The sequence below is a fragment of the Staurois parvus genome, unplaced genomic scaffold (assembly GCF_062004578.1).
Source record: "Staurois parvus isolate SC_StPar_1 unplaced genomic scaffold, SC_StPar_1.0 ptg000340l, whole genome shotgun sequence".
Classification (NCBI taxonomy): Eukaryota; Metazoa; Chordata; class Amphibia; order Anura; family Ranidae; genus Staurois; species Staurois parvus.
Window position 1 is genome coordinate 3,655,254 of NW_028318136.1, and position 288,358 is coordinate 3,943,611.

The window sequence follows — 288,358 nt, forward strand, 5'->3', positions numbered from 1 at the left end:
CTAGAAATCCCCTTAGGGGATCACCATTTGTATATATGTTACAAGTATGTCTTTGGAGCTATAATTCTGCTATATGTTCTGCTTTTAAGATTCAGCTGAAGTATATGGCTGCCCTATACATAGCCAGGTTGGATTGGTTAGACCTGATCATTCCAATTAATGACACAAATAATCTCCTAATCAGATATATCAAAATGGGTTTAAAAACCAACATATCAGACAGTTATAATAAATCTGCATCTGTAGTTATACACACAATCCTGGCAAAACCAACTTTTTTAAAGCATTAGGCATCCTAGTTATACTAAATGGATCAAATCACACGGTTTATAGGCACCTTGTGAGTGTTCAAAAATTAAAGTGAACCCATGCTTTGCCAATGCAAAGCAACATGTTTATTTTAATATGTGCCCCTCCCTACCTGCATTTATCACGTACTTCCACTTATGGAGGACTGTGTGACTCTTTCTCGATGGCAGCACTGGTGCTTAATGATTGTTCAGAGTTATTTAGCTTCAGTGACTTAGTACTTCACTCGTTTAATCAACATGACAGCTTGAGCAATGGAAGCCTCCATGTACCATGGTGTGGTAATTTTTAAATCTTGCCCAGTGAAGTCAAAGGGGCTGGGCTAAAACCGCTACCTATTTGCTTAGCTCACGGTTGTGGTAGAGTATTTCAATACAAAATGTTCCTTTTGGCTGGGAAAAACAAACATTCAAAGGGCAACAGTATTGCCTCCTGAATACCTGTAAACAGAGGAGGATTGCTTTTCAGAGGGACAGTAGGGACTTCCAACCCTGTGAAAGAGGCCTTAATGGGTCAAAGCTTTCCATGCAAGGCTAGTAAAAATCAGTGTTGCATCCTTCAAATCCAGCATTACAGTGTGCTTGGCCGGATTTGGAAGTGTACACTGATAACCCCCTTTTCAGCACTTGCCGAATGAGATCTTTCTACCAATCTAGGTCATTCTTATTCCATTTTGCTTCTTTCACATATAAAAAAAAAGTTCTTGTCACCTCCAGCCCATTATTTCGGTGCTGTGTCGTTTCCCAGCATTTATCCCATCACTTCTCCAGAAACTGAAGACATAATTGTGTCTCAAGTTGGTGTAATTGAGGCTTGAGTCACGCTTCGAATATAGGAGCAGCTTTCCAATTGTCATATCCACTGTCTGCAGGTGACAGGTACAGGTTAATTCTACAACTCTTCTATCCCAGCTGTCTCCATTTTCTGTTATTTTCAGTATGCCCGCTCCTTCACAAATAGCCTCTAGGAGGCCATATTGATTGTTTCCCAGAATCCTTTGCTGGAGCTTGGAGAAAGCATTCCTAATTTAGTTTGCTGTGACATTGACACATTGAAATACAATGTACAGTGTACTGAATAGTGCATTATTATATCATTGTTAATAGTTGTTTTCTACACTCTTGTTTTGTTTGGTGACTGTTGTGTTTTTTTTCTAGAAATAAAGTTTTTGATGAATATTGAGATAAATGAACGTTTTCTGTTTGTTGCATTATTTGACCACTTTTGTATTAGCGCTGCTTTTCAAGTTTTGCACACATGCTAAAATTCACATTTTAAGCCTGAAAATTAGTAAAAATTTCCCAAACATATATTTTCTGAAAGCCAAGACCCTGGAGAATAAAATGATGGTATTTGTATTTTTTATGTCATATATTACATTTTATGCCATATATTACATTGATCAAAAACATTTTCAGTAAAAAATACACTGAGGGTAATTTTAGTTTGCATACACAATATATTACCCAGTTTTTGGTAAAATATGAAAGACGAGGTTGTGAAGTGTAACTAGATACCAAACATGTCAAGCATGTCAACATGAGGTTGTAAAGGTAAGTTTTTTGTTTTTTTTTTGGGGGGGTGTGGGCGGTTATGTTCATGCATTCCTAATTGTCCAGCTCCCCTAAATACTTACCTGAGGTCGATCTCTATCCAGCTCTGTGCACGAGAGCAGCAGTTCTCTCCTCACTGGATCTGGAGGCAGCAGCAGGAGTGGGGCCGAGCTGTTCTGTGTGTATCTATGGATCGAGCCTGCATGAGTGCTCCCATAGCAAGCAGCTTAGATGAGGGGCGTACAATAAAAACACATCTCGGCTGCTTGTTTTATGCCCCCCCCCCCAACCGAAAGTGCAAACTAGGCTTAAAGCTGATTTTAAGGGCTTTCAATCAACCTTCTATCATTAGTGGGGTCAAAACAGCGTTTGTTTTTGAAGGAGCAAAATGGAAAGCTTTTCTCAAGCATGTTTCTAAAGGCTTGTTCATACAAGCTATGGTTTCTGCAGAGCATTCTGCATGCGGATCTCTTTTTAGTGATCATTTGACCCCTTTAACCCCTTGTTCACAACATAGCTACCCGCTCAAATATGCTGTGTTCAGTGGGTGCTGCACCGGCCAAATTCTATGGGGTATAGTTCCTGCCACAGTTGTGAAGCAAAGCATTATGACTGTGGTGCCTGTACACTCCTGGCTGCAGCTATAGGAGATAGCAATTTCACATTCCTTATATGTGCCTGCTGTACAATGTACTTATATGGTAAAAGTATCCTGTTCTCTTTGTATTGCTTCCTTTGTGTGAAATCCCTGGTGTTCCTGCCAGTTCCTCTTCTTCCTATTAAAAACTGACCACGCTAGGCATGAGAGCACAGCATGGTCAGCTCTCTAGCTGTGTTCAGAACTCAACCCGCTCTCCTCCAATGACCAGACTTGTCCTGACACGCCCCCCACACAGTCATTCACTGGGAAGACCAGAGTGCTGCTATTTCTCCTTCCCTACATCTCTGAGCTCCTTAGGTAGCTGAGAAAAGAGGGAATGTGATCACTTATAAAAAAAAAAAGTATTTATAATTTTTTTTTTAGAGCTATGCACAAATGTTTTGCCTTTCATTTCATTTTTAAACTGAATGGGTTGTTTTACAAGGTGGGGATTTACATATACTTTAAGGCTTTATATTGGTCCTTTTGGCTCAATTGTTTTTTTTTTGTTTGTTTTTTTTTTGTTTGTTTTTTTTTTCAACTTGACGGTAAGTCTTTATTTGTACCACTTCACCCTTCGCCCTTTGAATGAATGCTGCGGCATTTGAAAGCTCTTCTAAAAGCCTGCTAGAAGCATTGGCCAATCTTATCTGCTATCATTGAATTCTTACATAGATTCTTCGGTGAAGCCCCCGGGGAGAGCTAGAGACATGTTGATTGGATAATCTCTCATTTAATCACATCTTCTTTCCCTCTATTAATGCAATATCAGTGTGCTATTGTGCAGCCCTCCTGCTGCTTGTGTACACATAAAGCATTGCCATCGCCACTCTGTAAATCACGATGTTTCCTCTGTCAGACTCCTAATAACACACTATAAATTGTCCGTGTCCTTGTGGGCAGATAAAACATTGTCTGTGTTATCTGGCTGGACAATAATAAGGCGCCTTTCTTGTTTCTCCACTGATCTGTGATGTCACCTCTGATATTCCGCCGTGTCCATGCAAAACCATTGGGTTGGCTGTCATCCTGACAAGAGCAGCATATAAAAGGACAGAAAATGCAAATCAAGATTTGTTTATCACAGCTCTCAACTGATTCCTTCATAAACAAAATAATGGGCTTAGACGTGCTCCACCACTGGAGCAAAGTCATTGGTAATAAGCTGCAATCCAGTGCTTAATGAACGATGGAAAGGTTACGCAAGTGTCAATTATCTTCGTTGCCGCTCAGGCAGAAGGACTTTCCCATGTATATTATCTATATTACTTTATGGGGTATAGAAAAGAATCACTCCCCCTTTTGTTGCTTTGCAGCCTGAAATAAAGACAGACACAGTTTTTGTTTTATTCAGCTGTTTTTGCTCAGTGCTACTTATAACATCCAAGTGAAAGATAAAACACCTACATGTCAGGAAAAAAAAAATTAAAAACAGAATCACTGCGTTGTAAAAGGATCCCCCTTGTGTCAGTATTTTGTTGAACCATCTTTTGCTTTAGTTCCAGCCTTTAGTCTGTTGGGATGTCTCTATTAACTTTGCACATCTAGAATTTGCAATATTTGCCTGCTCTTCTTTCCAGAACTGCTCAAGTTCTGCGACATTTGATGGTCGCCGTTTTGTGGACTGCAGTCTTCAAGCCATTCCACAGATTTTCAATGGGGTTTAAGTCTGAGCTCTGACTAGGCCATGCAAGGACATTCATCTTTTTCTCCTTCAACCACCGTGTGCTCATTTTTGCTGTGTGTTTTGGGCCATTGTCATGTTGGAAGGAAACCTTCTCAGACAACTTTCTGGCAGAGGGCAGCAGAGTTTCCTCAAGAATTTGACATTATTTTGCCTCGTCCTTTTTTCCTTCTATCCTAACAAGTGCTCCAGTCCCAGCTGCTGAGAAACCCCCCCATAACAGGATATTACCACCTCCATGCTTCACTGTAGAAATATCGTGTTTTGGATGGTGAGCTGTATTGGATTTCCACCAGTCATATCGTTTAGTGTTGAGGCCAAATCATTTTACTCTCATCTGATCATGACACCTTTTTCCATGTGGTCTCAGAATCTTCAAGGTGCGTTTTGGCAAAGCCCAGTGGTGACTGCATGTGGCCTTTCTTGAGGAGTGGCTTTTTTCTTGCAACCCTTCCATACAAGCAGGGGTGTATGTACCACAAGGCATTTGCCTAGGGCAGCATTTTTCAGGGGGCCAGCACTGCCCCCCAGAAGAAGGGAAACATAAGGCATGGGGACCTGGTGGGTTCCAAGAGAGGCTGCAGGTTTCATGATGGTGTATGCACAGCCCAACTCTCGTTCCCGGGGATATCTGGAGCTGTGAAGTTGAGTGTCTTTCTGTCTCTTGCCATGGGCGATGGTGACTGGTGTATGGGGCAGTGGTAGTGGAAGGCTCTCTAGGGTGGGGGGCAGGGGTGTTGTTGGTCAATATCAGGCTCTCTCTGCGGGGGGCGCCAACTTGTGTTGCCTAGGGCAGCACAAAACCACCGCATACAAGCCACATTTGTGGATAATTTGTGATATTGTCACATGCACACAATGACTACTCTTTATCATAAATTCCTGCAAGTGCTTCAGAGTTTCTGTAGGCCTCTTGATAGCCTCTCTGACCAGTTTCCTCCTGGACCTTTCATCCAGTTTGAAGTGACATCCTGATCCAAGGAGGGTCTGTGTTGTACTAAAACCTTCCACTTCTTAATAATAGACTTCACTGTGCATTTAGGCATTGATAAAGCCTTTTAAATGTTTTTGTTTCCATCTCCTGACTTTTGCCTGTCCACAACTTTATCCTGAAGATCTTGCGATCATGCCTTGCCACCCATAGTTGATTGTTTGCTTCAGTTGCGCTATCAGGGACTGAAATGCTCCAGGAAAGCTCTTTTCATGCTGAGCTAATTAAAATGACCATAACTGATCAGTTGAAAGTCAAATGGCTTTGTGTACCATTGAGAAGGTGATTAGCTACACCTGATTGAGTTTACAAGTCATTTTTAGGAGTGTGGTGATCCTTTTTACAACTCTGATTCTGTTTTTGAATTTAAAAAAAAAAAAAAAAAATTCTGACATTTGTGTTTTAGCTTTTACCTGGATATTATAAGTTGTACTGAGTACATACAGCTGGATAAAACTAAAACTGTCTGTGTTCATTTCATGCTGCAAAGCAACAAAATGTGATTATTTTAAAAAGGGGGGTGATTCTTTTCTATATCCACTGTATTTCTAAAAAAGCACATATAAATTTACCTTGTAAAGTGCATGTACATTTTTTTCTATGCAAATGGTGCAAAAAAGACTACAGTGGGGCAAAAAAGTATTTAGTCAGCCACCAATTGTGCAAGTTCTCCCACTTAAAAAGATGAGAGAGGCCTGTAATTGGCATCATAGGTAGACCTCAACTATGAGAGACAAAATGAGAAAAAAAAATCCAGACAATCACATTGGCTGATTTGGAAAGAATTTTTTTGCAAATTATGGTGAAAAATAAGTATTTGGTCCCCTACAAACGAGCAAGATTTCTGGCCCTCACAGACCTGTACCTTCTTGTTTAAGAGGCTCCTCTGTCCTGCACTCATTACCTGTATCAATGGCACCTGTTTGAACTTGTTATCAGTATAAAAGACACCTGTCCACAACCTCAAACAGTCACACTCCAAACTCCACTATGGTGAAGACCAAAGAGCTGTCGAAGTACACCAGAAACAAAATTGTAGACCTGCACCAGGGTGGGAAGACTGAATCTGCAATAGGCAAGCAGCTTGGTGTGAACAAATCAACTGTGGGAGCAATAATTAGAAAATGGAAGACATACAAGACCACTGATAATCTCCCTCGATCTGGGACTCCACGCAAGATCTCACCCCGTGGGGTCAAAATGATCACAAGAACGGTGAGCAAAAATCCCAGGACCACACGGGGGGACATAGTGAATGACCTGCAGAGAGCTGGGACCAACGTAACAAAGGCTACCATCAGCATCACATCACACTACGCCGCCAGGGACTCAGATCCTGCAGTGCCAGACGTGTCCCCCTGCTTAAGCCAGTACATGTCCGGGCCCGTCTGAAGTTTGCTAGAGAGCATTTGGATGATCCAGAAGAGGACTGAGAGAATGTCATATAGTCAGATGAAACCAAAATAGAACTGTTTGGTAGAAACACAACTCGTGTTTGGAGGAGAAAGAATGCTGAGTTGCATCCAAAGAACACCATACCTACTGTGAAGCATGGGGGTGGCAACATCATGCTTTGGGGCTGTTTCTCCGCAAAGGGACCAGGACGACTGATCCATGTACAGGACAGAATGAATGGGGCCATGTATCGTGAGATTTTGAGTGCAAACCTCCTTCCATCAGCAAGGGCACTGAATATGAAACGTGGCTGGGTCTTCCAACATGACAATGATCCCAAACATACCGCCCGGGCAACGAAGGAGTGGCTTCGTAAGAAGCATTTCAAGGTCCTGGAGTGGCCTAGCCAGTCTCCAGATCTCAACCCCATAGAAAACCTTTGGAGGGAGTTGAAAGTCCGTGTTGCCCAGCGACAGCCCCAAAACATCACTGCTCTAGAGGAGATCTGCATGGAGGAATGGGCCAACATACCAGCAACAGTGTGTGCCAACCTTGTGAAGACTTACAGGAAACGTTTGACCTCTGTCATTGCCAACAAAGGATATATAACAAAGTATTGAGATGAACTTTTGATATTGACCAAATACTTATTTTCCACCATAATTTGCAAAAAAATTCTTTCCAAATCAGCCAATGTGATTGTCTGGATTTTTTTCTCATTTTGTCTCTCATAGTTGAGGTCTACCTATGATGCCAATTACAGGCCTCTCATCTTTTTAAGTGGGAGAACTTGCACAATTGGTGGCTGACTAAATACTTTTGTGCCCCACTGTATTCCTGTGATGAGGCAAAAAAAATCAAATGTTATTAGGCAATTTGCTGTGCTAGACCAATGTGCCCCATTTGCTCAGAACGGATGTACATGCACTTTTACTGGGCACACTGCCTTGCAATTTGTTTTTATAAATACACCCCAGTATAACATTTGTGCGGTAGGTTTGCTGCTCCTGTGAGTGGTGTCATGTTTTCATATCGGTACACTCTGTAGTCTGACGCATCGAATCTGGTGTTATCTGTCTGTTTTGCAAATGAAATTTAGTCTTTTGATTGATGGCTGGAGTGATGTTCACACTAACACTGAATAAATAGTTTTGAAGCTGTGAGGAATCTAAATGTTATTTTTTTTCTCTTTTAAGAACTGTAAACGGATTTTTTTTTATCTTAGGGTGGTAATATTCATTAAAGGAACTATATACAGTATAATTTAGAGCAGTGGTATCCAAACTTTTTAAACAACGGGCCAGTTTACTTTCCCTAAGACTTTAGAGGGGCCACACTGTGACCATCGGGAGTGGAAATGTCCCAGCATTAGTTGGAGTAAACAGTGCCCCATCCTCGGTGTCATTGGGAGGAATTGTTCCCCATCATTGGTGTCATTAGGCCCCATTGTTTGTGTCATTGGTAGGAATAGTGCCCCATCATTGGTAGGAATAGTGTTCCATCATTGGTATGATTGGGAGGAATTATGCCCCATTGTTGATGTAATTGGGAGGAATTGTGCCCCATTGTTGATGTAATTGGGAGGAATTGTGCCCCATTGTTGATGTAATTGGGAGGAATTGTGCCCCATTGTTGATGTAATTGGGAGGAATTGTCCCCCGTCACTGGCGTCATTGGGGTGAATTGTGTCCCATCATTGGTGTCTTTGGCAGGAACTGTGCCCCATTGTTGATGTCATATTTAAGTGTTCTTGCATGGCGACCACTTACTGTTATCTCACATATGTATTCTTATTTTTATAGCCAAATTTACCACCCTAACTCCTCACAGTTTTTACACTACATAGATAGTAATATACCGAAAAGTGCGGATTGTTCCCAATTGGTGTGCTATTACTTTGTGGAATGTTTCGCCGAATGGTTCACGAAATATTGGCGTTTTTGTGGTGAAATTGGTCCCATAGGAATGAATGGCGGAATGTTCAAAACTAGAGTGGGAGCTGACAAAAGCTAGAGTGTGAGCTGAAAAATCAGGACATGATTTCTAAACTGCCATCACTCCCTCATTTTCAAGCTCACCTACACAAATCTTATATCAAAACGTTTAGCTATCCCTGCTGCCACTAAAAATGTCCACGGCTAAGCCATAGTCCTGATAGTTTTCACAATATGACCATTTGTTTGCAACTCACGCCGCCCATTGACATTCATTGAAACTCCACTCTAGCTACCTCAAATTTGAAGGGCAATTTCTAAACTGTGACTGTGCCTTCATTTTCATATTTCAGAGACATACTATGCATCAAAATGTAGGTCTAGGTCTTGTGATTCTCACAATATAAATCTGTTCGGTGTAGGATTTATAGTTTTTAAAACTACGACCATTTGATGACGCCAGTGAAGTGAGCAATTTGGAGCAGTTTGTTTTTAACCGCTCTTCTCTGCCCTATTTGAAATCTAATTTTGAATTGGTGACAGTTTGGCCGGCTTCTGGTTAAAGGTTTGGAAAAAAGTTTTTTACAGTAGAGAGTATTTGAGGTGTTTCAATGCCCACTCCAGTTGTAGACTACTGGTGGAGGCAAGAACACTTCACACAATTTCCCCAGAAATTGTAGCTTTTCTAGTTATTATTATTATACAGGATTTATATAGCGCCAACAGCTTGCTCAGCGCTTTACAATATAACGGGAGACAATACAGCAACAATACAGTTCAATATTGTTGGTGTCACTGGGAGCAATTGTGCCCCATCATTGGGAACAATTATGCCCCATCACTGGTGTCATTGGGAGGAATTGTGCCCCATTGTTGGTGTCATTGGCAGGAACTGTGCAAGGAGCAGGGCCCTCCTATCCCTCTTGTATTGAACTGTATTGTTGCTGTATTGTCACCCTTTATATTGTAAAGTGCTGAGCAAACTTTTGGTGCTATATAAATCCTGTATAATAATAATAACTGGGAGGAACTGCACCTCATGATTGGTATCATTGGGAGCAATTGTGCCCCATCACCAGTGTCATTGGGAGGAATTGAGCCCCATTGTTTGTGTCATTGGGAGGAACTGTGCCTCATCATTGGGAGCAATTATGCCCTATCACTTATGTCATTGGGAGGAATTGTGCCCCATTGTTGGTGTCATTGGCAGGAACTGTGCCCCACTGTTGGTGTCATTGGGAGGAACTATATCCTATCTTTGGTGTCATTGGGAGGAACTGTGCCCCATTTTTGGTGTTAATGAATGAAATAGTGCCCCAAGGGTCGGATAAGAGCAAGCAAAGGGCCACATCTGGCCCCCAGGCTGCAGTTTAGAGACAACTGATTTAGAGTAAACCCATAATAGTTTTAAAGTGAACCTCTGCCCAGACCATTCATGCTAAAGTATTTACCTATTCTGAACAATCAGTAAAGGCAGATAAGCCCTCATTTATCTCTGTATCTATAGGCATTGTTGAGAAATACATTTGTAACCCCTTTATGCTGGCGCTTTAATTTGGTCGTGATGCCCCGAGATGGAAGTTGAGGCTCCTGATCTTGATGCACAGTACTGATGTCATCAGGAGCTAGATCCACCACTCCCTTGGCAGATGGCACACCTTTACGCCATGGCAGCAGACTGTTCCTCAGCATACTCCCTTCCAATTCAGGGCTATGGATCCTGCAAAAGTCTTGATAAAGTCGGGGATATCTGACCACCACAGCATAGGGGAGAGGAGGCTGAGGAGACCAGACTTGCAGCATGGAGGAGCCTGTGAGAGCGGAGAATTGGGTAGGTAAATCTGCTTTTTCTGCCCCCTAGATGTAAAGGAGCCTTTAACATCTGAAGAGTGATGGAAGGATTTTTTTTACTTTGCTCGGAGTTCAGCTTTAAGCTGGTCATTCCAGCTGAATCAGCTAAAAGCCGAGCTGTGGGTCACCCTGCATGCGCACCCAGCTCGTCAAAAGTTGATTTTAAAATCGTCTGAGCCAGGTGGAAAATTATTATCCGAATGGTGACTGCATCCTATCGGATTCAACCTAGCCATGGATCAACTGAAAATTGTCCTGTTCAGCAGGGACCAGCTCAATTTTGATCCATCTATGGCAGTTTCTGTTCAAGAGAACGTGATCTAATGAACAAAACTGTTGGAAAACTTTCATTTGATCAGCACCTGCAGCCACTTGGCTGCCGTTTTGTTCAGCAGTTCAGGTGTGAATTTTTAAATTGTATGACACTTGAAATCTCACCTGAACTGGACTGAAAATCATACAGGACTCTTTAAACCACACTGTGGCCGGCCAGAGAAAGCTAGTTTGGTTCACATGCAGGGGCGGACTGACCATTTGGAAACTCAGGCACTGCCCGAGGGCCCGGGATCAGTAGGGGGCCCCACGAGATGCCCCTGGTACCTTTTTCATAGGCTTTTTTGAGTGTGGGCAAGGACACAGGGGCCCCATGATCCCCTATCGCCCGGGGGCCCCATGAGTTGTCAGTCCGCCCCTGTTCACATGTCATGTGTCGGTTCAAGACACATCCAATTCGTATATATGTAACCTGGGGCTAACAGTGGAAGGGTTCCCTCTGCCAGAATACAGTAGCAGAGCAGGATGGTAGGCATTTTTATTCTGCCCAGCAAAAAAAAGCTAAACAAAAACACGTCAAAAATGCAATTACAAAAACGCAAAACAGTCAATCTAACATGGTTTCCTATGGAATATGTTCACATCTATGCTTTTTGAGCTGCTGCATTTTTGGAAAGGGTCAGGGACTTTTTTAACCACTTCAAGTCCGGACACTTACCCCCTACCTTTCCAGGCCAATTTTCAGCTTTCAGCGCTATCACACTTTGAATGACAATTGCGCGGTCATGCAGCACTGTACCCATATGAATTTTTTAGCATTTTTTTGAAACAGATAAAGCTTTATTTTGGTGGTATTTATTCACCACTGGGAGTTTTATTTTTTTTGCTATATAAATGAAAAAGTCAAACATTTTTTTTAAAAAGAGAAATCATTTAATCATAAATCTTGGCCAAAATTTATTCAGTTATCTTTTTAGTAAAACAAATATATAACCCAAATTAGTTTATAACCAAAATTTATAATTTAAAATTTTTTTTACATTTTTATTTAAATTTTTATATATTAATTTTTTTTTTTTTTTACATACTGTCACCCTAGCAGCACCATGGTGACACTGTACTTCTTCTGGGGGTGATGAAGATTTGTTTTTTTTTACACTGATTGCTTTTACACCCATAAAGGCTGTAAAAACACTGGGCAGCACAGTGGCTAAATGGTTAGCACTTCCACCTGGCAGTACTAGGTTTGTTGGTTCGAATCCCAGCCACGGCACCACCTGCCTGGAGTTTGCATGTTCTCCCTGTGCCTGTGTGGGTTTCCTCCGGGTACTCCGGTTTCCTCCTGTACTCCAAAGACATGTTGATAGGTTAATTGGATCCTGTCTAAATTGGCCCTAGTATGTGTATGTAAGAATATGAGTTAGAGACCTTAGATTGTACATCCCTTGAGGGTTAGGGACTGATGTGAATGTACAATATATATATGTGTAAAGCGCTGTGTAAATTGACGGCGCTATATAAGTACCTGACATAAATAAAAAGCAATCATTTCTCCTTCTCTCTGGCTGCATTCTTGCAGCCATTGAGAAATACTGTGTGAGCTGTGATGGGTCACAGCTTGTCACATGGTACAAGGCTCTTGTGAATAGCCTTGTACCATGTGATCTCTGTGATCATTCACAGATTTCACATAGTAAGCAATGATGTCAGAAGTGACATCTTGCTTACTACTTTGCATGTGATCACATGATCGGGACCTCGCACAGAGGTCCCGTACGATGATTGGTGTTCCACTGTGTTCAGAAGACACAGCAGGCACTGGATCGCGGTGCTGCGCGCACTCAGGGAGTGCGCAAAAGCAGGGGGTGGGGAGGCTGTTTATAAACGGCCATCCGCCTCTGCACTGCCACCGTCCGGCCGTTTATATACAATAGCCGGACAGGAAGTGGTTAGAAGCAAAAAGCAGCGTTTTTGCTACAATAGAGTTCAATGGAGAAGCTGCTGAAATGCATGGCAGTGCGTTTTTGGCACGTTTTTGCATTTTTTTTTTCTGCCCAGCAACACAAAAAATTCCACTTTAAATAAAAAAAAAACACTTGTAGAAAAACACAAAACAAATTGCACAAAGCCCTGGAGAAAGCATCAAACGCAAAATGCATCTATGTGAACCAAGCCTACTTCCCAGAAACGAGATTCATCTGTCAAGAAAGCAGGGAAAACATTGTCCAATATAAATCTCTCCTGGGTAAGTCTACGCATCATTTGAGAATGGGGATTCAGATTCTTCCATAAATCAAATTTTGTCTGGTTCTCTTTAATCCCCTTAATAGTCACCAGCTGGTAATTCACATTTTGCAGCCCTTGCAGTGTTTTCCGTGGGATCTCAGTGTTGTCAGCTGATCCATAAGCGGAGATGAGATTTCGGCTTGTGACTAATGCTCAGTAAATTGCACTCAGTAAGAGATTATTACACCATCATATATTATATCATAAAATTTCAGCTGGAATGTAAATTCTCCCAGGGCCGTCTGAGGATCTGCCAGGTAAACCATTGAAGAGGACTGACAGCTGCAGGCTCACCTGGATCCCTGTATACTGGGTGATGTGTTGACAGATATAATGAGGAATAACTAGTCCCCGGGGTTCGGGCATTTAATGTACTAAGATCGCTCAGGAAGGAATTGGTTGCATTGCAGATCTCTTAGCTATAGTCTTGGTTATTCTCACACATATGTATGGTAAACCTTCATTTAGATCTGCGTTTGGGGGTTGCGGCAAAAATGTGCAGTTCAGCCGTGTTTTTGCCTCCCCCCCAAGCTGCATTAGGCAGCAGATCGGTGTCTACGTGTCGCGGTCACAATGCTTCTCTTTGCATCTGCAGCAAAGTTTACCAGACATGTTCTGTTAGTGGGCGGCAAGCCTGCTGAATGCTACGCATTAAAACCAATGGGGAAGCACCGGTCAGCCCAGATGAACTATTTAACCACTTGCCACCCAGTCACAGTAAAATTACTGTGATTGGGCGGCAATGTAAATAAACGCTGTGAGCTTGCTTCTCGGTTTGGGCTGCTCAAGTGTGCCCCCTGCTGGCCTGCGCTGCGGTTGGACACAGCAGGATTTTGTCAGCTGGTCCCGGTCAATGGCTGAGACCTGCTGATCGTATGTGTCCAATCACAGCACAGAGCTCTGTGTTTGCAAACAACACAGAGCTCTGTGTTTGCAAACAACACAGAGATCTGTACACAGAGCTACGATCTGACTGTTTCTTCTCCCTGCTTTAACAACCAGATCTCTTAGTAAAAGCAGCCCACATTGCACTTGTTAGGCGCACAGTTAACCCTTTGATTGCCCCTTGATGTTAACCCCTTCCCAGCCAGTGTCATTAATAAAGTGTACAGTACTATATCTGATCGCTGTATTAGTGTCCCTCCCAGCCAGTGTCAGCTAGCACCAGATTGTCCACATACTATCACAGTCCCACTATAAGTTGCTGATCACTGCTATTACCAGTATACCATCATAGCTGCATACATTTCAGTATATATCCCATAGTTTGTAGATGCTATAGCTTTCACACAAACCAATTGATATACAATTATTGGGATTTTTTTTAACCAAAGACATGAAACAAAAAACTATTTGGCTTAAATTTATGAAAAAAATTTATTTTTAGATTTTTTTTATTAAATGTTTTTATAATAGAAACTAGAAAATATTGTTTTTTTTTCAAAATTCTCTGTCTTTTTTCATTTATATAGTAAAAAATAAAAGCTCAGGGAACTCTCACTTTCTCTTCCTTTAGTAAATCAGCCCTGTTGATTACTCTGTACAATGTTCTACTTTTCTATGCTTGGTACATAGTGACTGCTCCTCATTCACCGGCCTTCCAGAGACCAGCATGACATCACCGTGCGCAGATCGTCACTGCGGTGTCGCGTCATGCGTATTGACCCGTTGTCTGCACTGCTGTTCTCCATATTACAGCCCCCCCCCCCACCCCCCACCAGCTCCTGCCTCTTGTCTGCATAATATTAACATATTATTACGTCTCGCTGATTATTTTTAAATTGCGGCTCACACGCCGTCTGCTGCGAGGACGGTCCCTGACTGGGAACGCGCTGGGACCTGTCAGCCCGGGGAAGAGCGGAGTGCAGTCAGTTGTCACTGCTTGTGTCAGTAAATTATCTACAAAACACAGTGTCCAGATCATCTCCAATTGAGTGGTCCGCATATTATCTGTGGGCTGCCTGTACACCACTGTCACCGCGCTCTCCCGTCACAGATCCCCCGTGTGGTAGGAACACTATGGGGAATGACAGGATGAATGACATTAATCTCAGGACGGATGTGAGGTACATGCTGATCAGGCACAATCACAGTATTGCTTTTATATGAATGGAATTGGGGTTATGACAAGACACTTTATCCTGATACACCCTTCAAAAATAAAGAAGACCTAAAGCTGAACTCCATGAGTGCAAACCTCCTTCCATCAGCAAGTGTTGAAGATGAAACATGGCTGGGTCTTCCAACATGACAATGATCCCAAACATACCGCCCGGGCAACGAAGGAGTTGCTTCGTAAGAAGCATTTCAAGGTCCTGGAGTGGCCTAGCCAGTCTCCAGATCTCAACCCCATAGAAAACCTTTGGAGGGAGTTGAAAGTCCATGTTGCCCAGCGACAGCCCCAAAACATCACTGCTCTCATCTTTTTAAGTGGGAGAACTTGCACAATTGGTGGCTGACTAAATACTTTTTTGCCCCACTGTATATTGTACATTCACATCAATCCCTAACCCTCAAAGGGTGTACAATCTAAGGTCCCTGACTCACATTCATACATACACATACTAGGGACAATTTAGACAGCAGACAAACCTACCAGCATGTCTTTGGAGTGTGGGAGGAAACCGGAGTACCCGGAGGAAACCCACACAGGCACGGGGAGAACATGCAAACTCCAGGCAGGTGGTGCCGTGGTTGGGATTCAAACCAACAACCCTAGTACTGCCAGGCGGAAGTGCTAACCACTTAGCCAATGTGCTGTCCAAATACCCTGTAAGCATAGATCTATGTGCAGCAAAGTGGCCAGTTGGTAACACTCTTGTTCTGAAAAGCTGGATTTTTCATACCAACAATGCTCATCACTGATTGGTGTTGGTAGCACCACTATCATACACACTAGGGCCAATGTGCTGAGATGTAATTTAACAACTTGCCGAGTGCCCGACCGCAATGCATTGCAGACGGGCGGCCCGTACAGGCACAGTGACAGACCTGTATGGTGTAGGCCTCTGCCGGTTACAGGGCGTGCACGCACCCCGCCCACCGCTTCCCGCTGTGATTGTACGCAGTGGGAGTTTGTCAGCAGGTCCTGACCAATGATTCATGCTGGGACCTGCTGATCGGTTGATGAACAACTTTAAAGCCATGCGACTTTGCCTGGGTAATCTTGTAACCTGTAATGTCGGATCCAAATCACATCAATATAGATGAGGATCTGACTTAGAGGCGACTGCCATTAAAGTCTATGGGCACAAGCTGCCTAGAAGTCGCCTTGAAGTAGTACAGGAACCTTTTATAAAGTTGGAGCGACTTCAGTAGTGCTAATTAAGACAGCTCTCATTGACTAACATGGGATTTCACATGTCATGAAACTTGGGGTCTCACAAGTCAGATCTCAAGTAAGTCGCAGCAGTGTGAACCTTGTTAGGCACACACTTAATCCCTTGATCTCCCTAGATGTTAACCCCTTCCCAGCCAGTGTCATTAGTACAGTGACAGTGTATTATAATATCACTGATCACTGTATTAGTGTCACTGTAGATATCAGTGTCAGTTAGTCAGTTCCCACCTAGTGTTAGTGCCAGATTGCCCACTGCACTATTACAGTCCCACTATCAGTCACTGATCACTGCTATTAGTAGTATAAAAGAAATTAAAAAAATTCCAAGTATGTATTCCATAGTTTTTAGACGCTACAAACTTCACGCAATCCAATCAATATACACTTCTTTTTCTTTTTTTTTTTTTTAACCAAAGACATGTAGTAGACATTTTTGGCCTAAACAAAAAATTTTTATCTAAATTTTTGGAAGAACTTTTATTTATTTATTTTTATTGGTCGTGTTTTTTAGCAGAAAGAAACTGTATAGGTTTTTTTTTCAAAATTTTCGGTCTTTTGTCGTTTATATAATAGACTATACAAAACCCAGTGGTGATCAAATACCACTAAAAGAAAGCTCTATTTGGGGACTGCGCAATTACCAGTTAAAGGGACACTAAAGCTTAATTTTTTTTCTAAAATACCAACCATGTCTATACTTACCTGCTCTGTGCAGTGATTTTGCACACAGCAGCCCTAATCCTCTTTTTTTTGGGTCCCCGCTGGTGCTCCTGCCCCTCAAACAGTACCCCTCAGGGAAAGCCGCTCGCCCTGAGGGCACCGCTGCATGCTCGCCCCTGAGCTGCTTCTCTATGCATCCATAAGACTGGGGCACACTCTCTCCTCATTGGCTCACTAGCTATGATAGACAGCAGTGGGAGCCAATGGGCTCCCACTGCTGTCTCAGCCAATGAGGAGGAGAGTCCTGAGACAGCAGAGGCTGTCAAGAAAGTTGCTGGATTGGAAGGGGCTCAGGTAAAGATTGGGGGGGAAGGGGGGGCTGGGGCAGCTTCTGCACACAGAAGGTTTTTTACCTTCATGCATAGAATACATGAAGGTAAGCAACCTTGACCCCCGGTTCACATATATGCGGCTATGCGGGCCGCGTTCTGTGCGGCCACGAGAGCCCATTGATTTGAATGGACTCCCGTGCCCCATGACACGTAGGGAAGAAGTCCCTGCACTTCTTCTGAAAACGCAGCCCACGCGGGAACCTCGGATCACAGTACAGTTGTGTTTTCCAGTACGGGCGGCGTGCCATTAGAACGAATGGCACCCGCCCGCGGGTCCACATTCCTCTGTGTGGGTGGTGCTGCTGCACGGATTTTTGTGTGGATCCATAGCGGCACTACCCCCACAGATGTGAACCAGGGCTTAAAGTAGCACAGTGCTGAGTAGCAAAAAATGGCCTGGTCATGAAGAAGGTAAAACCTTCCAGAGCTGAAGTGGTTATCCTATCAGTAAGTATATTGTTTGTGGAAGGAAACACAAATACATGCAGAATTTAAAAACTCCACCAGAAAGCATTGTTGGGGAGATTACAAACTAGGACCCCTATACTGCCAAGTCACTCATATGTCTGTCTTATTGCATTTTACTAAGTCCAAGGCCAATGTTCAAAGTGCAGTCATGCATGGCATAGCAATCTTTCTTTCCAGCTGATCTGGGTCTAGTGTGATATTTCAGCTTGGTGAAGAACCACAAGTGGACTTGGCCAACAGTTGGATCACCATCTACTACATACAAACACTCCCCTAAATGATGCAGCAGAGGGCGCCAACAGCGCTCTACATATAATGGTCACATCCCAGCATACAGCTGTGAACCCTGACTGTGAGGCTCTGTGCATAATGCTGACATAGCAGGCTCTTGTACAAATGCAATAATCTCAGCACAGCCGTAATCTATAACAAAAGAGCCAGCTCATTTATGGTAATAAGCCGCATATTAAAAACATTTTTCAACATGTCAACCCTTATAATGAGAGCATTGTGTAAGCTGCCCGCACAGAACCGCGTGAAATCTACATAAATCACACACAATAGCTGAAAATGGAAAGAAACCCCCCAAAACATTGCAGAATAATGAAACATGAAATCGCAGGTCTATATGTCCCTGTGAGGAGCCGGGTATCACCATTACTCATACAGACATAATGAAGAAGTAGAACGCAGTGGCAGTGACAGTTGGGGCGTTGGTATAAACCTAAGGGCCTTATTCAGTAAAATATCTCAAGCTATAAGACTTCTTATTGGATGGATCTATAAAAAGCTGTGAAATAATTTGAATTCACACATTATCAATCCTCTATTTGGTGTTTGCCGGCAATTTTCATAGTTGTTTGTCATGTTGGTATTTGTATTTTATTATTACAGGTACTTATATAGCACCATCAATTTACACATATATATTGTGCAGTCACATCAGTCCATAAGGAGCTTACAATCTAAGGTCCCTAACTCACATACTAGGGCCAATTTAGACAGGAGCAGGGGCGGACTGACCATTTGGAAACTCGGGCACTGCCCAAGGGCCCAGGGTCAGTAGGGGGCCCCATGAGATGTCCCTGGTACCTTTTTTATAGGCTTTTTTGAGTTTGGGCAAGGACACAGGGGCCCCATGATCCCCTATTGCCGGGGGCCCCATGAGTTGTCAGTACACCCCTGGACAGGAGGCAGTTAACCTACCAGCATGTTTTTGGAGTATGGGAGGAAACCAGAGTACCCAGAGGAAACAGACGCAGGCACAGGGAGAACATGCAAACTTCAGGCAGGTGGTGCTGTGGTTGGGATTAGAACCGGCAATCCTATTGCTGCCAAGTGGAAGTGCTAACCGCTTAGCCACTGGGCTGCCCACTGTACAATGATAAACCAGATAATCAATTTAAAGGTACCCCAGCTAGTTTAACCACTTGCCTACCAGGCACTTATACCCCCTTCCTTACCAGGCCAATTTTCAGCTTTCAGCGCTGCCGCACTTTGATTGACAATTGCGCGGTCATGCAACATTGTACCCATATGAAATTTTGATAATTTTTTTCTCACAAATAGAGCTTTCTTTTGGTGGTATTTAATCGCCACTGGGCGCTTTACTTTTTGCGCTATAAATTAAAAAAAGTGCAAAAAATTTGAAAAAAAAAAAAGTTTATTTGTATCTTTTATAAAATTTTTCAAACAGGTATTTTTTCTCCTTCACTGATTTGCGTTGATGAGGCGGCACTGATGGGCACTGATAGGCGGCACTGATGGGCACTGATAGGCAGCACTAAAGGGCACTGATAGGCAGTACTAATGAGGTGGCACGGATAGGCGGCACTGATAGACAGCACTAATTAGGGGTCACGGATAGGCGGCACTGATATGCAGCACTGATAGGCGGCACTGATAGGTGACACTGATGATGGGTACTGATAGACGGCACTGACTGGCATCACTTCTGGGCACTGACTGGCGGCACTGACTGGCACAACCCCTGGGCGCTGACTGGTGGCACTGACTGGCAGCACTGCTGGGCTGCACTGGTGGGTGGCACTGGTGGGCAGCACTGGTGGGTGGGCACAGGTGGGTGGCACTGGTGGGCACAGGTGGGTGGCACTGGTGGGCACAGGTGGGTGGGCACAGGTGGGTGGCACTGCTGGGCACATGTAGGTGGCACTTCTGGGCACAGGTAGGTGGCACTGCAGAGTGGCACAGGTGGGTGCACTGCTGGGCACAGGTGGGGGCACTGCTGGGCTGCACTGGTGGGTGGCACTGGTGGGCAGCACTGGTGGGTGGGCACAGGTGGGTGGCACTGGTGGGCACAGGTGGGTGGCACTGGTGGGCACAGGTGGGTGGGCACAGGTGGGTGGCACTGCTGGGCACATGTAGGTGGCACTTCTGGGCACAGGTAGGTGGCACTGCAGAGTGGCACAGGTGGGTGCACTGCTGGGCACAGGTGGGGGCACTGCTGGGCACAGGTGGGGGCACTGCTGGGAACGGGTGGGCGGGGCTAGTGGGCGCACTGCTGGGCGGAACTTGCGGGTGTCACTGCTGGGCACCGATCATCAGGGCACTGATCATCAGTGCCCTGATGATCGGTGCCGATCCCCGCTCTGACAACTGCCGGTTCTCGGCAGTACTTTCCTCACGATCTGACAGCGTGAGGAAAGTGCAGCCGAGAACCGGCACTTGCATTTCCCTGTGATCAGCGTGTCATTGGACACCGCTGATCACGTGGTAAAAGGCCGGTGGGATCGGCCTTTCACCACATCACGTGATCAGCTGTGTCCGTAGGACACAGCGATCACGGAGATCGCCGGGTGCGCGACCCCTGGGGCGCGCAGGAGAGCGCATTCTGGGAGGACGTCATATGACGTCCACTCAGAACTGGCCGGCCGCGGTGAAGCCGTCATTCGGCTATGCGCGGTCGGCAAGAGGTTAAAAGAAGAAGAGAGAACAAAAAAAAAAAGAAGAAAAACAAGCAGCTCCCACTGCACACTTGCCTCCAGGGCCCATTTATGTGAAAGTTATAGCGTTTACAAATGGCGGTATATATATTGGATTTTTTTTATACTAGTAATGACGGAGATCAGCGACTTATAGCATGACTGCGGTGGGCATTCTGACACTGGGGGGGGAACTGACTAACTGCCACTGACATCCCCAGTGACAGTAATACCGTGATCAGTGCTCATAAAAAGCTCTAACACTGTAATAATAACACTGGGCAGGAAGGGGTTAACATGAGGGGCGATCAAAGGGTTAACTGTGTGCTGTGTGTGTTTTACTATGTGTTCTGTATGTGTGATTTACTGTGTAAGCATGCTGCTTTGTATTGCTCTGCATGCACAGCAAAACAAAGCAGCATGCTGGAGCTGACAGGGGAGAGATCTGTATTGTTTACATACAGACCTCTCCTCTGCCAGCGTTCCTCGGTGATTGCCTGGTACCAGTGGGGAATCTCTGGCTGGGACCCGGTGATTGACAGCTGTAGCCGCCAATGGTGGCACGGGTAGGGTGGCGCACGCGCACACCCACCCCCTACCTGGAAATGCAAAATCACGTATATATACGTGATCAAAGGGTTAACGGTGTGCTGTGTGTTTTACTAGGGAGACAAGCTGTAAAGAGAGATACACAGCAGCATGCCCTTGCTGACAGGAGATAGATCTGTGTTTACACACAGATCTCTCCCCTCTCAGCCCTACTAGCGATCGTCAAGTCCTGGCCAGGAATTGCCAGCTGGGACTCGATGATTGACACCCCCAACAGCCAATAGCGGTGCTCGGAAATGCAAATCATGTATATATATATGTGATTTTGCGCAGCCCTGCCACCCTGTAGCAGTATTTGTGCTATAGATCGGTGGGGAAGCGGTTAATGTAATTGTAAACCTCAGATATGAAATATGAACAAAGAATTTCCTTCTATAGTCTGTATTTGTCTCATTCCAGAGCACTGTCAATTCTGTCTGCTGATATGTTTCTCTGCTATCAGCGAGAGTAGCTTTTGACAAGTTTTCCTGACACCAAGAGAAAAATGGTGACAGGGGAGGGAGCTGCAGCTGATTGATAGCCTCCGCTCTTTTCCTGTGTACTGTGTGGAAGGGGGTGTGCCTCTTCCCTCCAATCAGCTTTCAGAGCTCTCCTCACTGCAGAGTGTAACCTCAGCTCTCCACCCCCTTTTTTGGACAGCTTACACAAGCTTTTTAAATTCTGTACTTTGACCAGATGTAAAGAAGAAAATACTGCAGATAAACAGGTACAACTTATACCAGAGGATTTGTTTAATCTCCGTGCATCACCTTAGGCCAGTCACTTCACTGGGTATATGGAAGGGTTTACAACCACTTTAATGTACATGTTGCAGGGTCGGTGCAGGGTGTGTGTTAGTGAGGTCAGCTGCTGAAGCACTTCCTTCTAATGCAGGCCATACACGGGTCGAATTCTTTAGAAAATCTGAAATTTTGTGCATTTTGTAAACTGATGGTGCCACCTTTGATTTCAAAATTCGACCAACCAAGCCTTCAATTTCGAATCATGTTGCTACAGAAAATGTCTCTTTACGAATTGAAGAAAAAGAGGGGAAAAAATAAACTGGAATGCTTAAAAAACGCACTAGAATGTGCCAAAAAAGCTTGAAAAAAAGCACATGCAAAAACGCATCTGGAACACATCTGGGCTGCCTTTCTATAGTGTGATCTGGCCCTAATAGTATACAGGTGCATAGGGAAGCTGGAATGTAGGAAAAAAAGGTGAATGTAGCCTTTTTAAGCCCAACTCCAGGAATATACAAAAATGAACCCTTGTAGTGGGCCCTCCCCCTTCCCCCCACTGCAAGGGTTAACCCTTTTACTACCACCTCCATATGCCTGGCATTTGGGGTTGTGGTTCACACCAGGGGCGGACTGACAACTCATGGGGCAATAGGGGATCATGGGGCCAGTGTCCTTGCCCAAACTCAAAAAAGCCTATGAAAAAGGTACCAGGGGCATCTCATGGGGCAATAGGGGATCATGGGGCCCCTGTGTCCTTGCCCAAACTCAAAAAAGCCTATGAAAAAGGTACCAGGGGCATCTCATGGGTCAATAGGGGATCATGGGGCCCCCGGGCAATAGGGGATCATGGGGCCCCTGGGTCCTTGCCCAAACTCAAAAAAGCCTATGAAAAAGGTACCAGGGGCATCTCATGGGGCAATAGGGGATCATGGGGCCCCTGTGTCCTTGCCCAAACTCAAAAAAGCCTATGAAAAAGGTACCAGGGGCATCTCATGGGTCAATAGGGGATCATGGGGCCCCCGGGCAATAGGGGATCATGGGGCCCCTGGGTCCTTGCCCAAACTCAAAAAAGCCTATGAAAAAGGTACCAGGGGCATCTCATGGGGCAATAGGGGATCATGGGGCCCCCGGGCAATAGGGGATCATGGGGCCCCTGGGTCCTTGCCCAAACTCAAAAAAGCCTATGAAAAAGGTACCAGGGGCATCTCATGGGGCCCCCTACTGACCCCAGGCCCTCGGGCAGTGCCCGAGTTTCCAAATGGTCAGTCCGCCCCTGGTTCACACACACTCCCTATACCCTCCACAAGCCGACTGTTTTCTTTCTAATGAAAGCCATCCAGCGGCTGTACAGCCACCCGATTGCTTTTCCCAGGCTCCACTGTCAAACGCCCTATACAAAGCATACCAATACCGATCACTCTTCAGAGGGAGAGGCTAGTGTAAACTGGGGTTGTCTCTCCCCGCTGGGCCCACTTCCAGTTTCCCTGGGAATATACATTTCATATTACTTTCATTGTAGGTTTCTTCCTCCGTCGCTGCCTCACGGAGGTGTGCGCCCCGCGTTCTCTGCACTCTAATCGGAGTTAAAGAGCTTTGTCATCCAGATAATCGGGGATAAGCCACGGCTTGTTAATTATAGACACCCAAGGGCAGAAGGAGGAAGGAAAGTGTAAGTAACAAATGTATTTATCCGTTCTAGTGCCGTGTCAGGACACAGAAAGATTAAGACGTAACATTTAATGTCAACGCTGCAATAACCCATGTCCATCCCGGTGACAGGTAGATGCCGCAGTAATTACATGCTATTAAGTCATTAACACCGTGAAAGCGTTCCTCAGCCAGAGATTGACAATCTTTTGGGTATTTTCCTGCAGGTATAAGCTTTATTTACCGACATTGGTTAGAAAACAAACCAAACAAACAGCCCTGTGTGGAATAACGATTCCAATATTTAAATCTGAAGTTTATTCTGCTTATAACTTGCCTTCCTTGGTTCTTCTCCAACCTCTTATTCCGTGTGCTTAGTAACATGTTTAAATAAAACCTTTCTGTTTTCATTATATATCCCATTATGACATCATCACTGGGTCTCTGTGCTTCTCTATGCAGTGTGGGCACACCATGGCTGGTGGGATCCTATACATAGCTTCCTGCAAATATCACAGCCGTAATCCTCGAAAGAGCAATGATGTCCTGATGAAAATGGTAGGCTGGCTGTTGGCAGGAGTTATGCAAATATTAAAATGCTTTAACAGGCAGATATCAGTCTGGAGGAGTGGGAGTTCCTAGGAACTGCATGCAGATTACCCTAGGTGTTGCTGAGCCTCCATGATTGAAATAACTGAAATCCAATAGAGGATAGGGGTGGGTATATGCTGTAAATCTGGTCATAGATGGGTCTTTTTTTTTCTATCAGCCAGTGGACACATTAAAAAAAAAATGAACAGCTTCCCCCATCCACACAAGCCAGGTGGAAGAAGGAATCTCCCCCACTGAGACATTGTATTCTGGCAGCGCGACTCTCTACTACCAGAACACACTAATCAGCGGCTTCAGCACGCTGATAGAGGAAAAGAAGGATGACAGTGACATAGGCTCATTTGTTTTACTGATTCTCCTTTTACTGTCCAGTGATAGGTCAGGGTGGGGGAGACCTGGAAGTGAAAGTGAAACTGCAGCTGAGAAAAATCAGGTCCTATTGCCAGGCAGAGCTGTGTAAGCCCTGGTTCACACTGGATGCGACTTGACATGCGATTTGCATGCCCTGCAACTTTCAAATTGCATGCTAAGTCGCACCCTATTGTCTGCAATTGGAGCATTCATATCGGTGCGGTTCCAACTTGGTAGGAGCCACACCTATTTCTAAAGTAGTAAATGCACTACTTTTGGTGCGATTTGCATAGACATCTGTATCAGATGTCTTGCAAATCGCACCTGAAATTGACGGGTCCCCCGACTTTACTTCACTGTAAGTCGCACAATTTCAAAGTCGGGCTTGATGTGAACGGAGGGTAAAGCTCAGAAATGAACAGACAGAGACGTGAATCATTTGCATCCGCAAACGCAACGTATCCATATGTATTGCATCTGTGCATTTAGCAGTTTCCTTGGAGTTCATCTTTAAGAAGCATTGCTGTAGAATGCAGCAGATGGAGTAATGGAGGCCATATGTGCGTTTGTAGCAAATCATTTGTAGATTTATTGAGTTCAGCTTAAATTAATCATCTTTAAAAAGAACTTCTCAGTTTTAATCATCAATGCTTACTGGTGATTGATCGTCAATTAACTGTGATTGGTTTTCTATTTCTATTATCTTTTGAATTGATAAAAAATATGTTCAAATATATTCAAGTAATTCTTGTTTGATTAAAACACTGACACCTCCCAGTCAGCAAGATCAATCAGGTATTGATCAATCAATCAATCAATCAATCACTGATCACGTCAAGTTAAAGCAGAATTAACCCCCCCCCAAAAAAAAAAAAGATAAATATATATATATATATATATATATATATATACAGACATATACACTTTATTACCAAAAGTATTGGGCCACCTGCCGTTACATGAACTTTACTGGCATCCCAGTCTTAGTCCGTAGGGTTCAATATTGAGTTGGTCCCGCCCTTTGCAGATATAACAGCTTCAACTCTTCTGGGAAGGCTGTCCACAAGGGTTAGGAGTATGTCTATGGGAAGGTTTGACCATTCTTCTAGAAGCACATTTGTGAGGTCAGGTACTGATGTCGGGGGAGGAGGCCTGGCTCGCAGTCTCCGCTCTAATTCATCTCAAAGGTGTTCTATCAGGTTGAGGTCAGAACTCTGTGCAGGTCAGTCAAGTTCCTCCATCCCAAACTCGCTCATCGATGTCTTTATGGACCTTGCTTTGTGCACTGGTGTGCAGTCATGTTGGAACAGGAAGGGGCCATCCCCAAACTGTTCCCACAAAGTTGGGAGCATGAAATTGTCCAAAATGTCTTGGTATGCTGACGCCTTAGGAGTTCCCTTCACTGGAACTAGGGGGCCAAGCCCAACCCCTAAAAAACAATCTCACACTATGATCCGCCCTTCACCAAACTTTACACTTGGCACATTGCAGTCAGGCAAGTACTGTTCTCCTGGCCACCATCAAACCCAGACATGTCCACCGGATTGCCAGACACAGAAGCGTGATTGGTCACTCCAGAGAACATGTCTCCACTGCTCTAGAGTCCAGTGGCGGCGTGCTTTACACCACTGCATCTGACGCTTTGCATTGCACTTGGTGATGTAAGGCTTGGATGCAGCTGCTCAGCCATGGAAACCCATTCCATGAAGCTCTCTACACACTGTTGTTGTGCTAATCTGAAGGCCACATGAGGTTTGGAGTAACTTTTAACTATTGACTCTGCAGACAGTAGCCGACTTCTGCGCACTGTGTGCTTCATCATGCACTGTCCCTGCTCTGTCATGTTACGTGGCCTACCACTTGGTGGCTGAGTTCCTGTTGTTCCCAGTTGCTTCCACTTTGTTATAATACCACTAACAGTTGACCGTGGAATATTTAGTAGCCAGGAAATGTCACGGATGGGCTTATTGCACAGGGGGCAACCTATCACGGTACCATGCTTGGAGTCACCGAGCTCCTGAGACCGACCCATTCTTTCACAAATGTTTGTAGAAGCAGTCTGCATGCCTAGGGGCTTTATTTTTTTTTACACCTGCGGCCATGGAGGTGATTGGAACACCTGAATCCAATAATTTGAAGGGGTGGCCCAATACTTTTGGCAATATAGTATATATATATATACACTGCTCAAAAAAATTAAAGGAACACTTTTTAATCAGAGTATAGCATCAAGTCAATTACACTCCTGGGACATTGATTTGGTCAGTTAAGTAGCAGAGGGGGTTGTTAATCAGTTTCAGCTGCTTTGGTGTTAATGAAATTAACAACAGGTGCACTAGATGGGCAACAATGAGATGACCCCCAAAACAGGAATGGTTTTACAGATGGAGGACACCGACATTTTTCTCTACTCATCTTTTCTGACTGTTTTTCACTAGTGTTGCATTTGGCTAGGGTCAGTGTCACTACTGGTAGCATGAGGCCATACTTGGACACTACAGAGGTTGCACAGGCAGTCCAACTCCCCCAGGATGGCACATATTGATGTGCCATTGCTAGAAGGTGTCCTGTGTAACCCAGCACAGTCTCAAGAGCATGGAGGAGATTCCAGGAGACAGGCAGTTACACTAGGAGAGCTGGACAGGGCCGTAAAAGGTCCTTAACCCATCAGCAGGACCGGTATCTGCTCCTTTGTGCAAGGAGGAACAGAATGAGCACTGCCAGAGACCTACAAAATAACCTCCAGCAGGCCACTGGTGTGAATGTCTCTGACCAAACAATCAGAAACAGACTTCATGAGGGTAGATTTTTGGGGTGTCTTTGAATTCAGTCCTCTGTAGGATAATCATTTTCATTTCCATCATACGATGGGGCATCCTTACGTTCCTAACACATTACCCAGTCCATATCAGTATAGATATCCAGCATATTCTTCCCCCATTGAAAGCTGATGTGTTCCTTTTGGTCTTTTGAGCAGTATATATATATATATATATATATATATATTGGTTGGTGGCTGCATTGTTTTTCTTTTTCTTAGGCTGGATTCACACAGTGATTTGTAGCTTTTAGGCTTTTACCTGATGATCTCACCAATGAATTTGTTATATTCCTGTAACAGGCCAAGCTGTCCAGACAAAGTAGAACAATTAACCACTGACAGGGGTGCATACAATGATCAGCTTTTAGTTATTCATGTAAAACCTTTATCCCGAAAGGAAAAAAAACTGTTTGCTGTAACTACTTTAAGCAGTTTGCTGGAGTTTGGCTTTAATTTGTTGGTCACGGTCATCTAAATCTACTAGTTTTGCCCCAGACTGATGATGCTGAATAAAGAAAAAAGCCAAAAAAAGAAAATTAAGTCAGTGACCACATTTAAGGACTGGAAAACGGCAATACATTACATTTTTGCTTTTGGGTTTACTACTGCTTCTTGATCCTGGTCCTCCAAATTTCAATCAAATTTCAGAATAGTTAATTTGTATTATTGGTTGTTGTTTTTAACAAGTGTAGTGCCTTGTAGGGGCCAATGATAATAGCTGGTTCTTCCCAAATGGTATAGAGGCTGCCCACCACCACAAGCACCAGTTCATGCACACCGGCTTCAATAACTAGTCTAGGGGATGCCTTTTTGAAGTACATTGCTTGGGGAACTATAAACAGGAGAGGGGTTATGGCATAGGATACTAACAAAACACACAGTAACAGAAGGACACTTTTCCCTAGGCTCTGCTGAGGACAGGGGAATGGTCAGTATGATGAGACCCTATGAGAACTGTTGCGGCCCACAGCTACCTCTGGCACTTAGTCACCAAGAATCACATTACATGTTCAGTACTCACAGGTCCCCAGGACAGCTGTATACCTTCCAGCTTCTTCCAGACATGGTCCAGTCCTCCTCCAAACCCGATCCCTTATGGTGAAGTCCTACAGCCTGCTCCTCAAAACGATCACTTCAGGTCCCAAGCTCTGCCACAGCTGAAGCTTCAGAGAACAGCCACTTAGTCCACAGGCTGCCTCAGGGGGCAGCAGCCCCAGAGGCTTTGGAACCTTCCCTGCCAAGAAAAGAACAATCTCTCCAGGGCTTCAGACTATTTATCACCTCCCCAGCCATTTTCTGGACATTCCTCTCCAAGGATTGGCTAGGCCATGATAAATATTCAGGTTGGTCATGTGAATCTCCCTTCGTAGGGTGTGGAAGATTCTTCCAGAGGCAGGGGGAAGCAATCAAACTCCCAGCTTTCGAAAGCGTGAACAGATCAAAACAACCATCACTGCTCCTCTGATTACAGAAGGAGCCAAAAACTAAATTTGCCTAGCATCCTGCACTAGGAGGGTCCAGTGAGAGAGATGATCCTTCTTCAAACCCAATCCTTATGGTGAAGTCTTACGGTCAGCTCCTCAGAAAGATCATTTCATGTCCCCAGCTCTGCCACATCTGTATGATTTGTAGGCATTTTCTAAGCCAGATAAACCTGTAATGTATCTGCTGCTTCAGTCTGTATGTGTAGGGCCAGTGTACAACACATAGGAGGCAGCTCTGTAGAGATATATTCAGTCAGTGTGTAGTTTTAAAAATCATCCACCTATTCATAAAATGGGTAAAATGAAGACAAGAGATTATGTAACCGATTTGACATAAAAGACTTTTTTTTGTTAACAACAAAGGGTTCCTATTCCTAAATTACCCATTGCAATCAATTCATAGTCATTGTGGTAAAATTAAATCAGAAGATAGATTCTAGTAGACTGCTACGTGTTATTGCACTTAAAGTGACACTAAAGTATATTCTTTTTACTCCAAAAATAATCCATAAACATCCACTACTTAATGGCCCTGTAATCTACATTTCACAAAATCGTTACTTAATGGGGAGATTTACTAAAGCTGGCTCACTCAGAATCCGGTACAGCTGTGCATGGTAGCCAATCAGATTCTAACTTCAGCTTGTTAAATTAAGCTTTGGCAATAAAATCTGGAAGCTGATTGGTTTCTATGCAGAAGTGCACCTGATTTTACACTCTCCAAGCTTTAGGTTGCCCATACACTATACCATTTTCTGTCCAATTTCAGCCCAATTTCCTTTAGATTTACCTTCAAATATGTAGTACAAGAGCCTGCCTAATTGGATACAACTGAAAGTGTTGTATAGGTTTGACCTCATATTATATGGTTTTTGGTAAATCTAAAGCAAAATTCTCAAGAAAATTGTATAATGTATGGCCACCCTAAGTCTGGCTCTTTGTAATGTCCTCTTTGAACTCTGGAATCCCGCCCCCCCAAAAAAAATTTAATTTGTTTGGAACAAGCAGCACACGTTGGTTGTGGTCATGTGCACTGCTCTATGCTCACTACAAATCCCATAGTCCATCTTGAGAGCAAGCAACAGAGGATGGCTATGTTCCTACATACAGTGGGACTGGTGGCGAACGAATGTAGCCACCCTGTAACAGAAAGCCAGATCACAGAAGCAAAAAAGGAATTTGGAAATCTGGAGGAGGCTGAGAGCAATAGAAGGGACTTTTCTGAATTAGGAATACATACTATAAAATATATATTATTTTAAACCAAAGTTTAGTGTCACTTTTAAGACAGCCAGGCCCCAGAAGCTTCTTCCTGAATCTCATTTCATTTGCTCTCTCCCTATCGATGGCATGCCCTGGAATGTTGTTTCTATCCTGGTAATCTAAACACCTTCTGTTTGCTGCTGGGCATTTGCATCTTAGCCCTGATGTCAGCTCGCACATAGGTTGTATGATCCTTGCTGATTGAGATAACACAGGGACATGTTGGGTATTGAGAAACAAAACAGCGTCTCTTTAAAGAAGAACTGCACCTGGCTATGCAAAAATAAAAGTCAGCAGCTACAGTACTTGTACCCGATAAGTTTTATTTCTGGAAAGCCAGGTGAAGTTCTTTTTTCAAGAGACGCTGTCATCTTGCCCATGTGGGGCAAAGACCCCCTTATGCTTACCCTACCCTGCTACCCTCTGTTCCTTCCTATTCTGCAGGTGGCGATAAGTTGTGTTGATGACTATGGGGAATGGTGTTATTTGCCCATCATGTAACGATTGGCTGCCCTGTCACAGGGGAGATGATCACATGCCCCTCCATACCCGGATGTGCCAGGTATCATGACTGTTTAGAAGGAAGGGACTGATAAGATGAGTATAAGAAGAATGGCGGGGGTGTATTTTCAGAGGTGCTGTCAATTTCCTGTGCATGGACAGTATGTTCAAAGGATCCAAATACTGTTCTCTAGGTATGGAGGCTGATATTGCTGATCTCTTCTGGTTCACTAGCTGCCATACCAATCCAATGGCTACGGTAGTGTCTGAGATTAGCTTTGACATTCCTGATTCGAATACTGGTTCTAGGTCAATGACTCAAGGTATTGAAGCCAGACACAGTAAGGCCAACTAGCATTTCTAAAAGGAGGTCAGCAGTGACAGACTCCATATTCCTATGCCATTTCTTAGGAATTAGCAAGAAAAGATAAGTGGTTCTATTGCCTTTTATTTAAAGACATTAAAAAAAATACTTTTGCAGAGAGGAGCATATTAGCTACAAGAAACTCTGTACCTGGAGGCTCCATTGTATTATTAAAGGGTCAGTCCAACCAAAAGTGACATTTTAGTAATAAATAGAACCTGTTGGGCTGAGTTAGCTTCCAGCTTTGTATATGTCTCTGATAATAGTAGGATCACCTTGCCATGATTTCCAAGTGTTTCTGTTCATCTGAGCTTTTCGGCTGTTTGTGCCTACCCTTGCATGTTGCAGCTCCTTTTATGACCTTCTCCATAATGTAAAATAAAAGATTCAGCAGGGAGGCCCCTGAAGATATAGGAAATTATTAGGTTTTAATCAAAAACTGAAATATCAGCTTTGGCTGGACTGACCTTTTCATATAATGCTATAATCTATATCTGGGGGGCGGGTCTGGTATGACAGAGAGAAGCTAGGCAGCTGCAGTGAATGTCCAGATACTGAAAAAAGAAAAATGTTGACTGCTGTTGTGAACCTCCAAGATCCAGGGGTCCAGTAATATGCCATCAGTGGCTGCTGATAGAAGAATCTTTCGATTTACAGTGGATTTATCACATTGGACACAATAAAATAAGAATTCCCAAGTAAACTATTTGTTAAAATTCTTACCCAATACTTGCAGTTTACAGCTTTCAATGCTGCTGGTCTGGGTGCTGCTTCCCTGAACTTCCGATCTTCACAGAAAAGAGATAACAGTGGACACTACTGTCTCCAGTCGGTATGTTGGCTTGGACTAGGGAGGGGGAGGAGGAGGGAGGAGCAGGGGAGTGCCATGCCATCATAGGCTATGGGGCACTGTGTCTTTCTATTGATGCATGCAATGGTGGCCCCATAGGAAACCTGAAGGCACCAGCTTAATATGTAACATATGCAAATATTACTCAGCTGCTAAAAGTGCCTAAAAACTGAGGGTTGAATATCATTTTAAGTCTTGATCAGCAGAGATGGAAAGAGACATTCTACCTTCTAAGGACACTAAGCTAAACTGGGCTTGTTCAGTATATGCAGGGGTATTGCCACTAGGTGGGGCTGTGCCTTTGATTTTGACCAGTGTCTCGCTTCCTAAAGACAGGAGGACATACCCAAGTGTAGAGGACTGTGTCCTCCAAAGAACGCTGGGAGAAAATATTATCGTAATGTGATATATATATATATATATATACTGTATATATATATATATATATATATATATATAGATGCTGTCAGATTTAGCAAAAAATATGTCTAACTTCTGAACTTCTACTTCTCTTGCCTTTTTTGTTGCAACAAATTAAATTTAACCAGAAAAAAACATTTTTTAAAGAAATTTGAATCAATATGGCCCTCCCTGTGCTCAGTTTCACGTGTCTCCAAAACTCTATGACTGCCGTGCCTTGGAGACTGCCTCAGCATTTTCTAAATTTGCAATTGTTTCTCTAATATATGGTCCATGCCCTGCCTTCCTTCATGTATAAACTCTGCCTGAACTCTGCTTTTTAAACGAATCCCTCTCCCAGAGTGTCTGAACCATGTAAGTCTGCATACATCAACAAATCCCAGAAGGGGACCGGCAGAGACTGAATGCCTCATGTCTGTTTCTTTCCTCATCAACCATTGTAGTCATTTCTATTATCAGCTGCTGGGTACGGAATGATGGGACTTTATTATAAAGGATTACAGAGAATTACACATTGCACAATTTAAAAATAGGCTTTCCAAATTTCCAGTGAATATACATGTGGACTTTTTTTTTTACACAATGCCTATAGTTCTTCCACAAGGAATTGGCTGGAGTATGAGATGCATCAAGACACGTCAGATTTCGTTCACGTCTGAATAAAGTAAAATGCAGAAAAAAAGTAGACTTCCATTGAACCCCCAATGTGTCTTTATCTTTGTTGTTTTCTGGGTAACCAGCAGACAGGAGGGCTCTAGCCATGATAATGAGAAGTCTGGTTGTCCGATTCAACAGTTGGTTCTCTAGGTGGGGGCTCTGTTGGACAGATAGGCAATGAGTGCCACCACAGCACCCACGTAGGTGCAAATGCCCAGGAAGATCGAGAGAACTGCCAACAGGAATGTCTGTCTGGAGGCAACGATGGCCCCATGGTAATCGCCTTGAGCTGAAGCTTTGTTGGTCTGTAGAGAAAGAAAAAACTGGTTACAAAAATAGAATTACACTGAATTTTCCTTAACCCTTTTGCGCCGGCACCTCCCGACCCTTTAAGAGTTTCAGAAGCCAGGAGGTGGGCAAGATTTTAGGGTCCTGTGACTGCCGTGAATCGCCGTCACGGTGGTCACATGATCAGAGAAGGTCCCGATCACAAGGGGAGATTGGGACCTTTCCGTGAGTCACGGACATACAGTATGTTCTGGGAGCATGCAGTGTGCGCACTCTCAGCACATATGTATTTTCTAATGGCACGCAAATACGCGGCCGCTCGCCGTCAAGGCCCAGACACTGAGAGGCCACATATTTGCTTACATTTGCCGTCTAAAGGTTAAAGTGGTTCCAAAGATTAAACCCTTTTTACCTTACTAAATTTCTTGCCCTGAGGTAAAAATTTTTGAGGTAGCAGTATAGTCCCCTCACCTCCCTTATATTTACCTGAGCCCTCACTTGATCCAGTGCTGTGCGCTTCTGTAGGGTCTCTCTGCCCTCTCCCCAGTTTCACAGGCCTGGCTCAGAGCAGCGGAAGCCATTGGCTCCCACTGCTGTCAGTCAAACCCTGTGCCAAGGGAGTGGGGGGCGGGGCTAAGCCACCCTCTCTGTGTCTATAGACACAGGCAGCGCAGCTGGGTTGAGCTCGCAGGTGTACCACAACTTCATATGGTGGCACACCAAGAAGAGGAGAAGCCAGAAGTGGCAGCGGGGGACCCAAGAAGAGGAGGATCAAGGCTGCTCAGGTAAATATAACATGTTTGTTATTTAAAAAAAAATAAAAATTAGCATTTACAATCACTTTAAATCACAGTTACAGTCAAAGAATTAAAGATGAAATCAGATGGGCATTTTACAGACAACCTCTATTTTTATAGCTAGAACAAAGCACTGGAGTGTAAGGTCAGGAAGCAAGGTATTATGAGGCATTATGGGGCATTAGGAAGCAAAGTATTATGAGGCATTATGGGGCATTAGGAAGCAAGGTATTATGAGGCATTTCCAAGCAAAAATCAGTCACAAATAATAACATGGCATAGTACTAGATTGTAAAGTGATAAAAAGATGTGAGACTACAATTGGACTTTAAGGCCTCAAGCACACACAAAAAAACTGGTAATTGGAGGTGACGTCACCGCGTTCAGCGAGCTGCCGGCGTCTGTGTACAACGGAGCAGGCTGTTTGGTTTATGCTGTGCACGCTATTCATGCTGGTGTTGGCTCGGACACTAGTAAATGTGAGTGGAATACATTATGTGCTTTTATGAATATATTTTTGATACAGTGTTACGCTATGAGTCTTTCCTCTCTTACTTCCTGAGTTCATTCCGAGACTGAGAAGAATCTAGTGCCATTTGAATTATCCCACATATGCTGGTTATCCATCTGCAGATCGTTGCTCCCAGAGCAGAAGCGTTTGTGCTGATTTATAATATGACCAGCATATTGCTCTGGTGAGTTTACCCAATCTATCTGCTGGTGGATTTGTGCACGGTGATTTGCATGTTTTTGTCACATGAAGTTTGAATATTGAAGACAAGAGCACTTATATATTTTTTTATCACGGTGTTTGGACATTTTATATTTTACATTCTTGGCTTACTGAATACGTTTGTGAAAGGACACTTTATGCTGGATATAATATTTGTTTTGAGACAGATATGCAATATTGATCTATATTTTTCTATCAGTACCCATCATCGGTGCCAGCTCATCAGTACTGCCTATCGGTGCCGCCTATCAGTGTCCATCATCAGTGCCACCTATCAGTGCCACCTATCAATGCCAGCTCATCAGTGCCACCTATCAGTGCCGCCTATCAGTGCCCATCAGTGCTGCCTATCAGTGCAGCCTCATCAATGCACATCAGTGAAGGAGAAAACTGTTTTGAAAATTTTATAATAGATATGCAATATTGATTTATATTTTGGTTTAAAGATTTCATTCAGGTTTGTATTAGCACTTTGAGATTATATTAAGGAGGAGAGCTGCCTTTTTTTGCTTTCCTTGATGAAAGAGTTGGCTAATCCTGTGAGTCTCACTTTGGCAAACTAAAACCAAGTGGATCTCTTAAACTTAACCAGTGCTCTCACTTCTTGAACATTTTTTTGCATCCTTGCTACGGTGGGCTCTGTCGGGGTCACGTGTTTCACAGAGAGCCCTCACTAAATGCCTGCAAATTATTTTTTACACTAGTGTCCAGAGCTCTACCAATACTTCAAGTGTTCCTAAAACCAGGACCCTGCATTCACTATATCTGGTCTCCCACAGTACACAGAACATGGAAATGCAATTATTTTAGTAAATATAAACTGCTAAATACCTTTTCTAATCAGCAGTTAGAGCAGTCTTGGGACTTCTATCAGTGTCCAGCAGAGCACTGGTTAAGCTTGTAGGAGGAGTTTTCATTCGTCTCTCACCTGTCCTATGAGACTGCAGAACCCCTGACCCTCTGTCTGGACAGTGTTCATTGGCTCTGTGCTGATCACATGCACTCCTCCAAGAGAAAAAAAAAAAACCTCTCTAGCAATAAACACTAAACTGAGTATGTGCAGCTTGCCCCCAAGGCTCTGTTCTATCGGCAGATGGATTGGGGACAGTAGAAAAAGGGGAGGATCAGAGAGAACAGGATTAAATGTCCTTTTAAACAATGCAGAGGATTAATCCCTTAAGTTCCACAGTGAGTATAACAGGCATGATTTACTGCATATAAAGACTGATTTTACTGTTATGAGTTTAGAAACACTTTAAGTCCCTGAAAGTTTTTGTAAATTTTAGATTATCGAAGTGCTGGCTGAATGAAAAAAACAAAAACAAAAAACGAACCGCGTATGACCAGCTTTACACTTTGAAAATCCAACAGTTAAAAACACTTTCAGAGTCTGTATTGGTAGAGCTTTGGACACTAGTATAAAAAATAAATTCATCCACCCAGGGCTGGGACAAGGGGTGGGCAGGAGGGGCAGCTGCCATGGGCACAGAGAAGCAAGGGGGCAAAGAATAGCAGATGCAGGGTGGTACACCCATTCTACGGCATATATTAACAATGGGGAGGGGGGCGCATATCTGCAACCTTGCCCTGGCCGCTGGACGACCCTGTCCCGGTACTGTATCCACCATCATCACCATCTTCATCCACCTCCTCTGAGGCATTGTATTCTGACAGCAGATTCAGCTGTCAGTCAGCTTCGGTTGACTGTTGACCTTCTGAGTGAGGGAGCCCACACACTGATTGAAATTCGGTCAGTACTTGCTGGGTCTACTGAATTCCGATCAGTGTATGGCCAGCTTTAGAATTTTGCTCAGATTATAAAGTTGCTTTAGGTCTCAGTGGGGAAGTCAGTATCGTATCATTTAAAACCTTAACTCCAGACAGCTTTTTTTTTAACTTGAGTTTGAGTTTTTGATAGAGAGGGGAAGAGTTAAAATATATTCCAGGTTTTTATATTTAAAGTGCAAAAAAAAGGAATGCTTCGCTCTGTTGGGAAGAGCAGAGCTTGTGTCTAAAAACGGCCTAAAATGTGATATATCTTTGCATTTGAAATGTATAAAAGTTCAAAAAGAGCCAACATGTTTTGTGAATAGATGTCCCTTTCATCAGGTATAATACTACTACTACTACTACTACTACTACTACTAATAATAATAATAATATTACTAATACTACTACTACTACTACTAATAATAATATTACTACTACTACTACTACTACTAATAATAATATTACTACTACTACTAATAATAATACTACTAATACTACTACTACTACTACTACTACTAATAATAATACTACTACTAATAATAATAATACTAATACTACTACTACTACTACTAATAATAATAATAATATTACTACTACTACTACTAATAATAATAATAATATTATTACTAATACTACTACTACTACTACTACTAATAATAATAATACTACTACTACTACTACTACTACTAATAATAATACTACTACTAATACTACTACTACTACTACTACTACTACTAATAATAATAATAATAATAATAATAATAATACTACTACTACTACTACTAATAATAATAATAATATTACTACTACTACTACTACTAATAATAATAATATTACTAATACTACTACTACTAATAATAATAATACTACTACTAATACTACTACTACTACTACTACTACTACTACTACTACTACTACTACTAATAATAATAATACTAATAATAATATTAGTACTACTACTAATAATAATAATACTAATAATAATATTACTAATACTACTACTAATACTACTAATAATAATATTACTAATACTACTACTACTAATAATAATATTACTACTACTACTAATATTACTAATAATACTACTACTATTACTACTAATAATAATAATATTACTACTACTACTAATAATAATAATATTACTACTACTACTAATATTACTACTACTACTACTAATATTACTACTACTACTAATAATAATAATAATAATAATATTAATACTACTACTAATAATAATACTAATACTACTTCTACCAATAATACTACTACTACTACTAATAATACTAATCTCCTAGATTGTAAGCTCGAAAGAGCAAGGCCCTCAAACCCCTTGTGTAGTGTATTGTTACTGTCTTGTCTCATGTTCTGTCCCCCTTGTTACTGTACAGCGCTGAGCATACCCTTTGGCGCTATATAAATACTGTATAATAATAATAATACTACTAATAATAATACTAATACTACTACTACTACTAATAATAATAATAATAATTCTAATACTACTACTACTAATAATAATACTACTAATAATAATACTAATACTACTACTAATACTACTACTAATAATAATTATAATAATAATACTGCTACTACTACTACTACTAATACTACTAATAATAATAATAATAATAATATTACTAATACTACTACTACTACTACTACTACTAGTAATACTAATAATAATAATAGCAATAAAAACAATAATATTAATAAAAAATGGTATTATTCATTTTATAACAATTTTTACATTTTTAAGAATTAAAAATAATACACAGTAATGTAAATAACAGGGGCATTATTTAAATAGTAAGACAATCAATTTTATATAAATTCTAATTACAGCATTTTTTCATAACTTTTTTTAATATTGGTAAAAATTGATTTAAAGTTAGCAAATAAAATGAAGCATGGCGGTAAAAAGTATCTCTGTAAAATCAAAAAGATAAAATACTATTCAATACTATGATCAAAAATATATCAATACAAAGATGCTTATACTGGACTACAAGCTGATATTATTTGAAGAGGACCCTGCTGAGGGGACTTCCTATCACTTCCTGCCTCCCTGACACCTGTACAATAAATAGAGTTGTGGTTGTCACCTTATCAGGAAGTCACAGCCAAGAATAAAATATTGTGAGACAATTTAAGGTTCCATGCACACTGGGCTGGTAACGTTAGCTGAGTTTTTTTGGGGTAAAAAAAGTCCAAAAATGCTAGTTTGCCTCGATTTACTGCGTTTTGCCACGTTTATCAGTGTTAGAGCGTTTTTACAGCTAAAACACTCCTCTAGAAACCCATTAGTCCTGTTTTTTTTCCAGCCAAAACACGTTGATTACAGTCTTTGCGTGCATGGACACATAGAATAACATGCTGGGGAGTTTACTGGCTGTAGAAAAAAAACATCAAAAGCCAAAAACAGCCGCTGTAAAAACGTCCAGTGTGCATGAGGACTAACACTTCCCCACTCTGCCGCAAATGTATTTCTGTTTTTGATGGCGGGAAAGAACCTTAAATTGTTACTAACCCCGGACCCTGCATTCACTATATCTGGTCTCCCCTGACCCTGCATTCACTATATCCGGTCTCCCCGGACCCTGCATTTACTACATCTGATCTCCCAGGACCCTGCATTCACTATATCTGGTCTCCCAGGACCCTGCATTCACTATATCTGGTCTCCCAGGACCCTGCATTCACTATATCTGGTCTCCCAGGACCCTGCATTCACTATATCTGGTCTCCCACAGTACACACAACATGAAAACACAATTATTTTAGTAAATATAAACTGCTAAATACCTTTTCTCATCAGCAGTTAGAGCAGTCTTGTGACTTCTATCAGTGTCCAGCAGAGCACTGGTTAAAGCTTGTAGGAGGAGTTTTCATTCTGCTCCAGGAGGATGCAGAACCCCTGACCTCTGTCTGGACTGTGCTGATTGGCCATGTGCTAATCACATGCACTCTCCCAAGAAAAAAAAAAGCCTCTAGCAATACACACTAAACTGAGCATGTGCAGAATGGCCACAGGTTCAGTCTGTCTTATCAGCATTAACATTTGAAGAAGAGGAGGATCAGAGAAGGCATGATCAAACAGCCTTTTTACACAATGCGGAGGATTAACCCCTTAGGTTCCACAGTGAGTATAACAAGCATTCTTTCCTGCATATACAGACTGATTTTACTGTTGAGGGTTTAGTAACACTTTAAAGAGGCTCTACTCCTTCTCCACTAAATATAAATGTTGTAGCTAGAGTTCAGGGAAGAGCGGGATCCCCTCATTATAAGGTGACTTCACTCATCATCTTCCACCAAAAACTGAAATATTTTTTTTTGTGGACTGATCCTTTAAATCCCCCCCCTGCAATATACACAGTGCTCCAGATTTAGCCTCCACACAACCTTCCATCAACAGACCTGGGACAGGCTACGCCTGCGGCAATGTCAGCTGCCATTTACCTTTTGTGACAGGAAGAACGCAGCAATGCCCAGGGGCCAGAAACAGCAGAGCATAGAGAATACGGCTAGGCCCAAGTAATCCTGGGGGAAGAGCAGGGAAAAGTGACTCTCACTGTCTGTGTCGCTGTCGCTGGAGGAGTCATTCTACAACAGAGGAAAATAACTTGTTAGTGGAAACAGCAAAACACAAACATCCATCACAATACATACTCCATTCGGCTTATCCATCGAGGATGTGCAAAGATCAGAGACGTTATACAAAGCGTAAAAACACAAAGCGACCAATCAGATCTCAGATCACCAAATGAGTGCATGGCCATCCCTGATGGGGGTTGTGGGTTACTCCATGGCAGGGGCGGACTGACCATTTGGAAACTCGGGCACTGCCCAAGGGCCTGGGGTCAGTAGGGGGCCCCATAAGATGCCCCTGGTACCTTTTTTATAGGCTTTTTTGAGTTTGGGCAAGGACACAGGGGCCCCATGATCCCCTATTGCCCGGGGGCCCCATGAGTTGTCAGTCTGCCCCTGCGCCATGATGCATACATTTGTAACCCCTTATTGAAGAGTGTGGGCAAATAGACTTCAATTTCCAAGGCAATTAGCCCCAGGACTTGGTGAATGTGGTGAAAACCCAATCAAGTGCAAGGGAAAAAAAACAAGCATTTTGCTTGCACACAATTGGATGATGAGAATCAGCAGAGCTGCATCTCATTCACAAAGTTCTGGGGAAAATTAGTAAACCAACCCCTGTGAATTGAAAATGTGCCGGAATGCATATAAATATGAATGGGCCGGTTCACACTATAGAAATGCAGTCCAGATGCCTTCCGGATGCATTTCTGCATGTGTGTTTTTGACACGTTCTGGTTAATTTTTGATGCGTTTTTGATACATAGTCTGGCTGAAAAAGACAAAAGTCCATCCAGTTCACCCAAAAAAGAAAAAAAGAAGTTATAATCCTATACCCAGAGTTGATCCAGAGGAAGGCAAAAAACCCAGCAAAGCATGACCCAATTTCCTCCTGCAGGAAAAAAAAATTCCTTCCTGATCCCCCGAGAGGTAATCGGATATTACCTGGATCAACGTTACTTATAAATGTTAGTATCCAGTTATATTCTGTGCAGGGGCGGACTGACAACTCATGGGGCCCTCGGGCAATAGGAGGTCATGGGGCCCCTGTGTCCTCGCCCAAACTCAAAAAAGCCTATGAAAAAGGTACCAGGGGCATCTCATGGGGCCCCCTACTGACCCCGGGCCCTCGGGCAGTGCCCGAGTTTCCAAATGGTCAGTCCGCCCCTGCTCCCAACATTATTAAGAAAATATGAAATACACAATTTCCCCTTTGCCAGTTCTTAAAAGTGGTGGACGCATTAGTTTCCTTTGTTCAGGATTAGTACATTTTCTGCAAGTACAGAACAATTTCTATTGATCCTGTTATAACTGCAGCATCCTTGCAATGTCCTCTGAACTGAACTAATATATCAAAGCTCTTTGCCTTCACAGTTACCCGATGTGACCTACAACGTAATTGCACCATATGTAATGGAGATGAGAAGAGGGGAGGTGCTTTGTAGTTCTAAACCATTTCCTGTCCTTGGGTGATAATGCCTCTCCTTTGGTACGGTAAGTGTTGTCACCTTAGGACAAAAAGCATGCTGTTATCAGGATCACCAGGTAAAAATACTGAAAAAATAATTTAAAAAGAAAACGAATGCAGACAACACATCTAAGGACTGATAGGCTGCAGTATATTACTTTTGTTTTTGGGTTTACATACTCTTTAAGGCCCTTTTCACTGTCCAGGGCTGATCATCTGCAGGCTATTATTGCAGGCCATCGGCCACAATTAGCTGCAGGTGCTGTCAGGTTCCCATTGCTTGCAATGGGTTGTCCCACCCACGCATGGATCCTGCTGAGTCTTCTGAGGGTAATTACAAACAGCCCCATTTGAAGGAGTCCTTGGGGTACAGTAGCTTTTTAATAGCTGGATGGAGGGGTACAGAAATTCTTTTTAACTATCCTGGACCTAGTCTTGTGCCAGAAAGGCCCCTTTTTAGCTGGGATCGTGATGTAAGATTGAGGGGCCCTACCGTTAACCTTATCCCTTTGTTTTATTATTTATTTATTTCAGGTACCTATATAGCGCTGTCAATTTACATAGTGCTTTATATATACAGTCATGGCCGAAATTGTTGGCACCCTTGATATTTTTCCTGAAAATCAAGTATTTCACACAAAAAAGGTATTGCATTAACACATGTTTTGCTATACACATGTTTATTCCCTTTGTATGTATTGGAACAAATATAAAACAGAGGCAGAAAAGCAAATATGACATAATGTCACACAAAACCCCAAAAATGGGCTGGACAAAAGTATTGGCACCCTTAACTTAATATTTGGTTGCACACCCTTTGGAAAACATAACTGAAATCAGTCGCTTCCTATAACCATCAATAAGCTTCTGACACCTCTCACCCGGAATTTTGGACCACTCTTCCTTTGCAAACAGCTCCAGGTCTCTCTTATTGGAAGGACACCTTTTCCCAACAGCAATTTTAAGATCTCTCCACAGGTGTTCAATGGGATTTAGATCTGGGCTCATTGCTGGCCACTTCAGAACTCTCCAGCGCTTCTTTGCCATCCATTTCTGAGTGCTTTTTGACGTATGTTTGGGGTCATTGTCCTGCTGGAAGACCCAGGATCTTGGACGCAAACCCAGCTTTCTGACACTGGGCCCTACAGTGCGACCCAAAATCCTTTGGTAATCCTCAGATTTCATGATGCCTTGCACACAGTCAAGGCACCCAGTGCCAGAGGCAGCAAAACAACCCCAAAACATCATTGAACCTCCACCATATTTTACCGTAGGTACTGTGTTTTGTTCTTTGTAGGCCTCATTCCGTTTTCGGTAAACAGTAGAATGATGTGCTTTACCGAAAAGCTCTATCTTGGTCTCATCTGTCCACAAGACGTTTTCCCAGAAGGCTTTTGGCTTACTCAAGTACATTTTGGCAAACTGTAGTCTTGCTTTTTTATGTCTCTGTGTCAGCAGTGGGGTCCTCCTGGGTCTCCTGCCATAGCGTTTCATTTCATTTAAATGTCGACGGATAGTTCGCGCTGACACTGATGCTCCCTGAGCCTGCAGGACAGCTTGAATGTCTTTGGAACATGTTTGGGGCTGCTTATCCACCATCCGGACTATTCTGCGTTGCAATCTTTCATCAATTTTCCTCATCCGTCCACGACCAGGGAGATTAGCTACAGTGCCATGGGTTGCAAACTTCTTGATAATGTTGCGCACTGTGGACAAAGGCAAATCTAGTTCTCTGGAGATGGACTTGTAACCTTGAGATTGTTGATATTTTGCCACAATTTTGGTTCTCAGGTCCTCAGACAGTTCTCGTCTCCTCTTTCTGTTGTCCATGCTTAGTGTGGCACAGACAGACACACAATGCAAAGGTTAAGTGAACGTCTCTCCTTTTTATCTGCTTTCAGGTGTGATTTCTATATTGCCCACACCTGTTACTTGCCCCAGGTGAGTTTACAGGAGCATCACATGCTTGTAACATTCTTATTTATCCGCAGTTGTGAAAGGGTGCCAATACTTTTGTCCAGCCCATTTTTGGAGGTTTGTGTGACATTATGTCGAATTTGCTTTCTTTCCTCCCTTTTTTTGTTTTGTCCCAATACACACAAAGGGAATAAACATGTGTATAGCAAAACATGTGTTAATGCAATACGTTTCGTGAGAAATACATGATTTCCTGGAGAAATATCAAGGGTGCCAACAATTTCGGCCATGACTGTATATAGTACATTCACATCAGTCCCTAACCCTCCAAGGGTGTACAATGTAAGATCCCGAACTTACATTCATACATATAGTGGGGCCAATTTAGACAGAATCCAATTAACCTTCCAGCATGTTTTTGGAGTGTGAATACCTGATGGAAACCCACACAGCCACAGGGAGAACATGCAAAATCCAGGCAGGTGGTGCTGTGGTTGGTGTTCGAACCAATGACCCTAGGACTGCCAGGTGGAGGTGCTAACTAGAGATGAGCGAAGAAATGAAAAATTCGATTCGACTGATTCGGCGAATTCGTGGACAATATTCGATTCGAGTCGAATAAATTCGCTGTGAATTTAACTTAAAAAAGGGTGTTTCTAGGCTTCAGAGAGACTTAATATTAGTGCAGAACACTGTACCTTTAATTTAAATGCCCTTGGAGTCTGCTGGGGAAGAGAAATAATACTGTCACTCAGTATGACATGCAGATGAGTGCCGTCGATCTTAGAATCACCGCACACTTCACTCATTTGGCCAGTCACGGGGCCAAAACCAGTGTTTGGAGCCACAGTGTGGCGGTGGAGGCAGCAGCAATGGGAGGCCATACAGCAACCTATGACAAAATGGAAACCAGCAGGAGTGTGAGGAGACCTGAAAGTGGCACATGCAGTGGGAGCAATGGGAGGCGGTACAAGGACCCATGTCACACTGTGGACCCAGCAGCAGCGTGACCAGGCGGTACGGGGGCCCATGGCAGATTACAGGCCTGGCAGCAGCAATGGGAGGCCCGTAATCTGCCAGCACCCTATGACAAAAAATGGAACACACCAGCAGTGTGTGAGGAGACCTGAAAGTGGCACATGGCAGAGTGTGGCGATGGAGACAGCAGCAATGGGAGGCCGTACAGGGACCCATGAGAGACTCTGGACCTGGCAGCAGCATGAGGAGGCGGGATAGGGGCCCATGGCAGATTAGGGGCCTGGCAGCAGCTATAGGAGGCCCGTAATCTGCCAGCACCCTATGACAAAAAATTGAACACACCAGCAGTGTGTGAGGAGACCTGAAAGTGGCACATGGCATGAGACACTCTGGACCTGGCAGCAGCATGAGGAGGCGGTATATAGGGGCCCATGGCAGATTAGGGGCCTGGCAGCAGCTATGGGAGGCCCGTAATCTTCCAGCACCCTATGTCAAAAAATTGAAAACACAAGCAGTGTGTGAGGAGACCTGAAAGTGGCACATGTTTGGGGCATGATTCATGGCGGATTTAGTCAGTTGTGTCAGGAACTAGTGGTTTGAAATCCAGACTAATCCACGCCTGATTCATTTTCACAAACGTGAGTCTCTCCACACTTTGGGTGGACAGTCGTGTCCTCCGCGGAGTTGCAATACCTCCTGCCGCACTAAACACGTGCTCCGATGCCACGCTACTGGCCGGGCATGACAGCCTTTCAAGGGCAAATTCAGCTAGTTGGGGTCAAAGGTCAAGTTTTGTTGCCCAGTAGTCAAGGGGATTGTCTACCTCGGTTGGCAGGGTGCTGTCCAAGTAGGCCTAAGCCTGTTGTTTGAGGTCCTGCTCCAGGTCCACCTGATGCTGCTGCTGCTGCGGCTGGTTAGTAGTTTCCTCACTGCGCTGGTGAAGAAAGCTACTCATCATCGACTGCAGACTGAGGCAGCCGCTGCTGGTGGAGCTGCCACTGCTCCTACCACCCCACCCCTCCCCTGCTGCCATGGCAGCGGAACGCGAGCGCACAGGGCCCACAGTGTCTGAGGATGGACGTTGGCACAGAAAGGCAGAGACCAGCTGACTACATAGGTGGTTTTTATAGTACGTTATTTTGGCCTCCCTCTCAGCAGGTGTGAAAAAGGCCACCATTTTTGAACGGTAGCGAGGGTCCAACAAGGTGGACAGCCAAAAGTCATCCCTCTGTCTGATGGTTATTATTCGGCTGTCGCTACGCAAGCAAGCGAGCATGCTATGGGCCATTTGTGCCAAGGAATGCGAGGGACTCCCTACCTCCATCTCCACAGCATACTGCCACGGTGCGTCTGGGTCCTCTGTCTCCTCCTCCTCCTCCTCCTCTACCAGATGCTCCTGCTCCTCCACTCCTGTCCGCTGAGTGGAAAAACCACCCATTTCACTCAATAATTCCTGAGCACCAATGTCCTCCTCTACCTCCTCCTCTTCTTCCTGTCCTGCCCCCACAGGGGTCATGTGGCGTTGAGATCTGTGCGCCACGTCTACCGCACCCTGACCAGCCATTGTTAACAGCATTTGTTCCAGGACGTGCAACAGAGGAATGACGTCGTTCATCCCATAGTCCTGCCGACTCACGAATAGCGTGGCCTCCTCAAAGGGCCTGAGCAAGCGCAGGTGTCACGCATGAGCTGCCAATGGCTGACATCTAAGTTACACAGGGAGTACCTTTATCCGCTTTTAACATCAGGAAATCTGTGATGGCCTTTCGCTGTTCGTAAAGGCGGTCTAACATATGTAGGGTTGAATTCCACCTTGTTGCAACGTCACAGCATGAGGAGTCGGTACGGGGGCCCATGGCAGATTACGTGCCTGGCAGCAGCAATGGGAGGCCCGTAATCTGCCAGCACCCTATGTCAAAAAATTCTACACACCAGCAGTGTGTGAGGAGACCTGAAAGTGGCACATGGCAGAGTGTGGCGATGGAGACAGCAGCAATGGGAGGCCGTACAGGGACCCATGAGACACTCTGGACCTGGCAGCAGCATGAGGAGGCGGTATATAGGGGCCTATGGCAGATTAGGGGCCTGGCAGCAGCAATGGGAGGCCCGTAATCTGCCAGCACCCTATGTCAAAAAATTCTACACACCAGCAGTGTGTGAGGAGACCTGAAAGTGGCACATGGCAGAGTGTGGCGATGGAGACAGCAGCAATGGGAGGCCGTACAGGGACCCATGAGAGACTCTGGACCTGGCAGCAGCATGAGGAGGCGGTATATAGGGGCCTATGGCAGATTAGGGGCCTGGCAGCAGCAATGGGAGGCCCGTAATCTGCCAGCACCCTATGTCAAAAAATTCTACACACCAGCAGTGTGTGAGGAGACCTGAAAGTGGCACATGGCAGAGTGTGGCGATGGAGACAGCAGCAATGGGAGGCCGTACAGGGACCCATGAGAGACTCTGGACCTGGCAGCAGCATGAGGAGGCGGTATATAGGGGCCTATGGCAGATTAGGGGCCTGGCAGCAGCAATGGGAGGCCCGTAATCTGCCAGCACCCTATGTCAAAAAATTCTACACACCAGCAGTGTGTGAGGAGACCTGAAAGTGGCACATGGCAGAGTGTGGCGATGGAGACAGCAGCAATGGGAGGCCGTACAGGGACCCATGAGAGACTCTGGACCTGGCAGCAGCATGAGGAGGCGGTATATAGGGGCCTATGGCAGATTAGGGGCCTGGCAGCAGCTATGGGAGGCCCGTAATCTGCCAGCACCCTATGTCAAAAAATTCTACACACCAGCAGTGTGAGGAGACCTGAAAGTGGCACATGGCAGAGTGTGGCGATGGAGACAGCAGCAATGGGAGGCCGTACAGGGACCCATGAGAGACTCTGGACCTGGCAGCAGCATGAGGAGGCGGTATATAGGGGCCTATGGCAGATTAGGGGCCTGGCAGCAGCTATAGGAGGCCCGTAATCTGCCAGCACCCTATGTCAAAAAATTCTACACACCAGCAGTGTGTGAGGAGACCTGAAAGTGGCACATGGCAGAGTGTGGCGATGGAGACAGCAGCAATGGGAGGCCGTACAGGGACCCATGAGAGACTCTGGACCTGGCAGCAGCATGAGGAGGCGGTATATAGGGGCCTATGGCAGATTAGGGGCCTGGCAGCAGCTATGGGAGGCCCGTAATCTGCCAGCACCCTATGTCAAAAAATTCTACACACCAGCAGTGTGTGAGGAGACCTGAAAGTGGCACATGGCAGAGTGTGGCGATGGAGACAGCAGCAATAGGAGGCCGTACAGGGACCCATGAGAGACTCTGGACCTGGCAGCAGCATGAGGAGGCGGTATATAGGGGCCTATGGCAGATTAGGGGCCTGGCAGCAGCAATGGGAGGCCCGTAATCTGCCAGCACCCTATGTCAAAAAATTCTACACACCAGCAGTGTGTGAGGAGACCTGAAAGTGGCACATGGCAGAGTGTGGCGATGGAGACAGCAGCAATGGGAGGCCGTACAGGGACCCATGAGAGACTCTGGACCTGGCAGCAGCATGAGGAGGCGGTATATATGGGCCTATGGCAGATTAGGGGCCTGGCAGCAGCTATGGGAGGCCCGTAATCTGCCAGCACCCTATGTCAAAAAATTCTACACACCAGCAGTGTGAGGAGACCTGAAAGTGGCACATGGCAGAGTGTGGCGATGGAGACAGCAGCAATGGGAGGCCGTACAGGGACCCATGAGAGACTCTGGACCTGGCAGCAGCATGAGGAGGCGGTATATAGGGGCCTATGGCAGATTAGGGGCCTGGCAGCAGCAATGGGAGGCCCGTAATCTGCCAGCACCCTATGTCAAAAAATTCTACACACCAGCAGTGTGTGAGGAGACCTGAAAGTGGCACATGGCAGAGTGTGGCGATGGAGACAGCAGCAATGGGAGGCCGTACAGGGACCCATGAGAGACTCTGGACCTGGCAGCAGCATGAGGAGGCGGTATATAGGGGCCTATGGCAGATTAGGGGCCTGGCAGCAGCAATGGGAGGCCCGTAATCTGCCAGCACCCTATGTCAAAAAATTCTACACACCAGCAGTGTGTGAGGAGACCTGAAAGTGGCACATGGCAGAGTGTGGCGATGGAGACAGCAGCAATGGGAGGCCGTACAGGGACCCATGAGAGACTCTGGACCTGGCAGCAGCATGAGGAGGCGGTATATAGGGGCCTATGGCAGATTAGGGGCCTGGCAGCAGCTATGGGAGGCCCGTAATCTGCCAGCACCCTATGTCAAAAAATTCTACACACCAGCAGTGTGAGGACACCTGAAAGTGGCACATGGCAGAGTGTGGCGATGGAGACAGCAGAAATGGGAGGCCGTACAGGGACCCATGAGAGACTCTGGACCTGGCAGCAGCATGAGGAGGCGGTATATAGGGGCCTATGGCAGATTAGGGGCCTGGCAGCAGCAATGGGAGGCCCGTAATCTGCCAGCACCCTATGTCAAAAAATTCTACACACCAGCAGTGTGTGAGGAGACCTGAAAGTGGCACATGGCAGAGTGTGGCGATGGAGACAACAGCAATGGGAGGCCGTACAGGGACCCATGAGAGACTCTGGACCTGGCAGCAGCATGAGGAGGCGGTATATAGGGGCCTATGGCAGATTAGGGGCCTGGCAGCAGCAATGGGAGGCCCATAATCTGCCAGCACCCTATTTCAAAAAATTCTACACACCAGCAGTGTGTGAGGAGACCTGAAAGTGGCACATGGCAGAGTGTGGCGATGGAGACAGCAGCAATGGGAGGCCGTACAGGGACCCATGAGAGACTCTGGACCTGGCAGCAGCATGAGGAGGCGGTATATAGGGGCCTATGGCAGATTAGGGGCCTGGCAGCAGCTATGGGAGGCCCGTAATCTGCCAGCACCCTATGTCAAAAAATTCTACACACCAGCAGTGTGAGGAGACCTGAAAGTGGCACATGGCAGAGTGTGGCGATGGAGACAGCAGCAATGGGAGGTCGTACAGGGACCCATGAGAGACTCTGGACCTGGCAGCAGCATGAGGAGGCGGTATATAGGGGCCTATGGCAGATTAGGGGCCTGGCAGCAGCTATGGGAGGCCCGTAATCTGCCAGCACCCTATGTCAAAAAATTCTACACACCAGCAGTGTGAGGAGACCTGAAAGTGGCACATGGCAGAGTGTGGCGATGGAGACAGCAGCAATGGGAGGCCGTACAGGGACCCATGAGAGACTCTGGACCTGGCAGCAGCATGAGGAGGCGGTATATAGGGGCCTATGGCAGATTAGGGGCCTGGCAGCAGCAATGGGAGGCCCGTAATCTGCCAGCACCCTATGTCAAAAAATTCTACACACCAGCAGTGTGTGAGGAGACCTGAAAGTGGCACATGGCAGAGTGTGGCGATGGAGACAGCAGCAATGGGAGGCCGTACAGGGACCCATGAGAGACTCTGGACCTGGCAGCAGCATGAGGAGGCGGTATATAGGGGCCTATGGCAGATTAGGGGCCTGGCAGCAGCTATGGGAGACCCGTAATCTGCCAGCACCCTATGTCAAAAAATTCTACACACCAGCAGTGTGAGGAGACCTGAAAGTGGCACATGGCAGAGTGTGGCGATGGAGACAGCAGCAATGGGAGGCCGTACAGGGACCCATGAGAGACTCTGGACCTGGCAGCAGCATGAGGAGGCGGTATATAGGGGCCTATGGCAGATTAGGGGCCTGGCAGCAGCAATGGGAGGCCCGTAATCTGCCAGCACCCTATGTCAAAAAATTCTACACACCAGCAGTGTGTGAGGAGACCTGAAAGTGGCACATGGCAGAGTGTGGCGATGGAGACAGCAGCAATGGGAGGCCGTACAGGGACCCATGAGAGACTCTGGACCTGGCAGCAGCATGAGGAGGCGGTATATAGGGGCCTATGGCAGATTAGGGGCCTGGCAGCAGCAATGGGAGGCCCGTAATCTGCCAGCACCCTATGTCAAAAAATTCTACACACCAGCAGTGTGTGAGGAGACCTGAAAGTGGCACATGGCAGAGTGTGGCGATGGAGACAGCAGCAATGGGAGGCCGTACAGGGACCCATGAGAGACTCTGGACCTGGCAGCAGCATGAGGAGGCGGTATATAGGGACCTATGGTAGATTAGGGGCCTGGCAGCAGCTATGGGAGGCCCGTAATCTGCCAGCACCCTATGTCAAAAAATTCTACACACCAGCAGTGTGAGGAGACCTGAAAGTGGCACATGGCAGAGTGTGGCGATGGAGACAGCAGCAATGGGAGGCCGTACAGGGACCCATGAGAGACTCTGGACCTGGCAGCAGCATGAGGAGGCGGTATATAAGGGCCTATGGCAGATTAGGGGCCTGGCAGCAGCAATGGGAGGCCCGTAATCTGCCAGCACCCTATGTCAAAAAATTCAACACACCAGCAGTGTGTGAGGAGACCTCAAAGTGGCACATGTTTGAGGCATGATTCATGGCGGATTTAGTCAGTTGTGTCAGGAACTGGTGGTTTGAAATCCAGACTAATCCACGCCTGATTCATTTTCACAAACGTGAGTCTCTCCACACTTTGGGTGGACAGTCGTGTCCTCCGCGGAGTTACAATACCTCCTGCCGCACTAAACACGCGCTCCGATGCCACGCTACTGGCCGGGCATGACAGCCTTTCAAGGGCAAATTCAGCTAGTTGGGGCCAAAGGTCAAGTTTCGTTGACCAGTAGTCAAGGGGATTGTCTACCTCGGTTGGCAGGGTGCTGTCCAAGTAGGCCCAAGCCTGTTGTTTGAGGTCCTGCTCCAGGTCCACCTGATGCTGCTGCTGCTGCTGCTGCGGCTGGTTAGTAGTTTCCTCACTGCGCTGGTGAAGAAAGCTACTCATCATCGACTGCAGACTGAGGCAGCCGCTGCTGGTGGAGCTGCCACTGCTCCTACCACCCCACCCCTCCCCTGCTGCCATGGCAGCGGAACGCGAGCGCACAGGGCCCACAGTGTCTGAGGATGGACGTTTCCGCACAAAGGCAGAGACCAACTGACTACATAGGTGGTTTTTATAGTACGTTATTTTGGCCTCCCTCTCAGCAGGTGTGAAAAAGGCCACCATTTTGGAACGGTAGCGAGGGTCCAACAAGGTGGACAGCCAAAAGTCATCCCTCTGTCTGATGGTTATTATTCGGCTGTCGCTACGCAAGCAACCGAGCATGCTATGGGCCATTTGTGCCAAGGAATGCGAGGGACTCCCTGCCTCCATCTCCACAGCATACTGCCACGGTGCGTCTGGGTCCTCTGTCTCCTCCTCCTCCTCCTCTACCAGATGCTCCTGCTCCTCCACTCCTGTCCGCTGAGTGGAAAAACCACCCATTTCACTCAATAATTCCTGAGCACAAATGTCCTCCTCTACCTCCTCCTCTTCTTCCTGTCCTGCCCCCACAGGGGTCATGTGACGTTGAGATCTGTGCGCCACGTCTACCGCACCCTGACCAGCCATTGTTAACAGCATTTGTTCAAGGACGTGCAACAGAGGAATGACGTCGTTCATCCCATAGTCCTGCCGACTCACGAATAGCGTGGCCTCCTCAAAGGGCCTGAGCAAGCGGCAGGTGTCACGCATGAGCTGCCAATGGCTGACATCGAAGTTACACAGGGGAGTACCTTTATCCGCTTGTAACATCAGGAAATCGGTGATGGCCTTTCGCTGCTCGTAAAGGCGGTCTAACATGTGTAGGGTTGAATTCCACCTTGTTGCAACGTCGCAGATCAGGCGATGATGTGGAATTCCGTTCTGCCGCTGCAGCTCAAGGAGGGTGTGCTTTGCGGTGTAGGAATGGCTGAAATGCATGCAAAGTTTATGTGACATTTTAAGGATGTCTTGCAGTGGGATGGTGGATTTTAGGAACCGCTTGACAACCAGATTGAACACGTGAGCCATGCATGGCGCATGGCACAACCTTCCTTGACGCAGAGCAGACACCATGTTCTTTCCGTTGTCGGTCAACATGGTTCTGATTTTCAGTTTGCGCGGAGACAGCCATCTGTCGATTTCTCTGTTCATTACACTCAGAAGTTCCTCCCCTGTGTGACTACGTTCGCCAAGGTATACCAGGTGCAGAACAGCGTGACACCGTTGCGCCCTGCACATGTGATATGCCGGTCGGGTAATGGGACTTGGCACGGGGGTGGCGGCTGAGGACACGGCGGAAGAAGAGGTGGTAGAGGCGGACATCTTTGCCGGACCAAGGACGTGCAAACGTGGAGGCAAAAGCGGCGTGACCTGTCCAAGTTGCTGGTGCGGCTGTGACGGCACCACGTTCACCCAGTGGGCCGTAAATGACATGTACTGTCCCTGACCGTAGTTACAGCTCCACACGTCGGCGCTGCCGTGCACTTTGGCAGAGACCGACATGCTCAAAGACTGGCCCACCATCTCTTCTACATGTGAATGCAGGGCTGGCACTGCCTTTTTGGCGAAGAAATGACGGCTTGGCACTCTCCACCGCGGCGCGGCACAAGCCATCATTTCTCTGAAAGGTGCTGAGTCCACCACTTGAAAAGGGAGGGACTGCAGCACCAGCAACTTGGACAGGAGGACGTTCAGCTTTTGCACCGTCGGGTGCGTGCTCGCAAACTGTTGTCTCTTGGAAACGGATTCCAAGAAAGACTGCTGACGGAATCCGTGAAGAGGAGTAGCAGGAGAAGGAGCATCTGAACGAGCGGAAGATGCCAATGAGCGACAACTCCCCTCAGCAGAGGTGTTGGAGCCTTGACTGGCTGATGGAGGGCGATTGACGTCGGGTGACGGAGCAAGTAACGGAGCGGGTGATGGAGCGGGGGCTGGGGCGGGCAGAACCGCCGTATCTTTATCACGGTTTTCCCAGGCCACCAAATGGCGACGCTGCATATGCTGCCGCAATGCTGTAGTCCCAACATGGGCCCCCTGGCCACGCTTGACTTTCTGGCCACATAGTCGACATACGGCTACGTTTACTTCCTCGGGCGGCTTGACGAAAAATTGCCACACCGCCGAGTAGGAAACTTTGCCCCCGATACTCCTCACTGGCTGACTGCTGCTTCCTCCGTGCACACCGGCACCACTACTGGCCGTGGTGGTAGGCTGCAGTGGAGCTAGTGCTCTACTCCGTGGCCGTTTGGCTCCACTGACACTGCTTCCACTGACACTGCTGCGACCCTGCTGCTGTCTCCTGGGCAACCCACCGACTGTTTCGCTCACTGCCAAGCTGCCACCCTCTTCTCCTGATGATGCGGAAGAAATTGCCTGATGACGACGAGGCTGCCAAGTGCGATCAACCTCCTCATCATCAAGTAGGGTCTCCGCCTCACTACTAGCCCCCTCGGCTGCGTCTGGGTCAGGAGACAGACCTGTCTCTAGACCGGCTACCGGGCCACTCTCCTCGCCACTACTTCTTCGCCTGGCTGCTGAAAAGGCGGATGTCTCCCCCCGTTCCTGACCGCCCTCTGTTAGCTCTTCCTCACTGTACAGTGGGGCTGAGCCCACAGCATGCGATACTTCGCTTGGTGAGGGAACACCAAAGGACAGGGGCAGGTAGAGGACACGTGATTTCAGTGGGCTTGGTCCCGGGCCATGCCAACTAACGGTTGTGTCTGACGTACCCACCGACCGTTGGCTGTAGGTGTCAGAGGTGACCTGGGAAGAGGAAGACGACCGAGCCAACCAATCGATGACGGCAGGGTTGTCGGTGGAGACACGACCGCTGGATGACACCGGGAGCACTGGCCTCTGGCTGCGAATAGTGCTGCCTCGACCCCTTCCTCTGCTGCCACGTCTGCTCGCTCCTAAAACATTGCCTCCTCTGCCACTCCTCTGCATGTTGTCTGACATACTCTTTAATTAAACGATTATGTGTCCCTGAGTAACAATTCTGTGTCCCTGAGTAACAATTCTGTGTCTGTGCGAGTAACAATTCTGTGGCCCTAAGTAACAGTTCTGTGGCCCTCAGTAACAATTCTGTGTCTGTGCGAGTAACAATTCTGTGGCCCTAAGTAACAGTTCTGTGGCCCTCAGTAACAATTCTGTGTCCCTGATTAACGTTTCTGTGGCCCCAAGTAACAGTTCTGTGGCCCTCAGTAACAATTCTGTGTCTGTGCGAGTAACAATTCTGTGTCTGTGCGAGTAACAATTCTGTGGCCCTAAGTAACAGTTCTGTGGCCCTCAGTAACAGTTCTGTGTCCCTGAGTAACAATTCTGTGTCTGTGCGAGTAAGAATTCTGTGGCCCTAAGTAACAGTTCTGTGGCCCTCAGTAACAGTTCTGTGTCCCTGAGTAACAATTCTGTGTCTGTGCGAGTAACAATTCTGTGTCTGTGCGAGTAACAATTCTGTGGCCCTAAGTAACAGTTCTGTGGCCCTCAGTAACAGTTCTGTGTCCCTGAGTAACAATTCTGTGTCTGTGCCAGTAACAATTCTGTGGCCCTAAGTAACAGTTCTGTGGCCCTCAGTAACAATTCTGTGTCCCTGATTAACGTTTCTGTGGCCCCAAGTAACAGTTCTGTGGCCCTCAGTAACAATTCTGTGTCTGTGCGAGGAACAATTCTGTGTCTTTGCGAGTAACAATTCTGTGGCCCTAACAGTTCTGTGGCCCTCAGTAACAATTCTGTGTCCCTGATTAACGTTTCTGTGGCCCCAAGTAACAGTTCTGTGGCCCTCAGTAACAATTCTGTGTCTGTGCGAGTAACAATTCTGTGTCTGTGCGAGTAACAATTCTGTGGCCCTAAGTAACAGTTCTGTGGCCCTCAGTAACAATTCTGTGTCCCTGATTAACGTTTCTGTGGCCCCAAGTAACAGTTCTGTGGCCCTCAGTAACAATTCTGTGTCTGTGCGAGTAACAATTCTGTGGCCCTAAGTAACAGTTCTGTGGCCCTCAGTAACAGTTCTGTGTCCCTGAGTAACAATTCTGTGTCTGTGCGAGTAAGAATTCTGTGTCTGTGCGAGTAACAATTCTGTGGCCCTAAGTAACAGTTCTGTGGCCCTCAGTAACAGTTCTGTGTCCCAGAGTAACAATTCTGTGTCTGTGCGAGTAACAATTCTGTGGCCCTAAGTAACAGTTCTGTGGCCCTCAGTAACAATTCTGTGTCTGTGCGAGTAACAATTCTGTGTCTGTGCGAGTAACAATTCTGTGGCCCTAACAGTTCTGTGGCCCTCAGTAACAATTCTGTGTCCCTGATTAACGTTTCTGTGGCCCCAAGTAACAGTTCTGTGGCCCTCAGTAACAATTCTGTGTCTGTGCGAGTAACAATTCTGTGTCTGTGTGAGTAACAATTCTGTGGCCCTAAGTAACAGTTCTGTGGCCCTCAGTAACAATTCTGTGTCCCTGATTAACGTTTCTGTGGCCCCAAGTAACAGTTCTGTGGCCCTCAGTAACAATTCTGTGTCTGTGCGAGTAACAATTCTGTGTCTGTGCGAGTAACAATTCTGTGGCCCTAAGTAACAGTTCTGTGGCCCTCAGTAACAGTTCTGTGTCCCTGAGTAACAATTCTGTGTCTGTGCCAGTAACAATTCTGTGGCCCTAAGTAACAGTTCTGTGGCCCTCAGTAACAATTCTGTGTCTTTGCGAGTAACAATTCTGTGGCCCTAACAGTTCTGTGGCCCTCAGTAACAATTCTGTGTCCCTGATTAACGTTTCTGTGGCCCCAAGTAACAGTTCTGTGGCCCTCAGTAACAATTCTGTGTCTGTGCGAGTAACAATTCTGTGTCTGTGCGAGTAACAATTCTGTGGCCCTAAGTAACAGTTCTGTGGCCCTCAGTAACAATTCTGTGTCCCTGATTAACGTTTCTGTGGCCCCAAGTAACAGTTCTATGGCCCTCAGTAACAATTCTGTGTCTGTGCGAGTAACAATTCTGTGTCTGTGCGAGTAACAATTCTGTGGCCCTAAGTAACAGTTCTGTGGCCCTCAGTAACAGTTCTGTGTCCCTGAGTAACAATTCTGTGTCTGTGCGAGTAAGAATTCTGTGTCTGTGCGAGTAACAATTCTGTGGCCCTAAGTAACAGTTCTGTGGCCCTCAGTAACAGTTCTGTGTCCCTGAGTAACAATTCTGTGTCTGTGCGAGTAACAATTCTGTGGCCCTAAGTAACAGTTCTGTGGCCCTCAGTAACAATTCTGTGTCCCTGATTAACGTTTCTGTGGCCCCAAGTAACAGTTCTGTGGCCCTCAGTAACAATTCTGTGTCTGTGCGAGTAACAATTCTGTGTCTGTGCGAGTAACAATTCTGTGGCCCTAACAGTTCTGTGGCCCTCAGTAACAATTCTGTGTCCCTGATTAACGTTTCTGTGGCCCCAAGTAACAGTTCTGTGGCCCTCAGTAACAATTCTGTGTCTGTGCGAGTAACAATTCTGTGTCTGTGCGAGTAACAATTCTCTGGCCCTAAGTAACAGTTCTGTGGCCCTCAGTAACAATTCTGTGTCCCTGATTAACGTTTCTGTGGCCCCAAGTAACAGTTCTGTGGCCCTCAGTAACAATTCTGTGTCTGTGCGAGTAACAATTCTGTGTCTGTGCGAGTAACAATTCTGTGGCCCTAAGTAACAGTTCTGTGGCCCTCAGTAACAGTTCTGTGTCCCTGAGTAACAATTCTGTGTCTGTGCGAGTAAGAATTCTGTGTCTGTGCGAGTAACAATTCTGTGGCCCTAAGTAACAGTTCTGTGGCCCTCAGTAACAGTTCTGTGTCCCTGAGTAACAATTCTGTGTCTGTGCGAGTAACAATTTTGTGTCTGTGCGAGTAACAATTCTGTGGCCCTAAGTAACAGTTCTGTGGCCCTCAGTAACAGTTCTGTGTCCCTGAGTAACAATTCTGTGTCTGTGCGAGTAACAATTCTGTGGCCCTAAGTAACAGTTCTGTGGCCCTCAGTAACAATTCTGTGTCCCTGATTAACGTTTCTGTGGCCCCAAGTAACAGTTCTGTGGCCCTCAGTAACAATTCTGTGTCTGTGCGAGTAACAATTCTGTGTCTGTGCGAGTAACAATTCTGTGGCCCTAACAGTTCTGTGGCCCTCAGTAACAATTCTGTGTCCCTGATTAACGTTTCTGTGGCCCCAAGTAACAGTTCTGTGGCCCTCAGTAACAATTCTGTGTCTGTGCGAGTAACAATTCTGTGTCTGTGCGAGTAACAATTCTGTGGCCCTAAGTAACAGTTCTGTGGCCCTCAGTAACAGTTCTGTGTCCCTGAGTAACAATTCTGTGTCTGTGCGAGTAAGAATTCTGTGTCTGTGCGAGTAACAATTCTGTGGCCCTAAGTAACAGTTCTGTGGCCCTCAGTAACAGTTCTGTGTCCCTGAGTAACAATTCTGTGTCTGTGCGAGTAACAATTCTGTGGCCCTAAGTAACAGTTCTGTGGCCCTCAGTAACAGTTCTGTGTCCCTGAGTAACAATTCTGTGTCTGTGCGAGTAACAATTCTGTGTCTGTGCGAGTAACAATTCTGTGTCTGTGCGAGTAACAATTCTGTGGCCCTAAGTAACGGTTCTGTGGCCCTCAGTAACAGTTCTGTGTCCCTGTGTAACAATTCTGTGTCTGTGCGAGTAACAATTCTGTGGCCCTAAGTAACAGTTCTGTGGCCCTCAGTAACAATTCTGTGTCTGTGCGAGTAACAATTCTGTGTCTGTGCGAGTAACAATTCTGTGGCCCTAAGTAACAGTTCTGTGGCCCTCAGTAACAATTCTGTGTCCCTGATTAACGTTTCTGTGGCCCCAAGTAACAGTTCTGTGGCCCTCAGTAACAATTCTGTGTCTGTGCGAGTAACAATTCTGTGTCTGTGTGAGTAACAATTCTGTGGCCCTAACTAACAGTTCTGTGGCCCTCAGTAACAATTCTGTGTCTGTGCGAGTAACAATTCTGTGTCTGTGCGAGTAACAATTCTGTGGCCCTAAGTAACGGTTCTGTGGCCCTCAGTAACAGTTCTGTGTCCCTGTGTAACAATTCTGTGTCTGTGCGAGTAACAATTCTGTGGCCCTAAGTAACAGTTCTGTGGCCCTCAGTAACAATTCTGTGTCTGTGCGAGTAACAATTCTGTGTCTGTGCGAGTAACAATTCTGTGGCCCTAAGTAACAGTTCTGTGGCCCTCAGTAACAATTCTGTGTCTGTCCCTGAGTAACAATTCTGTGGCCCTAACTAAAGTTTCTGTGGCCCTAAGTAACAATTCTCTGGCACTCAGTAACAATTCTGTCTGTCCCTGAGTAACCATTCTGTGGCCCTAATAACGTTTCTGTGGCCCTAAGTAACAATTATCTGGCACTCAGTATCAATTCTGTCTGTCCCTGAGTAACAATTCTGTGGCCCTAATAACGTTTCTGTGGCCCTAAGTAACAATTCTCTGGCACTCAGTAACAATTCTGTCTGTCCCTGAGTAACAATTCTGTGGCCCTAATAACGTTTCTGTGGCCCTAAGTAACAATTCTCTGGCACTCAGTAACAATTCTGTCTGTCCCTGAGTATGAATTCTGTGTCCCTAACTAGCGTTTCTTTGTCCCTAAGTAACGATTCTGTGGCCCTAATTAACAAATCTGTGTCCCTGAGTAATAGTTCTCTGTCCCTAAGTATCGTTTCTCTGTCCCCAAGTATCGTTTCTGTGGCCCTAACTCTGTCCCTGTCCCTAATACAGAGCGGTCTGCCTCTGTTCAATGACTGCAGGCAAATGAAGAATTCCAAAATGGCCGCTATTTATAGCTCGACCATTACACAGTGCTAGCTGGCTGGCTGCTGATTGGCTGATGCGATCACATGTCGTTGAGGAATGCATTATGGGTCAGCGCGCCTTGTCTGCGTGCCTTCCCAGACATCCCCGCTCCGTCGCCGCACATGTCAGCCGCCATTTTCGGAAAAATTTCGATTCGCGCGTCCGAATTAGGCTATTTTTCGGATTCGGCGCGAATCGAAATTTTTCCGATATTCGACTCGAATTCCACTTCGACTACTTCGATTCGCTCATCTCTAGTGCTAACCATTTAGCCACTGTGCTGCCCCAGTTACTACTGGGGTTATTTACTATAATGCCGTTCAGGGTTGTTAGGTAGTTTTTGTTAGATAGAGGCTGAGTAGCAGCCTGGGGATGAATCAGCCTGGGAGTGAGGTAGTAAGCTCACCTCCGGACAGGCTGGGAGGCTCTAACTTCTGGAGAACTTCCACCTTTCCAGAAACCTGAGAGCTTTCTTGAACAGGGGTGGAGGAGGGGAGGAGGCCCAAATTTGCATGTTTGAGGAACTCTGGTCAACCCCCTGGCAGGAGGCTGGGAATGGTGACCAGGGCAACCCTCAAATGTGACAGAGCCTGGGGGGAGGGTGCAGTGTTGGGTGGAAGATGGATTGAGAAAGGCTTGAGTGAGAAACCTGGGAGGGGGCCTACCTACAGGCAGGTCACTGGAGAAGAGGATCTTCACTGCCTCAACATCTCCTGGAGAGGACAGCTTGTATAGCAGGGGAGGAGCCAGCCTAGTGTAAGGCAACCACCAACCCACCAAGCTCATGGTGTGAGTACTCTTACACCCCCTGGGCCAGGTAAGGGGAGGGCAGTCAGGTGCAAGACCCAACTAGCTTCTCATCTGGGACTGCTCTAAATTAACAGTTCTTGCGCACCCTTGCTTAAGGATACCCTTGGGCAGCTGGGTGAAGAGAAGGAATCATCTGGGGTCTGAGGAGGCACACCTAAGAGCCTTTGCCTCTCTTAAAGAAAAGACTGTTTCTAGCTGAATCATGGTACATAGTTGCTAAGTCTTACAGTTCCTCGGGCATCCCATATACTCCTAGACCCCATCCAAGTTTAACCCCTAATAAAAACCACAAAACCAAGCTCAAGGACTGCTCATTGACTCCAGTGTGTAAAGTGTGAAAATGTGTGTTGCCTAGCCATGCAGAGCATAGGGGGACCCAATCAAATCCAGCGGCTCTGCATAGCAACCAATCATCTTCCAGGTTTTATTATCCAACCTTCATTGAACAAACTGAAGTTAGTGGATTGGCTACCATGCCCAGCTGCACCAGATTCTGAGTTCTCCAGTTTTAGTAAATCCCCCCTATGACTTCTAGTCTTTCTGACATTAATGTTATACAGTATTTATAAAGCGCCAACAGTTCGCTCAGCGCTGTACATTACAATGAGAGACAATATATGAGACAGTACAATAACAATACAATGCGATACACGAGGGGTTCGAGGGCCCTGCTCCTTGGAGCTTACAATCTAGGAGGGAGGGGAAAGTGGTACGTGTGGGGGATGGAGTGGTAGGAAGAGTGGAGGAGATCGGCAATTAGCAGAGGGCGGGGTAGGCTTCCCTGAAGAGGTGGGTTTTCAGGGTGCGCCTAAAGGAGAGGAGAGTAGGTGATAGTCTGATGGATTGGGGTAAGGAGTTCCAGAGGATGGGGGAAGCCCTGGAGAAGTCCTGGAGGCGGGCATGGGAGGAAGAGACCTGGGAACTAGAGAGAAGGAGGTCTTGTGAGGAGCGGAGAGTACGTTTTGGGTGGTATTTAGATATTAGGTCGGTGATGTAGTTTGGGGCAGAGTTATGGACAGCTTTGTACGTCAGTGTTAGCATTTTGAATTTGATCCGTTGGGCAATCGGAAGCCAGTGGAGGGATTGGCAGAAGGGGGTGGCGGAAACGGAGCGGTTGGTAAGGTGGATGAGTCTGGCCGCAGTATTCAGGATCAACTGAAGCGGGGATAGCCTGTGGTGAGGCAGGCCAGTGAGGAGGGAGTTGCAGTAGTCGAGTCGTGATATGATGAGGGAGTGGATGAGTTGCTTAGTAGTTTCTTGGGTTAGGAATGGGCGTATTTTGGCGATGTTGCAGAGGTGGAGTCTGCATGAGTTTGTTAGCGATTGGACTTGGGGCTGGAAGGATAGATTGGAGTCTAGAATGACACCAAGTACTCTGGCTTGCGGGGTGGGCCCGATGGTGGCATTGTTGGACGTGATGGAGAAGTCAGTGGGGTGGGGGGGGGGGGGTGCGGGCTGGGGGAATCACAATACTTTAGCTCTGCTATCCTAATATTGACATTCATAATGCTTGAAAAATGCCATCTCATTTTTTACACCAAAACACATGCTAGGACATCAATATATTGACTTAGACATCCAAATAGCAATCATAGAATCATCATATTGAATACGCTGTCACAGCGCTACTTGTGATATCACAATACTTACTATGGAATCATATATTAATGCAAGATGACACAAGAATCCTGGCAGTTAGATTGTAAAAGTCAGTGTGATCACAATCACGTTTTATGACAAAAATATTGAATGGGGAAAAATGATTAAAGCACAAACGTTACAGCTTTATGGAAAATTCTCCAAACCTTTCTGGTCGCTTCCTTTTCACCGTGGTGTCAGGAAAATTGACTGAAAGTGAATTATGGCCACAGGAGGTTCCTTTTGTAATAAATATGATTGAAGCGTGTATGGACATCTTTATTTGTATATGATTTCTCATACAGTTCTTATGCAGCATAGCGTGTAGAGCTATACATGCTATACTGTGACCAGATGTCCCCGAATTTAGGGGGATGTTTCTGCAGAACAATATCCTCACTTTCTTCCCCTGTTAAAAGAACGTGTTCTCAGTTCCATTCCAGCTTTAGCCACTTCACCTGTGAAAAGGTTTTACCCCTTTCATGATCAATCCATTTTTTAGCTATTCAGCACTGCACTACTTTAACTAGCAATTGCGCAGTCATGCAACACTGTACCCAAATAAAATGTATATCATTTTTTTCACACAAATCACACTTTTAGTGATATTTAATCATTACTGTTTTTTTAATTTTTTGCTATATAAATGAAAAAATACCAAGTATTATAAAAAAGAAACATTTCTTAGTTTCTAACATTGGGCAATCGTCCTTCATAAATTTAGGCCAAAATTTAGTCTGCTACATTTCTTTAGTAAAATAGCTCAAATCAGTGTTTATTAATTAGTCTGTGTGGAAGTTAGAGAGTCTACAAACTATGGGATATATATTTGAAAATTGATCAAATCTTAATGTACTGATGGCCTATCTCATTTCTTGAGGCCCTAAGATGCCAGGACCAGGGGCGGACTGACCATTTGGAAACTCAGGCACTGCCCGAGGGCCCGGGGTCAGTAGGGGACCCCATGAGATGCCCCTGGTACCTTTTTGATAGGCTTTTTTGAGTTCAGGCAAGGACACAGGGGCCCCATAAAACAATTGCCTGGGGGCCCCATGAGTTGTCAGTCCACCCCTGGCCAGGACAGTACAAAAAAACCCCAAATGACCCCTTTTTGGAAAGTAGACAGTCCAAGGTATTTTGTGAGCGGCATCATGAGTTTTTTTAAGTACCGTATTTTTCGCTCCATAAGACGCACCTGACCATAAGACGCGCCTAGGTTTTAGAGGCAAAAAACAAGAAAAAAAAATATTCTGAACCAATGGACTGCAGACATAGTACAGGGGATGACCAGAGACTGCGAACATAGTACAGGAGATGACCAGAGACTGCAGACATACTACAGGAGATGACCAGAGACTGTGGACACAGTACAGGAGATGACCAGAGACTGCAGACATACTACAGGAGATGACCAGAGACTGCAGACACAGTACAGGGAATGACCAGAGACTGCAGACACAGTACAGGAGATGACCAGAGACTGCAGACACAGTACAGGAGATGACCAGAGACTGCGGACATAGTACAGGAAAAATACCAGGGACACAGTACAGATGACCAGAGACTGCGGAGAGTGCAGGGAATGACCAGAGACTGCAGACAGTGCAGGGGATGACCAGAGACTGCGGAGAGTGCAGGGAATGACCAGAGACTGCGGGGAGTGCAGGGAATGACCAGAGACTGCTGACCTTTGGGGAGGGAGGGGGAGCGGGTACCTGAATTTGACAGGTACCCGCTCCCACTTCCGCAGTGTTGCCCTTCCCTCTTCTTCCTGCGCCAGCTTCTGTGACAGCCGGGTGCCCACTGCGCATGCGCGAGAAGCGCTGCGCTTTGTGAATGGCCCGGCGCCTTCTGGGACCTGTGTTGTGTCCCAGAAGACACCGCACCATTCACAAAGAGCAGCGCATGCGCAGTGGGCACCCGGCTGTCACAGAAGCCAGCGCGGGAAGACTGTGCAGCGCTGGAGCGAGGAAAGGTAAGGCCCTGCAGGAGAGAACAGCTGAGCGGCTGGCCCGGTATTCTGACATGGTGGCGGCAGAAATACCGGACCGGCCGCTTTATATTCGCTCCATAAGACGCACTGACATTTTCCCCCTTTTTTTGGGGGGAAAAAAGTACGTCTTATGGAGCGAAAAATACGGTAATTTTTTCTCATCATTTTTTGGAAAATGAAGAAATTAAATAAAATGTATTTTTTTCACATTTTTTTTACATACTGTCACCAGTGCAGTACAACATCATCACGTGACTGGTGTGGCAGTGATAAGGGACACTGATTGGTGACAGTATGTAAAAAGAAAAAAAAAAATTTTAATTCAGTTTTGTAAACATTTTTTATTTAACTTTTTTTTTACATACTGTTATCAGAGTAGTTTAGTGTCACCATAGTAACAGCATAGTGACACTGTACTACTCTGTGGGGTGATTCAGGATTTTTTTCTTACTCTTTTAATGCTATAACAGTGATGATCACTACTATCAGCAATAGTTTTAACTGTCATGGAAGGCTTTTTTATTCATGACAGTTTCCTTACTGTTGTAATGCTGTGATTGGCTACAGCTAATATCATGGTACAGAGTTCCAGGTAACGTGATAGCTGTGGGCCAATCACAACATCACAACAACAGTAAGCAAGCTGTTCATGAAAGAAAGCCGTCCATGGCAGTTTGCTTACATATTATCATTTGATTGCTGTGATTGGCAATAGCAATCATATGATACCTTGGCCACTCACAGCAGCCGGGTACTGACCACTGTGACAGTGGTTACAGGATTGCGCCACAGCGTGCACCAGGGGGTGCACTGTGCATGTGCTGGTATGTCGCCTAGCCTTGCTGTGCCACCCGTCTGCAGTAAATGTACTGTGGGCAGGCAGCTAGTGGTTAATAATGAAAGAAAAAATCCTCTTGCACGGCCATACCTAATATGATAAACTAAGAGTGGCTGCAAACACCAAATTACATTCCCACAACACCAAAAATAAAGAAATAAATCAATAGTTCTGCATTACTCATTAAACCTAACCATAAAACAAAAAGTAAACACCTGACAGAACCCCTAACTAAGGTAACATAAGTGCATACCTTAAAAATAACCAAGCACAAATGAATGAAAATAGCTATTCCTGAGGAAGTCCTGTGATTCATGATGTATCGTGTAGGAAATGTGGTGACATAATTTCCAGCCGCCATCTTGGTACACCTGTTCCTATGTATTTTATTACCAATGCTTGTATAGGTATGCTGGTCCGATATTAAAAGCTGAGTATTCTATACCTGGTTTTTATACATTAAACATGGATGTATTACACTATGAGATGTCCTTTGATGTTTTTTTGAACGTGGATTTCTGATGAGGAATTGGAGAAGGAGCCAGTAAAGAACGCTTACAGAGAAGAGCCGGTTGGATTTCAGGTTGATATTAAAGCGCATTTGACTTATATTCCCTATAGGTCAAAATGGGAGGTGAGCGTGCACGCTAGCTGGTGGAGGATTTTTAAGGTGATCACTTTTCAAGTCACATGTGGAATATACAGTATGCTGATTTGAAGATGTTTCTTCATTAAAGATCTTGATTTTTACTACATTTACAGACATTTATTTACAGACTGTCACTGGGTTGAGGGATCAGCCTGGTGTATATTTAATTCAATATTATTTAATATTTTCTTTTTGTTTTGTGTGCTTTGTGTTATATATTATAATTATTATTATTTATATTTATGCTTTGATATACAGTTGTGTTCAAAATAATAGCAGTGTGTTGAAAAAAGTGAATAAAGCTCAAAATCCTTCTAATAGCTTTTATTTCCATTCACACAAATGCATTGGGAACACGACACATTCTATTCCAAATCAAAACATGAAGAAAAATATATCAAATTTGTGTTGTTCCTCTAAAAAAATTGAAGAAAAGTGAATATTAGACTGTTCAAAAAAATAGCAGTGTTTGTATTCTTCTTTACAAACTCAAACATTCGTTATATAAACTGAAAAATGTTTGAAGATTTTGCTTTCCTTTGAATCACTTAATGAATATTTGGTTGTATAAGCACTGTTTCTGAGAACTGCTATACATCTGTGTTGCATGGAGTCAACCAACTTCTGGCACCTGTGATCAGGTATTCCAGCCCAGGATGATTGGACTACATTCCACAGTTCTTCTCTATTTCTTGGTTTTGCCTCAGAAACTGCATTTTTGATGTCACCCCACAAGTTTTCTATTGGATTAAGATCCGGGGATTGGGCTGGCCACTCCATAACGTCAATCTTGTTGGTCTGGAACCAAGATGTTGCACGTTTACTGGTGTGTTTGGGGTCGTTGTCTTGTTGAAACACCCATTTCAAGGGCATTTCCTCTTCAGCATAAGGCAGCATGACCTCTTCAAGTATTCGGATGTATTCAAACTGATCCATGATCCCTGGTGTGCGATAAATAGGCCCAACACCGTAGTATGAGAAACATCCCCATATCATGATGCTTGCACCACCATGCTTCACTGTCTTCACAGTGTACTGTGGCTTGAATTCAGTGTTTGGGGGTCATCTGACAAACTGTCTCCGGCCACTAGACCCAAAAAGAACAATCTTACTTTCATCAGTCCACAAAATGTTGCGCCATTTCTCTTTAGGCCGGTCAATGTGCTCTTTGGCAAATTGTAACCTCTTCAGCACGTCTTTTTTCCAACAGTGAGACTTTGCGGGGGCTTCTTGCAGATAGCTTGGCTTCACATAGGCGTCTTCTAATTGTAACAGTACTCACAGGTAACTTTACACCTTCTTTCATCTTCCTGGAGCTGATTGTTGGCTGAGTCCGCGCCATTTTGGCTATTCTTCTATCCATTCGAATGGTAGTTTTTCGCTTTCTTCCACGTCTTTCAGGTTTTGGTTGCCATTTTAAAGCATTTGCGATCATTTTAGCTGAGCAGCCTATCATTTTCTGCACTTCTTTATATGTTTTCCCCTCTCCAATCAACTTTTTAATCAAGGTACGCTGTTCTTCTGAACAATGTCTGGAACTATCCATTTTCCTCAGAATTTCAGAGAGAAATGCAATGTAACCAGCATGTACAACATTTGCTGCCTTCCTTCCTTAAATAAGGGCAATAATTGCCACCTGTTTTTCAAAGAATGAATGACCTCACTAATAGAACTCCACACTGCTATTATTTTGAACATGCCCCTTTCAATTAGTGATTCAATTACACAGAATCAGCAGCATGCATGTCATGACTGTTGGGTCTGTTGGATTTCTATTACTCTACTACACCTGCTAGTAAATTATTTGCCATGTAGAAGTATAATTTCTACCAAAAACAGTGATTGATCAGGTTAGTGATGTCTGACTGATATTATTTTGAACACAACTGTATATTACTAAGATTATGTATTTGCACAGTTGTTGAACTTGCACATATTGATTTGTTCATATTTGGTATTGCCTAGCAGAACATCTATTCTTTTTGGATATTTTCATTCACTTGTGTTTAGCTATTTTTAAGGCATGCACTTGTATTACCTTTGTTAGGGGCTCTGTCAGGTGTTTGCTTTTTGCTTTATGGTTAGGTTTAGAGAAAGCGCAGCACTATTTATTTACTCATTTAGTGGTTAATAATGACATTCCCTGCCTGAGCAGCTGCAGTGTAATCCATTTTAGCAACAATTCTGTGATTGGCCTGGAACAGGAGGAAGGATGGGACAGGGAGTGTCTACTCCTGGCCGTACCCAGGGTAATTGATGATGTCTCATGCCAATATTACAAGGTCTTCCTAGCCCCTTCTCTCTCAGCTTGTGCAGACTTCATTGGCGGGAGGGAACATTATTTGCCACCTACCCTTGCTTGTGATGATGGCCTTCAGTGCACTCCTGGGCCTGTACTCCTAGAGCACATTAGGCTCAGTTACTACACCATATCCCCTTAATCACTTCAATTAGCACAATTTGGCCACACCCAACATTTGGCGTGATGCTCTTTGCATGGCGTGATGGGCTCCACTCCATCCCCACCCCCAATGAAAGTAGACATTCTCGGTAAGGTATCTCTGGGTATTTCACTTTGAAATTCTGGTCACCATTCAGGAAAACAAGAACTAATGATAGAGATGGAGGATAGATGTTGATGGTGCAATGCGGAGCTGATTGGGGGGTGGAGAAAGAAATCAAATGCAGATTCATTTTTAGGAGAGGGCCCTGATAGGGGGCAGAAGTTATGTTATAAAGACCAGATTGGAGAGATCTGTGAGGTCAGTGGCTCTCTTCAATGGACATTAAATGGCACTATGCTGTGTTTACTGCAGTGTACCTTTAATAATCCACTGAAATTGCCTTGTCTTTGCTATGGAGCTCCATTTAAGAAATGATCAATGGAAAAGCTCTTTTTATTTCTAATGTCTATATGTTCTATCACAGCAGGGACCCCCTGGTTTCAAAGAAAACCTGTACTGGTAGCAGGGTCGGATCTATGTGTGGGTGCAGTAAAAGGAGCCGAGGGGGACACAATATCAACACTTTGTGTGAGCTACTGATAGTCTTTCACACAGTATCACAACACTATTAAATAGAACCTGTGCCCTCCTATATCAGATTTCCCCCTATGCATCATAACTACTCATCAGCATGCCCCCTTACATCAGATGTCCCCATCAGAGTGCCACCTTACATCACGTTCCAGTGAGAGTGCCCCCTTACATCAATGTCTCCATCAGAGTGCCCCCTTAATCACATGTTCCCATATAAGTGCCCCTTTACATCAGGTGTCCTCATCAGAGTGCCCCCTTACATCAAGTCCCAATGAGAATGCTCCCTTACATCAATGTCTCCATCAGAGTGCCCCTTTAATCAGATGTCCCATATAAGTGCCCCTTTACATCAGGTGTCCTCATCAGAGTGCCCCCTTACATCAGGTCCCAATGAGAATGCTCCCTTACATCAATGTCTCCATCTGAGTGTGCCCCCTTACATCAATGTTTCCATCTGAGTGCCCCCTTACATCAGGACCCCTAATAGAATCCCCTTTACATCAGGTGTCCCCATCAGAATGTCCCCCTACATATGATCAGTTATTCCCATGAGAGTGTCCCCCACATCAGGTGTCCCAATGAGAGTGCCCCCTACATCAGGTGTCCCCATCAGAGTGCCTACTTACATCAGGTGTTCCCATCAGAGCACCCCTTTAATGGATTGTCCTTATCAGAGTGCCCCTTTACATCAACTGGCTCATGGACCAGTGAATGCATGCTCAGAGCCCTGGGGGAGGGGCGGCACAACTAAAATCTGGGGGGGCACAGCACCCCCCCCCTTGATCTGGCCTTGACTGGTAGAAGTATGGGGGCTGCCATTGCCAGCCTCCTTTCAATACTTCCTGGGTCACTGACCTGGAACAATCATGTATATAGGAAAGTCAAAGCAAAGGCAGAATGCCTGATATGCATACTTTTTCAGGTTTGTGTTAAAAAAGTGTTGAGGCCACTGGATCAATATGACATTTAAGCAACAAACATTCTTAAAAAGGACCCATCAACAATGGAAGCCTTTATATTTATATTCTATAGTCCATTAATAGACCCCTGACTTGCAGTTACAGGTTTATTGCACCTCCTGGTAAAATTTGGTATTGCAACTGTAAAATACATCTGAGTCAAATCTGCAAAGTAATATAAAACAGGACCATGGGGAGCCATATGAAGGCTTACATTTAGAAAGGAGACTTTTTGTGTTTTAAAAGGTCTCTTTGAAGCAGAAGAGCTAAGGGTTAATTACAGAACTGGGTGTCTATGTGCGCACAGCTCTTTAAACCATATAACTGAAGCAATTTTAAAACGTAGAATTGTTGTGAACACTACAGCAAAATATGGCCAAGTGAATTTTTATTCCCTAAATCCTACTTTCCTTCCTTTAATATGATATTACTACTTTTTCAATTTGATAAGAGCCATATATATAAGAAGACGACAAGTTTCAGTATCCAAAGCCCTTTTTCATTGAGCCCAAATTTATGATTATTTCTTTGTATTTCTGTACAGTGTAACCATACTCCAAAGCCCTATAAAGGAAACAATATTATACTGAGTTCTCCATTTAGATTCAACATATCACTAAGGGAAGATATACTAATTTTGGGTAAATAGCAAGGAAGGCGCCTCTAAGTGCAGTATGCAGCACTTTATTGAGTAGTAAAGGTTAAAAGCACTTACAAGATAACAGTCAGATAAAAACTCATCAGGTATAATGCCAGGAGGACACACTGAGCCGACCAGCGGTAGTGAGTATGGTGGAACACATGGGCAAGATGGCCGCCAAACTTCCAGGAGAGGCGTGGAACATGGAAGTGACATCATAGGGGCGGTAATGCGTTCCTTCCTCAGACCATATGTAAGAGAGAAACATTTTGGATATATGCCCTGGATCTATTGGCCCCAGGAGGTCTAAGCGAGGTATTAGAGATTAATACAATATTATAATCTTGTGTTTGATTCTTTATTAGTGTTATTATCTTTTATTACATTCCATTAATATCAGATCATTTTTTTCTCTGTATATCTATTTATTCTCATTTTTATATTATTTTATTGTCCGCTAATAATTTTTATCTCACCTTACTCACTTAGTCTGTTTGGATATATACAGTATAATGTACATATATTCTTTTTTTTTTGTTCTTTACTTGTTTTGCCAATGTAATCCCCTAGGTGTCCCTGCGACAACTATTTTGAGGCCCATTGATTTCAATGTACCCATTTTGATTGGTCGCTTTGTTAATTATTCCAGTTCCCGCCCCTACATGCTATAAGTAGTGGCTCCTATCACAGGGGTTTATGGTCTGAAGAAGGAGTGTGTGCACATGCTCCGAAATGCATTACCGCCCCCTTGATGTCACTTCTGGCGTGTGTGTTCCATGCCTCTCCTGGAAGTATGGCGGCCATCTTGCCCGTGTGTTCCAACACACTCACTACCGCTGGTTGGCTCAGTGTGTCCTCCTGGCATTATACCTGATGAGCTTTTATCTGTCTGCTATCTTGTAAGTGATTTTAACCTTTACTACTCAATAAACTGCTGCATACTGCACTTAGAGGCGCCTTCCTTACTATTTACTTTACTAGAGTCTGCTTCCACTCTTGAAGAGCTGCTCCAGTGCACAGTGTGCTCCCATATCATCTGGTCACCCTTCTCTCTACTGGATGCCCAATATCCTTTCCTCCTGGAGGTCATACCATTGCAGAGCACCCTATGAACACCGTTATCTATAATAATTTTGGCGGCACTTATTATTTGTTTTCTTATATATTTTAACCTATTTTATATCTGTTATTTTATGAAATTTATACAGTTTTTCTTTTACAAATTGTAATAAATGAGAAAGGATACCCAGAGCACTATAAGCTAACTAAATTGACAGCACAGAAGTAGCAGACTATTTCCTGGCTGGCTTTGTTTAATTAAAACCTTCAAATGAGCCATCTAAAAAGGGATGAGCGAGTTTAATCTCTAGCTGAGAGATTTAACCACTTGCTGGTAGTCACCTCATTAGGCTAACGATACACACAAGTTTTTTTGGTAGATCAGTCATGCTATGTAGGACTCGGAGTAGCGATAAATCAGCGAACAGATGAGACAAACTGCTCCCTAGCATCTTGTAGAAGTCACTCACACGCCTTGTTCAGTCATGCTGAATTAATCTCTACTACATGCTACTTGTGAAACTTTTTCCAGAGGGGGCCATTTGTTCCATCTGTTTTGCGATCAATTGATACTCCCAGAGGTTAGTCTCTAACGATTTTAGAAGCACAATTAAACTAATAAACATCCCCTATGTAGGTGCGGTAAAATGAGGTGGCTACCAGCAAGTAGTTACAAGAGAGAAATCCACAGGGATTTCAAATCCCCAGATCTGTGAAGCGGCTTTTCGCTGTGTGACAGTATGGGATGCCTGCAGGGAGGTTTCCCGCACTGCTCCTATGTAAACTCGGGCAATAACAAGCCTGGATTCACACAGGAGCGATAGGGAAAACGCATGAGTTTTGGACAGGAATCACACTGCGTTCAATTTGCGCCCATTCATTTTGTATGGATGCAAATCGCACCACAAAGTACAGGTTTCGGAGATCGTGAGCATTTTCACAAGTACTCGTAAAAATACTTGTTATCGGTGCATCCCTCCAATGGATGTATATTGTCTCTGGACTGGATTGCTGCTGCTGCTATGTGCCTTAATGATCTGATGACAGCCCCTAAAGAACAGAATCTGTATGACAGTCACGTTGCTTCACAATAAATATGAGTTGCTCATTTATTTATTATTTATTTCAGGTACTTATATAGCACCGTCAATTTACGCAGCACTTTTTTATATATTGTACATTCACATCAGTCCCTAACCCTCAAGGGGTGTACAATCTAAAGTCCCTAACTCACATTCATACATACACATACTAGGGACAATTTAGACAGGAGACAATTAACCTACCAGCATGTCTTTTGGAGTGTGGGAGGAAACCCAGGCAGTCACAGACAGAACATGCACACTCCAGGCAGGTGGTGCCTTGGCTGGGATTCGAACCAACGACCCTAGTACTGCCAGGTGGAAGTGCTAACCATTTAGCCACAGTGCTGCCCATAGCTCATTGTTGTTTTTACTAATAAATGTAAATTTTACTGCACTTAGGTGCTCCCTCCTCTGTTTTCTTTTCAACTTTCAAATAGAGCTGCAGAAAATACACACAGGTGAGAACATTCAGGAGAGGACAGAAGTCTAACTGCTGGAGCCCAAAAGTTGAAAAGGGGACTGTGTGATTGGGGACTCTGATGAAGCAACTGTGTGATGAGGGGGCTTGGAGATAGGGGAGCTTTGTGGTAATGGGGGACTCTGATGTAATGGAGGCTACTTTGTCATGGGGGTGCTCTGATGAAATGAAAGCTCTTGTGTATAGGGGGGACTCTATACATCCTCATTTGATGTGATGAGGAACCTCTAACATGATGGGGAGCCTCTTACATGATGGGGAGCCAAATGGGGGAACTCTGATCAAAGGACCTCTGATGTAAAAGAGGGCTTCTGATGTGAAGTTAATTTCACCAAGGCAGTTGTGTGCATTGCCCCAGGTACAGGTTTCCTATTGATAAGTAACGGACGGGGGGCGGCGGTTCTCTCATTCTGGGAGGATGTCATATGATGTCCTCCCACTCTAACCGCACGTGCGCGCCCCTGGGGGCTTACAGCGCGGCAATCGGTGGTGCACTGTGTCCCTGGGACACAGCGGATCACAGATCAGCAGAAAGAGCTGATGATGTCGGCTCTGTCATGTGATCAGCTGTGTCCAATTACAGCTGATCGCATGTAAATAAGGAAATGCTGGTTATCGGCATTCCTCTCCTCACGCTGACAGCTCGAGAGGAGAGCAGAGCCAGTAATCGGCATTACTCAGAGGGGACATGTACACTGATCATCAGGACACTGATGATCAGTGTAGCCCCATCAGTGCCGCCTGTCAGTGCCCATCAATGCCACATATCAGTGCCTACCAGTGCACATAAATGCCACATATCAGTGCCCATCTGAGTGCCTTTCAGTGCAACCTATCAGTGCCATCTCTATCAGTGCTGTCAATCAGTGCTGCCAATCAGTGCCAGTTAGTGCTGTCTATCAGTGCCAGTCAGTGCCACCTATCAGTGCCAGTCAGTGACGCCTAACAGTGCCAGTCAGTGACGCCTAACAGTGCCAGTCAGTGACGCCTAACAGTGCCAGTCAGTGCTGCTCATCAGTGCCGCCTATTGCCACCTATCAGTGCCCTATATCAGTGCTGCCTGTCAGTGTCCATCAGTGATGTCTGTCAATGCCCATCAGTGCCACCTAACAGTGCCCATCACTGCAGCCTCATTAACGCACATCAGTGAAGGAGAAAAATCACTTATTTGCAAAATGTTATAACGGAAACTAAGAAAAAACTTTTTTTTCAAAAACTTTTCTGTAGTTTTTGGTTTGTTTAGCAAAAAATAAAAAACCCCGAGGTGATTAAATACCACCAAAAGAAAGCTCCATCTGTCTCAAAAAAATGACAAAAATTTCATATCAGGACAATATTGCATGACCGCGCAATTGTCATTCAAAATGCGACAGCGCTGAAAGCTGAAAATTGGCCTGGGCAGGAAGGGGGGGTATAAGTGCCCTGTAGGAGAGGGGTTAAGCTTTCTACATTTTAAACTAGGGTGCCACTCCAGATTTGATATACTTTTAGTGCCCGTTTGCACTGAAACCTGATAAGAGCTCTCTGGGGTACAAACAAAAATGAGTAACAAAGATAATATAAATGCACATAAATATTTACAATGAGTTGTATAGTAAAGCTGATACAACACTAACAAAATACATTAGGAGACCTCTCGGTGCCTGTACATTCTGCTGAGATAGCAGGAGGTAAAGGGCATTTTATAAACAAGTCATTGTACAGACGTGCTGAGCTGATAATGGCATAATATTTTGGCATGCTGATTTGTTGTCGCTCAGACTCAGTGACCGCCGCCGCAGTTAGTGTTTGTCATGCTTCACTGTCCTCAGCAACAGAAAAACATGTAAGGCCTATTGAAGCACCGCCGTCTGGAGAAAAGTCTTGTAGCCCATAGTAACCAGATAATATAGAAACCATCTGTGAACTGCGATCTATTATCCTACAAAAGTGGAGGAAGCCGCAGTATTACCCCAAGTAGCTGGAGCACAGCTGTCACTTTCTGCTTTTAATTTCACTGAAGGTTTGGATTGTATTTGCTGTTTTTTTTTTTATTAATAACTTGGAAAACAAGGTGACCAGGCAACATATGGAATACCCAAACCGTACTCTCCGCTCCCCGCATGCCCTCTTGCTCTCTAGCTCCCTTGTCTCCTCCTCCCATGCTCAAGGAAGGAAAAATGTAACCAGCACACTGAGGATCACCAATATGGGTCCAAAGGTTTTAATGAACAATCACATAGTTACAGCAAGGCAACGTTTCGGAGTCTTGCAGGACCCCTTCATCAGGCATGTGTCACCAGCACACTGAGGATCACCAATATGGGTCCACAGGTTTTAATGAACAATCACATAGTTACAGCAATGCAACGTTTCGGAGTCTCGCAGGACCCCTTCATCAGGTATGTGTCACATGCCTGATGAAGGGGTCCTGTGAGACTCCGAAACGTTGCCTTGCTGTAACTATGTAATCGTTCATTAAAACCTTTGGACCCATATTGGTGATCCTCGGTGTGCTGGTGACAGTTTTCCTTGTTGGTTTTGTTCGGTTCCAGCTACTGCAGCACCCACTTATACACACAGCCATTTTTAACACAGGAACGTGTGCATTTGGACTATACACTTATCTCCTCCCATGCTCATCTCCAGGACTTCTCCAGAGCTTCCCCCATCCTCTGGAACTCTCTACCCCAATTTATCAGACTGTCGCCTACTCTGCTCACTTTTAGGTGATCTCTGAAAACCTCTCTCTTCAGGGAAGCCTATCCTGTCCTCAGCTAATAATGGAATCTTCTACTCCTCCTACCAGTCCATCCCCCACAGTTACTACCCTTTTATACCACTAGCCCCTACCTCTTAGATTGTAAGCTCCAAGGAGCAGGGCCCTCCTAACCCTCTTGTATTGAACTGTATTGTTGCTGTTTTGTCTCCTGTTATATTGTAAAGCGCTGAGAAAACTGTTGGCGCTATATAAATCCTGTATAATAATAATAACACTGATGTGGGTTGTGTAACTACATTCTGCAATAGTGGGCCATTTCCAGGAGGCCAACACTCTGTATATGTCCACTGAAAACATTACACACTGATCAGCTATGGTGACGAAAATAATTATTTGATTCCCTTCAGGTTTTGTAAGCTTGCCCACTTACAAAGAAATGAAGGGTCTTTCGTTTTTATCCTATGTGTATTTTAAATGATAGAGACAAAATATCAACCAAAAATCCAGAAAATACACATGGTACGAATGTTATAAATTGAGTTGCAGTTCAGTGAGTAAAATAAGTATTTGATCCCCAAGCAAAACATGACTTGGTACTTGGTGGAGAAACCCTTGTTGGCAAGCACATAGGTAAGACGCTTCTTGCAGTTGTTTACCAGGTTTGCACACATTTCAGGAGGGATTTTTGTCCACTTTACAGATCTTCTCTAAATCCTTATTATTATACAGGATTATTATAGTGCCAACAGTTTGCTCAGCGCTTTACAATATAAAGGGAGACAATACAGCAACAATACAGTTCAATACAAGAGGATTAGGAGGGCCCTGCTCCTTGGAGTTTACAATCTAGGAGGGAGGGGCTGGTGGAACAAAGGTAATAACTGTGAGGGATGGACTGGTAGGAGCAATAGAAGATTTGGTTATCAGCTGAAGGCAGGATAGGCTTCCCTGAAGAGATAGGTTTTCAGAGATTGCCTAAACATGGGCAGAGTAGGCGATAGTCTGATAGATTAGGGTAGAGAGTTCCAGAGGATGGGGGAGGCTCTGGCGAAGTTCTGGAGACAAGCATGGGAGAAGAAGACAAGGGAGTTAGAGAGCGGGAGGTCTTGCGAGGAGCGGGGAGGATGGTTTGGGTGATATTTGGAGACAAGATTGGTGATGTAATTGGGGGCAGAGATAAATGGTTTTATATGTTATTGTTTTGAATTTTATTTGGGCAATGGGAAGCCAGTGGAGGGATTGGCAGAGAGGAATGGCAGATATGGAATGGTTAGTAAGGTGAATGAGTCTGGCATCAGCATTCATGATCGACTGAAGAGGGGATAGTGTCAGACACTGCCTGGCGGTACCTCTAGCACTCCACAGACCAGGATTCCCCAGAGCGTGGAATCTAAGCCCCAGTCTGCTGTTCACCAGGGCCCCTGATGGTGGGGATGAACTTGCAGCAGACTGAGACCAGGTCGCGGCCCCTGAGTACACCAACCTGTGGTAGAGGAATCCGCCAGAAGTGTGTACAGATGGAGAGCCTGACGTGAAGAGACAGATGGGCCTGAGCAGTGGTGACCAGATCCGTGCAGGGCTGATGGATAGCAGGGCAATAAGCGTGGTCAGACAGGCCGGTTCGGTAACAGTGGGATTAGCGTGGTACAAGGCAGCAGACAAAGAATAATCAAGTCACTCGCCGGGTTCGGTAACAGGAGTTCAGATCAGTAGAATTGTCCAGAAGAGTAGTCAAACGAGCCAGGGGTCAGAGCAGGAGAAGTCAGCGAAGTCAGGATCCAGCAGGGTCAGCAACGAATCAATCAGCAGGAAACACACTAGCAGGAACAGGGTAAGAAGACCATATGGCAACTTGTGTCTGTGCAGGGCTGGTTTAAATAGCCCGCCCGGCACTGACAGGCGCGCCTGGGTCCTAGTGCCTGCCCAGCGCCGTCATAGGTGACAGGCGCGCCTGGGTCCTAGTGCCCGCCTACCTGCATGTCCTGTCGGACACCTACGCATGTGCAGACTCATGCATCGCAGTGATCCCTGACAGCCTGCGATGAGGTAAGCCAATGAGGAGGGAGTTACAATAGTCAAGGTGAGAGATAACCAGGGAGTGAATAAGTTGCTTAGTGGTTTCCGAGGTTAGGAACGGGCGTATCTTGGAGATGTTGCGGAGGTGAAGTCTATATGATTTGCACAGTGATTGGATTTGGGGCTGAAAGGACAGATGGGAGTCTAGGATTACACCTAGTACCCTGGCATGAGGGGAGGGACTGATGGTTATATTATTGATCTTGTTGGAGAAGTCAGGGGAGGGGGCACGGGCTGGAGGGAATATTATGAGCTCAGTTTTAGAAAGATTGAGTTTGAGGAAGTGAAGTGTTGTGTATGAGGTTGTGTAGCCACAGGACCTGTCAGGGTGCCATTTCTGACCCATATCCACAGCCAAAAGCGCCTACAATGAGCATGCGAACATCAGAACTAGACCATAGAGCAATAGAAGGAGGTGGCCTGGTCTGATGAGTCACATTTTCTTTTACATTATGTAGATGATCGGGTGTGTGTGCGTTGCTTTTCTGGGGAAGAGATGGCACCAGGATGCAGTATGGGAAGAAGGCAAGTTGTGTGATGCTTTGGTCAATGTTCTGCTGGGAAACCCTGGGACCTGCCAGTCATGTAGATGTGAAATGAAGCAAAAAGAGCGCACCAACCTTGCGCATTACCTCCAGTAAATCTGTAATTTTATTAAATAAAAAATATATATACTCACAAACAAGAAAGTATAACAAGCATTACAGATACTAGGGAGTGTAGATCCAGTGTGAGTCATGTCACGAGGGTAGACTCTGAAAGTGAGGCTGATGCGTTTCGAAGGGGGACCCTTGTTTATCTGAGCTCTGATGAAGAAGAGTCCTCCTTCGAAATGCTTGTTGTACTTCCTTGTTTGTGAGTATATATATTTTTTATTTAATAAAAACACAGAGGTAATGCGCAAGGTTCATGTGCTCTTTCTTTTTGCTTCACTTCAACAGCATTGGTCAGGCTTCCCAGCCTTGTTCTAGAGCTGCACAACCTTCCATGCACTGGTGGAATTGTTTTGAATTTCCTTTGACCCTTCCACCCCTGGTTTGAGTCCTAGAGTGCAGGAGGTGTTTCTGTTTCTGCTTACACTGGATTCATGTAGATGTTACAGTGATACCACAGTAAGCCACAGTAGCAACAGTACAGTAGCACCTACCTAAACTTTGTTGGTGATCAAGTACACCCCTTCATGGAAATGCTATTTCCTGATGGCATTGGCCTCTTTCAGAAGGATAATGCACCCTGCCTCACTGCAAAAGTGGTCCAAGAATGATTTGAGGAAAACAACAGCGAGGTCAAGGTGTTGACTTGGTCTCCAGATTCTTCCGATTTCAATCCAATCGTGCATCTGTGAGATGTGCTGGAAAAACAAGATCCATGGAGGCCCCACCTCACAAGCTATTGGTTTTCGGCACTTGATTGGCCAGTGGAAGATGATGTCCTCTCGTGCATACGCACAAGGTCAGTCATTCTGGCACAGTTGGAGTGTGCTGGCAATGCACGCTGAGCAGTGCATGAGCAGCTCAGTTTATATTCATTAGAAGACTGTGAGCAGGCAGGCAAGTGTGTTATTGAACAGGAAACATAGGGGAAGATTTACTAAAACTGGTGCACTCAGAATCTGGTGCAGCTGTACATAGTAGCCAATCAGCTTCTAACTTCTGCTTTTTCAATGAAGCTTTGCCAATAAAACTTAGAAGCTGATTGGTTGCTATGCAGAATTGCACCAGATTTTGCACTCTTCAGTTTTGGTAAAGAATCCCCATAGCATGTCTCTTCTGCTACAAATTTTAGGTTTTGTTCCACTTTAAAATACATGTGATTGGTAATGTGGTCATGTGCCCTATAGATTCATGTGCTCCAAGTGTCAATGGTTACGATAGATCCACCTTAAAGTAGATTTCCACTTTTTGCAGCCAAACTGGGAAAAACACCTACTTTATATTTGTTACATGTTCTCATTCACGTAGCATAACTCGCTTCTTACATTTTACTTGCTGTTTTCTGAAAGCTCCAAAACTAAACCAGGGGAGGCTGGGGAGTGAATGTTTACCACAATTAATTGTTTAATGTACTACGTTGGCAGATCTCATTATCAGTTGTAAGCTAGATTTGAAAACTGTCTGTTCTAAGGGTTAAAGATCTAGGAGCTGACCTTTTCAGTGTGTGTCCCTCTTTTCAGTGGGGGCAGATTAAGTATCCTCTCGGTTCAAATGGTTCAAACTAGCTTGCAGTTGGCCTAAGGACTGCTCCAAATAAACACCTATAAAAGTAAGAACTACAGTACTATAAAAGGGCATGCTGTGTGAATGGGGAGACATTACAAATATAGCAAGTAAATGAATAAACCTTCCAATAATGCTATTACTAGGCTGCAGGTAGAGGGAGCTCTAATGATTTGTAGTGTGAGTTCAGGAGACTAACAACCAACAAGCTCACAATAAACTCAGAATGCAAGTGAGCAACATGTTTTGTGCTCTCCTCTTTGATACAGGTTAGTCACATTTTGTTTACGCTGAATTTGTTCAGTTTTGTATTTGTTCTGACATTAACTTTCTCTGTTTAGTATCTTATATGGTAATAATTGTAATTCTCTAATACAAATCTGGGAGTTCTGGTAGATCACAAGCTTGATAATGGCATGCAATGCCAAGCTGCGGTTTCTAAAGCGAGCAAAATCCTCTCTTGTATTAACAGAGGTATAGACTCCAGAGAGAGAGATATCATTTTAGCCCTGTACAAATCATTAGTAAAACCTCATCTGGAATATGCAGTTCAATTTTGGGCACCAATTCACAAAAAGAACATTGGGGAACTGGAGAAAGTACAGAGAAGGGCAACCAAACTGATAAGAGGCATGGAGAAGCTCAGCTATGAGGAAAGATTAGAGGAACTGAATTTATTCTCTCTTGAGAAGAGGAGATTAAAGGGGGGATATGATCAACATGTATAAATACATCAGTGGTTCATATAGTGAACTCGGTGTAGAGCTATTCACCCTGAGGTCATCACAGAGGACAAGGGGGCACTCTTTATGTCTGGAGGAAAAGAAGATTAATCTCCAGATACGGAAAGGTTTCTTCACAGTGAGAGCTGTGAAAATGTGGAATAGACTCCCTCAAGAGTTGGTTCTGGCCAGCTCAGTGCATTGCTTTAAAAAAGTCCTGGATTCTTTCCTAGATACACAGAATATAACTGGATACTAACATTTATAGGTAAAGTTGATCCAGGGAATATCTGATTGCCTCTCGGGGGGATCAGGAAGGAATTTTTTTTTCCCTGCAGGAGCAAATTGAATTTTGCTTTGCTGGGTTTTTTACCTTCCTCTGAATCAACTGTGGGTATAGGATTATAACTTCTTTTCTTTCTTTTTGATCGAACTGGATGGACTTTTGTCTTTTTTCACCCAGAATATAACTAGCAACTAACATTTATAGGTAAAGTTGATCCTGGGAATATCTGATTGCCTCTGGGGGGATCAGGAAGGAATTTTTTCCCCTGCAGGAGCAAATTGGATCATGCTTTGCTGGGTTTTTTGCCTTCCTCTGGATCAACTGTGGGTGTAGGATTATAACTTTTTTTTTTAATGTGGTTGAACTGGATGGACTTTTTTCCATATGTCTTTTTTAGCCAGACTATGTAACTATGTAAAATGATGCGCTTTTCCATATGGCCTGCACTGCCACTATAAAGAAAGTAATGATCTGTATAATGTGATCCATTTCTGTTTGATACATTAAACTCAGAGCAAGTGAGCAGCACATGTTTTATGCTCTCCTCTGCTACAGATACTGCAGGCTGCATCTTTCTCATCCCTTGCGCTCGGAGCACCAATAATCCCGTAACACAAACATATAGTGGGCTTTTCCCAAATTTGACTGCAAAGTAGAAATACACTTTAGTCCACAAGACTTGTCAGATAATGTGTAAACAAAAGGAATTTATTATGGCCAATAAAAGCTCATTTAAATAAAAATCATTAGTGTTAAGTGTAGTACAAATTACACTTATTAACTGTAATAATCATTACCCACACCAGAACTGTACAGCATTAAACAGCAATATGATTTTGAGATTGATAATATATTAGATACGTTTTGTTGTATATTTGTTGGACCCATTGATTCCATTCAATATTATACCAACTGAGGCAGTATAAAGCTGCTAAACCAGAATAGATAGAACAGTAAATTAATTACTTAGTAAACTGAAGAGGTCATCAGGGAAATACAAAACGCTGCCAGTAGAGTTATAAGGGTTGTTTGTGTAATTGTTCTAAGTTGTATCTGTAATAAAAGTGGTTGTATATCTTCATTCTTCTCTTTACCAGTGTTCACCGTCATCGTGTGTGAGGTGGAGCAAGGAGCAGCGAGTGATGGGGAAGTTGCATGCAGACCAGAAAAGTGAATGCTATGAGCTGTCCGTGGTGCTGATTTTGTGTTTTACAGGATAACCTCCTGGAGTTTTTTTTTCTTATCTTGTTTTTAAAAAAATTATATCTCTCCCCCAATCTTACCATTCTGGAACACCACACATGCAGGTGGTTGGTATCTTCCCATGGCAAGGGTGAAGCCACCTGACTTGCAGATACCCTTCATCATGGTAGAAGATGCTTCTAAAGGGGTCCTTAAAAAAATAGGCATTGTATCCTTTCTAAAGTTTATGGACACTGGTCTCCTCCACAATGCCAGTATGTAGGATAATAACCAGCCTGAAATAGCAGAAATTTTTTATTTGTAACCTACTTGGCTCCTCCATGGCGTGCAAGTAGGTTGCCACTACCTCCTTAGTGAACTGGTAAAAGGGACCTCATCCATACACATACAGTATGCATGTGGCTTGTGTTGAAAAATGTAAAAAAATATTCTATATGTAACAAAATCCAGCTTCACTCTTCTTTCTGGTCCCACTCTGGGATTTTTTTCAAGCTAAACATCCCTCACCCCCATCAGGATTAAGAGGAGGTATTACAAGCTTTCTTTATTTCTCTGCTGGAGAGTGAAGGAGATCTTGGACAAGGAGATGTTTTAAAGAGAACCAGTCTCCACTTCTATGAGAGTCTAATGTATTCCATTGTTACAATGATACTTTCACTGTGTGAAGAGAAGTGTCAGCTCAGCATACATCTGGAAGTTCCTATAGAGGCTGTCCTTTGTGACCTCATGTGACAGCTTTATAAGTGTCAGTTATGTGCAATGAGATGAGTCAGAAGAAAAGGCAGCCTTTCTTACAGAATGGCATATATATGACACTCCTGCTCTGAAAGGCAGAGAATACAACAAAGTAACGTTTCAAACAGCTATCCCTTAGCGATAATGTTTCACTATTATATTTTTGGAGAGGAGATGTTCACTAATATGCATTCCTATTTATAGGCTAGTTCTCTTAAAACTTGCAGGGAGTTCTCTGCCTACAGACAGCTAGAAGGATCATTGGTGTCACACACCTCGCTCTGCCAAGTGGTATTGACCCCAGAACTATGCAGGAATCACCAAATTAGAGGTCAGCCACAGCTCAAGGAACCCCTAGCAACTTCTGGAGGAACCCTATGGTTCCACAGAATCCAGGTTGAGAATGGCTGCCCTATAGTGTGAGATCTAAGGCACTGCTTTCTGTGCTAGTCTTAGGAGATTTGGTGATTTCACTTCTGTGCTGCTCACTGCTGTTGTAAGCTCTGACATGAGGAAGCAAAGCCCTGTCTTTGCCAAAATGGCCAGCTCCACACAGAGACCCAGTGCAGCATGAAGCATTGTACAGTAAGTCAGTAATGGGTATGCCTGGTAGACCACAGGCAATACTGGTGACCAGTCCTTTGCCCTCTTCCTGTCTTTTGTGCACAGCTTCCAAATTTCAGTTCCTCTTTAATTATAATACCAAATACCAATACCAAATTGTAGTGCTGCTGCAGTGCACCCACAGTTTTTGTGCGGGTTACCTACACTTTCCAATTGACAGATACAGCATGAATTCAGGAAATGCATCAAAAATCCCTGATCTAATAGAAGTCTATAGGAAAGCATGGGTAACCTACACGAAAGCTTCAGGTACACTGTGCTGCACCCATGCTGTGGCCAAAGCACCCTAATGTGATTAACAGATGGAGCTTGTACATGTAAAAGATTTCTAAACATATTGTACGTGTTTATGATTAACTCATTAAGCACTCTTAAAAAAACCAAAACGTAAAAGGGCTTAAAAAGACCAATTCGTACAGCCCCCATGCTCACTTGAGAAGGGGAGATTAAGGGGGGATATGATCTCCATGTATAATACATAAGGGGGGATAGGATCTCCATGTATAATACATAAGGGGGGATATGATCTCCATGTATAATACATAAGGGGGGATATGATCACCATGTATAATACATAAGGGGGGATATGATCTCCATGTATAATACATAAGGGGGGATAGGATCTCCATGTATAATACATAAGGGGGGATAGGAGCTCCATGTATAATACATAAGGGGGGGATAGGATCTCCATGTATAATACATAAGGGGGGGATAGGATCTCCATGTATAATACATAAGGGGGGATATGATCTCCATGTATAATACATAAGGGGGGATATGATCTCCATGTATAATACATAAGGGGGGGTATGATCTCCATGTATAATACATAAGGGGGGATATGATCAATATGTATAAATACATCAGTGGTTCATATAGTGAACTCGGTGTAGAGCTATTCACGCTGAGGTCATCACAGAGGACAAGGGGGAACTCTTTACATCTAGAGGAAAATAAATTTAATCTCCAAACATGGAAAGGTTTCTTCACAGTGAGAGCTTTTAAAATGTGGAATAGACTCCCTCAAGAGTTGGTTCTGGCCAGCTCCATGGATTGATTCAAAAAAGGTCTGGATTGTTTCTTAGATACACAGAATATAACTGAATATAACATTTATCGGTAAAGATGATCCAGGGAATATCCGATTGCCTCTCGGAAGATCGTGAAGGAATTTTTTTCCGAGCAGGAGCAAATTGGATCATGCTTTACTGGGTTTTTTTTACTTCCTCTAGATCAACTGTGGGTATAGGATTATAACTTTTTTTTTTTTTAATGGTTGAACTAGATGGACTTTTGTCTTTTTTTCAGCCAGACTAACTATGTAACTATGTAACTCACCCTCCTGATCACTGCTAGCATAACTCACTTTAGGAAGGCTATTTCTTTTTATGGGGATCCCCCTCCAGGACAGATACCTGTAGTGCTGAAATGTGTGTGGATTGGTACCAGCAGGGAAGGCTACGCACTTTCTAGGGGGATAGGGGGGGGTAGCCTCTGGATGGGGACACCATGCTCTTTGTTTTCCATTTCATTGTGCTGCACTAAAAAGGAGAAAAGCTACAACAATCCCAGTGCTTGAAATGATCTTTTCTTCCTGGTGAAGAAGCTTTGTGTTAAAAACACAAGAAAGAGAATTCTAAGCTATAACCGTCTTACTTCCACCACTGCATGTCTCAGGGCAGTGGCAGCAGGGGGAGCGGAGGGGGGTTTACAAACACTCCTACAGCGGCCGGGAGTATAAACATTCTACAAGCCGCCTGTCAGCATTCTTATGAAAGCGATTCGGGAGCTGTAGAGCTGATTGCTTTCCCTGGCCCCCTGCCATGCTAAGCACATGCTGCTAGGTGGAAGGGAGGGGGACCGGTGAACACCCATTCGTGCTGATCTTCCTTAGCTGTAAAGATCTCAGAAGCAAAGAGTAAAATGTCACTTCTGGTTTCTGGTGTCACTTTCTGTAGCTGATGTGGATTGGGAAGAAGCTAATGGAGTGCAGTTTGTGCTTTATTAGCTTCATTGGAGGGTAGGTGAGACATCAAGGGCCTGAAAGCCCCATGATGTGTCATTAACCACCTCCAACCCAGCCTATCTTAATAATACAGCCAGAATAGCACTGCTATTCTGGGTGGAAGTCAAATTAAGTCCTCCCACTTGCATGCCTCGTGCTGGCCAGGTGGCCACGCAGCAATGCGATCTGTGACCTGCTGGGTGCACAGGACACAGCAGAACGCATATTGTTGTACTGGGCCACTGTGTAAGGCCCAGGTACCATATGATTGCTGTGACCAATCGCAGCGATCACATGTCAGTTGTAAACAATGGCTTTCAGTCATAGCCATTGTGTACTAGTGTGATTATTTCTGTGATTGGTGACAGTGATCACATGGTGCCATTCACAGCAGACCTGCACCATATGATATATGTGGCCAATCACAGCTATCACAGTTGTACACAATTGTACCTGAATGGATCCCAATCGCAGTTTCACAGTGTAAAAATGATCGCTTATACAGTCAGGTCCATAAATATTGGGACATCGACACAATTCTAACATTTTTGGCTCTATACACCACCACAATGGATTTGAAATGAAACGAACAAGATGTGCTTTAACTGCAGACTGTCAGCTTTAATTTGAGGGTATTTACATCCAAATCAGGTGAACGGTGTAGGAATTACAACAGTTTGCATATGTGCCTCCCACTTGTTAAGGGACCAAAAGTAATAGAGATACCCAGCATGTTAAGATTTAAAAATATAGGTGCCCACAATATGACAACGAATTTCAATACCCTATGTTTCCCATAGGCGACACTTTAAAAGCCCCCTACAGGTCATCACTTTAGAATTACCCATGAATAATGTCCCTAGTATTATTTATCACACTCCAGCGTGCGTGGCATTAACATGTACAGTGCAAGTGACGTTTTTATATGTAGGCACTACTGACAGGTGTGTTTATGTTTGCATGTGTACATACATGGTAGTGGGTCAGGCTTCACATTTTTTGAGGGGTTCAAAGTACTTGAGTGCATATTTTGTTCACACTTTTTTTTTACACTAAAACTTTATGTATATCACATAGAGGCCAAAACGTCCCCTATGTGATATAAACTCTTTGTCACAGGTTCTCTTTAACGACTTTAATGCCAGACACTTTCACCGCCTTCCTGCTCAGGCCAATTTTCAGATTTCAGGGCTCACACTTTGAATGCCAATTAATCAGTCATGCAACATTGTACCAAATTAATTTTTTTAAAGACAGATAGTTTTCTTTTGGTGATATTTAATCACCACTGTTTTTTTTTGCTATATGAACAAAAAAATACCAAACATTTTGAAAAAAATTTTTTCTTAGTTTCTGTTATAAAAGTTTGCAAATAAATTATATTTCTTCATAAATTCAGGCCAAAATGTATTCCACTATGTTTCTTTGACACAAATAATACAAATCAGTGTATATTATTTACTCTTTGTGGAAGTTATAGAGTTTACAAACTATGGTATATTTTAGAAAATTAAGAAATACAAAAAAAATGTTCACGATTTTTTTACCAACTGACAACAGAACAGTACAGTGTCACTATATGACTGGTGTGGTGGGATCTAGAAGTGTCACTATATGACTGGTGTGGTGGGATCAAGGGCAGTGTCACCATATGATTGGAGACAGTATGTATAAAAAAAAAAAAATTTCATAATTTTTTCATATTTAACTTTTTTATGTTTATAACATTTTTGCTTTTTTTTTTAATTTATTTTTTTTTTTTACAGTTTTTTTTTTAAGTACTGTCGCCAGAGCAGTACAGTGTCACCATAGTAACACTTTACTGCTCTGGGGAGGTGATCTGGATTTTTATTTAACACTATGATTGCTTATTACAGTGATGATCACTGTACAGTCAGGTCCATAAATATTGGGACATGGACACAATTCTAACATTTTGGGCTCTATACACCACCACAATGGATTTGAAATGAAACAAACATATTCTTGATCTGGCCAACTGTTGTGAAGGGTGTTTTCTTCACCAGGGAAAGAATTCTTCGGTCATCCACCACAGTTGTTTTCCGCGGTCTTCCGGGTCTTTTGGTATTGCTGAGCTCACCGGTGCGTTCCTTCTTTTTAAGAATGTTCCAAACAGTTGATTTGGCCACGCTTAATGTTTTTGCTATCTCTCTGATGGGTTTTTTTGTTTTTTCAGCCTAATGATGGCTTGCTTCACTGATAGTGACAGCTCTTTGGATCTCATGGTGAGAGTTGACAGCAACAGATTCCAAATGCAAATAGTACACTTGAAATGCACTCTGGACCCTTTATCTGCTCAATGTAATTGGGATAATGAGGGAATAACACACACCTGGCCATGGAACAGCTGAAAAGCCAATTGTCCCATTACTTTTGGTCCCTTAACAAGTGGGAGGCACATATGCAAACTGTTGTAATTCCTACACCGTTCACCTGATTTGGATGTAAATACCCTCAAATTAAAGCTGACAGTCTGCAGTTAAAGCACATCTTGTTTGTTTCATTTCAAATCCATTGTGGTGGTGTATAGAGCCCAAAATGTTAGAATTGTGTCCATGTCCCAATATTTATGGACCTGACTGTACAGTGATCATCACTGTAATAAGCAATCATAGTGTTAAATAAAAATCCAGATCACCTCCCCAGAGCAGTAAAGTGTTACTATGGTGACACTGTACTGCTCTGGCGACAGTACTTAAAAAAAAAACTGTAAAAAAAAAAATAAATTAAAAAAAAAAGCAAAAATGTTATAAACATAAAAAAGTTAAATATGAAAAAATTATGAAATTTTTTTTTTTTTATACATACTGTCTCCAATCATATGGTGACACTGCCCTTGATCCCACCACACCAGTCATATAGTGACACTTCTAGATCCCACCACACCAGTCATATAGTGACACTGTACTGTTCTGTTGTCAGTTGGTAAAAAAATCGTGAACATTTTTTTTGTATTTCTTAATTTTCTAAAATATACCATAGTTTGTAAACTCTATAACTTCCACAAAGAGTAAATAATATACACTGATTTGTATTATTTGTGTCAAAGAAACATAGTGGAATACATTTTGGCCTGAATTTATGAAGAAATATAATTTATTTGCAAACTTTTATAACAGAAACTAAGAAAAAATTTTTTTCAAAATGTTTGGTATTTTTTTGTTCATATAGCAAAAAAAAACAGTGGTGATTAAATATCACCAAAAGAAAACTATCTGTCTTTAAAAAAATTAATTTGGTACAATGTTGCATGACTGATTAATTGGCATTCAAAGTGTGAGCCCTGAAATCTGAAAATTGGCCTGAGCAGGAAGGCGGTGAAAGTGTCTGGCATTAAAGTCGTTAAAGAGAACCTGTGACAAAGAGTTTATATCACATAGGGGACGTTTTGGCCTCTATGTGATATACATAAAGTTTTAGTGTAAAAAAAAAAGTGTGAACAAAATATGCACTCAAGTACTTTGAACCCCTCAAAAAATGTGAAGCCTGACCCACTACCATGTATGTACACATGCAAACATAAACACACCTGTCAGTAGTGCCTACATATAAAAACGTCACTTGCACTGTACATGTTAATGCCACGCACGCTGGAGTGTGATAAATAATACTAGGGACATTATTCATGGGTAATTCTAAAGTGATGACCTGTAGGGGGCTTTTAAAGTGTCGCCTATGGGAAACATAGGGTATTGAAATTCGTTGTCATATTGTGGGCACCTATATTTTTAAATCTTAACATGCTGGGTATCTCTTTACTTAGCATAACTTCATAGTTTATATTTTACCCCAAAATTGGAAAATACGCTGCATTTGTGTGCCCTTTAGTGTATTTTTTATTGACAATTTGCGCTTGATAAACTGTTGTACAAATATTATATAGTTACATAGTTAGTCTGGCTGAAAAAAGACAAAAGTCCATCTAGTTCAACCATCAAAAAAAAAAAAAAAAGTTATAATCCTATACCCACAGTTGATCCAGAGGAAAGCAAAAAAAAAAACAGCAAAGCACAATCCAATTTGCTCCTGCAAGGAAAAAAATTCCTTTCTGATCCCCCGAGAGGCAATCATATATTCCCTGAATCAACATAAAACATTGGAAATAGGAACATTATATTCACCAGGGCTTCTACTTTAAGAAAACATATAATATGTGGGGGGTTTAACTAATTTTCAGACCTAAAAAAAATGTTAAATATGTGTGCAAAACAAACAAACAAACAAAAAAAAACAAAACGCAAAAATGACTGGCAGTGAAAGGGTTAAACCTAATTTCCAAGCAGATATTAAAAAAACACATAGCTTTGCACAGTGATGTCAGTCAAATACAGGTTGGGGTAGTCTGGTGACCACGCTGTATTGCCTAAGTGCAGAGGAGAAACCTGAGGTCACCATCCGTACTATGCTGTCTGGCAGGGGTGCCTAGATCATAACACTAACTGAAGTGTTTTGACAGGTAAAACAGCTCTCACATGTATATATTACCCATGTATTTAGCTGTTTGCCTAGAGCTCAGTTTTAATGATGAACACTTTGATCACTTATCCATGAAAGGTTCAATAAATCAAGTAATATTGTCACTAGTAATTACAACGCTTGCAATGTGACTTTTTTGCATAAAATCTGTGATAACTCATCTTGATGTGTCAAGCTTATATTAGCTGATTGTTCCACACTGCATATGAGTATAACTACCTGGTACGCAATTACCATCTACATTACTGTAAGGGGAAAAGTAAAATACATAAACAAATGCATTATAAGCTAAAAAAAATCTGTAAAAATGCAAAAATGTCTAATTATTTTTTAATGAAGCTAGGTTATAATTAGCGCTGATGTAGAATATCAGAAAATAAATGTACAGTATTTCTCACAAGGGTAGTCAAAAACTAAAGAGAACAGACATATTAAAATTTAATTATAGATCAGCATAACGAATACACACAACAAGCCCCATGTAAAAATTAACACATTAGCATACATAATTTTAGCAATCTATATGAATAGTGTGCCCTTCTTTTTTTAATAATTTATAGAGACTGACCTTAAAGGAAAGTCTTGGGACACATTAATTAATTGCCTTTGCCTGTGGGTAAATCAGGGGCAAATGTAACAAGAATAACATAAATATTATAGATTGAAAGAAGAAAGCCTCAGCCTAATTTTGTCCAGGACCTGCCCTCAAACACGTTACACATTTCCCCTCCTCCTACTTCTCCTGCCTTCCAACGCGTTTCACTCCACCAACGGGGCTTAGACATGGACCTCCATGATACATCTAATTAATTGCCTTTGGCTGCTTATGTCGATAAATCAAGGGCAAATGTAGCAAGAATAATATAAATATTGTAGATTGAAAGAAGAAAGCCTCAGACTAGGTCTGTTCAGGCCACACCTCTGATACATTTCACCCTGCCCCCAGGGATTAATCGTGAACCTCCATAACTAAGTTCCAGGGGTGGGGTGAAATGCGTCATGGCATGGTTTGGACGGAGCTAGGCTGAGGCTGCATATGTAGAGCCAGAGCAAGCTCTTTCTCTGAGCCAGCGCCCACAATATGAGCCCACTGGATTTGGATACAGAGACCTGATCATCAATCCAAAACTTTTCACTCTGGTTCTCAAAAATTGGGGGAGGTCACAGATGGGGGGGGGGGGGGGGGGTACAGTTGCAGATGGGGGCATTGTCCTGCGTGAGTGCATTTTCTTCTGGAGTGCAAAACAGCAGTTGAAAGCAGGAGAACTCAAGCAGCAGGAAGATACAACAAAGAAGTCTACTGCACGCTGGATGGCCTGCAAGCAAACACCCTGGGAAACATCTCCTACAAGTTTGATTCCCGCTCCATCTACCTTTTATTATGCCCTCTCTACTCCTCCTTTTCATATTACTATCCTCTGTTCTCAAAATCTCATTTCTTTACCCCTCTGCTCCACCCCAAAGCTTATACATATCTCCCTCAATTCTACCATCTCCCTACGTCCCTACTGCTGCTCTCATCACCTCCTGCTGATACTTTACTCACCTGCTGACCCAAACACCAGGACAGAAAGGCATGTGCACTCATATACAGTACATCCTGCTCCCATGTTACTTTCCTCACCCTCCTTCTCCTAACCTCTGGGGATATCTCCCCAAACCCTGGTCCTCCAGTATCTCACCCCCATACCAGGCACCCTCCTTCCTCCAGGAATAGCCACAATCCATTCAATTTAATCTCAATCCCTAAAAACCACCCTCCCTTTTTATGTGCACTCTGGAATGCCTGCTCTGTCTGTAACAAGCTCACCATGAACTTTGTGTCACTTACTCTCTTAATCTACTAGCAATTACAGAAACCTGGCTTCAAGCATCATATTCTACTTCTCCCACAGCACTTTCCTATGGAGGCCTTCTCTGGACTTACCCAGACTCAGTGGTCAGAAAGGAGGTGGAGCTGGTTTGCTGAGCAACTTTCAAGTCCTCCCTAACCCTCCCTCTCTATCCTTCTCTTCTTTCGAGACTCACTGCATTCAGCTGTTTTCTCCCATTTCTCTGAGGATTGCAGTGATCTACCAGCCTCCTGGACCAGTGTTGTGCTTTCTTGATGACTTCTCTGTTTACCTACCCTACTTTCTCTCCTCTGAAATGCCCACTATCATTCTTGGAGATTTTAACATCTCCATTAATGTGAACAAACCGGCTACATCCCAACTCTTCAACCTAACCTCATATTTTGCCTTAACACAATGGACACAGTCCTCCACTCTGAAGGGAATACATTAGACCTTGTTTTCTTCCTTCTTTGCACTCCCTATAACCTTACAAACACCCCCTTTCCTCTCTCTGATCACAATCTCATCACATTCACAGTGTCCTCGTCTTCAAACACCTATCCCTCCAAGCAGCAAACAATTACCCACAGAAACCTTCACAGCTTAAACCCTTCTCTTTTCCACTCTGCAACTGACCGCCTCTATGACAGAATCTCTCCCCTGTCCTGCCCTGACCTGGCCACTTCTGTCTACAACAGTTTGCTTTCATCCACACTAGACTCACTTGCTCCTCTAACTACACGAAGTATCAGGCCCTGACCATTACAACCTTGGCAAACTGAAGACACCAGAAAGTTTAGGAGACAAAGTCGTGCACTGGAGTGATTGTGGCGTAAAACCAAATCCCAGCAAGCATTCACCTGATATAAATCTGCTTTCTTAACATACAATTCCTCCCTCCATGCTGCCAAACAAGCCTACTTTGTCACTCTTATTAATACCTTGTCATCCAGTCCTCGTCGTCTCTTCTCTACTTTTAACCCTCTACTTTCTCCTTCTTAGCCCAGTAACTCACTCACTGCTTACTAGATTGCCCATCATTTCAAAAACAAGATTCATGCAATTCGTAGGGGCATCTCCACTACACACACATCTATCCCAATTAGCATACCTTATACTAAACCTCCCTCAACACTTTCCTCTTTTGACCTTGCTACTACTGAAGAGGTCACTAAGGTTTTCTCAGAAGCCTGTCTCACCACCTGCCCCCTGGATCCTGTCCCCTCTCAATTATTACGGTCACCCTCTTCTTCTGTCCTATGCTCCCTCACTCACATCTTCAATCTCTCCCTCTCTAATGGTGCCTTCTCCTCCCCTCTAAAGCATGCACACATCACTCCCATACTTAAAAAGCCCTTGCTGGACCCCACCAACCTGAACAACCTAAGACCCATCTCCCTGCTGCCGTTTACCTATAAACTCTTAGAATGCTTAGTCTACAATTGCCTGAGCTCCTGCCTCACTGACAACAACCTTCTTGACCCATTACAGTCTGACTTTCGCTCACTACACTCTACTGAAACTGACCTACTAAAACTCACTAATGATCTACTAACTGCTAAAACCAACGGCCACTACTCCGTACTCTTACTACTTGACCTCTCTGTGGCTTTTGATACTGTGACCATCCCCTCCTCCTCAAAAAACTACACTCTCTTGGCCTCCGAGACTCTGCTCTCTCATGGTTCTCCTTCTACCTATCGCAGCTCTCCTTTAGTTTTACCTATAATTCTGTCTCCTCCTCTCCACTCCCTCTTTCTGTAGGGGTCCCTCAAGGTTCTGTCCTTGAACCCCTTTTCTTCTCCATCTACACCACCTCCTGCCTTGGTCACTTGATAAACTCCCATGGCATCAAGTACCATCTCTATGCTGATGACGCACAAATCTATCTTTCTACTCACCTCACCCCTTCAGTCTCCTCTCTAACCTACTAAGTGACATATCAGCATGGATGTCACTACACTTCCTCATACTCAATATTTCCAAAATGGAACTCATACTATTCCCTCCAGCCCGTGCCCCCTCCCCTGACTTCTCCATAAAGATCAATAATACGACCATCAGTCCCTGCCCTCATGCCAGGATACTAGGTGTAATCCAAGACTTCCACCTGTCCTTTCAGCCCCAAATCCAATCACTGTCCAAATCTTGTAGACTTCTACTCCCATTCTTAACCTCTGAAACTACTAAGCAATTTATTCACTCCCTTGTTATCTCTTGCCTTGACTATTGTAACTCCCTCCTCATTGGCCTACCTAATCGCAGGCTATCCCCTCTTCTGTCTATCATGAATGCAGCTGCCAGACTCATCCACCTTACTCCATATCTGCCATCCCTCTCTGCCAATCCCTCCACTGGCTTCCCATTGCCCAACGGATAAAATTCAAAACTTTAACAATAACGTATAAAGCTGCTTATAACTCTGCCCCAAATTACATCACCAAACTTGTCTTCAAATATCGCCCAAACCGTCCTCTCCGCTTCTCTCATGACCTCCTGTTCTCTAGCTCCCTTGTCTACTTCTCCCATGCTTGTCTCCAGGACTTCTCCAGAGCCTCCCTCATCCTCTGGAACTCTCTACCCCAATTTATCCGACTATTGCCCACTCTGCCCACTTTTAAGCGATCTCTGAAAACCTATCTCTTCAGGAAAGCCTATCCCATCTTTAGCTAATAACAGAATCTTATATTCCTCCTTCCAGTTCATCCCCCACAGTTAATACCTTTTGTAACACCAGCCCCTCCCTCTTATATTGTAAGCTCCAAGGAGCAGGGCCCTCCTAACCCTCTTGTATTGAACTGTATTGTTGCTGTATTGTCTCCCTTTATATTGTAATGCGCTGAGCAAACTGTTGGTGCTATATAAATCCTGTATAATAATAATAATATTATACTGTATATATAGAGTTTTGTTGGCCATTTTAGAACTGATAAAAATGGAATCACCTATCCATATACAATGCTTTTAAGTGCAAGCATGGGAAAACATAATGTAAGGGACCGCCTGGTGGTACCACTAGCACTCCACTGAATAGGCGTCCCCAGCGCACGGAATCTAAGTCCCAGGGTGCTTGTTCACCAGGGCCCCTGATGGTGGGGATGGACTTGGAGCCCCCCGAGACCAGGTCGTGGCTACTGGGTGCGTCCGGCAGTGGTAGTGGTATGCGCCAAGGGCTCCCGCGGGGAAGAGTCTGATGTGAGGAGGTCAGAAGACCCCACTGCAAGGGATGGATGGATGGATGAGCAAGGTCAGACGGGCCGGGTCGGTAACAGAGAGGACGGCAAGGTACAAGGCAGCGGGCATAGAATGGTCGGGTCACACGCCAGGTCAGCAACAGCAGGTCAAATCCAATCAGGGGCATTCAAGAGAGAGGTCAGGCAAAGCAAGGGTCAGGATAGGAGAAAACAGCAAGGTCAGGTACAATCCGGGTCACAACTTACAATTCACAGGTTCACAGGTTCACAGGATGCAGGGAAGACCAGAAGGCACTGAATGACAGCTCAGGGCCATTTAAATATCCCGCCCTGCGCTGCCATTGGTGCCCAGCGGGCTGCCGCGGCTTCTACTGCGCATGCGCGAACTCGAACGCCGCGGCCGGCCCGGACCTAGTGCCCGTGTCCCTGCACAGGGAGGTGCACTGCGCCTGCGCCGGGACCATCGCGGCGGGGATCGGAGAGATCCCTGACATTGCCCCCCCCCTACGGGCAACCTCCGGATGCCCACCCGATCTCTCCACCACGGGTGATCGCGAAAAAACCTCCGGACAAGTCTGGGTGCATGGACATTATGGGCTGGTTCCCAAGAATTGTCCTCAGGGCCATAGCCCTTCCATTTGATAAGGAATTGGGTCTGGCCTCCCCTCCTTCGACACTTCAGGATTGTTTCAACCTCAAATTCTTCTTCTCCCTCGACCGTTACGGCTTCCGGGGGTCTAGATTCCCGGTCAGGGAAGGCATCAGGGACTACTGGCTTCAGCAGGGACACATGGAAGACTGGGTGGATCTTGAGCGTGTCAGGAAGGACGAGTTCGTAGGCCACTTCGTTAACCATCCGTTTAATGCAGAAGGGGCCTATAAATTTGGGTCCCAATTTCTTTGACGGGCAAAGCATTTTTAAATTGGACGTCGCTAGCCAAACCTTCTCCCCAGGCCGCAATACCAGATCTCCTCTCCGTTTCCTATTGAATGCCTTCCTGTAGTCTTCCTGGGCCCGACTGATGGCCTCTTGAAGCTTCTTATTGTTCGCGGAGAAGAACGTCACCACATCTTGCGTTGCTGGTACTGGGCATTCCGTGACCAAATCCGGGAGGAAGACTGGGTGAAAGCCATAGTTGGCAAAGAACGGGGACTGTCCCGTCGCTGAGTGGCGGGCGTTGTTGTACGCAAATTCCGCTAGGGGTAGAAGTGGCATCCAGTCATCTTGAGTAAATGAAGTGTAGCATCTTAGGTATTGCTCTAGGGTCTGATTGGTCCTTTCGGTTTGACCGTTAGTTTGAGGGTGGAACGCAGAGGAGAGAGACCATTTGATGTCCAGGGCTTTGCACAGTGCTCTCCAAAATCTGGACGTGAACTGGACCCCCCGGTCCTAGACAATGTCTTCGGGGACCCCATGCAGCCTTACTACCTCACGAATGAAGACTCGCGCAGTCTCGGCCGCCGAGGGGGTTTTCTTCAACGGGATGAAGTGGGCCATCTTGGACAAGCGGTCCACGACCACCAGGACTGCCGTGTGGTCTAGTGATGGTGGAAGCTCGACTATAAAATCTAACGAGATCTTTTGCCAAGGCCGTTCAGGAATCGGTAAGGGTCGCAGCAGACCCCATACCTTGTTTCTTGCTGGCTTGTTCTTCTGGCAGGTGATACAGGACCTTACATAGCCCTTACAATCTTTAGCCATGTCCGGCCACCAGAATGAGCGTCGGAGAAGTTCCAGGGTCTTTTCTGGGCCAAAGTGCCCCGCCATCGGGTGGTCATGGCAATGCCCCAAGACCAGGGTTCGGGCTTCCTCCGGCACCACAATTCGATCTTCCCTCCATAGGAGTCCCCCCTTGTTCTGGAGCGGCCCTCCGCCTGGGGTAGAGATGGTTGTGGATGCCTCCATTAGCTTGGAACGAAGGTCCGACTGAAGGGCCAAGAAGTTACCCGAGGACAGGATGGTGTCGGGTACTGGGATCTCCTTGGCGTCCTCGTACATACGTGATAACGCATCGGGCTTAGTGTTCTTTGATCCAGGCCGGTACGTAATGTGGAAGTTGAATCTTGAAAAGAATAGTGCCCATCTTGCCTGTCGCGGGCGAAGACGCTTGGCGGTTCTCAGATATTCCAAGTTTTTGTGGTCAGTAAATATTAAGATGGGGTGCACCGCACCTTCCAGTAGGTACCTCCATTCCTCTAACGCCGTCTTGATCGCCAGTAGCTCTCGATCCCCGATATCATAATTCTTCTCCGCTGGGGTAAGCTTCCGTGAGAAGAATGCTACAGGATGGAGCAGTTCCTTGGTGCCTTTCCGCTGGGAGAGGATGGAACCTACCGCATTCTCTGATGCATCTACTTCCAAGATATAGGGCAGGGCGGCGTCTGGGTGACCCAAAATGGGTGCCGAGGTGAACAGCTTCTTCAAGGCTTCAAAAGCTTCCTGCGCCTCTGGTGTCCATCTGAACCGAGTTCCCAGCTTGGTTAGCTGAGTAATGGGGGAGACCAGACCTGAGAAGTTCTTGATGAACTTCCGGTAAAAATTCGCAAAACCGACAAATCGTTGGACGCCTTTCCTGTCCGTGGGTTCAGGCCAATCCAGTATTGCGGCAACTTTCTGGGGATCCATCGCGACCCCCGCGGTGGAGATAATCAGGCCCAAAAAGGCAATGCTGGATTGTTCAAAACAACATTTCTCTGCCTTGGCGTACAACCCATGCTGCCGCAATCGCCCCAATACCTTTGCTACATGTATTCTGTGTTCCCCCAAAGAAGGGGAGAAAATCAGAATGTCGTCTAAATAAACGATAACAAAGACATCCAGAAAGTCTCTAAAAATATCATTCACAAAGTGTTGAAAAGTGGCCGGAGCATTACACAACCCGAACGGCATGACCAAATATTCAAAATGGCCGAAGCGGGTGCGGAAGGCCGTCTTCCACTCGTCCCCCTCCCTTATGCGAACCAAGTTGTACGCCCCCCTCAAATCCAGCTTTGTAAAAACCACTGCTGTTTTTAAACTTTGGAACAACTCTGGCACTAACGGCAGTGGGTAACGGGTTATCGTGACCCTGTTCAATTCCCTGTAATCTATACACGGCCTTAAGGTTTTGTCCTTTTTTTCAACAAAGAAAATTCCCGCCCCCGCCGGTGAAGTGGAGTGGCGGATGAACCCCTTCTGGAGACTGTCATCGAGATATTCCTTTAGGGCCCCCAGTTCGAGCTCTGAAAGGGGGAAGATTCGCCCAAAAGGAATTTCTGAACCGGGTAACAGGTCAATGGGACAGTCATAAGGGCGGTGGGGGGGTAGAGAATCGGCTCCCCGTTTGCTGAACACATCTAGAAACCCATGGTAGACTGCAGGGATTACTTGTTTTAGTTCAGCTTCCCCCTCAGAGCACAGGAGGATTTGGGGGATCCCCGAGCCCGAAGTGCGGCAGTATACCCGACAGTATGGGGAAGGGAACGAGATTACTCCGGTTTCCCAGTCAATCTGGGGGTTATGGGCCCATAACCATGGGAGCCCCAGAATGACTGGGAAGAGGGGTGAAGCTATAGCGTCCAGGCGAAGGAGTTCCTGGTGCTGGCCGGCAATGACAGTGGTGATGGAGGGGGTTTCCTGGTTCACTACCCCCGATTTTATTCGGGAACCGTCGGCCAAATAAATATTGAACCCCTTCCGTTTAAATTGGAGAGGAATACCCTGTTGGTGAGCAAAATTAATGTCCAAGAAGCAGCTGCATGCCCCCGAATCAATTATGGCCGATACTTCCACGGTCCTTTCTGGAAGGGAAGGAGCTACAGCGTCACTATCTCTCTGTCGCCGGCACAATGGAGGTCCCGGTGGCCATCTTTTAAATTCACCTCATGTGAGTCACTTATCACCTATAGAGCCACCTAAGGGAGAGACCGTGGATTGTCAGCTATACAACAGGGGAATGAATATCTGGCCTGACCTGACCTTTAGAAACAGTCGGTGGATTTGGAAAAGAGTTCATCTTTAAATGCGCAGTTAAACTGTGCATCTGGTGAGTGCACAGCTATATCTTTTCACTATCACCGTGTGGAAGAAGCACTTTTTGAAGGATTGTCACCAAAGACTGTTTTGCACTGCATGTCACTCTGTTTGTGACAGGATATTTATGGTTTCTTAGTAGTCACCAATCATCACACATACCTTGGATATTTCAATATAACCATAACTGTGATTCAGTATAATTATAATTGCGATACAGCGCCGCATCCTTTATATTCATATGAAAGGAAAGGGGCACCACTAAGTATTGGGATGGACCAACATTGCCAATGGATAAGGAAGAAGAGGTGCACTTACTCAGTTTCTGCGGGCAGGATCGTACATATGGCCAGCTTCACCACAGTAAAGGCACAGGTTCTGGGATCGTCTGCGCTGATATTCCTCTGGAGATAGTTTAGGCCGTGCCAGGCCGAGTTGCATGGGTTCAGGGATATCTCCAGGTGGCCGGTTCTGGACGTTTGGCCTAGGTGCTTGACTGGGACCTTGAAAAGACCCCCAGGAATTTCCTTGACCCTGGCCGGACCTCTCAAACCTGCGTTCCCGCAGTCTACGGTCAATTTTAATGGTCAGTGCTATTAAGTCCTCTAAAGTCTCAGGCACCTCCACCCGGGCGAGCTCATCCTCAGACCTTCTGATAGGCCTATACGGAACTGATGCAGGAGTGCGAATTCGTTCCAGCGTGTGTGTCCCATCCAGCGCCTAAACTCAGACGCGTACTCCTCCGCCGCTCGGCGGCCTTGCCGGAGCGTGTACAAAGTAGCTTCAGCAGAAGCTGCCCGCTGCGGGTCATCATACAGGATGGCCATGGCGTCAAAAAAAATGTCAACCGAACTAAGGTGAGGGTAATTTTTTCCCCGTAATCGGTGGGCCCAGTCTTGGGGTTCACCCTGCAGGAGGGAGATGACGAACCCCACCTTCATGGATTCAGTCACGAAGGTCCGGGGTTGTAACTCAAAATAAAGAAGACAGGACTCACGGAATGACTTGAAGCGTGTGCGGTCCCCGTGAAAACGTTCCGGTAAGGGTACTCGGGGGTCGGCCGCCGGGAGTGGTGCGGAAGCCCTAGAAACCAGCACAGGGGCTGCTACAGCTGGGGGTGCGGGGACCGCGGCCTGTGGGGCAGGAACGGATATAGTGCAGGTCTGGAATTGGGTTTCAATCTGCTGGCATCTATCCTGCAGGGCCGATACGGCCTGAGTCAAATTAGACAAGTGCCTGCAGATCTCCTCAAGCGGCGAGGGCCCTCCTCTAGACTCAGTCATGGCCTTCTGGTACTGTAAGGGACCGCCTGGCGGTACCACTAGCACTCCACTGAATAGGCGTCCCCAGCGCACGGAATCTAAGTCCCAGGGTGCTTGTTCACCAGGGCCCCTGATGGTGGGGATGGACTCGGAGCCCCCCGAGACCAGGTCGTGGCTACTGGGTGCGTCCGGCAGTGGTAGTGGTATGCGCCAAGGGCTCCCGCGGGGAAGAGTCTGATGTGAGGAGGTCAGAAGACCCCACTGCAAGGGATGGATGGATGGATGAGCAAGGTCAGACGGGCCGGGTCGGTAACAGAGAGGACGGCAAGGTACAAGGCAGCGGGCATAGAATGGTCGGGTCACACGCCAGGTCAGCAACAGCAGGTCAAATCCAATCAGGCGCATTCAAGAGAGAGGTCAGGCAAAGCAAGGGTCAGGATAGGAGAAAACAGCAAGGTCAGGTACAATCCGGGTCACAACTTACAATTCACAGGTTCACAGGTTCACAGGATGCAGGGAAGACCAGAAGGCACTGAATGACAGCTCAGGGCCATTTAAATATCCCGCCCTGCGCTGCCATTGGTGCCCAGCGGGCGGCCGCGGCTTCTACTGCGCATGCGCGAACTCGAACGCCGCGGCCGGCCCGGACCTAGTGCCCGTGTCCCTGCACAGGGCGGTGCACTGCGCCTGCGCCGGGACCATCGCGGCGGGGATCGGAGAGATCCCTGACACATAATCTGTTGTCCATTGTTACCAAATAAATTCTTTTTTTACATATAGGAGAAAAGTGAGAGCTAATACCTGATTGGTTGATTTAAAGTATATCTAAATCCAAGAACATGCCAAATATATTTTCTGTAACTACAGAATAATACCTGTTGATTTCGGTGACCTTCCTGTGCACTGAACTGTTATCTCAAACAATGTTATTAGTTTTAATAAAATATAAAACCCATAAATGTTTTAATAGACAGTTGTCAGTAAGCATCCATGACACATATAATCTGTCTAACATCAAAGTCAGACATCTAAAAGCTAAACACTATAACTGATAATAGTACAAAATCTCCTGGGAGCTTATTGGCAATTGCAGGGGTCTCCAAACTAAGGCCTAAAAGCCAAATCTGGCCCGGTGCAAGATTTTATGTGAACCTCTGATTTCAGATGGAACTGTGATGAAAGGAGTGACTCTTATGTGGACTCTGATGTATGGGGAACTCCAATAGGGACTCTGATGGGGACCTTGATGTACGTGGGGTCTGTGATGTAAGGGGGCTCTGATTGGACCTAGATATAAGAGAGGACTCTGATGGAGTCAAGTTTATATGAAATGTATTTTCTTTGTTTACTGAAATTGTTTCTCTATTATTCTAAATCATATGTTGATCATAAAAAACTCCAAGTAAAATGTACTCAATCACTTTGATTCTATTGGAATACAGTGTGTATTTTGTGCAACAACTACATCAGTGTTCAGTAGAGATATATTCTTGAGCTAATAGATGGCAGTGTTTACAAGTTTGTATCTACATCCATGGTTAAACTCTACATCTTTTCTTTATAATAAAGTTCCTGTTTCCTGTTTTCAGAGAAGCAGCAGATAAACACGTGGACTGTGCCCTGTCTGTTTTGTAGGGGCAGAATACAGAATATCTAACAGATTCATTAATTTATATATTTTCAGCCCATGTATATCTGAAAAATATATGATGTGGCCATTGTACTAAAAAGTTTGGAGACCCCTGGTTTCTTGTAATGTCCATGTGTATGAGGACAAGTTAACCATACCTCCCAACATTTTGAGATGGGAACAAGGGACACCTATTAGCAAAAGTATGCAGGCATAGAACGTACCCCCTGCCACACCCCCTTAAAGGAGAATTCTACCAAAAAAATTATTAGTTTAAAAGTACTTTATTACCACTACTATTCATTTATATTGGCGTTTGATATTTACAAATGCAGCAATTTAGAAACTGGATGAAAGGTTTAGCACTGGGAAACACTTTTTGAAAAATAGAAAGTGCATTTTATATACAACTATATAGATCGGACCAAACTGAGGGACAAATGAGAGGAAAGAGGGACTTTCCAAATCAGGGACAGTCCCTCTAAATCAGGGACAGTTGGGAGCTATGAGTTAACCCCTTTTTTTTTTTAGGATTTTTCTAATAAAGTTATGTATTTTTAGGATACTAATAACTTTAGCTAAATATATTACAGTTCTTCAGCTTCTTTTTTGGTGATTAAAGCAATTGTAAAGGTATTTTGTTTTGATTAAAATAATAAGCATGCTATGCTTACTTACTCCTCAACTGTGGTCCCCTACTGGCACTACCCTCTCTTCTTTTTCTGTGTCTGCCCCCATACCAAACCTATAGGGGCTGATGCCTGAGCTCGCTCCTGAGCTAGGAGGTGTGCATCCATAGACAAACAGTGCGGCTTCACCCCCTGCTCCCTCCTCACAAGATTGCGTTGTCAATCAATAAAGAAAAAAATCTTGAAAAAAAACAAATGTAGCCGCCTCATCTGAGCAGTGGTAAGCAACAATATATGACATTTTTGTTTTAGGATTTAGATACTCGGCAACCGTCACAACATAGTTGATTCTCTATGCTCTTTATAAGCAAATTCTTCCTAACTTCACAATTAATACATGAAGGTTGTAAAATACAATCAGATCACTGTGGTGTGACATACCTCCAGGTGTTAGCAAGCCTGTTATGTATTTTAACAATGAACCTTTTTTAATCAGATTTAACGGCTGTGAAGCATTTGATGTATCTCGTTTGTCATGCCCTTCATTACTAGCACCCTATACATCTAGGCCCTCTGGGTATTTCATTTGAGCGCAGCAACAAAAATGTTTAAGTGAAAGGAAATGCGCGGCGGCCGCCTCCCTCCATCTGTGTCTCCTGGGCTCCCCGCTCGCTTGGAATGAGTCTGTAAACCAGCTGACAATTGTCGGGCAGCCGAGCGTGGAAATACAGTCTGTCAGACACAATGCTGCACAACATACTGCAAAATTACATGCCAGTGCAAAGCATTACACACCAGTAACATACAAATAGATGCAGCAAGCACCGTGACACTAAAATAGCATTACCAGGTCTAAGTGAATTAGTTTGTCAACATTCTGCTGTATTATCCTTATATGGAGAAGCACAGATATTTCCAATGGGGTAAAAAAGAACTAAAGAAAAGTGTCTTGTTATGGAAACAGTGACCATGTGACCAGAGCTTGCACTCTGGCCTTCCCCTCCCAGTTGGTCAATTAAGCTGCCCATCAATCTTAGCCATCCAATAGAAAGTGGAAGTGTGCAGAGCATGACAACCGTGCTTGTAATTTGAATAATAGAGCACCTCGGGTTTTGGAGCTCCTGGAGTGCATTGCAAATCCACTGAAAGTGGCCACAGGTTAGGGGCTACCTTAAAGGAGAAGTACGGAGAAGGATATTTTGGCCTTACCTATCCTATGGGTTACAGGAGTGCGCTTAGTTCTGCACTCCTGTGACCAGGGGCGGACTGACAACTCATGGGGCCCCCAGCAATAGGGGATCATGGGGCCCCTGTGTCCTTGGCCAAACTCAAAAAAGCCTATGAAAAAGGTACCAGGGGCATCTCATGGGGCCCCCTACTGACCCCGGGCCCTCGGGCAGTGCCCGAGTTTCCAAATGGTCAGTCCGCCCCTGCTTGTGACCAGGGGCGGACTGACAACTCATGGGGCCCCCGGCAATAGGGGATCATGGAACCCCTGTGTCCTTGCCCAAACTCAAAAAAGCCTATGAAAAAGGTACCAGGGGCATCTCATGGGGCCCCCTACTGACCCCGGGTCCTCGGGCAGTGCCCGAGTTTCCAAATGGTCAGTCCGCCCCTGCCTGTGACCCATTTTCAGCCAACAGAGCGCTTTAGAGGTCTCAGAGCCAGTCCAGGGTTTGGAAAGATCTCAGCAATATGTTGGGATCTGCCCACATACCGGGACCAGCAGCTGGTTCAGCCTCTCAGGTCTGGGAGACTGAGCCAGCAGTTTCCTTCTTTCCATAGCCGGCGATCCAGTGAGCACTGGAGGAGCAGAGCAGAGAGCCAGTAACTGACAGTCAAGGCTTTCTGTTCAGAGCAAAGGGGAAAACTGAGCGATCAATGGTGTTTAATCACTCGATGCTTGGATCGATGCTGCATCCACCAAGATGAGTATGTTTTCTTTTTTTTGTTTTTGTAAAACCCATACCTCTCTTTTAAAGTGGAAGAAAAACCTAAGTCTAACTATTCTATAAAATTTTCCCTCCTCCCCTACTCCTACCTCTCCTGCCTAACCTGCATAAAAAAAGATGTGTGTGCTTACCTATGTTCAGGGGCAGACTGACAACTCATGGGGCCCCCGGGTAATAGGGGATCATGGGGCCCCTGTGTCCTTTCCCTAACTCAAAAAAGCCTATGAAAAAGGTACCAGGGGCATCTCATGGGGGCATCCCAAACTCAAAAAAGCCTATGAAAAAGGTACCAGGGGCATCTCATGGGGCCCCCTACTGACCCCGGGCCCTCGGGCAGTGCCCGAGTTTCCAAATGGTCAGTCCGCCCCTGCCTATGTTTAATCCACTCTGGTCTGGTCTTGTGTGACCCCGCAATTCTGACTCTCCTGTGTCAGTGAGCAGCTGCTGCAGGAGAGAGGAGGGAGCTCCAACAACAGATGTGCTATGGAAGCCTATGTGTGTTGCAACAGTTCCCAGATTTTACAGTTGTTGTCGAGCGCTCCCTGTGCTTGTGTTGCAGGATCATGTGACTGGATGGGAGTGGATTTAGGGCTCATGTACACCGCAGCTGATAAACTCACGTTTAGGAGCTGTTCAGTGTTTTTTTCAGCAGCCCCTGAACTCACCCTAATGTTTTCCTATGTGTCCATGTACACGTCTTCATTTACAGTCGTTTACAGGCAGTTGAATTTACATTTGTTTTTTTGAACGCAACAAACTTGCGTTCAGACGTTGATTTTATCAGCGTTTCAAACGCAAAACGCTTGTAAACACGGCTAAACGTGACAAATCGCTTTTATACGCATTTGAAATTTTTTTGAACTCTTCCAGTTCCCGATGCTGCCAGAGGCTTTTTCAGCATGACAAATGCATGCAAAGCGTTTTCAAGGTGCTCAGATGGACAAAACACTTAACACAGGATGTTCCTACCAAGCTTGTCACACATTGTAATGACCAATTCACACCGCAGACCTCTCCCACCCCTGGAAACAAAAGCTATGTTAATGCGCATTTACACCTCAAATTCCTCATGAAGACCCCCTGCCAGGTGACCTTAATGACTCCCTCCACCAGACACCTTTCCCACCCTGGGAAACAAAAGAAATGTTAATGAGCAACTCACACCTAATTATCTCAACACATACTGCTGTCTCTGCTTCTACTGTGTGTATTTCTCTGAAACAGTCTGAAATTGTTAATAATTTACCACTTTTTAGTGCATTCTGGGCATTTGGGAGGTTCTCCTGTGCTTATCTTTAAAAAACGCTTCTAAATGCAAACGTGCATAAAATTATTATGCAAACGCAGCTAAACAGACGTTTTTTAACCTACGTTTTCCAGCAGTCAGTTTCCATCATTCAGAAGTGTCCTGTGTACATGGGGCCTTAAAATAGGTAAGTATACACCTTTTTTTTTTTTATACAAGTTAGGCACTACAGTTAAGAAGAATGGGTGGGGGGTGGGGGGGGGGAGATTTTGAAGAATAGTTAAACCTAAACTGAAAATAGATGGGTCAGTTATTTTCATTCGCCCAGCAGGTTGAATGTAAAAAACTGACCCAGTTCTCTCATCCACATGTTTGATGTGAACGGGGTAATCAATCTTACTGAGTTGTATTCTGACAGCAGGGAGAGTTTCCCACTGTCAGAATACGCTGATCAGCACTGCCAGCTATAGCTAGCTGATTGAGCAGAATTTATCCAACAGGCTGGTTGTACAGAAGTCAATTGGTAGATCAACTTCCGCACATCCAGGGTGCCCATACTTGGATCAAAATTCGGCTGGTCCCTTCTGAACCATCTAAACTTCAATCCATGTATGATTAGCTTTAGGCTTTTCTTCTACATTAACAAGATGAAAAACACCAGTGAATTTGCAGTGAAAATATATTTTGAGTAATTATTGGAGTGTTTGCCATAAAGTGATTTTTCATGTCTCTTGCCAAATGGCCTAACCCCTCACCATTCTATCAAAAACAAAAAGAAAAATAGTTGCTTTGGGATATACTTTAACACAAATTCATGACATTATTTAAATCAAGCTGATCTCGATTATGTATACTTATAAAACCAGTGAAAAAAAATAAAAAAAATGGGATCAGTTAACTCCCTTTGTGCATGCATGGGGTTTGTGCCATTGTGGGCTGGCCAAGAAGGCAAAAGATGAAGAAGAAGAGCAGGAGAGGATGCCAGTAGTGGTGATAAGAGAGATCCTGGCTGTTGCATCGCTGGAGGGGGGCACTTTTGCAGGTACCCACATGGAAGAAAAATATATTTTAAATATATTTTAAAAATATTCTTCCCAAATATATTGAGATATATTTGAAATACTACAATTGTGGCTGTATTCAATATATTTAAATAAATATATATATATATATATACACTGTATGTTGAAATGCGTTTTTATTACAAAATGTATGAAAAATATTTTTAAAAATACATATTCAAATATACTGTATGTCTTTAAAAATACATTTAATCTACATTTTTGGAATGCATTTTCACATATATGTTAAAATTACTTTTTTATATGTTAAAACAAATCTGAAGAATATAATTTAAAAAAATATATTTAAAAAATATTTTTCATATATTATGTAATATATAAAAAACGCATTTCAACATGCAGATGTATTCAAATATATTTTGAAATATATTGAATATGGCCAAAATTGTAGTATTTCAAATATATGTCAATATATTTGGGAAAAATATTTTTAAAATATATTTCAAATATACTTTTCTTCCATGTGGGTAAGACTGCCAAAATGTGAAAACATACTAAAGACTTGGACCCAGCATGTTCTGAATCAAAGAAAGATTGGTGAACTCAACTCTTGTCCAATCTCTAACTTTAACACCAAGCTCATATAGTATAGAAATTACCCTGGATGCTGGCAAGATACCAGGAAATTATCCTACTGTTGCTGGTGAGTAAGGACTGAAATATTTGGACAGCATTGTGGCTAAGTGGATACCACTTTTGTTGTGAAATGGTAAGATTGAATCTTCATTTTTTCCCCTGTTTCTTTGGGTTGGTATCATCTGGGTTCTCTTTCTACTACAAACCAAAAACATACTTGTAGATTATTTGACATCCACTTTAATTGTTGGCCTCTGTGTTTATCTTTGTTTTACCTCTACTTTATCAATTTCAAAGTGAATCTAAGTATGCATAGTCCAATAGGCACCAGAGTTTGGCCACACTGCCCAGTGCACCCTGTAATCTAATAAACCTGGTCAAACACAAACCCTCTCCTCTCTGACAGTATGAAGGAGCTTGTGGTTGTGGCTGCTACTCATTTATACCAGCTTAGAACACTGGAAAAGGAGGACAGAAAAGCCAATTTTCAGTAAGAGAACAATCAATTTAAGGCATTACTATGCATCACCTTGTTAGAGGAAAAAGGCATGGGCTGTCAATTGGGCTTGAAGAATAGAGTATTGTGAGAACACAGCAACTTACAGTCTCTATTTACTTGTGCCTCCCTGGTGTAGGGATATGTTCCTTGGCAGCCTTGGTAGGTTATGTTTAGCTTTTTGCAGGAATTCATTGTGTTCTGGGATAGTTTGTACCACATCACCAGCCACACAGTGTTGGGGCTCCAGAGTTCTTTGATATTGTCAGCTGGCCAACTCCTGGTGAGTTTGTCATCAGTGGGTAGGAGCAGGCTTTGAATAAATGGAGAGGCACTTTCCTGGAATGTTCCTTAGGAAGCCCTCTCTCCTTGGTAGAGGTCCTTGCTTGCCCTTTCCCTTTGAGGATAGGTGGTGGTGTGAGCAGACTGTGTGCTGTGGAAAAGGCTCCAGTGGTGGAGCCTGGGCGTAGAGGGTATCACTCCTCTGTATGCAGGCTATGTGCCTGGAGGCCATGTGGGTCCAATCTGTCCAGCTGGAGTCAAAGAGCTGGATGGTTGGAAGAGAGACACACTCAAGCCTCCTGTTTTTTGGCTTTTGCAGTCCAGTTGATGCTATATAATGCTGCTGGATGCTTAGACTCACACAGCATCTGCTAGCTGAAGAGGCAGTAAGAGCCCTTACAAGACACTTGGTAGTCATCCTGCCCTACCTCAGGTTTCAGCAAAATAATTAAATTCCATTCAAATCAAGACCTGCACTCCTTCCTCTTGAGAAGCCTTTCCCAACTTTAAAAAATCCTTGAAATAATTTTGAGGTTTCAGGGAACCCCTACTAAAAATGATTATATCTATATTTCACAGAAAAACAGTATGATCAGTAAAATGTTGAAGCTTTTAAATATAGCATACCTAGAATATTTGACAACTAGAGCAGATTATTTTATGAATAATGATGGCCCAGAAAAACAGAATGTGAAATCGGAACTGTCCCCTTACAATAGTCATCAGAAAAGCATCCCTTGTATTAGTGCTTACTGGAGAAGTACCTTTTACATAAGTGATAAATGAAAAAAATGCCGCTTTGTGGTGACATTCAGTGGAAAAATAGCATGTTACATTTGTGGTCAGTGGGAAAAATGCCCCTGCATACTGATGATCAGTGCTGAAATGGCCCCTTAGATTAGATGTCAGTGGGAAATTACCCCCATGTATTGGTGGTTATTGCAAGTGGGAGATCAATCTGTCATTGTTCATTACTCAAGGAACCCCATGTAACCTCTAGTAGAACTTATCCATGGAACCCTGGATGAGAAAACCTGCTCTAGAGAATGAAAGTGATTTACCTAGGTACAAAGTAGTCCTAAGGGGAAGTCCTACTTCTGTTCTCAAGACACCTTTATGTTAAGGAAAGTAGCTGTTACTCCCTCTTAGGGTCAGAATCCTTGTTACCCTCATGCTACAGTGTGAGTCAGTGTATTTAGGTTTTGTGCTGCCCTAGGCAACACAAAAATTATCTGCCCCCACGGACACCGACCAACACCACCCCCACTTCCCCCTCCACCAGAGAGAGCCTGACATTAACCATCAACACCCCTGCCCCCACCAGGGAGAGCCTTCCACTATCCTCCCTGTTAATAGAGAAAAAGACGCTCATCCTCACAGCTCCGGACATCCCCAGTAACGTGAGTCAGGCTCTACATACACCATCAAGTAGCCATAGCCTCATTCGGATCCCACCTGGTTCCCATGGCATACGTGCCCTTTCTTTCATCCCTTCTTCTGGGGAGAGGTGCTGCCCCCCTGAAAACTGCCGCCTTAGGCAAGTGCCTTGTTTGCCTTGTGGTAAATACGCCCTTGGTGTGAGTGTATGTATGTATGTGCTGCAAGGAGAGGATCATCTTACATAAAGCTCCCATTGAAACTCCCTTGCAGTAATATAGATAATCATCTTTTTTAGCATCATGGCAGGAGCAACCATGAAAAGCACTGTGAAGGGGGGCACAGGTCCCATTTACAATCCATGTCCACTCTGTTCAGTAAATGGCCAAGCCTTATGCCCTGTACACACGATGAGAATATCGGCGAAATGGTCATCTTTGTTTTTTGCTGTCTCAATTAAAAAATAAGGAGGTTACTAAAATTATGAAAATTCTCATAAGACAGAATACAACTTTAGAAGTGATGTAATGCATTGTATTGTATTGTATTGTAATGTAATGTATGCTTTCATTTTCGAGCATGAGTGATCTTGGTCTCCCGATTATTTTCATACGAATACTGTGCTGATTAAACGAAAATTGTTCTCTCTGTTATCGTACGAGAAAAAGTTTTGTGCTTGTCCCTTCAGATATTATCGCATGAACTGTCGTAATTGGCTGTCAAAAGATTAATGTACAATCCCTCAGAAAGCAATTTTTGTCATTTGATTTTCTGATGTGTGTACTAGGCAGTAAATTCCTATGTCTGCCTATATCCAGCCTTCAATAATTGTATACAGTGCCACAGAGCCGAGCATCAATTACATTAATTGGGCAGGATAGGGGTTGTTGACCAAACAAAAAAAGGTCCATGTGAACATCTGAAGAGCTTGTTATCTTTGGTGGAAATCTTCTAAATGTTATTCTGAGATCCATACAGGATTAATCCTCTTATCTCAGAGAGAAGAGAACAATCTTTGTGTGCCAAAGCTGAATCCTGCACATGCTGGGGAGGAAACATATGGAAGGTCTGGGAACGGGCAGTGATGGGCAGACCTCTTAGCTCAGAGATCTTGAAGAAATCCAGTCAAGATTGTGCATATGCAGAAATCCGTTTTTAATGATTGTATTTATGAAGACTTATGAAAGATTTATATTTCCTCCTTATTTAGTTTTACTTTGTCTCAGCCTAAAACTTTAGCTGGAGTGTCAAGAGGTCAGAGGTCACCTGAAGTCTGACATGTGCTGATGACCGGCTGATATCACACACCGTACACGCAGATGTTGGGAGATGGGCCAGTAGGTTGATAGGCTGGCAATAGTGAAGTTTGCATTATCCGACACAATGGCAGTTTTTATATGTTTATCTTGACAGGTTCCTTTTGACCAGCCCAAGAGCTCCTGCACACATCAGTGGATGCCAACGTATGCCCAGGACGTTTACAGCAAAACTTTTTCAAAGAAGCCTATCGTGCAGATTAGACACATAAATGTAATCTGAATTAATGGAAAAAGCATTGTAAAATTCTGTTCAGCAGATTTTATAACTAACGCAACTCCTTCACGCTGCAAAGCCAATCAATATCTGCAGAATTTCCTGTGTCAGCCTGCGTACATCTATATGGCTGACCATCCCCTCACTATTAAAGTCTTTCCTATGCTTTGCCCTCTTGTGAAGTTGGCTAAGTATTTCCCTCTTCAATCCCCAATACCTGAAATAGGTATACATGGCAGCAACGAGCCATTAAATCTCAACTGGCACCATGCTTAGCCTAATTTATGATTTTTTTTTAGGATATTATGGGAAGTAGTTAAAAAAAACAGATTGCTTTTTGTTATGCTATCTGATACAATTAAAGTTCAATTCCAGCTTTAAATAGTTAATTGCCTTACACTATTTAAAATAGGGAAGCAGCTGCTGCTACAATACTGGCCTTATCTTCAGCATTGCCCCATGAAGGTTTTATGATCCAGCACTGCACCTCTTCTCAGCTGAATATTGTCCAGCATCATTCTACACACTTTCATTGAACCCAAGGAATTTTTGATGTTTACCACCTGCAGACAACAGGAGGAGCACTAAGCAAGTCTCAGATGGCAGCTGATTTGTAAGAAAGCAGCCATTGCCATAAACAGAGGCCTGAATAACTCATATGGAAGAAAAATATATTTGAAATAGATTTAAAAAATATTCTTTCCAAATATATTGACATATATTTGAAATGCTACAATTTTGGCCATATTCAATATATTTCAAAACATATTTAAATAAATAAATATATGTGTGTGTGTATATATATATATATATATATATACACCGAATGTTGAAATGCGTTTTTTATTACAAAATATATGAAAAATATTTTTAAAAATACATTTCAAATATACTGTATGTCTTTAAAAGTAGAAATCTACATTTTTTAATGCATTTACAAATATATGTAAAAATATATGTTAAAATGACTTTTTTATATGTTACAAAAAATCTGAAGAATATATTTAAAAATTATATATTTTTAAAAACATATATTTTTACATGTATTTGTAAATGCATTCCAATAATGTAGATTTGTATTTTTAAAGACATAGAGACAATATTCTTCATATATTTTGTAATAAAAAAACGCATTTCAACACTGCAGGAGGGATTCCCCCATCAACACTGACTGTGTTGATGGGGGAATACAGCAGTTTTCTTTCCTGCAGGCCTTGTTTTAAATAAAGAAATTGCATATATATATATTCATTTATTTATTTATTTAAATATATTTTTAAATATATTGAATATGGCCAAAATTGTAGCATTTCAAATATATGGCAATATATTTTGGAAGAATATTTTTAAAATATATTTCAAATATATTTTTCTTCCATGTGGGAGGGGCCTTTTCTAGACAGCACAATCTTAATTAGTGGATTACCACTGTCTGCTAGAAAGTGAAAAGCTACTGCTGAGTTCCTTACTGCATTGCAAACACGGTATATACAGTACCTTATATTGAATGCTTATTTGTAAAATAAATATTTTATACAAATAATATAAAACTGGATTATAAACTTTCCAAAATACCAACAATCATTATAACTTCCCTTTAACTGGGGACCTGCTCACACTTGTCTTTTTTCTATATAAGGATAGATTTTATTGCATGAAAAAAGAATTTGAAGTAGAAATTCCATTCATTGCTTTCTGGGTAGTTTTGTCTATACACTATAGCTCAGCTGTTTTTTAACAGATTTTAAAATATTTTAAGGATTTTAAAGTTTTTAAATATAGGATTTGTGTTGTTTTTGTGTTTCTAAGTGAAAACAGGCCCATTAAATAAGTATGGCAAACTCACCGATGTATCATGTAATTATGGCCATTTTTCTGCATCATCCCTATTCTGAATATTGCTCCTTCACTTTGTATAGTAAAACACATGTATAAAAAGGCACTTATGGGTTAATGCTTTTGTGGTGTGAATGGACAGTGTGCAGCAGTCCAGGTTCATGTTAGTGTAATGAAGTGCGAAGCAAAACTAGTACTTTGCTAAATGTCCCTGTGCATTGATCCATAAGGCTTAACACAGATCTAGTATAACAGGTGCCAAGGAGAGCTTGGCAAGAACGTGCGCTAAACACTCTTGGCAGCATTAGGCGTAAATGCCCTAGAAATACCATCCATCAAATAGTTGCATTCATGTCTGGTATATACCTCCAATTCAAAAATGAGTCCTAGTATTCCTATTCTAACACTAAAATGTGAACCACCACAACCCCAATACGTAAAGTGAAACTGTACTTTGACTATGCACAACAAAGCTACAAGTTAACGTTAAGCCAGCCATAGACAGATCAAAATTTGTCCACTTCAGTAGGAACTGGCCGAATGTCGATCATCTATGGGCATGCTGGTTTACTAAAGTCAATCTGGTGATCGATTTCAGAATAACCAGCCTGTCTGGTTTTTCTGTGTGATCACTGCCGTCATCTATGGCATCCAACATTGATCATTGTATTCTGCTGGTGGGGAAGGCTCCCTGCTGTCACAACATAATAACACTGCAGGAGGGATTCCCCCATCAACACTGACTGTATTGATGGGGGAATATAGCAGTTTTCTTTCCTTCAGGCCTTGTTTGAAATAAAGAAATTGCATAATCTATGGTCTGCCTTGGCCAAACCAGCTGTACAACTGCTGAACTTTGATCCATCTATGTGTCAAGGCCTGGACTTGAACCTGGGACCTCTACTGTGGCTGGCAGTAACGCTTCTCACTGAGCTACCTGGGATGTTGGACAACACTCTGACTCTATTGGACAATCCTGCCTTGTTTTCTGCTGAACCTTGAATTCCTTGCTCCTCCCATGAACTTCCTGATTTAAGCCATGTCTCTGCACTTCCTGTTTGCCAGATTATTGTGCCTTCTCCAGCCAGTATCTCGCTTTTGTCTCTCCTGCTGCCGTCCATACCTTTGCTACCGACCTTTGGCTTGTTCCTTGACTACGATTCTGCCTCATCCCAACCTGCTACCGCTTGTTACCAACCATTGGCTTGATTACTGACACTTCTGCTAGATCCCTACCTGCCATATCAGATACTGGATCTTTGCTTGCTCACTTCCTGGTGGGACGATCCTGAGAACTGCGACCTGGTACTAACACGCAGCAAAATCCATCTCCACCATCAGGAGCCCTGGTGAATACCGGTTAGTGCTTAGACCCGCACCTCAGGTAAGCCTGCGTCATCTCCCAGGGTGACCTGTTTTGCTTTCCTATCCTGTTTGTTGGTCTGCTGCTATAGCTACTGGTCTCTGAACCTGACCTCACACCGTGACACTATGGGCAGGCTGGTAGTGCTGAAGGTAATCTGTTGATCGGTTTCAGTATAACCAGCCTATCTGGTTTTTCTGTGTGATCACTCCCATCATCTATGGCATCCAACATTGATCATTGTATTCTGCCGGTTGGGAAGGCTCCCCGCTGCCACAACACAATAACACTGCAGGAGGGATTCCCCCATCAACACTGACTGTGTTGATGGGGGAATTTAGCAGTTTTCTTTCCTTCAGGCGTTGTTTGAAATAAAGAAATTGCATAATCTATGGTCTGCCTTGGCCAAACCAGCTGTACAACTGCTGAACAAGCTGGATTTCGATCCATCCATGGACAGGCTGGTTGTATTGAAGTCAGTTGATAGATTAATTTCAGTACAACCAGCCTGTCAGGTTTTTTTTTTTCGTGTAATCACTGCAGACGGCTAATGCCTTAGGAATATCCCCAGCAGCTGTACAACCTGGCCTACCCTCTCCACTGTCACTCTATTCGACCATCAGGATAGAGGAGAGGAAGATCTGTGTAAGCTCCAACTTGCCACTTGAAGCTTTCATGGGTATGGATTTCCCCATGTGACAGCGCTGGGCCAATCATCAAGCACCAGTTCTGACACATGAGAAAGGGAGAGTGAGTCCTCTTACCCAAATGTACCAGGTATCCCTTCTTGCTTCCAAAACCAGCAGGGTTGCGAAGGAATGGTACACTATAAGGTCATTCCTTCAGGTTATTGAGTTCAGGTGTTTCCAGTTGAGGGTACTGTTAATGTCACATAATTCAAAGATATTTTAAACAACTGTGCGCTGCCTACCTTGTGTTAACAGTTTGAGGATGACCATTTCCTGTTCCAGCATGACTATGTCCAGGTTTTTCTTCCAGCATGGCACAGCCACCCCCATAAAGACGTTGTTAATGGACCTGTTCACTTTAGGAATTTGTGTTCCCTTGAAATCTACATTTCAGACACACATCAACAACACACATTTATAGATTCCTATGTCTATGTTCAAATACCTTCCAAAGTGTTCCCAGGATTACCAAAGCCTGGGCATTCGAATCTGCAATACAGCTTAATTGTTCTTGGCCCTGCCTCCTCTCACACCTCCCCATTGGTTAAATGCTCTTCGTAATGATGATCCAGTAATAAATCACAATAGGGTGGTCTTATGGACCTGAAGCTACTAATTACATATTAGGGCACCCCATGCATTTTCAAGCTGTTCTGAAAAACATGTGAACATATCTCAGCCTGACAAATGAACTTTACTTAATACATTTGAGATACAAAACAATATCAAATATACAGGTGAAACTCAAAAAATTAGAATATCGTGCAAAAGTTCATTTATTTCAGTAATGCAACTTAAAAGGTGAAACTAATATATGAAATAGACTTATTACATGCAAAGCAAGATAGTTAAAGCTGTGATTTGTCATAATTGTGATGATTATGGCTTACAGCTCATAAAAACCCCAAATCCTCAATCTCAGAAAATTTGAATATTGTGAAAAGGTGCATTATTCTCGGCTCAAAGTGCCCCACTCTAATCAGCTAATTAAGCCATAACACCTGCAAAGGGTTCCTGAGCCTTTAACTGGTCTCTCAGTCTGGTTCAGTAGGAATCACAATCATGGGAAAGACTGCTGACCTGACAGTGGTGCAGAAAACCATCATTGACAGCCTCCATAAGGAGTGAAAGCCTCAAAAGGTAATTGCAAAAGAAGTTGGATGTTCCCAAAGTTCTGTATCAAAGCACATTAATAGAAAGTTATGTGGAAGGGAAATGTGTGGAAGAAAAAGGTGCACAAGCAGCAGGGATGACCGCAGCCTGGAGAGGATTGTCAGGAAAAGGCCATTCAAAAGTGTTGAGGACTTTCACAAGGAGTGGACTGAGGCTGGAGTCAGTGTATCAAGAGCCACCACACACAGACGGATCCTGGACATGGACTTCAAATGTCATATTCCTCTTGTCAAGCCACTCCTGAACAACAAATAACGTCAGAATTGTCTTACCTGGGCTAAAGAAAAACAGACCTGGTTGATTTTGGGAGCCATGTCATCTGCTGGTGTTGGTCCACTGTGCTTAAGTCCAGGGTCAACACAGCCGTCTACCAGGAGTTTTTGGAGCACTTCATGCTTCCTTCCGCAGATGAGCTTTATGGGGATGCTGACTTCATTTTCCAGCAGGACTTGGCATCTGCCCACACTGCCAAAAGCACCAAAACCTGGTTCAATGACCATGGGATTACTGTGCTTGATTGGCCAGCAAACTCGCCTGACCTGAACCCCATAGAGAATCTATGGGGCATTGCCAAGAGAAAGATGAGAGACATGAGACCGAACAATGAAGAAGAGCTGAAGGAAAGCCTTCCGTAACACCTCAGCAGTGCCACAGGCTGATAGCTTCCATGCCACACCGCATTGAGGCAGTAATTGCTGCAAAAGGGGCCCAAACCAAGTACTGAGTACATATGCATGCTTATACTTTTCAGAGGTCCGATATTGTTCTATGTACAATCCTTGTTTTATTGATCGCATGTAATATTCTAATTTTCTGAGATTGTGGATTTGTGGTTTTCATGAGCTGTAAGCCATAATCATCACAATTATGACAAATCACGCCTTGAACTATCTTGCTTTGCATGTAATGAGTCTATCTCATATATTAGTTTCACCTTTTAAGTTGTATTACTGAAATAAATGAACTTTTGCACGATATTCTAATTTTTCGAGTTTCACCTGAATAACAAGCCATGTCAATTTTTTATTAGAAGAGAAAGGTATTCAAGGTGGTCTTGTTTCATGTGTATACCAGTGCTGGGCTTCCTTGGTGGCCAAACGTAAGATGAAAGTGTTATCAGCGAGTCACATGCTACCCCATACCTGGTAGTACCAAGTATTTCCCTTTACTTCTGGTGGCTGTATGGGGTAGATATAAATGTGTGTGTGTTTTACATGGGAGGGGGAGTTAACCGATGGTGAGTATTGGCTTTTGATGGAGCTACCTTTAAAGTGAACTTGTTGCTTTTCTGTACACAGACACAGCACAGGTGCCCTTTAAAAGTGATCCATATGAGCCTCAGACAGAATGCCTAGCTTCATCTTATTCTCTTTTGTAGAATTCAGCAAGAGGAATGATAATTGCTTGTGTAATGTTTCCTTGTTTTGGTCTGATTGGCCAACCATCTTTTGTTTATAGAAATCACAAACACACCTGACATACTATAACACTCCGATAAAGCAATTGAGCAGGTTTATTGTAGGGATCTGCTGCTCTCTACTGTCTGTAATTGTAAGTGGCAGTGTGTCTTACTGTCAGAGTTATTTATGTACATCACTTCCGGTCCCTGCTAGCTGGGTCAGAAACCCCATATTGGAGGACTTTGATATCTTTATAAAGGGGAGTTTCCATGAAGTAGACCAGGGGTCTTCAAACATTTGAAACAAAGGGCCAGTTTACTGCCTTTCAAACTTTAGGGGGATCAGATTGTGGCCAAAGGGAGCAGAAAATGCCCTGGTATCAGTGGGAGTAAACAATACCCTAGGCTTTGTGGTGAGTGGGAGGAACAGTGCCCCATCATTGGTGTCAGCAGAATAATTAGTTCCCCATTTCTGGTGTCTGTGGGAAGAACAATGTGCCATCACTGGTGTCAGTGGGAGGAATAGTGCCCTTCCGCTGGTGTCAGTGGGAGGAACAGTGCCCTTCCGCTGGTATCAGTGGGAAGAATAGTGCCCTATCGCTAGTGTCAGTGGGAGGAACAGTGCCCCGTTGCTGGTGTAAGTGGGAGGAAAAGTGCACAGTCATTGGTATCAGTGGGAGAAACAGGGCTCCGTTGTTGGGGTCAGTGGGAGGAACAATGCCCCGTCCTTGGTGTCAGTGGGAAGAATAGTGCCCCTTCGTTGGTGCCAATGGAATGAATAGTGCTTCGTATTTGTGGAAAGAAAATTGCCCCAAGGGCCGAATAAAAGCAGGCAAAAGGCCACATCTGGCCCGTGGGCCGCAGTTTGGAGACCCCTGAAGTAGACTATGCCCTTCCCATGGAGTTACTGCTGTTGTATTTTCTCCCACATCATAAGAGACTATTATGCTAGTATTCCTATGATCTAATAGTTTAACTGCATTTACTAAGTGTACATCTAAATCTTTGTGACTGAGTATCCCTGCCCTGTCTTTATTATTTCACATGCATGGTGCCAGACAGCTAGCTCTGTGCTACTGTATGTATACAGTGATCACCTATCTGTATTTTAGTAAGTGAACCTGTTTATTGTAATAGAGTTTATATACCAATCTTGTTATTTTAGAAACTACTGGGAAGGGACTAATGTGCAGACGATAGACTCTGAGACCCAGTGCCATACCAGTGTTGCCAGTGAGAAGTTTTTTTCCAGGCTGGTTGGACAACAATAGGATACCCACATGACCGCTGATCTTGTCTTCATTTTTTCTGGAGGTGCCTCTATTAACAGCAATATATACCTAGGTGTATGTGCACAATTTCACTAGGACTCCTTTGCTAATCATACCTATTTGCACATTGGATGTACTGTATGTACTGTTATTAATATCTTCTTATAGCTTGTATTATTTCTATACTAGACACACCCTGACACTCCCCACCAGTTAATCAGAACAGTAAGGCTAAGTTCATACAGGCAGTAAAGGGATGGTAAAAATAGGTGGTTGATCTGCTATTAATCCCCCCCCCCCCCCAATCAACTACTTACAAATTTATATGGAAGATGTGCAGAGCACTTCAAATCTGCAATTCTTTGCTCCATAGTGGGGCAAATTTAACTCAGCATGTTTTATTTGGCAGGCATTCTGCTTGCCAAATGTGCTCATTAAAGTCAATGGGACTGCACTGCAACCATAAGCCAAGCACTTGGCATACAGTTTCAGCACAGTATTTCAATGTAAAATCCCTATTGGGAGTAAATACAAACAGTCATTTAGGAGTAGGCAGTATTGCATACTGAACACCTGCAAACCGTCATTAAACCACCTCTGAAATCCACCGCAAAGTGCTTTCCATGGGGCCCCTGTTAAAGAGCCAAAAGAGTTCCTATGCAAAAAATGATTGGTTAAAGTCCAGTGTTTCTCAACTCCAGTCCTCATGGACCCCCAACAGGTCATGTTTTCAGGATTTCCCTCAGATGAAACAGCTGTGGTAATTACTAAGGTAGTGAAACTGATCAAATCACCTGTGCAAAATAATGGAAATCCTGAAAACATGACCTGTTGGAGGTCCATGAGGACTGGAGTTGAGAAACACTGGGTTAAACCAACAAGTGCTTTGTTTTATCACATTTTTTTATATTGGCTTTTAAATATAACAAATGCATAATTTAGTTTGGACATTGGCAGTTTAGTTTGGAAGTTGGCAGTTGGAAGAAAGATTTAGTGAAGTATAAAACTTGTAAAGAATAGACTTTTTATAGAGGCCTATACATCAGACCAAAAAGTCAGACACCTGAGGAAGAAAGAGGGACAGAGGATTATGGTTCCAAAAGCAGGATAGTCTCTCCAAAGAAAGGACAGTTAGGAGGTATGTCTGAAAATAACTGTCACCTTTTTTGTAAATAAGGATCTCATTGCTTCATTTTATTTAAAATCAATGTGAAAATCATTTTCCCAAACACCATCCCACTTAATGTGATGTCATCATGCATGTCGGGTTGTCTGCCCACGGCCAGAGCTTTTGGGTGGAGTGAACCCCGGTTTTATGTTTATGCTGTGATACATGTGTCAGTGGAGACACATGGAAATGTGAGTGCAAATGGTTTAAAAATAAAAAACATATTTTATGCTCCGTTATTATTGATGATCTGTACATTATTGATGATCGAGAGCATATTGAGGTTTCATTGGGTCTGCAGATTATTACTCCCGGAGGGGAATGCGTTCCAAGCTAGCTGTTCACACACCAGCATTCACCTCTGGTGAGTTTATTTAGTATCTTTTTTGGTGGTGGATTCACAGTGGTGTTGGTAGAAGAGAGAATAAAAAAGAAGCAATTAATATTTAATTTATCACACATGGGACTGTTTAAACATCAAAAAATGTGTAAATGGGCTGGAAGAAGAGGGTCACTGGGGCGGAGAAGCCTAGGAGACACTACCAACTGGGGGAGGGGATCTCACTATCAACTTCCAGGCTTCTACGGATTTGCTTTTCCCATGTCTTAGGTTACCTATCACTGCCTGTGCCCGGTGGAGGCTCCGGAGGAGCAGGTTCTTTTGGGCTTTTACACATCAAAGAATTTTGATTCAGCACTGAACATTAACAAGGTTGTTATCACAAGTTGTCAACTGTTGGTGCTTTGCACTGAGTATCTGCAAAATTAGTCTATCTTTTTGTCTGTTTTATGGTGATTGACTCACCTCCATTTTGCCTCTCTGTGTTCAGAGAATCAATCATCTTTTATGACTTTGGCCTGTGTCTGTGTCTGGTCTGGTTTTGACCAATTCCCTTCCCAATTCATGTGTTGCTTATCAGTTCTTAATTGGGGTGGGGAAAGATTCCTCATTTGATCATCTCCCTATAAATTGAGACCAGTTTATGGGGGAAGTCACAGACGGGGGTAGTCACAGGGCATTTTCTGCTGGGGTGCAAAGCAGCAGTTGAACACAGCAGTTTAACTAAAGCAGCAAGAAGATACAACAAAGAACTCTACTGCACTCTGGATGGACTGCAGGCAAACACCCTGGGAAACATCTCCTTCAAGTCTGATTCCCATTCCATCTACCTTTTTAATATGCCCTCTCTACTCCTCCTTTCCATATTAGTATCCTCTGTTCTCAAAATCTCATTTCTTTACCCCTCTGCTCCACCCCAAAGCTTATACATATCACCCTCACTTCTACCATCTCCCTACTACTGCTCTCATCACCTCCTGCTAATACTTAACCCACCTGCTGACCCAAACACCAGGACAGGAAGGCATGTGCACTCACTTACATCCCACTCACCCCCACACCAGGCACCCTCCTTCCTCCAGGAAAAGCTGCAATCCACTCAATTTAATCTCAATCAATGTGCACTCTGGAATGCCCGATCTGTCTCTAACAAGCTCATCTCTGTCCATTACCTTTTTGTTTCCCACTTCCTTAATCCACTAGCAATTACAGAAACCTGGCTTCAAGCATCAAATTCTGTTTCTCCCGCAGCACTTTCCCATGGAGGCCTCCACTGGACTCACTCAGCCAGACCCAGTGGTCAGAAAGCAGATGGAGTTGGTTTGCTTCTTTTCACACTGAGCACATTTAAAGTCCCTAACCCTCCCTCTCTATCCTTTTCTTTTGAGACTCACTGCATTCGACTGTTTTCTCCTATTTCTCTGAGGACTGCAGTGATCTATTGACCTCCTGGACCGGTGTCCCACTTTCTTGATGACTTCTCTGCCTGGCTACCCTACTTTCTCTCCTCTGAAATACCCATTATTATTCCTGGTGATTTTAACATCCCCATTAATGTTAACAACCCAGCTACATTCCAACTCTTCAACCTAACCTCATCTTTTGCCCTAACAAAATGGACACAGTCCTCCACTCACTCTGATGGGAACACCTTAGACCTTGTTCTCTCCCATCTTTACACCCCCTAGAACCTCACAAACACTCCCTTTCCTCCCTCTGATCACAATCTCATAACCTTCACAATGTCCTTGTCTTCAAACACTTATCCCTCCAAGAAGCAAACAATTACCCGCAGAAACCTTCACAACTTTAACCCTTCTCTTTTCTACTCTGCAACTGGACCCAACCAACCTGAACAACTTAAGACCCATCTCCCTGCTCCCATTTACGTCTAGTCGACAATCGCCTGAGCTCCTGCCTCACTGACAAAAACCTTCTTGACCCTTTCCAGTCTGGCTTGTGCTCACTACACTCCATTGAAACTGCCTTACTAAAACTCACTAATGACTTACTAACTGCTAAATCCAATGGCCACTACTCCATACGCTTACTACTTGAGCTCTCTGCAGCTTTTGATACTGTTGACCATCCCCTCCTCCTCAAAAAATTCCACTCTCTTGGCCTCAGACTCTGCTTTCTCCTGTTTCTCCTCCTACCTATTGCAGTGCTCCTTCAGTGTTATCTATAACTGTCTCTTCCTCTACACCTCCTCTCTTGGTCACTTAATAAACTTCCGTGGCATTAAGTACCATCTCTATGCTGATGACACACACATTTATCTTTCTAATCCTCACCTCACGCCTTCAGTCTCCTCTTGCATTACTAACCTACTAAGTGACATATCAGCATGGATGTCACTTCACTTCCTCAAACTCAATCTTTCTGACACTGAGCTCATAATATTCCCTCCAGCCCATGCCCCGTCCCCTGACTTCTCCATCAAGATCAATAATATAACCATCAGTCCCTCCCCTCATGCCAGGGTACTAAGTGTAATCCTGGACTCTCATCTGTCCTTTCAGCCCCAAATCCAATCACTGTCCAAATCTGGTAGACTTCACCTCCGTAACATCTCCAAGATACGCCCATTTTTAACCACTAAAACCACTAAGCAACCTATTCACTCCCTTGTAATCTCCACCTTACCAACCATTCCATGTCTGCCAATCCCTCCACTGGCTTCCCATTGCCCAACAAATAAAATTCAAAACATTAAAAATAACATATAAAGCCATTTATAACTCTGCCCTAAATTACATCACCAAACTTGTCTCCAAATATCACCCAAATCGTACTCTCCGCTCCTCGCAAGACCTCCCGCTCTCTAACTCCCTTGTCTCCTCCTCCCATGTTCGTCTCAAGGACTTCTCCAGAGCCTCCCCCATCCTCTTGAACTCTCTCCCCAAATCTATCCGATTGTCGCCTACTCTGCTTACTTTTAGGTGATCTCTGAAAACCTATCTCTTCAGGGAAGCCTATCCTGCCTTCAGCTAATAAAAAATCCTCTATTTCTTCTATCAGTTCTATCAGGGCCCTCCTAACCCTCTTGTATTGACTTGTATCATTGCTGTATTGTCTCCCTTGATATTGTAAAGCGCTTAGCAAACTGTTGGCACTATATAAATCCTGTATAATAATACTAATAAAAAAAATGTTTGATTATTTATATATATTGGATTTGTTTTGTGACACACATTGCTTACATACTTTAAGTGGGAAGGAGTTTGGGAGAGTGATTTTGTTTCATTTCACTTTATTTTCACATCAATTTAGTAGTGTTTGGCACCCATTATAACAGAGTTTATTGACATTTGATAGAGATTAATACACTTTAATAAGGTAATTAGTCATACATCATGGTGAATCAGGGGCCACCCCCTGTTTGTATAATTTTACACTTTGTTGGGTTGTATCCCAATAGGGTGGCAGCAGCAATAATTTTTTAAAAAGCACATTTTTCACCAAAAAAGGTTTATATATATATATATATATATATATATATATATATATATATATATATATAAAATAACTTTAGTTTTTTCCACACAGGAGGTAAATTTTAGATAGTAGGACATCATCGTCACAAGGTACACACGGATTTATATTTTATTATTCAGCATACTAAAAACATGCTGTGGTGCAATTCATATACAAAAAAAACGTCATATTATTCATCAGGTTTTAAAAGGTACACAAAGCAGAAGAAGAATAAGACCATCTAACACTACTGGGAAAGTCTACAACTCTACTTTCACTTTTTTTTTTTTTTTTTCCTTCATTTATTATATCTTAGCACTACAGATCTCCTCCAGCCTCTTTCAGTTACCTGCCTACAGGCAGTATCATCTGAACATTATTGCTCTAGACTGATTTTCTTCTAGTGATAACAATAGATCATGCCTGTGACATGGTCACAGCATGGCCACTTAAAGTCTCTACCAGGGTAAAAACACAGGAATACAAACGGGAGACTGTTTCACAGGCTAAGAACATGGACCATACAGAAAATAGAGTTTTAACAGCCACTGGTATTTAGTTAGCTGAGCAGCCAGCGTCACTAAGATGATAAAAGTCAGACCTGTTCAACGGTTAGGCCCGATAGGTTTAGATGCAGGATTGTGTGCACTACAAAAGTATAACTTTAAAGTCACTTACTTCAAGGTCCAGCACATCATCCTCCTTCACGTCACATGATACAGTGTGAATGTCCTTCTCTGGGGTAAACAGTAACTTCTTACACATATCAGGGCTTCGTTGAGGGTCCACAAAGGTGGTCTCTGAATAGTCTTTTCCCCGCCACATTCGTGGATCTGCTGACCTCCAAAAAGCCACATCTGCAAAACTCCCGCTTCCAGAATCTACAGTCCTCCGCAGGCTTCCTGGGTCCAGGAATTGTTGACTAAGTTCTGCTCCCTGCTGGGTGCGATGCGGTAGACATTTCCAAATGAATCCTCCTCCTCCGCTGTCTTTGGAGAGGAGAGGGGTCAGCATGCCTGACCCCACAGACCTATCCAGTAGGGGGTGCTGTAACTCATGCAGACACTCCATTGCTGATCTGTCCTACTCTTGCCTCCAAGGGATTCTGGGAAAAGCCATTGTCCATGAAGCAAAGTTTGGGTGTTGTCTGGTCTGTAAAGTTGCCTCAGCTTCTACATCTTCTGTGTTCATACCTCATGTTTTTTTACAGATTGGTCTTTGGACCAAAGAACAGTCACTTCAGGCTTCACCAAGCAGGCAATTCATTTAATTGTTTTCTGTGCAAAAAGAATGAAAACAGTGTTAGTATTCTATTCCTATCTTAGGCACAAAGGGAGGAATTAACATGGAAGAAAAAATTAAGCCAAAGCTTAATCTGTAGATTGGGTTAAATCCATTTCAGAGAGGCACAGAGTGACAACTAGAACACTACCCAACTTTTTAAATAGACAGTTCAAGGAATCATGAGAATGAGGAAGCCATAACAGCCAATCAGATTTATGTTTTAAGAAATTACTTCTGAATAATCACTGGTAGCTTTATGTCACAAAAAACCTTGGGGAACTACTGAGACTTTAAAAGGAGAGGAAGGTGTTAATGGATTAGGATGGGTGGAGATAGCCAAGAAGGCCATGACTTGAATTAAGGGAACTTATCCAAACAGAATTATGTGTGCTGCCATTGCAGACCTTTTTTTAAGCTGCATACTTTGGCGCCATTAGCCAATCAGTGACCTGGAACAAGCTTTTGCCTATCAGGTGTTCCAACAGCTGCAATAGGGCAAGAATTACCAACCTGAGTGAGAGCTATTTGCCCAAGAAGTCTGCATTGTTTGCCGGTATCTACTGTAGATGTAAATGAAAACAGTCTGATTGTGAAAATATAAGGTTATATGGGTACCTTGAAACAATAGCAAAACCTTAATAGGCTGTGGTAACCCTTCTCTCCACTGCATATGTTCAATGAAATTCTGTCTTAATCACCTTCTCACATCCATTGCAGCAATCCTCCCCTCTCTGTGTGAAACTGGCCACAAGGAGAGCCAATTTTGTCTGGTTCCTGATGAACTGTCCAGAATTCAAGCTGTAGGTGGCCTTGTTGGCACCCACCCAGTTGACATTCTTTGATCTGAAAATTGAAGGATCCAGGTGGAAAATCATCACCCGAACAGCAGCAGCATCTAATCAGATGCAGCCATCGTTGGGGTATTCTGGTGGATTTTCTGACAACCATGGGTGCTGGCATAATTGGCAGTGGAGATTCCTTCACCCATGTTGGAGAGTGTGGATGGGGGAATCAATAGATCTCTATCATTCAGCCCAGGGGGTGTAACAAGAAATCTTATAGTGTATGACCAGCTGATACTCTCTCTACTATATCTAAAATGTCCTCAGTTTCCCTACTGCCCTCCTCTGACATCCCCTTCATCCTCTTCTTCTCCTTCTTCCCTTTCCCTGTTCAATGTGAGCTTACTACTGCTTCAAGAAAAGCTGCAAAGAGAAAATGTGGAGTCTGCCATTTCTGAACTTTCCTTTCAAAAGTGCTAGTTGCCTGGCTCCTGTTGATCCAAAGGCTTCAACACATTGAGACTCTGGCCCAGAACGCGTACTCAGATCAAGAGTTCTGAGGTTCCCCTGACCTCAGAATCTTGATGCTTCTTATAGGTCAGTGACTACCGAGGTTTCCGAGTTCCCTAACAATTTCAGAAGGTTTCCTTGCACCATTGGAGAACCAGTTATATTTTGGAAGCATTTTACTTTGCACACTACCTTTAGGGACCAAAATTATAATCATAATAATATTTAAAATATTTATGAGGCTAGCTAGCACATCTGGTAGTAGAAGCTATGTCAAGTTGGATCCAGTTCTCCTTCTACACCCATATTGTCGCGGTACACAGCCATAACGCCCAGTAATGATATTCTCAATGAGAGTGTTTTGTTCATCATGTAGCAGTGGCAGCTTTACTTTATAGTCAGGAGCACAAAGCCACAGACTCTATATTTAGTACACAGTGTGACTGAGATCGCCTTCATACATATGTTATGTGACGTCTGTCCCTTTTCTCCTCAGGATTACAGAAACGTGAGAAATCTATAGATTAAACCGCAACATTTTTTTATAGATTTAAGTGGAACTGAACTCGAAAATTTAAGATTTGCTGTTACAGAGAACATCTAGAAATGATAATTATGCCTAAGCAATATCCTAAAAATGTACCTTTTTGTCTGGAATTCCTCCTGAAAAATATCAGATCATTTGTCCAGGTATATAAGGGTGTTTAAGCACTGCTGTAGGTACAGCTTCATAGTAACTGCCCCACTAAAACTCACTAAGACCTACTTACTGCTAAAGTCAATGGGCATCACTATATACTCATACTTTTAGACCTTTCTGGTGCCTTCGACACAGTAGACCACCATATTCTACTCAATAAACTCCACTCCCTTGGCCTCTATGACTCTGCTCTTTCCTGGTTCTCCTCTTAACTATCTCAGTGCACTTTCAGTGTCACATAAAACACTATCTCCTCCACTCCCCTTCCTTTTTCTATTGGGGTACCCCAAGGCTCTGTCCTTGGGCCCCTCTTCTTTCTACACCTCTTTCCTGGGCCAGTTGATCATTTTCCAGGGCTTCCAGTACCACCCTTATGCTGACAACACCCAGATCTATCTCTCTACTCCCCAACTCACCCCCTTGATTTCCTCACCTATCACACATTTACTGAGTGACATATCAGTATGGATGTCACACCACTTTCTCAAATTTATTTCTTTTTCAAAATGTTTCTAAAACTGAGCTTGTAATATTTCCTCCTCCCCGATCCTTACCCCATGACTTTAGCATTAAGATCAACAGCACAACCATTGGTCCATTCCCACATGCCAGGGTGCTAGGTGTAATCCTAGACTCTAACCTCTCCTTCGGTCTCCACATCCAATCAATAGCTAAACCTTGCTGCCTCAACCTCTGCAGCATTTCCAGAATTCTCTCCTTCCTAACCAACAACACCACAAAACTACTTACTCCTTGGTTATTTTCTGCCTAGACTACTGCCACTCCCTCCTCACTGGCCTACCCCTACACAGGCTACACCCCCTTCCCCTTTAGTCTAGAATGAATGCTGCTGCCAAGCTTATACACCTTACTAACTGATCTGTGACTGCTGCCCCTCTCTGCCAATCTCTTCACTGGCTTCCACTAGCCCAACAAATACAGTTCAAAATACTAGCCACAATGTACAAAGCCATCCATAGCATTGCCCCTAGCTACATCACCAACCTCATCTGTAGATATCGCCTAAATTGCCCCCTCTGCTCCTCCCAAAACCTCTTGCTCTCTAGCCCCCGATTAAGTCTTCCCACACTTGCCTCCAGGACTTTTCCAGAACTTCTCCCATCCTTTGAAACTCTCTACCCCAGTATGTCCAGGCAGCATCTATCCTGTGCGCCTTTAGGTGATCCTTGAAAACTCACTTATTTACGGGTGAGCAGGGCCCTCCTAACCGTCTTGTATTATATTGTATTGTAACTGTACTGTCTTCCTTTATATTGTAAAACGCAGGATACTCTGTTGGCACCATATAAATCTTGTATGATAGCAATAATACTTTCAACCTGGCCATACACCACAGAATTGATAAAAAATGTTTTTGGAGCATTTGTTTGATTTTTCTAATAAATGCACCTTTTGGAGCATATTACAGATTACACCCATATTTAGGGTGTAACGTGTAACTTGCGCCAGGTTTGTTCCTCCTATCCTCTACCCCAGGTTGGGAATCTTCCCTCTGCACTCGACTGCACAGCCGCAATATTCATTCACAGGAATCTGTGAATGAAAAAACTATGGCAGATGGTTTGTAGTTATCAATGAATTGTGAGGACGATGAGTGCTCTTGTAGTTCACTGACACATCCTCCAGATTTGTAACTGTCTGCCCATATGGAGACATGGGCAGGAAATTTGGAGGTAGTGTCTGAAAGAGCCTGATATTGCACCTGCAATCTATTGATTGCAGGTGCAATCCTCTGCAGACTCCTCTGAAAAAAATAATAAGTGCACATTTTTTTCCTGCATGAATATGAGCATTTGTTATTTTTTTCAAAAAGGTGAACTTAGCCTTTAATGGGGTCTAATCAACAATTGTTTTAGACTGTAGTGACGAAAAAAAATCTTTTCTGAGAATGTGGGTTTTGTGAACAAATCGTACTTAATGTAATACATGTGTGCATCCTGAAATTGAATGTGGAATTCAAAAGTTGGTATGACAATCAACTGAACTTTTTCAAGGTTTCAAAATCAAATCTACTCCAGCACGTGACCACTTTGACTAATCGGAAATGTTCTGATCTGTCCTAGGAGCCGTAAAGAAAGACGTGGCTTTCAAATCTCTAATCTTTCAAACATTTTAATTTGTTCTGAAAAGGTGAACTAACCCTTTAAAGTTCACCTTTACCCAAAAAACGGCCTATGCAGATAAGGGGCGTTTGTAAATAAAAGCAAGCTCTACAACTCTGACTAAAGTTGAATAATGCCCTTGCTATAGGTATAGGCCATTTATTTACCTCCTGAAGCTTGACTGGAATGCTCCCAATCATTTCTGCTCATCTCCACCATCACAAGAGTGAGCTTTCAAATGTTCAACTCAGAGCTACTGCATCAGGGGAGCAAAAGAGTATGTGAGGGGGTCTGAATCAGAGAAAAAGGTAATTCTAGTGATGGTGGAGGTGAGCAGTAAAGACTAGGCCTCACTTAGCAATGTCCTAGTGATGTCCTGGAAGTATGGCGAAGTTACGGCATGTGACATCATGATGATGTCACACACCATAAATTCACTATACTTCCAAGACGCAGCAGCCATTTTGTTGGTTGTAAACTCCCATGTGGTATATTGATATGTGACTTTTTTATCTTTTTAAATGTGAATGCTTTTCTTTGAATACATGATTAATTCCAGTCTTACTACTATATGGGATGGCTTTCTTTCTGAAGCACCTTTTTGAAGATAAAGGCACTGCTACACATCCATTGTTATTGAGACCGTTGTATTGGTTGGACACTTCGCTTTTGTGTATATTTATTTATGTGGTTATTTTCACTAGTCACTTTATTTGGGTTAACATTGAAATATATCCCAAAGTGGGGATACTTTACTATTTTTGTCACTTATTAGTTGGGAGTTGGTCCCAATAGGGACTGGTTACTAGCATCTTATAGGGTCCTTGGTTTAAGACCCATTTATTTATTTCACTTTAGGAAATTATAATTGGCATGTTTTTTCTACACTTTTTATAGATCCAGTAGGATCTTACACAGTATTTATATCATTGTGTGACACATAAGTTATTTGATTTGTATTTTATTTATAGTAATTTTGTATGTATATTTTAGTGCTACACCATTATAGTATATATTGTATTCATTTTGTCCGCACACAGGTAGAGGATTAGGTGTGAGCAGCTATTCATCATTTAGACTCCATAGTAGCGCAGGGGGATCTTTACATTATTTTTCTTTCTTTTGATTACTATTTTTGGGTGTATTTTTGGGTGTATTGCTGTCTATGTGACTAGAGTGGATCCTTCAATTAAGAGAGTGGTGTTGCTGAGAGAAGCTCATGGATTTCCTGTGGTGACATTTTTTAGTCTTATAGGCAGTCAAAGTACATGGAAAGAGGCAGTTGATTGGTTTGGAGGTGGAGGGTTTTCTTCCTTTGTGTGAACTATCCTTCAACCGCAGCATCTGTAATGAAGATTTATGTGGACTGCCAGCACTTTTTCAGCTTATTCACACAATTTTTTAAACTGCTATATGCACTATACAGTCATGGCCAAAAATATTGGCACCCCTGCATTTCTGTCAGATAATGCACCACTTCACCCAGAAAATTGTTGTAATTACAAATGTTTAGGCATTCTTGTGTTTATTTCTTTTGTTTGTATTGGTATGACACAAAAAGGTGGAGAAACAAAAAGCCAAATCTGACACATTCCACGCCAAACCCCAAAAATGGGCTGGACAAAATTATTGGTATCCTCAATTTAATATTTGGTAGCACATCCCTTGTAAAAAATAACTGAAATCAATCGCTTTCTGTAACCATCTATGAGTTTCTTACACCTGTCTACTGGAATTTTGGACCAATCTTCTTTCGCCAACCGCTCCAGGTCTCTCAGATTGGAAGGGTTCCTTTCCCAACTGTTGTTTTGAGATCTCTCCACAGGAATTTTATGGAACTGAGATCTGCACTCATTGCTGGTCAGTTCAGTACTCTCCAGAGCTTTGTCTGAATCCATTTCTGGGTGCTTTTTGTCATATGCTTTGAGTCATTGTCCTGCTGTAAGACCCATGACCTCTGATGGAGACCCAGCTTTCTGACACTGGGCCCTACATTGCACCCCAGAATTCTTTGGTAATTTTCAGATTTCATAATGCCATGCACACGGTCGAGACATCCAGTTCCTGAAGCAACAAAGTAACCCCAAAACATCAGTGAACCTCCACCATGTTTTTTACTGTAGGGACTGTATTCTTTACTTTAACCGCTTCTCTGCCACCCTATAGAAGAAATACTGCTACAGGGCGGCAGGGGTGTGCAAAATCACATATATACGTGATTTTGTATCTCCAGGTAGAGGGCGCACGTGAGCTGTTTTCACGCTCTACCTGCTCCATCATTTGCGGCCACGGCTGTCAATCACCAGGTCTCAGCTGGTGATTACCCGTCAGCGCCCGGTGATTACCGAGGATCTCCGGCGGGGGGAAGGGCTGCTCTGTTTACTAACAGTCCTCCTCCCTGTCAGCTTGGGCACACTGCTCTGGATGGCTGTGCACAGAGCAGTGCTTACAGTGAAGCACCAACACATCACCCCCCAGTAAAACACTCCCGGCACACAGTTAACCCTTTGATCGCCCTCATGTTAACCCCTTCCTGCCCAGTGTCATTAGTACAGTGTCAGTGCATTTTTTTAGCAGTGATCACTGTATTGGTGTCATTGGGGATGTCAGTGACACCAAGTCAGTTCCCTCAAGTGTCAGAATGCCCGCCGCAGTCCCACAGTACCGCTATAAGTCGCTGATCACCGCCATTACTAGTAGCAAAAAAAAATTCCAGTATCCATACTGCCATTTGTAAACGCTGTAAATTTCACGTAAACCAATTAATTTACACGTATTGGGATTTTTTTTTAGCAAAGACATGTCGCAGAATACATTTTGGCGTAACTTTATGAAGAAATTTGATTTTTTACATTTTTTTACTGGACATGTTTAATAGCAAAAAAATCTAAATTTTGTTTGTTTGTTTTGTTTTCCGCTATAAAAAAAATTTGAAAAAAACAGGTGATCAAATACCACCGAAAGAAAGCTCAATTCATGGGGAAAAAAAGACGTAAATTTAATTGGGTGCAGCGTTGCATGACTGCGCAATTGTCAGTTAAAATAATGCAGCGCCATAACACAAAAAATGGCCTGGTCAGGAAGAGGGGTAAATCCTCTGGAGGGCAAGTGGTTAAAGGGCCTCATTTCTTTTTTTTCAAAACAGTAGAATGATGGGCTTTACTGAAAAGCTGTATTTTTGTTTCATTGTAGACAGACAGCATATTCTTCCAAAATTTTGGCTTCCTCAGGTAAATTTTGGCAAACTCCAGTCTGGCTTTTTTATGTTTCTGTGTCAGCAGTGGGGTCCTCCTGGGTCTCCTACCATAGTGTTCCTTTTCTTTCAGATGGCGATGTATAGTGTGAGCTGACACAGTTGTACCCTGTGCCTGAAGGTCAGTTTGAATTTTTCAGGGAGTTGATTGAGGTTCTTTATCCACCATTCAAACAATCCTTTGTTGCAATCTTTGATCAATTTTTCTCTTTCCTCCACGTCCAGGGAGATTAGCTACAGTGCCATGGGCTGTAAACTACTTGACAATGTTGCGCACAGTGGACACAGGAACATCAAGACCTGTTAATTGATACAGGTGAGTTTAATTACAAATTACAGGAGCATCACAAACTTGGAATGCAATTATTTCTTAAAATTTTGAGACAGTGTCAGTAATTTTGTCCAGTCCATTTTTGGGGTTTTGCGTGGAATGTGTCAGATTTGGCTTTTTGTTTCTCAAATTTTTTGTGTCGTACCAATACAAACAAAAGAAATAAACACAAAATTGCCTAAACATTTGTAACTGCAATGATTTTCTGGGTGAAGTGGTGCATTATCTGACAGAAAAGCAGGGGTGCCAATATTTCTGGACATGACTGTATAAGAGCCTTTCTCAATCTTTTCAACACAGAGGAACCCCTGAAATAACTTTCTGGTCCCAGTCATTTTTTAAGGGGTTCCCTGAGACCAGAAAGTTATTATACAGTCATGTCCAGAAATACTGGCACCCCTGCAGGCAGAAGGGGGGATTCCACTTCGATCACCTATGTCAGGGTTTCTCAACCAGGGTTCCGGTGAACCCTAGGGTTCCTCCAGAGGTTGTCAGGGGATCCTTGAGCACTTTCTGACTCTCAGATACATTTCTACTGATACCAATTGTCTTTTTTGCTATCTGTAAGGGGGTAATTCTTCCCAATGACACAAGTGTAAGGAGCATGACTGGTGTAGAAGAGATGTGCTAGTTAACCACTTCCAGTCTGGACACTTTTACCCCCTTCCTGTCCAGGCCAATTTTCAGCTTTCAGCGCTATCACACTTTGAATGGCAATTGTGCGGTCATGCAACACTGTACCCATATGAGTTTTTTTTAGCATTTTTTTGAGACAGATAAAGCTTTATTTTAGTGGTATTTATTCACTACTCGGATTTTTATTTTTTTTTGTATATATAAATGAAAAAGTCCAAACATTTTGAAAAAAAAGTGTTTTTCTTATAAAGTTTTGCAAATAAATAATCTTTATTCATAAATCTTGGCCAAAATGTATTCAGATATCTTTTTAGTAAAAAAAAAACCAAATTAGTTTGTAACCAAAAATAAGTTTTTTTACATTTTTATTTTATTTTTTTATATTATTTGTTTTTTTTTTACATACTGTTACCCTAGCAGTACAGTGTCACCATGTGGGGGGGTTATGAAGATTTTTTTTTTTTACACTGATTGCTTTTACACCCATAAAGGCTGTAAAAACAATAATTTCTCCTTCTCTCTGGCTGCATTCTTGCAGCCATTGAGAAATACTGTGTGAGCTGTGATTGGTCACAGCTTGTCACATGGTACAAGGCTGTTGTGAATAGCCTTGTATAGTGTGACCTTTGTGATCATTCACAGATTTCACACGTAGTAAGCAATAATGTCAGAAGTGACATCTTGCTTACTACTCTGCATGTGATCACTGATTGGCCAATCAGTGATTACATGATTGGGACCTCGCACAGAGGTCCCGTACAACGATCGATGTTCCACTGTGTCAGGAGGACACAACGGGCACCGGATCGTGGTGCTGCGCACTCCCAGGGAGCCACCCGACCCTGCACTGCCACCATCTGGCTGTTTATATACAATGGCCGGGCGGGAAGTGGTTAAGACCCCTATACCGCTCTCTCTCTCTCGATCTCTCTTGATCTCTTTCAATATACCCCCTTAACTATACCAATAAAGAAGATCAAAACACCTTTGGAGTAAAATGGCCATCACGGCCTTTTATTAACAATTCAACTTCAATAACAAAAAAACATTCCTTTAAAACAGAAACATACAGGAGAAGTTGTTGGTCTTCGAAGGCACCAAAGAAAGCTGATATTCCCCTGCGGAACCATATTATTACTAGGCCTCCAGCCGCAATGCACCGGCTTGGAGACAAAACACACCATCCGCAGTGCAGAACCTCCACCTTTCAGTTAAACCTCGGTTAACCAGAACCCACCCGGGCACACCATACCACCGATGGGTCCCAACCATTCACTATAGCTTAAAATTATTTGCCGCCTCCAAAGACCAACAACCGCCCCCGGAACCAGAACAAACTGGGAGCTGAAAAACCCAAACAAACCCCAAGGGAGGGTGGGAGGGAAGCTTGCTCCTCCACTGCCACTCCTGCACTGGATTGTCAGGACCCCCCCCCACCAAAGGCGTCGAAGACCCCTCCCCGCACATCCATCACCAATCAGGTTCCCTATACGTTTTACTACCTCCCACCTTTACTTAACCCTTTCCTGTCTTTCCTACTTCTTTTCACCTAGTCATGTCTGCCCTCCGCTATTTTTCTCTTTCTTTTTCCACTACGGGCACCGCTTTCTTCCCACTGACCATAGTCATTTTTTGCAGGGGTTCCCTATGTCTAAAACTCATGATACAAAAGTGTGATGATGAGTGGGAAGAATGCTCCTAACACTTGTGCCATTGGGAAGAATTACCCCCTTACAGATAGCTATAAGGTCCTTTGGTATCAATAGAAATGTATCTGAGAGTCAGAAATTGCTCGTTGCTCAAGGAACCCCTAGCAACCTCTGGAGGAACCCTGGTTCAGAAACCCTGCCGTATGTGAATGCATTTATTTGCTGTTTTAGATATTGATTGTTTACACTAAATAGTAATTTTATATGTATGCTTGTAATGTTGCCTGCAATGTTGTGCTAGCTGCTTTTTATTAAGATTGACAAAGTTTGAGCCCTAGCGCGATTATTATTCTCTTGTTTTATACTGAGTTTTTTTTTTTTTTTTTTGTAAAGGTGAACTAACCCTTCAAAGAAAGTCTTTCAGCTAAAGGTTACAATAATAATGCTTTCTTGCAGGAAATTCACGATCATTGCTTTCCGCAGAATACAGAAGTGGTCTTTTTGGTCCCTGTGGAACCGCTTTGCCGCAACCGTAATGGTTGTACTGTTCTACTTTTAATCCTACAATACAATATTCCATCTACAACACATAAAGGGCAATATAAACATGCCTAAGAAGCGGTGGTCTTAGATGAATCTTGTATGCTTTATTCTGCGGTGGAAATAAGAGCTTATAAAGGAAATTCTGAGGTCCCTGGGGCTGCCCCTGTTAGGGGAGGGAGCGCACATGATAATCTGTCAGTCAGAGGCAGAGCAAGGGAGCATAAAGAGCAAGCAAACCATGTAATAAAATATTAATAGGCTTTTAAGGCAGCTGTCTGAGTGATGGAAACTGCGGCTCCCTGGCTTCCTCAGTGCGTGGAACTGCAAGTGGGCACATAACATCTATCTCACTGCCGGAACATGACAGAACCATGCAGGCAGGGACGGTGGGGGGGATGTAGGGGGCGGCTGGCCCCACACTGTCCTCAGCTTTAATACTGTTCCATGAGATAATTCAGCATTCACTGTCTCACTAGATATTCTCTTTGTTGTGTCAGCAGCGTTTAATACCTCACACATTTATTATTAGTGTGCAAGGAAGGCCATTAAATCTCAACATGGGTGCAAATCCTCCCAGGCTCCTTCAGTGTGGCTCAGAAGTCCGCGCCATTCTGGCTGTAGGTTTAAAAGGCTCACAATAATATTCACAGTGACACCATAATTAAAGGAAAACTCCATCTTTAACCTCTTGTGGACCAGTCATGTAACTGGAATATCACCGGCCTTCAAGTGGTTGTACCGGGATGCTGACTGTAGCTGTAGGCCCACAGTTTCTGGAGCCAGACAGGGTATTTAAAGGATGCTCTTGCTCACTTTCAGTGCTGACTGGTCTTCAGCTGTTCCCTGTGTTCTGCGTTCTTCCAGGGTGTTCCCTTGTTACTGATACAGCTTGTTACTGACCTGATTTTGGATTCTGCTCTTGACATGTCACCAGTTCCTGACCTGATTTTGGATTCTGCTCTTGACATGTCACCAGTTCCTGACCTGGCTTGTTCCTGACTTTGGCTCTGCTTATGATTTGGCACCTCGCTGCCCGCCTGTTGATGACCCTGGCTAATCCTGTGACTTTGCTTCTGTCTCCAACCTTAGCTTCCCGACCTGTTCGAGTGCCTGTCCGGCTACCTGCTGTTGCAGCTCTGCACCTCACTGAGTGTTCTGAACACCAGTCTGCTGAAAGCTCTGATAAGCCACATGTCCTGGGCCTGCAGCGCAAGGCTATTGAGCTATTAACCTCAGCTTGACTATTGAGTGCGCCTATTGTTCCTGACCTGATGGTTCACCAGTCTCCTTGGGACTGCATCTACTGCTTCAGGTTCTCCTATCAACATCTACTGGCACTTGTGTTCCTCCTGTCCCTCAGCACCCTCTGTTCCACTCTCAGTGGGGCCTGGGCTGAAGATCCAAGAGAGGCTGACCTCGTCATTTCAGTCTCCTCTCAGGTACGTGACAGTTACGTAACTGATCACATGTGCAGCACCATGGCAACTGCAGATCAAACAGAGGCCAAGACTGCAGCATCCCTGGCTGTAAAAAATAAGAGTTTAGCTCCCCTCTAAAGTGGTTGTAAACCCTTACCTATACCCAGTGAAGTGGACTGCAGAGCTGGCGTAATGACGTCACCAAGAGGAGGAAGCAACATTTCCTGGTGAGGTCAACACACAGGCGCTGTGGTCTATCATGTGTTCCATCCAGGGGCAGACTGACAACTCATGGGGCCCCCGGACAATAGGGGATCATGGGGCCCATGTGTCCTTGCCCACACTCAAAAAAGCCCATAAAAAAGGTACCAGGGGCATTTCATGGGGCCCCCTACTGACCCCGGGCCCTCAGGCAGTGCCCGAGAGCTCGAATGGTCAGTGTGCCCCTGGTTCCAGCCCTTGTTCCAGATGGTTGATGGTTCCCGACTGGCTTCCTTGTCCCAGACAGCGGCATGGCCTATTTTATGATTTAACGAACTGTCATAACGTCTGCACTTAGTGGCGCTGCTCCTGTTCCTTTTGTACCTGTGTAATTCCAGCCCTACATCCATTCAAAGTACAGAATTTACACAGGATCTCTCAGCGCGGAAAAGCAGGGGAGGAGAGCTGAAGTTACATCAGTAAGGAGAGCTCTAAGAGCAGATTGGAGGGAAGGGACACCCCCCTTCACACAGCACACAGGTACAGAGTTGAGGCTGTCAATCACAGGTTGTGCCCTCCCCATCACCATTTTTCTCTTGGAGTCATGAAAACTCCTCAGAAATTACTCATGCTGATAGCAGAGGAACGAAGCAATGGACAAAATGACGCTTAGTACTCTGAACTGAGACACACTATAGAGGGATATGCTTTGTTCATATTTCATGTCTGAGGTTTACAACTACTTTGAGACTTTTATAGGATGTACCACTGCCACGAGTTTCCTAGAAATATTTAAAACTGACACTATGATCAGTAGATGTAAATCATCACCTCACTTACAGTCAGGTGTGCATATGTTCAGTAACAGTTAGAGACAAGCAGTGAATATTAAAGAAGGTAAAGAGCAAGTGGAGAAATGTAGTGTCATGGGTTATACATCACAGAGAAATCCATTAGCGGAAGAACCTGTCTGTGGTTTAAAAGACACAAGAAAAAATCGCAACTGACAAGGGGTCTTTTTGAAAGGCAGAAGTGGGTAAACTGAGTAATCGATCTGTGTTAGAACGACTAAAACAAGGAACATGACACAGGTTAAAGCTATATTGTGCTTCTCATTGAAAACTGACCTGAAGCTGAAGTTTAGGCATGATTTTATTTCATAGTTATGTTGGTTCAGCTTGTATGCATATGCCGTACATGTGGGAATGCTTTGGAAACGTTGCATCATGGTGGTAGTTGCTGCAACTACAGTGACCACCGCTGTCTTCTGGGACCAGTTCCAAGTAGCTGCACTTCTGCATAGTCACTCACTCTGCAGTGTCGCCATTCACCTAACACCTTGCTTTTTTTAATCAATACAAGGTATTCTCTGATTGGATGAGCTGGAGATTGTGGAATCACTGCCCCGCCTCTGCAGAAGTAGATCCATTGTCAATCACGATGCCCACCTCCACTGCTGACCCAAAAAAAAAAAGGCTCCGCTTTCAATGCTGGCTCCCACCATCTGACTGCTTCCCTGGCCTGACAGTTCTTAAGTATCTAAGGGGCAGGCCACCCGGTGACATCGCCGGTGACCCCGCTCCCTTGTGGCGTCTTTGACTGGGGCATGCTGGTTGTGCTGTGATTGGCCAAAGCATTGCACCTGACCAGTGGTCAGGTGGCCAAGTGCATTACTTTGTCCAATCACAATGCACTGTCAGAGCACAGTGATTGTGGGGTGCGGCGGGCGAACATCACGCTGAATGCCCTTACTGTTTGTGTGTTCGCCGAATGTAAGTTCGACTCAAACATCAAGCTCATCACTAGAACAGAACCAGTATTCCCTGTTCACTCAGCACGCTTCTGTACCACGGAGTCACAGCATGGAAGTGATGTTTGAAAGGCAGTGCAGAGGCCTGCAGGAGTGAACAGAGGAAGCTAGTATGTATTAGGCTATCATTAGATTAGGATGATTAAACAGAACCTGTGCCCCTTATATCAGCTGTCCCAATCAGAGTCCCTCCTTACATCAATTGCCCCCCTCAGAGTGCCCCCTTACATCAACTGTCCTCATCAGAGTGCCCCCTTACATCAACTGTCCTCATCAGAGTGCCCCCTTACATCAACTGTCCCCATCAGAGTGCCCCCTTACATCACCTTTTCGCATCAGAGTGCCCCCTTACATCACCTTTTCGCATCAGAGTGCCCCCTTACATCACCTGTCCCCATCAGAGTGCCCCCTTACATCAACTGTCCCCATCAGAGTGCCCCCTTACATCAACTGTCCTCATCAGAGTGCTCCTTTACATCAACTGTCCCCATCAGAGTTCCCCCTTACATCAACTGTCCCCATCAGAGTGTCCCTTACATCAACTGTCCCCATCAGAGTATCCCTTACATCAACTGTCCTCATCAGAGTGCCCCCAAACACCAACGTTTCTCATCAGAGTGCCCCTTACATCAACGTTTCTCATCAGAGTGCCCCTTTACATCAACTGTCCCCATCAGAGTGCCCCCTTACATCAACTGTCCCCCTCAGAGTGCCCCTTACATCAACCATCCTCATCAGATTCCCCCCTTGCATTAATTGGCCCCATCAAGTCTCATCTCCTAGATTAGTGAACACACTCTCAGAGATCTTGGGAGGGCACAACTAAAATCTGGGAGCACCCCTCTAGACCTGGGCCTGGTTTTCAATGATAATTGTATTAAAGCTAAAGACAGCCAGGAAACTAGCATTTTATAAGGATGTCAGCATTGGCAGTCTGCAAATTTCACACATAGTGCTATGTACTAGTACACATGTCAGGTGAATCAGCTCTAGTACAATGTATGGAGAAGCTCACGATGAGTTGTGTATTATATCTCAGCAAATGCCTACAATCAATGGAAGCTCCTGAAATCAAAGGGTGCTTACTAATCCGCATTAAAGCCAAGGGCCAGAAGACTTGTTCTCCTTTCTGTTTATTTTCCCTGCATGTACAGTGCATTGATTTGTTCTAACGTTTTTGGTAGCGATTTGCCAGCAGAAAAAAAGCTGAATGCTTCTAACTGCTGTTAAAAGCTGGCACAAAAATGCTATTAGTGTTTTTCTGGCTTTTCTTCTAGCTTATAGTGCGCATGGATCCTAAATCATTCATTAAAAGAATACAGAAGGTTGCAAGTAATGCCTCCCTTCTGAAAATGCTGCTTGCCTGGCAGCCTGCAGCTTCAATTTATCCTGAGTCACTGACCTAGAACAAATATTCAGGATTAAAGTGAGAAGCCCTTAGCTGCATTATTTTCCAGGCCTGTGACTTATAGGGGTTGATTTACTAAAGGCCAATAGACTGTGCACTCTGTGAGTGCAGTTGCTCCAGAACTTAGTAAATGAAGTAAAGCTTCACTTTGCAAAGAATAGCCAATCCCATGCAAGGAAAATAAAAAAAACAGCATTTTTGCTTGCACGTGATTGGATGATACAAGTCAACAAAGATTCTGCACATTTACTAACTTTGCAACGTGCACAGTCTATTTGCCTGCAGTAAATTAACCCCACTGTGTTGAAGCGAGAAGGGTCAGCAAGACAGCCAGACAACCATGGGAACCTACCTGTGTTCCTCACTAGGGTTGCCACCTCATACCTTTAAACCTGAACACGTATTAATTACACAGTGAAGTGACTGGCCTCAGGTGATGCACAGAGATTAACTAGTTGCCAACCGCAGATAGGCGAATGACGGCTACACTGCGGCCGGCCAGTTCTGAGAGGGCGTCATATGACGTCCTCCCAGAACGCGCTCTCCTGCGCCCCCCCGGCGCCCCCATGATCGCTGTGTCCTACGGATGTGGTAAAAGGCCAATCACAGTGGCCTTTTACCACATGTTCAGCCGTGTCCAATGACACACTGATCACAGGGAAATGCAATTGCCGGTTCTTGGCTTCACTTTCCTCACGCTGTCAGAGCATGAGGAAAGTACTGCCAAGAACCAGCAGTTGTCAGAGCAGGGATCGGCACCGATCATCAGGGCACTGATGATCAGTGCCCTGATGATCGGTGCCCAGCAATGCCACCCACCAGTTCCGCCCACCTGTGTCCAGCAGTGCCACCCACCAGTGCCCATCATTGCAGCCCAGCAGTGCCGCCAGTCAGTGCCCAGCAGTTGCACCAGTCAGTGCCCATCACTGCCACCAGTCAATGCCCAGCATTGCCGCCAGTCAGTGAGGAAGAACAAAAAAGAAAAAGAAGCGCACCAACCTTGCGCATTACCTCAGTAACCAAAATTTATTAAATAAAAGAATGGTACTCACAAACAGCGAATAAAAACAGGCATGTCAGTCCTCAAAGGGACTTTAAAGGGACAAGCCTTCTTCCTCAGAGCTCTGAGGAAGAAGGCTTGTCCTTCGAAACGCGTCAGCTGTACTGAGTGGCTTCCTCCATGATGGGATTCGCATTTGCATCTTGCCTTTAAAGTCCCTTTGAGGACTGACATGCCTGTTTTTATTCGCTGTTTGTGAGTACCATTCTTTTATTTAATAAATTTTGGTTACTGGGGTATTGCGCAAGGTTGGTGCGCTTCTTTTTCTTTTTTGTTCTTCCTCACAGTTCTGTTTGGGCTTCCCCAGCCTTGGTGTGGAGCTGCACGATCTTAACTATTTCGGTGGTTCCCTCCTTCCTTTTTTGGAGTTTGATTCCATCTACTCACCACCGGTCTGGGTCCTGGAGCGCAGGAGATATCGCATTTGGTTCATTGCCGCCAGTCAGTGCCAGTGCCCAGCAGTTGTGCCAGTCAGTACCCATTAGTGCCACCAGTCAATGCCAAGCAGTTGCGCCAGTCAGTGCCCATCAGTGCCACCAGTCAATGCCCAGCAGTGCCGCCAGTCAGTGCTGCCTATCAGTGCCGACTATCAGTACCCATCATCAGTGCTGCCTATCAGTGCCGCCTATCAGTGCCCTTCAGTGCTGCCTATCAGTGCTCATCAGTGCCACCTATCAGTGCCCATCAGTGCTACTTACCAGTGCAGCCTCATCAACACACATCAGTGAAGGAGAAAAATTACCTGTTTGCAAAATTTTATAATAGAAACAAAGAAACTTTTTTTTTCAAATTGTTTGCTCTTTTTTTGTTTATAGTGCAAAAAGAAAAACACCCAGCGGCAAGTAAATACCTCCAAAAGAAAGCTCTATTTGTGAGAAAAAATGATAAAAATGCCCGTTAGGCAAGTGGTTAAACAAATCCTCCTACATAGGTTGTACCTGTTTATCTGCAGCCGTCTTTTCCCTACATTCAATTAAAGTGCAGAATTTACATAGGATCTCTCAGCTCTGAAAAGAAGGGGGCGGGGAGCTGAAGTTACATCAGGAGAACTCTGAGAGCTGATTGGAGGGAAGGGACACACCCTCTTAACACAGCTCACAGGAACTGAGGCTATCAATCTGCTTGGAGGTCCTCCCTCTGTCACCATTTTTCTTGGTGTCAGGAAAACTCTTGAGAAGAGATTCACCTTGATAGTAAAGGAACAAAACAGCAGACAGAAATAAAACTTAGTGCTCTTAACTGAGACAAGTACACACTATAGAGGGATATGCTTTGTTCATATTTCATGTCTGAGGTTTACAACCACTTTAAGTGATATTAAATACGAACCAAGCCAACCCTAGCCCATAAGGGTTAAATATGTAGAGCAGTACAGGTGGGTAGGGACAGATCCTCATTAATAATAAAGGAAAAGTGACGTAGAGAAATGTGATTAATGGCATGGGGAGAGGGGATGGCGATAATGAGAGTAATTATTAATGGTGGATCTATCACCTGAAGGTGGAATGCCTTACAGCAGAGGGCAACTAATGAGAAGATGGAGGATCACAAGAAACAGTTGCAGCAGGGGGTGGGGTAGTGTGAAAACACCTTCAATTATAGGAAAAGAAAGATTATTGGTGATGTCAGGGAAGGCAATATACACAGAAAATCTGTGAATCACGGCGAAGTGAAAATACGTATTACAGTTTAATTCCCATGACGCAAGGCCAGATTCATGGAATCTGTTTTTTTTCCTTTCCGCCTTTCTATAGAAACATGGGATGACACGCTGACTCATGAATCTTCACTCAATAAATTGTCTGAACATTCACTTTAATCCAATCATATGAAATTCCTGTTCACATAAAAAAAAGCAATCATGAGTAAGTGAAATAAGTAAGTAGAAATTCGCTTTTCACATAATTGGATAATGAAAATGAAAAGTCACACAAATTATTAAGTTAAGATTCTCAACTCTTTTAGTAATTAGTCCCAATCATCTTGCTTGGGTCTTGGGGCTTACAGATTTGGAGATCTTCCTGTAATAAGGAGAGCTATGCTTACAGGAGTTGTCCATTATAGGGGTCCATGTACATTTGTGTGGTGCCCCAAAGCATACATGCAATGTTCTTTCTGAATGGGTTGCCAAAGCACCCCAGCATGTCCAAAATCTGTTCCTTTTTTGTAATGCAATCCACAGAAAACCTGACCATCCATTGACTGTAGTTGTGTCGCATTAAAATGCTAATGTGTTGAGTACGGTGTACTGGAATGTCGTTAAAAATGAATGGCACTGTATCACGCCAATGCACAAACACAGGACTATACACTGAAGCAATTCAAAATCTTGATGTGGCCCTTAATATGCACTCCTGCTTCACTACACATGTTACAATCTCATACAATCTCCTTTGGATTTTTCAGGAACTGCTTCTTACAAATTCTCACTACTGTATATCCTATCGGGTAGACCCTTGGTCAATGTCAGGGATTGCCAAACCTTTCAAACAAAGGACCAGTTTACTTTCCTTCAGACAGTAGGGGGACTTGATTGTGGCCAGTGGGGGTAGAAAATGTCCTGGGCCCAGCATCAGTGAAAATAAAATTTGTCTCAGAGTTTGTGGTCAGACACAATAGGAGGAATAGTGTGCTATAGGTGTCAGTGGGATGAATAATGCCCCATCATTGGCATTATTGGGAGGAATAGTGCCCTATTGTTGGTGTCAGTGGGAGTGATAGTACCCCATCATTGGTATTATTGGGAGGAATAGTGCTCTATCATTGGTATCAGTGGGAGGAATAATGCCCCATCATTGGTGTCAGTGGGAGGAATAGTGCCCCATCATTGGTATTAGTGGGAGGAATAGTGCCCCATCATTGGCATTATTGGGAGGAATAGTGCCCTATTGTTGGTGTCAGTGGGAGGGATAGTACCCCATCATTGGTATTAGTGGGAGGAATTGTGCCATATATTTGGTGTCAGTGGGAGGAATAGTGCTCCATAATTGATAATAGTGCTCCATAATTGATATTAGTGGAAGGAATAGTGCCCCTTCATTGGTATTAGTGGGAGGAATAGTGCCCCATCATTGATATCAGTGGGAGGAATAGTGCCCCATCATTGATATTAGTGGGAGGAATAGTGCCCATTCATTGATATTGGTGGGGGGGGGGGATAGTGCCCAATCATTGATATTATTGGGAGGAATAGTGCTCCATCATTGATATTAATGGGAGGAATAGTGCCCCATCATTGATATTAGAAGAGGGAATAGTGCCCCATCATTGATATTAGTGGGAGGAATAGTGCCCCATCTATGATATTAGAAGGGGGAATAGTGCCCCATCATTGTTATTAGTGGGGGGAATAGTGCCCCTTCATTGATATCAGATGGGGAATAGTGCCCCATCATTGATATTAGTGAGGGGGAATAGTTCCCCATCATTGATATTAGTGGGGGGAATAGTGCCCCATCATTGATATCAGTGGGAGGAATAGTGCCCCATCATTGATATTAGGGGGGGGGGGAATAGTGCCCCATCATTGATATTAGTGGGAGGAATAGTGCCCCATCATTGATATTAGAAGGGGGAATAGTGCCCCATCATTGATATTATTGGGAATAGTGCCCCATCATTGATATTAGAAGGGGGAATAGTGCTCCATCATTGATATCAGTGGGATGAATAATGCCCCATCATTGGCATTATTGGGAGGAATAGTGCCCTATTGTTGGTGTCAGTGGGAGGGATAGTACCCCATCATTGGTATTAGTGGGAGGAATTGTGCCCTATATTTGGTGTCAGTGGGAGGAATAGTGCTCCATAATTGATAATAGTGGGAGTAATAGTGCTCCATAATTGATATTAGTGGAAGGAATAGTGTCCCTTCATTGGTATCAGTGGGAGGAATAGTGCCCCATCATTGATATCAGTGGGAGGAATAGTGCCCCATCATTGATATTAGATGGGGGAATAGTGTCCCATCATTGATATTAGTGGGAGGAATAGTGCCCATTCATTGATATTAGACGGGGGAATAGTGCCCCATCGTTGATATTAGTGGGAGGAATAGTGCCCCATCATTGATATTGGTGGGGGGGGGGGATAGTGCCCAATCATTGATATTATTGGGAGGAATAGTGCTCCATCATTGATATTAATGGGAGGAATAGTGCCCCATCATTGATATTAGAAGGGGGAATAGTGCCCCATCATTGATATCAGTGGGAGGAATAGTGCCCCATCATTAATATTAGTGGGAGGAATAGTGCCCCATCATTGATATCAGTGGGAGGAATAGTGCCCCATCATTGATATTAGAAGGGGGAATAGTGCCCCATCATTGATATTAGTGGGGGGAATAGTGCCCCATCATTGATATTAGTGGGGGGAATAGCGCCCCATCATTGATATTAGTGGGGGGAATAGTGCCCCATCATTGATATTAGATGGGGGAATAGTGCCCCATCATTGATATTAGAGGGGGTAATATTGCCCCATCATTGATATTAGTGGGGGGAATAGTGCCCATCATTGATATTAGAAGGGGGAATAGTGCTCCATCATTGATATCAGTGGGGAGAATAGTGCCCCATCATTGATATTAGTGGGGGGAATAGTGCTCCATCATTGATATCAGTGGGGAGAATAGTGCTCCATCATTGATATCAGTGGGGAGAATAGTGCCCCATCATTGATATTAGTGGGAGGAATAGTGCCCCATCATTGATATTAGTGGGAGGAATAGTGCCCCATCATTGATATTAGTGGGGTGAATAGTGCTCCATCATTTACATTAGAGGGGGTAATATTGCCCCATCATTGATATTAGTCGGAGGAATAGTGCCCCATCATTGATATTAGTGGGGGGAATAGTGCTCCATCATTGATATTATAGGGGGTAATATTGCCCCATCGTTGATATTAATGGTAGGAATAGTGCCCCATCATTGATATTAGAGGGGGTAATATTGCCCCATCATTGATATTAGTAGGAGGAATAGTGCCCCATCATTGATATTAGAAGGGGGAATAGTGACCCATCATTGATATTAGTGGGAGGAATAGTGCCCAACCATTAATGTCAGTGGCAGGAATTATGTCCCACTGTTGGTATCAGTGGAAGAAATAGTGCCCTAAGGATCAGAAAAAGGCTAGCAAAGGGCCACATCTAGCCCTCGGGCCATAGTTTGGAGACTACTGGTCGCCATCAAGCTATAATGTGTGTGGATAGCATTAGGCTACTTGGCTCCTGCGGACTGCACGTAAGAAATGTTTTGAAAAGTCACATATTTCATTGGACCGATTTTGCAAAAAAAAAAAATTACAATGGGTGGAATGGTGATTAGGACAATCATGGAAAGATTCATAGCCACAGGTTGATTCAATATGAGATTTGCCTGCGTATAGTCCTACTGTATGGTCCAAACGTCAGAACCAACCATTCGCCATTTTTTCAAATACAGTATTAATATATTCCATGAAGTGCTGTGGGCAATTTTATTCTGATATTTGTCAGTCTCCAAAACGCCTATGATGGTTTTTCAATGAAAATATTGCTAGCAATTTGTGCCACTTAACCTTGGTATACTTGGTGATTTACTGTGAATGGAAGTTGCAGAAAAAGGTTATTTAAATTATGTTTTTACTGCAATTCATTTTGTACATCAGACACTAATTTTCACAATTTTTCTTAAAAAAATTAAATAAAAATGAAGTTTATTAAAACGTAAAATAAAAAAGCATTTACTGCCCTTTTCACTTTTATTCTAGAGATTTCCCCCGCAGTGCTTTTATACTACCACTAATTGCCCTGATGACCAGGATAATTCAACCCATTTCCTCTGAGCCCAGATCATTCTGGACCTGCCCTAGCGTGTGACTGGACAGTGAAAGGAGAAGCAGCACAGTGATGACGTAATCTTTTAGTAAGTCTGCTTTCTCCTCCCATCAGCAGCTTCTTGTTGGCTCTTTGTGCTGCTTCTTCCTTCACATTCCAGCCATGCTGTATAGGGACAAAGGCTGAAACAAATTGAAATTCAGATACGTGCACTGCTTGCATTAAAAATACATATAGTATTACATATATGGGGTATACATACCCCACCCTCACCTAACAGCCATTCTCCTTCATTCCTCCTACCACTCCATCCCCCACAGCCATTTCCTCCTGTACCACTACCCCCTCCCTTCTAGATTGTAAGCTCGAAAGAGTAGGGCCCTCTAACCCCTCGTGTGCTGTTTGTAGTTGCTGTACTGTTTCATGTATTGTCCCCCCCTCTATTGTACAGTGCTGAGCAAATCCTTTGGCGCTATTTAAACTCGATGTAATAATAATAATATAGTGATGTACTGATGAGTACAAAACTGCCTTGATTCACATAGTTACATAATTAGTTAGTCTGGCTGAAAAAAGACAAAAGTCCATCCATTTCAACCATTAAAAAAAAAAAAAAAGTTATAATCCTATACCCAGAGTTGATCCAGAGGAAAGCAAAAAACACAGCAAAGCATGATCCGATTTGCTCCTGCAGGGAAAAAAATTCCTTCCTGATCCCCCGAGAGGCAATCGGATATTTCCTGGATCAACTTTACCTATAAATGTTAGTATCCAGTTATATTCTGTGTATCTAGGAAAGAATCCAGGACTTTTTAAAGCAATGCACTGAGCTGGCCAGAACCAACTCTTGAGGGAGTCTATTCCAAATTTCCACAGCTCTCACTGATTTGTGTCTTTTATATCTGCCTAGAGTTCAGATTTAAAGATTAAAAGCAACAACCAGGTAAAATGTAGAAGCCAGTGGAGCTAGCACTCTATCTCCTGCATAAATACTGGTTGTCCTCCTAAACTATCTCATTCCAGATGAAGCACCTTAGTGTGAAATGGGCTCCAGTGATGCATAAAATTCATGCAGACAGCAGCCCTGGGGGAACCCATTAATATAGATAACCTATCAATACGGTGTCCCTGATGCTGGGAATATATAGGTCACTCTGTCTGTACTCAGCACACCATAACACTTACCTTGTAAATTTCTATAAAATATTCATATATAGGAAGTCATGTATTTCCTCTACCAGATGCTCTGCTTGCTATCATGTAGCAGTTTGCACAGAACAAAAATCCAATATAATTCTAAAGCATCTCTGGGTACTCACATCAGCTGTACTGGTACCCTGCCAGCCTAGAACTGCCATCTGGGTTTACGTATTTCCATACATTATTTCTACAGATCATTAAAGATCATTGATGTTCAGATGGCCTTCCGGGGGGCCGTGTCTACTGCTATTTTTCAACCATTGCAAGCATCATGATCAAAAAATTATTTTGCTAAAAATATTTTTCCCCCCACACTTTATTTAAAGATTGTGATGAGAATATAGCTTGAAATATGTTCAGTTCCTCGTACATGGATGCTTCAGTACACCATTTTTCATTCAGTTTACATTCAGGGCTCCATACAGATCCTTCTATTGCTTACATTGACTCCCGTAGAGCTCCTCTTGGACAGCCCCCAGTGCCACCTTTTATTAGCACTGATGAGACATGCTCTTGAATGCAAAGACTTCTCCTATGCACATCCCTGCACAGGAATTTAAAGCAGGTCTGTCCTCAAGTGTTAAAATAAACCTGCGTTAAGGTTTTCAAAGACAAACTCATAGAAGCTGTGTGCAGTGGACCACAGTAAAAGTGTATTTCAACTTTATAGCCAAACTGGGACGATACAGTGCCTTGAAAAAGTATTCATACCCCTTGAAATTTTCCACATTTTCTCAAGTTACAACCAAAAATGTAAATGTATTTTTTTGGGATTTTATGTGATAGACTAACAGAAAGTGGCACATAATTGTGAAGTGGAGGGAAAATGATAAATGGTTTTCAACATTTTTTACAAATAAATGTCTGAAAAGTGTGGCGTGCATTTGTATTCAGCCCCCCGGAGTCAATACTTTGTAGAATCACCTTTCACTGCAATTGCAGCTGCAAGTCTTTTTGGGGATGTCTCTACCAGCTTTGCACATCTAGAGAGGGACATTTCTGCCCATTCTTCTTTGCAAAATAGCTCAAGCTCTGTCAGATTGGATGGAGAGCATCTGTGAACAGCAATTTTCAAGTCTTGCCACAGATTGTCAATTGGATTTATGATTGGAGTTTGACTGGGCCATTCTAACACATGAATATGCTTTGATCTAAACCAGTTGTCTCCAAACTATGGCCCTCCAGCTGTTGAAGTACTACAAGTCCCATCATGCCTCTGCCTCTGGGAGTCTTGCCTGTGGCTGTCAGAGTCTTGCAAAGCCTCATGGGACTTGCAGTTCCTCAACACCTGGAGGGTGATAGTTTGGAGATCCCTGAATTAAACCATTCCATTGTAGCTCTGGCTGGATGTTTCGGCTTGTTGTTCTGCTAGAACAGTGGTTCTCAACCTTTCTAATGCCGCGACCCTTTAATACAGTTCCTCATGTTGTGGTGAACCCCAACCATAAAATTAGTTTTGTTGCTACTTCATAACTGTAATTTTGCAGTGGGAGGACTAGTGCCACATCACTGATGTCAGTGGGATGAATAGTGTCCCATCGTTGGTATCAGTGGGAGGAATAGTGCCCCATCATTGGTGTCAGTGGGAGGAATAGTGCCCCATCATTAGTATCAGTGGGAGGAATAGTGTCCCATCTTTGATATCAGTGGGAGGAATAGTGCCACATCGTTGGTGTCAGTGGGAGGAATAGTGCCACATCGTTGATGTCAGTGGGAGGAATAGTGCCACATCACTGATGTCAGTGGGAGGAATAGAGTCCCATCGTTGGTTTCAGTGGGAGGAATAGTGCCCCATCCTTGGTGTCAGTGGGGGGAGGAAAAGTGCCCCATCCTTGGTGTCAGTGGGGGGAGGAATAGTGCCCCATCCTTGTTGTCAGTGGGGGGAGGAATAGTGCCCCATCCTTGGTGTCAGTGGGGGGAGGAATAGTGCCCCATCCTTGTTGTCAGTGGGGGGAGGAATAGTGCCCCATCGTTGGTGTAAGTGGGGGGAGGAATAGTGTCCCATCGTTGGTGTCAGTGGGGGGAGGACTTGTGCCCCATAGTTGGTGTCAGTGGGGGGAGGACTTGTGCCCCATAGTTGGTGTCAGTGTGGGGAGGAATAGTGCCTCATTGTTGGTGTATGTGTGGGAGAAATAGTGCCCCATCATTGGTATTAGTGACACCAATGATGGGGCACTATTCCTCCCACTGACACCAATGATACTTACCTTGCTGACCCCTGCTCCAGCCTGGGCTCGCTCCCTCCCTCTCTCATCTACAGCAGCAACAAAATTTGCACGGTACAAACACTTACCGATCAGCTGTCTTCCTTCTCTGGCTGCTCTCCTCTTCACTCGCTCCGGCAGCTCCCTTACTCAGTCTTCTTTGATCTACGCGCGCTGCCACTCGGCTCCTCCTCTCCAAGCTCCACCTCCTCGCCGGTGATTGGCCGCCTGTGTGCCTCTCCTGAGCTACAGTTCCGGTGGCCAATCACCAGCGAGGAGGCGGAGCTGTTGAGTGATCCTGGAGGTGTGGCCAGGTGACAGGGGCAGCATGTCATCACGCTCACACATCGCCTGAGACAGATAGTGGAGCGGTGTCTCGGTTCCTAAGACCATCGGAAATATGTGTTTTCCGATGGTCTTAGGCGACCCCTGTGAAATGGTCGTTCGACCCCCAAAGGGGTCGCGACCCACAGGTTGAGAACCGCTGTGCTAGAAGGTGAACCTCCGCCCCGGTCTTAAGTCTTTTGCAGACTCTAACAGGTTTTCTTCTATGATTGACTAAAGATAGTTTTTTTGGAGGTTACAAAATAAATTACTGTATCACCCAATATATGGCTTCCATTCAGTAGCCCAAAGAGGCATACAAAAAAGAAGGGTTTGTGAAAAGGAATTCACAGAAAAGCGGCTACATTTTTTATATGGTTTTAGGTCTCTGTGTATTGTCTCATACTGAGGTGATGGTAAACCAGGGCGATGGCCCATATGTCAAATATTTATATGTAATAAAGCATAATTTTTGGAAATTTTTCTGAGTATCACATTCTGTTCATAATGTAGCCGCTTTTCTGTGAATTCCTTTTCACAAACCCTTCTTTTTTGTTTTCTTCTATGATTACTCTGCATTTTACTCATCCATCTTCCCATCAACTCTGTCCAGCTTCCCTATCCCTGCTGAATAAAAGCATCCCCACAACATGATGCTGCCACCACCATGTTCACGGTGGGGATGGTGTGCTCATGGTGATGTACAGTGTTAGTTTTCCACCACACATAGCGTTTTGCTTTTAGGCCAAAAAGTTCAATTTTGGTCTCATCTGACCAGAGCACCTTCTTCCACATGTTTGCTGTGTCCCTCACATGGCTTCTCACAAACTGCAAAGGGACTTCTTATGGCTTTCTTTCAGCAATGGCTTTCTTCTTGTCACTCTTTCATAAAGGCCAGATTTGTGGAGTGCACGACTAATAGTTGTCCTGTGGACAGATTCTCCCACCTGAGCTGTGGATCTCTGCAGCTCCTCCAGAGTTACCATGGGCCTCTTGGCTGCTTCTCTGATTAATGCTCTCCTTGCCTGGCCTGTCAGTTTCGATGGAAGGCCATGTCTTGGTAGGTTTGCAGTTGTGCCATACTCTTTCCATTTTTGGATGATGAATTGAACAGTGATCTGTGAGATGTTCAAAGCTTGGGATATTTTGTTATAACTAGAGATGAGCGAATCGAAGTATCCGAAGTGGAATTCGAGTCGAATATCGGAAAAATTTCGATTCGTGCCGAATCCGAAAAACAGCCTAATTCGGACGCGCGAATCGAAATTTTTCCGAAAATGGCGGCTGACATGTGCGGCGACGGAGCGGGGATGTCGGGGAAGGCGCGCAGACAAGGCGCGCTGCCCCATAATGCATTCCTCAACGACATGTGATCGCATCAGCCAATCAGCAGCCAGCCAGCCAGCACTGTGTAATGGTCGAGGTATATATAGCGGCCATTTTGGAAATCTTCATTTGCCTGCAGTCATTGAACAGAGGCAGACCGCTCTGTACTAGGGACAGGGACAGAGTTAGGGCCACAGAAACGAGAATTGGGGACAGAGAGAAGTTACTTAGGGACAGAGAACCATTACTCAGGGACACAGACTTGTTAATGAGGGCCACAGAATCGTTATTTAGGGACAAAGAAACGCTAGTTAGGGCCACAGAATTCATACTCAGGGACAGACAGAATTTTCACTCAGTGCCAGAGAATTGTTACTTAGGGCCACAGAAACGTTATTAGGGCCACAGAATTTTTACTCAGGGACAGACAGAATTGTTACTGAGTGCCAGAGAATTGTTACTCAGGGACAGACAGAATTGTTACTGAGTGCCAGAGAATTCTTACTCAGGGCCACAGAATTCATACTCAGGGACAGACAGAATTGTTACTCAGGGACAGACAGAATTGTTACTGAGTGCCAGAGAATTGTTACTCAGGGACAGACAGAATTGTTACTGAGTGCCAGATAATTGTTACTCAGGGACAGACAGAATTGTTACTGAGTGCCAGAGAATTGTTACTCAGGGACAGACAGAATTGTTACTGAGTGCCAGAGAATTGTTACTCGCACAGACACAAAATTGTTACTTGCACAGACACAGAATTGTTACTCGCACAGACAGAATTGTTACTCAGGGCCACAGAATTCATACTCAGGGACAGACAGAATTGTTACTGAGTGCCAGAGAATTGTTACTCAGGGACAGACAGAATTGTTACTGAGTGCCAGAGAATTGTTACTCAGGGACAGACAGAATTGTTACTGAGTGCCAGAGAATTGTTACTCAGGGACAGACAGAATTGTTACTGAGTGCCAGAGAATTGTTACTCGCACAGACACAAAATTGTTACTTGCACAGACACAGAATTGTTACTCGCACAGACACAGAATTGTTACTCAGGGCCACAGAATTCATACTCAGGGACAGACAGAATTGTTACTGAGTGCCAGAGAATTGTTACTCAGGGACAGACAGAATTGTTACTGAGTGCCAGAGAATTGTTACTCAGGGACAGACAGAATTGTTACTGAGTGCCAGAGAATTGTTACTCGCACAGACACAAAATTGTTACTTGCACAGACACAGAATTGTTACTCGCACAGACACAGAATTGTTACTCAGGGCCACAGAATTCATACTCAGGGACAGACAGAATTGTTACTGAGTGCCAGAGAATTGTTACTCAGGGACAGACAGAATTGTTACTGAGTGCCAGAGAATTGTTACTCAGGGACAGACAGAATTGTTACTGAGTGCCAGAGAATTGTTACTCAGGGACAGACAGAATTGTTACTGAGTGCCAGAGAATTGTTACTCGCACAGACACAAAATTGTTACTTGCACAGACACAGAATTGTTACTCGCACAGACACAGAATTGTTACTCAGGGCCACAGAATTCATACTCAGGGACAGACAGAATTGTTACTGAGTGCCAGAGAATTGTTACTCAGGGACAGACAGAATTGTTACTGAGTGCCAGAGAATTGTTACTCAGGGACAGACAGAATTGTTACTGAGTGCCAGAGAATTGTTACTCGCACAGACACAAAATTGTTACTTGCACAGACACAGAACTGTTACTCGCACAGACACAGAATTGTTACTCAGGGCCACAGAATTCATACTCAGGGACAGACAGAATTGTTACTGAGTGCCAGAGAATTGTTACTTAGGGACAGACAGAATTGTTACTGAGTGCCAGAGAATTGTTACTCAGGGACAGACAGAATTGTTACTGAGTGCCAGAGAATTGTTACTCGCACAGACACAAAATTGTTACTTGCACAGACACAGAATTGTTACTCGCACAGACACAGAATTGTTACTCAGGGCCACAGAATTCATACTCAGGGACAGACAGAATTGTTACTGAGTGCCAGAGAATTGTTACTCAGGGACAGACAGAATTGTTACTGAGTGCCAGAGAATTGTTACTCAGGGACAGACAGAATTGTTACTGAGTGCCAGAGAATTGTTACTCGCACAGACACAAAATTGTTACTTGCACAGACACAGAATTGTTACTCGCACAGACACAGAATTGTTACTCAGGGCCACAGAATTCATACTCAGGGACAGACAGAATTGTTACTGAGTGCCAGAGAATTGTTACTCAGGGACAGACAGAATTGTTACTGAGTGCCAGAGAATTGTTACTCAGGGACAGACAGAATTGTTACTGAGTGTCAGAGAATTGTTACTCGCACAGACACAAAATTGTTACTTGCACAGACACAGAATTGTTACTCGCACAGACACAGAATTGTTACTCAGGGCCACAGAATTCATACTCAGGGACAGACAGAATTGTTACTGAGTGCCAGAGAATTGTTACTCAGGGACAGACAGAATTGTTACTGAGTGCCAGAGAATTGTTACTCAGGGACAGACAGAATTGTTACTGAGTGCCAGAGAATTGTTACTCAGGGACAGACAGAATTGTTACTGAGTGCCAGAGAATTGTTACTCAGGGACAGACAGAATTGTTACTGAGTGCCAGAGAATTGTTACTCGCACAGACACAAAATTGTTACTTGCACAGACACAGAATTGTTACTCGCACAGACACAGAATTGTTACTCAGGGCCACAGAATTCATACTCAGGGACAGACAGAATTGTTACTGAGTGCCAGAGAATTGTTACTCAGGGACAGACAGAATTGTTACTGAGTGCCAGAGAATTGTTACTCAGGGACAGACAGAATTGTTACTGAGTGCCAGAGAATTGTTACTCGCACAGACACAAAATTGTTACTTGCACAGACACAGAATTGTTACTCGCACAGACACAGAATTGTTACTCAGGGCCACAGAATTCATACTCAGGGACAGACAGAATTGTTACTGAGTGCCAGAGAATTGTTACTCAGGGACAGACAGAATTGTTACTGAGTGCCAGAGAATTGTTACTCAGGGACAGACAGAATTGTTACTGAGTGCCAGAGAATTGTTACTCGCACAGACACAAAATTGTTACTTGCACAGACACAGAATTGTTACTCGCACAGACACAGAATTGTTACTGAGTGCCAGAGAATTGTTACTCAGGGACAGACAGAATTGTTACTGAGTGCCAGAGAATTGTTACTCAGGGACAGACAGAATTGTTACTGAGTGCCAGAGAATTGTTACTCGCACAGACACAAAATTGTTACTTGCACAGACACAGAATTGTTACTCGCACAGACACAGAATTGTTACTCAGGGCCACAGAATTCATACTCAGGGACAGACAGAATTGTTACTGAGTGCCAGAGAATTGTTACTCAGGGACAGACAGAATTGTTACTGAGTGCCAGAGAATTGTTACTCGCACAGACACAAAATTGTTACTTGCACAGACACAGAATTGTTACTCGCACAGACACAGAATTGTTACTCAGGGCCACAGAATTCATACTCAGGGACAGACAGAATTGTTACTGAGTGCCAGAGAATTGTTACTCAGGGACAGACAGAATTGTTACTGAGTGCCAGAGAATTGTTACTCAGGGACAGACAGAATTGTTACTGAGTGCCAGAGAATTGTTACTCGCACAGACACAAAATTGTTACTTGCACAGACACAGAATTGTTACTCGCACAGACACAGAATTGTTACTCGCACAGACACAGAATTGTTACTCAGGGCCACAGAATTCATACTCAGGGACAGACAGAATTGTTACTGAGTGCCAGAGAATTGTTACTCAGGGACACCTAATCGTTGAATTAAATAGTATGTCAGACAACATGCAGAGGAGTGGCAGAGGAGGCAATGTTTTAGGAGCGAGCAGACGTGGCAGCAGAGGAAGGGGTCGAGGCAGCACTATTCGCAGCCAGAGGCCAGTGCTCCCGGTGTCATCCAGCGGTCGTGTCTCCACCGACAACCCTGCCGTCATTGATTGGTTGGCTCGGTCGTCTTCCTCTTCCCAGGTCACCTCTGACACCTACAGCCAACGGTCGGTGGGTACGTCAGACACAACCGTTAGTTGGCATGGCCCGGGAGCAAGCCCACTGAAATCACGTGTCCTCTACCTGCCCCTGTCCTTTGCTGTTCCCTCACCAAGCGAAGTATCGCATGCTGTGGGCTCAGCCCCACTGTACAGTGAGGAAGAGCTAACAGAGGGCGGTCAGGAACGGGGGGAGACATCGGCCTTTTCAGCAGCCAAGCGAACAAGTACTGGCGAGGAGAGTGGCTCGGTAGCCGGTCTAGAGACAGGTCTGTCTCCTGACCCAGACGCAGCCGAGGGGGCTAGTAGTGAGGCGGAGACCCTACTTGATGATGAGGAGGTTGATCGCACTTGGCAGCCTCGTCGTCATCAGGCAATTTCTTCCGCATCATCAGGAGAAGAGGGTGGCAGCTTGGCAGCGAGCAAAACAGTCGGTGGGTTGCCCAGGAGACAGCAGCAGGGTCGCATCAGTGTCAGTGGAGCCAAACGTCCACGGAGTAGAGCACCAGCTCCACTGCAGCCTACCACCACGGCCAGTAGTGGTGCCGGTGCGCACGGAGGAAGTAGCAGTCAGCCAGTGAAGAGTAGCGGGGGCAAAGTTTCCTACTCGGTGGTGTGGCAATTTTTCCTCAAGCCGCCCGAGGAAGTAAACGTAGCCGTATGTTGACTATGTGGCCAGAAATGCAAGCGTGGCCAGGGGGCCCATGTTGGGACTACAGCGTTGCGTCAGCATATGCAGCGTCACCATTCGGTGGCCTGGGAAAACCGTGATAAACATACGGCGGTTCTGCCTGCCCCAGCCCCCGCTCCATCACCCGCTCCGTTACTTGCTCCGTCACCCGACGTCGTCAATCGCCCTCTATCAGCCAGTCAAGGCTCCAACACCTCTGCTGAGGGGAGTTGTCGCTCGTTGGCATCTTCCGCTCGTTCAGATGCTCCTTCTCCTGCTACTCCTCTTCTCGGATTCCGTCAACAGTCTTTCTTGGAATCCGTATCCAAGAGACAACAGTTTGCGAGCACGCACCCGACGGTGCAAAAGCTGAACGTCCTCCTGTCCAAGTTGCTGGTGCTGCAGTCCCTCCCTTTCCAACTGGTGGACTCAGCACCTTTCCGAGAAATGATGGCTTGTGCCGCGCCGCGGTGGAGAGTGCCAAGCCGTCATTTCTTTGCCCAAAAGGCAGTGCCAGCCCTGCATTCACATGTAGAAGAGATGGTGGGCCAGTCTTTGAGCATGTCGGTCTCTGCCAAAGTGCACGGCAGCGCCGACGTGTGGAGCTGTAACTACGGTCAGGGACAGTACATGTCATTTACGGCCCACTGGGTGAACGTGGTGCCGGCACAGCCGCACCAGCAACTTGGACAGGTCACGACGCTTTTGCCTCCACGTTTGCACGTCCTTGGTCCAGCAAGCATGTCCGCCTCTACCACCTCTTTTTCCGCCGTGTCCTCAGCCGCCACCCCCGTGCCAAGTCCCATTACCCGACCGGCATATCACATGTGCAGGGCGCAACGGTGTCACGCTGTGCTGCACCTGGTATGCCTTGGCGAACGTAGTCACACAGGGGAGGAACTGCTGAGTGTAATGAACAGAGAAATCGACAGATGGCTGTCTCCGCGCAAACTAAAAATCGGAACCATGTTGACTGACAACGGAAAGAACATGGTGTCTGCTCTGCGTCAAGGAAGGTTGTGCCATGCGCCATGCATGGCTCACGTGTTCAATCTGGTTGTCAAGCGGTTCCTAAAATCCACCATCCCACTGCAAGACATCCTTAAAATGTCACGTAAACTGTGCATGCATTTCAGCCATTCCTACACCGCAAAGAACACCCTCATTGAGCTGCAGCGGCAGAACGGAATTCCACAGCATCGCCTGATCTGCGACGTTGCAACAAGGTGGAATTCAACCCTACACATGTTAGACCGCCTTTACGAGCAGTGAAAGGCCATCACCGATTTCCTGATGTTACAAGCGGATAAAGGTACTCCCCTGTGTAACTTAGATGTCAGCCATTGGCAGCTCATGCGTGACACCTGCCGCTTGCTCAGGCCCTTTGAGGAGGCCACGCTATTCGTGAGTCGGCAGGACTATGGGATGAACGACGTCATTCCTCTGTTGCACGTCCTGGAACAAATGCTGTTAACAATGGCTGGTCAGGGTGCGGTAGACGTGGCGCACAGATCTCAACGCCACATGACCCCTGTGGGGGCAGGACAGGAAGAAGAGGAGGAGGTAGAGGAGGACATTTGTGCTCAGGAATTATTGAGTGAAATGGGTGGTTTTTCCACTCAGCGGACAGGAGTGGAGGAGCAGGAGCATCTGGTAGAGGAGGAGGAGGAGGAGACAGAGGACCCAGACGCACCGTGGCAGTATGCTGTGGAGATGGAGGCAGGGAGTCCCTCGCATTCCTTGGCACAAATGGCCCATAGCATGCTCGGTTGCTTGCGTAGCGACAGCCGAATAATAACCATCAGACAGAGGGATGACTTTTGGCTGTCCACCTTGTTGGACCCTCGCTACCGGTCCAAAATGGTGGCCTTTTTCACACCTGCTGAGAGGGAGGCCAAAATTACGTACTATAAAAACCACCTATGTAGTCAGTTGGTCTCTGCCTTTGTGCGCCAACGTCCATCCTCAGACACTGTGGGCCCTGTGCGCTCGCGTTCCGCTGGCATGGCAGCAGGGGAGGGGTGGGGTGGTAGGAGCAGTGGCAGCTCCACCAGCAGCGGCTGCCTCAGTCTGCAGTCGATGATGAGTAGCTTTCTTCACCAGCGCAGTGAGGAAACTACTAACCAGCCGCAGCAGCAGCAGCAGCATCAGGTGGACCTGGAGCAGGAGCTCAAACAACAGGCTTGGGCCTACTTGGACAGCACCCTGCCAACCGAGGTAGACAATCCCCTTGACTACTGGGCAACGAAACTTGACCTTTGGCCCCAACTAGCTGAATTTGCCCTTGAAAGGCTGTCATGCCCGGCCAGTAGCGTGGCATCGGAGCGCGTGTTTAGTGCGGCAGGAGGTATTGTAACTCCGCGGAGGACACGACTGTCCACCCAAAGTGTGGAGAGACTCACGTTTGTGAAAATGAATCAGGCGTGGATTAGTCTGGATTTCAAACCACCAGTTCCTGACACAACTGACTAAATCCGCCATGAATCATGCCTCAAACATGTGCCACTTTCAGGTCTACTCACACTGCTGGTGTGTTTAATTTTTTGACATAGGGTGCTGGCAGATTACGGGCCTCCTATAGCTGCTGCCAGGCCCCTAATCTGCCATGGGCCCCTATATACCGCCTCCTCATGCTGCTGCCAAGTCTAGAGTCTGTCATGGGTCCCTGTACGGCCTCCCATTGCTGCTGTCTCCATCGCCACACTCTGCTGCCATGTGCCACTTTCAGGTCTCTTCACACTGCTGGTGTGTTTAATTTTTTGACATAGGGTGCAGGCAGATTACGGGCCTCACATAGCTGCTGCCAGGCCCCTAATCTGCCATGGGCCCCTATATACCGCCTCCTCTTGCTGCTGCCAAGTCCAGAGTCTCTCATGGGTCCCTGTACGGCCTCCCATTGCTGCTGTCTCCATCGCCACACTCTGCTGCCATGTGCCACTTTCAGGTCTCTTCACACTGCTGGTGTGTTTAATTTTTTGACATAGGGTGCAGGCAGATTACGGGCCTCACATAGCTGCTGCCAGGCCCCTAATCTGCCATGGGCCCCTATATACCGCCTCCTCATGCTGCTGCCAAGTCCAGAGTCTCTCATGGGTCCCTGTACGGCCTCCCATTGCTGCTGTCTCCATCGCCACACTCTGCTGCCATGTGCCACTTTCAGGTCTCTTCACACTGCTGGTGTGTTAAATTTTTTGACATAGGGTGCAGGCAGATTACGGGCCTCACATAGCTGCTGCCAGGCCCCTAATCTGCCATGGGCCCCTATATACCGCCTCCTCATGCTGCTGCCAAGTCTAGAGTCTGTCATGGGTCCCTGTACGGCCTCCCATTGCTGCTGTCTCCATCGCCACACTCTGCTGCCATGTGCCACTTTCAGGTCTCTTCACACTGCTGGTGTGTTTAATTTTTTGACATAGGGTGCTGCAAGATAACGGGCCTCACATAGCTGCTGCCAGGCCCCTAATCTGCCATGGGCCCCTATATACCGCCTCCTCATGCTGCTGCCAAGTCCAGAGTCTCTCATGGGTCCCTGTACGGCCTCCCATTGCTGCTGTCTCCATCGCCACACTCTGCTGCCATGTGCCACTTTCAGGTCTCTTCACACTGCTGGTGTGTTTAATTTTTTGACATAGGGTGCAGGCAGATTACGGGCCTCACATAGCTGCTGCCAGGCCCCTAATCTGCCATGGGCCCCTATATACCGCCTCCTCATGCTGCTGCCAAGTCTAGAGTCTCTCATGGGTCCCTGTACGGCCTCCCATTGCTGCTGTCTCCATCGCCACACTCTGCTGCCATGTGCCACTTTCAGGTCTCTTCACACTGCTGGTGTGTTTAATTTTTTGACATAGGGTGCTGCAAGATAACGGGCCTCACATAGCTGCTGCCAGGCCCCTAATCTGCCATGGGCCCCTATATACCGCCTCCTCATGCTGCTGCCAAGTCCAGAGTCTCTCATGGGTCCCTGTACGGCCTCCCATTGCTGCTGTCTCCATCGCCACACTCTGCTGCCATGTGCCACTTTCAGGTCTCTTCACACTGCTGGTGTGTTTAATTTTTTGACATAGGGTGCAGGCAGATTACGGGCCTCACATAGCTGCTGCCAGGCCCCTAATCTGCCATGGGCCCCTATATACCGCCTCCTCATGCTGCTGCCAAGTCTAGAGTCTGTCATGGGTCCCTGTACGGCCTCCCATTGCTGCTGTCTCCATCGCCACACTCTGCTGCCATGTGCCACTTTCAGGTCTCTTCACACTGCTGGTGTGTTTAATTTTTTGACATAGGGTGCAGGCAGATTACGGGCCTCACATAGCTGCTGCCAGGCCCCTAATCTGCCATGGGCCCCTATATACCGCCTCCTCATGCTGCTGCCAAGTCCAGAGTCTCTCATGGGTCCCTGTACGGCCTCCCATTGCTGCTGTCTCCATCGCCACACTCTGCTGCCATGTGCCACTTTCAGGTCTCTTCACACTGCTGGTGTGTTTAATTTTTTGACATAGGGTGCAGGCAGATTACGGGCCTCACATAGCTGCTGCCAGGCCCCTAATCTGCCATGGGCCCCTATATACCGCCTCCTCATGCTGCTGCCAAGTCTAGAGTCTCTCATGGGTCCCTGTACGGCCTCCCATTGCTGCTGTCTCCATCGCCACACTCTGCTGCCATGTGCCACTTTCAGGTCTCTTCACACTGCTGGTGTGTTTAATTTTTTGACATAGGGTGCTGCAAGATAACGGGCCTCACATAGCTGCTGCCAGGCCCCTAATCTGCCATGGGCCCCTATATACCGCCTCCTCATGCTGCTGCCAAGTCCAGAGTCTCTCATGGGTCCCTGTACGGCCTCCCATTGCTGCTGTCTCCATCGCCACACTCTGCTGCCATGTGCCACTTTCAGGTCTCTTCACACTGCTGGTGTGTTTAATTTTTTGACATAGGGTGCAGGCAGATTACGGGCCTCACATAGCTGCTGCCAGGCCCCTAATCTGCCATGGGCCCCTATATACCGCCTCCTCATGCTGCTGCCAAGTCTAGAGTCTGTCATGGGTCCCTGTACGGCCTCCCATTGCTGCTGTCTCCATCGCCACACTCTGCTGCCATGTGCCACTTTCAGGTCTCTTCACACTGCTGGTGTGTTTAATTTTTTGACATAGGGTGCAGGCAGATTACGGGCCTCACATAGCTGCTGCCAGGCCCCTAATCTGCCATGGGCCCCTATATACCGCCTCCTCATGCTGCTGCCAAGTCCAGAGTCTCTCATGGGTCCCTGTACGGCCTCCCATTGCTGCTGTCTCCATCGCCACACTCTGCTGCCATGTGCCACTTTCAGGTCTCTTCACACTGCTGGTGTGTTAAATTTTTTGACATAGGGTGCAGGCAGATTACGGGCCTCACATAGCTGCTGCCAGGCCCCTAATCTGCCATGGGCCCCTATATACCGCCTCCTCATGCTGCTGCCAAGTCTAGAGTCTGTCATGGGTCCCTGTACGGCCTCCCATTGCTGCTGTCTCCATCGCCACACTCTGCTGCCATGTGCCACTTTCAGGTCTCTTCACACTGCTGGTGTGTTTAATTTTTTGACATAGGGTGCTGCAAGATAACGGGCCTCACATAGCTGCTGCCAGGCCCCTAATCTGCCATGGGCCCCTATATACCGCCTCCTCATGCTGCTGCCAAGTCCAGAGTCTCTCATGGGTCCCTGTACGGCCTCCCATTGCTGCTGTCTCCATCGCCACACTCTGCTGCCATGTGCCACTTTCAGGTCTCTTCACACTGCTGGTGTGTTTAATTTTTTGACATAGGGTGCAGGCAGATTACGGGCCTCACATAGCTGCTGCCAGGCCCCTAATCTGCCATGGGCCCCTATATACCGCCTCCTCATGCTGCTGCCAAGTCTAGAGTCTCTCATGGGTCCCTGTACGGCCTCCCATTGCTGCTGTCTCCATCGCCACACTCTGCTGCCATGTGCCACTTTCAGGTCTCTTCACACTGCTGGTGTGTTTAATTTTTTGACATAGGGTGCAGGCAGATTACGGGCCTCACATAGCTGCTGCCAGGCCCCTAATCTGCCATGGGCCCCTATATACCGCCTCCTCATGCTGCTGCCAAGTCCAGAGTCTCTCATGGGTCCCTGTACGGCCTCCCATTGCTGCTGTCTCCATCGCCACACTCTGCTGCCATGTGCCACTTTCAGGTCTCTTCACACTGCTGGTGTGTTTAATTTTTTGACATAGGGTGCAGGCAGATTACGGGCCTCACATAGCTGCTGCCAGGCCCCTAATCTGCCATGGGCCCCTATATACCGCCTCCTCATGCTGCTGCCAAGTCTAGAGTCTGTCATGGGTCCCTGTACGGCCTCCCATTGCTGCTGTCTCCATCTCCACACTCTGCCATGTGCCACTTTCAGGTCTCTTCACACTGCTGGTGTGTTTAATTTTTTGACATAGGGTGCAGGCAGATTACGGGCCTCCCATTGCTGCTGCCAGACATGTAATCTGCCATGGGCCCCCGTACCGACTCCTCATGCTGTGACGTTGCAACAAGGTGTAATTCAACCCTACATATGTTAGACCGCCTTTACGAACAGCTAAAGGCCATCACAGATTTCCTGATGTTAAAAGCGGATAAAGGTACTCCCTGTGTAACTTAGATGTCAGCCATTGTCAGCTCATGTGTGACACCTGCGCTTGCTCAGGCCCTTTGAGGAGGCCACGCTATTCGTGAGTCGGCAGGACTATGGGATGAATGAGGTCAAATCGGCCATGGGCCCCTGTACCGCCTGTTCACGCTGATGCTGGTCCCACAGTGTGACCTGGGTCCCTGTACGGCCTCCCATTGCTTCCACTCTGCCATGTACCTCTTTGAAATCTCCTCACACTCCTGCGGTTGTCCATTTTGTCATAGGTTGCTGGCAGATTAGCGGCCTTCCATAGGTGCCGCCAGGCCCCATATCGACCATGGGCCCCCGTACCTCCTGGTCACGCTGCTGCTGAGCCCACAGTGTGACCTGGGTCCCTGTACGGCCTCCCATTGCTTCCACTCTGCCATGTGCCACTTTGAAATCTCCTCACACTCCTGCGGTTGTCCATTTTGTCATAGGTTGCTGGCAGATTACAGGCCTTCCATAGGTGCCACCAAGCCCCATATCGGCCATGGGCCCCCGTACCGCCTGGTCACGCTGCTGCTGGGCCCACAGTGTGACCTGGGTCCCTGTACCGCCTCCCATTGCTCCCACTCTGCCATGTGCCACTTTCAGGTCTCCTCACGCTCCTGCTGGTTTCCATTTTGTCATAGGTTGCTGTATGGCCTCCCATTGCTGCTGCCTCCACCGCCACACTGTGGCTCCAAACACTGGTTTTGGCCCCGTGACTGGCCAAAGGAGTGAAGTGTGCAGTGATTCTAAGATCGACGGCACTCATCTGCATGTCATACTGACAGACAGTATTATTTCTCTTCCCCAGCAGACTCCAAGGGCATTTAAATTAAAGGTACAGTGTTCTGCACTAATATTAAGTCTCTCTGAAGCCTAGAAACACCCTTTTTTAAGTTAAACTCACAGCGAATTTATTCGACTCGAATCGAATATTGTCCACGAATTCGCCGAATCAGTCGAATCGAATTTTTCATTTCTTCGCTCATCTCTAGTTATAACCTAACCCTGTTTTAAACTTCTCCACACCTTTATCCCTGACCTGTCTGGTGTGTTCCTTGGCCTTCATGATTCTGTTTGTTCACTAATGTTCTCTAGCAAACCTCTAAGGGCTTCACAGAACATCTGTATTTATACTGAGATTAAATTACACACAGGTGGACTCTATTTACTAATTAGGTGACTTCTGAAGGCAATTGGTTTCACTAGATTTTAGTTAGGCGTATCAGAGTAAAGAGGACTGAATACAAATACACCCCACACTTTTCACATATTTATTTGCTAAAAATTTTGAAAACCATTTATCATTTTCCTTCCACTTTAAAATTATGTGCCACTTTTTGATGGTCTATCACATAAAATCCCAATAGAATACATTTTATGTGTTTGTAACATGACAAAATGTGGAAATTTTCAAGGGGTATGAATACCTTTTCAAGGCACTGTACCTGCTTTATATTTGTTAAATGTTCCCATCAGCATAGCATAGTTGATGGGTCCGTTCATGTGAAGCGCTGCAGATGTGTATGCTAAGTTAACAATACCCCCGAAATCGGTCCGCAAAACGTGGTGCGATGTGCAGAATTGGATCACATGGGTGTGAATACTCATGCAATCCAATTCTAGTGTGGACCAAAAAAAGGTCCTGCACCTTTTTGGTGCAAATACAAAATGTATGGCTCAAATCACACCGCACAGAATTTGCATGTGATTTTCACAGGAATGTGTGCAGTTCCTGTGTGAATCACATGCAATATGCCGCACCGCACAGGTGTGAACCCAGGCTAAGGTTCCGTTCACAACAATGCGTTTTTTATTTTTTCTTGCTTTTTGCAGAATCATACTACAGTCCATTTAACATGTACATGGAACATGTTGACATCTATGCTTGAGGGGCTGTGTTTGTGGAAAGGGTCAGAGACTTTGTAAAAAGCAAAAAGCAGCGGTTTGGCTACAATAGAGTTCAATGGAGAATCTGTTGAAATGCATGCTAGTGCGTTTTTGCCGCGTTTTGCATTTTTATTCTGCCCAGCAAAAAAAAATTCCACTTGGAAAAAAGAAAAAAAAAAACCCAGTTGAACAAAATGCAAAACACAGTAAAACTGCATAAAAAATGCATCAAAAACACATGTAGAAAAACGCAAAAACGAACAGCGAAAAGCATTGCAAAATGGACAAAAAGCAAACTGCATAGGTGTGAACGAAGCACAAATCTCCTTGTCTGTCCTAACAAAGGGTTAGTACACACTGTCTGCATTATAAGTTAATGCGTTAACGAGGCATAGCTCAGTCTGTATGGGGGACAAAAAACGCTGTGTGACTGTGCAGAAATTCTTACAATCAGCCATGACACCTTTTAAACATCCATAAGATAAAAAATACTGTATTTAAATATATATATAAAATTATTTTTTTTAAGTATGCTGTGTAATTGGGAACGTGTAACAAACATATACCGGGGATTTCTCAAATATGGCTTCAAAAGTGTAAATACTCTTTACCCTGGGTTCACACTGATGCGGTCCAGAATTTGCAGCGTTTTCTCTTTGAATTCTGCACTGCATCAGAATTGCACGCCGTTCATGCGAACCGCTGCGGGTGTGTATGTTAAGTTAACAACATCTCGAAATTGGTCCGCAAAACGTGGTGCGATGTGCAGAATCGGATCGCATGGGTGTGAATACCCATGCGATCCGATTCTACTGCAGACCCAAAAAAGGGTCCTGCATGTTTTTGGTGCGGGTGCGGTGCGATTAGAGCCATACAAAATGTATGGCTCCAATTGCACCGCACACAATTCGCATGTGATTTGCACACGAATGTGGTGTGGTTCCTGTGCGAATCACGTGCGATGTACCGCATCGTATATATGTGAACCCGGGCTTAAATGAAACCATTCCATTCTCCTGCAACTTGAATGTATGCAGTCCTTTAGTATTCTGTTTTGAATCTTTGTTTTACCTTATAAAAAGACATAAACGTTGAATTCTGAGCACAAAAACTGTCACTTAAAGTGGTTGTAAAGCTCCGATATTTATTATAAAATAACAAACAGGTTTATTTTTACCTGCTCTGTGCAATGGAATTGCACAGGGCAGCCCCAAACCTCCTCTTCTCAAGGCTCCCCCCCAGGTGCTCCTTGCTCCTCCCCTCCGGTGAGTGCCCCATAGAAAGCTGCTTTCTATGGGGGCACTCATGCAGGCTCACTCCTGACCCTCGCTGTCTGCGTCTATAGACACAGAGTAACTGAAGGTCTGAAATACTTTTCCTAGAGGAAAGGCTGCTCGAGGCCCCTCCAATGCTGGTCACCTGGTCAAACTCCCAGGCACTTGGTTACATGATTTCTGTACACAGAACTAGTTAACGTAAGCTCTGCTTCTCACCTACAACAAAAACAAAGAGTTTGATTTACTAAAGGCAAATAGCCACTTTGCAAAGTAATTTTCAGTTTGCATGGCATTTTCTCTTAGCTTAGTGAATATTCTAAAAATTCACCTTGCAAATGTAGCATTGCCCCTGCAGGAGCTGCTGGTATTTTGGGTCCTCTGCTCTTGTCCAGCTCTATGTGAGGCCTCACCTTCACTGACACCACCAGAATACCTTGTCTGTAGGCCCTCTGCATGCACACAAGAATTATACACATAATCCTTTAGGAGATTAGTAAACCAAATTGGAGTTATAAAGTATAACAGAGCAGATTGGTACTTGAATGTCAATTCACAGAAACACAATAATAACTGTATAACTCATCCCACAGCGGTGCTTATGGAAAGTTGAATTTCAGCTTACACTGTGCTCTCAAGAGCATAAACAGTAGCTCTCTGTATGCCATTATGCTCCTCAAGCAACCCAAAGCATGAAAAAATCATCTTAGGAAAATGATGTCACTTCAGAGCTCTCAAACAAAAGGGGCTAGGTTTAAGTCTCCCACATGTAAACTTATAGGTAAACAAGGCTTTGCCTTCAGGATAGAGTGCTGGGCAAATCTTTGTAGTGGTTCTTCTGCCGGCTATGTTGGGGCTCTTTAAGACTGTTGACAGCAAGGTGATGAGAGTGCATCAATAGATAGGGGTATAGCAGTAGTATATTATTTAAAGGAAAAATATTTCAGTGGTGCATGCATCAGTTATCTACATAACATTACCCAAACCTATATCTGATTATAAATAATCAATATAATACAAAAAAAAGTCCAAATAATTCAGTCCATTCCTGTGATCACCACGTGAAAAATCATATATATTTCATGAAGATAAATCGTTTGGGTCATCCAATAATCACCACGTGAATGCTTGTGTCAAAAGTCAATATAACTTTGTGTAGTGCTCCCCTCTCAGGTGTGCACTCACCAAAATGTGTTGCCTCTCATGGTTGGCACACTGAGCTTTGGTAAATACTCCTCCAAGGACCAGATCAAGTAATTCTCCCCTCAACCTGTAGTACTGGACTCCTAGGATAACCGTTCCCGATCTCCAAAGTTAGGAGAAACTTCCTTCCAATACTCCACTCATAATATATCACATAGAAGATAAAAGACGAGAGCCCCACATGGTGCAATACCATTTAAACCATTTATTCTCCACAATAGAATACCACTTACAAGATGTAAAAAGTATTAAAGCCCAAAGATGTTAATAGCTAAGTTGTTTGTGAGAGAAAAGCCGGAAGAGTGCTCTCACCACCGCCGGCCTTCAACCTCAGACGCTCCTGCGTCACTTCCGGCCCGCGTCACTTCCGACCCGCGTCACTTCCGGCCCGCGTCACTTCCGGCCCGTGTCACTTCCGGTCGCCGCACAGCCTCTCCCTCTAATAATAGTATTATTATACAGTATTTATAAAGCGCCAACAGTTCGCTCAGCGCTGTACATTACAATAGGAGACAGAACATGCGACAGAACAATAACAATACAATGTGATACACGAGGGGTTCGAGGGCCCTGCTCCTTGGAGCTTACAATCTAGTAGGGAGGGGATAGTGGTACAGGAGGAAATAGCTGAGGGGGATGGAGTAGTAGGAAGAGTGGAGGAGGTTGGGAATTAGCAGGCGGCGGGGTAGGCTTCCCTGAAGAGGTGGGTTTTCAGGGTGTGCCTAAATAATAGTAGTAATATATTATGGATGTTGGACTTAGTAGAAGAGGAAATCTCCTTTGAAGTGAGTACAAAAAGGGTCCAGGCCCAGATGCAGCAGCTGGGGGTTAAGGTGTATGCAGTAATAACAGTCAGATACGAAAGCAACAACAATGTCAGTCCTCTGGAATACAAGGCAGACGTCAGGGCTATCTGCCCACAATGGCTCAGCAATTTGCACAGCAGCAGGTGTAAGGGGGTTAATGATTGTAACAAGTGAATGCAACTTAATGGTGGGTCTGTGATCCTCTCATCAACTCCCTTCTTGACAGTCCTCTGGTGGAGATCGGTTAACTGCACGGTGGGGGATCCCCTTATCCTGCGGCACAGTGATGGTAACAACAGGTGTTGCCAGCTTCAGCTCTCATTAACATGATTCCTGGTAATCCTGCCATGACATTTCTTGTTCATGTACTTCTTGTTTTTGAGTGATGCTTTGCCCCGACACTTAGTTGCTCTGCATCGTACCCTGTCACCTACACATCCAATGGGGACTATAAGCATCCGTGCCAATACTTAATGGGTAGATATGCTCTGTGGATATTGTCATTATCAGGAAACCTGCCATTGCAATGAAAGGCATGTATGTAGACAGAAAATGGCTGCAAAGAGGCTGGAAGAGATTAGCAGCACTCAGATGTTACAGAGGATGAAAAAAGGTGAACAGCTGTTTTTGATATACAGTACTAAACCCAGGACCCTTCATTCACTATATCTGGTCTCCCAGAACTGCTAAATACTTTTTCTCATCAGCAGTTACAGCAGTCTTGTGGCTTTTAGGAGTGCCCAGCAGAGCACTGGTTAAAGCTTGTAGGAGGAGTTTTCATTCTCCCCTCCTATGAGGTTGCATGACCCCTGACCCTCTGTCTGGACAGTTCTGATTGGCCCTCTGCAATCTCCCAAGAAAAAAAAACTCTCTAGTAATACACACCAAATGGAGCATGTGCAGCTTGCCTCCAAGCCTCTGTTCTATCAGGAGACATATTGGGGACAGTAGAAGAAGGGGAGGATCAGACAAGACAGGATCAAACAGCCTTTTTACACAATGCGGAGGTTTAACCCCTTAGGTTCCACAGTGAGTATAACAAGCATGCTTTACTGCATTTACAGACTGAGTTTACTGTTGTGAGTTTAGTAACACTTTAAAGAAGAATTCTAGGCATGGCATTTTTAGGTAGGTACAATTTTGCCAGCTTGGATCAATGTGACTATGTATTTACCATACCTGTGGGATCCCTCTAGAAGCTTGAACTCACACTGCTACTCCAGTGATCTCCACTAGATTTCGGGTCCTGTGCCGATCGGCTGCCCTGCTGCATTCTGAACACAGTAGGTTGGCTGCTCGGTATGGACGCCATTCAGAGAATATCATACAAGAAAGAAACAAGCGAGCGCACGATAGAATATGAAGCAGCTAGCATGAAAGGATGAATCCCTATATCCTCAAATGTGAATAAAATGTAAAATGCAGCGCTATAATATAAAGAAATGAATACATAAATAAATGAACGAATCAAGTGACAACAGTGACTAATACAGAAGTGAGGCACATATGATTAAGCGCTAGCGTGAACAATATTCCATAAAGTGTCTCGCCAAGCAATAGCAAGAATGGTGATTATGAATGTATATAAATATATATTAAAAGTGACAATGGTGAATAGTCCAGCATAAATATACTACAAGAAAAATTATGAAAAAACAACCAAAAAAGTCCAAATATGCTCCGTTAAAAATCCATGCAAGTGACTCCGTGCTAGGAGATTGCTGTATGAATGCACTCACCAGAAGCGCATATACAGTGCGCATACTATTGTATCCAACTCCTCCGCGGTAGGTGTGATTATAATATAGACACAGGAAAGGAGCTCCACTGGCTTCTTCCAGCATACAGGGAAGATACCAAACACCACCACTGGCCTCTCACAGCATACAGGGATGGCTCAAATGGTCCCTTTCCACCATAGATCAAACCAGCCAAAACGATGTGTTCCACCTTAAGGAGAATGGCTTGCATAAACAAGCCACAACAGGAGTGCTAATAGTGTAGTATTTTTATTAAAAAGTAAAAACATCCACATGGATACTACAATCAAACATGAAGCTGGCAGCAAACACTCACAAAAATGGCCGCTGGCCCTCCATGCGGACGTGACAGTGTTACGTCAGTACAACAGGCTCCTCTCTGACGCATTTCGTACGCATGCACGTTGTCAAATATCCCTTTGTATATGGTCACTATTGTCACTTTGTTCATTTATTTATGTATTTATTTATGTATTCATTTCTTTATATTAAAGCGCTGCATTTGCCATTCAGAGTGCTTTGCATTTTCATAAATTAATTCCAAACATTCTCTCATTGGACAAAGTGGAGAGTGTGACATCACTGCCCTAGCTCTTCACCTCACCTCATCCAATCACAGAACGCTTTGCACTCATGAAAAGAATGCAAAACATTCTTTGAGTGGTGTCTGTGCCTAGTGGCCACCCTCCTGTGTTCACATAGCAGCAGGGCAGCTGCTCAGCACAGGACCCCGTAGCTAGTGGAGATCACTGGAGTTGGGGTGTCTACTACATGGATTTCCAGCTCCTAGAGGGACACCACAGATACTGTATATGCATAGTTACATTGGTCCAGGCTGGACCAACGTAGCCATGTATAAGATCGCATACCTGAAAGTCTTCTGTAGGCGAACCAAATGTCTTCCACTTTTGGTTTATATCTACTTTAAGGGCCAGTTCACACCACAATTTCAGTGTTCTGGAATGCGTTTCTGCATGCACATTTTTTATGCATTCTGGTGAGTTTGTGATGCGTTTTTGATGCATTCTGGTGAGTTTGTGATGCGTTTTTGATGCATTCCGCTGTATTTTTTATATGTTCTGGTGCATTTTCCCCCCTAATTTTTTTCTTCCTCTCAATTGAGGATGCATTCCAGTGCTTTTTTGATGTATTTTGCCGCATTCCATACAAAAAAAATGCAACATGTTCTACTATTGTTGACTGCACAGGTGTGGACTAGGGCCATTGGAGTCCATGTTAAACACTGTACATGCGTTTTTGATGTAGAATAAAAATGCACAGGCCTGCATGTGGTGTGAACCAGAACAAAATGAAATGTTGCCATCAGGCACCTAAACCAGGTAGCCCTATCCTATTGGATGGAAAACATTGCCTCCTACCTACATTCTTCTCCATAAGCACCTTTTATATATGTCGTACATCCTGTAGCATAGTTATTTGAATAGCAGATTCCATACTGTATACACCACTGCCTTCAGGAGCTAAAATAGAATGTTTCTTTTGAATTGCTGTTCATAGGTGTTTTAATAGGATTTCCATTTCCGTATACACAGCTGCAGTTCAAAACCAATCCTTATATTAGCATCTAACATACGCAGCTGCCCCTAGGCAGTAGGATGCTACATTTCACATTCACTTCTGCCCCTAGGTGGTTGAATAGCATGCTATCCTCCTAACACAGTATAACCAACATGAGCTTAAATAGGATACCTTTACATTCATTCCGGATCTTAACAATGTAATGCTGTTTTACCTAATAGACTTTAATAGGATAAGCCCCCTTCTGCGCTCTATAACATAAGGAGATCAATATAATGTGATCTCTGTAGGGAAGACAAAGCCCCAGGTTCCCCCTCTGGTTCCGAGTACAAAGGCAGCACAGACAGCAGGATAGATCTATAGACGTCCCTTTTAATGTCTCATTTTCTCCTAATCTTTGTAAATTGCTCTTTTGTCATAGTTTTAGGATATGGCAAGAACTCATTTGTCCTTGGAGAATAAGCCTCATTTTATCCCATATTCCTTCACCGACTTCATCTGCTTCATGTAGAAAAAGGGAAAAAAAATCCAATTTATTGTTACTATTCTTAACCGTGCATCTGCGGGGGATTTGTGAACGATGAAGGCAGAGAGGCGAGGAGGATGTATAGAGAGCTGACCTCTCGACTTTCTGCTTCATTACAGATAATCCATTAGTCGGCTTTCTCTGCCCAAGAATACAGATGTGAGTGGGACTGCAGCACCACACATCTACATCGCTGCCATATCTCATTATTACACTCCCAGCACTGGACAATCAATAACAATCCCATTACATAAGCAAAGCTATCATTGCATCTGATAACTGATAACAATTCCTTATTGCTTTGCACTGCATTTATATGAGAGGAAAATCATCCTTTTGTCTGTTTGTCTTTCTGAGAAATCCGTGCTTCCCTCCTTCCTTCCTTCACTTCATGCTTCTTTCCTTACTTCCCTCTGACTTTCCTTCCTTTCATCTATCCGTCCTTCCTCCCTTACTTCCTATATTCCTTCTTTTCTTCCCTCCATCCTTCCTTTCTTTCTTTCCTCCATCCTTTCTACCTTACTTCTCTCATTCCTTCCTTCCCTCCATCCTTTCTTCCTTCCCTCCATTCTTCCTCCCTTACTTCTTTTCCTTACTTCCCTCATTCCTTCCTTTCATCCCTCCATCCTACTTCCCTCATTCCTTCGTTCCTCTCTTCCCGCCATCATTCCGTTCTTTCTTCCCTCTGTTCTTCCTCCTATACTTCCCTCATTCCTTCCTTCCTTCCTTCCTTCCTTCCATCTTTCCTTCCCTTCATTCTTCCTCCCCTACTTCCCTCACTCCTTCTTTCCTTTCATCCATCCATCCATCCTTCTTCCCTTACTTCCCTCATTCCTTTCTTTCTTTCTTTCTTTCTTTCTTTCCTCTCTTCCCGCCATCATTCCGTTCTTTCTTCCCTCTGTTCTTCCTCCTATACTTCCCTCATTCCTTCCATCTTTCCTTCTTTTCTTTCCTTCATTCTTCCTCCGATACTTCCCTCACTCCTTCTTTCCTTACTTCTTTTCTTTCTTTCTTTCTTTCTTTCTTTCTTTCTTTCTTTCTTTCTTTCTTTCTTTCTTTCTTTCTTCTATCTATCTATCTATCTATCTATCTATCTATCTATCTATCTATCTATCTATCTATCTATCTATCTATCTATCTTTCTTTCTTTCTTTCTTTCTTTCTTTCTTTCTTTCTTTCTTTCTTTCTTTCCTCTATCTTTTCTTCCTTTCTTCCCTCTATCTTTTCTTCCCTCTATCTTTTCTTCCTTTCTTCCCTCTATCTTTTCTTCCCTCTATCTTTTCTTCCTTTCTTTCTTCCCTCTATCTTTTCTTCCCTCTATCTTTTCTTCCTTTCTTTCTTCCCTCTATCTTTTCTTCCCTCTATCTTTTCTTCCTTTCTTTCTTCCCTCTATCTTTTCTTCCCTCTATCTTTTCTTCCTTTCTTTCTTCCCTCTATCTTTTCTTCCTTCCCTCCACTCTTCCTCCCTTACATCCCTCTATCCTATTTCCCTCATTCCTTTGTTTCTTTCTTCCCTCCATCATTCTCTTCTTTCTTCCCTCACTTCTTCCTACCTTACTTCCCTAATTCCTTTCTTTCTTCCCTACATTCTTTCTTCTTTTCTTCCCTTCATTCTTCCTCCCCTACTTCCCTCACTCCTTTCCTTTCATCCCTCCATCCTTCTTCCCTTACTTCCCTCATTCCTTCCTTTCTTTCTTCCCTCCGTCCTTTTTCCCTCATTCCTTCATTTCTTCACTCCATTCTTCCTCCCATACCTCTCTCATTCCTTCCTTCCTTCCTTTATTCTCTCTGTCCTTCCTTCCTCGCTCCCATCCTCCTCCCTTGCATACTTTCTCTCTCTCTCTCTCTCTCTCTCTCTCTTTGCCTTCCTGTAATTTTTCCTCCATCTATTCCATGTCCTTCTTTCCTTCCTCCCTCATTTCTTCCTTCCTTTTGCTCTTTAGACCCCCTTTTGTCATCTCCTTCCATTTCTTTCATTCCCAGTTTCTCTCCCTCTCTTATTTTCCTTCCTTCCCCTTCCTTTCCCCTTCTCTTCTCTGTTCCTTCTTTTGTTCTTATTCTCTTAAATATTTTTTTAAATTTTTTTTGTATTTTTTTTTATCCTTTCCTTTCTACAGCCACCCTTCCTTAAAGCAGAACTACACTGCATCTGAGCACCGTAAACCAATTATATTATTATAATTATATTATTTAAAGCAAACTCACCCATCTGTCCATGTCTCCGTGAGTTATTTTGCTGAGAAATTGCTTTGAACACCCCCCCCCCCCAGCATTTCTGCCCATGGTTATCTTGAATGAGGGCAAAGAATTAATTGTAGCATTTGCTTCATGGATTCAATGTGCCCTTAGCTCAGGCATGCAGGCTGGAGGGTGTGCTTAAATGAGAAAAACCCTCCTGCCTTCCTGAAGACACCCTGGGATGTATGACATCATCTGCCTAGGCATGAAAACTAGGAAGTGACTATAGAAATGTAAAAAAAGTTTTAAAACAAGTAATTATGATATACTTTCCTATCTATTTACTAATGCTAGCAGCATAATGGTTAAAAATAGTGAATGTTGATTGAGAAAGTGAAGTTCTGATTACAGAAGTGTATATATATTTAGTATTTGCTAGGCTGTAGTAACCATGAGCTGGATTAATAGATCAGCTCTTGGGTTTCTCTTGGGCTTTGTTTATTGTTTGCATCTGCCTGCGAAGGAGCATTTATCTGGCAATAGTGTGCATTTAACAGATATTGAATATTTATATCTCGATGGCCAGACACTAGTAGGTATAGTGCCAGTGATGCAAACTAGAAGGGGGTAATAGTATTCAGAAATAACCCTCTCAGGAAAGTCAGTCTCCCCCCAGGCCCCCTGTCTGGGGAAGGATGTAGATGGGTGTCATATCCTCATAGGCCTGCTGCCTGAGGAGACCATGTGCTTGGATAGCATTTTAGGCCTGAGGCCTACTATGCTAAACAAGGAGATTGAAGCACCATGGAGGAACTTCAGCCTGGTTGGAACATTGGGGAATCTGAGATATTGGGCAGAAGCTTGGTCCTGAAATGAAATTAAATGTGGTGGTCTCTCTCTAAGGAGTCTGTAGCTGAGCCAACTAGTGTCTTGCATTTAGGAGTTTAGAAGCCCACCCTCAGGTGGGCTTGAAGGTCTTTTATCTGTGAATACTGTAAACCCTGCCATAGACGGTTCAAATCTTGACCAGTTCAGCAGGGACCGGACAAGATTTGAAACATGTATGGACAGGCTAAATGTACCCATCGATCGATAAACTTAGGTACAACCAGCCTGTTGGATTATTCATGTGATTATTGCTAGCAGCTAATATAGCCGCTAGCAGTAATCACTGTGTTCTCCTGCTCCCGCATCGGGAGAACACAATGGCTCCCCGGGAGGGATTCTGACTATCATGATGGGAGAATTGTGCAATTTTCTTTCCTGCAACCCTTAATAGCTCCATTTCTGGCCACCTTAAGTACTTTTTGTCTCTCGTCTGGAATTTGCCAAGTCCATGGGTATCCTGTGCCCTAACAGGAATTGTTGAGCGAGAGTCAATAAACTCCATTTCTTGCATTGAAAACAACTGACACCTATCTATTCATATAGTTCCACTAATGTCGTGGACTAGCAAGCCCTTCCTTTGAGGTATCTCACATGCTTTAGAGATCAGGGAGGTGCAACATTTTATTTATGTATCTGCTATCTATCTGTCTACTTATCCATCAAGATAATTGATTTAAATATCAATGCTGGTAACTGAAATATTCATCAACTTGATTGATAAGATGCAAACTTATATTTTCTCAAATGACCACTTCAATTTGTTCCCTAGGTAATACGGGAGTAGGGAGCATCTGACCCACTCTTCTGGTCCTGCTACTACAGGGGATGGCTTACAGTTTGGGTCTCAAGAGAATAGACTTCTCCCCGTGGTTTGTGATTTTTGAATATTGGGAGCTATTATGTAATATGGACTAAACAGACAAATAGATAATAATCGACATGAGCTAAAATGTGAAGCAGACTGCTTGTGTGATGGTGCCATCAAGGGATTGTGAAATGAGAGACCAGAAAGATCTGGGACAGACCTCTGTCCTTCCAAATAACTAAGTAAACAGATACGGACTGGAGTTTGATGTTCAAATGCTTGTTTGTATATCAAAGCCAACTGCTTTTCAGTAACAAACCAGCAAGGAGCCATACTGCACGTATGTTTGAAGGTGGCAGCAAAACCAACAGCAGTACTTAGCAACTGAAACAAACATTTTTATGGTCTTCTAATTATAAAATGCTCATCAGTCTCTACGATTTGTATTCATGATAATTGTAGGGTTATCCATCACAGAATTATAGGGCAACTTACAATTCTACTCACTATTGCTACATTTATTTTAATAGATTTTCTTTTTATATTTAAATGTCTATTGAATTTCTAGTTTAAGAATATACAAAGTGTAAATTAACCTTTTCATCTACATTATATTTAGCTATATTCTTACTATTCATGTATTTTATCCTTTCATATATTTAAATACTATGTGTGGAGATACTAGTTTTCTTTTGATTTGGATATGGATGTGGGATTGCTTAAAGCACATCGAAATCCACAAAAAAATATAATGCAGCTTACAAGCCCATGCTCAACCTTTCTAAACACTTTTTACCCCACAGGAACCCTTGAAATTATTTTCAGGTCTTAGGAATAGCCTGCTAAAAGCTATTCAGTAGGGGTCAGTGGGAAAAATGCACCAACAGTGCGGGCTATTGGGAAGAATGCCTCTTAGAGTCATTGTGAGTATGACACCCTTATCTACAGCTAAAAAGACAATTGATGTCATGCTGCTGGCTTTGCCAAGTGGCAAAGGCCCTGGAACTATGTAGGCACCCTTTATTGGGAGGCCATTTAGCCACTACTCAAGGACCCCAAAGCAACCTATGAAAGAACGCTGGTTGAAAATGGCTGCCTTAGACATTGGGGATGCATTTGTTTTCTTTATTCAAGCCCTTTCCCTTTATATTCACTTGAATCTCACAAGATCAGAAATTTTTTTAGTTATCAAATAGATGTTATTTTCCATGGGTCTCATATACAGTGCCTTGAAAAAGTATTCAAACCCTTTGAAATTTTCCACCTTTTATCATGTTACAACCAAAAACATAAATGTATTTTATTGGGATTTTATGTGATAGACCAACACAAAGTGGCACATAATTGTGAAGTGGAAGGAAAGCGATAAATGGCTTTCCAAATTGTTTACAAATATCTGAAAAATGTGGTGTGCATTTGTATTATTCAGCCCACATTTCGCTGCAATTGCAGCTGCAAGTCTTTTTGGGGATGTCTCTATTAGCTTTGCACATCTAGAGAGGGACATTATTGCCCATTCTTCTTTGCAAAATAGCTCAAGCTCTGTCAGATTGGATGGAGAGCATCTGAACAACAATTTTCAAGTCTTGCCACAGCAAATCGGAGGACAGAAGGTGGAAGTGCCACACACCAGAACCCAGCCACTATACGGAAAGGGGAAGATACGTCTTAATTCTAAGCTCCTCTGACTACAACCTTTTGACATGTTTTGCCCATGGGGCTTAATCATAGAGATGTCTATGATCTTGTTGGGTCCCCCGCTGGCACTCCTGGCTCCTCTCTCCTGTTGAGTGCCCCCAGAGCAGGGGTGGACTGACCATTTGGAAACTCGGGCACTGCCCGAGGGCCCGGGGTCAGTAGGGGGCCCCATGAGATGCCCCTGGTACCTTTTTCATAGGCTTATTTGAGTTTGGGCAAGGACACAGCGGCCCTATGATCCCTATTGCCCGGGGGCCCCATGAGTTGTCAGTCTGCCCCTGCCCCAGAGCAAGCAGCTTGCTATGGGGGCACCCAAACAGACTAGCTCCCAAGTTGCTGCTCTGCATATCCTTTCACACACAGAGCCACAGCTCCATCCCTCTCTCCTCATTGGCTCACTGGTTGTGATTGCCTTTGGCTCCTTGTCAGGGCAGGAGCGGTGGAATGGACGGGCAGGCCTAATGGTAGGGTCGCGCACTGACTGACGACAGCCACCATCCACAGACCGGAGTCCCTCAGGGCGCGGAGTCTAAGCCCCAGGCTGCCTTTCACCAGGGCCCCTAATGGTGGGGATGGACTTGACGCAGCCAGGGACCAGGTCACGGCCCCCGAGTAACCCCAGCTGCGGTAATGGCCGGGTATAGCTGGTGGGAAACGATAGCGTAGTCGGACAGGCTGGGTCGATAACAGAGGGACAGACAGTACAAGACGGTAGGCAAGAATACACCGGTCACAAGCCGGGTTCAGCAACGGGAGGTCAGATAAAGGGATAAGGCAGAGAATAGTCTTAGTCAAAGCTGAGTCAGTTTCCAGGAGAACAACGAGAGTAGAACCAGAGCTTGCTGCAACACAATCATACAGGACACGAATGCAAAGAGCAAGTGCAGACAACAGGCTTAAATGTGATCAACCACACCCCTCTGGAGGAGGGACCGCAGAGGCCTGAAAGCATAAAAGGCTCCCACCATGCTTTGCAGAAACCTAAGTTGGATGCCAGCACATGGAGCAGCACCAACTCTGAGGAAAGGTAGGACCTTGCCACTCCTGCTTCTGTCTCAGGCAGTGAGGAGAAAGAGTCTCCGGAGAGCCGAGGCTCTCGTTCACATTGCTGGATCGTGATGGGACTCCATGCCATGCATTGGAGACAGTCTCATTATTATTACAGTCCGGAGCATATTTGTTGGCACAGTAGAAGAAGTGGAGTGTAGGGGTTTGACTAGGGCAGTGTTTCTCAACTCCAGTCCTCATGGACCCCCAACAGGTCATGTTTTCAGGATTTCCCTCAGATGAAACAGCTGTGGTAATTACTAAGGCAGTGAAACTGATCAAATCACCTGTGCAAAATAATGGAAATCCTGAAAACATGACCTGTTGGGGGTCCATGAGGACTGGAATTGAGAAACACTGGACTAGGGTAACATTTTTTAGTCCACTCTTACTCTTTATAGTCTTTGAAGTAATCCCATTGGAAAGTGCAATGGCAGCCGACCAGGGATTAAATAAGAAGTCATGAAACTCCATGTAACAAAGTGGAGCTAAATCAGGGATGCACACAGAGGATATTTTACTGGCTGGCGAAAGTAACAATGGACACTGTGGGGTTGGCGCCTGCGGGGTTTTTATTTTTAAAATGTAAAAATTGATGATAGGTTTCTTTTAAGGTGCTCAGATTCTGAAGCCCAATAGAACAGTTAGTTTAAACTGAAAGTTCAGTTAGGGCTAGTATAGAAAAACACATCAATAATGGGCCTTTAGCCATTTTTCAAATTCATATTCTGTAAATGAAACAAACCCCTAAAGGGTACAAATGAATGTTTTCTTGCAGCAGAGGGAGTTTATAATATTCTACACTTAAGCTGAGGTTGTTCAAAGATATTAACAGATCTAGTTCAAAGATTTCTCTGGTGAGCTCCAGCACCTTTCTGATTCAAAATTTCACCTTTATAGTCCAAACAAATTGTATCTTGTGTTTATTTGACAGTTTCTTTATTAAAGTGGTTGTAAACCTCAGACATGAAATATGAACAAAGCATAGCCCTCTTTAATGTGTACTTGTCTCAATTAAGAGCACTAAGTGTAATTTCTGTCTGCTGCTTCATTCCTAAACTATCAGCATGAGTCACTTCTGACATGTTTTCTGGACACCAAGAGAAAAATGGTGACAAGGGAGGGACCTCCAGTGGATTGACAGCCTCAGCTCTGTTCCTGTGTGCTGTATGAAAAGGGGTGTCTTCAATCAGCTCTCAGAACTCTCCTCACTGAACTCTGCAGAGTGTCTCTGCCCTCTTTTTTCTGAACTCTCAGACAAGCTGTATAAATTCTGGATGTAGAGAAGAGAAGACTGCAGATAAGTAGGGACAACATTTGTAGAATGATTTCTTCATGCAGTATCTGATTAAAACATGAAGCTCATCACTTCGCTGGCTATATGTAAGTGTTTACAAACACTTTAAAGGAGCTGAGTTAGAGCTCATAAATTTTAATGCTGGGCAAGGTTAAGTATTGTATCTTAGTATATATAAGTATCTTAAGTATTGCTAGATGGATAGCCGAGCCCAGAGGCTTTGTAGAGCTTTGGGTGACATAAAGCCTTCATCCCTAGGTTCAAATCTTACCTGGTAGCCAGACCTCATTATTAGACTTTGCTGTCTACAGACCTTTATGTAGGCCAGTGGTCGGCAAGCCGCGGCTCGCGAGCCACATGCGGCTCTTTACCCACTCTAATGCGGCTCTTCTGTGTGCCGGGCGCCTGCTCCCCTCCCTCCTCTCGGTCGGCCGCTCCCCTGCCTCCTCTCGGTTGGCAGCCCCAAAAGTCCGCGCGGACCTTTTAATCCGGCCCGCGGATGTGGCTGTCAGGATGTGTGTAGGCGGGGCAGCGTGCCGAACGTGAGGGGAGGGGAGCTAGGCTCCTCTCACAGTCCGCCCTGAAGACCCGAACGGCGCGGGAAGACAGCGAGAGGAACGCAAAAGGTAAGTGAATTGACACGGGGGACTTGGCTTACTAGAAGGGGGGGGGGGGATAGTACTGTGGGGGATGAAATACTATATGAGGGATGAATTACTTTATGAGGGATGAATTACTATATGGGGGGATGAAATACTATATGAGGGATGAAATACTATATGAGGGATGAATTACTATATGAGGGATGAAATACTATATGGGGGGATGAAATACTATATGAGGGATGAATTACTTTATGAGGGATGAATTACTATATGGGGGATGAAATACTATATGGGGGGATGAAATACTATATGGAGGGATGAATTACTATATGAGGGATGAATTACTATATGAGGGATGAAATACTATATGAGGGATGAAATACTATATGGGGGGATGAAATACTATATGAGGGATGAAATACTATATGAGGGATGAATTACTATATGAGGGATGAAATACTATATGGGGGGATGAAATACTATATGGGGGGATGAAATACTATATGGGGGATGAAATACTATATGGGGGGATGAAATACTATATGGGGGATGAAATACTATATGGGGGGATGAAATACTATATGGGGGGATGAAATACTATATGGGGGATGAAATACTATATGGGGGGATGAAATACTATATGGGGGGATGAAATACTATATGGGGGATGAAATACTATATGAGGGATGAAATACTATATGAGGGATGAATTACTATATGGGGGATGAAATACTATATGAGGGATGAAATACTATACGGGGGATGAAATACTATACGGGGGATGAAATACTATACGGGGGATGAAATACTATACGGGGGATGAATTGCTATGGGGGATGAATTACTATATGGGGGATGAATTACTATATGGGGGATGAATTACTATATGGGGGATGAATTACTATGGGGGATGAATTACTATATGGAGGATGAATTACTATATGGGGGATGAATTACTATGGGGGATGAATTACGATGGGGGATGAATTACTATATGGGGGATGAATTACTATGGGGGATGAATTACACTATGGGGGGTGAATTACTATATGGGGGATGAATTACTATGGGGGATGAATTACTATATGGGAGATGTATTTTCAGTTTTAAAAATGTGGCTCTCAAAATAAATTTCAATCATGGTTTTGGCGAGATTTGGCTCAGTTGAAAAAAAAGGTTGCCCACCACTGATGTAGGCTAATTGATACTTAGTGCTCTCTCTCTCTCACACACTTTGCTGTGGGAGGCTGCTGTTGGGTGAAAAGGCTGACTACTAATAGACCACTAAAAAAATACTTTTCTGCCTTGCTGAATATAATCTGCTTAGTTTGTTTCTGGGTGTCCCTGTCTTGTGCATGGTTTACCATGGCCAATACATTGTAATGTTCAGGTGCCCTCGTCCTTTCTCACATTTACAAGACCTAAGAAAGGGCAGAGGCACTCAGAGCGGTTGTTCTAATGTTTCTTGTGTTCCTCAAGATTAAATAAAGAAAAAGTAACCTGTGCCCCATCCCTTCTATTTACGTTTGTGGAATGGAAGCATTCCAGATGTCTGAATTGGAATACAAATGGTTAAACACTATATATATATATATATATATATATATATATATTGAATGCAAAGATTTTTTTCAGGCTGAAAAACCTCTATATATAGTGGGTATAGAAAAGAATCCCCCCCCCCCCTTCAAAATAATTACATTTTGTTGCTTTGCAGCCTCAAATGAAGACAGACACATTTTTTGTTTTATTCAGCTGTATTTACTCAGTGCAACTTATAACATCCAAGTAAAAGATATTCCACCAATATTCAACCAAGATATTCCACACCAACATGTGAGCAAAAAGAAAATTAAAAGAAGTTCAAAAACAGAAACACTGAGTTGGAAAAAGGATCACTCCCTTATGTCAGTATTTTGTTGAACCATCTTTTGCTTTAATGCCAGTCTTTAGTCTGTTGGGATGTCTCTACTAACTTTGCACATCTAGAGTTTGCAATATTTGCCACCTCTTCTTTGCAGAACTGCTCAAGTTCAGTTACATTTGATGGTGACCATTTGTGGACTGCAGTCTTCAAGTAATTCCTCAGAATTTTAATAGGGTTTAAGTCTGGACTCTGACTAGGCCATGTAAGGACATTCACCTTTCTCTCCTTCAACCACTGTGTATTCATTTTTTCTGTGTGCTTTGGGTCGTTGTCAGGGGTGGACTGACCATTTGAAAACTCGGGCACTTCCTGAGGGCCCGGGGTCAGTAGGGGGCCCCATGAGATGCCACTGGTACCTTTTTCATAGGCATTTTTGAGTTTGGGCAAGGACACAGGGGCCCCATGATCCCCTATTGCCTGGGGTCCCATGAGTTGTCAGTCCGCGCCTGGTCATTGTCATGTTTGAAGGTAAACCTTCTTCCCTTTAACAACTTTCTGGCAGAGGGCAGCAGATTTTCCTCAAAAATTTGACTGTATTTTGCTTCATCCATTTTCGTTCTATCCTAACAAGTGCTCCAGTCCCTGCTGCAGAGAAATTCCCCATAACAGGATATTACCACCTCCATGCTTAACTGTAGGAATGGTGTTATTTGGATGGTGAGCTGGACTGGATTTTCACCAGACATATTGTTTAGTGCTGAGGGCAAATAATTGAATTTCAGTCTCATCTGACTAGAACACCTTTTTCCATGTGGCCTCAGAATCTTCAAGGTGTGTTTTGGCAAAGCTCAGTCATGACTACATGTGGCCTTTCTTGAGCAGTGGATTTTTTCTTGCAACCCTCCCATACAAGCCACATTAGTGGAGAATTTGTGATATTGTTGTCACATGCACATAATGACTACTCTTTATCATAAATTCCTGCAACTGCTTCAGAGCCAATTTGGAGCAATGTCCTGATCCCGGGAGGGTCTGTGTTGTACCAAATACCTTCCACTTCTTAATAATAGACTTCACTGTGCTTCTAGGCATTGATAAATGCTTTGCATTGTTTTTGTATCTATCTCCTCACTTGTGCCTGTCCACAACTTTATCCCTGGGATCTTTTGACAGTGCCCTGCCACCCATTGTTGATTGTTTTCTGCAGTTGCACTTCCAGGGACTGAAATGTCCCAGGAAAGCTTTTTTCATGCTGAGCTAATCAAAATAACCACAGTTGATCACAGTTAAAAGTGAAATGGCTTTGTGTGCCATTGAGAAAGCGATTACTGTAACTACACTATCCTTTACCCCTGGTTCACATATTTGCGTTCCTGCGGTCCACGTTTGGCGCGGGTACAAGAGCCCATTTATTTGAATGGGCTCCCATACTCCGGGACACGCAGGGAAGAAGTCTCTGCACTTCCTCTGAATATGCAGCCCGCACGGGATCCTCGGATCCCAGTACGGTTACGATTTCCAGTGCGGGCAGCATGCTATTAGAATTAATGACACAACCGCCCGCGGGTCCACATTCCTCTGTACGGGTGGTGCGTTTGCATGGATTTTTGTGCGGATCTGCAGAGGCACCACTTGCACAGATGTGAACCTAGCCTTACTGGATGTTATAAGTTGCACTGTTTAAATACAGCTGGATAAAACAAAAATGGTGTCTGTCTTCATTTCAGGTTGCAAAGCAACAAAATGTGATTATTTTAAAGGGATCGATTCTTTTCTATACCCGCTGTGCAATATCGATTGCTCTTGTACATAGCATAATTTTTGCAATCAGTATTTCAAATGGTAACACTAGTTGCTTTTGTCATGCCATGGATGACCAAACACACATTGGTGCTGAACAGGGGTGGACTGACCATTCGAGCACTCGGGCATTGCCCGAGGGCCTGGGGTCAGCAGGGGGCCCCATGAGATGCCCCTGGTACCTTTTCATAGGCTTTTTTGGGTGTGGTTTGAGTGTGGGAAAGGACACAGGGGCCCCATGATCCCCTACTGACTGGGGGGCCCCATGAGTTGTCACTCTGCCCCTGGTGCTGAAATATACTGGGTTTTTTTGGAGGTTAAAAAAATAGTCCAAATTCTATTACTTGTAAGTGTCTTGGTGGGTTGCTTATCTACAGGGTGTGTGGTAGTTGCCTTTACTCTGTTAAAATGGCACAGACTGAAATGTTTACAAAATCAAAAGAGGCTCTCTGCAGTCTTGATCGATAAAGACTAACTTTATTAAACCACAAGGAAAAGTCCTATATGTCACTCAGATGGCAGCAGTAAAGCATAAAAACAACAATTTATTATTGTAAAGTGGTTGTAAACCCTTAAAACATATAGTTACATAGTTAGTCTGGCTGAAAAAAGACAAACGTCCATCCACTTATAATCCTATATCCACAGTTGATCCAGAGGAAGGCAAAAAAACCCAGCAAAGCACGATCCAATTTGCTCCAGCTGGGAAAAAAATTATTTCCTGATCCCCCGAGAGGCAATTGGATAATTCTCTGGATCAACTTTACCTATAAATGTTAGTATCCAGTCAGGGGCAGACTGACAACTCATGGGCCCCCTGGGCAATAGGGGATCATGGGGCCCCTGTGTCCTTGCCCAAACTCAAAAAAGCCTATGAAAAAGGTACCAGGGGCATCTCATGGGGTCCCCTACTGACCCCGGGCCCTCGGGCAGTGCCTGAGTTTCCAAATGGTCAGTCCGCCCCTGTATCCAGTTATATTCTTTGCATCTAGAAAAGAATCCAGGCCTTTTTTAAAGCAATCCACTGAACTGGCCAGAACCAACTCTTGAGGGAGTCTATTCCACATTTTCACAGCTCTTACTGTGAAGAAACCTTTCCGTATTTGGAAATTACATTTCTTTTCCTCCAGACGTAAAGAGTGCCCCCTTGTCCTCTGTGATGACCTCAGGGTGAATAGCTCTACCCTGAGTTCACTATATGAATCACTGATGTATTTATACATGTTGATCACATCCCCCCTTATGTATTATACATGGAGATCATATCCCCCCTTATGTATTATACATGGAGATCATATCCCCCCTTATGTATTATACATGGAGATCATATCCCCCCTTATGTATTATACATGGAGATCATATCCCCCCTTATGTATTATACATGGAGATCATATCCCCCCTTAACCTCCTCTTCTCAAAATGCCACACTCATACAAAGTGCAAAATGATCAATATTGAATAGTGTTAAATAACATCCAACATTAAATAAATGTCTATATAAAGACAGAAAATCTCTACCGATCAGGGTGTGGTCCTCTTTAAAAGATAGTGCTCTTCAAATCTCACATGTGAAACACCCAGTGCTCCTTCCACCAAAGAACATCTATATGCTTACCAAAATGTACGTGACACTCAATGCCTTGAGAAGTCCAAGTACGCTGTGTCAGCAGATGGTTTTATACAAATAGATAGATACTCAGCGTTCCTCAAGAAGCTTCACCATTGTCCGAATAATACTCCGAAAAACAGGGAGCAACAAGCTCTTATAGTGTCAATCCATATCATAGCATTTATTTAAAAGATGGTTATAAACACTCACAATATCCTAGGAGAGAAAATGCCATAACAGTACTACAATTCCCAGAATTCCGATGCATGTGTAGCGATGTCACGATCTCCTTCTGCCTTATGTATGTTTCGTCAGATATGGTGTCTCCCTTACGTATACTCAGTGAAGTGACTGGCCTCGGGTGATACAAAGAGATGGAACAAATCATCCTACATAAGTTGTTAACTATAGCTGTCTTTTAGCTACATCTATTCAAAGTGCAGAATTTACACAGGATCTGTCAGCAATGAAAAACAGGGGGGAGGAGCTGAAGTTACGTCAGTGAGGAGAGCTCTGAGAGCTGATTAGAGGGAAGGGACACACCCCCCTCCACACATCTCACAGGAACAGATCTGAGGCTGTCAAGCTGCTGAAGGTCCCTCCCCTGTCACCATTTTTTGCTTGGTGTCAGGAAAACTGACTCATGCTGATAGCAGAGGAATGAAGCAACAGACAGAAATGACACTTAGTACTTTGGACAGAGGATATGCTTTGCTCATGTTTCATATCTGAGGTTTACAACCACTTTAAGTTAGCTTTTATAGGGGGGGGGGGCTATGTATTGCACCAAGAATAAAAATAAATATTCATTTTTGGATAAAGGAAAACTACTGTATGCATGACTATATCAGAAACGTGATCCAAGTGTCACCTAGTGAATATTAGAAATAATAGAATGTTAAAATGAGTAAAAAAAATAAACAGAGGGAGTAGGAGTACAGAGGAATGACAAGAATCTGAGTCACAATAAATGCGATGGGATTAAGTACTCAATAAATAATAATAGTGGGAGATGGATAGGAAATTAGAGAGATGGAGGGAAGGTGACAACTGACACCCTGTAATAATACTGTATATAGAACACTTGTATGATGACACACCTGAGTGAAGGGTGATGGGTGCGATGAAGAGCAAGCAGATGCATTGGCAGATGGTAGTTTGTGTCACCAGGAGATGTCTTATCTCATATGAAAATATAATGAGTTACTTCCCAAGCTAATGCTACCTCTTCAGCCCCAAAATTCAGTATTAATGCCTTACTACTCACTGGCAAAATTGTCTGTCTGATCAGTACCTTTAACCCTACCAAATAGGTGTATAGCAGAATATTATGGTTTAAATGAACCTTATTAATCCTATCAATTTTGATGTAGTAATCAAAGACAATCAAGACAAATTCAATGAGTGTAAAGCAGGCTTGAAGGGACACATAATAAACTGAAGCCCTGAATGGCACGCTCAGATAATGTGATGAAACTTTAATTAATGTAGAGAAGGCAGTATGCACTAGACTAGAAGCTGGAGAATTTAAATATATAAATGGAGGGCTTGTCCAGCTCAGACATGCATTGTGTCAAAGGAAACCTATGCTGAAAGAATATGTAGGCTGCCTTTACTGGCTTCCTTCTCTAAAAATACCAGTTGTCATGCTGATTTGATGGCCTCAATAATTTCTGAGTTACAGCCTGCCTATACATGGGATAGTCTCAGCATTGTATCGTTACTTGTACTACGGGTCCCCCTGTGAGCTGTAACAGACATTTACAAGCATTCATCATTGCCTGCAGAAATCTTTTAGATTATTGGAAAATTTCTGCAAACACTGAGCACTTCCATTTTCTCTATTGAAAGTCTGCGAAATACTTGGCAAGCATTGAGAAGACACACTCAATAAAACAAGCAGAGAGGTACATTCAAAAATCCTTTTGGCTGTGAGAGAGACATTTGGGAAGGATTAGGATGACAGATTCAGCAAAACAAAAGCAGGCTTATTAAGAAGTGGATGTATGGGCATTGAGGAGGCAGAGGATACAATGAAAAACAGATGAGGAGACACTGGAGTAGATTGGGCTCTATGAGTGAAACACTCAAAGGGTTGAGTAGATGGAATTAGGAGATGAGATTTCTTCCCTGGGGTCAACTTCATTGTTTTAACTTAGTGCCATGTTTATCTGTGAAATCCCTTGAAATTAATTAATTAATTGGATCTCTTACTGGCTGGAACCAAATTGCAGGTGAGATGTGGTACCCAAGAGGTTTTTTTCCTCTGTTATTTAAGTTTCTAGTACACATTTTCTTGAAAATAAGATTTTTTAGTCTTCTCTTTCTACCTCCATTTATAATAACTCATTAGTCTGAATCTTTGTTTCAGACCTGTGTATCCAGCTGTCTTTCACAACAACATTGCCTCTTAAGCTCTGAAAATCCATAAGCATTTATTAAAAAAAGAAAAGGGGATGGGAAGGCACACTCTAGTGCAGCATTTTTCAACCACTTTACCCCGGAGGAACCGTTGAAATATTTTTATAGTCTCGGGAAACCTCTGCTAAAAATATTTCTACCTACAGTTTGGGGTACATCAGCATGATCACTAAATTGTGGAATGTTTTATATATAGGAGAAGTTAATATGGCATGCCTAGCATATTTGACACATCATTTTTAGACCCTCCTGCTCCGTATAACAACATTTTTTGTGATAATCTTGAAATTAAATGAATTATAATAACAACAGAAAAGAAATGTAAAAAGTGAAAATTGTGGTGTCTCCTAAAATTAGTGGTCAGTGTAGATCTACCCCCTTGCGCTGATGGTCAGTGTAGGTAGGAGATCAATTCCCCATTGCTCACAGCTAAAGGAACCACTAGCATCCTCAGAAAGGAACCCTAGGGTCCATGTATTCCTGGTTGAGAAAGCCTGTTCTAGTGTATTTGGTTCCTGGTTTTGAGTAAAACACTTGCCAATGATTGATGTGACATGCTCAAATGAAGGGAAGAAGAAAGCATCAATGATAAAGATGGAAAGGAAAGGGATGGACTATAACTGAAGCACTGAAAGTCTTAAGCTTCACACTCTAGCCTATTCAATAAATCAATGCAAGGTATAAAAAACACAGTGCAAAGTGCAATAACCATAGCAACTAATGTCAATCTTAATTGTACTAGTCTAATATCAATAAAGAAGATTCTGGTTGCTATGGGTTCCTGTACTATGTTCCTTGAGTAAAAGCCATTTAGAGAACAAAGATTTGAGGACACATTCAGATAGGATGCCTGTTGGCTGTTATACATTCTGGGATGACTGGAAAGACACATTTAGTAAAACTGGAGAGCGTAAAATCTGGTGCAGTTGTGCATGGTAGCCAATCAGCTTCCAACTTCAGCTTGTTCAATTAATCTTTGACAATAGAACCTGGAAGCTGATTGGTTTCTATGCAGAGTTTTAGTAATTCAACCCCGTTGTGTAAAGGAAGGCTCACTTAATGATGGTGGATGGGACCTGCAGGAGGGATCATCGGGAAAGACTAGGAAGACACCAGGAAATACAAAATGTTGAAGAAATGCACACTCAGAGAGCATAGTTAGGGGGTTTGAGTGGAAGGACTGAGCAGACACTCTAAGTGAACATATTTGAAGATGACAAATTAGATCCCAAAGCTGAGACAATAGCACAATACAACACCATTATTGTCCTCCATCCAGCAATGACACAAGGGTCTGCGATTTCCAAATTCAGAATAACATTGCAATGAAGACAGATGTGCGTAATATAAGATAAATGATATGAAATTAGGGAATGTGAAACACATATGATCATTTAATAACACAATAAAGCAAAATAGCAAACTGTGGCATCTTCACTGGTTACATAGCTGATTCATACATAGCTGTATATTATCAGATTATCATACAAAGGAATGATCACCCCTTGTTCAAGAAGATTGTTATGAATCAACAGCTTTGGCATTCATGCCATAAAACCTAATTCCGCTTCTGTTCTCAGTTGTCCCCCAATTGTGACCTTGGATGAGACAATTATTTCCCACTCTGTAACGGCTGATGAAACAAGAGTGAGCTCCACGGAACAGATACACTGACAAGAGCACGCTTAGAAAGAACTGAAGTTTAACATGTAACAAGGAATCTGACATCTGAGCAGGTGCTGAATAAAAGGAGCTAGGTTAAGACGTGCATGGTTCAAGAACTGAGGGGACCCTTGTAGAGTGTAATCACCTACACAAATATACGTAAATTATACGTCACGTGCAGTATATACTTTAAAAAAGAGTAGATGATAAAATGTTGTTTATAAGCATCAAGTTGAAAAATGGATTAGTAGAATAAATGTTGGGTCTAGATAAATGATATACAAAGTACTAACGACTGGAGTAATAAAGTGTTATTAGGGATAGGTTGGAGGATATAGGAGACCAACAACAGAGTGTGTTACACAGAAGACAAATTAATTTAAATGGCCAAACTGTGGAGTATGTACAGGGGTGATGTAGACAATACCTGAACTTGCAAGATTATTCATATAAAAGCAACACACATTGTTTAGGAAGTATAATAACTTCTATACATGTTGGACCAAAGCACTATACTAATAATTGCAGCAAAAGATAACAGGACCATCTGGAAATGAAATGGTTTAAATGGAGAACTGATGGATATAATAGTCTTGCATATTGCAATACATGCAGTAGAAGTTAAGTTGGAATTTGTATAAGGCTTGGGCAGAACGGTATAACAATTTAGTAGCTGGATTAAGGAATAGCGGCTGTTTTACGCCAAAGTACAGCAACTAGGAATTAATTAACATATACTCCATTGAATTACATGGATGTAATGCTTGGATGTAGAATTGTAGGATATAACAATGAGATTTTATATCAGGGATAGGCATAGCATGGCAGGTTATAGGAGCTGGAGTAACATAAAAAAGTGTAACATCTTAGAATTTAATTCAAGGCAGAAGCAAGTGGTTAAGTATGACAACATTGTATGCAGTGGAGAGATACGTAATAGCAAGGCAGGATTTTGGAGTTAAGGTTCTAAATTTTAGAGCTAAACCCAACAATTCAGGATTAACAGTCAGGTACAAACTATATGATCTGAGAGTGAACTGAACAAGTCTTGTCTTTAGCAGTAGGGTCAAGAAGTGCAGAATTTAAAGACTGTGCAGAACATTATAGAATACATATCTAGTCCTACTGCCCAAGTCCAACCGAGTCCAAGAGAACCCAGATTCCCTCACCCCTCCTCACCTGTGTGCGGGTCCCCGTCACATACCTAGATGCTGGGATCTGCTGTGTACTCTGTCCTCCTCTCTCTCAGTGTCTCTGATTCTCTGCTAGCAAAGGAGGGAGGGAGTAAAGGATGCTGCGCTGGTGCTCTTGCTACTAACCCTTTCTCTACCATACTGCACTGCTGTTGACAAACACTGCAAGCTTCTGGGGAGATCATCAAAACCTCAATGTCTTTCTTGAAGTGACCTGCCCTTTAGAATTGAACACACATGCTCCTAATGGATTTGGCCATCTTCTACAGCCTGTGACAACATCTTGACTAAAAATGTCAAGTGGCTGCTTTTTAAAAGCTCTCCTACCCGCTTGAGGGTTAATCCTGCCCACACAAATCCCTTCTATTTAATCCCTTGTAATCCATATGTCAGGCACTGTATCCCCCTCTGGACAGATGTGGCATATTTACTAAGCGCCCTTGCTTAACATCATTTAACGGTAATGCCAGAAAGCTCCTCCCGCTGACAGTGACATGACTGCACAGCCTAAGTATCTGAAGGTGGCCATGGTCATAAGGTCATAATTACAAAGAGAGTCTGTGCCTAGACTGCCAGTATAAGAGTTGGCAACACTTAAATTCAACACAAGTTTTAGGGGAGTGACAAGACTCTCTATAGATTTAGTAGTATGTAGACAACTGCTCTTGCTCTGTAGGTCAGTCTTTTTCATCCAGGATTCCATGGAACCCTACAGTTCCTCCAAAGGTTGCTAGGGGTTCCTTGAGCAATGAGGTAAGTATTCACTGACAACAATGATCTTTCTAGGTATTTGTAAGATGTATGTGTGTGTATTGGGGGGGGGGGGTTCTTTTCAATGATCACAAGTGTAAGGAGCATTTTTCCCAGTGACCATCACACTAATGTATCATGAGCTGAACATATAGTAACTGTTACCAGGGTCTCTCTGAGAACAGAAAGTTATTTTAAGGGTTTATGTGTTAAAAGGTTGAGAAAGGCTTCTGTAAGGGGGTACATAGAATACAGTGGGGTCCATATAAGGCATTCTTTTTTTATTTATAACATATTTGGAAAAATGGGCTGGTGTCTCTATAGAAGGGTGTGTCATACATGGTTGCCTCAGGTATCATAAATGCTGAATGTAGCCTTGGATAAATTTGTCACACTTAGCTCAATTATTCAGGTTTATCCCAACATATGGGGAATGAACAGTCATGTTAGATCAGTGGTTCCCAACCTGAGCCCTTAGGTTCCCCCAACAGTTCATGTTTTGGGAATTTCTCTTAGATAAAATATCTCTCATACATACCAAGCTGTTTACTTTAATTTGAAGAACCTGTGCTGGATGATGGTTGGAAACCATTATGTTAGATGTTAAGCCAGAAATAGGAACTGGCTAAGAATACAAACCATGTATGGGCAGGCTGAATGTACCCAAGCTGATTGATTGATCAACTTGGGTCCAACCAGCCTGCTGGATTTTACATGCGTTTATCACTAGCTTTTGTTATAGCCGCTAGAAACAATCTCTGTCTTCTCCCAGCGGAGAGAGCATCCCTTGACTCCCTGCTGGAAGAACACAAAAGCTCGGCGGGAGGGATTCCCCTGTCAACACTGTCTGCAACCCATGGTTTCAGGAAAGAAATTGGCACTGTCTATGGCCTGCCTTAGTGGGTGACCGTCATCTGTGTCACTAAGGGCCTTATTACATTACCAGTCATTTTCAGAAACTCACCAGCTCCAATGACAGTTCTCCCTTGGTGGTCAAAAAGCTGCACAATCTTGCATCCCAGTACAAGAGCAGACACACTATGGAATCTGCTGAGTGTTCTTGTTGCTCCCTTTGCCATCTTGTCACTGGCAGAGTGTTGGCAGCAACATGAACATGAGTGTGACATGGGCTTAAGGTTGGTCTTCCAAGGGACACATTTTCAGAAGATTCTAAGATTCTACAAGAATTCTAGAACCCAAAGACAGTCCCAGCATGTTAGGTTGAAAAAGATTGCTGAGATGTAGGTCAAAATGATTCTCCAACTTGTTGTAATACCATTCAATGTAGGTAGTTGGTTTTAAGATTGATGCAGATAACTGTTTGTATTTGATTGCATGATCTTTTTAACTGCTAAGAAAAGCCCAATTAGAACTCTGATCCTCATCCTCAGTAGAAATCTTGTGATCAAATGCCCAGACATTTGGTCACATGACCAGCCACCATTGGATCCTGGTGCTCTACTTCCTGTAATTTTTCAGTGCTTCTGCTTTTATGATGCTAACCAGTCAGAACTGAGCTTTTAACAAATAAATAAAAGGAATGCGCTAAATAAATACAAAATAGATGTGAAAAATATATAAAAAAATTATTATAAAAAATGTTCATAAATCATTAAATATTCAAAAAAGTCTTCAAATAATGTCCACACTGTGTTGAAGCCACCACCAGAAAAAAATGAATCACTCACTTGCTGCACCATGATTTTTTTCTCTTACCTTTTAAACATGGTCCCAATGGTATGAAGGTATATGAAAGAAAGATGAGCTTTATTCCTGGAAATTACCTATATCCTTGAATGGTGGCTATTTATCTGAGGAGAGTTTGTTTATTTGCACAGCATTGCATCCAGGAATTGGACTGCTATATATTGCCCCAGAGCAAAAAGTGCTTGTTGCTAGTTCAGTTGTTCAGCATTTAGCTCTGGTGAGTGATTCAATTTTTTTCCGGTAGTGGCTTCAACACAGTGTGGACATTATTTGAAGACTTTTTTGAATATTTAATGATTTATGAACATTTTTTATAATTATTTTTTTATATATTTTTCACATCTATTTTGTATTTATTTAGCGCATTCCTTTTATTTATTTGTTTGAGCAAAAAATTAATTTGTGATTTTTTTTTAAGTGGAATTTGCTGCTTTAGAGATTTAGGGTGTGGCGCTTTTCTAAAACACTTTTGAGAACTGAGCTTTTGCAAGAATCTGAATATTCAAAATATATAAAGTGGCTTTTTTTATTTTTGCGTTGTTATTTAGTTTGATGTCATTTGTCTGTGTTTGACTCTTCAGTTTGAGAGTCAGGGATGAGAGATCACCAACATCTGACAGCTGCTGCCCTGCATACAGCTGTATTTTACATACTGTCTCCCAGCTCTTGAATGTGCATGCCAGTATCAAAACACAAAATGCTTTATTAAAAACAATGTCTAAAGGTTTTGTCCATATTTTGTAAGTATTCTATTTATATATTATGATAAGGATTAAAATTACATTTGAAAAAAAATGTTTTCTGTTCTAAGGTATATTTTGAAATATTGTATATTGATATTTTGAATTTTCAGTCAGCAGGTGGAGCTGTAGATTTTTTTTTTCATATGATACTGCTTAGCAGTCTGTTGAACACAGCCTTTTGTTTATAGAAATCAGCAGATCAAACTGCAGTTCAAACATATCTCCCAATGACTCATCCCTTATCAGGCCTTTTAGTCCACAGATTCAATCAGGGAAAGCCAGCTACAAAGCAGTCAGCTACTGCTGTGCTGTCTCCCTAGATAACCCATAATGTTATGAAAATTGTTTGCCATTTATTAAAAGCTTAAAGTGTACTGACACTTTTGTTAAGAAAAAAATATTCCCTTCGGGGCGATCTGTGTACATTGCAAGGAATTTAACAAATTTAGTGGCAGATTCCTATCATTTTCTGTTCTGAATAAAAAAAGCTTCTGTGTAACAACTGTGCACAGAACCCCACCAGGCTGCCATATTGTGTTCAAAACAAATAAAGGAGTGCTTCGAACCCTGTGGAAGTCAATAGAGTCCAGGAACAGTTAAAATCGAAATTCACGTTGATTTTGGGTTAAAAAGCATGACATGTAGGAATGCCCTGAATGATACATCACCAAACCAGTGCAGAGGAGAAACACATATTGCCAGAATCTGGAGGATGACACATGATCCTGGACCCAACAGTAGGTTGCTCAGCCCAGGAGCCTCGGGACAGTGGGAAGGGTGTGTGGATGGCAACCACTGGGATCACTAAGATGGCGTGTCCACCGGAGGTCACATGTCCCAGACCCGGTTGTTATGTCATACACTCATTTCAAATTTGCATGCAGTTTTTATTTATATGCATTTATTTGATATGCGGTTCCAAATGTTGCACACCTATTTGTTTCCAAATGGGTATACCTTTTTCCTCAAGGTTTGAATGAGCTGGATCTCCATATCATTGTGTGACTTATTATGGTCAACCTCTTCTATTTATATGTACTCTTCATTTGATATGCGTTTATTTGATATGTGTTCTCAAATGTTTACATGTCCTTCTATCATTTTTAGTATTATTATCTTTTCTTATAATATTTTTCTTTGTTATTGTTTGCATGCGTTTATTACACCATAAGCGTTGAGGAATCTTCATTGTATTCATTGATACATAAATCTGTGCTGTCTATCAGATGCAAACACTGTTTGATAATTTCCACCCAGATCAGTCAATTTTTTAATTAACGTTTGTCAAGCCGGGTGATAGATGTAGGACCACCCACAGTTCAAATTTCAGCTGATTTAGCCTTAATCAGCCAAAATTTGAGCCATCTATACCCAACTTAAAGTGTAACTAAACCCAGAACAGAAATATAAACCTGTATATGCAGTAAAGCATGCTTGTTATACTCACTGTGAAACATAAGGGGTTAGTCATCTGCATTGTGTAAAAAGGATGTTTAATCCTGTCTTCTCTGATCCTCCCCTTCTACCACAGTCCCCAATCCATCTCCTGGTAGAACAGAACCTTTGGAACAAGCTGCACATGCCCAGTTAGAGTTTTTTTTTACTTTTTGAGAGAGTACATGTGATCAGCACAGGGCCAATCAGCACTGTCCAGACAGTTGGACAGGGGTCCTGCAGTCTCATAGGACAGTGAGAGGAGAATGAAAACTCGTTCCACAAGCTTTAGCCAGTGCTCTGCTGGACACTGATAGAAGTCACAAGACTCCTATATACTCCTGATTAGAAAAGGTATTTAGCAGATTATATTTTCTAAAATAATTAAATTTCCATGTTCTGTGTACTGTAGGAGACCAGATATAGTGAATGCAGGGTCCTGGGTTTAGTAACACTTTAAGTCTACACAGTTTATAATCATTTTAAACTGAATATTTAGATTATTGCACAAGCTTTGTCCTGACTTGTTCTCCAGAAACCAAACCCTTCCTTATTCCAAACTTCAGAAACCAGCTTTGAAACTTTATAGCAGGCACCCCCTACCTCGATAATGAAGCATGATAGCAAGGGGAGTTTGAAAATTGGCTTCCATGGCTCCAAGGCACTGTGGGAGATATCTGTGCATAAGGTGCATGCATATGGAGGTGCTTGCTGTAAGATCCCATAGGTAATTTATTACGTTTGGGGCACACTTTAAAGGAGGGGAGTGACCAGAGTAGCAGGAGGGGTTTTTATGGCTCTTCTAGGCACAAAGCTTTGGATATATATATATATATATATATATATATATATATTTGAAGGATTGTAAAGGTGAACTAACATCGGACACCCTCTCTACCCCCCAAAACCTCTCTAACCCTAACTACCCCCCCCCCACTGCCTATTATTAATGCTTTTTTTACACTAATGTCTTGCCTTTCATTTAAATTATCTATTTTAAATGGAATGGGTTACTTCGCAAAATGAGGGCTTACAATCACTTTAACGGGAGAATCACCAGTTTAAAATTAAGGAAAAAAATTTGAAAAAAAAAAGAAAAATAAGTCAGCCACCATATCTGAGCACCAGTAAGCTGCATTACTACCTACTTTTTTCTTGGGTTTAGATACACTTCAAAATGCCATTTCTTTTAAAGTGTTACTACAACTGGTCAAGTATATAGTTTCTCTATATAGTTTGTCTTGACCCTTATGTGAATTAGAAGAACATTTAATTTAAGGCTTGTGAATTAATAATAACAATAATAATAATAATAAATATAAAAAAATATATGTATCATAGTGAATATATGTATTAACCACATTAAATTCAGAATAGAGAATACATTAATCAGTAATCATGTTATGTCTGTGGTTACATAAACAAGGGTACAATGAAATGCAAGTTGTATAAATGCCAAAAGATAAGTTGAGAGCACTCACTTAAATGTATACATTAGCATATATTCCAGAGCTGTGGAGATCTGCATAGACAATTATAATTCTTAAGCTCGGTGACGGAGCTTGTAAATACAGAACAACACAGAAAGTACCCACTACGTACCTTTCATCAGAGCTGTCAAGGCATGTCTGGGGACACTTTGCAACGCTTAAACATTTGTCCTTGATTTTTAACAAGTGCACTATTCCCCGACTCATGCTGGGGAACAGAAAAATACTTCAAAGTATCTCTTCTGTATGCTGAATGTGAGATACGATTACTCAGTTCAAAGCAAGGTGTTCAAAACATAGTTATACTGTATCACGATCATCAGGACCAGAGAAGATGTTCTGAGAGGAGGCTGCATCGGCTTTGTATAAAGCCTAGAAATGTATTATGCGCATATCCATAGGTCATGTATTGCTGAATATGAAAAAGACAGATTACGTAAAGTACACCTGAGCTCATCCAATGGTTAAACTGCTAGCGGATGTGAGAACCAAGAATAAAAAGTCAACCGATAATGCTTCATAGCTTCTAGACCAGCCTTTCTCAACCAGGGTTCTGTGGAACCCTAAGGTTCCTCCAGAGGTTGCTACAGGTTCGTTGAGCAATGAGGAATTTCTGCCTCTCAGATAAGTAATCTCTAAAGGGGAATTCTTTCCAATGACCATGAATGTAAGGAACATTCTTCAGTCTGACCACCACACTAATGTACCGTGACAGGTAGATATAGTAATTATAGGCAGGAGATCCCTGAGACCATAAAGTTATTTCAAGGCTTCCCCTGTGTTAAAAAAGTTGATAAAGCTTCTAGAGAGTCCCATGTCTCCTGGTTATGCATAACCAAACCAAACTTGGCACCCCCCCCCCCCCCACCTCCTGCATTTCACTGTTGGCCACTAAGGCCGACCATCACAAAGATAATAAATAAATAGAAAATAGTGAGTTGTGGGAGGGACCATATTGTGGCCAGAATTTACATTACTGAGCCTCTCGGGCCTGGGTGCTCCTAGGGAATCCTAGTAGCATGTAAACAGAGGACCGTACCAAGTGCCTGTTTATTATATCTGCTGGTAGTTTAGGTTTCGACTAACACAGGCGTACTTGAAAGCCTAACTCCATCCTGAAAACCTTTAAAAATTTGGATAGCGTGAGAATATGTTGGAACCTTTGTTTTATTGGTGTGTATGTCTCCATTAAGATTTGCCATCACATGATGTCCCATGATAAAAGGTTCTGGTTAGAGTTGAGCTTTAAAGCCCAACTAAACTTTCAGTTTAAATCAGTTAAATACATTACAGGTGCAACAAAAAGCATTCAAATACTTGCAGTTTATTATTTTTAGCAAACAGCCACAGCCTGAATAGAAAAGTATGTTCCCTGTCAGAATGCTGCAGAGAAGTACCCTTGCTTTATGTGTGGTAGCAGTGGTCTCTCTGCAGCGGTACGTCACTATATGCATGAGCTTTACTGATTGCAGAGCTATAGATCGGACTCATCAGGGGACAGAGAGCAAGGACCTCTCTAAAAGTCCAGTTGGGCTTTAAAGGCTAATTCAACCTTTTGCAAATAAATAAATAAATACACCCAAATTAATGTGCATTTATTATTTATTTTGCATTGGAGCCTTTAAACATTGAAAGGAATCATGGGCTGTGGGTACAATACTCAGGCTTCTTCAGATCCTGCAATGCTGTACCTCCAGCCCAGGTTTGTACCAAGGTATGGACCTTCACTTACTGGGCTGGAGAAAGTATCTATAAATTACAAGTAGGCGATGTCACTACACTCATGCTCCATTGAGAACTATGAGTCCCTCTTCCATGGTGGCAGATGGAACTTGTAGTCTTTTCATTCACGGATCCTGTGAAAGAAATGAAGCAGTTGTGCAGACAGAGCAATGCACAGCCATGCCTAATTTAAAAATGCACAGGGCACTCCATGTATAAGAACCCCTGGAATCAGCAAGGGAGATGGTGGTTCGAGGATGGGGTGCTGCAGACTGTGACCATGTTTCATATTACACCCATATTGTGGATGTGAACAGAAAGCTGGACTGAGCTTTTAATAAGTCTGTTTACAATAACTGGCCAAACTCACGCACATCGGACTGGATATTTACTTGTGTATGTAAAATTAACCCCAAATGTAGCAGAAGGAAAATACTAGAAAAAATGTGTGTGAATCTTTGGCAAATAAGTAACCTAGGACATTTTTTCTGGTTTATAAATACAGTGAATGTTTGTAAAATTAGCATTTAACAACAAAACAACGACAGATCCAGATGCTGGTGAATACATTTTTAAGGGAAAAAGTTATTAGCAAATAACGAACACAAAATATGCTTTATAAATCAATCAAATGCTAAACTGGTGAAAGTATAGAAAACCTTTACAGAATCAAGGGGGAATCTGACATTCAACCCTTTATAAATAGATCTTAGGGGATAGCAGAGGGAATAATGATGTTTAGCAGCTCGTAACAACTACATTTCACAGTTCATCAGTTTAGAACAGTCATAAGCAATAACAATATCATATTTTATGCTTTCTATGGGTTATTTTCATATGTAGTGCTACCCTCTTGAGGGCCGCTGTGTTTCTAGGTCCCCCTAAGCTTCACACAGCCAGGCAACACGCATTTTTCCACACTTGCATCCACAGTTGGTGAACAGTCCATTAGCTTGGTTTTTGTTATTTTATTAGGGAAAATACCTTGAAAGGGGTAATAGGGATTAAGGGATGCCCAACTTGATTGAATCCATGCAAAGGGACAACTTCCTTTCTATTTACAGAAAAATATCCTGGACTGTTCTTTTCCTTGAATGCAGTCAGTCTTTATAGTTCAGTAGCAAAAGCCCCTTACAGACTAGGGACTCTCAGCCCTTCTGAAAGTTAGCACAAATTGTTGCAAACTACATGTAGAAGTATTTCCTCTCCCCTGTAGAACTGCTCCCAGATCCACAGCCTGCAGAAACTACCAGCCCTCCTGGCTGCTCTGAAAATCTCCCAGGACAAGGATGAAGCACAGCGCTGTCCTTTCAAAGCTTGCTACATGTGGCAGTCTCTCCCTTTGTGAATGCCTGTGTATGCTGATGTACTCACTCTGTCCTCCTTGCTCCCACTGCTGCCAGGCAATGATCCCGCTCATACCGTGATGCTAAATGGATCTCCCTGAGCCTGCCTGAGCCCAGCCTTCAATTCAAGCCCCTCCCTAGACCTAGGGAACTCCTCCCAGGCCACCAACAGCCTCCTCAGCACTCCTTCTTCCACCCGACTCCCCTGCTAGCATGGCTCTCTCAAATTTATGGGCTAGCCTTACCACACTACCAGGGCCTCCAAACCTGGGATTGGCCAGAGTTCCATAAACATGCAGATTTAGGTCTCCAGCCCTCCTTCCCACTAGCTTCTGGAAGCTTCCATGGTCTTCCAGAACCAGGTGGAGGCGATAGAGTCCCAACCTGCTGACCCACCCAGCCTGGTCTGCAGTGACCTGACCTAATTACAGACTCACACAGTTACCATGAGTCAAACCATAATAAATTTACCTACACTAACACTAGTAGCACATTAGAGGGTGCTACATAGGGTTGGGTTTGATGTTCGAGTCGAACATAAGTTTGACTTGAACATCGGCCACTCGAACATCGGTAAGGGCATTCGGTGGACTGTTCGCCCTCCAAACCCTACAATGGACTATGCACTGACAATGCATTGTGATTTGCCAAAGTAATGCACCTGACCCCAGGTCAGGTGCAATGCTTCGGCCAATCACAGCACATGATGGTGTCACAAGGGGGAAGGGGTGATCCTGCCCCCTTGTGACATCATCAGTATTTAAGAACTGTCATACCGGCACAGCTGTCAGACTGCGGGAGCCAGCATCGAGAGCTGAGGCTTTTTTTTTCTTTTTTCGGGTTGGCTGTGGCGACGGGCATCATGATTGACGTTGGATCTACTTCGGGGGACATTTTTTTTATTTTTGTTTTTAATATAGGACTTTTCAAAGACTGTCTACTGTCATTTGTTATACTACGCTTTTTTTTTTGTATGAGTAGCGGTACTATGTACCCCATACTTATTTACATGGGGGGGGGGATCTGGGCCCCCCTTGTTAAAGCCCCCTACCCACAGACCCCCACAACGAGGCCCTTGCCCCCATCAACATGGGGACAAGGTACTTTGGGGGGGAGCCCCCTCTGCCCCAAAGCATCCCCCCATGTTGATTGCTTGTGGCTTGGTTTGGTTCAGGAGGGGGGGTGCTCGCTCTTCCCCTCTTTCCTGACCTGCCAGGCTGCATGCTTGGATAAGGGTCTGGTATGGCAATGCCAGCAATTCTTTCTACATTCAGCTGTCAACGGGGAACCCCACTGACAGCTGAAACATTAAAGAATGTTTTCACTAATAAAATACCGCATGACTTAATAATATAACTCATGCGGTATTTTAGTAGCTGTGTGATGTCCTACCTCATACTCAGATGCAGTAAGATACTGCTTAGTGAATTGTGCCTGTTCAAAGTCAAACATTTCGACCGCGAACCAAACTTATAGCAACTTTTCTTAACCAGAGTTCTGTGGAACCCTATGTTATTCTAGAGGTTGCAAAAGGGACTGTAGTGGACTGAGCTCCTACTTGATGGTGGCTGTAGAGTTCTGGGGTCAATGTTACTAAGCAGAGCCAATAATGTGGGAATAATGGAGCCTCGCCTCTCAGGTAAGTACCCACTGACATCAATGATCTTCTCGGTTGTTTGTAAGGGGCATTCTTCCTACTACCACCAATGTAAGAGGAAATCTTCCTACTGACCCCCAATGTATGGGGCATTCTTCCGACTGGCCACCAATGTAAGGAACATTCTTCCCAATGACCACCAATGTAAGGGGCATTCTTCAGACTGATCATCAATGTAAGAGGAAATCTTCCTATTTACCCTCAATGTAAGGGACATTCTTTCCACTGATCACCAATGTAAGGGGCATTTTTCCGACTGACCCCCAATGTATGGGGCATTCTTCCTACTGACCACCAATGTAAGAAGCATTCTTCCTCCTGACCTCTAATGTAAAGGGCATTCTTTCCAATGACCATCAATGTAAGAAGCATTCTTCTCACTGTCCACCAATGTAAGGGGCATTTTTCCGACTGACCCCCAATGTATGGGGCATTCTTCCTACTGACCACCAATGTAAGGAGCATTCTTCCTTCTGACCTCTAACGTAAAGGGCATTCTTTCCAATGACCATCAATGTAAGAAGCATTCTTCTCACTGTCCACCAATGTAAGAAGCATTTTTCTCACTGTCCACCAATGTAAGAAGCATTCTTCTCAATGTCCACCAATGTAAGGGGCATTCTTCCCACTGACCGCCAATGTAAGGGGCATTCTTCCCATTAACTGCCAATGTAAGAACCATTATTCCCAATGACTACCAATGTAAGGGGCACCTCTCCCTCCATTGAGGCTAGTGTACCATATCTGTGGATAATATTATTTAGCATAGATTCCGTGAAGCTTAAAAAAATATTTATTTGAACAGGCAACATGCAGCACATTGTTGATGTCACCAGTACTTTTACTAAGTAATACCCAGGTTTGTAAAGGCATTGGTAAACACAAAATGGATTTATACCTTTTGAGGCTATGGATGATTATCTTTCAATGAAAGTTTTTGTGACTGTTGTCCAGTATAATGCAGTACATGTGGTCACTGTGCAACAAATCTACGATGTGCTGGCCATCCGATGCTTTGAGATAGAATTATCCAAATGCAACCAGTGTTTGAATGGAGAGAGAAACAGACCTGTGCTATTCTGTCAAGTGGTCAATGATGTTGGTGTTCTATGTCTTCAAGAGTATCCAGTTGTTATGTTGTAGCAGTAGTCATTTGTATCCAGTAATGCTGAATTGTGCTCAGGGACAGATTTCTGCATAGTCAATATCAACAGTGGCCCAGAGTAACAGGGCTGCCGAGGCCAGCACACAGCCGCCTACACATCATGTTGCTGACTTTTAGTATAATGTGTATAATAAAAGGTACAGATTGCCACCTTGCATGCCAGTGTACTGCCAGCCAACTAGATTATTGCTACTGTTCTGTCAGTTTTTACATGTTTTTATAGTGGAATAGTGTACTGCACTCTTACAGTTCACCCACTTCATACATCTGGATAAGGGACGCCCTATTTTACCCACTAGTCCAGGTATTTTTATCTATTTCATTGTTGTTTATAGTGAATAGTTAAATTAATGCTATTGCTATATCTAGAGCTATGAATTTTTCATTTTTTAAATTTTGAATAGAATAGGAAAGGGTTAAAACTGCTGTCACTTTTTTTTTTTTTTGCTGTGTCTCACTAGGCCAGTAATGTGTGCATATTATATGCGTTGGTACGTTGTGCTGCTATTCATTCTGCATGGCACCTCAACACACCATGCTGATGAATGTGCATTATGGCACATCGTAACGTTCTACAGTGCACTAACATGCTGCCAAGATTGCTACATGCACCTTTCTTTGGTGCATTAAGCAGCCCATTCAGATTAAAATGGAATTAAACCCACTTTTGTATCTTTTACCTACAGGTAAGCTTATGATAAAGCTTACCTGTAGGTAAAATGAATTTCTTCCAAACATGCATCTTTTAGGAAATATTTGCTCTTTTTTACAGCTGGTGCATGCATTCTGAAGGAATGGCATACTTGTGACTTTCCTTCAGAGCACTGTGCTGTGTGCTGAGACTCCAGTGCACATGCACAGGAGTGACGTCATTGTGGCTTGGCCAGTTAGATGGCCAGAGCTCGCGAACCCAAAGATGGAAGCCCTCTTAGTGGTGACAACACAATGCTGGAGGGCTTTGTTTTAACGTAAGTCATATTGTGCTAGTATGCATACTAGCAAATTATGCCATTACCTGGCAGGGGATTTTTTTTATTTGTTACCGCTTTAATGGGCTGCTGTAATGCAACACGCTAACTGCCTTAAAAGAGAAATTCAGGAATAAAGAAAAAATATTCAAAAAATAAATTTTTACTCATCTTGTTGGATGCAGTATAGGTCTGATGCTGTATCTGTCCCCCGCTGCTTCTAAGACCCAGAACTAAGCGATTAATGTGATCAAAAACTGCTGATTGCTCAGTTCCCGATCTTCAGTGAGTAGAGAGATGGTGACTGTCTCACTGGAGTGCCGGGCTTTGGAGGGGGTGGGAGAGGCTGGCTCAGGCTCTCAGTGGGTTGCTTAGTCAGCAGCCGATCCAGGCATCTAGCTGGATCCCGATTTTAAAATTGGGATCTCTCCAGAGTCTGGACTGGCTGAGTGATGTAAGCCATCAGTGGGCTTTAGCCTGCTGTTGGCTGAAAATGAATCACAGGAATGCAGAACAAAGTGCACTACTGTGACCCACAAGAGAATTCGGGCCAAAAGATCTTTGGTCCTACTTCTCCTTTTAAATGCACTGCAAATGGGTAAATTGGCCTGTACACTTAACAATAAGTGAGAGGATATCTTTCCAATGTGAGGAATATCCCCTCTTAGCTTTCAAGGGAGCAAATGTTCCCACTGGAAGATGTTCCTGCTATTGCTGTTCTAGTGGTAACTCTGAATTTTGGATTCAGTCTCGTTTTCGATTCTGGTGACATTGGTCATCAGGACAACCAGAGAGAGTGAATCTCCCTAACGAGGACACAGCTATAAAAACCTGAATAAAGTTCCATCTCGCATCCTCATGTTTGATGTCTTGAGGAGGATGCACTGCCAATAGTAATACAGTGGTGCTAACTTCTCACCCCTCCATCCAGATATAAATGTTTGCCTTTAAAACTGATACCGTAGGGTACTGATTCAAAATTCTTTCTCTGTGTCTATTGATTTCCCTGTTTTCCGTAGCACTTATAGGGGATTACATGGCTAGACGTATGCCTGCAAGCCTCATTCTCCATGCTGTCCCTCTTCCAGAGTCAACCTGTGTCCCATTTTCCCTGGATCTCTGATTCAGATACATTATCTCTTGCTAAATACACAGCACATGGGCATCTGAACATTTCAGATAAAGCACACAATCCACAGCCGGCTCCCCTGGAGACACATCTATTCTCTGCACTCAGCTATGTGTTTGCTCTGTGTACTTTCCCCCATAGTGTGGTGGATTCTGCAGTATCCATAGAAAGCTGTTAGATCTGTATAGGGGCCTCAGCCGATGCCGTCATCCGCCATTCACCTGCCTACAGAAATTATGTTCCCTTGGTGATGATTTTAACTCTAGGGCAATAAGGCACCCAGGAGCTCCACTATGAAGTCCTCAGGCTGGTTTTATCACAGTGAGATAAAGAGTTGGGCTGAACTGTAATTACTTCATGTAATCGTGCGTAGGAACTTGTTTTCATTTACAAAGGTTAGCTTGTTAATCGTCACCCTTTCTAATTAAATCCATTGTCTTAAAGGCTATGTGTAGTACAGGAGGCAAGTTTACAGAGTGGGAACATGGAGAGAATGACAAAGAAGTATGCGATGCACATGTAATTATGTGTTATGACTGCATGAATAATACCGATAAATGCATCTTCTCTTTCCTTCAAACTAGAACAGGCCTTTGGTTTATTCCTCATCTGTGAGTTTTATTTGATTCCAGCAATAGAGGATCTGTGAATGTTACACTTCCACCTGCTTTCCTACCTTTCCATCTGTCTATATGTTGCCTTTCTAAAACCACCACCAGTATTAGGAATTTCTCCTGTCTGCTTTCTGTTCCATTCGACTTGTACACAGTATGGTTCTACCAGTACATTGGGATATTGTAGGCTGCTTTACAGCTATTTAGAAAAGGGAATATGGATTAACTATAGTGGTGGGAGATTTTCCCATTGTCCCTCTGTTTCATCATGGTTTTTTAATCATTATGCAATGTTTATGTATTTTGACAGAAATAAAGGCATCATCCAAATAGCGGGCCGCACACCGAAGACGTTCATCCCCAGCCAAAGGTTACTTCAATGACAGCACACTGCTCACTCCCACCCAAAGCCATGCCCACAACATGTTTCTTTTCCAATATTTTTATTGGATTTTTGTTAAATTACAAACATCTATGCAGATTCATTTGTACCATTTGCTAATAAGGCAGCTTTGGCAACCAAGGACAAAATCATGTGCAGCCATGAACCAAGTTCTAAAACAACCTTGTCAACCACTTTGATGCAAAAGTTGTGTTATTAACACCAAATATTAAAAATGTACATAAAAAGTACATAGTGCACATTGTACATAGTGCAATTTTCCATATATAAAAGTCCAATATCTACCCTAAGTGGTCATGGAACCATAAACACGTGTAATCAACCAGTTCTGCATGTAATACAGGAGAAGATAAAAAATATAAAAAAATATAAAAGGGGAATGGAAAAAAAAACTACTGGAAAGGAAAAACAGAGGGAAAAATATAAGAGCTCCTCTTGACACGTCCTCCACGGTACCCTAGCTAAGATGGCTAACTGTAAATATCTGGTCCATGGGTTCTAGACTCTTTCAGATTTGGATTGTTTGTCCTGTAGAATACTGGCCAATTTTTCATGCAGCATAATCCAGGATATTTTATCTTTAGTAGTTGCATAATTTATCACAAGGGTTTTCCATGCATGGGCTATAGATATTTTGGCAGCCCAGAGAATAGAAAAATGCGTTCAGGAGTGTTTGGAGATCTTGTCTGAAAGATCACGAAAGTGTGACGTCTTAACATTTTTGGCTATATTAATGCTAGTCACTGAATAGTAAAAGTCCTGGTCCAGAATCGTTGGACCTTGCCCCAACATGTTTCATCCACAACAGGCCTAATTATGAGGATCCATGATTAAGCCCTGTTGTGGGTCACACATGTTGGAAAGGCATGGCTTTGGTTGATTGAGAGAAGTGTGCTGTCATTGCAATAAACCTTGACTAGAGCTGAATATCTACAGTGTGGGGCCTCTTATTTAGATGGTGGACTACAGTGGAGCATGAGTGGACTCCAGGTCCTTGGCACCCGGAGGGAATACAGGCTGGTCTGTGAGCAGTGAAAGGGGTTGGGTTCATCTCACAGCAAAAGGGCAGCACTGTATATATAAAATTATATATAATCATATATAAAAGATTAGTGAATAAATAATAAACAATTCATGAATAATATTACCAAACTGGGCAGCGCTAAAAAGTTTAAATAATTGGTGCCAGTGCAAAGTGCAATGAAACATATGTGAAAAATGTATTTTACTTATATATCTGTCCTTTAAATCATCCCAATGTTAAAGGGCTGGTCCTTTTTCTATAAAGAAAATGGAAAGATCCTATGACTGCTTTTCCGAAAATTAAAATAGGTCTAAATCCAATTATTAAAACCTCACATAAGCTTCAATATGGTATAGCAATAAAAAAATTTAATCTTTAGCTTTCATTGAAATCTTGCCTGTGATCCTGTAATGAAGGTCCTTTGTTCAGGCACTTCCTTTTACAGGGTGACAACTGTCTCCGAGTTGCCACCCGCATACACTTCTGGTTGAAGCTACAATTGGCCATGAGGACACATTCCACAGGCTTGTCCGCTGTTGACCTCATTAGGAAGACAATCCTGAACAATGAAGTTCAAGCAATGCTAGAGTGAGTGCATGGAGAAAAGGAAGTGGCTGAAAAAAATCACTGAAATGGGAAAAAAGGATAAGACAAGCTGAAAATGGTATTTTATGAAAAGGGCAATTCTTTATCATGCACAGTGCATTTGCAAATTAAATATCATCCGTTAGGGTTTAGATCTATTTTAAGGTCAAGCCTATCTTCTAGCAAATACAAACATACAGGGAAGATAGACACAGTTATTATAGCATATATGGGTAAAGTCAGATGAGTAATGTCATGTCATGTCATGTTATTGTTAAACCAATAAAAATATGCGCTTTTTATTTTTGCATATTTACATGTGCTAACTTTTTTTCCAGTGAAGCCAATTCACTTAACTGTTATCACTTTGGAGACATCAGTGCAACTTTTTATTGGACACAACACAAGTGTACTTGCAATTTTGTATAACCTAGCAGATGAGTGTCAGCTGTAAGCAGTGAACTAGAGACAGGCCAGGGACATGTAGCTACTGACAAGTAAAGTGGTGCCTTTGTAGCACTACCCCCTTAGGAGTTGCTGAAGATTAAGGTCCCCCTATAGTCCTGCACAGCCAGGCAACACGCATTTTCTTCAGAGTTGCATTCTGGAGACAGTAAACAGTCCTTGAGCTTGGTTTTTAAGTTTTATTAGGGGTATTGAACTTGGATGGGGTAAGGGGTGTATAGGATACCCAAGGAACTGCAAACTGAGGATGACTTCCTGGCAACTATATACAAGTCCAAAGACAGAACTTGTCTTCATAGAGAGCTCTCCAGCCTCTCCTGGTGTGTGAGATGGGGAAACAGCTCTCATTGTTTGAACACTGTTTGTGTGGAAGTAAATTAATGTTTTGACTGACATTCTGCGGTTTAGCCACAAGATGTCACTGTTTTTCTAACACAGCCTCAGACTGCATAGATATTTGTATATTCATGAAGAGGTGGGGTTTTTCACACAGAGTTGGAGAGAACAGGAAGGAGAGAGAGAAGCCATGTTTTGGAGCATGGTGAATAAGGGGCCGTGTCAGCTGAGAATCTGATGACATCCAGGTGTGAAAGTGTCTCTCAGTAACCAGAGATTGCTGCCAGGAATGCTGATGAGATTACTGCCAGGAAGCTGATGAGATTGCTGCCAGGAATGCTGATGAGATTGCTGCCAGGAAGGCTGATGAGAGCAGAGGAACTAAGCAACATATACGGCAAGACCGCATGCTTGTTGGAGAGACATTAGTTCTGTTCAAAACCACCAGCGGATGCAAAGCAGACCCGGGTCGGTAAGATCGTGCACGTACCTCATTTCAGTATTGGCGCTTTGAGACTGTGTCCAGGCCTATAGTTAGTTAGGGTCTCTGTTTGTGTCAGGCCACAAGTGTTGTTACTGATTATTGGAAGGACTCCACAACTTAAAGTGACATTTCACATTGGAGAGCTGATAAAATCCTACAAACTCAAGCCAGACTGGCGTTTTGCTCAGAAGAAATACTCAGGCATGTGCTACAGGACCAGTTATGGGAGGGGGAATACTGTAGATTTGTGTAAGATTGTAAGCTGTTGTGCTGCACTGCAGGCTAGCCCATACCGTACACCCATACACTGATTCCTGCTCTTTTAGGGTAATAACAGGTAAGGTGTGGCAGCTTAGTTGTGCCCGCCAGTAGGTAAATTACTTCACTTTCTACCTTCATCCATCAGGAGGCGCCGTGCTGTGCAGCACAAGGGTCTCAGCTAGAGATGAGCGAATCGAACCAGGCGAACCGGAATTCGATACGAATTTCAGGAAATATTCGATACGCGTCGAATCCGAAATTTTGCCTACTTCGGGTGCGCGAATCGAATATTTCCCGATCAGCCGGCAAAAGTGTCCCTGCAGTGAGCTCCGCTATTTCTGACAGTTCTCTGACAGAAGGAACACATGTAAAGCGGTTGAAACATTGTATCTATTAGTTTCCATTTAGGATACAGATGTTTCAACCGCTGTACATGTGAAGAAGCTGTCAGAGAACTGTCAGAAATAGAGGAACTCTGCACATACACTTTTTGCCGGTTTGGAATTCTTATTTTCATCCTACTTCTTCTTCTTCTACTTCTTCATCCTCATCCTCATCCTCAGAAGAAGAAGAAGAGGATGAGGATGAAGAAGAAGAAGAAGAAGTAGGATGAAAATAAGAATAATTCCAAGCCGGCAAAAAGTGTATGTGCAGAGCTCCTCTATTCTGCAGATACACTTAGAGGAGCTCTGCAGATACACTTAGAGGAGCTCTGCACATACACTTTTTGCCGGCTTGGAATTAATCTTATTTTCATCCTACTTCTTCTTCTTCTTCTTCTTCTTCATCCTCATCCTCAGAAGAAGAAGAAGAGGACGAGGAATGGATCCATTTATGGAAACAAATAGATACAATGTTTCAACCGCTGTATGGAGTGAATGTCCCAGAACTGTCAGAAATCGTCTATTTCTGACAGTTCTATGACATTCCCTCCATACAGCGGTTGAAACCGCTGTATGGAGTGAATGTCCCAGAACTGTCAGAAATAGTCTATTTCTGACAGTTCTGGGACACTCACTCCATACAGCGGTTGAAACATTGTATCTATTTGTTTCCATAAATGGATCCATTTATGGAAACAAATAGATACAATGTTTCAACCGCTGTATGGAGTGAATGTCCCAGAACTGTCAGAAATAGTCTATTTCTGACAGTTCTATGACATTCCCTCCATACAGCGGTTGAAACCGCTGTATGGAGTGAATGTCCCAGAACTGTCAGAAATAGACAGAAACTGTCACAGAACTGTCCTTCTTCTCATCCTTCTCCTTCTTCTCATCCTTCTTCTCATCCTTCTTCTCATCCTTCTCCTTCTTCTCATCCTTCTCCTTCTTCTCATCCTTCTCCTTCTTCTCATCCTTCTTCTCATCCTTCTCCTTCTTCTCATCCTTCTCCTTCTCCTTCTTCTCATCCTTCTCCTTCTTCTCATCCTTCTCCTTCTCCTTCTTCTCATCCTTCTCCTTCTCCTTCTTCTCATCCTTCTTCTCATCCTTCTCCTTCTCCTTCTTCTCATCCTTCTCCTTCTGCTTCTCCTTCTTCTCATCCTTCTCCTTCTTCTCATCCTTCTCATCCTTCTCCTTCTTCTCATCCTTCTCCTTCTCCTTCTTCTCATCCTTCTCCTTCTTCTCATCCTTCTCCTTCTTCTCATCCTTCTCCTTCTCCTTCTTCTCATCCTTCTTCTCATCCTTCTTCTCATCCTTCTCCTTCTTCTCATCCTTCTTCTCATCCTTCTTCTCATCCTTCTCCTTCTTCTCATCCTTCTCCTTCTCCTTCTTCTCATCCTTCTCCTTCTTCTCATCCTTCTCCTTCTTCTCATCCTTCTCCTTCTCCTTCCTCATCTCCAAGGGCATTTAAATTAAAGGTACAGTGTTCTGCACTAATTTAAAGGCTCTCTGAAGCCTAGAAACCCTTTTTATAAGTCATCTTCGTAGCGAATAAATTCGCATCGAATCAAATTTCTTCCTGAAATTCGCCGAATCAGCCGAATCGAATTTTTGAATACTTCGCTCATCTCTAGTCTCAGCCTTTGGGCTGGGTGTATGTAAATTTATTATATGTTTCCAGCATTTGTGGTTGTGCTTATTTGCCACATCTAAGTAAAATTCTGTTGTGGCAAAAGCTGGTGTTGGGGTTGCTTTCCTCGTTCGTGACTTCACTGTATCCTGGGGAGCCCACCCCGGTACACGGCTTACAGGTGTACCACCCCAGACCCCAAATAAATCCTCTTTTTTACCTGTCTGGAGGAAACCCTGGACAAGGAGATCCAGTGCCTGCCACTTTAAGATGAACAGTTCCAGATAAGGAGCTAATCAGGTTTCCCGCCAGAGTGCTCTTTTACCCTTAACTGGTCCAGGGGGTGTAGGATTACTCATTCAGTCTCCTTCCTGTGAGCGTGTTTAGGTAGGTGGCTGCCTTTAGGCCTTCAGCTGGGCTGGCTCCTTTCCTATCTCCCTAGGTAGCCCTCCCTCCGGGGACTGGTGAGGCTGAGTGATCCTCCTGTCCAAGTCCAAGCCTGTAGGTAGGCCCCTTCCCACTGGGCCCACTCCCAGGCTCCTGCATCTTTGCCTCCCTTACATCTTCCACCCCAACTCTCCTGCTGCTGTGCAGGCTCAGTCACACTTAAAGGTTGCCCTGGCCTCATGCCAAGCTGTCAAGGTCCTACCTTTTCCCAGAGGTTATGTTACTCCATGTGCTGGCATCCATCTTGGATTTCTGCAGAGCATGGTGGGAATCTTTTATGCCTTCAGGTCTCTGAGGTCCATCCCCCAGAGGGGTTTGACTGATTACATATAAGCCTGTGGTCTGCACATGCCCTTTGCGCTTGTGTCTTTGTGTTGCTACAGCTCTGTTCTGACTCTCGTGACTCTCCTGGAATCTGACTCGGCTTGTGACTCGACCATTCTTTGTGTTCTCCTTTGATCTGACCCTCCGTTGCTGAACCCGGCCCATGACCTGTGATTCTCATCTGCTGTCCTGTACCGTTTTGTCCCGTTGGTATCGACCCGGCCTGCCTGACTACTCTATTGTCCTTTCCACCAGCTACACGCCATTGGCGGTGGCCATTACCGCAACTGGGGTGTCTCGGGGGCCGCGACCTGGTTCCTGGCTGCGTCAAGTCCATCCCCACCATCAGGGGCCCTGGTGAAGGGCAGCCTGGGACTTAGACTCCGCACCCTGAGGGACTTCGGTTTGTGGGTGGTGGTTGTCGTCAGCCAGTGCGTTACATTGTTAATAGGCCTACCTGCCCATTCCAGCGTTCCTGTCCTGACACAAGCCTCCTGCTTGGTGATTAGCCAGAGTCTTCTAAGTGTGCAGGCCAGCCCCTCTTCACACCTGCCCACTGCTTCTAGAATCTTCTTAAAGATTTTAGAGCAGGGGGAGGTATCAGGGAACTGACCTGCAGAGCCTCTCAGCCCTGACCCAAATTTGACTCTGCTGACTATTTCCCCAGGCTGCAACTCAGCCTTTCTATCTAAAAATCAGCAACTAGCTTTTCCTGGCTATCTAGACAGGCGCTACAGGTACAATTTCAGTGGCCACAATGTTGGATAAGTGGTAGGTTTTCTCTATTTTCCAGCACAAGTTTACTTTTCTATCACTTGAGTATCCCATAGAGAAACCAACTTACCAAAATGATGCAGGTAGTATTTTTGACCTCGCCTTAAATCCGTATATACCAAGATCCAACAGTTTCTAGGTAGAGGATATGTTTGCTCAAAAAAGCTGTGATAGCAATCTGGAGGAAAACTAGACTTTGGTGGTGTTAATGCAGCAGGCATGAGAACTGTTCTGCTTCAAATGCCATTTTATGCGTTGACATACATCTGTGCTTAAAAGTTTGCATAGCCAAACATTTTGGTATTTATATTGAAAATATGACTGATCATGCCAAACAGCTGTCTTTTATTTAACAATAGTGATCATATGAAGCCGTTTATTATCACATGGTTGTTTGGCTCCTTGTTAAATCATAATCATTACAGAAATCACCCAAATAGCCCTGATCAAAAGTTTACATACCCTGGAATATTTGGTCTTGGTACAGGCACACAACGTGACAAACACAGGTTAAAATGGCAATTAACCACTTCCCGTCTGGCTGTTGTATATAAACGGCCGGGCGGTGGCAGTGCAGGGGCTGGTGGCCGTTTATAAACGGCCTCCCCACCCCCTGCTTGTGCGCGTTTCCTGGTAGCGTGCAGCACCGTGATCCGGTGCCCGCTGTGTCCTCTGGACACAGTGGAACACCGATCGTTGTATGGGACCTCTGTGTGAGGTTCCGATCATGTGATCACTGATTGGCTAATCAGTGCTCACATGAAGTGTAGTAAGCAAGATGTCACTTCTGACATCATTGCTTACTACGTGTGAAATCTGTGAATGATCACAGAGGTCACATGGTACAAGGCTATTCACAACAGCCTTGTACCATGTGACAAGCTGAGACCAATCACAGCTCACACAGTATTTCTCAATGGCTGCAAGAATGCAGCGAGAGAGAAGAAATGATTGATTTTACAGCCTTTATGGGTGTAAAAGCAATCAGTGTAAAAAAAAAAAAGACTCTGATTTGTGCAAACACTGCAATGTAACATCTCTTGCACATTTTGTTCTTCTCACTTCGCTTTCCTATCTCTAAAATTCCCCAAGGATAACAAACTCCCCGGTCCATGTTACCCCAGGGACGTGGATTTCCAAGGAAAATGCACATAGTTGGCCTATTTATGTTAAACCTCTAAAGAGCAGGTGTTCTCCCTCTGATATCCTCTGCAGAACCTTTTTTCCATCCAGTGACCAATGTTCTTTCTGCAAACTGGAGGAACATTTTCTCCAACAGGACAAGACCTTACACACTACAGTAAGAAGAAAGGGGCCAAAAATGATAAAAAAAACCTCTGCTTGCTGACCCAGAAAATTTATGTTCATACAGAGGAGAAGTGGAGCACACCTCTGAAAAATAGGTGGATCCCCAAAATGCATCAATTTGAGGCATTTGGCATATACCCAACCGTAATAAATTGGCCATGGTTACATGGTTTTAAAGTGGAACTTTAGACATTAACCCCCAACTAATCACCCTGCCAAAATTCCATTTTACTTTCCTAAATCTATGGCCACATGATGTGCTGGGTCCCGGGTATTTTTGTCTTCTCCATTGCTGAGGAGGAGGGTCCTACTTTGGGTGTTCACACAGCTTCCATATTTATCTCAGTACCATATTCCTAAAGTACTTAAAAAAGTAGATATATTGCTAAAAATAAAGTGCTCAAAAATTCAATTGATATTGATTGAAATAGTGTGATACTGCTTCCAATGATGTGAGCTTTATTGTATCCAGCAAGCATAAGAAAAAGTATAACAGCTACTGACCAGATGATGTGGATCCAAGATAGCCGCCGGGACATCCTGTAGCTCCTCCCTAAAACAATAGCTGTTATATTTATTCTTATGCTTGCTGGATACAATAAAGCTCACATTATTGGAAGCTGTATCACGCTATTTGGCCTTCTCTTTCCGGGGCTCCTTGTGAGCTTCCTACTACCTACAGAGCCACGTATAAGGAGGTGAGAGCCATGCCTGTTAGCTGAGTGAGCAGAGAACAGCAGCAGACCAGACCATATTCCGGAGGGAATCCCGGGTTAACCTTAAGAGGGGTATCTGTTACATGCACATACTGATTGTGCATCTGGTGAGTGCGCAGTCTTTTACCAGTTTGGACACCATCACCTTTCGAATATACTACTGGGATCCTTGTGATCTTCTTAACACCTTACCCACTGGGATATTGTGAACTGTACACTCACACTCATTATTGATCAGTCACCGCGCAGTGACACGGATAATTAATATATGTGTGGACTATATTTTTGCACTTTATTGTTGTATGCACCATGGTGTGTTATGTGTAGTTTCAATAGTGATTATTGAGCTCATTGAGTCACAAGATCAATTGATTTTTTGAGCACTTTATTTTTAGCAATATATCTGCGTATGTTTTATATACATTATTTACTGGAAATCACAGACTCTTAGCGCTGCACCCTTTGCTCATATAGTTTCTTTGAGGTTGTTTGGTGCCTTTTGGTGTTCAGCAGCTACAGTGACTTTTAGCACTCACTTACCCTTTACGTGCACTTAAAAAAGTAGGTTAGCACAGCAGAGGGGTGCTGGCTGCAAATTTGCATGTGCATGAAGCCATCATTGTGCATTAACACAACGTAAGCGGTCCAATTGCTTCAGGCCATGATGACCTCTACTGCTCAGTACTATTTATAAACCTGGAAGAAGCACAGGAGTTTGCAATATCAGAGATCTTGGCTTCTGATAGAAGCATTGTGTTGTCATGGCAGCCTAAGTTCAAGGACATTTAGAAAGGGCATCAGTAAACCATCAGTTGTGTGGTTATTTGTAAGAAAGGAGGAGGCAGAGGAAGCTGAGAGGTAATAATAGGACTTAAAAGAGGAAAAACAAGACAGCAAATATCGGCTGTGAAGGAACAGTGATAGAGAATAGAACTGATAGAAGAGAGAAAATGTGTAGTGACTGACAGGGAAAGGGGAAACGAAGATGAATGAGCATCACACAATGACATAGAGGCAATAAAGAGGCTTCTTCTAAGAGGCTATGTGATAGGACACAGAGCTATAGGCACTGCAAGTCCAAGAATCAGAGACATCATAGCATGCATGTGAGGTCACGTGGAGGCAAACGATACGTGGTCCATACAGGGCCACCACTGGAAATCATGGGGCCGTGTACAGCCTACTTGACAGTGTAAGTGTTGAGCTACTGACTGATCTCCCCTTTCTGGACTGACCACAGAAGAAAGCGGGTTACCAGAAACATTCCATACAGGAGCGATATGCTGGATCGTAAAACCTCCATCACACTCCAAGCACAACTCTCAGTAGCCCTAAGTGCTCCTGATTCAACTACTCCTCACCTGTCATCGGTAGAGTAGAAACAGGCCTGCCACTCCCAGACCTCATCTACATGAATACTCATCCTGCTTCTGGGCTGAATCTGGGACTCCCTTCTGACCCGATGGGACCCAGTTGAGCAGTACTGCCTGGTGGCCCTGGGTCCATGGCAGAATGAATAAATGAAAATTATTATAATAAACTCAAAAGAGTTCCATATACAAGAAATATATATAAATAAAGTCCCATATAGAATAGGATCTATCTTGGTGCTCCTTCACGCTTTCACCACTTCACATCTTCATAAAATGTAAACCAATGTCCCTCCACCAACACCCAGATTGTGCTCTCACCTGGAGCTTTTTGACCTCAAATTATATAATTCTTTGGTCACACAGTGCTTGTGTCTTCTCAATGAGACTAATGTAATGAAGATTCCTCAGGTGGTTCTCCTTCTCCAAAAAGCAAACTTAGATATAGGAGCAGGGCCCTCCTAACCCTCTTGTATTGAACTGTATTGTTGCTGTATTGTCACCCGTTATATTGTAAAGCGCTGAGAAAACTGTTGGCGCTATATAAATCCTGTAAAATAATATTAATATATATTTCCCTGAGGTAGCCACATGACCTGTGGCGTAACATGTAGGGGAGGGGCTAGATGATGTCACAACACAATGTGAGCTCAAAGAAAGAATAGCGTAGGAGAGTGTTATTATTGATATGCAGTTTATATCTAGTGTGATCTAGCACCAAAAACTTGCATTTTTATCTTTTTTTAAATAAAGTGTTATAAACGATAAAGCACTATTTTTGCCTATTCTGTTTTTTTACGGACCGTTGCAAAGAGGAGGAGACGGAAATACAAGATTCTAAGTTTGCTTTGGGAGAAGGAGAACCACCTGGGTAATCTTCATTCCATTAACATTCAAAATCAGCAATGGATCAAATACTTATTTCCTTCACTGTATGTATGCACCCATTGTCATTTTTTTGAGAGTCGGTTGTTATGTTGAGATTCATGGATTGTAATACCCAGAGTAACACGGATTTAGGCCTTCTGTATCTTTGGGTGAGCAGTGCTGTCACCCTAGGATAGGAAGTGTCTTAGGACAACAGAACACTTCGCCTTGTTCTCGTCTCCATAACATAGGAGAAGGTGCTCTTTAGTTCACAGAGATGATCTGGGCATGGTTGATAAAACGCAGAGGCTATGTGTCAGCTCACTACAGAATATTCAGAAGTCACTGGATTTGTGGCGGGATAACAGGTATTCTTTTAGATTTGCAATTGTATATTGAACAGAACAAAGAGAATAAATAAACTTATATACACTTTAAACACCAGACCCATAGCAAGTATACAGATTAGGAAAGTCAGAGAAAACTCAGAAGTCCTTATTTGTATACTTCTTCTGGGTTAGAGACCCAGAGAATTCATAACATCTTAAAACAGCATCTTCTTCATAAGGATTTAACAACAAGTATATTTTTATGTCAACTTTCACCTTTGGGAAAAAAAAATAATACATGTACATTATTTTGCAAAAAAAAAAAAGCACTTATTTTTTCCCTAAGGAGTCTGTAATGTCAGGTTTTTGCAGGCAAGTGCTACAGCTTACTGCCATAACCTCTGAATGGGCTTTCTTTCATTTAGAACTACTAGCTGTCTGCTGCAGTTGCAGACTGGACTTGTAGTTTATTCATTCACAGATTGCTTTGAATGAATGACATGGCTGTGCGGATGATTTTGAAATGTGAGCACCAGGTGCTGGGGAGAGGAACCCCTGCCTGCTGTTATGGATAAGGGGGGATCAGGGGTTGCAGGGAGAGGTGCTAGAGTTTGTTACCCGGTACACTGTAAATACAGGTGTAATGTGTAAAATGCTTCAAAAGATGAATTTAACCTTCAGGTGTATGCATGATAAGTAATATGTCAGTGTGACATTACCTTAAACTTTAGGTAGATATAATATTCACAAATGCAGCATTACATATATTTTTTAAATGCAAGTAATGTAAGTACCTGCATTTGACCTAGTATCAATCTTTTGTGGTCCCTGTACAACAGGAAGGGAGAGTTAAAGGAATAAGCAGTAAACCAATCTGTTTCTGGGCTGAGAAGAAGTGTGCTGATAGGAGGAGAAATCAGAGTGACAGAGAAATAAGTTCATCACTGTGCTGCTTCTTATTTCACTGTCCAGTCATAGGCTGGGAACGGGTCCAGGACAACCTAGACTCAGAGAAAGTAGGTTGAATAATGTTGACCATCAAACTGAAGACATCTAGTTGCAGAAAAAAAAGTCCTGCAGGGTAACAGCAACAAAAAACGTCTCCAGAGGAAACATAGACATAAAAACTTGCTTCCCTCTAGTGTTTGTATTTGTAGCTAGTGCCTGGTAGTTATCACAGAGTTAGTTGCTTTTAGACAGGTACTCTCTGGTAGCTGGTTCAGAAACTCCAGATTGGAGTGCTGTGATATCCTAAAGATGAGAGTTTCCAGGCAGTAGACACAGAAGCTGCAGTTGCTGTACTTCATCCAGACCAGAAGAAGAAACTATGAGGCAACTGTTTCTGTGTTCTTCTGTTGCAGTATCTGTGTGTATCTGAAGTTTGGCTACAGAAGTTTTTTAGCAGACTAGAAAGTGTTAGGAACTAAAAATTAGATTAGATAGGCTGACACTGAGCTCTAGTGCCACACTTCTAATGTTGTCGGTAAGAAGATACTTCTCAGGCTGACTGAGTGCAGGTTGGAGGATCTCCAAATCACCACTGATCCAGTATTCAGCTCCGCAGAGCCAGAACAGACACACCTAAGATCTTAGGAGCTACTTTCATCCAGAGGTATCTTTGCTAAATAACTGTACAGTATATACCGGGTATATGTATGCAATTCCATTAGAACTCCTGTTGGACTCATTTGCTAATGTTGTATGTTTGTATATTAGATGTACAGTTTGCGCTATTACTAATCTTTAATGATATAAAATTTGCATTATTTCTATACTGGTGTATTTCTATAAATATATAGATATGCTGCATCTCACCCTATAGCATTGACCAGTCACCCTAAAAACAACAGCCCTGTCTTCTGCCTGAAGATTTCAGGCTGTAGGTCTCTTCTCTTCTCTGAGAACATTTAGGCTGGAATTAGACCTTTGCAGTGAGATATTCCACACAAGTTTGTGTGCATTCGGTGCATCAGTACCGCGTGCTAAGGCAAGGCATCTCAATAACTTTGAATGGACTCCCAACGAACTACAATGGACCATTTAACAGACCTGTACCCTTTTTCTTTCAGGCACAGATGGTTCACATTTCTGTGTTATGGTGAGCTAAAGCACAGGTCTGTTGTGGTGTGTTGGGGATGTACTTTGTGGTGCACTAAGAGTCTGCTTTGTAGTTCCATTGGAGATGAGCTGTGTAGTGCATTGGGGATGTGTTTTGAGGTGCATTGGTGTACTGCTATGGTACTGCAGTGCTATGTTTAAGAGGGTGATAGTGAAAAGAATCAAGGAGGGTTCTGTGTGTTGGGCTGTATATACTTCTGACTCTTAAGTTATGTACGTTGCATACCCCTGACCCTTGCACTCCTGGGCATTACCCACTCTTGACCACCAAAACACCACTGTATGCACTATGCATGTTACCCACCCCAGACCCCTGCACTATGTAAATTACCTTCCCCAGATCCCTGCACTATGTACATTACCCACCCCAGATCCCTGCACTGTGTACATTACCCAACCAGGACCCCTGAACTATGTACGCAACCTAACTTGGACCACAGCATTATGAACAATACCCAACCCGGATCCCTTCACTATGTACACTACACATTTCTGAATCCTGCACCCTGTACATAGGCTTAAGTTTTAAGCCTCTCCCACTATGTACATTATCTAACCCAGACCCCTGCACTATGTATATTACCCATCCCAGCCCCCCTGCATTGTGTACACTACATACCCCAGACCCTTGCACTATGTACATTACCTACACCAGACCTCTGCATTATGTATGTTACCGTCCCCAGACCCCTGCACTATGTACATTACCCACCCCAGACCCCAGCACTATGTACACTACCCAACCTGGACCCCCAGCACTATATATGTTACCCAACCCGGGACCCTTCATTATATACACTACACATTTTCGAATCTTGCACCTTGTACATAGGCTTAAATTTTAAGCCTTTCCCACTATGTACATTACCTACCCCCAGACCCCTACACTATGTATATTACCCACCTCAGCCCCCCGCATTGTGTACACCACCTTCCCCAGACCCTTGCACTATGTACATTACCTAAACAAGACCCCTGCATTATGTATGTTACCGTCACCAGACCCCTGCACTATGCACATTACCCACCCCAGACCCCAGCACTATGTACGCTACCCAACCTGGACCCCAGCACTATGTATGTTACCCCACCTGGATCCCTTCACTATGTACATTACATATTTCTGACTCCAGCACCCTGTACATAGACTCAAGTTTTAAGCCTTTCCCACTGTTAGCACAATTTTGTCACACCAACCAATTGCCCTGGTGCACCCCTATTAGCCCGCCCCTGCTCAACCCTCTATTTTGCCCAAATTGTCAAAATTCTGCTTTTCAAAAGTTCCTAGATCTGGTATTGGGAGTTAGAGTCTATTAGCTTTGTGTTTACAGTAACAATTAAAGTGTATATAAACCCTGGAAGAGAACTCTCTGTTGGTCTGGTAAAAATACCATTGATAGTATTTTGTTTTATCTGGGCCATAAAAGCAAGAAAAAAAAAGAAAAAGAAAAAGAAAATAATCTTTACAAAATTTTCTTGTGTCCGATACACACTTACTGGGGAAGATTTACTAAAACCGGTGCACACATAATCTAGAGCAGCTGTGCATAGCAACCAATCAATTTCTAGGTTTTATTGTCAAAGCCTGATTAAACAAGCTGAAGTTAGAAGCTGATTGGTTACTATACACAGCTACACCAGATTCTGAGTGCTCCAGGTCTAGTAAATCTCCCCCTACTGTGTAGTCTCAGTGACGCTGATTATCTTTCCCAGTTCTTATCTTGAACTACACATCAATTCCTGCTTATGTTGTGGACATGAGAAGAAGGGGCATGATTCAATAGTTTAGTAAAGTAAAAATGGGCAGGGTTAATGTTGAACTCCAGGCACAAATAACGTTGTAAAGTGATTCTAAAGGCTTATTTTTTGCAGTGTGCAGTGGTCTTGCACAGAGCAGCCCAAATCCTCCTCTTCTCGGGTCCCCTGCTGGCTCTCCAAGCCCCTCCCTCCTGTTGGAGGCCCCCACAGCAAGCAGCTTGCTATGTGGGCACCTGTTGCTCCGTGTGTCCATTCACACACGGATCCGCAGCTCGGCCCTGCCCCCCTCTATTCTCATTGGCTCACTAACTGTGATTGACAACAGTGGGAGCCAATGGCTCCCACTTCTGTCTCAGCCAATGAGAAGAGGGAGTCCTGGGATAGCCGAGACTTCAGTGCACATCGTTGGATCGCTGGGGCTTAGGTGAGTATTAGGGGTGGCTGGAGGGGATGATGCACACAGAAGGTTTTTTACCTTCATTCATAGAATGCATGAAGGTAAAAAACCTTGAGACTTTAGACCCACTTTAAATCCAATCATCTAAAGTCACAATCAATATAAATCCACTTTTGTGTGCAACACATGCCTTTTCAAACAGAAATATTACAGTACCTTGAAAAAGTGTTCATACCCTTTGAAATGTTCCATATTTTGTCATGTTACAGCCAAAAACGGAAATGTATTTCATTGTGATTTGATGTGATAGACCAACACAAAGTGGCACATAATTGTGAAGTGGAAGAAAAATGATAAATAGTTTTCAACATTTTTATAAATAAATATGTGAAAAGTGTGGTGTGCATTGTATTCAGCCCCCCGGAGTCAATACTTTATAGAACCACCTTTCGCTGCAATTACAGCTGCAAGTCTTTTTGAGGATGTCTCTACCAGCTTTGCACATCTAGAGAGTGAAATTTTTGCCCATTCTTCTTTGCAAAACAGTTCAAGCTCTGTCAGATTGGATGTAGAGCATCTGTCAACAGCAATTTTCAAGTCTTTCTACAGATTCTCAATTGGATTTAGGTCTGAACTTTGACTGGGCCATTCTAACACATGAATATGCTTTGATCTAAACCAATCCATTGTAGCTCTGGCTGTATGTTTAAGGTCATTTTCCTGCTGGAAGGTGAACCTCCTCTACCCCAATCTCAAGTCTTTTGCAGACTCTAACAGGTTTTCTTCTAAGATTGCCCTGTACTTGGCTCATCCATCTTCCCATCAACTCTGACCAAATTCCCTGTCCCTGCTGAAGAAAAGCATCTCCACAACATGATGCCGCCACCACCATGTTTCACAGTGGGGATGGTGTGTTCAGGGTGATGTGCAATGTTAGTTTTCTGCCACACATAGCGTTTTGCTTTTAGGCCAAAAAGTTACATTTTGGTCTCATCTGACCTGAGCACCTTCTTCGACATGTTTGCTGTGTCCCCCACATGGCCTCTCGCAAACTGAAAACAGGACTTTTTAAGGATTGCTTTCCACAGTGGCTTCCTTCTTGTCACTCTTCCATAAAGGCCAGATTTGTGGAGTGAAGGACTAAGTTGTCCTGCGGACAGATTCTCCTACCCGAGATGTGGATCTCAGCAGCTCCTCCAGAGTTACCATGGGCCTCTTGGCTGCTTCTCTGATTAATGCTCTCCTTGCCCAGCCTGTCAGTTTAGGTGGATGGCCATGTCTTGGTAGGTTTGAAGCTGTGCCATACTCTTTCCATTTTTGAATGATGAATTGAACAGTGCTCCGTGAGATGTTCAAAGCTTGAGATATTTTTTTATAACCTAACCCTGCTTTAAACTTCTCCACAACTTTATCCCTGACCTGTCTGGTGTGTTCCTTGGCCTTCATAATGCTGTTTGTTCACTAATGTTCTCTAACAAACCTCTGAGGGCTTCACAGAACAGCTGTATTTATACTGAGATGCAAATACACACAGATGGACTCTATTTACTAATTAGGTAACTTCTGAAGACAATTGGTTCCATTAGATTTTAGTTAGGGGTATCAGAGTAAAGGGGGCTGAATACAAATGCATACCACACTTTTCACATAGTTATTTGTAAAAAAAATTTGAAAACCATTTCTAATTTTCCTTCCACTTCACAATTATGTGCCACTTTGTGTTGGTCTATCACCTAAAATCCCAAAAAAATAAATTTATGTGTTTGGTTGTAACATGACAAAATGTGGAAATTTGCAAGGGGTATGAATACTTTTTCAAGACACTGTACATTGCAAAAGTAGCAGTGGCATCATCACTCTTTTCTTCTTAGTCTGTACAGAGGCCAGAGCTGTGGGAGGGTCCCAGCAGGCTCCACCCACCACAGGCTGCCTGCAGAAAACCACAGTAGGGGGCGGAGACAAGACCAGTCACCCTGCACAAGGGGAGGGAGCAGCAGTGACCAGTCTTAATTACAGAAAGCTCCTGCACAGAGGCAAAGTTTCACACTGGATTACTGCACAGGTTTGAAGGAAATACACAAAACACACCAAGATTAAAGGAAGAACACACATCACTCTTTACTTATCTTATATAGAGTTCAGTTTTAAAGCATCTCCATCCACAAAAATGTTGTGTTGTCCGCCTACAACAGGATCCAGGAGCTGAGTGCATTCCTGGCAGATCAGCAGGCATTTGTCCATAAATACAAAGTCTTTAAAGGGATAAACGTGGACAAATGTGCTTGTTTTGCGGAGATGTACTGTATATATGTTTTTTTTATTTTGCCCTGACATACACTTTAAGGATTTGCAGGGAGCAGCTAGAATGTTTCATAAAGCTTTATCTCCTTGCAGGGTATTAATGGCTATAATGGCCTTTTCTCATGAAAACTCTATTGAAGTCTGAGAAACAATTTGGTCCTGTAATACAAATTTTTGTTCATTTTGTTCAGTGGTAGGTTAATATAAGACTTTCATTTGTATAAGAAGAACATTAATTTCATATAATATCTCTTGTGCACAGAACAGAGTTCATTAAAGGAAACCTAAAATGACTATATGTTCAGTGCTAGAGTTTGTCCAGAGGGAATGCGGCACATTACATTCTGGTACTAAGACTTTCAGCATTATTACAGCATGTTCATCAGCATAATTGCATAAATTTCATCATTTAAAGGAGTAGAATGATACTAAAAATGAAATTGTGGCATGCCCATGAAAGGCAATGCAGTTTTTTCATGCAGGGTAAAGTTAAAGTGCCACTCCCTTTCCCTCCCCAGCAGGATGAACTTACCGGTCCTCACTCCGATGTTGCTCTGTGCAGCTGATGAGCCAGAGGAAAGCCCTTTGAAAGTTCCAAACTGACAAATTGGGGTGTTAAGTGATACTTTTTCTTTGTCCTGTATGGCATCATTTTTTTCACAATATTTTTTTAGTTTTTTTATTTTCAAGAAACAGTATCAGGCAAAATGACTTAAGTGATCTAAGCTGGTTGAATGGTAAATAACACCAAGACAGGAATCACTGTTGCGAATCTTCGTTTGGTGTGTCAGACATACAAGTGATGATTCCTTTTTTTTTCACAACCTGGAATTGGTCATAGAGTATAAGGAGGCTGTATTTCAATTTGCACCAAGGTGATGGGTAAGTAGAAAAATATAAGCCGCACTCCGAAATTAGCTCTTCTTTCTGTATTTAACTAGTCAAAAAAATAGAAACTGCATGCATTGTTGTCTTCACCCGAAACCACCTTCCTTGACGCATTTCACCACTGCTGGCTTGCTTCACCTATCCTTTTGAGCAAGCCAGCAGTGGTGAAACGCGTCAAGGAAGGTGGTTTCGAGTGGAAACAACAATCCAGTTTTTTTTTTCTTCTTTGATTAAATAGAGAAAGAAGAGCCAGTTTCAGAGTGCGGCAAATCTTTAGCATACTTTGATTCAGAGAGGAGACAGGTGATGGGTACGTTCTGTTGGCCAGTACCGATCACCTGGGATTGGATTAGATGGCTTACAATAATGGCCGATACTGTGTTTTCTGTTACCAGTGAGGGGAAGGAGGGATTGGGGTAAAATTTAGGGAAGGGATAGGTAGGGACAAATTTATGAAAAAAATTAAGGGAGATTAAGGAAGAGGAAGGGTGACTGAGAAAATATGAAGACGGGGGAATATGCCAGGCGTGGCGTATCAGATCGCCATCAGACAGGAATGGGAGGCAGAGCAGGGTAAAGGAGGGGATCAGTAGTAGGTACTGTGATAGATGTAGGATTGTGCGGGTCATAGAATGGATGCATTGAGTGAGAGATTTTTACTGGGAGGCAAACTATAGTTGGATTTTCTCCATATAGGCTATAGTTGGGATGTTAGCGTTTAGGAAGCAAAAGACAGATTGGACCCAGAGAGAAGTTGTTTATATTTCTCGGTGCAAGTGAAGTCCTTCCAGTGAAATCAGATCTTATAGAATTATGCATTTGTGCCCTTAAAAAAGCGTGTCAAGTCCTCCATAAGTTTTATGTCTTTGATTCACTGTAGCCATTGCTGAATGGATGGTAGGGATGAGGATTTCCATAATACTGGAATATAAAAGCATGCAGCACTGATCAAATGTACAATTATGGAGTTTTTGTATGCTTTGAACAGAACTGTACTGTAATGGAGGAGAAAATGGTCAGAATCTTTGCGTATCCAGGGATCTGTGAATTTTTTAGTTATTGAGTGGACTTATGACCACAATTACTGTATGGTGGGAGAGGACCAAAAGAGGTGTAATGTCGCTGGTATGCTTTTCCCTCTGATCTGATTGTGGCAATGGAGTTTAGTATGATTCAAGCAGTAGTAAATTATAGGCAGCCAAGACTGTGTGCTCAGTGATCCAGGAGAGCAGCATTACTTTTGGAATGGGTTATGGGGTGTTCTACTAAGTGTGTGTTAGGATGGGATTTAAGGAAATGTGACAGTTGTAGAATTGGAAGCAAACTTACGGGGTCAGTGTCCAGCAACCTTTAGTCAGCATTTAGTAAGAGGCCTTTTTTTTTTTATGAAGTAAGGTGCTCATAATCTGTTATTGGCACGTGGGTGAGCAAAAGCTTTATTGTGCAGTCATAGGGGAAATTGGGGTTTCCCAGTATAGGAAGCAGAGGGGAAGGGGTCCGCAATATTTTGTTGGCACTAAACACATAGGTACAATTGAACTACATTGGTGAAATTGTTAGATGTTTGTGTACAAGAGCTAATGGGTCCAGACACCAGGGGAATGTATTCAAGGAAGCGGGAATGGACAATTGTTCCATGGATACCCATTGTTCCATAGCTACGATTCTGGACCAGTTGAGAACCCTGGTAAGGTGGGAACAAAGTGATGAAGTTTCAGGTCAGGTAATGCCATCCCTTCAAGTTCTTTTGGTCTTCAGGCATGTTGAATATTTTTCACAATATTTATATAGATTTTTCCAAAGGATGAGTGACGTAGCATGTCAAGTACAGAATTATCAGTAGGCGAGAATACAGCCACAAATGTGGTACTCTAACCAATCTACCATAAAGCATAAAAATAAGCAATAGATCAAGAAAGTTATAGCAGACAAATATAATATCCAAGAATTTACTGCCAATACGTATGTTATACTACAGCCCCTAAACCTCTCCCACTGCTGGGCATCAAGGGTGAATGGTACACTCAGTGCCGCTCATGAAAAAAGGTGTAAGATATAAATCAGAACATAGAAAAGGTGAATTTTTATCCCCCGCCATACTAGCAGCACATACTGCTTAGCCTTTAGGAATGACGAGAGAAGGCCCTATGTAAGGTCCAGATAGCAATTTGAAAATTGTGCAGGTCTGAGGACTCTTCCCCTTCCCCATGTGACAAAGATGGGTGTCTAAGTGGGCAACTCAAATGTGGAGAAGGGGAAAGACTCTTGTTCTAGTTTTTATCTTTTATTGGATTTCAGAAACTTTAAGCCAAGTTCCTGATAGATTTAGAAAACAAAAGTATAGTATAGATGGGTGCGTGAGGTGGTGTTTGGGTGCACACTGCAGATCAGTAAGTGCAGTCCATTATGAGTGACAGCCAGTAGTATATGAGGAAGAAATTAATATATTCTGCTCTGCTTCCCCTTTATTCCTCACTGTGCATTTGGAAGCTATACAGTGAAGATCAGTAAAAGGCAGGATAAAAAAAAGTATAAATAATTTATTGCTTCTACCAGTGTTTCTATATACTCCCATGGTTTTATTTGGATACTGAGTAATTATAATATACAATTGTATTTTTTTTCTAAAAGATATCTTTTTGCAAACCACTGTCAAAATGAATATATCTGCTTTTATTACCATTCAGTTTTAGGAAATTCTAGAAAAATTAAAACTTAAAATCACTTTTTACACAATGTAATAGAGACACACATTTGGTTTACAAGAAACAGATTTTAGGTGAAAGTTGTAAATCCCTCATACTTGGGTAATTTCATCCAACTACAGTGCAGTAGACTGTTAAATAAGTAGCTGCCTTCAATTGAATAAATGTCCTGCTGAACAGCTAATGGATCAGCCAAAAAAAAAAGAAACAAGAAGAACATGTCGTAAAGCAGGTGCAGTTTAGAAACGCGTGACAGATTTATAAATGGTTCACTGAAGCTTTGGAATATCTTATACATATGGTTGTCTGTGGGTAGGGGGTATTTAAACAGCATTTTTACAAATAAAAATAAAGGGATCACAGGATTTATGCAAGCCACAAGGAACAAAATCTGAATTTGGGGATATACAGGATATACAGTACATATACATACATACTGTACATATGTGTCTTATATACTATATATATATATATATATATATACATATACAGTATTTTCTGGCGTATAAGACTGCTTTTTATACTTAAAAATATACCACAAAAATTGGGGGTCGTCTTATACGCGGGGTATAGAACGTGAACCTTGAGTTTGTTTGGGTCAAGCTGGCTGGATGTGTGGTAATACTGTACATAGAGTATACCGTGCTGAGCCGAGCTGGCTCAAAACAAATGTCCCTATGACAGATTAATCTGTCAGCCCCCTACAGTATACAGTATACACTGGGCCAATCACAGCGAGCGATGTATTCTACTAATGAATACAAAGCCTGCTCGGATTGGCTGAGTCAGAGAGGTGGGCTGATGATGTCACAACCTCAGCCAATCCGACGAGGCTTTGTATTCATTAGTAAAATACATCGCTCGGCGTGATTGGCCCAGTGTATACTGTATGTAGCCTCAGCTACTGTACATAAACACATCCAGCGGTCTGATTACAGTAGGGACGTACCGGTACGTTTTGAAACCGCTTGGCTCAGTATTCTGTATATACCACACATATAGCGGGCTGACAGATTAATCTGTCATAGGGACATTTGTTTTTGAATGAGATGGCTCAGCGCGGTATACTGTATGTACATTACTGCACATCCAGCGGGCTGTATATATACTGTACATAGATCAGACCACAATGAGGAAAGAGGGACAGAGGGACTTTGTTCCAAATCAGGGACAGTTCCTCCAAACCAGGGACAGTTGGGAGCTATGCAATTCCAGTAGATGACCCTTCTTTCCTGGGTCTTGGATCCCTCCAGCTATTCACCTGTGTTACCAGAGCTACCCTGAGGCAACTTCTCTTAGATTGTAAGCTCCAAGGAGCAGGGCTCTCCTAACCCTCTTGTATTGAACTGTATCGTTGCTGTATTGTCTCCCGTTATATTGTAAAGCGCTGAGCAAACTGTTGGCGCTATATAAATCCTGTACAATAATAATATTAATAACTTCACTGTGAAGGATGCTGTCTAGGAGGATATTTGCAGGTGGCTGTGTTCTGTGACATTTAGGGGTTTATTTACTAAAGCTGGAGAGTCCAAAATCAGACTCCCTTCTGCATAGAAACCAATCAGCTTCCAGGTTTCATTGTTAAAGCTTCATTGAACAAGCTGAGGTTAGAAGCTGATTGGTTTCTATGCAGAAGGGAGTCTGATTTTGGACTCTCCAGCTTTAGTAAATAAACCCCTTAGTTTCTTAAAACAATGTGTATATACCGCATGCTTAAAGTGAAGCACTTTAAAACAATCCGTAATTCATCTCTGTATCCATATACATTGTGGAGAAATCAATTTTAAAATGTAACAACACATTAGCTGTTTTTCGGTGAGAACAGAATCCTGGCAGGCTTTCAACTCTTTAATGTAAACACACAGCAGGCATTTCTAAGCTGTTAAAATCAGAATGAAATGTACTTTACAGCCCTTGTTGTGATCGTTGAGGATCTTTGAATACAAGAATACAAGACTAGTCGCCCTGCAGGGAAAGAGTGGATCGGTGTCAGGTCTTTATTACAAGAAGCTCCTGCACAGAGCCAAAGTTTCACATTGGATCTGAAAGAAATACGCAAAGCACACCAAGATTCAAGTAAGAATACACGTCTCTTGTATTCGGACAATATTGGCTGGCCACTTAAAACTGATATTTTAGCTATTGGTAGATGCTGGAAAGGTAAAGCACCTGACAGTTTCATATATGCAGAACACACACACACACACAGATATATATATATATATATATATATATATATACAGTGAAGGAAATAAGTATTTGATCCCCTGCTGATTTTAAATGTTTTCCCACTCACAAAGAAATGATCAGTCTGAAAATTGAATGGTAGGTGTATTGTAACACTGAGAGACAGAATAGCAACAAAACATTCAAAAGAAATGCATGTCTAACAAATTCTGCACTGATTTGCATGTTCATGAGGGAAATAAGTATTTGATCCCCTATCATTCAGCAGGATTTCTGTCTTTCATACAGATAAGAAGCTGAGATTAGAAGCGGTCTCTTAAAGGGAGTGCTGCTGATCTCATTTTGTTACCTGTATAAAAGACACCTGTCCACAGGAGCAATCAAAGAATCAGATTCCAAACTCTCCACCATGGCAAAGACCAAAGAGCTGTCCATGGATGTCAGGGACAAGATTGTAGACCTACACAAGGCTGGACTGGGCTACCAAACTATAGCCAAGCAGCTTGGTGAGAAGGTGACAACAGTTGGTGCAACCATTTGCAAATGGAAGAAACACAAAACAACTGTCAGTCTCCCTAGGTCTTGTGCACCAAGCAAGATCTCACCTCGTGGAGTGTCAATGATCATGAGAACAGTGAGGAATCATCCCAGAACTACACGTGAGGATCTTGTCAATGATCTTCAGGCAGCTGGGACCACAGTCACCAAGAAAACAATTGGTAACACACTACGCCGACAAGGATTGAAATCCTGCAGTGTCCACAAGGTCCCTCGGCTCAAGATGTCCAGGCCCTTCTGAAGTTTGCCACTGAACATCTGAATGATGCAAAGGAGGACTGGTTGAAAGTGTTGTGGTCAGATGAGACCAAAATTGAGCTCTTTGGCATCAACTCAACTTGCTGTGTTTGGAGGAGGAGGAATGCTGCCTATGACCCCAAGAACACCATCCCAACTGTCAAACGTAGTGGTGGAAACAATCTGCTTTGGGGGTGTTTTTCTGCTAAGGGGACAGGACAACTGCAGCGCATCAAAGAGACGATGGACAGGGCAATGTACCGTCAAATCTTGGGTGAGAACCTTCTTCCTTCAGTCAGGGCATTGAAAAGGGGTCATGGATGGGTGTTCCAGCATGATAATGACCCAAAACACACGGCCAAGGCAACAAAGGAGTGTATCAAGAAGAAGCACATTAAGGTCCTAGAGTGGCCTAGCAAGTCTCCAGACCTTATTCCGATTGAAAATCTGTGGAGGGAGCTGAAAGTTCGAGTTGCCAAACGTCAGCCACCGAACCTTAATGACTTGGAGGGGATCTGCCAAGAGGAGTGGGCCAAAATCCCTCCTGAGATGTGTGCAAACCTGGTGGCCAAATACAGGAAACGTCTGACCTCTGTGATTGCCAACAAAGGATTTGCCACCAAGAACTAAGTCATGTTTTGTGAAGGGGATCAAATACTTATTTCCCTCATGAACATGCAAATCAGTGCATCATTTGTTAGACATGTATTTCTTCTGAATTTTGTGTTGCTATTCTGTCTCTCAGTGTTACAATACACCTACCATTCGATTTTTAGACCGATCATTTCTTTGTGAGTGGGCAAACATTCAAAATCAGCAGGGGATCAAATACTTATTTCCTTCACTATATATATATATATATATATATATATATATATATAAAATCTCTTAGGGACTCTATGGTTGAGATATCTGGGCTTGGGTTGCTGGGTCTGCACACCTGCTATGGCCATTATGAGCAAAACCCCTATTCCTCATGGATTTTTTAAATCTATTTTATATCATAGCAAATACAAAGGTAAGTAAGAACACTTAAAAATCCCAGCTGAATTGAAGCAGAGTTGGGAATTATAGCAGGAAGACCTTATTGTTGTGTATAAGAAATATAAGAAATCACGGGCTACTATACTTACCTTCTAACTAAAATATCAATTTTGTCTTGACTGACCATTTAAAGTAGATCTGAACTCAAGTGAAGCTAATTGTGCAATTTCTGCCTCTCAGATAAGTTCCCATTGACACCAATGATCTCTATAGCTATCTGTAAGGACGTAATTCTTCCCAATGACCACAAGTGTAAGGAGCATTCTTCCCAGTTACCATCCCATTAATGTATCTTGAGTTGTAGATATAGTAAGTTTTAGCTGGGGTTCCCTGAGACCGGAAAGTAATTTCAAGGGATCCCCTGTGTTGAAAGGCTGAGAAAGGCTGATCTAGAGCATTGGATCTAAGGAGATTTGTAGTAAGATTTGGTGATGTCACTGTTCTCCTTGCTGGAGTGGAAGCTGTACTTTAGGACTTGCAATGTAAGGTTTTTCACTGGTTCTGCTTTATTCATTCTGTGGATTCCTCCATCTGTCCTGGTGCTTCTTGAATATTCTCCCACCAATCATCAAATCACCAGTTATCAGAGGGGCAGCTGGAGAAGAAAAAGCCCTGTGCCTCTAACAGGATGGTCACCTCCAGACAGTGTCACAGTGCAGAACAAAGCTTGATAAGTCACTAATGGGGAAAAGATCAGCTACAAGGTCCCTACAGGCAATACTGCTGACTAGGTCTTTGCCCTCTGCTTGTCTTTTTGGGCAGTTGAGAATATTCAGATCCTCCTTAAACTAAATGGGAAATAGGAATGAGCTTGGGTTCAGTCCAAACCTAAAAGGGCGTTGTCAGAGCCTGTCAGTGCCTGGACAATCAGCTGTGGATAGGGGGCTCTTCACCAGACTACTGCATTTACACAAAGGGTTGAGGATACTTGTGACATGCCTGATGAAGGAGTCCTGCATGACTCTGAAACGTTACTATGTGAGTGCGAATGAAAGCTTCAGTCCCTTAATGGAGATCTGCGGTGTACTGGTGACATTTGTTTTGCTTGTGACATCATTGACTTAATGTGGCCATATTAGATAAATGATGTCATGAGCATCCTTGCCCCTTTCTGTAAGTGCAGCTGTAGGCAGAGAATCTCTGTAGCTGACTGGCTGACTGGCTCAGCATTCACAGCTTCCTTATAGGTTCAGGTCCAATCCCAAGCTCATTACTAATAGCAAATAGCATTGGCATTGCTGACCCTTTATTCTGTAAATGCTAGTTGCCTGGCTGTAATAATGGCCCACCAGCTTGAAGCTGAACTATACTCACCTCAACTCCAGTGATGCGGTGTCCTGGAGTTCCCACGTCAGCCGCTGACATCTTCAGCCAGACTTCTTCAGAGTTTTGATCTATGGCCATTTTGATTGGCCAGGCCAAGATGCATGGGATTTCATTCATCTTGGCGGATGCCAAAATTGTACACTGAGCCTGCGCTGTGCAGCTCAGTGAACAGGAAGGTAAGAATACTTTCATACAGAAGAGTCATAGTACGTCTCTTCAGTATTAAAAATCCTGCCTGTTTGCAATTTTTTATTTTTATACTAAAGTTAACCTAACTTATATAGCCTAAAAATATACATATATATGAAAGCAGAAGGACTGGCGGCATAGAACAGCAGAGCACGACACAAGTGCAGATCGGCAGGTGGGTTTCCGTCACTGGGGAGAATGTAGGCAGGCACAGAGTTCAGCAGAGTTCAAGCCTCCTTTAGAAGGCAGGTTCGTGATTCAGAAGGAAAGCTGAAGGCTCTAAAATAAAAAAAAAAAAAATCTGTTACTCTGCAGGGTAAAGCAGCCATAATAACATGGGGGAAGACTGGCTCCACAGCAGGGAAAAAAAACGATTCTACAGCTGGCAGTGGACTTTATAACTGCTTTAAAAGACGATTGCCTTTCTTTGGCTGTAATTGCTACATAAAGAGGAATTACAGCTTATTCCATGCTGTTTGCAGACCAACCGCTTTGTACTGCATACGCAGTTAATTAATTAAAGCTGCAGTGAGATATAACATGAAACGCACACCAACCCTTTGTCATTGTTATCCATAGCCTTAGAGCTATCCTGCTGGCTCTGCTTCTATGTGACCTCTAAGAGCAGGGCCATGGATAAGGGGGTACCACCAGTCTTCCTGTAGGGGGCCCAGGCCAGCAGGGGGGCCCAGGCAGCTCGGTGAATCAGATGTAGGCAGGGAGGGTGATCAGAACAGCGTAGGGGCGATTACTGGAGCCTCTGCAGCAGCTGAAAGCTGACTTCTTCTCCTCTCCCTCCCATCAGCTTTCAGCTGCTGCAGAGAGCCATACAGGGGATTGGCTCCAGTAATTGCCCCACATCACCCTCCTTGTGCACCATATGTTTCCCCCTGCTGCCCAGGCCCCCCACCCCCACAGTGCTGCCGGTTACCCTCTTTTCCTTACCTCCTGCAGTTGCAGGCACTAGGACAATAGGATCCTTCAGGATGGAGAGTGGGGGAAGGTTCCAGCAAATATGTCACATTTACCAGCCCCTTCCTTTCCTGAATGAACACAATGAGCAATCAATACTGATCACTTGATGTGTTCATTCATAAGTATAGTAAACTGTTTTTTTGTGGGGGGCCCCCTGCCAGATTGTCTGTGGTTTTTAACAGCAGCTCTGTCTAAGAGCACTGGATGTTTTGAAGTTATAGAGCTCACTGCCAGCCAGGATCACAGAGCTCTGCATAGTGTATCTTCAGCTCTCCGCCCCTTTTTTGACAGCTCTATAAGTTTTATAAATACAGTGCTTTAGGTAGAGAAAAGAATACTGCAGATAAACAAGTACAACTTGTAGGAGGATTTGTTTCATTTTTGTGTATCACCTGAGGCCAGTCACTGCACTGGGTATATGTAAGGGTTTACAAACACTTTAAGGTTAAAAAAAACCTTTAGCCTTTACAACCACTTTTATCTTTTAGGTGTAGAATGTAGAAAACCCTTTTAACCACTTGGTGTGAGGAGTGATTTGGACTGACCAGGGGCATCCAGATATGTGATATAAGAAGCAGAGGATGAGAGCTTTCTGATAGATAGCGCACTTTGTCAATTTGTGGCTCATTGTGTAGATAAGTGACATATTTATCCTGTAAGAGAGGGATCAGACTGCAGGATTGATTAATAACCTGATAGGGACTGAGGCTGGTAATCATGGTCCTCGCAGACTTGAACAGCTGGGAGGGCTCTTATCATAATCCATAAATCACAGTGTTCTGGAGTGTAGTGAATGAGAAAGATGGAGAAAGGAAAAAGCTGCAGAGTGGGGAGAGGATGGTTGGAGGGACAGTAATAGATCTGAGGAAGAGCTCTGTTTCGAACAACATATAGATGTCATTGCCTGATTCAGCCATTTTCAATATTGCTGGTCAGTTGATTTCCCTGGTGTTACTATTGTCTGGCCACTGTCAAGAGGAACAACCGATCAGGAAGATAAGATGCCCCAGATGTCCCTTTTCCCATCAGATGGGCAGCTGACAGTATCTGACCTCACTGCTCATCTCCTCCCATGTCTGACCACCTTCTAATATCTATGGGGACCCTTGTAGTCATTTGCAGTGATCACAAGGAGGCATCTCTAAAGGATACCTGGGTGGACTGAATGGGCATTTGTTAGATCAGCAGTGCCTCCTCTTCTATTTCAGTAGATGCAAGCCTTAAAGTGATATTCTTTTTTTAAAAAAGAACAATGAACATGTCATACTTTCCTGCTATATACAGTGGTTTTGCACAAAGCATACCTGATCCTCCTTTTCTTGGATCCTCCATAGGCACTTCTAGTCCCTCCCTCTTGCCAAGTGCCCCAGAGCAAGAAGCTTGCTCTGGGGGCACCTGAGCAGGCTCGCTCCCCAGCCCCTGTGTCTCCATTCACACACAAAGCCGCTGCTCGGCCCTGCCCCTCTTTGTCCTCATTGGGTCACTGGCAGTGGCTCACTGGCCAATATCTCCTGCTGCTGTCTCAGGCAATGAGAAGGGAGAATCCCTGTAGAGACAAGGCTCTTGTGCACATCACTGGATTATGATGGGGCTCAGATAAGTATTGGGGGGCACTGTTGCACACTGAAGATTTTTTACCTTCATACATAGAATGCATGAAGGGAAAAAACCTTGAGTCTTTAAAACCACTTTAAGTTGACCATATACCATCAAATTGTGGATGATTCAAGTCAGCTAAAATTTGCTTTGTGGTTTGCATTGTCGGCAACACCTGCATTGACAAATGTTGATTATTTGGTGGAAATGTGGAAATTTGTTAGTCGAACAGCACCTGCATCCAATTGGTTCAGCACTCTTCTGAAAAGCCAAGGGCACCTACAGTCTGAATATAATAGCATGCAGTGGAAGATTTGCCCATCTGCACTGTTAGTGTGGACGGAGGAAACTGTTAGTTCCCCCATGAAGGAATCTTTACTTGTATGGCCAGCTTTACTATTACAGTAACAAGATTCGATGTCATAGCCACTCAAGGCAAGTCAAAAACTTTGAGAGGCTGAAATATTCCCACTCTGTGTCAGTACAGCTAAAACTGATAGCTAGAGGAGTAGGCAAATTGCCCCCCTACTCTTCAAGTAATTGGGTTATATTATTATTATACAAGATTATTATAGCACCAACAGTTTGCTCAGCGCTTTACAATATAAAGGGAGACAATACAACAACAATACAGCTCAATACAAGAGGGTAAGGAGGGCCCTGCTCCTTGGAGCTTACAATTTAAGAGGTAGGGGCTGGTGGTACAAAAGGTAATAACTGTGGGGGATGGACTGGTAGGAGGAATAGAAGATTCCGTTATTAGCTGAAGGCAGGATAGGCTCCCTGAAGAGATCGCCTGAAAGTGGGCAGAGTAGGCGATAGTCTGATAGATTGGGGTAGAGAGTTCCAGAGGATGAAGGAGGCTCTGGAGAAGTCCTGGAGACGAGCATGGGAGGAGGAGACAAGGGAGCTAGAGAGCAGGAGGTCGTGGGAGGATCTAAGAGGACAGTTTGGGTGATATTTGGAGACAAGATTGGTGATGTAATTTTGGGGCAGAGTTATAAATGGCTTTATATGTTATTCTTAATGTTTTGAATTTTAGTCGTTGGGCAATGGGAAGCCAGTGGAGGGATTGGCAGAGAGGGATGGCAGATATGGAACGGTTAGTAAGGTGAATGAGTCTGGCAGCAGCATTCATGATAGACTGAAGAGGGGAGAGCCTGCGATTAGGTAGGCCAATGAGGAGGGAGTTACAATAGTCAAGGTGAGAGATAACCAGGGAGTGAATACGTTGCCTAGTAGTTTCGGAGGTTAAGAACGGATGTATCTTGGAGATGTTGTGGAGGTCTACAAGATTTGGACAGTGATAGGATTTAGGGCTGAAAGGACAGATAGGAGTCTAGGATAACACCTAGTACCCTGGCATGAGGGGAGGGACTGATGGTGGTATTATTGATCTTGGTGGAGAAGTCAGGGGAGGGGGCACGGGCTGGAGGGAATAGTATGAGCTCTGTTTTAGAAAGATTGAGTTTGAGGAAGTGGCATGACATCCATGCCGATATGTCACTTAGTAGGTTAGTAATGCGAGAGGAGACTGAAGGGGCAAGGTGAGGAGTAGAAAGATAGATTTGTGTGTCATCAGCATAGAGATGGTACTTAAAGCTATGCGAGTTTATCAAGTGACCAAGGGAGGAGGTGTAGATGGAGAAGAGAAGGGGTCCAAGGACAGAAGTGTAGAGGAGAAGACCGAGTTATAGGTAACGCTGAAGGAGTGCTGCGATAGGTAGGAGGAGACCCACGAGAGAGCAGAGTCTCAGAGGCCAAGAGAGTGGAGTTTTTTTTGGAGGAGGGGATGGTCAACAGTATCAAAAGCCACAGAGAGGTCCAGTAGTAAAGAGTATAGAGTAGTGGCCATTGGTTTTAGCAGTTAGTAAATCATTAGTGAGTTTTAGTAGGGTAGTTTCAGTGGAGTGTAGTGAGCGAAAGCCAGACTGTAAAGGGTCAAGAAGGTTGTTGTCAGTGAGGTAGGAGCTCAGGTGATTGTAGACTAAGCGTTCTAAGAGTTTAGAGGTAAACGGGAGCAGGGAGATGGGTTGTTCAGGTTGGTGGGGTCCAGCGAGGGCTTTTTAAGTATGGGAGTGATGTGTGTATGCTTTAGAGGGGTGGGGAAGGCACCATTAGAGAGGGAGAGATTGAAGATGTGAGTGATGGAGCATAGGCTACAAGAAGAGGGTGACCATAGTAGTTGTGAGGGGATAGGATCCAGGGGGCAGGTGGAGAGATGGGCTTCTGAGAAACCTTTAGTGACCTCTTCAGTAGTAGCAAGGTCAAAAGAGGAAAGTGTTGAGGGAGGTTTAGTATAAGGTATGGTAAGTGGGATGGATGTCTGTGCAGTAGAGTGGAAATGCCCCTACGAATCGCATCAATCTTGTTTTTGAAATGATTTGCAATCTCGTAAGCAGTCAGTGAGGTACTTGGTGGAGGTGGAGAAAGTAGAGAGTTAAAAGTAGAGAAGTGACTACGAGGACAGGATGACAAGGTATTAATAAGAGTGACAAAGTAGGCTTGTTTGGCAGCATGGAGGGAGGTGAATGCATGATGAGATTTGGTTTTACACCACTATTGCTAAAGTGCACGGCTACGTCACTTAAGATTTCTGATGCCGTCAGTCTGCCACGGTTGTAATGGTCGGGGCCTGATACTTCATGTAGTTAGAGAAGCAAGTGAATCTAGTGGGGATGAAAGCAAACTGTTGTAGACAGCAGTGGCCAGGTCAGGGTAGGACAGGGGAGAGATTCTGTCATAGAGGTGGTCAGTTGAAGAGTGGAAAAGAGAAGGGTTTAATTACTGAAAGTTTCCGTTAAAGCGAGAATGGTACTCCAGAACTGAGTTTATTTTAAAGACAATCAACAATATAATTTGTGGATTACCATTTTCCATTCCTAGCAGTTTTGCCATCGTAGGCTACCACCCATACTGTGTAGAAATCTAGCCCTCATAATACCTTTATCTTTACTGTATGCACAAATGTACATTTCTGTCCATAGAAACTGGGAACATTAGGCGCACCTCTCCATTTAAATACTGCCTACCCGTACCTGCAAGTGCATGGCAAGCATCATCAAGTGCCATAATGTTTCTGGCTCCTGTCCTTCTTACCAATCCCTCCCTGCAGTCTCTGTACAGAATCTAGATAACAACCAAGCTTTACTTGATGGCCACTAATAAAGACCCTTTACCTGATGACAATTGTTCAGCACTATTCATGTTTGGTCTATGCATATTCAGTGACAGGCCGATATGCAAAGCTACCCTATCCATAGAGTTAAGAACTGTTATTTCTTCTTTACATCATCTACACCAGAGATTCTCGTCATCTCTTCAGTTCTATAAGTTATAGCAGCCAGTCATTCTGATTAATTGCCTTGACCCACTTGTGCTCTTTGGAACCATCAGAAATATTACTGTGGAACGCAAAACTATAAAAAAAAAAGCAAATATTGCTGTATAACCCTTAAAATTGTCCAGAAATAATTATGTGTAGATCTGTTATGCTATAGGGATCTTTCAGAATTGTTAATTGTGTCTAAGCCCTGAAAAAGCTACATTTTATCTTGAAGTTCTCTAGAAAGCGGTGCATACCTGTGCCTACAGCCTCATAGCTGTAAATCTACAGTATGAAAGGCACTGCTGCCCATAATTGTTAGTCTCAGGAGATTTGGAGTGAGGTTTAATGATGTCACTACTGTGCTGCTTGCTGGAAAGGAAACTGCACTGCCTGCATCTCCCTGATTCTGATTCACTTATTCTATGGATCTGTGCTTTCTGAACCTCTCTAGCTGCTTCTTGATCATTACTACCCCAATCATCAGATAACTAGTGATCAGGGGACAGTTGTGATACGAGGAAGCAAAGCCCTGCTTCTTACAAGATGGCTGCCTCCACACACAGCACAACAAAGGCTCACGTGACCTTCTCCCCTTTCCATCTGCCTTTTAGAACATGGCTCCTAGGTAGCCAATTGCCAGGCCTAAAAAATTTCAGGAGGGAGCAGAGGGAAGGTTTTAGCCCCTTGTAATCTTTGATGTAGATTGTCATGGATCTCATACAGGGTTTTATACTCCTGAATGGGACAGGCAAATTATGTGGCAGGGGAGCAGGAGTACGTATTAGAAGCAAAGAGGTATGCTATGAAGAGAACCTGTTACTTTGCCTTGAATGTCACCCTCAGCTTAGGCTGAGCTTTTGTGGAGTATTTTTTTTTCATTCATAGCATGAAAGAGGGGCTATTATTAAACACAAAATAACAAAGTGGCTTGGCAATACTGACAGGTGCCCTATCAGTGTGAATTTTAATGTTGGTCCACTTTCCTGGAGCTTTCATTATTTTTTTAAATGATACCCAGATGACTATGGAAGAAATATACAACCCACTGACCTTATGAAAATAATTCACCGTAACAGCAGCAACCGCAACAACAAGAACAACCTGTCCTGCATCTCATCTCCTTCCTACAAGTGGTTTGATAACAGAAAATTCCTGAATTTTATTCTGCGGAGCTCTCTGAAGAATTTCAGGAGAGTATAATGAGAAAAAATGACCTGCATACTTGTTTTTGACAACAAGCAATGCTACAAGACACTGCCTCCTCCCCAGAGCCAAGAACTAACAGAGCAACTCCCTGCGGGAGCAGAAGACCAGTTTAACACGCTGTAAAAATATAAATTGTGAGTTAAAAAAAACATCTTGACAGGTAAGGCTTGTGGACTAATCAGGACCATATTTGGCATAATGAGCCGTTTTTGCATAAACAAAAAAAGCAACAAGTTCCATTTTACAGGCCAGGCCAGCAAAACACCAGCCGGGTGACAACCCTATGTAAGAATGATGTCTCCTATTTGACAGGCCCCTGGTGTGTATATGGTGGTTGATCCTCAAAGGGCTTAGGTGATAGACAAGAGAATTCTTTGTTGCCAATAACATTCAAGAACACTTAACAACCATATACTGTAGAACTGACTGTAGAATTGATAGTTGAAAGCTAAATGGTAGCTATGGACAAGAAAAAAAAGATTTTTTAAAAATACTTTTGACATGTAAGCCCCCAGAAGCCTCATGACTCCTCAAAACAGCCATGGTAATTCCATTCCCCTCCTTTTCTGAGGTTTAATGTGTCCTTAAGTGTCCAGAAGCAGCTAGTCACCTCCATTATAGAGGTCAGCACTGGTGAGCAATTTTGGTTTTCAAGCAGTAGACTGGAAGGTCTCAGTGTAGTGCAGACCCGGGACTGGTCTGGCTGTTTGGTCCCAGATTCTATTCCCTGATAGGCACATGCCAGCCAGGCACACGGTAATTCGCAGTCACTCATGTCAGGGAACAGACTGTGCTTGTCTTTTTGCAGTTTATTTGCTGAATAAAACATGCATGGGGTGGGAATGAGCCTTGGAATACTCCATAACCTCTAAGAAACTGTAATAGAGGACTCTAAATCAGATCTGCTCTGTTAGGGTAAGAACTACCCTCTTTAATGTGTAGGTAACTAGATTCCAAACAGGAGCTCCTCAAAAGGAGCATAATCCTGGATGAACTGCTGTAAGCTCTCCTAAATAGGGTAAAGAAACGTTTCTGGAACCCACATGGCAGGTATTCTCTGTGCTCTGTATACTGTGTTGCCACCTGCAGTACCAGTCAGCTTCTGAACTTGTTGCTTGTGTCCTGGATCCTCAGATGAGACTTCTGCATGCTTTCAGGAGGCTAGGCCAGAGGTCCCCCAATCCAAGCAGGAGCTTCCACAGTCCTCAGGCTGGGTCTAACTCCCCCAGGAACAAGAGGAATCTGTTCTAGGCCCCAGCCTAATTATACCCCTCTCAGCCACTTGCTGGTCACTCACTCTTCTGACCAGGGATTGACTGAAGAGGCATGAACATGCAGGCCAAAGTCTAAGCTCTTCCGTCCACTATACCCCAGAATCCAGTGATATGCAGGGTAAAGTAGCTTGCACCAGCAAAGCCTAGAACATACACTAACAAACAATTACTGCTCTCCCTGATTATAGGTAGGCCAAAAACTAAATTTACCTAACTGTTAAAGATTTTGTAAATAGCCCTACAGAACAGACAGTGCACAGTCCACATATGTTTATTTGCTGTTTCTCAGCAAACAGGAAACAGGGACTTTATAATAAAGAAAAGACACAGAATTTAACCATAGATGCAACTACAAATGAATACACACTGCCCTCTACTGCTTGAAGAATATGCGCAACTAAATTGATGCTGCACTACTCAAATAAAAACTAACCCACCATCATTAAATAAATAAAAGACAAATAAATAATAAACACCTGGCTGAGCATCTCACCTAAGAGTGAAAAAGGTGACTAACATACAATCAATTATGAATCACCAAACCTCCAGTGACAATAGAAAATTTAAATTAAAATAAAAACCCGGCTAAGCACCTCTTCTGAAAATGAATTTTTTGTGACTACAAAGTATTATTCAAAATCATCTGTGAATAAAATATGGCATGCAATAAAAAACAAAATATAAAAATAAATGTAGGTCAAATAATATTAAGTAAACACCTGGCCAAGCACTAAATCAATATTGATAGTGGTCAGGTGCAACGTGACATCTTTAATATAGAAAATATAAATTAATAAACACCCAACTGAGCACTCTGCATAAGTCCAAATAAGTGCGAGAACTATAACAGTGAAAAGTCTCAATAAAGTGTAATGTGCCCAAAAAAAATCTTCAATATTCAATGAATCCACCAGCGAATACTGCTTGTGTTCATTCACCAGCTAGCATGCGCGCTCACCTCCAACTCTGACCTATATGTTAAATATGTCATAAACACTTTTGATCCATGAGTTCACCAACAGCTTCCTTGGATGTCACCTCCTCTGTGATGCTTCAAACGACTCCTCTCTTGTGGACCATGCTCAAAAGAACAAATCACAAGGGGCTTTCCTTAGTGTAATACATTCTTGTTTTAATAAGTATAAGCCAGATAAACACTACTCACATTTAAAAACTAGCATATGCAGTATATACTATAGGTGTACCAAGATGGCGGCTACAGTCCGAAACCGGAAATTATGTCACCCCGCTTCCGCCAGACACGAATCATGTGACTTCCTCATGGACTTGACTAATGCACCATAGATAGGCTTGTCCACTCCGACTTCCACCTTTACTTAACCATACCACTCCACACCCCCTTAACCGACTAAACTTTACAAAAAACATGACACCATTTTGGAGTAAATGGCCAACATGGCCTTTTATTAACAACTTCACATTTTAACATACATCAACCGTTCCTTAACAGAAACCAAAGAATTGTTGTTGGTCTTCAAAGGCACCCACAAACGATCCAAAATGCACCTGCGGACAACCCTATACACCAGGCCTCCAGCCGCAACCAACCAGCTCGGAGACAACCATACCGTCCGCAGTGCAGCACCACCACCTTCCAGTTAAACCTTGGTTAACTGGGAATATCCACCGGGCCCCCCATACCACGGATGGGGTCCCACACCATTGTTTTACCTTCCAAGATGAGAACCGCCTCCAAAGACCAACAACCGCCCACGAACCAACGAAAAAACCCCCCTTTCCAACCCGGTTGCCATTTTTTTTTTTTTTTTTATTCTCACCTGCCTCCGGACGAGACCCTATACCCAACCAAACAGGGAGGGCGGGAGGGAAGCTCTGTTCCTTGCTACGTCCAGCTGCACTGACGCCCCTTCCGCAGAACCCCCCACCCTAAGGTACCACAAACCCCACCTACACTCCACATCTGGCCAATGCTATAATTCCCCAATCAATCCCCACCCCCTGGAGCTAAATTTAACCCTTTCCGTTCCCTACACCACTCTGGGCCTAGTCATGTATGCCCTGCGCTATTTCCATTCTTCCCTATTCGCTACGGGCATTTCTTTCATGTGACACTGATGTGGACTTTCCATTAGTTTGAAATGTTTGTGTTAGTTCATGAAATTTTGAACACCCTGAAGTTTCATCGACCATTACACTTCTACTGACGATTACCTTGTTTGTGTCTTGGTGTAGCATTCTGTATCCCTTTTGAGATTCCAATATTTGCCCATTAGTTGTATTGATTTTTTCTGTTTTACTCTGGTCGGGGCGAATAAAAACATTTCTGTCATTTGTCATGTGACTTGAAACTCCTGAATCAACCATCAATCAAAAATCAGTTTCTTTCTTCACACTTTTGGCCTTTTGTAGTTTAGTTGGCTTTTGCATCCTAGCTTTCCACATTTTGCAATCTGCTTTTAAATGACCTTGTTTCTTGCACACAAAGCATTCATGTGTTTCTTGTTGCATGTTACTGTTTTCATTCCTATTTTTTGCCTTTAAAGCAGACTTTGAGACAGAAGCACAGTCACTAATAATACTTTCTGTTTTACGTTTATATTCATCTATAAGCTTGCCATTAACATACTCCAATGTTAACAATGTCAGTTCATCATCTGAACTTGTATCTCAAGTGCTGTGACAAGTGTTTCATAACTTTCTGGTAAACAACTAAGTAATAGCGCTGCTGCATGAAAATCTGTAACAAATTATTTTATTTCTTTTCCTATACCTCTCAGGCGTTCATTTCAAGGTGTGCCTTATGTAATCCTGCATATCCTAGCCTTCCATCATCTTGTTTTGGTATAGCTTTCTAATGAAGTACAATTAATTGCTTAGATTGCAGTAGCTCTTTCATGCACTTTTTGGAATCATTCACACATTTCCTGAGCAATTTCACACTTACACATATGTATGATTTGATCATCTTCTATGCTCAGAGAGATTGTGCTCTGAACCTTTTGATCTTTCTCTATCCACTCATCTGAAGGGTGTTTGGACCTGACTTCATTTATACATTTCAACATACTTTCTCTTATTGGCAGCATCTTCATCTTGAATTTCCAAGATAGTTCTGGTTTACAGCTGTATTACTGGCCATTTTCTTTTATTTTGTTGCAGTATTCTTTCTGTTGCTGTATCTTGCACTTATTTGCTGTATTCAGCTATGACTGGGCCTGGGCCCTTAACCTGTTAGAAATTCTGTGTATAATCCTACAGAACTGACAGTGCACAGACCACATGCATTTTTTCTGCTTCACTGCAACCAGGAAACAGGAAACTTTATTCAATGAAAAGACATAGCGATTACAGTACCATAGATGCAGCTAGAAACTTATAAATACTGCCATCCAATGGTTGAAGAATATATCACTACTGAATACTGATGTTGTTGCTGTACAAAAATACATGAACACTGTATGCCAACACTAACATGTGAAGCCTACTGAGGGGTGCTACATGAGCATATTTCATGTAGTGGCAGTGGAAGAGAGAAAAAACACATCATTCCTGGGTTTATGCAAGAATCTGAATATTCTATAAAAGGAAACACTCAAAAGCTGGGAGGCAGTGTATAATGGCAGGTAGCTGATTGGGCAGCAACTGTCTGACTTTAGGTGACCCAACTCCTAATGTAGGTATAGAAAAAAAAAGCTGAGTATGGGGGCAAATATAAACCTTTCAGAAGTATGACTGGGTGTTTACTGATTATTATATTTGTTTGTCTCAAATATTGCAATGACACATGACGTGAATATCAGAAAGCGGCATTATTCTGACTCCAACTGTTGTATTAGTGGCTTAACCCGTGCTGAGACCCAAGCTCTATGCTTGGCCTGTATAAGCAGATACAATTACTGCGAACAGTTTTTATCAGAAAAATGAACTCACCAAACACCTGTTTTCTCAGCCATGAAATTTTTATTTCATGCAGTAGTTACAGGAGACAACAGATGCGTCAGATGATCGAAAAAAACAGTATTTTCAGGTCAAAACATGGTAATGTGTTCCCGGATGCGAGCAGATTACCTGCTGCCTGCAGCCATATTCATCCCAATAAAGACAGAGTGAAAAGGAAGAGGAAACACATCACAAGTGGGAGGAACACAGGGTGGAAGACAGAAAAAGATGGTGCCATAACCAAAATAACCATAAGATGGCAGTATATTAACTAATTATTCTGAAGGTAATACACAATGGTTAGGAAAATAACTATAGAGATTCTCAATCTATAGTAATCTGAACATCAATCGTTTCCCGACCGTCCTATAGCAGAACTACTGCTACAGGGCAGCAGGGCTGCGCAAAATCATGTATACATACGTGGTTTTGTATTTCTAGGTAGGGGGCGTGCGCACCGCCCTACCCATGCCGCCATTGGCGGCTACAGCTGTCGATCACCGGGTCCCAGCTAGGGATTCTCCGCCAGCACCCGGCGATCGCCGAGGAACACTGGCAGAGGAGAGGTCTGTGTGTAAACAAATACAGATATCTCGCCTGTCAGCACCAGCATGCTGCTTTGCATTGCTCTGCATAGCAGAGCAATACAAAGCAGCGGGCTTACATGGTAAACATAAAATAGTACTACTTACATAGTAAACCCAGAATAGTAAAACAGTACACAGTTAACTCTTTGATCACCCCCGATGTTAACCCTTCCTGCCCAGTGTCATTAGTACAGTGTCAGTACTTTTTATTAGCACTGATCACTTTATTAACATCACTGGGGATGTCAGTGACAACAAGTCAGTTCCCACCCAGTGTCAGAATGCCTGCCGCAGTCCCACTATAAGTCGCCGATCGCCGCCATTACTAGTATAAAAAATTCCAGTATATATACCGCCATTTGTAGATGTTATAACTTTCACGTAAACCAATTAATTTACACGTTTTGGGACATGTAGCAGGATACATTTTGGCCTAAATTTATGATGAAATTTGATTTTTAAAAATTTTTTACTAAATATGTTTATAGCAAAAAGTTAAAAATATAGTTTTTTTTTTCAAAATTGTCGGTCTTTTTTTATAGCACAAACAATTAAAAAATGCTGAGGTGATCAAATACCACCAAAAGAAAGCTCCATTTGTGGGAAAAAAAGACATACACTTAATTTGGGTGCAGTGTTGCATGACTGAGCAATTGTTAGTTAAAGTAACGCATCACAAAAAATTGCCTGGTCAGGAAGGGGGGTAAATCCTCTGGAGGACAAGTGGTTACCCATGACTATGCATTGCATTATATTTTCACACAAGACGTTAGACAGCACAACCGTGATGCACCATTTGCATTCAGTAGGAACATTTGGCTGCCCATGAGGATGGACAATGAGCATGGTCCTGCTATCTTGGCACAAGGGATATAAAGACAAATCTGAAACCTTGTGTACTGTACTAGTATGCTTGCATGTCTGACCACATTAAACTGGTCCTGAACTACTTCAAATGACTACAGGTTCTTCTTACGGACTCCATATGGCATGCTGTAGATCCTCACAGCAGAGAGTTCAGGGGCACCACCATAAACATATCTAATATATTCCATTAATTAATTGGCTGTTAAACAAGGTCATTGTAGCTTATGACCTCCAATCATCACAGGTCAGGGTATAAACAATTAGAGCGGGTGGCTGGTGTTCACATAATTGTATTGTGGAGATTGTTCTGCCTAGTAATAGCAGTCTATGTTGACTTATCAGATGGGAATGTGAATGTGTATCTCTGTAGACTTTCACGTTGCATAGCTACCAATATACCACTTTTAATGTCATCCCAAGGGCTGATTAGCAGTGCTAACTGGAGTGTAAATGTAATATGACACATTACCGCCAGCTGTCCGGTAGTGGAAAACTGGCTAATTTAAGCTGGGGGGTGGGAACAGACTTGGGTGGCCTAAGGCCAGAACAACACCAAGCCTCATGCTTACATTGAAATTGATTATTGTCAAAATTGTAGCCATGCAGACCCAGCGTATTTATCATCCTGTTGGATTTTCAATCCTGTCATGTTTTCTTCATCAGCAAGCCACTAAAAGAAAAAGTAGCGTTTTTATACATTCCTGCTTTAAAGCCCAACTGAGCTCTCAGTTTTCTGATTGCAGAGCTCTGACAAAGTGGACATTGATCCTGGACATGGGTCAGAAACATGAAAAAATTAATACGTATTAAACTGGAACTAAACCCATCAATTTAAAGTATTACTAAACCCAGGCCCCTGCATTCACTATATCTTTTCTCCCTGGACCCTGCATTCACTATATCTTTTCTCCCTGGACCCTGCATTCACTATATCTGGTCTCCCCAGACCCTGCATTCACTATATCTGGTCTCCCTGGACCCTGCATTCACTATATCTGGTCCCCCAGGACCCTGCATTCACTATATCTGGTCTCCCCGGACCCTGCATTCACTATATCTGGTCTCCCAGGACCCTGCATTCACTACATCTGGTCTCCCCAGACCCTGCGTTCACTATATCTGGTCTCCCAGGACCCTGCATTCACTATATCTGGTCTCCTGGGACCCCGCATTCACTATATCTGTTCTCCCAGGACCCTGCATCCACTATATCTGGTCTCACCGGACCCTGCATCCATTATATCTGGTCTCTCTGGACCCTGCATTCACTATATCTGTTCTCCCCAGACCCTGCATTCACTATATCTGGTTTCCCAGGATCCTGCATTCACTATATCTGGTCTCCCCGGACCCCGCATTCACTATATCTGGTCTTCCAGGAGCCTGCATTCACTAAATCTGGTCTCCCAAGACCCTGCATTCACTAGATCTGGTCTCCCACAGTACACAGAATATGGAAATGAAATTATTTTAGTAAATATAAACTGCTAAATACCTTTTCTCATTAGTAGTTAGGGCAGTCTTGTGACTGTATGGGGCCCCAATCATCCTACTCATATAGGCTTAACCCTGCAATCAGAGTACACTCCCGCCGATTGATTGGCTCCAGCTGTGTAGAAGAAATATATATGTACTAAATGGTCATGTGTGTGGACAGGCTGTGAGACAATTGTGCAGATAAAGATACCATCATTCCCCCATCATTCCCTGTGTATGAGGAGAGGAGATTAAAAATGTGTACAAGAGGTCCATAGGCCACATAGAGAGAGTGCAGGCCTGTGCTGCACCCAAGTGCCCCTAGGTGGCAGTGCGCCCTAGGCGACTGCCTAGCTTGCCTAGTGGAAGCACCTGCCCTGCCTCTCTAGCAACACAGGCTGCATGACCCCTGACCCTCGGTCCGGACAGTGCTGATTGGCCCTCTGCTGATCACATGCAATCTCCCAAGAGAAAATAAAAAACATTCTAGCAATACACACCAAACTGAGCATGTGTAGCTTGCCCTCAAGCCTCTGTTCTATCAGCAGATGGACTGGGGAGAGTAGAAGAAGGGGAGGATCAGAGATGTCAGAATCAAGCATTCTTTTTACAGAATGAGGAGGATTAACCCCTTAGGTTCTACAGTGAGTATAACAAGCATGCTTTACTGCATATACAGACTGATTTTACTGCTGTGGGTTTAGTAACACTTTAACTGTTTCCAAAAACAGTTACGTTCAAAAAAAATGCAGAGGTGATCAAATACCACCAAAAGAAAGCTCTATTTGTGGGAACAAAATTACATAAATTTCATGTTGCATGACCGCGCAATTGTCAGTTAAAGGAATGCAGCGCCGTATCGAAAGTAATGCCCTGGTAGGAACGGGGGTAAATCCTCTGGAGGACAAGTGGTTAAAGATTCTGTGTGTCATTTTTGTATGGTTCAGTAAGTTAGCTAAGGAATCCTCAAAGTGCTCAACTCTTCAGTTCTGGGGTATCCCATGCTTCCTTCACCCCATCCACGTTCAATATTCCAATAAAACCCCAAGTAAGATACCCCTAGACTGTTCCTTTGAGCCAGTGGAAGGATCAAGAAAATAGTATGTGCCTGGCTGTGTGTGCTTTACCTGGGGGAATAAGGCAAAGTTCACCAGAGTCTCTTTAGAGGTGTGCTACACATGACTTTGGAACAGTATGGCACACAGCAGTACCCCCTTTGTTACCACTGTGATGAACGTGGCGTCAGACCCCTGACCTTCTCACCAAATTCGTGACCGAAGGACTAGCCAATCTAAAACCACAATGTCACGTGCATAACAATGCCACACCCAGCTGCACCCTGCACAACGATTTTCCAGCTCACTGGACCTCCAATGGTTGTACCGGCAGCCTGAATGCGATTGTTACTGGGTCAGGTTAATTACGCAATTAACCCTTCACACTGCCACCACCTCCTTTTTGTACAGCAATATCAGCTATAGCACTATAATGGTTGAGATAATCGTCTGTATAACACGGTCACCGCAGGCCGGTTATACAGAGGGTTAAACAAGCACAGTAGCGCTCTTTTAGAGGCAGGAATTCGTAAATTGCAATAAAGAGCTATAGAAAAAGTTCAACACTTTCAGAAAGAAAGATTTATTACTAAAAGGTCAAAAGGGTGCAATAAAAATATTTACAGAAAAAAGATGTAACCAATATATATATATAAATATACAGAGAACAACAGCACAGCAAAGAGATAACAGAGAGAAGTTAGAGGGTTAAAGTACTTGCCAAAGTCCTGGGTTAGCAGATCAAGTTTCAGAGTGAAAGGGCACGGATCTCCCAAGTTGGTTGTGATGGTAAACGGGAAAATTCTTCAACTTCCCTCTCTTAGGCCTGACAGCCCATCTTGTGGTTCCCCAGCAGGGGGTGTCTCTGAAGTCAAGGACCAATGCCCCGTTTAGGGAGGGATCGTCTGGTCGTAGCCCTAAACTAGAGCCAAAATCTCTTATAGCTCATATTTTGGCTCATAACTTTCCATATACACAAGTGACATTCCACCCGCGGGTAGATTATTATGCAGACACATCTGAGGAATGATTAGATATGAAATATGAACTTATACACTGAATGCTCCTAGATTGTAAGCTCGAAAGAGCAGGGCCCTCAATCCCCTCATGTTTTGCATTGTATTGGTATTGTTCTGTCACATGTTCTGTCCCCCTTTGTAATGTACAGTGCTGAGTGAACTATTGGCGCTTTATAAATACTGTATAATAATAATAATAATAATGATTCAAGAGATCTACTTTTCTGCTTTCCTATGTATTCCAGCCAAGGAGAGTGACCTATCAAACTGTTTGTCTCCTCGTGGCCAATTTGAAGATATGCCTGGTTTTTATGTAAGTCTCTCATATTCCAAGATATGAGACATAGGGGAAAATGGATTTTAAAAGTGTTATCTGGTTCTGTCACATATGCTGAGTTAGGTTTATTAGCACAGTTATGTGTGCTTCTTTGGAATGTCTTTGAACTCCTGGGAAGGCTTGTGTTATCTTTTACGAGGTGTTATATTGCACAGCTCTCTCAGACAACCAGGCGTTCAGCTCAAAAATGTTTTATAGCTCTGGGCTCCCTGCTGTGCCCAGCCTGGCCTGTAACACTCCTAACACACAGGCCATATGTCAATGTGTATGAACCGAGAGGGAAGGGGGGGGGGAAGGGGGACAACATGGAGATTTCTTAACAAAATGGAGGACTGTGTCAGTCTCTGGGTGTACGCTTGCGACAACCACCCTTGGACCATTTTTGAAAATTGAATTCTTCTTCCATGGTTATGGACTATATCTTAATGCTTGGGAATAATGCTACCACAGATTTGGGACAGAACTTGAATTGTTGTACAGAATGTTTGTCTGTATTACTTTATGATGTTGCAAAGAATTATGCACAGTAAAAGAGTTGAGCGTAAGCTATTTTGCTTTTGTGGATACAAAGTGTAAATATTTGCTGACAAAGTGAGCTCAGTATCTTAAAGACTGCAGGCAGTCAGGCAATCAGACACAGCAGTAAAGTTCTACTGACAATCAGGTCCAATGTATACCTAGGGAGTATTGTACGTAAAGAGTGGTTATGATCAATTCCATGGCCGGTGTAAGCAATGTCCAGGTAGGTACCCCTGGAGAACTGGATAAAACCTCTGGGCACTTGTGTAAACCTATCCCAACTCTTGTCTTGACCATATATTAGGTGCATCTGGACCACCATTGTAAATGAGGTCTATGGCCTGCAAACAGAACCAATGAGTGTACTGGAAACTGAAGGGACACGGTGATGCTTCAAGGCACTATGCGTGCAAATCTGCTGAGCAAGAGGCCCCCTGTAGCCCTGGGGACTGGCTTAACAACCCACTAAAGGGCATTCCCAACATGCTGACTAGCTGGATTAGGACAACTCTGGAGAAACACACTAGTGATGCAAGTGGCCAGGCGCTCAGAATGATGAAGTGGGGTGGGGATGGCTGCAGGCATCTGACATACAGTTCCTGGCGGTCCTTTCTGCTCTAAAGAGAAGCCTATATTTATTGGAGGCCATACTGCTAGATACTGTTAATGTACTTTAAAAAGAAACTAACATAAGGATACATAAATCCTAACAAAAGTGTTGCTTTAAGGTGTAATAGAATACAGCAGTGTAGTCATGTCTTTGCTACACAAACCTTAAAGTTTTTTTTTTTTCCCAGACTTAGTAACAGTGTTTCCCCAGCATGGCTTCTTGATGTAAAAATGTGTTTGGTGCTTTTACACTCAATGGCCACTTTATTAGGTACACCTGTTCAATTGCTTGGTAACACAAATTGCTATTCATCCAATCACATGGCAGCAACTCAATGAATTTAGACATCTAGATGTGGTGAAGACGACTTGCTGAAGTTCAAACCGAGCACCAGAATGGGGAAGAAAGGGGATTTAAGTGACTTTGAACGTGGCATGGTTGTTGGTGCCAGATGGGGTGGTCTGAGTATTTCCAAAACTGCTGATCTACTGGGATTTTCACGCACAACCATCTCTAGGGTATACAGAGAACGGTCCAAAAAAAGGAAAATATCCAGTGAGCGGCAGTTGCATGGATGAAAATGCCTTGTTGTCAGAAGTCAGAGGAGAATGGGCAGACTGGTTACTGCAACATTCAGATAGCAGGGTCAGAATAAACAACATGAAAGCACAGATCCATCCTGCCTTGTATCAATGGTTTAGGCTGGTGGTGGTGGTATAATGGTGTGGGAGATATTTTCTTTGCACTAGCAAGGTGTACCTAATAAAGTGGCCAGTGAGTGTATATTGCAATGGAAATCTTCACTTTCAGCACTTTTTGTGTTCTAAAGTTGCTTGCTGTAAACTCCATTACACTAGAATTCTGGTCACTGGGTAATTTTGCCCCCCCCTTTCTTTCTCTCCCCCCCACTTCTTTCTCTCTCTCCCCCACCCACGTCTCTCTCTCTCTCCTCCGCTTCTTTCTTTCTCTCTTTCCCCTCCACTTCTTTCTCTCTCTCCCCCGGCCACTTCTTTCTCTCTCTCTCCTCTTCTTTCTTTCTATCTCTTTCCCCTCCACTTCTTTTTCTCTCTCCCCCCCTCTACTTCCTTCTCTCTCCCCTGCCCATGTCTTTCTCTCTCTCTCTATCGCTCTCTCCCCCCTCCACTTATCTCTCCCCCCTCCACTTCTTTCTCTCTCTTTCCCCCGTTCACTTCTTTCTCTCTCCCCCCCCCTCCACTTCTCTCTCTCCCCCACTTCTTTCTGTCTGCCCCCACTTCTTTCTCTCTCTCCCCCCCTCCACTTCTTTATCTCTCCCCCCACTTATTTCTCTCCCCCCTTCTTTATCTCTCTCTCCCCCCCACTTCTTTCTCCCCCCCTTCTTTCTCTCTCTCTCTCCCCCCACTTCTTTCTCTCCCTCCTTCTTTCTCTCTCTCCCCCACTTCTTTCTCTCCCCCCTTCTTTCTCTCTCTCTTCCCTCAACTTCTTTCTCTCTCTCTCCGACACCTCTTTCTCTCTCCCCCCGCCCATTTATGTCTCTCCCCGCCCATTTCTTTCTCTCTCTCCCCCCGCCCACTTCTTTCTCTCACTCTCCCCCCACCCACTTCTTTCTCTCTCTTTCCCCCCCTTCTTTCTCTCTCTCTCTCTCTCTCCCACTTCTCCCCCCCCTTCTTTCTCTTTCTCCCCCCACTTCTTTCTCTCCTGCCTTCTTTCTCTCTCTCTCCCCCCTCAACTTCTTTTTCTCTCTCTCTCTGACACCTCTTTCTCTCTCCCCCTGCCCACTTCTTTCTCTCACTCTCCCCCCACCCACTTCTTTCTCTCTCTTTCTCCCCCCACCCACTTCTTTCTCCCTCTCTCCCCCACTTCTTTATCTCTCTCTCTCTCTCTCTCCCACTTATTTCTATCTCCCCCCCTCCGCGTATTTCTCTCTCTCCCCCCCTCCACTTCTTTCTCCCTCCCACTTCTTTCTCCCTCTCTACCCCCCCCCCCTTATTTCTTTCTCTCTCCCCCCCACACACTTCTTTCTCTCCCCTTCCCCTTCTCTCTCTTTATTTATATATATATATATATACATACATATAATAAAACAGATGATTCTGTTCATGCTTTTCTGGAAATATTTTGTCTGGAATTAGGTCCCATAATGCATTGATACCAGGTAGGTCACCCTCAGTGAAAGAGACTTACTGCTAAAAAAGGGAACACCGTGAAGGCATGAAGACCAGCCTGCAGTTCATTATAAAAATGACAGAATCCAAATGGACAATCAGCTTTTTTTTGCACACAGAAGAGGGCAAAGTGGACAAACCTTTCAGCGTTAGATTAAAGAGGTACATTGCATCTGTTAAAATGGAATTTTCTACCTTGGATCTTTTTTTGTGCAGGGCTGGGACTGAAATTCAGCGCTGGCATATAAAGCACATCAATCCGAATAATGTAATACACCTTCTGCTCTCACACTATTGCCAAGTGAATACAAGACTGATTATCGAGCTTGTGGTGTAAATGTTAACACAAAGCTATGCTGGAATGGATAAAGAAAAGTAATAGAATTGTGATCTTCCACTTCAGGTGAGATACTCTCACTAAGTATATAGACCTTCAGACATGTGGCCATCACTGTAGGCAGTCTGATGCAGCATTTTCTCCATGAAAAACACATTAGATTTTTTTTTTTTGGGTATGGGGGGGGGGGGGGGGTTCTTTGATAAAACAAATTTGCATAGCCCTTCATTCATTGAATCTGCATGTACTTTTGTTCTGTTCAAATTGAGAATAAACAAATGTTCTTTAAGCTATTTTAGATTCTGAATGAATGTTCCTTTGTTATGGGCAGTATTAAACGACTGCATTGTGTCCACTAGATGAAGCCAAAGACCATAGAAGATACATAGATCTTTGTAACAAGTCATAGAATGTAATAATTCTAGAGAAGGCTAGAGGGAATTGGCAAATGAAGTTAAATCTACTTCATCTGAATCTAGAATTGGTGCATTATACCCCTGATACAAAGATGTATTTCCTCAGCTCTCCAGCTTTGAGCAGAATGAATGTACATACAGAATCACTGGAAGAATGACTATGCATTTTTATTATATAACTAGATCAGGGGCGGACTGACAACTCATGGGGCCCCCGGGAAATAGGGGATCATGGGGCCCCTGTGTCCTTGCCCAAACTCAAAAAAGCCTATGAAAAAGGTACCAGGGGCATCTCATGGGGCCCCCTACTGACCCCGGGCCCTCGGGCAGTGCCCAAGTTTCCAAATGGTCAGTCTGCCCCTGAACTAGACCCATAAAGCACAACTTTTAGCCTGGGTTCACACATATGCGGTGCAGTATATTGCATACCTCACCGCATTCCTGTGCAAATCACATGCAATTTGTATGTGGTGCGATTGGAGCCATACATATTGTATGGCTCTATTTGCACCGCATCAAAAGCGTGCAGGACACTTTTTTGGGTCCGCACTAGAATCATATTGCATAGGTATTCACACCTATGCGATCCCATTATGCACATCATACTGCTTTTTGCGGACCATTTCGGGGTGCTGTTAACATACACACCCGCAGCGGTTCGCAGGAACAGGGTGCGATTCTGATGCAGTGCGGAATGTGTACTGAAAACGCTGCAAATTCCGCACCGCATCAGTGTGAACCAGGGCTTAAAGTGTTACTAAACCCGCAACAGTAAAATCAGTCCGTTTATGCAGTAAAGCATGCTTGATATACTCACTGTGGAACCTAAGGGGTTAATCCTCCACTTTGTGTCAAAAAGATCTAAACCTCCCCTTTTCCCACTGTCCCCAATCCATCTGCCAACTGAACAGAGCTTTGAGGGCAAGCTGCACATGCTCAGTTTGGTGTGTATTGCTAGTTTTTGTTTTTCTTGGGAGAGTGCATGTGATCAGCACAGGGCCAATCAGCACTGTCCAGACAGAGGGTCAGGGCTTATGCAGCCTCATAGGACAGTCAGAGCAGAATAAAAATTACTCCTAGAAGCTTTAACCAGTGCTCTGCTTGACACTGATAGAAGTCACAAGGCTACTCAGAAAAGGTATTTAGCAGTTTATATTTACTAAAATAATTGCATTTCCATGCTGTTTGTACTGTGGGAGAGCAGATATAGTGAATACAGGGTCATGGGTTTAGTAATACTGTAAAGCCTGTTTGAAAATAGCTCAATTAATTATTCACACTTTTCATGCTCCAGCTCTGCCCTCCGTGTGTTCATTCTTTCTGCACCGCTTGTCCTCTTCCATCTCAGCAGAGAGTCCATGGTGTGCAGATACGGCACATTGTTCTGTGTTGCAGGTTCAGGGGACAACACAGCTGCCATAGGCATAAACATCACCAAGATCTGATCCAGATGTGGTGGTCCAATCTCACAAAGGATACATCTGTGCTTAGTAAGTCAATTTTTATTTAAAGTGGTTGTAAACCCTTACATATACCCAGTGAAATGACTGGCTTCAGGTGATACACAGAAAAATCCTCCCACATCAGTTGTACCTGTTGTACCTGTTTGTCTGCAGTCTTCTCTTCTCCACATCCATTCAAAGTGCTGACTTCATAAAGCTTGGCTAAAGGTGTTCTGAAAAAAAGGGGGCAGAGAGCTGGAATAACACTCAGTGAGGAGAGCTCTGAGAGCTGATTGGAGGGAACAGACACAACCCCCTACACACGGCACACAGGAACAGAGCTGTAACTGTCAATCTGCTGAAAGTCCCTCCCCTGTCACCATTTTTCTCTTGGTGTCAGGAAAACCTGTCAGAAGTGACTCATGCTGCTAGCAAAGGAACAAAGCAGCATACAAAAATGACACTTAGTGCTCTGGATTAAGACAATTGAGACAAGCACACATTACAGAGGGATATGCTTTGTTCATATATTTTATGTCTGAGGTTTACAGCCACTTTAACCACTTGCCCTCCAGAGGATTTACCCCCCTTCCTGACCAGGCCATTTTTTGTATTACGGTGCTGCATTACTTTGACTGACAATTGTGCGGTCACCGAAATGAAATTTACGGCCTTTTTTTCCCACGAATTGAGCTTTCTTTCAGTGGTATTTGATAGCCTCTGTGTTATTTATTTTTTATGCTATAAAAAAAAGACCGACAATTTTGAGAAAAAAAACAATATTTTTGACTTTTTGCTATTATATATGTCCAGTAAAAAAATTTTAAAAATCAAATTTCGCCATAAATGTAGGCCAAAATGTATTTTGTGACATGTCTTTGCTAGAAAAAAATCCAAATGTGTACAAATTACTTGGTTTACGTGAACGTTTTAGCGTTTACAAATGACGGTATAGATACTGGAATTTTTTTTTTCTATTTTAATTTTCACTAGTAATGGTGGCGATCAGCGACTTATAGCGGGACTGTGGCAGACATTCTGAGACTGGGGGGGAACTGACTTGGTGTCACTGGCATCACCATTGAGACCAATACAGTGATCAGTGCTAAAAAAAAAAGCACTGACTTTGTACTAATATACTGACAGGGAGGAGAACTGTTAGTAAACAAAACAGTTCTCCCCTCGTCGGAGATCGTCAGAAATTACCGGGCACCAGCGAGTAATCCTTTGCCAGGACCCGGTGATTGACAGCCGCGGCCACGAATGGCAGGGCAGGTAGGGTGCGTGCGCGCACCCCTTACCTGGTAATGCAAAATCACGTATATATACATGATTTTGCACACCCATGCCGTCCTGTAGCAGTATTTCTGCTATAGGGCAGACGGGAAGCGGTTAAGGTGAGAAAAGGGATGGATTACTTTAATCTTGTAAAACTACAGCTACGATTGAATCCTAACTGGGACTTTTTCTGCCATGCCTACAGGTACGACAAAAAAATGATTGAACAGTTTATACAACAGCACAGTTTTTTTAAAACCTATTGAGGCCCCTTGACTATTTATTTATTTCAGGTACTTATATAGCGCCGTCAATTTATGCAGCGTTTTACATATATATTGTACATTCACATCAGTCCCTAACCCTCAAGGGATGTACAATCTGAGGCCCCTTGACTACATAGGTGATTTATGGGAAGGGTGAACTTACTGTGGTTTTAAAGCCAAAACCAAAAATTTAATATATTGCAGCTTACCAATAATTAGATATGCTGGCTGCATTGGTTTTTTTTCCCCCCTCTGTTTTCATCTGGTGATCTAACCAGTAACACACCTCCTGTATTAGAATGCCCCCACTCTGGATGAAGGAGCACAGGGGGCATCTTTGGACAGGGGCATTGTCAGTCTAGAAGGAGGGGAGAGTTAGATGCGCTCTACTTGCAGATTTAGATACACTAAAAAAGTAAAGCCAAACTCCAGCCAATGTTTTTTTTTCTTTTGGGATAGATATTTTTTCATAAAGAAATGTTGATCATTGTGAGCACCCCTGCTAGTGTTAAATGGCTTGTCTCATCTCTGTTACTGATACATTTTGCTGGACAGCTTGTTATTTTGAAAAACAACAGACATACTGGCGGGATCACCAGATGAAATAGAAGAGAAAAAAGCCTAGAAAAGAAAATGAATGCAGCCATCACAAATAATAATTGGCAAGCTTCAATATATTAAATGTTCACTTTTGGGTTTGAAACCACTTTAACTTTTAAAGCTTTTTGAATGGACCTCATGTCTCTTTTTGATAACACCCTAAAGACTTGAAACCAGAACCATGAAAATGTAGTTAGAAGAAAAATAGACAAGATAACAAACAACCATGATAGGCAACATTGGTGTTTTTGACTTTTTATTTATTATATAAAATATGTGTAATACTTCTAGAAAATCTTAGATGAAGTAAAGAAATGTGCATTCATCCTATACGTTCATGAAAAAAGTTAATAGTCCAATTATTCTGGTCTTTTATGTTTGAGTATGTGTTTTTTTGTCTTTTACCTGAGATCCAAGGATATCTTGTATATCTTGCTCAAATTTTTTGTTGTGGAATTGGTTTAAAGCTAGATGAGGTAAGCCAGGGATCTCTGCCTTAGATTTTGAAGATTTTTATGGTTCATTTGTGGAAACAGTGTTTTCCTTTGGATTGGGGTCTTGCCCGGCAAGTCTGAGATGGTTATGTATTGCATTTGGTCCATGCAAATCAAACTGTCCAGAGCAAACACAAGCAGAGAGGACAGAACTCCTCCACCAGATCCTGAGCTTTTCTCTGCCACCCCTGGTATCAGCAATCAGTAGACTCCGGCAGCTGACTCTAGCCCTCCTCTGGTCCTCCACCAGACCATGCAATTTTTGCTTTCCAGCTCCATCTCCAGCTTCTTCCTGGTAGCAGAAGAAAGTAAGGCACTGTGATGTAAGAGAGGGTGGGGGACTCTTGACATCTGATGGTGGAGGTGGTGGTGGTTCTTGACATCTGAAGTAAGGAGGGGTGTGTTGATCTGGACATCTAGTTCTACAGATACAAACGGCCCATTGAGGGAAACCATAATGCTGATGTGACCCCCAATGAAACTGAGTTTGACATCCCTGGTCCAAAGCAACCAAATTTTATTAAATTCTTTCAAATTAGAATTAAGAGTGTGTGAGAGTTTTCTTTCAAGTTCATAAATCCACCTTATTTGTATTAGTCATTTCTATGGACTCTTCTATATATTGCTGCCCTTGTAGAAATTAGAATTATTGGGATTCCTTGCTGAACCCAACTACCCATAGGCCATGGTCCGGTGGTGTCTGACAAGTGACGTCACCCGCGCATGCGCTATTGATTTGAGCGGCGCGAGGTGCTCACTGCGCAGGCGCGACAGCGGTATGTTTAAATGCTGGCGTCCTTGGGATAGGATTCACCCCTTTGACAATGAGCGTGGCTCGAAACATGTTAGGGGATCCACCCAACAGACGCCATTTGATTACCAGGGAGCCACTAATCACCAGGGAACCTCTTCGTTTGACCTGGGCTGTGTTCTCCAATTTTGTGAGTTCCTTACATTTGATTCTGCTGTTTACCCAATAAAGACAGACTATCATTGCCATTTTTGCTCTGGCTCATTATTTATGAGCCCTATCAAGGTGGAGCGATCCAGAGAAGCATTATTTGGAGAGGACTTCATTGGACCTGCTGGCAAAACCGGAGATGACCTTGGGGGGTTTCCACCATTCCTGGAAGTCTCATATGGTGACCGGATGCTGTTCTATTTGCTGACCAGGCCCTGATGTCCATCTGTATACATACAACGCCCTGTTTGTATGTCTTTGTGGTAAGCGCAATTATTTACCAGATCCGTCCACAAGCCTAATTGGATTTCAATCTATTCATTACATTTGTATATATTTATCTTCATCTATATGGAACTATTCATATTTTGATTGATGGTTTACTGTCTTATCCATCTTTACATTGATGGTTGTTATATTATTTAGCGCTGCATACCATTTGTATATTTCTCATACAGACTTGCATCCAAAGACAATGACCAGTCCATGAGCTTGGTTTCTTTGTTTTATTAGGGAAAATCAACTTGGATAGGGAAGTAGGGGTTATGGGGTGCCCAGTTTAGCTTGAAATAATAGAAGGGGGACACTTCTTTCCTAGGTACAAAGGCAGATCCTGGACTGTTCCTTTCTTGAAATGTCTTCAGTCCTTACGGATCAGTAGCAGCTGCCCTTTAAGGCCAAGGAACTAGCAGCCTCTCAAAAATCAGCTTTACTTCTTGTAGCTACCTGTAGAGATGTCTTCTCTCCCCCTGTAGAGCTGCTCCCAGCTCCTCAGCCTGCAAGCATCACCAGCTCTCCTGGCTGCTCGGCAGATGTCCTGGAACAAGAATTAAGGATTGACGCCAGCGCTGTATTTAGAAAGCTTGCTACATTTGGCAGTCTTTCCCCTTGTAGATCCTGGAGTGTGCTGCTGTACTCACACTGTCCTCTTTGCTCCCTGCTGCTCCAGATCTCGATCCCATTCCTATCTCACCGCTGAATGTATCTTCCTGAGTCAGCCTGAGCCCAGCCTGGAGGCAGTCCCCCCCCCCCCACACCCCCAGACCTAGGGGACCTCTCTTAGGTTCCAACAGTCTCCTCAGCACTCCATCTTCTGCCTGACTCCTCTGTCAGCCTGACTCTCCCATATTTCTACCAGGCCTCCAAACCTGGGATTGTCTGGACTCCCATGAACAAGCAGATCAAGTCTTCACCCCCTTCCTGCTTACCGACTTCTGGAAGGTTCTGTGGTCCTCCAGAGTCAGGAGGAGGCCATAGAGCCACAACCTGTTGAATCATCCAGCTGACCTGCAATAGCCCGACCTCAATCACAGACTCACACAATTACCATGAGTCATACACAATGATTTTACGTACAATACACTCAGGGGCGGACTGACCATTCGGGAACTCGGGCACTGCCCGAGGGCCTGGGGTCAGTAGGAGACCCTATGAGATGCCCCTGGTACCTTTCATAGGCTTTTTTGCGTGTGGTTTGAGTGTGGGCGAGGACACAGGGGCCCCATGATCCCTTATTGCCCGGGGGCCCCATGAGTTGTCAGTCCGCCCCTGAATACACTACATTATTCTAGTAGCACGCTAGAGGGTGCTACATCAGTTTAGTGGTTTTAATAAATATAGCTGAATTACACAGTGCTCTTGGGCTATCCGCAATATAGAGTTTTATTGGGTAATATAACTAATAAACATTGCTGCTTTGGACTCATCTCAATGTATATACTGAACAAGTAATATCTCCACTCACCCCCTTCCATCTCTTTCCCAGCATGCACAGAAATTGCATTATCTTGCACACTATGTCTTATGTCAGTCTGTAATGTTGATATATAATAATCTGTCAGGAAAATGTCACTATGTATACGTTCCTAAAACACCAATCAATAAAGAAAAATGTGTCCGGGGAACGATCCCGGCAGCTGCTTATGTGATTTAAGATTTCAGCTGCTGTGATATAAAATGTGGTGGGAACTCAGGCTGGTGAGACTGGCAACCCACCTCAGCAGATAATAGGCTATGTGCACAAATGTGCTTCACTTCGTACTGCGCTCATGTAAACTCAGAATGACAGGGAACCCTGCGTGTGACATGATGGTGGAACAAATAATGTGACTAATAATTCAATAACTATGAACTGAGTTCTTGGTGCTGCAGATCGCTGAACAGGGATCATTCGGCAATGATAAGGCTGTAAGACATAGTCAAGGTAAGTACTGATCTTCACCATTCGTTGTAGGGTTAAGGGTTAAATTACAGCTATTGTTAGGGATTATATTAACAGGTTTTAATTATCCACTAGCCTACAGGGCACTTATACCCCATTCCTGTCCAGGCCAATTTCCAGCTTTCAGCTCTGTCGCACTTTGAGTGACAATTGCGCGGTCATGCAACACTGTACCCATATGACTTTTTTTTGTGACAGATAGAGCTTTATTTTGGTGGTATTTAATCACCTCTGGGTTTTTTATTTTTCTTAAACAAACCAAAAACCTCTGAAAATGTTGAAAAAAATATTTTTTTTTTTAGTTTTTGTTATAAAATTTTGTAAATAAGTGATTTTTCTCCTTCACTGATGTGCGCTAATGAGGCTGCAGTGATGGGCACTGATAAGCTGCACTGATGGACACTGATAGGTGGCACTGATGAAGAGGCACTGGTAGGTGGCACTGATGGGCATTGACAGGCATCACTGATGGGCACTGATACATGGCACTGATACATGGCACTGATAGGTGGCACTGATAGGCGGCACTGATAGGCGGCACTGACTGGCACTGTTAGGCTGCACTGACTGGCACTGTTAGGTGGCACTGACTGGCATTGATAGGCGGCACTGATGCACACTGATAGGCGGTACTGAGTGGTGGCACTGATTGGCATTGATAGGTGGCACTGACTGGCGCTGATGGGTGACACTGAAAGGCAGCTCAGATGGGCACTGATATGTGGTATTGATGTGCACTGGTAGGCACTGATATGTGGAATTGATGTGGCACTGGCACGAGGCACTGATCAGCACTGACACAAAGCACTGATGGACACTGACAGGTGGCACTGCTGGGGCTACACTGATCATAAGGCACACTGATCATCAGGTCCCCACTGACACCCCTGGTTAAAGACTGAAGGATGCTCACACCTGTGCAACGTAAGTGGTAATAAATTGTGTGCATAATTATTAGGCAAGTGAGTATTTTGACCAAATCATTATTTTTATGCATATTGTGCAACTCCAAGCTGTATAAACATGAATGCCTATTGGATTAAAACATATCCGGTGATGTGCATTTGTGTAAGGAGGGAAGGTGTGGCCTATGGCGATTAATACCCTAGGTGTGCATAATTATTATTAGGCAGCTTATTTTCCTCAGACAAAATGGGTCAAGAAAGAGATTTCACTGACTCTGAAAAGTCAAAAAATGTTAAAAAGTCAGAGGGATGCAGCACTCTTGAAGTTGCTAAGATATGATCACAGAACCAAACTTTTTTTGCAAATAGTCAATGGGGATGCAAGAAAAAGATGCAAATAACTGCTGAAGATTTGAGAAGAATCAAACGTGAATCTACCAGGAACTCATCTTCCAGTGCTGTCATATTCCAGAACTACAACCTACCTGGAGTGCCCAGAAGTACAAGGTGTTCAGTGATCAGAGACATGACCAAGGTAAGGAAGGCTGAAACCCAACCACCACTGAACAAGACACATAAGTTAAAACATCAAGACTGGGCCAAGAAATATCTTAAGACAGGTTTTTCAAAGGTTTTATGTACTGAAGATATGAGAGTGACTCTTGATGGACCAGAAAGATGAGCTTGTGGCTGGATCAGTAATGGGCACAGAGCTCTACTTTGACTCTAGCAAGGTGGAGGTGGGGTACTGGTATGGGCTGGTATTATTAAAGATGAGCTAGTTGGACCTTTTAGGGTTGAAGATGGACTCAAAATCAATTCCCAAATCTACTGCCAGTTTTTAGAAGACACTTTTTGTTCAAGCAGTGGTACAGAAAAAAGTTTGCATCTTTCAAGACAACCACGATATTTATCCAGGACAATGCTCCATTGCATGAATCAAAGTGTTCCACTGTGCGGCTGGCCAGTAAAGGCCTTAAAGATGAAAGAATAATGACATGGCCCCTTTCCTCACCTGACCTAAACCCAATTGAGAACTTGTGGGCCTTCTTAAATGGGAGATTTACAGTGAAGGAAAGCAGTACACCTCTCTGAAAAGTGTCTGGGAGGCTGTGGTTGCTGCTGCACAAAAAGTTGATTGACAACAGATCAAGAAACTGACAGACTCCTTGAATGGAAGGCTTATGACTAATTGATAAGAAGGGTGACTATTGGCCATTGATTTTTTTTTTTTAATGTCAGAAATGTTTATTTGTAAATTTTGAGTTGTTGGTTTTTTATGCTCACTTTAACAGATGAAAATAAACTAGTTGCATAATAATTCTGCACACTAATAGTTGCCCAATAATTGTGCACAGAAGCCAAAGAAAGCCAAAAGCTCACTTTTACTTAAATATTCAGGTTTGAGGTTTATTAACATTTTGGATTGACCGAGAGCACTGTGGTTGTTCAATAATTAAATCAATCCTCATAAATACAACTTGCCTAATAATTGTTCACACAGTGTATATTACCACTCTATATTAGTTTACAGAAAATAGGGCCACAGGCAACCGATAATACGTAATGAAAGTATTTTATAGCAAAGTAGAATAAATACAATACACATACCAATAAACAGGTGAATTAATACATTAAGTTAACTGATGGGAATATTAGCCTCACCTATGGCCAATGATTTGCACCTCAATAAAGCTAAATCCTATTAAACTAGTATACACAGCATTAGCGAGAACAGCATCAACCATAGAAGAATGAATGGTGTAATGATGTGCACAATAGGGACGTGGAAGCTGTAGGTGCAAGCCATCTTGTTAAGGCCATTTTGTTTTTCATGAGCCCAGTGCTCTTACTTCCTCCTCCTGCAAATTATGGAATTTATAGCTCTAACTTTTAACACACTTCAAAAGAGCCCCTTATCTCAACTAAAACACAACAGATGCCAGAATCCAGGCCTGGCTGTGAAGAGCTAATTAGGCTTGGCAGGATGTATGATTCCAGGAACCATGAAAAACTCTTTCTGACCTATCGTAAAACAATGATAACTCAAGCCTGTCACACATGACTTGTAAGGACATTAAAGCTTTAGGTATGCATAATGTGCCATAAAACGTTTTTCTGAGACCTCCACCTAATCCACAACTCAACAAAATTCACACAGAATTTATAAAATCCAAGGGGAACAGGACACATCAATATTAAGTATATATTTGAATGGGGAATATCATACCAAACAAACCAAGGTCATACATGACTATGCTAGCACATAAAATAAAAGGGAGAAAGCTGTCTCCTCCCCCCTGGGTGACAGACCCCCATCCAAAATACTCTGTGTTTCCTATTCCTGGAAACAAAATATATTGCTAAACAGTAATCAGCCAGTTTCTAAAATACAACATGTACATATTGGCAGATATTAATATAAGTATAAAACTGTATTTGGGACTTGGACATAAACGTGGTGGCCTCCCAGCACCCATCCCATAAACCGGATGATTGGTTAGATGGTCTCTGTCAACACCCCTTTCATATGACAGAAAAAGAAAATTACAGGACCTATGGACAAGCTCTAGTTTAGCATCAACCAAGGAACATCTTACCGCACTTGAGAGCCACGGCAACGTTTTTGCTCAACCAATTAGCCTCTGCTAAAACCAAGAACTAACAATATTCTTCATTCTCAACTCCTTTTTATTTCTCTGTTCCTCTATTGCTCTCTTTGTGTCTTTGTAATATCTTTTTTCTGTAAGTATTCTATTTGCACCATTTTGACCTTTTCAGTATTAAACCCTCTTTGGAAAAGTGTTGAAATTGTGTCTAAAGCTTTTAATGCAAACTAAAGAGTCCCTGTCTCTTGAAGAGTTCTATATACTGTATATGACAAAACTCTGAATATACCTGTCTGTGGTGACAGTGTGTATGCAGACATTTATTTTTCATATTTGTTATTGCTAAGATTATGAATTCCCCCTACTCAGTCAAAATGGGGTGCTGATAATTTAAGGAGTTAATTGCTTAATTAACTTAATCCAGTGACAATCACTCTCAGGATGCTGGCACATAGATTGTGATTCAGCAAGCTGGAAAATCTTTGTACAAGGTGCCGCTGTGAGTGGTATTGTTACGCAAGTGACAGCACGGTGCGAGATTAACCTGTCCTTTTTCACGAGTTGGTGAGAAGGACAAGGGTCGGACATCATGTTCGTCACAAATGGCACAAAGAAAAGTCTTACTGTAACTCTTCGCAATCACTATTCAAAAAGTGTCCCCAATTGCACTGTATGCATACAGGCCTGTAGTGGGTGAGTGTACATGTTTCTGACAAAAGGTGTACCCCTGTAAGTGACTACAAGTACCTGGAGCCTAACAGTCAGTATTAGCCGGCTATCATTGGGGCCCTTCTGTATGGTGGTCTTTAAGGCTGAATAGAAGGGATGGCTGATGAGCTGTTAATTAAGGGGCAGTTTCAGTTGTCATTAACTGTGAGCAGCAAGGTGTTAAGCTCAGTAGTTCTGCTCACCACTCCCGGTATGCAACATATCAGGTCTAGTATGTTTGTTGATTAGTTGTTCCAAAAGTCGCAGTCTTCACAAACAGATCCTCTCTAATGTGGTAGCATATGGCAACAGGTCTCCCCACCTTGGCTCAGTCTACTGCTCTTCTCCATAGAGGCTCTGTTCATTGGCTAAAGACACAGCACAGATACCCCACTCTGTAGCAAACCTCAGCAACAGGTCTACACTGTCTCATTTCCCATGCTGGTCTGTCAAGGTCCCCACACATTTCTCCAGGAAAGGTTCTGTCTCTACTCGTTTGGTTAACAGAGAATCCTGGGTATTGAAGTCCAAAGCCCAATAGCCTCCATTCCGTTGTATTGTGCAGTGCTCTTTTAAGAACTACAGTTCCCATAATCCTTGGCTTCTGCATAGCAAGTTCCTCCTTTACCCTGATTAACTCAAACACTGCTGCTAGGAAGACCTGCTTTATATTGCTGGTGCTGCCTTACCACTTTGTGTTTCGAAAAAGTTCATTTTAGCAGATCATTTCAGATAAGCAGTTTACTAAAAAATATTTACATTTAAACTACTATAAAATTTTTAATTAAGCTTGGGTTCACACTGAATCTGACTTTGAAATCGTGCGACTTCACTTGAAGTTGCACAATTTCAAAGTCGAATGGCAGTGCGACTTCAAGTGAAACTTGATAGACATCTGTGAGACTCCATGCACAAATGTCTATGCATGTCGCACCTGAAATTGGAAAAAGTAGTGCAGGAACTACTTTTCAAATTGGTGCAACTCCGACGAAGTTGGAGTCGCACAGGGTTTAGCGGTTCCATTGCTAATCATTGGATGCGATTTTTCATGCGACTTAAATGGTCAAATCGCATGACAATTTGCATCAGTGTGAACCAAGGCTAAATTGCTGTTTTCTTCCTGTAGAAGCTTGATGTTATTTGCTTCTTTTATAGGAAAAATACAGAATGAGCTGTCATGTGCGTTCTGACTTATGAGCAGACCTTTAGATGTGAGTACACGTACATTTATCAGAATGGTGAATTTCCTTCTGCTTTGACTAGATCTGTCAATGTTTATTTTGTACCTGGAACACTCCCAGGAATTGAGATGCAAGATTTATCCACTTACAACAGAACTTTGGTCTTAAGGGTGCACCTATCATTAAAATTTATACTTCTCATTAATCAATACTGCACATGTCAGCATTACTAAATCACACTGTTAGTCTTTGTAAACAAGTAACCCTTGCTTGCCCTGAGTAAAAAGAAAATCTGATGTTCCTTGGCTTTCATCCTAGGCAGCTTAGATCACATGGCCTCTGGCTTCCAATCATTAAAGAATGCAGAGTTCATTTTCAGATATATTTTTTTATACATAGACTTGCAGTGAGATAAGAAGATTGGCAAGGTACAAAAAAAGAGCTTGCTTGCGAAAGGAGCAAATTTGGCTGCCCCATGCATAGATGTACTGTATGTCTTCAAAAAGCATAACAAATAAATAAAACATAATAAAGATTATGGCAACCTTAAAATGTAGAATCCTATTTTTTTGTATTATCTGTCCATACATCAATTTTGTTGTACTCGTTTGCATTAAAAAAGTAAATTTCAGTCATATTTAAAAATGAAGCCTTAAGATGCATACAGGGATCATAGTCTACCTACTAAGAAGTTATGTTTTCACCCAAGGACTATAAACCTATAGTCCTTTTGTCAATAATCTGGTGATCCTGGAACACACCTGCAGGTGATACTAGAAGACACCTACTGGTGATGCTGGAACACACATGCTAGTGATGCTGGAACACTCTCTTTGCTCACACATGGATCTGGTTTATGCTCACACAAAAATACAGATGTAAGCAAAATCCCAGTTTCCCACAGCCACTAATCAGGTTCAGATCTGCACTGAAATTTTGAATGTTATTTGTTGAGCAGGAAGTAAAGAGAGGGAGGAAATTACAATATGCAGCACAGGCTTTATGAAGTACTTATTCACTGATCTTAAATGTTAAATTTGGTAGAGCGAAAGCCAGAGAGAGGAAGGTAATTATTATATGCAATAAAGGCTGGTTACAAAGATTACGAAGTACATGCCTACTGAGCTTACATGGAGCTATGTGTACTTATACTGGAGGTAAATTCAGGGAACATTCTGATGTTAGCATAGTTGCAGTGTTTACTGTAACTGACAGCTCAGTTAATGCGATTATCTGTAGATTAAAACTACTAAAGTTAAAAAAAAAAGATGTCAATGATATGATGATCTTGGAATACATCGACTGGTAATCCTGGATAACACTGCATGAAGATACTGGAACACATCTACTGGGGATCCTGGAAATCATCTACTAGCAATGCTGGAACATACCTACTAGCAATACTGGAACACATCTACTTGTGATCCTGGAACACATCTACAAGCAATGCTGGAGCAATGCTGGAGCACGCCTACTGGTTATCGTGGAATACATCTACTAACGTTGCTGGAGCACACCTACTGGTGATCCTGGAATGCATCCACTGGAGATACTGGAACACAACTACTGGTGATCCTGGAATACATCTACTGGAGATACTGGAACACACCTACTGGTGATCCTGGAATACATCTACTGGAGATACCGGAACACACCTACTGGTGATCCTGGAGCTCACTTACTGGTAATGCTGTCTCCTACACATTAAAATTCTGATGTAAAAAAATTTGTTCATCACAGCCTTCAAACAGTTTCAGATCTGCCCTGGAATTTTGAATGTGATTTGTGGAGCAGGAAGCGGAGAAAGGGAGGAAATTACTACATGCAGCATAGGCTTTATAAAGTACTTACCCACTGATCTTATATGGAGCTTTGTGTACTATACTGCATGTAATTCAGGGAACATTCTGATGTTAGCATAGTCGCAGTGTTTACTGAAATTGGTAGCTCAGTTAATGCTTTTAAATGTTCCCTGTAATTGCTTTTGCTAAATAAAATTTAAACTACTAAAATTCCTCTATACAACAACAACAAAAAGATACCTGATGATCCTGGAATATACCTACTGGCAATATTGGAACGCATCTACTGGTGATCCTGAAACACATCTACTGGCAATGCTGGGACACTCTCCTCGGTGCCTCCTACACATAAAAATCTGAATGTAAAAAAATTCCAGTTTCTCACAGCCACCAATCGGGTTTAAATCTTCCCTGCAAAGTTAAATGTGATTGGTGGAGCAGGAAGCAGAGAATGAGAGTAAAAGAGACAAAGAGCTTCACAAAGTACTCGCCCCTTGATCTTACACGGACCTTTGTATACTCATACTGCCGGGTAAATTCCGTGAACATTATGATGATAGTATAGTTGCAGTGTTTACTGAAACTGGTAGCTCAGTTAATGCTTTTATCTGTTCTTCTATACAAAAAAAAAAATAGTCCCTCTATACAAACAAGGAATAGCTATTGAAATCACATAATACAGCGCTGCATTAAAGCAAACCTGCCGCCAAGTTAGCCAATGCCATTTGATCTTCCTGATGTACTGTATGCAGAGAGAAACAACCAGATCAGTAGTATGAGCCATATAACAGACCCCCACCCCCCAACACCTTCCTCTCTGAGCAACAGAGAGATGTGTATTCAGAGGGAAAGTGGCCCAGATCCAACCTTCCAGCTGGAATGTCAGTAAATTAAACAAGGTTCATGTAGGCATTTCTAGGTGGCTGCTTTTTGGTGTTTATAACGTTATCCAACTGACAGGTGCATGTTGAAGAAGACTTGAATTTCTGTAAGAATTTAAATATTTTATCTTATTATAATTATTCAGGCTTACCTATAAAAGATTTATATCAAAATACCCAGGTATGGTATATTTTTACATACAGTATATTGATGACGTATATTGATTACATTATATTGATCCAGTGTGGACCAATGTAACTATTTATATACCATACTTGTGGGATCCCTCTAGACCAGGGGTGTCAAACTCCATTTCATTGCAGGCCGCATTAGCATTATAGTTGCCCTCAAAGGGTCAGTTGTATTTGTTATACTAGATGTCAAGAGCCCTTGACTTGACTGTGCACCCCCTTACCTTGTGCTGCTGCTGGAAAGAAGCTGGGGTGGAGCTAGGAAGCAAAAAGTGCAGGGTCTGGAAGAGGACCAGAGGAGGGTTGGAGTCAGTTGCTGGAATCTGCTGAATGCTGAGACCAGGGGAGGGAGAGACGAGGGGTGCTGTGGTTGATCAGATAGGTGCAGGATCTGAGGTCTGTCCTCTCTGCTGCCGATTGCTGAGACAAGGTGGGGGTGATGACGGGGGGGGGGGGGGGGGTGCAGCAGCTGCAGTGGAGGTGCAAGGGCCACATGAAATGGCCTGGTGGGCCGGATTCAGTCCACGGGCCTTGTGTTTAACACGTGTGCTCTAGATGCTGGAAATCACTGTATATTACTGTATAGCACTGTATAGCACTGCTATCTCCACTTGCCCAGAAGGGTCCCATGCGAGCGGCCAGCTTGAATGAATGATTGCAGACTGTCTTCTGTTTGGATGAGGTGGAGAGGCAGGGCAAAGATGTGGTATTCATCTTTAAAATTAGGGACATGTGACCCCTCTCCCTATCCTTTGAGATATAGATCTCCCACTACTGACCTTAGTTCATCCAGTGACGTCCTCCATCAGTCACAGTCTACTCTAGCTTGGATGGCTCCAGTCCCTTTCACTAAGCTGGCAGACCATAACGTACTGAGTGACCTTATCTCAACAGCCTGAAAAGGAGAACACATCTCCCTGCAGGCTTCTCTATTGGGGTCCATGGATAAAAGCCCATACATTTGCACGTTGTGGCCAGTTGACTCACTGAATTGGAGGTGCCAAAGCACAGACATAGGTAATGGCCAATAGGGCCCATGGAGAAAAGGCCATGCATGGGCACTATGTTGTGGCCCATTGGCTTACTAAATTAGAGGTGCCAAAGCATAGGCCAGTGGAGAAGACTGTAGACTGACCAGAGGACATCAGTGCAGCTCCTCATTTAACATTGTTGGGGCCGTTTTTCTTTTGGCTTTCATTTTGCCAAGCTACAGATCTCAGAGGAGACCAAGAGGACGGCCACCCACAAATCATATGGTTTGAATTTTTTCATATACTGTAAACCTGACTGTTACAGGTCTGGGAACCAATAGCAAGAGAAAAATTATTAATATTGGGTCTAGTACTTGGCATTCTTAAAAACTATGTCCGTATTCTGTAAATGTTGCCACACTGACTGACAGCGTAGACTAATAGAGTAGAATAGGGTAAACGGCTATTGTATGATAAGAGTTGAGTTTTTTTCCTAGTTCAGGCATGCTCAGACGGAGGAAGATATGGAGCAGTAGCTTTACAGCAGAATACATTTTTTTATTTTCCTCCTCTGGCTACTGGAAGTTGGAAGTGATCATGGGGTCACCACAGGAGTGAATTTGTTTGCACATTTGGCTTTTTTTTAACCCCTTCCTGTCTGCCCTATAGCAATAATACTGCTACAGGGTGGCACGGGTGGGCAAAAGTACCTATTTATATGTGGTTTTGCATATCCGGGGAGGGGGCGTGCGCGTGCCCTACCCCCGCAGCTATTACTCATTACTCATTACAGCTATTACTGTTTGTAAACAATACAGATCTCTACCCTGTTAGCTCCTGCACACTATTTTGCATGACTCTGCATAGCACAGCCACGCAAAGCAGTGTGCTTACAGTTGAAAGCACAGACACAGCACACAGTAAAACAGCACACAGTTAGCCCTTTGATCCCCCCAGATTTTAACCCCATCCTGCCCAGTACCATTAGTACAGTGTCAGTGCTTTTTATTAGCACTGATCACTGTATTAGTGTCACTGGGGATGTCAGTGACACCAAGTCAGTTCCCCCCCAGTGTCAGAATGCCCGCCACAGTCCCACAGTTCCGCTATAAGCTGCTGATCGCCACCATTACTAGTAAAAATAATTAAAAAAAAAATAAATCCCAGTATATATACCGCCATTTGTAACCGATATTACTTTCATGTAAACCAGTTAATTAACACATATTGGGATTTTTCTTAGCAAAGAGCAGAATACATTTTGGCCTAAATATATGATAAAATGTGATTTTTTAAATGTTTTTACTGGACATGTTTTATAGCAAAAAGTTAAAAATATTGTTTTTTCGCAAAAGTGTCGGTCTTTTTTTTTTCATAGTGCAAAAAATAAAAAACCCAGAGGCGATCAAATACCACTGTAAGAAAGATCTATTTGTGGGGAAAAAAGGACGTAAATTTCATTTGGGTGCAGTGGAGCATGACTGCGCAATTGTCAAGTAACGCAGCACCATAACGCAAAACAAATGGCCTGGTCAGGAAGGGGGGGGGAATCCTCTGGAGGGCAAGTGGTTAACTATGCCTTTAGGTTGTGGTCTGTTTAGATGCAAATTGTGGCTTATGGAGTTCCTCTGCAGACAATTCAGACTAAAGTAATTTATTATGAAATGCGAAGTGTCTGATATAAGGGAATGTTACTGTGGAGGCTGAACAATCGATCCCCTGCTGCAATAAAGCATACATATTCCTTTTCCCAGGGCATTTTCTTAATGCAGTGGGCTAGTGTGAAAGAAAATAAGTTGGGCCCCCTGACCTGTACACTCCAGCCTCCTACATGTGTCATTTTTTAACCCCCCCCCGTACAAAAAAATATGTTTAGTGTGCATTATACATGCCACACTAATGGTACACGTGGCTAGATTGGGGTTTAACAGACATGTACAACCAGGGGCGGACTGACAACTCATGGGGCCCCCGGGCAATAGGGGATCATGGGGCCCCTGTGTCCTTGCCCAAAAAGCCTATAAAAAAGGTACCAGGGGCATCTCATCGGGCCCCCTACTGACCCCGGGCCCTCGGGCAGTGCCCGAGTTTCCAAATGGTCAGTCCGCCCCTGTGTACAACACTCAACACAGTCACTAAAAAGTGACTCTTCCAATAAATATGCTTTTCAGCCTACCTTAACCTCCCTAGCGGTCTGATTATGTCAGCATTTCTGTGCTCAAAGCGGTACTTTTTTTGCATGGAAATATGTCGATTTTTTATTGTAGGCCTGTAATTTTTAGGAATAACTCACTGAAATCTGTCCGAACAAGAGTCTAGTAAACATCCCGGGTATGTTAAAATTTAAAACACGAAATCATAAATTATAATTTAATAAATAATAATTAAAAATAATAATATAATAATAATCAATTTAATTCAATAATATAATCAAAAACACTGAAATTTGAAATATAGCGCCAAGTTCGCACATCGCTGAGCTCAGTCGCAAAATCGTTTTCAGTGTCTGATGACGAATTTCCCCACGAATCATTATCACTCAATTCTGCAAGTGGTTCTGATTTACTATCGCTGTTCTCTAGCTGGTCTAAAACCGCTTTTGTCCTAAAGGGACGCTTTTTGGACGCCATGGACGTTTCTCAGTTTCCAGGCAGAAAGAACAGTAATAATGCAGGCAGGACACAGGACAAAGCACTCGGGACAAAATGTATGTGAAATGGTTTGATACAGTAATGTTATACTATGTGATTTTAGTGTATTTAGTGAATGTCACTTTTACAACTTTCAAATTTCCCGCCAGTTCCGTCTCCCGTACATCCCGACGTCGCAGGGAATGTAAAGTAGAAGACAGATGCCGGCATCGGCCGGAGGACATTGCCAGGGACACTGCAGGAGGGACATCGCGGGAGCGCAGGACAAGGTAAGTAAAGAGGAGATCCCGGAGCAATGCTGAAAGGTATTCCCGAGTGTAGCTCAGGGTTACCGCTTGTGGTGCTGAAACTTTACCCCGAGCTACACTCGGGAATACCACCAGGGAGGTTATAGTGGTTGTAAACTTCAGACATGAAATATGAACAAAGCACATCCCTCTATAGTGTGTACTTGTCTCAATCCAGAGCACTAAGTGTCATTTCTGCCTCATTCGTCTGCTATTAGCATGAACCACGTCTGAGGAGTTTTCCTGACACAAAGAGAAAAACAGGTGACAGTGGAGGGTGCAGCCTGTGATTGACAGCTTCAGCTCTGTTACTGTGAGTTGTGTGAAGGGGGCGTGTGTCCCTTCCCTCCAATCAGCTCTCAGAGCTCTTCTCACTGGTGTAACTTCAGCTCTCCCCCCTGCTTTTTCATGCTGAGAGATCCTGTGTAAATTCTGCACTTTGAGTGGTTGTAGGGGAAAGATAACTGTAGATAAACAGGTACAACTTACGTAGGAGGCTTCGTTTGAGTTCTGTGTATCACCTGAGGCCAGTCACTGGGTATATGTAAGAGTTTACAACCCCTGTCAGACAGCAAGGCAGTGACAAATGAGTAACCTTTACATCAGGAGCACCCCATTCAAATCAAGAGCCCCCTGTGCACATTAGAGTCTCCCTGTTCAAATCAGAGCCCCTGGTAACATCAGGAATCCCATTGTTTACATCAGAGTCTTCTCATTTACATCAGAGTTCTCTGCTCACATCAGGAGTCCCTGTTCACATCCGAAGCCCTCCATTCATGTTAGCATCTTCCCTTCACATCAGAGTCCTCCCCTATTCACATCAGGAGCCCTTTTTTTCATGTTGTGTCCTCCCTTTACATCAGTATCCCCGAAGTTCACATCAGAGTCCCCCTGTGCAAATCAGAGCCCCTGTTCACATCAGGAATCTCATTGTTCCTATCAAAGTTCCTCCATTTACATCAGAGTTCCCTGCTCACATCAGGAGTCCCTGTTCACATCAGAAGCCCTCCATTCACGCTAGGGTCCTCCCTTCACACCAGAGATATCCCCTGTTCACATCAGGAGCCCTTTGTTTATGATGAGTCCTCCCTTTACATCAGAATCCCCCAAGTTCACATCAGCATCCCCCTGTTCAAATCAGAGCCCCTGTTCTCATCAGGAACCCCATTGTTCACATCAGAGTCCCCCCATTTACATCAGATTTCTCTGCTCACATCAGGAGTCCCTGTTCACATCAGAAGCCCTCCATTCACATTAGAGTCCTCCCTTCACATCAGAGTCCTCCCCTGTTCACATCAGGAGCCTTTTGTTTATGATGAGTCCTCCCTTTACATCAGAATCCCCCCAAGTTCACATCAGAGTCCCCCTGTTCAAATCAGAGCCCCTGTTCTCATCAGGAACCCCATTGTTCACATCAGAGTCCCCCCATTTACATCAGAGTGCCCTGCTCACATCAGGAGTCCCTGTTCACATCAGAAGCCCTCCATTCACGTTAGAGTCCTCCCTTCACATCAGAGTCCTCCCCTGTTCACATCAGGAGCCCTTTTTTTCATGTTGTGTCCTAACTTCACATCAGAGTCCTTTCACATCAGGAGCCCTTTGTTCATATTGAGTCCTCCTTTTACATCAGAATCCCCCAAGTTCACATCAGATTCTCCCATCCACATCAGAGCCTTCCTGTTCATATCAGAGCACCCTATACATCACAGCTCCCTATTCACATCAGAGCCCCCCTATACATCAGAGTCCTCCTGTTCATATCAGGAGTCTCATTGTTTACATCAGAGTCCCAGTTCACTTCCGAACCTCTCTATTCATATCAGATTCCCCTACAATCACTCAAATCTGGAGCAAAGAATAGTTTTGCATAGTAACTAGTCGTATTCTATCATTTTGACATTGCACAATAGCAAGCGACAAGTGATGCTTGGTTGGTTGCTATGGTGAACAATCTTTTCCTTTGGGTGGGTTTTTTTGGACCTTATAAAAATAATCCCATTTCCTTCGTTGTGTAGTTTAGCTGCCAAATCCTATATCTAGTTTGTTCAGGTAGACATGATTACATCGGTAGCACCAGGAGGCTGTGCTCTGCTGTGTCCTCAGATTAGGTGACCAGCTGGGTGTCATATCCCAAGGCGGAGGAAATAACTGCTCCACTGAGACATAAACACGAGAACAGAGAAAGAATCTCAGCGGAGGCAGAAATTTATTTTTTTCTGTATCTGAAAAATGTATAAAATTGTGTCATTCCAGCTCTGTTTAAAGTGATAACATAAAATCTAAGAGTCTCCGTGATGGTCTGTATCGCTCTCAGTCATGTGACTTTATTACAATGCTGGGTTTTTAATCAGTTTTGGCCTGTCAGACGTTGACTTTTATCTATCAGTCTAATCTCTCTTTAATATTATTATTATTATTATTATCCAGGATTTAATTAGCGCGGTGTTTGACAATATGGAGGGAGGCAGAAGAGTTACAATACAATTCAATACAAGAGGAAACAGAAGGAGCTTTATCATTTGTAACCAGCATGAGTGAAGGAGGTTTATTAAGGTTTTTGGAACCTCTTTCCGATATGCAATTTGCAATTACTGTATATAAATACAAAAAGTCAGACTCATTACATACACTGATTTCACTTTCTTCTTAGCAGTACTGTGTAGCTGTTTATATTTACACAATGGCAAACTCATTACATATGCAGGATCTGCTTCCTCCTTTGCAGTACTGTGTAACTATATATTTACCTGTGTAATTATAGTATAAATTTACATAAAGAAAGATTCATGACATATGCAATATCTGCTTCTTCCTTTGCAGCACTGTATAATTACAGTATACATTTACATAAAGAAAGATTCATGACATATGCAGGATCTGCTTCTCCCTTTGCAGTACTGTGTAATTATATATTTACCTAATTGGAGGCTCATTACATTTACAAACTCTGCATCCTCTTTAGTGGTACTGTGCATATAACCACATGAAGGCAGGCTCATTACATATGCAGGCTCTGCTTCCTCCTTCCAAGTACTGTGTAATTACAGTATACATTTACATAAAGGGAGATTCATGACATATGCAGTATCTGCTTCTTCCTTTGCAGTACTCTGTAATTATATATTTACCTAATTGGAGGCTCATTACATTTACAAACTCTGCATCCTCCTTAGTGGTACTGTGCATATAACCATATGAAGGCAGGCTCATTACATATGCAGGCACTGCTTCCTCCTTTGCAGTACTGTGTAATTATAGTATACATTTACATAAAGGAAGATTCATGACATATTCAGTATCTGCTTCTTCCTTTGCAGTACTGTGTAATTATATATTTACCTAATTGGAGGCTCATTACATTTACAAGCTCTGCATCCTCCTTAGTGGTACTGTGTATATAATCACATGAAGGCAGACTCATTATCAGAGGTGGACTGACAACTCATGGGGCCCCCGGGAAATATGGGATCATGGGGCCCCTGTGTCCTTGCCCAAACTCAAAAAAGCCTATGAAAAAGGTACCAGGGGCATCTCATGGTGCCCACTACTGACCCCGTGCCCTCGGGCAGTGCCTGAGTTTCCAAATGGTCAGTCCGCCCCTGCTCATTATATATGCAGGATCTGCTTCCTCCATTGCAGTACTGTATAATTATATATTTACCTAATTGCAGGCTCATTACATTTACAAGCTCTGCATCCTCCTTAGTGGTACTGTGCATATAATCACATGAAGGCAGACTCATTACATATGCAGGCGCTGCTTCCTCCTTTGCAGTACTGTGTAATTACAGTATAAATTTACATAAAGGAAGATTCATGACATATGCAGTATCTGCTTCCCCCTTAGCGGTACTGTGTAATTATATATTTATCTAATTTCAGGCTTATTACATATACAAGCTTTGTATCTCCCTTAGTGGTACTGTGTATATATTCAGATGAAGGCTGGCTCATTATATATGCAGGCTTTGCTTCCTCCTTTGCAGTAATGTGTAGTTATATATTTCCCTAATTGCAGACTCGTTACATTTACAAGCTCTGCATCCTCCTTAGTGGTACTGTGCATATAATCACATGAAGGCAGACTCATTACATATGTAGGCTTTGCTTCCTCCTTTGCAGTACTGTGTAATTACAGTATAAATTTACATAAAGGAAGATTATGACATATGCAGTATCTGCTTCCTCCTTAGCGGTACTGTCTAATGATATATTTACCTAATTGCAGGCTCATTACATTTACAACCTCTGCATCCTCCTTAGTGGTACTGTGCATATAATCACATGAAGGCAGACTCATTAAATATGCAGGCGCAGCTTCCTCCTTTGCAGTACTTTAGGAGAGGTTTCCTCACCCATGCATGCCATTCCTCTGCTGTGTACGCCGTATTGTGTCATGGGAAACAATCATCCCAGTTTGGCTTTCTACTTCTTTAGTCAACTGCAGTGAACTTGCATGGTGATTTTCTTCAACCCTTCTCATCAGAAGACGCTCCTGTCGGGGTGTTAACTTCCCTGGATGGCCTGGACGTCTCTGTGAGATGGTTGCAGTTCCACCTTTGTTAAAAAAAAGTTTCACTTTTGCTGCAGTATTCTGACTGATAAGTGAAGCTTTGCTGATGTTCTTGTAGCCTTCACCTTGTGTAATGAAAATATTTTCTTTCTCAGGCCATGTGACCTTTCTCTTCCATGTGGTGCCATTGCTGATAGCAAGAAATGGGAAGGGGTTTTCTTTGTTAAGTAACGCCCTTTTATAATCAACTATCTCCTGGACACCTGTTTAATGAATCATTAGACTCACCTGTAGTTGAATTCTTGTTAATTAGAATTTTGTTGTCTAATATTTAGCTTTGCTCCTAAGACTTTCATAGATGTGTATTCATTTTTGCAACATGGTCTTGAATGAATTTGTTAGAAAAAACACTTTTTTGTGTGTGCAAATTAACAAATCTTATTTGCAATCAATGGCCTGCATTTGTGGGAGGATTTTATAGTATAGTGTCCCATAGAAAATATGGATTCTGAAAGGAAAGTAAAGGTTTTCTGACAAATCTGTTGGGGTGTACTAGTTTATGCTGAGCACTGTATTTACAGTACATGAAGGCAGACTCATTATACTTGGTCACTTGGTGATGTAAGGCTTGGATGCATCTTTCGGTCATGTAAACCAATTCTATGAAGCTGTCTATGCACTGTTGTTGTGCTAATCTGAAGGCCACACAAAGGAGGAGGTCTTGGAGGTCTTTAGGTATTGACTCTGCAGACAGTTGACTGCTTTTGCGCACTGTGTGCTTCAGCATGCACTGACCCCGCTCTATCATTTTACGTGGCCTACCACTTCGTGGCTGAGTTGCTGTTGTTCCCAGTTGCTTCCACTGTGTTATAATACCACTAACAGTTGACCGTGGAATATTTAGTAGAAAGGAAATGTCACGGATGGACTTATTGCACAGGTGACAACCTATCACGGTACCACGCTTGGATTCACTGAGCTGCTCAGAGCGACCTATTCTTTCACAAATGTTTGTAAAAGCAGTTTGCATGCCTAGGGGCTTGACTTTATACACCTGTGGCCATGGAGGGGCTTGGAACACCTGAATCCAATGATATGGAGGGGTGTCCCAATACTTTTGCAATACAGTGTTGTACTGCATGGAAAAATACAGGCAAACAAGAGCCTGCACAAACCAAAACACATAAATAATCATTGGCAGGAGAATAGGTGTCTTCAAGAATCTCCAAGATTAGAAGTACTTGCAGTCAGAATGCAATAACTGCTGCAAAAACCAGTTGCTGGAGCAGTCAGCCATGACCTGCTGATGAGTAGTTGGTGCCTCCAGAGATACTGCTCTAGTATATGTAATGTATGTATAAATATAAAATATGAGTTAGGGACCTTAGACTACAAGCTCCTCGAGGGTGGGGACCAGGGGCGGACTGACCATTTGGAAACTCGGGCACTGCACGAGGGCGCGGGGTCAGTAGGGGGCCCCATGAGATGCCAATGGTACCTTTTTCATAGTACCATGAGTTTGGGCAAGGACACAGGGGCCCCATGATCCCCTATTGCCCGGGGGTCCCATGAGTTGTCAGTCCACCCCTGGTGGGGACTGATGTGAATGTACAATATATACTGTATGTAATATACATGTAAAGCACTGTGTAAATTGTTGCACTATTCAAATACCTATAATAAATAAATAAATGTGTTCACATTGAAATCACCCAATATCTTTATATTTAATATGCAGGTGAAACTCAAAAAATTAGAATATCGTGCAAAAGTTCATTTATTTCAATAATGCAACTTAAAAGGGGAAACTAATATATGAGATAGACTGATTACATGCAAAGCAAGATAGTTCAAGCCGTGATTTGTCATAATTGTGATGATTATGGCTTACAGCTCATGAAAACCCCAAATCCACAATCTCAGAAAATTAGAATATTGTGAAAAGGTGCAATATTCTCGGCTCAAAGTGCACCACTCTAATCAGCTAATTAAGCCATAACACCTACAAAGGGTTTCTCAGTCTGGTTCAGTAGGAATCACAATCATGGGAAAGACTGCTGACCTGACAGTTGTGCAGAAAACCATTATTGACACCCTCCATAAGGAGGGAAAGCCTCAAAAGGTAATTGCAAAAGAAGTTGGATGTTCCCAAGTGCTGTATCAAAGCACATTAATAGAGTTATGTGGAAGGGAAAAGTGTGGAAGAAAAAAAGGTGCACAAGCAGCAGGGATGACCGCAGCCTGGAGAGGATTGTCAGGAAAAGGCCATTCAACAGTGTTGGGGACTTTCACAAGGAGTGGACTGAGGCTGGAGTCAGTGCATCAAGAGCCACCACATACAGACGGATCCTGGACATGGGCTTCAAATGTCGTATTCCTTTTGTCAAGTCGCTCCTGAACAACAAACAACGTCAGAAGCATCTTACCTGGGTTAAAGAAAAACAGACCTGGTCTGTTGCTCAGTGGTCCAAAGTCCTCTTTTCTGATGAGAGCAACTTTTGCATTTCATTTGGAAACCAAGGACCCAGAGTAGGGAGGAAGAATGGAGAGGCACACACTGCAAGATGCTTGAAGTCCAGTGGGAAGTTTCCACAGTCTGTGTTGATTTGGGGAGCCATGTCATCTGCTGGTGTTGGTCCACTGTGCTTCATTAAGTCCAGGGTCAACGCAGCCGTCTGCCAGGAGATTTTGGAGCACTTCATGCTTCCTTCCGCAGACAAGCTTTATGGGGATGCTGACTTCATTTTCCAGCAGGACTTGGCACCTGCCCACACTGCCAAAAGCACCAAAACCTGGTTCAATGACCGTGGGATTACTGTGTTTGATTGGCTAGCAAACTCGCCTGACCTGAACCCCATAGAGAATCTATGGGGCATTGCCAAGAGAAAAATGAGAGACATGAGACCGAACAATGCAGAAGAGCTGAAGTCTGCTATTGAAGCATCCTGGTCTTCCATAACACCTCAGCAGTGCCACAGGCTGATAGCTCCCATGCCACGCCGCATTGAGGCAGTAATTGCTGCAAAAGGGGCCCAAACCAAGTACTGAGTACATATGCATGCTTATACTTTTCAGAGGTCCGATATTGTTTTATGTACAATCCTTGTTTTATTGATTGCATGTAATATTCTAATTTTCTGAGATTGTGGATTTGGGGTTTTCATGAGCTGTAAGCCATAATCATCACAATTATGACAAATCACGGCTTGAACTATCTTGCTTTGCATGTAATGAGTCTATCTCATATATTAGTTTCACCTTTTAAGTTGTATTACTGAAATAAATGAACTTTTGCACAATATTCTAATTTTTTGAGTTTCACCTGTATTAGCTGTTTAAAACAGATATAGTAAAATATTAAAATTTTACAATTTTAATGTGCTCTAGAAAAATAATAAAACTATCATTGTAATTTTTCCAGCAACTGACACATACGTTTAGGGTAAAAGGTGTGGATTTACCAAAAGCAAATAGTATGAATGTGGTAAACATTCACTTTGCAAAGAATACCCAATCATGTGCAATAAAAAAAAACACATTGTTTGCTTACATATGATTGGATGATGGAAGTCAGCAGAGCTTCACCTCATTCACCAAGCGAAAATTCCATTTCAAAGTGAACAGGCTACTTGCCTTTACTAAATCAACCCCAATGCATCTGCCAGTTTCATAGCTTGGATCCATCCATATAACCACACCCTGAAATTATTTACAGCACAATGCTCTGTCTAATATTTACATGGGTAGGTACTAGGGGCCCGAGAACAGTCTACCTCTGCCCTGAGTCGACTCCCTAATGAGTGCTGGGTCATTAGGGGGTGCACCTACAGAACTATAATAAAAGCTTCTGACAGAAAATTTGCAGGGTAATGAAAATGCGACTGATTATCTACTCACTAAGAAGATAAATAAACAGTGACTGCATGAGTGCTACATCCACTCAGTTGTCAAGTCATGCATTTATCAGCGGCTTGCTATAGAAGCAACCAAGAATGGACAGATGTCATTGTTGATAGGAAACGCCTTTCGTTGCTGACTATTTGTAGAAATAGGACTTAAAGGCTAACTCCATCATTTACACCATGTTACATTACACCTGTATTTATCTGTCAGACTGAGTTCTCAATGCACTACAATTACGGTAATCAACTCATTCTTAAACCAGCCATACATGGACTGAAATTTGGCCAGTTCAGCAGGGACTGCACTAATTTTGGTCCATGTATGGGCACTGTGGTTGTACGGAAGTTGACCTACTGATCGCCTTCTGTACAACTGGCTTGTCGGACTTTATTCGTTTCATCAGCTCTACAGGCTACAGCCCACAATGGTGATCAGTGTATTCTGACAGTGGGGAGTCTCCCTGCTGTCAGAATGATATAGCTCAGCGGGAACATTCCTCTGTACACCTCGGGTGTGTAGATGGAGGAATCGAGTCAGTTTTTTCATTCAAGATGTAAAGAGGTTTGTGATTGGCTAGATGTTGGTTCCAAATCAATTAGTGGATAGGACAGGGACCCATTGCTAGTAGTGTGTAAGTCTTCACCATATTGTGCCCCACTCCTTCCCAGAGGCCTTCCCTCGACATCCCCGACTATTAGCGCCTTTATATTCACAAGGAAGGAAAGTCCACACATTGTGTTAAGGTTTCTGTTCTTTGCTGATGTCAGCGACAGTTCACATCACAAAGACATACTATCCTGGGTCGTTTGGCATTCTTCGCCAATCACACAGTTTCTCTGTCTTCCCAGGGTCATTAAAACTTACTCAGAGTATCTTAGACTCTATGCATCCAGCTCACAACTCCCTGCATGTTCTTCCTGATCCAGACCCTCTAATTTCTGTACACGTCTCTCAGGACCTCCAGGAGAATAGCGCTCAATGCAGATAACACCTGGCCTGACCTAAAGGGCCTTTTGCAACCCATTCTTAGCTTCCACCAGCCACTAAAAAACTGGAGACTACAGCCAGCTCTTCTAGGTACAGGTCTATCTCACTCTGTCCTTCTGCCCTATGCAGGGCCTCAGCTGTGATGACTACATCCATATAGATGTGGGATAGCTTGCTCCTATAACCCTGTCTGCACTAGGCCCCTCCCAACCTGGTAAATATAAAGACACTTATTCCGCCTGTAACACCCTCCAGGTTAGCCAGATAGGCTGGATTTTTATTTTTAAGCAGAGGCTAAGTAGCAGCCTGGGATAAGTCAGCCTAGGAGTGAGGTTGAGAGGTTACCTCAGGACAGGCTAGGGAGGTTCTGAAGGTCAGCGCTTCTGGAGCCCTCCCACCTCTCCATGAAACCTAATAGCTTTATGGAGGAGGGATGAAGGAGTGGAATAGTCTCAGATCTGCATATTTGAGGGACCTTGGCCAATCCCATTGCAGGAGGCTGGGCATGGTGACCAAGGCAACTCGTATGACAGAGTCTGAGGAGTGAGTTAGTGTGGGTGGAAGATGGAGTGAAGGCTGGAGTGTGGAGCCTGGGAAGAGGCCCATGTAAGGGGCCTACCTACAGTTAGGTGCTGGAAAAGGGAATCTCCACTGCACCAACGTCCTCTAAGAGGGACATCCTGAGCAGCAGGGAAGGAGCCAGCCCAACGGAAGGCCTGAAGACAGCCACCAACCCAACAAGCTTACAGGAAGGACAGTGTAAGTATTCTTACACCCCCTGGGCTGGATAAGGGGAGAGGGCAGTCAGGTGCAAGACTCAACTAGCTTCTCATCTGGAACTGTTCTATATTGGCAGCTTCTAGGTCCCCTTGCCCAGGGAATACCCTCAGTACAGCTGGGTAAAAGAGGATTCATCTGGGGTCTGAGGAGGTACACTAGAGGGCTTTGAATGCTCTCAGAGGAGAGACTATTTCTTTTTGTCCACATCTTTGTACAGGGGGTAATGCTACACACCCATTACCTCACTACAGAAAGACTTTGTCTTAAAGGGACCTAACACCTGATTACACTATTCAGTGTTACCACACACTATATTGGGACAGAGCCACCTATTGGGAAACAAGCTAACTACACATGCTTACAAACCTACTTGTTGAACAACAAAAATGGACTCATCTATAGCTGCTTTAGTCTATTGACACTTCCTCCACCTCTCCAATTGAAAGCCTGAACCTCAGTGTGTACATAGACCTGGAGGAAAAGTCTGCAGGAGCCTGAAAATACACCTGGGATCCACTGATCATGGATGCAATGCTTTGCAGGCACCTGTAAAAAAAATAAATTCACAATATTTTTTCCTGCAAATATATATATTTATAATATGTTACATTCACATCAGTCCCTGCCCTCAAAAGAGCTTACAATCTAAGGTCCCTAACTCATATTCATACATACACATACAAGAGACAATTTAGGTAGGAGCCAATTAAACTACCAGCATGTATAGGAGGAAATCAGAATACCTGGAGCTAACCCACGCAGGCACAGGGAGAACATGCAAACTCCAGGCAGGTAGTGCTGTGGTTGGGATATGGGCTAACGATATACTGTATATGTACATTTATTATTTTTTTAAAGGCAGACTTAGCCTTTAAGGGCTCATGATGGAAAAGTGCGTAAACAGGAATGTTTCTTGCTGCCCAAAGCAACCAGTCAGCATCCTCAAAAGAAATGACAGTTGGAAGCCCTTCAGTCTTTTTTCATACCTGTTTTAATACTAGTTTTCACACATACCACCCATCTAGAGTTTGCCACAGCTGCTGGATCACTAGACTTTGCATAATACTAATGAAAATGTAGTTACAGTATTCGTTACTTTTGGGAAACCTGGGGTGTCAAGATACCGAGGCGGTAGAGACCTGTTGGCGGTATGTGCAAGTCTCCATTCAGATGATTAGCCCAGGTTACAATATGTGCAGTAAGCAAGATGTCCCATAAGTGCCGTATTGTGTATCCCTGTGCGCTCATTCTTAGCATCTATTATACATTCCGTTCATACTCCCTGTTTATATCAGAAATTCTCTGTGTGCTGTGCTCCCTGCTTTGCTGTTCTGAATCATTTGTAAGTGTTCAGTACCTGCTGGATAAACTCCCAGTTCTCATCAAATGTTGGACTCTAGCCAGTAGCGCACAAAATACACACATCTCAGCCCGCTGCTCGGCCATTGTTTGCATGTGCTCTGCTGTGACAGGCCATGTTTTAAGCCACATATTGAAAAATAATAAGACAAAGCACAAAGGCTGACTCCTGTTCTGATGAATGGTGAAAAATCCCAGCGCTGCCACCACATGCGACACATCACAGGCTGCCAGCCGCAACTCTGGGACTCTAACTGTTCTCTGAGCCTAAATATAAAATGCAGAAATCAAACTGATGTTAAATATACAGACAGGAGAGGAAGATGACCTACATGTTCCTAGTCAGACACTTTCCCTGGAGTCTTATTCATCTTACTCAGGCAGATTTTGCTGCATAGCTCACAGTACTGTCAGTATGTCTGCAACAGGAGTTCCTCCACCCTCGCTGTACTGTTCACGTTCATTAACCTGTCATATCATACCCATATTATTCATCCTGTCCACTATACTATTCCTGTACTATTCCAACATACTGTACTACCATCCTGTCCTCTCTACTATTCATTTACTCATCATACTCACTGTGCCATCATCCTGTCCTCTCTACTATTCATTTACTGATCATACTCACTGTGCCACCATCCTGTCCTCTCTACTATTCATTTACTCATCATACTCACTGTGCCACCATCCTGTCCTCTCTACTATTCATTTACTCATCATTATACTCACTGTACCACCATCCTGTCTCTACTACTATCCCTGTACTGATCACACATATTGTACCACCATCCTGTCCTCTCTACTATTGATTTGCTGATCATACTCACTGTGCCACCATCCTGTCCTCTCTACTATTCATTTACTCATCATACTCACTGTGCCACCATCCTGTCCTCTCTACTATTCATTTACTCATCATCATACTCACTGTGCCACCATCCTGTCTCTACTACTATCCCTGTACTCATCACACATATTGTACCACCATCCTGTCCCCTCTACTATCCCTGTACTGATCACACATATTGTGCCACCACCCTGTACCCTCTACTATCCCTGTACTGATCACACATATTGTGCCACCATCCTGTCCCCTCTACTATCCCTGTACTGATCATACATATTGTGCCACCATCCTGTACCCTCTACTATCCCTGTACTGATCACACATATTGTACCACCATCCTGTCCTCTCTACTATCCCTGTACTGATCACACATATTGTACCACCATCCTGTCCTCTCTACTATTCCTGTACTGATCACACTCACCGTACCACCATTCTGTCTCAACTACTAATTCCTGTACTCTTCACACATATTGTACCACCATCCTGTTTCCTCTACTATTCCTAAACAGTTCATACACTGTATACTTTACCTCCATCCTGTTCCCTTCTACCATTCCTATACTGATCACACATCTTGTACCACCATTATGTCCCCTCTACTATTCCTGTACTCTTCACACATATTGTACAAATATCCTGTCACTTCTATTATTCTTGTATTGTTCACATTCATTAACCTGTCACTTTGAAATATTATCCTATCCTGTCCCATGTATTATTTCTGTACTGTTCACACTCACTGTACTGCCATCATGTTTCCTCTACTATTCCTGTACTCTTCACACTCACTGTAACACCATTCATCCCTCTCTACTATTTCTGTACTCATCACACTAACTGTACCTCAATCCTGTCCCCTCTACTATTCCTGTACTGATCACACATATTGTACCACCATTCTGTCCCCTCTATTATTTCTGTACTGATCATATTCACTGTGCCACCATCCTGTCCTCTCTACTATTCATTTACTCATCATACTCACTGTGCCACCATCCTATCCTCTCTACTATTCATTTACTGATCATACTCACTGTGCCACCATCCTGTCTCTACTACTATCCCTGTACTGATCACACATATTATACCACCATCCTGTCCCCTCTACTATACCAGTACTCTTTACACATATTGTACCACCATCCTGTCCTCTCTACTATTCATTTACTGACCATACTCACTGGGCCCCCATCCTGTCCGCTCTACTATTCATTTACTGATCATACTCACTGTGCCACCATCCTGTCTCTACTACTATCCCTGTACTGATCACACATATTGTACCACCATCTTGTCCCCTCTACTAT

The 288,358-nt window shown here is 43.5% G+C and overlaps 1 protein-coding gene across 2 annotated transcripts; it reads right to left on the reverse strand.

Annotated features, from left to right (window-relative positions):
* Positions 1–32,829: 32,829 nt before the first annotated feature.
* Positions 32,830–191,590, reverse strand: TMEM91 (transmembrane protein 91). 2 transcript variants are annotated; one of them, XM_089684254.1, is made up of 4 exons: positions 191,413–191,590; positions 124,016–124,614; positions 40,067–40,210; positions 32,830–33,324 (listed from the first exon to the last, which is right to left on the reverse strand). In XM_089684254.1, exons 2-4 carry the CDS (start codon positions 124,406–124,408, stop codon positions 33,166–33,168), a joined length of 696 nt encoding a protein of 231 aa, XP_089540380.1. In that variant the 5' UTR covers positions 124,409–124,614; positions 191,413–191,590; the 3' UTR covers positions 32,830–33,165. The 2 variants fall into 2 exon arrangements, with proteins under 2 accessions (XP_089540380.1, XP_089540379.1); XM_089684253.1 differs by having other exon boundaries at positions 191,388–191,590.
* Positions 191,591–288,358: the final 96,768 nt, after the last annotated feature.

Excerpts from the sequence above, each read along its gene's own strand:
- TMEM91 (XM_089684254.1), bottom strand. The coding sequence starts at position 124,408 with ATGGAGTGTCTGCATGAGTTACAGCACCCCCTACTGGATAGGTCTGTG. Across the intron at positions 40,211-124,015 it reads ATGATGTGCTGGACCTTGAA|AATGACTCCTCCAGCGACAG; the intron begins GTAAGTGACTTT and ends CCTCTGTTGTAG. Across the intron at positions 33,325-40,066 it reads CGTTCTTCCTGTCACAAAAG|ACCAACAAAGCTTCAGCTCA; the intron begins GTAAATGGCAGC and ends CTTTCTCTACAG.